This window comes from Hibiscus syriacus, unplaced genomic scaffold (genome assembly GCF_006381635.1).
Source record: "Hibiscus syriacus cultivar Baekdansim isolate YM2019G1 unplaced genomic scaffold, ASM638163v2 tig00000340_pilon, whole genome shotgun sequence".
NCBI classification, from domain to species: Eukaryota; Viridiplantae; Streptophyta; class Magnoliopsida; order Malvales; family Malvaceae; genus Hibiscus; species Hibiscus syriacus.
Window position 1 is genome coordinate 12,551,920 of NW_024061783.1, and position 288,358 is coordinate 12,840,277.

The window sequence follows — 288,358 nt, forward strand, 5'->3', positions numbered from 1 at the left end:
GTACCTGCTATAATATCAGGGTCATCACGGTCTTCACTTGTCTTTAGGTTGTATACTCGAGCAGTGGATCGAACTTCAGGTTGAGCAGAGAATTCAGACGGGTTCCTTCCTCTGCCTCTTACTCGTCCTCTTTGTGAGAAAGAACCAGCTCTTCCAGATGGTGCCGGCTCACCAATAATCAATGGACAATCACGGACAAAATGTCCGGCCTCTCACATCGAAAACAAGTCCCAGCTGCCATACGACAAGTTCCATAATGGTTTTTCCCACACTGCTGACACTGTCTCCCTTGACCCGGTAGATCTCCCAACACCAGATTCCACTGACTGCGTCTGTCTAGGTCTTGCCTGACTTGCTCCCCTAGCAACGATGCAACTGATTCTGATCTAGCTTGTGATCGAAATCCCGAGTCTCTTCCCCTTTTTGTTGGTGTTGAACCAGAATAAGTAGTCGTCCTCTTTGATGTCTGAACTCTCGAGTCCCCAAATCTTTCATTCTGAGCCCTTTCAAGAGCTTTTGCAACGATTGATCACCTCCTGAATGAGGACAAGTTTAATACTATCAACATTTCTTTAAGTCTAGGGCGCAAGCCCTCCACGAACCACTCGCAAGCATCTTTTTCAGTAGGCACAAGCTCAGCTGCAAACCTGCTCAGCTTATTAAACTCACATTCGTATCATACACAAAGCGGCTCATCTGCTTCAAACTCATAATTCCTGCTTCATTTGGCGGATAAACTGATCTCCAATATACTTGCTTTTAAATTCATCTAAAAACAAAGACCAAGTCAACTGGTCGGTTTGACATCCTCATGGTGACATTCGCCACCATATCCTCGCCTGCCCCTTAATAAAGACACAGCTCCATCTAATTTCTCCACTTCGGAACAGTGGAGACCATCTAACATGATTTTCAAATCATTCAACCAAAGATCCGCTGACACCGGACCTTCCTCAGCTTCTCCCCTTAAATTCGGGAGCTCCTAAACTTCTCAACTCTTTTGCTACATTAATTCTTGGAGTTAGTGGAGCAGGAGGTTGAAGACGCGTCAGAATAGCGTCTACGTTCTGAAGAACGTATCTTGATCTTGCACAGGCACTCCTTGAGATGCCTGTTCTTCACCGTGCCTGACCAGGGCAGGTGAATTACTGCTTTCAGCATGCCTATCTTCTCCCGCTTCACTTCGGGAGCTATTATGTCCGGACATCTATAAGAATAAACACATTGTTCTATTAGCAAACCATACTCATACTATACCAGATCAGAAGTTCTCGCTATTTGTTGGCATGTATTCCATTTACAGACTCCATAGACTCTGGTTTTATGCCTAGAATCGGCTAAACCATAGCTCTGATACCATTAAATGTAACGCCCCCAACCCATACCCGACCCGGATATGAGTCAGAGATACTACATTGACTTTAAAAACACAACTGAAATAAATAGTAAAATATTGGGACTTGTATTAAGAAAACAATATACATACTGTAATATAAGTTTACAAAATATTCAGAGCATACACAACTTAACCCTTTAATTACATGCCAACTGCTATTTACATAACAAAATGACCTACTGATTAAGTTGCTTCTGATCTGGTGGTTGCAGGAGTAATACTGTCAAGCTGCTTCACCTGTCTTGTCTAATTCCCCGGATCCTACGTGTGAAACACAGAGCATACACAACTTAACCCTTTAATTACATGCCAACTGCTATTTACATAACAAAATGACCTACTGATTAAGTTGCTTCTGATCTGGTGGTTGCAGGAGTAATACTGTCAAGCTGCTTCACCTGTCTTGTCTAATTCCCCGGATCCTACGTGTGAAACACTCACACGCTAAGTCATCGACTTAGTGAGGCAATAATAATACAAGGCAATGTATTGAAATGAAAATGTCAGGATCATATGAGATGAGATGCAAACATGTAACTAATCAATGTAGTATACTTTATCAATATCCATACCTGTAAGCGTATGACTGTAACATTCATTATTCTGTATTAATAAGTTTATTGGCCCATGATAGCATATTGAGAACCTAAGGTATTTGAGTAATGTGAGGTTGTGCACTATGCTGTCACCACAGCTCGTATAAATGCACCGAAGTGCCCGTAGAATTGCACCGAAGTGCCCGTAGAATTGCACCGAAGTGCCCGTAGAATTATGTCCATAAGGACCACGTAGAATTCCTTAAGAATCATATACATATACTATGGATCAAGTATGTGTCTTTCAAGACTTCACACAGGTTCCAAAGGATATACATATGTCCTAAAGAACCGAGTATACCCTCTACCCTTGGCATGCCAACTATACCTATAGTTCTCATCTACATAACATGGGCTTATACATTTCCCGTAGTTCATATCGCGTAGACATAGTATTTCCATACCTTTAACACATAGGCATATCATTTACATACCTTTATCACATAGTGCATATAACTTTTTCTGCATATTCATGTCATGTAATACATATAATATGAATTCATGTCATGTAATACATTTAATACAAATTCATGTCATGTATCATAATATGAAATGTAATCATATGTCAAAACATGAAATCTAGACTTATCACAAGTCTAGAACTGAATATACTACTATATTCATGCTATGCATATGCACTCACCTATACTTCTTTGCCTTTTCCTCGATCGATTCTACTTGTAGATTGTTCCCGAACTCGAGTAGGCTCGGTATCTACATAAACATAATTTTAAGATGATCATCAGATGTCTATGTCTTGCAATTAAGCTTTAATAGCTTACTAATTTAAAGAATTTATAGCTTAGTCTTGCTTTCTTTTCTTTCTTCTTCTTTTTCTCATGGGGGAATCGGTTCCCCCCCTTAGGGGTATCGATTCCCCTCAAGCAATCTGGAATTTCATATACGATGAGGGGGTATCGGTTCCCCCCCCTGGGGGTATCGATTCCCCTCTTGCATTCTGGAAATTCATTTCGTTGAAGGGGTATCGGTTCCCCTTGAATGGGTACCGATTCCCCTAACCCAGAAATCCTATTTTGAGCCCGGAAATCATCTAATTTCAGCTCAAACATACTTATTTCAATCCCTTTAACACTCTTAGCTCTCATACACTTACTTAAACTAATTATTAACCATTCAATACCTCTAAAACTAAGAAAACTCCTCATCCATATAGAATTGAAGAATCTTACTCCAATTTCAACTTGTTCTAATTTCAATTCTATTACTTCATACTTCTTAATTAGCTTATTGACAAGTCAAAAATCTGATTCAAACATCAAAAACTCATTCCTATCAAGATTTCATCTAAAAACTCATTTTCCAAATCATTCTCTAAATCACTTATCTTGTTGTTTTAATGTCATATAAGGTTTCCTTTATCTTATATAACATACCAACTTTCATTTCCAATCTTAACAATCCAAGAAACTACCAAGTTCAGTTTCTTACCTATAATTGCAAGCCCACGGTTGGAGGAGGAAGAGGAGAAAGTAAGGAAGAATGAAGAAGAAATGGGAGGTTCTGGAACCTAAAATCACACGTGGGTATCATATATACCCCATAACATTTTATTTTAATTAAATTTTCCTTACCAATGACCATTTGGTCCCTACCTTCATTTCATATTTACTAACCTTTATTTTTAAACTATATAATCATTCTACTTAAATCCCCAAATGTTGAAACTTTGCAAATCAATCACTCACCCGACATGGAGGATGTTACAGTTCATACAATTTATGTCTTTAGACTACATGCCAACTACACTCTATATACAGTACCTATATTTTCTGATCTGACATTTGTTAAGGAAAACTGACCTGTCTTGCTCCGCATTACTCTTTACTCTTCTCGAAACCTACGTGTGAAACAATCACACGCTAAGTCGAAGACTTAGTGAGGCATAACAACTTATAATGCACTTTATAACATATATCAATACATGCATGTTCTGTTCTATCATGTTATATCAATTCCATGCATGCATTCTTCGTATCATATAAAATCATATCAGATCAATTGCAGTAAATCCATACATACACATAATTCATCATTAACAGTTTATCATGTAATCACATACTTTTATGGTTAACCTTTTCAATCAAACACTATACACACACAACATCATATCATTTCTATAACATTTATCATACCACTAACATATATTTGTTCATATCTTTGGATTAGCCCATGTACATATGTGAGAACTATCGATATGTGAGTCTATAGAGGTTGTGCACTAATGATGTCACCACAGCTCGTATAATTGCACCGAAGTGCCGCATAGAATTGCACCGTAGTGCCATATAAAAATGTCCATAAGGACCACATATTATTCCTTAAGAATCATATACATATACTAGGGATCAAGTATGTGTCTTTCAAGACTTCACACATGTTCCAAAGAATATACATATATCCCGAAGGACCGCGTAAAATTGCACCGTAGTGCCATATAATGATGTCCATAAGGACCACATATTATTCCTTAAGAATCATATACATATACTAGGGATCAAGTATGTGTCTTTCAAGACTTCACACATGTTCCAAAGAATATACATATATCCCGAAGGACCGCGTAGACCCTCGACTCTTGGCATGCCAACTATACCCCTAGCTCTCATGACACATAACATGGGCGTTATTATTTATTCATTTCAAATATTCACATAAACTTGTAATTCACGTATCACATATCACGTATCACATAGCTTCTTTCATATTATCACATAGTCACGTAGTTCACTTACACGTAGATCATTTCCATATAATTCACATGTCACATATATCATGTTATCATATTTCTATCATTTCTCACTCAATCACATTTATTCATGTAAACATACTTATCATATCTTGTTCACATAAGATATACTTCATATAACATATAGAAACACATTCACGTAGCTTATAGTCATAGGTATCTCATAACATATACTTGTTTTCACATATATATTTCATATCATTTCTTTTCTTATACCCTCACATAATTCATTTAACATACATCATATCATGTAACATTATAATAGAAATACCTATAAGTCATATCACTTAGAGCACATAACTTATAGTCACATGCTTATATCTTAATCTTATGCCTTCCCTTAGACATATATATATATATATATATATATATATATATATCACATGTTCAGGTAATCCACCATTTCATCACATAATTATGTATTCATATACTCATTTCATTTCATATCTATCTATATATATATATATATAATATATATATTCTCAAGATTTATCCTAATATAAATCATATAGCACTCTTATAATCATATTCATATTCATCTATGTCAGACTTATAAACACATCTCACTTCTATTATTTCTTTATATATATATATAATCTAATCTGTTTACTTAATTCAATTCCATATAACTCTTATAATCTTCTCATATAGCTTCATAAATTTCTATCATACAACCCCTGTGTTATAGTTTTATTTAAACATATGAATCTTTCCCATCTAGCTTATCTTATATGCTCATATTATCATTTATGTTCAAATCTCCTAGTTAGTGTACTATTCTCACATTATCCTATAGATCAATATTATCTAGCTTATTTCACTTATCATTTAATAATATAATATATTTTACTATGATCACATAGTTTATATCATATAATTCATAACCTTTCTTATGTAATCACTTATACTTTATCACCTAACACATAAAAGAACAGATCAATCCATATAATCAAGCATACATACATGCATATTCAACTCATGCCTTTAATCATGAATTCATGTGTAGCACTTCAGGAAATAGACTCATCGCAAGTCTTATTCCAATCGCACATCATTTACTATTGAATATGCACTCACCTGGCCTCACTAGTCAAATTCCAATCTCTTATCTTTCCCTTGATCGATCTTACTTGTCAATGATTTCGGAACTGGTTTTCGCGCAGAATCTACATAAATGTACATTTTGAGGCAATCATTAGATACCTACACCTTGTAATTAGATACTAGCAACTTAAACGAACTTATTAAACCAATATTCCCATTTTTCCTTTAGGGGGAATCGGTTCCCTACTATGGGGGTATCGATTCCCTAATGACATTCTGGAAATGTTGTTCGTTTGAAGGGGTATCGGTTCCCCTTGAATGGGTATCGATTCCCCTTGCCCAGAAATCATATTTCAGCCCGAAAATTACTTCATTTTCTCTCAAACACTTCATATATCCCCTTTTTCATTCTTAACTCTACACATACTTAACCAATCTATATTCATTATTTCATCTTAAACCTCAAAATCCTATCTCCATATGAGATTCAAAAATCATACCAAATTTTCAATGTGTTCTAATTCCAATTCTAACACTTCATACTTCTTAATTAGATTGATGACAAGTCAAATTCATCCATAAAACTTCAACAACCATACCATATCAAAATTTCATCTTAAAACTCATATTGCAAATTCCTTCATAATTCTTTTATCTTATTGTTTAAATCCTATATAAGCTTTCATTAAGCTTATTTAATACCCAAAGAATCAAAACTAAGCTTAAAACTCAAGAATTAACCAACTGAAATTAAACTTACCTTTGCCTTGCTCTCCCACGTAGAAGAAGAAGAAAGGAGAAGAGAACTCTGGATGTTTCTCATATTTCCCCACGTTTATATTACCTTTAAAAGGAATATAAAAATCTTTCTGGTCAAATGACCATTTAACCCTTAATTTCCTTTAATAATTACTAATTAGCCTTCATCATATATATCCAATAATCATTGAACTATTTCATTCTTATACTTTAGTCACCAAATTCTGAAACTTTACAATTTGGTCAGTAACCCGGTATTGAGGATGTTACATATTAACTCTTTTCCAAACTTTCATCTAAAAACTTCTACTCTTTAATCTCTTCTAACTCCTTCATTCTTTGATTTTAAGATGACTTAAGTTTTCCTTAAACTTAAGTATTATACAAGGATCATAAAACAACCTTAAATTCAACAAATAAACAACTAACAAGGAACTCACCTTTGCTTTGGCTCTCACGTTTGAAGGAATAAGAAGAATAGAAAGATTATTATGGATATTTCCTTTTATCTCTTCCTTTCCACTACTCGTGTATATATATCCTCCATCTCTCAATTTTTAATTCATTTCCTCATTAAATGACTATTTTGCCATTCCATTCTTCCTTCTTTAATATTTAATCCTATAAAAAATTTAAAATATAAGTCCCCAGACTTTTCAATTTATCTACTTTGACCAATAAATTCTGAAATATTTCAATTTAGTCACTAACCTGATATTGAGGATGTTACATGTAAAGGACCCTTCAGAGACAAAAAACTCGGGAAAATTGACATACCAGTGTCGAGCATGTACTTACATCTGACACTTGCACCCGAGTTCGAATATCATTGAAAATAAGTGCAATTGAGAATCATTTCCTGGGAGATGAAACCAATGGTTTCACAACAAAGACTCTTAATTCATATAACATATACAAGTCAATTTCAAGAAGTAGCACAAATAATCTTTCTTCCAATAGTCTCACCCATGCCTATGAACACCAACGAAATTGGAACCTTTGGAACACAAAGCAAAACCTTACTAGTATAAGAAGAACTTTTAGTTTCTTCCCCCACTTTGGGTTATTGGCACTAGTTAGCCTTGGATCTTAAGCAACTCAAAATGTAGGATCAAGAGGATAACTACAACAATCATGCTCTTAAAAAGTTTAAATTATAATATATTTTAAGCAAGCTTTTATATTTTATATTTATAATCTATTTTTGCCCCCAAAATTTTAAAGATAAAAACATAACGGACATGCATGTAAACTAAAAGATCTTTCAAGTTGAAATTTGTATTCTATACATCAATTTAACCTTAAATGAAGAAAAAGTAGTAAAGAGTATAGAAAAATTAGGAAGAAAAGGAAGGTTAATGAAAAAAAAGGCAAAGGGTGATGTTGGAACCTCTTTATCGGGCGCACATTCTTCTTGGTTACAGTCATCGACTTCATCAGAAGCTCTAACAGTGAAGAAATTAAATTGTCTGGTCTTGTTAATTTTGGAGTATTTATTTAAAAGTGATATCTTTAGGGAAGTGAATGCATAGATATCATTGCATGCCATGTAAATGCAATAGTTGGGGGTGGGTCGGGGGGGTTCTGCAAAGAGAGTTGTTATTTTTTTTAATGCATGTCAGTGTAAATATATATGTCTATTATTATCGTGCTTAGAAATTATCTGCTTTTTGTGAGTACTATAAATGAGTGCGGATATATGTGCAAGTACACATAATCGAACAAGTAAGAACGATGGTAATGTGGTAGCAAATGGATATGTCGTGGCAAAATAGATTATGTTTAATGCAAACAAATGAAAATGTCAAGGAAAAATAAAATGTAAATATATGATTTGATTAATAGGACTTTGGCTTTCTCACACGACAAACAACTATGGAAGTGAGTGATAGGAGTCACTAAAAGGAAAATCTAAGTCTACTTCTCCTAATGGTCTTTCTTCTATACCTAGTCTGCCCGACAGAGTCTACTAAGGTGCCTTATGCTATCTCTAGTAAGGGACTCGACAGATTAAAGATGCCCTGGCAAAACCGATTGGCGTAAACCCCTGTAGTGATCCTATTGGTCCAGATAACAGGATATGTCTTGGCAATACCTTTTTGCGGCAGCATTAACATCTAACCTATCGTTCATGCACAACTCCTTTTAGTCGAATGAAATCTAGCCTTATCTCTAAGGTGGATTAGGCCTAGTTACTACCTAGAACCCCTTGTTTATGTAGTTCCTCCCTATTTTCTCTCGAACACTAATGATATATTACCTAGGTATTCTCTCGAACCCTAAGAATCTCCTAAGGAATGGCTACTCTCGTAGCTCCTAAAACCTTAAGGCGTTAAACTCCATAAACAAAACAGATTATAACATAGAAAAATCAACCATTCATTGAAATAAAACTTAAACATCCAAAATGAACTTCCACCAAATAGGATTAGTTCATGGTGGGGTTCGAAATAAGCAAGCACAAAGCAAGATTATCCGTTCCTTACAATCCTAATAATAAAATATGAAAGCAAATAACTAAGGGAAGGAGAAAAAGCCTTCGACGTGCACTGCTGGAGCTTCCCTCGGCCACCACAAACTGCCCCCAACGAACTAGCTCCTCTCGGATGCCTAGAACGCCACTCCTGCAGGCTTGTCACGAAGAAATACCACGACAAATAGGATTGACGGAGAAAGATGAGCCCTTCTCTCTCTAACTTTTTAAGCTCAAATCAGGGTGGAACCAAAGTCTTTAACAATGTGGCTTTATCCTCTATTTATAGGGGAAAACTAATCCTAGGACTTGGTGTTAACTTTCCTAGAAAACCCCAAAACCATAGTTAAGATACTTGGGAGTCGGGCATGATAAGCTATGATAAATCCTGGGTAGCTGGCTGAGTGACCGGCATAATTATGTTGCAGGCGCCCAATGACAGACAGGATCTGCAGGGTCAGGCGGCGTTATCAGTAGGACCGGCGGTTGCAGTGATGATCCCCCAGGAGGATCTTCGAGGTGGATTTCTCGGGCAGAGCTCTCGGAAAGTCAGAGACAACTGGCTTCAAAAATATCTTCTCGCACTTTAAGCGCTATCGAAATGCCATTCGAACTTGGCAATTTCATTTTGCTCAGCAATCTCCTTATGTCACGGCATTTTATTTTCTCTTTTCCTTGCTCTCAATTCCTACACATCATTAGACAAACACCTTCCCCATAAGGTAGCACTGATGACAAATTAAAATGCCGCGGCAAACCGAATTCCACCATATGCAACTAAATGCTTCTAAATACATCTGCATGGTCCTAAATGAGCTCTTAAACATTCAATAACTTAAGTGAAAAGGTCCCAAAATGTAACTTTTTTTGGAGTTACCACACCCCCAAACTTATGCTATTGCTTGTCCTCAAGCAATGGATAATATTAAGCAAAACAAAAATGCCATGACAAGTTCAGAAGCAGAATAATCTTATGGGATAAAATTTAAGCCCTCATCACATATAGCTTCACCATGCTAGACTAGTTCGAGAAATCTAGTACTGTCCCCTAGAGCAAGATTCTTTGCGTGGGTGTGTGCGTGTTTGTATCCAGTCCCTGTTTAACAAACTTAAAAATTTTCTAAGCAAGCTTTCTTAATTTGCCATGACATTTACAAATTCTTTACTCCCAACTTTCTTTCTTTTCTTTACTTCTGCTACGAGGGGAGTCATCCTATCATTCTACCATCCCACACTCTAGGTGAAAGGGAGCATACCTTCCAACCCCCGAGCTAGTCATGTAGAGTCATCCCGTGACTACTTTCATTCACTCATATGCCCTGGCATAGCGGAGTATCCCTCTACAGATATACCGAGGCATTTATTCACAACTTCATTTTTAGTGGGTTTTTCATCATTCAAAATTTTATGCCACAACATTTTAAGAATTCTCTTATAAAAAATTTCTAAGTTTCTCAAGCATGGAAAACATACAATCGTGTATTCAAGGATTTCAAATAAGAAAGTCCTAGAGTTTGATCTATCATCCTCAACCAGTCATGTACATTCTATTCTAGCCATCAAGATTCATCATCATTGGGCATCCTTAACTAATTCCAGAAAACTATTCAAACATTTACTAATGTCATGGCATAATTATTTTACTAATACTATCATGCAATGATTTGAAAACTTACCTCCCCCAAACTTGAAAGAAGTATTGTCCTCAATGTTTACTAAAACGAAGGAAAATGAAATTACATGCTATGAATGCAATGCAAATGCAATGTACCTTGTCTTTAAGCGGGTGGTGCTGTAGTGATCGCGCGGCGAGTGTGCTTTCTCAACTTGGCGGGGCTGGAATGTTCGGAGTTAGACACAGGTGAACTGGAGGTTGTGTGGACCCTAACCTTGCAAATAAAAATAAAATAATCAATTAAAAAGAAACTGAATAAAAAATAATGAAATAAATATTTATTTATGCACATGAGTAAATCTCAAATGTAACGACATCCTCAAGATGCTTAGCCAGTTTTGACATCGTGCAAGAGAAGTGTAGATTTATCGAGCTCGACCGGAGCACCAATGTAGACCAAAATGCCCCACACATATAATAGTTGTGCCTTCAAAATAGTTTGCCCTGGCATTTCATGTCCTTCACATCTGATTTGTAGGACCTTTGCAGTAGTCTTCTCTTCTTCAAAGTGTTCTTTTCCTGAAGCTGAATGGTAGTGGAATGAGATCTCTTTTTACTCCTTTTTGTTGTGGAAACTTGAAATCATTTGGGCAGCAAATTTGTTGGAGAGGTCGAGGCCATCCCTATGCCAGTAGCCATCATCGTGTATGACCTTATTCTTTCCTAGGCTAGTCAAATAAGGAAGCAAAACAACACTAACGAGAAAATTGACAATGTTAGCATGCCACAAAATTTTTGCGGAAAATAATAATTTCTCATTAGGGAATTTTTGTTAATCTCCATTTCACTCCTTAGTTCTTTAACACTTTCTAGCCTAGAAAAATGAGCAGCTAGTTGGGGTTTAGGATTAGTAAATTCAATAAGATTCAAAGGTTCAAATTGTATACCAGGTCTAGCTATGGGTGAGCTAGAATTACTCATCTCATTTGGAATATCTTCGAGCTCCTCTTCGTCTTCTTCATCAAGATTGAAGTGATTATCACTGCATAAAAATTTGTTGCGGCAAAATTATGCAACTTTCTTTTGGTCATCAACTCCTACTGTGAGAGCTTTTCTTTTGTTGTGGCAAAAATTTTCTTATATTCATTGGCTGCCATCTTCGAACCCTCATCATTGTTGTCCAGCAAATATAAATCTTCTTGTAACTTCGGATCTTTGTGCACAAACTTATGACCGGGATATCCGAGAGTCTCCCCCCCCCAAACTTAGCATCTTTGTAGATTTTCATGCCACTCCTTAAGGTAAATATACCACAATGCTCCCTATCTTGAGCCTTAGTGACTTCAGTATCACTAGGTAGACTGCCATATGGGCAAAAATGTAATGTCGTGGCAATTTGGTCAACCTGACTCTCTAAGGCCCTCAAAGATGAGCTGTAACTTTGAAGCACAGGTTCTTGGCTTTTTATAAAGGTCGCATGGTCATGCAGCATTGTCTTCGTTGTTGCGATAAAATCTTACATCATGGCCTCCAAAGAGCTTGTGTGAGATGAAGATGGTACTTCCTCATTAGAATTATGCCATGGCATATTCGTTTGAAAACCCTGGTAGTCACTGAAGTTCTGCTGCCTAGCGGGCTGACTAGAGTTGCTGGTTCCTTGATTTCCCCACAAAAGGTTTGGATATTGACACCATCCAATATTGTTAGAATAGGGGTTGTTGTTGCCTCGATTATGGTTATCTACATAGTGGATGGATTCCAGATTGGTCGGACACTCGCTCTCATTGTGATTGTCATGGCATAATAAACATACTGAATTGGATACCTTTACTTCTCTCACCTCACTTGGCCTTTTCAAATTCTTCAATATATTGGTGATAACAGCAAGTTGGGCGGACACCAAATCCTTAGAATCCAGCTCGAAAGCTCTATGTGATTTTCGCCTAAGGCCAAGCCTTGTAGATGAAAATTGGTAATCGTTGGTGGTAATCCTATCCAGAATGTCAAATGCCTCTGCTGGTGATTTGTCAAGTAATATCTCATTTGTCGAGGCATCTAGCATCATCCTCGTGGGTGCATTGACTCTATTATAGAACATCACAAATTGAGTCCAGTCGTAGAATCCATGATTAGGGCACATGCGAAGCAAACTTTTGTATCGATCCCAACACTTATACATAGACTCTTCATCGCCTTGGTGAAAAGATGCTATGGCATTTCTAAGATGGTTGTTCATATCGGGTTGATTATGCCATAGTAAAAAAAATTACACAAGTCAGCCCAAGACTTTATCGAGCCGGAAGGTAATCCATTGAGCCATGCCCTGGCGTGATCTTTCAAAGAATATGGAAATAACTTCAATTTCAGTACATCTCCATGCACACCTTGTTGTCGAAAATAGTCACAAACCTCCAAAAATACCTGAACATGTTGCCTTGCATCCTCATGAGGAGCACCACTAAACTATCCAATAAAGTCCAACATGTCGAACATAACCGGTTTGAGCTCGACGTGGCTGCCTGAATCATGGGTGCCACAATTCTAGGATGTAGATCGTCCATGATAGGGTTTAAATGATCTCAAATAGTATGAGTCCTAGATGCATTTCCAGTATTTGGCTTTTCCTCGGCATTCTGATCTTCCACTTGACCCATTTCTTGATTTCCAATTTGGTACATCTTTGCTTGAGCACGTTGAGTATGTAAAATAAAAGCCTGAAAAAGACAAGGAAAATAACAAGTAAAACTATAAAAAAAATTGAACAAGTAAAATAAAAATTCTATGACAAAACTAATTAACTTCTAGTTGCCAATCCCCAGCAACGGCGCCAAAAACTTGTCCACTTTTTGTGAGTACTATAAATGAGTGCGGATATATATGCAAGTATACATAATCGAACAAGTAATACAGTGATAAGTGAGTATCGTCTCCTTGGGGATTGGAGAAAATTAAATAAGTTTGTTAATGCACTTTACTTTATCACCTAAGTAAAGTTAGTAATGGTATATACAAATGATAATGTAGGGGCAAAATGGAATGACTGATGTGGAAGTGAAACGATGGTAATGTGGTAGCAAATGGATATGTTGTGGCAAAATAGATTGTGTTTAATGCAAACAAATGAAAATGTCAAGGCAAAATAAAATGTAAATATATGATTTGATTAATAGGACTTTGGCTTTCTCACACGACAAGCAACTATGGAAGTGAGTGATAGGAGTCACTAAGGAAAATCTAAGTCTACTTCTCTGAATGGTCTTTCTTCTATACCTAGTCTGCCCGACAGAGTTTACTAAGGTGACCTATGCTATCTCTAGTAAGGGACTCGACAGATTAAAGATGCTCTGGCAAAACTGATTGGTGTAAACCCCTGCAGTGATCCTATTGGTCCAGATAACAGGATATGTCTCGGCAACACCTTTTTGCGGCAGCATTAACATCTAACCTATCGTTCATGCACGACTCCTTTTAGTCGAATGAAATCCTAACCTTATCTCTAAGGTGGATTAGGCCTAGTTACTACCTAGAACCCCTTGTTTATGTAGTTCCTCCCTAGTTTCTCTCGAACACTAAGGATATGTTACCTAGGTATTCTCTCGAACCCTAAGAATCTCCTAAGGAATGGCTACTCTCGTAGCTCCTACATCCTTAAGGCATTAAAGTCCATAAACAAAACATATTATAGCATAGAAAAATCAACCATTCATTGAAATAAAACTTAAACATCCAAAATGAACACCCACCAAATAGGATTAGTTCATGGTGGGGTTCAAAATAAGCAAGCACAAAGCAAGATTATATGTTCCTTACAATCCAAATAACAAAATATGAAAGCAAAGAACTAAGGGAATGAGAAAAAGCCTTCGACGTGCACTACCGGAGCTTCCCTCAGCCACCACAAACTGCCCTCAGCGAACTAGCCCCTCTCGGATACCTAGAACGCCACTCCCGCAGGCTTATCACGGAGAAATGCCACGGTAAGTAGGATTGACGGAGAAAGATGTGACCTTCTCTCTCTAACTTTTTAAACTCAAATCTGGGTGGAACCAAAGTCTTCAACAATGTGGCTTTATCCTCTATTTATAAGGGAAAACTAATCCTAGGACTTGGTGTTAACTTTCCTAGAAAACCCCAAAACCATTATTAAGTTACTTGGGAGTCGGGCATGACTGGCTATGATACAGCCTGGGTAGCTGGCTGAGTGACCGGCATAATCTCGTTGCAGGCGCCCAAGGACAGACAGGATCTGTAGGATCAGGTGGCGTCAGCAGCAGGACCGGCGGTTGCAGTACTGATACCACTAGGCGGATCTTAGAGGTGGATTTCTCGGGCAGAGCTCTCAGAAAGTCAGAGACAGCTGGCTTCAAAAATATCTTCTCGCACTTTAAGCGCTATCGAAATGCCAGTCGAACTTGGCAATTTCATTTTGCTCAGCAATCTCCTTATGTCACGGTATTTTATTTTCTCTTTTCCTTGCTCTCAATTCTTGCACATCATTAGACAAACATCTTCCCCATAAAGTAGCACTAATGACAAATTAAAATGTTGCGGCAAACCGAATTCCACCACATGCAGATAAATACTTCGAAATACATCTACATGGTCCTAAATGAGCTCTTAAACATTCAATAACTTAAGTGAAAATGTCCCATAATGTAACCTTTTTACTGAGTTATCACACCCTCAAACTTAAACTATTGCTTGTCCTCAAGCAATGGATAATATTAAGCAAAACAAAAATACCATGACAAGTTCAGAAGCAGAATAATCTTATGGGATAAAATTTCAGCCCTCATCACATATTGCTTCACCATGCTAGACTAGTTCAGGAAATCTAGTATTGTCCCCTAGGGTAAGATTCTTTGCGTGGGTGTGTGCGTGTTTGTATCCAGCCCCTGTTTAATAAACTTAAAAATTTTCTAAACAAGCTTTCTTAATTTGCCATGACATTTACAAATTCTTTACTCCCAACTTTCTTTATTTTCTTTACTTCTGCTACGAGGGGAGTCAGCCTATCACTCTACCATCCCACACTCTAGGTGAAAGGGAACAACCTTCCACCCCCGAGCTAGTCATGTAGAGTCATCCCGTGACTACTTTCATTCACTCATATGCCCTGGCATAGCGGAGTATCCCTCTACAGATATGCCGAGGCATTTATTCACAACTTCATTTTTTTCATTTTTTTCAAAAAAAAATCATTTTAGTGGGTTTTCATCATTCAAAATTTTATGCCACAACATTTTAAGAATTCTCTTATAATTTTTTTTAAGTTTCTCAAGCATGGAAAACATACAATCGTGTATTCAAGGATTTCAAATAAGCAAGTCCTAGAGTTGGTTCTATCATCCTCAACCAGTCATGTACATTCTATTTTAGCCATCAAGATTCATCATCATTGGGCATCCTTAACTAATTCCAGAAAACTATTCAAACATTTACTAATGTCATGGCATAATTATTTTACTACTATTATCATGCAATGATTTGAAAACCCTACCTCCCCCAAACTTGAAAGAAGTATTGTCCTCAATGCTTACTAAAATGAAGGAAAATGAAACTACATGCTATGAATGCAATGCAAATGCAAGGTACCTTGTCTTTAAGCGGGTGGTGGTGTAGTGGTCGCACGGTGAGTGTGCTTTCTCAACTTGGCGGGGCTGGAATGTTCTGAGTCAAACGCGGGTGTGACTAGGGGTTGTGTGGACCCTAACCTTACAAATAAAAATAAAATAGTCAATTAAAAGGAAGCTGAATAAAAAAAATAACGAAATAAACATTTATTTATGCACATGAGTAAATCCCAAATGTAACGACATCCTCAAGATGCTTATCCAGTTTTGATATCGTGTAAGAGAAGTGTAGATTTGTTGAGCTCGACCGGAGCACCAGTGTAGACCAAAATGCCCACACATATAATAATTCTGCCTTCAAAATAGTTTGCCCTGGCATTTCGTGTCTTTCACATCTAATTTGTAGGACCTTTGCAATAGTCCTCTCTTCTTCAAAGTGCTCTTTTCCTGAAGCTGAATGGTAGTGGAATGAGATCTCTTTTTGCTCCTTTTTTGTTGTGGCAACTTGAAATCATTTGGGCAGCAAATTTGTTGGAGAGGTCGAGGCCATCCCTATGCCAGTAGCCACCATCGTGTATGACCTTATTCTTTCCTAGGCTAGTCAAATAAGGAAGCAAAACAACACTAACGAGAAAATTGATAATGTTAGCATGCCACAAAATTATCGCGAAAAATAATAATTTCTCATTAGGGAATTTTTTTCTTAATCTCCATGTCACTCCTTAATTCTTTCACACTTTTTAGCCTAGAAAAATGAGCAGCTAGTTGGGGTTTAGGATTAGTAAATTCAATAGGATTCAAAGGTTCAAATTTTATACTCGGTCTAGCTATGTGTGAGCTAGACTTACTCATCTCCTTTGGAATATCCTCGAGCTCCTCTTCGTCTTCTTCATCAAGATTGAAGTTATCACTGCATAAAAATTTGTTGCGGCAAAATTCTGCATCTTTCTTTTGGTCATCAACTCCTACTGATGGGAGCTTTTCTTTTGCCGTGGCAAAAATTTTCTTATCTTCATCAGCTGCCATCTTCGAACCTTCATTGTTGTTGTCCAGCAAATATAAAACTTCTTGCACCTTCGGATCTTTGTGCACAAACTTATGACCGGGCTCTCCGAGTGTCTCCCCCCAAACTTAGCATCTTTGTAGATTTTCATGTCACTCCTTAAGGTGAATGTACCACAATGCTCCCCTATCTTGAGCCTTAGTGACTTCAGTATCACTAGGTAGACTGCCATATGGTCAAAAATGTAATGTCGTGGCAATTTGGTCAACCTGACCCTCCAAGGCCCTCAAAGACGAGCTGTAACTTTGAAGCAAAGCTTCTTGGCTTTTTATAGAGGTTGCATGGTCATGCAGCATGGTCTTCGTTGTTGCGATAAAATCTTTCATCGTGGCCTCCAAAGAGCTTGTGTCAGATGAAGATGGTACTCCCTCATTAGAATTATGCCATGGCATATTCGTTTGAAAACCCTAGGAGACACTGAAGTTCTGTTGCCTAGCGGGCTGACTAGAGTTGTTGGTTCCTTGATTTCCCTATAAAAAGTTTGGATGTTGACACCATCCAGTATTGTTAGAATAGGGGTTGTTGCCTCGATTATGGTTATCTACATAGTGGATGGATTCTAGATGGGTCGGACACTCGCTCTCATTGTGATTGCCATGGCATAATAAGCATACTGAATTGGATACCTTTACTTCTCTCACCTCACTTGGCCTTTGCAAATTCTTCAACATATTGGTAATAACAGCAAGTTGGGCGGACACCGAATCCTTAGAATCCAGCTCGAAAGCTCCATGTGATTTTCACCCAAGGCCAAGCCTTATAGATGAAAATTGGTAATCGTTGGTGGCAATCCTATCCAGAATGTCAAATGCCTCTGCTGGTGATTTGTCAAGTAATATCCCATTTGCCGAGGCATCTAGCATCATCCTCGTGGGTGCATTGACTCTATTGTAGAACATCACAAATTGAGTCCAGTAGTGGAATCCATGATTAGGGCACTTGCGAAGCAAACTTTTGTATCGATCCTAACACTTATACATAGACTCTTCATCGCCTTGGTGAAAATATGCTATGGCATTTCTAAGATGGTTGTTCATATCGGGTTGATTATGCCATAGAATTTTTTTTTTGCAGAAGTCAGCCCAAGACTTTATCGAGCCGGAAGGTAATCTATTGAGCCATGCCCTGGCGTGATCTTTCAAAGAATATGGAAATAACTTCAATTTCAGTACATCTCCATGCACACCTTGTTGTCGAAAACAGTCACAAACCTCCAAAAATACCTGAACATGTTGCCTTGCATCCTCATGAGGAGCACCACTAAACTGCCCAATAAAGTCCGACGTGGGCTGCCTGAATCATGGGTGCAACAATTCCGGGATGTAGGTTGTCCATGATAGGGTTTAAATGATCTCAAATAGTATGAGGCCTAGATGCATTTCCAGTATTTGGATTTTCCTCGGCATTCTGATCTTCCACTTGACCCATTTCTTGATTTCCAATTTGGTACATCTTTGCTTGAGCACGTTGAGTATGTAAAATAAAAGCCTGAAAAAGACAAGGAAAATAACAAGTAAAACTATAAAAAAAAATTGAACAAGTAAAATAAAAATGTTATGATAAAACTAATTAACTTCCAGTTGCCAATCCCCGGCAATGGCGCCAAAAACTTATCCGCTCTTTGTGAGTACTGTAAATGAGTGCAGATATATGTGCAAGTATACATAATCGAACAAGTAATACAGTGATAAGTGAGTATCGTCTCCACAGAGATTGGAGGAAATTAAATAAGTTTGTTAATGCACTTTACTTTGTCACCTAAGTAAAGTTAGTAATGGTATATACAAATGATAATATAAGGGCAAAATAGAATGACTGATGTGGAAGTGGAACGATGGTAATGTGGTAGCAAATGGATATTTCGTGGCAAAATAGATTGTGTTTAATGAAAACAAATGAAAATGTCAAGGCAAAATATAAAATGTAAATATATGATTTGATTAATAGGACTTTGGGTTTCTCACACGACAAGCAACTATGGAAGTGAGTGATAGGAGTCACTAAGGAAAATCTAAGTCTACTTCTCCGAATGGTCTTTCTTCTATACCTAGTATGCCCGACAGAGTCTACTAAGGTGCCCTATGCTATCTCTAGTAAGGGACTCAACAGATTAAAGATGCCCTGGCAAAACCGATTGGCGTAAACCCCTACAGTGATCCTATTGTTCCATATAACAGGATATGTCTCGGCAATACCTTTTTGCGGCAGCATTAACATCTAACCTATCGTTCATGCACAACTCCTTTTAGTCGAATGAAATCCTAACCTTATCTCTAAGGTGGATTAGGCCTAGTTACTATCTAGAACCCCTTGTTTATGTAGTTCCTCCCTAGTTTCTCTCGAACACTAAGGATATGTTACCTAGGTATTCTCTCAAACCCTAAGAATCTCCTAAGGAATAGATACTCTCGTAGCTCCTACATCCTTAAGGCATTAAACTCCATAAACAAAACATATTAAAGCATAGAAAAATCAGCCATTCATTGAAATAAAACTTAAACATCCAAAATGAACTTCCACCAAATAGGATTAGTTCATGGTGGGGTTCGAAATAAGCAAGCACAAAGCAAGATTATACGTTCCTTACAACCCAAATAATAAAATATAAAAGCAAAGAACTAAGGGAATGAGAAAAAGCTTTCGACGTGCACTGCCGGAGCTTCCCTCGGCCACCACAAACTGCCCCTAGCGAACTAGCTCCTCTCGGATGCCTAGAACGCCACTCCCGTAGGCTTGTCACGAAGAAATGCCCAAGGCAAGTAGGATTGACGGAGAAAGATGATACCTTCTCTCTCTAACTTTTTAAGCTCAAATCTGGGTGGAACCAAAGTCTTCAACAATGTGGCTTTATCCTCTATTTATAGGGAAAAACTAATCCTAGGACTTGGTGTTAACTTTCCTAAGAAACCCCAAAACTATGGTTAAGTTGCTTGAGAGTCGGGCAGGACAAGCTATGATACAGCCTGGGTAGCTAGCTGAGTGACCGGCATAATCCCGTTGCAGGCACCCAAGGACAAACAGGATCTGCAGGGTCAGGCAGCATTATCAGCAGGACCGACGGTTGTAGTGATGATCCCTCCAGGAGAATCTTTGAGGTGGATTTCTCGGGCAGAGCTCTCGGAAAGTCAGAGACAGCTGGCTTCAAAAATATATTCTCGCACTTTAAGCGCTATCGAAATGCCAGTCGAACTTGGCAATTTCATTTTGCTCAGCAATCTCCTTATGTCACGGTATTTTATTTTCTCTTTTCCTTGCTCTCAATTCCTGCACATCATTAGACAAACACCTTCCCCATAAGGTAGCACTGATGACAAATTAAAATGTCGCGGCAAACCGAATTCTACCACATGCAACTAAATGCTTCTAAATACATCTACATGGTCCTAAATGAGCTCTTAAAAATTCAATTACACTAATATAAGCTTGAATATCTCTTATTATTCTAATACTTAAAAATAAACACACGTTAAACTCATTAAGTGACATCAATGGTAGAAGCGAGTGTTATTCTCTCTAAAACCTCAAGTTCGAGCAATTGTCTCTGCAGGGTGTGTTGCGTTCATTGTCAATTGACTAAACTTTTTTAACATATATTATCTTGTTATTATCACTCTATGTAACACCCCCGACCCATATACGACTCTCAGGTGTCACATTGACTTCAACTCTTTGACTCTCTGAAAATTTGACTAAATGTTTTTCCTTTTATTGGACAAATGAAAACATTTTTATAAAACATATCAGAGCATCTACATTTTAACATTTATAATACATTCCCACAACATTTCAAAGAACAAAACATATACAATTTACATATTACTAATATGATAGTCTTCACAGGTATTATGTCCTTCCATTGCTTAATCTACTTGCTCATTGAAGCTCTTTGCACCTACATGTGAAACAGTCACACACTAAGTCTATGACTTAGTGAGGCAAATACAAGTAAGATAAAACATTATAAAATAATTTCTTATTCTATTCGTAGAACACATTTCATAAAAGATTCAATTTTCATTACATAATAAGAATGTATACTTTTATAACTTGTTTGGTTTATATAACTTTGTTTTAACAATAGCCCAATGCATACTATTGAGAACTCTAGGTATTTGAGTACATTGAGGTTGTGCACTAATGATGTCACCACAGTTTGTATAAATTACACCGAAGTGCCACATATGTGTCCCAAAGGACCACATAGTTTTATCCCGAATGACCACATAGTTCCACATAACTAACATCTTTTAACACATATCATTGATTTACATAATTCATTTCGCGTAGAACATTTACTCATAGCATATACCATAGTGCTATTCAAATTATCATTTATTCATATATAAAATAGTTACTCATAGAGCATATACTTATAGTATTTCATGTAGAATTATTAAAATTATCGTATACAAATAGTTTGGATAATTCGTGCCCAAAATTATAACGAAATCATTTAATAAATCAAGTCATAAAAATATATGTTATAATATAATACAAATCATTTATTCAAAAACATTTGAGGTTGACTTATCGATAGTCATCCTACAAATGTGTATAAAATAAGTAAGTTGCACTCACCTTTACCTCACTGAAGTCCTAAACGAAGTCCTTAACGCTTTTGATCAATACCTTATAACGTCGAGTTAACCAGAAGTTGACTTTGTTCAACGTCTAGAATATAACAATCAAAAATAAATATCGTAATTCGAATCGCTTATAACCAATCAAAAGAACTTAAGCTGAAAGATACACTTAATTTATCATTTCATGCTCAATAGTATTGGTACTCCCACTACATTATTGATACTTCCCTTTTATGGTATCGATACCCCCTCGGTACCGATACCATTTTAGCATTCTGAAATTTCGGCTTGAAAATGGTATAGATACCTTACTCTTGGTATCGATACTCCCCCTTCAGTATCGGTACCTCCTTTAATTAGTACTCATACTTATCATCTAATTACAATTGGCTTAGCCTTGAAGTATCGGTATTGTTCTTCCAGTACTGATACCCTTTCCCAGAAATTACCATTTTCATCTAAAAAATTAACCAAAACTTACCTAATTCTCCTACTTTTATCCCCCTTTAGGCCTTTAAACTCAACTACAAACATTGCAACTAACTTTTCTCCATTCACCACACCTAAACATACAAATTCTCACTAGAACACTTACATCCCAAAATCATACCATAATTTCAAACATGTTCTTAATCATTTCTAATCCTCCTAACTCTTTAGGTATATCATTGACAAGTAAAATTTATCAATAAGACTCCAAAAACTACACCATATCAACAATTCATTTCAAAACCCATTTTACTAAATCCCTATTAAATCCTTGATCTCTTGGTTTCAGCTCATATTTAAACTTTATTAAGCTTCTATATCACTCATAGAGCCAAAACAAAATCAAAGATAAAATAAATAACCAACTTCAATCACTTACCTTAGCAAAAGGGAATGGTCACAGTAGAAGAAAGAAGAAAAGAAGATGACCAAGCTTCCAGATATTTCTTTTTTCCTTATCTCTCTTTGTCCCATATGTTAAATACCTTTAAAATGACTTTTAAATTCATTTCTTGTCAAAAGACCACTTTACCCTTCAATCCTTCAATCTTTGATAATAAGTCCTAGCCAACATTTTTCCAAAATTAGTCCTTGAACTTTCAATTTATCAAAATATAATCACTAACTTTTAGATCCGTACACTTTAGTCACTAACCCGATGTTTGGAGAGTTACACTCTATACTAATAAAGAAATAAATAAACACATATTTACAATAGTATAAGTATATATATATCTCACTGTATTTTTTTAAAACTTATTTTGGTCATTAATTTATTCAATTTTTACATTATATTTTTATTTAAAAAATAAGATTTTTATGACATGATTATCTTTATAAAACAATTTTACATTTAAGTAGTTGTATATTCTATATATTTATTTTTTTAATAAATATTTTAATGCTAAACAAAAATATAATAATAATAAGAATAATAATAATAATGAATAAATTTTATGTTGTTGTCTTATCAAATTCAACGGGTGAAACTTATAAATTTTTTGATTTTATATTTTTAAGATGTCATATCATTTGACATTGATCGCTCACATGCCAAGTATTCATGGTACTCGAACCCGAGACATTAAGGAATAATAACAATTCTTTTACTACCAAAGTTGTTTGGATGATGTTAAATTTGTTATTAAATATTTTATAAAATATTTTTTAAAATTGATGGGATCTTGGCGAGGGAGGATGTTAGTGGGATTGGAATAAGAATTTTAATTCTTTTATTATTAAATATTTTATAAAATATTTTTAGAAATGGTAAGATAATTTTTTAAAGGGAATTAAAACTTTTTATAAGAGTTGACTCATTTTTCCTTTATATTTTAAATACAAAATGTGTATATATATATATATATTCAAAATATTTTTGAGGTGTCAAGTGATACGCTTCATTTTATATTGATTTTTTCAGTAATTTTAACTTATCTAAAATTTTAAATTCAATTTAATTATAATAACAATAAAATATTAAAATAACCTCGTATAGATATTGATGCACTCATTATAGTCAATAAAATAGACTTATCTTGAGTTATTGATATCCGATTGAGAAGTTTTAAGATGTACCGTAAGAAGACATCTCAACCTAAAAATACTTATATATCACATCTTAAAATATATCGTAAGTCAATTGATGTATTAACCTTCAAAAATAACTTTACTTTCTTGTCAAAAAATGACTAATTTTATCCCTCCTATGCATGTATCATAATATAAGCACCGCTGAACACAATAGAAACTAGTGGGAGCCATAACCCCCAAAAGTATGAAAAGTTATTCTTTAAACTTTTAAAATTTTAAAATATTTAATTTATCCTCATAAAATTTTTAGAAATGCATATTAGTTTTGAATTTTTTTTGTTTGAATATTCTTAATTAAATCCCTCCCATAATTTTTAAAAATTCTCATTAAGCCTCTCAAAATTTCAAAAATTTTAGTTAGACTCCATTTATTTTTGAAAAAAATATAAACTGAACCCTTCAAAAATTTTAATGTAAACCTCTAATTTTTTAAAAATTTTAAGTTGACCCTCAAACTCTATCACCAAATTTTGCCATCAAATGTGATCAAAATTAACTGTTTAAAAATATTTATTTTAAAATAAGTTTAATGTATACTAGATAAGATTATAACCATAATTGTCTCACCGCTCTTAACGGATCTAATTTGTGTTTGCATCTACGCTCATTACCCGTAAAACATGTATCTATTTCCTCTCAATTAAGTACGAAATTAGAGGTTTGATATCCAAAACATGAGAATATAATATATTTGGGTAAACTATTTATTTGGTCACTCATCTATTATTTAATTTTGTTTTAGTCACTCAACTATTATTTTTTAAAATTATATATAATGTTTTGGTTCTGTTATTTGATGTCTGATTGAACCGTTTCAAGATAAGTTGGAAAGATAATTATTGTTAGATGTATCGTAAGAGGACACCTCAACCTAGGAATGCCTATATCCAGGGCGTATGTAGGCCTAGGCCTACCTAGACCATTGCCCACCTTATGCTCAAAAGGGTAAGTTACTTATTTAGTCACCTATTTATTTCTTAGTTTCTATTTTGGTCACTTAATTATTATTTATTTTAAATCACACACACATAATATTACGTTTTGGCTATGTTTAAGTAAGTCGTCTTTAAAAAATTAGCGATGTTGTTAATGTATCATCATAAGATAATGTCACATAAAGATTGAAAAAATAATTAAAAAATGTCATGTTAACATCATTGCTAATTTTTTAACGGTAGATGATCAAAATATAACCAAAACATAAGGTTGTGTATGGTTTTGAAAAAATAATAGTTGAGTGACCAAAACATAAATTAAGTAATAGGTGGGTGACCAAATAGTTAGTTTACCCTAAATTAAAAATATGTATAAATTATGTTAAGAAAATTATATTGGTCCAATTAATAATATTTTTCTATATTTAACCCCCCACATATATATAGTTATAATTATATTTTTAAATTAATAATATATATAAATTATTTTAGATAAAAAAAAAATTATTATATTTATATTGTTCAAGTCTATAAAATTTTTCTAGATTCCTCAAAAATTAACTTTATCCCTCCTATGCATGTATCAGAATGTAAGCTTAGCGTGATCAAAATTAACTTTTAAAATATTTATTTTTAAAACATGTATCTATTGCCGTCCAATTAAGTACGAAATTATAGATTTGATCACCTCATCCATTAATTATAAAATTAGAGGTTTGATCTCTAAACATGAGAATGTAATATATTTTGGGTAAACTACTTATTTGGTCACTCATCTATTATTTCATTTTTGTTTTAGTCACTCAACTATTATTTTTTTTTCAAAATTATGCCAACATTACATTTTGGTTCTGTTATGATCACACGTCGTTAAAAAATTAACAGTGATACTGATATGTTATTTTTTTATTATTTTCGAATGCTGACATGACATTATCTTGTGGTGACATGTCCATTGATTTTTTAATGGCATATGAATAAAACAAAATCAAAACGTAACATTAAGTATGATTTTGAAAAGAAATAATAGTTGAGTGACCAAAATAGAAATTAAGTGATAGGTGGATGATCAAATATGTAGTTTATTCATATATACCTTTTTAGTGGCCCTCCCGGTTTTCAAGGCTTCGCCCTAACTAATCCGGACCGACCCGGGTCGCACACTTGGTTTTCGTGGGTGAGTCTCCCAGCGGGAATTTTCTGGATACATAAGAACTCGAACTCGAGATCTGTTAAAGCGATATCAAGCTGCTTACCACTTGAACCAACCTTGTTGGTTTACTCATGTATTTTAATGTTATTTACAGTGAATAACTAAAAATCGACCAACAAATTTAACTAAACCAAACTAACATCATAAACTATGCCATATGGTATTGCAAGCTTTTTAAAATATAGCTTAAACAACCTATCCAACAGTAAAAACCATCTTTAGTTAACTAAACTAAAATCATAACCATAAGTCATTTTTAATATATTGTTTAAATAATCAAAACAATAATAATTATAAATGAAGAAATCTTGTCAAATTTCAATTCGGTGGTAAAAGCTGAACAACGTGCATGCCATACACTTTCAAATTATTTCAAGTCTTAACTCTTAGCCCTCATTGATCACAAGCTTCCTCCTCCGACCATCAATGGCAACTCGAAACAATGCGTCCACATCGAGACCGCCGGTGATTCCGCGTCCTTCATCTGTGCATGCTACATCTACAACTCCTCCCATAACTCCACCACGGTCGGAATCTCGACGGCCGATCTCTCTTCAACAATCATCGAATAAGCACGGATCTTCGAAATCGTCTAAGATTTTTAGACATTTCCGTTCCGTTTTTAGGTCATTTCCGATCATAACACCGACGTGAATAGGGTCATCCTTGCCATCCAAGAAAACTCAAGATGCCTCCCTGTCTTAGTCCTTGAGCTTGCAATAAATACGGGGAAACTCCTCCATGATATGGGATTAGGGCTCGTAAGGATCGCTCTCGAGTGCGAAAAGCGTCCGTACGAGAAGATCAAGATCCTCGAAGAGCCGATATGGACCTTATATTGCAATGGTAAAAAAACTGGATATGCTGTGAAGAGAGAACCAATGGATGAAGATCTAATGGTGATGCAAATGTTGCATCCTATTTCAATGGGTGTCGGCGTTATACCGGCAGAAGAGACGGAGAACCCCGACAGTGAGTTGATGTATATGCGAGCTCATTTTGAACGTGTCGTTAATTCTAGAGATTCAGAAACTTACTACATGATGAATCCCGATGGTAACTCCGGCCCTGAACTTAGCATATTCTTTGTTAGGATCGGATGAAATAATCAAAGATATGGCAAGTAAATTAGGGTTAATATGTAAATGGGCCCTTAAACTATATATGTTTAAGAAATTCCGTAATTAAAATGAAAAATGATTTACAATTGGGTACGTACCCAATAATGTAAGATTCTGAAATGATATAACTTTTTTTTTGGTGATTTTACAAGGTTACTTAATGGGGATAATATAAGATTATCAATGATAAATAATATTTACGAATAATATTTACAATTCGTTCGACTTTATTTATTCTTTAATTTCACCGATAACCTTTCAAATAGATCACACTATTTATTAACTGTTTTTTTAATTGTAGCACAACAAAACTGTCCCTAACAAACCCATTCACCCTTCCATCCTAATTTTCACCCAAATTCTCACTCAGCAACTAACAAGCTCCCCCATTTGAAGCCCACAGCTCAAAATTTTCATCGTAAAAATTGAAAGATTTACTTTTTAATTTTAGTGAAAAATATTTTTCTATCACAAATTTAATTAAAAAAGTGTTTGGTATTGTTTTTAGTGCAAATAAAAACTTGGGAAACCTAAGCCTTTAGTATTTAAACTATCAGTTTTGATCCATTTTAGTATCTAAACTTTCAAAATTTTCAAAACCATATCTGACGTGCAATTTTAGTTTCATTTTAGTACCCGTTAAACTTAACGTTAATTTTTGAAAAAAATTAAAAGTTTAGGTACTAAACTTAACAAAAATGATAGTTTAGGTACTGAACGCCTTAAATTTTTAACGATAGAGTACTAAAATAAAACATAAACTAAATATTAGATATGATTTTAAAAAATAAAAATTTAAATACTAAAATATATCAAAACTAATAAATTAAGTACTAAATACATAATTTACTCTAAAAACTTGGGGGCTGAGAAGCAATATGGAACGCTCCCTATATTGATAGCACAAAAAAAAAATTAGGTGACCTTTGGATAGTTTAATTAAAGCATAATTAGGTGACCTCAGTGACCAAAAATGCCTTATAATATACGATATTAATCAAATTTTTTTGGATTTGCCAAAATGACCAACTAAATCGCAATGCGATCGATAATTCGCAACGCGATCTCCGGTATCGCAAATCAGTTTCCAGATTCGCAACGCGAACTTCGACTATCGCATTGCGATTTACATATTCGCATTGCGATAGTCCAAGTTCGCGTTGCGATTTATTCCAAGTTAGTTGCGATAGTCGAAGTTCGCGTTCCGATTTATTCTAAATTCGTTGCGATTTATTCCAAATTCGTTACGATAGTCCAAGTTCGCGTTGCGATTTATTCCAAGTTCGTTGCGATAGTCGAAGTTCGCGTTGCGATTTATTCCAAACTCGTTGCGATAGTTCAAGTTCGTTGCGATTTATTCCAAATTCGTTGCGATAGTCCAAAATCGCAACGACGGTATTGCATTTGTTTCTTAAGAATTTTCTCTAAAAAGATAGTATTCACGCGGACGTGTCGAAGACACATATTACCACGACCACGACCACGACCACGACCACGACCCGACCCGACCCGACCCGAGACGAGACAGACGGCGGCGGCGACGGCGCGCGATAGTCCCCCTTATTCTCTATCACTTAATAAGGAAGTGGGAAAGCCAAGCCTTAAATACCATTTTCAATAGTGTTTCTAATACTATGTGGGATTGAGCATACCAACACTTGTTCCAATACAATTGATTATTCAGGAAACAATTAACAATCATGCACCTTAAAACAACTGAATCATCAACCAATTGCATTAATATTATGCGATAGTTCAAGTTCGCGTTGCGAATCTGAAAACTGATTTGTGATATCGGAGATTGCGTTGCGAATTATCGATCGCATTACGATTTAGTTGGTCATTTTGGTAAATCCAAAAAAATTTAATTAAAATCGTATATTATAAGACATTTGTTGTCACTGGTTATTTTCTCTTTTTATAATGACTAACATTTCTTCTTGCTCTAGTCTAGTGGCCACCATCAAAACCCCAGCCCTCGACCGCCTCCGCCACGCTCAATCCCGAGCTTAAATTCAAAAAATCTACACCATATATCTTATTCTTTCTAGGAACGAGTTTTCTTCATGATGGTAAGCGTAACCCTAATTTCTTGATTTTTTACAGGAGAAAATATTTTCACTTGATGAATCTTCTAGTTTTGCTGCTGAAATTTGTTATTAATTAACTTTCCAGGAAGCATTTAGGAAAGCCATATTGCAGGTTGGCCCGCCGGAAACATTTGCTCTTAAGACGGTTCAAGAGGTTATAAAACCTCAGGTATTTTTTTTTTTGAATTATAGCATTGTTTATAAATCCTTACTTTTTAATGAACTTTTCTTTTTAACTTATGCTTAATGCCATTTCCTTTGTATGAATCTTCCTTGCAATTCTTTGGTTTGTGCATTGCTATTATTGGGTCGTTTAAATATTTGCTATCCCATATATTGGCATGCCTTATGCTTTCGGAAATATTTAACATTCGTATGTAATAATTTATGAAAGGAGTTCTGTTGGCGATGGGGGTGGAGACGGTGAATGGTTTTGAAATTGGGTGGTAGAGTTGTCTCTTGCGAAGAGATTTTAAGCTGTCAGTTAGGGGAAATAAAGTTAGACAATTGTTCTTTTCTCTTGTGAGGAAAAACCAAGGTCACTGTTAAGCTATTCTTCTGCGTTATTTAGAGGTTTGGTGTTGAGTTCCTTTAAAATGCCATAAATGGTGCCTGAAGTGAACCTCAGGCCGAGTTCTGATGGCATGGATTCAATGACATGTTGGGACTTATGTGCAGATAAAGTACATACTGTTGATGCCATTCTTTTGCCTCTATTTTTTCCCTTTTTGGTTGGCATGCCTAAATTTCAGTAACTAGGTGATTGGGCATTTCTTGGTTATTTGCTTTGTTATTTATTTATTTATTTATTTTTCAACAGAAACAAACAAAGTTAGCTCAAGATGAAAATCAATTATTGGAGAACATGCTTCGGACCTTACTTCAAGAATTGGTGGTATGTAATCATATCTAGTACAAAATTCAATCAAATTTTTAAGTCATTATTTTTATATGTACATGTCCTTGGTCTTTACCATGTGTACATTATATAATCTCATTTTACAGGCTACACATATTTGGGTATATATTAGTTATTCTCTTTAACTTACTTCTAGGGTGAGTTCTCTTTTTGTTATATATATGTATTCCTTGTAAATATGACATGAAAGAAAAATAAGTCAATGCTTTATAGTTTATTAAACAATTAAAACACAGGGATGGGTTAGGCTTTAGTATCTTAGTTTTCTGTGATAGTTCTAGTTTATACTATCCTGGATATTGGGCAACTCTTCCATGCTCAACCTTCATTCAGTTTCTCTCTTTTCCCAATAATGTCAAGAATTGCCTTAGGAAGTAAACACTTTGCTTGAATCATCTAAAACTTAAACTTGTAACTATTGCTGGGCATTGGTGCTTTCGTTGTGTGCTAGTGCTACATGAACATGAATTGTGTTACTTTTGAATATCTTTATTAGCAGTAGATACATTGTCTTTCCAAGTGATGGAAATCTTTAGTTATACCTACAACACATTTCTTTTCTATTTGAATCCTTATGCATCAAATGATGGGTCATCATCGACCTTTTCTCCATTTTCAAAGTTCAGAACGTACATCAGACAAGTCACTAGCGGCATTTCTTATTAAATTTTCAGAAAGAATCAGTTTTTCTTATCGATTATGTCATTTTAGTTAGGAAGACAGGAAAAGATTAATTTGAAGTACTGAGAATAAACTTAGTGGGAGTGTATATGAGTTTGGAAATTATATTTACTCAATTCAAGTGGAAGGTGGGTTTGATGATAAATTCCACTTTCAGTAACTATAACAGTTCGTTTTTCAGTAAATTGACTTGAGTTTCTCTGTTCAATAGCCTGAAAGTTCTTATGTTTTCTAATGTGCAGTCATCTGCAGTACAGTCAGGGGAGGAGATAATGGTTTATGGGAAGTCAATTGATGATGAGGATGAAATGCAGGGTGTCATCCCACGACTTCTAGGTGAGTATGCTTTCCTGATAAGTTGTCATATCTGTTGTCTGTAGCCACTGTCATAAATTTCTGTATTGCAGTGCAGTTTGTGTTACAATATTATTCCTTTGCAAATCCCCATTAGTCTAGGATTTAATGTTAGAAACTTAAGTGAACATTGGGGAAGAAGTGATTTCTTCCGAAGTATTTAACTGCATAAAATTTAGATTGATTTTCTAGTTACAAACAAGTTCAAGCATAACGCTACAGGAAGGAAGATAGCTTATTCACGTGTTGATGGTGGAAGCAATTTAACTTGTGTATGGGAATTCTAATTAACCTATATATACATACAAATACATTCAAATATAAATTATGAAGGTTTAGGCTCAGCAAAATGTTTTAGGTGTAGAAAACAGACTTTATAAAGAAAACATACTGTATTGTAGAAAACAGACTGTAGGAAACAGACAAGTCTGTTATTTTATTCTTGCATACTTCCAGTTGAAACATATTACATATTTATATACAAATTATGCCTTTAAACTAGGAAACTTTAAGTTAGGAAAGATACTAATCCTAGGAGATGTAATCCCTTGAAATAAGGGATTGAAAACATAAAATAATTACAGATTCTCTTGACAACTAATTTCTATAATTCCTACACTCCCTCTCAAACTGGTGTATATATGTTGTATATACCCAGTTTGAATGACAGCTCATTAAAAGTCACTCGTGGAAGGGCTTTGGTGAAGATATCTGCAAGCTGTTTCTTCGTCGGAATGTACTACAGTTGTGCAACACCATTGTTGACCTTCTCGTAAATAAAATGTCTGTCTATCTCAATGTGTTTCGTTCTATCATGCTGTATTGGGTTTTTTGCTATACTCATAGCTGATTGACTGTCACTAAAAATCTGAAAATTCTTCTTGTCATCTAAGTCCAGTTTTGTGAGCAGCCTTTTAATCCACATTCCTTCACATATTCCGAGAGCCATTGCTCTAAACTCTGACTCAGCACTATTTCGAGAGAACGACTTGTTTCTTACTTCTCCAAGTCACCAAATTACCCCAAACATAGACACAATAGCCACTAACTGACCTTCTATCAGTTAAATCACCTCCCCAGCTTGCATCCGTATAAACCTTCACTGTTCTGTCTTGATTTTTTCTAAATATAAGTCCAGCTCCTGGGGTAAACTTCAAGAACCTTAGAATTCTGTTAACAACTTCCAAATGTTCTTCTCGAGGGATCACTCATATGTGGCTGACAATGCTCACTGAGTATGCAATCTGGCCTGGTCAGTGAAAGGTAGATCAACTTCCCAACTAACCTTTGGTAGGTTCATTGTTTACTGGATTTCCAGTCCGGTCCTTGCAAATTTCAAGCCTGGCCATTGGAGTTTCAATGGTTTGCAGTCGAGCATCCCTGTTTCTGCAAGAAGATCCAAAACATACTTACGCTGGTTTATGACCAGCCTTTCTTCGAACCTTGCAACTTCCATACATAGGAAATACCTCATACTCCCTAAATCCTTGGTTTCAAGCTCCTTTGCAAGATTCATCTTTAGCTTTTCTATTTATTCTATATCACTGCCAGTTATAATCATATAATCTACATAGACAATTAGGAGGGTTATCTTACTACTCTGTGTAATTTTTCTGAATAATGTGTGATCCGCTTGGCATTGCTTGAAACCATTCTGTGTCATAGCCTTAGCAAATCGATCAAACCAAGCCCTGGGAGACTGTTTTAAGCCATATAAGGATTTATGAGCTTGCACACAGTTTTCTTAGTGACCCTTCCTTCTAATCCGGGGGGGACCTCCATGTATACCTCTTCTTCAAGGTTCACATTCAGAAAAGCATTCTTTATGTCCAGTTGAAGCAATTTCCGGTCCGTGTTAACAGCTACTATAACAATATTATGATGGTATTCAATTTTGCAACGGTGCAAAAAGTCTTGGTAGTCGATGCCTAGGACTAAGAAAACCTTTAGCAACAGCCTTGCCTTGTATCTTTCCACACTCCCATTCGAATGATATTTGACTGTGAATATCCACCTACATCCAACAGCTCTCTTCCCTTCTGGCAAATCTGTCAAACTCCATGTCTTATTCTTTTGCAACGCTTTTATCTCCTCTTCCACAGCCTTTTTCCACTCAGGAGATTGAAATGCTTTTGTCACATTTCTTGAGATTTTCACACTGTTAATGCTGGCAGTGAAGGCCCTTAAATTAAACTGTAATTTCCCATATGCAACATACTTATTTATGGGATGAGCAGTGCATTTTCTTACCCCATTCCTAATAGCAATAGGAAAGTCATCAAGATCAACAGTAGTAGCCTCTTGGTAACCATCATTATCTCCTGTTTCAGATGTAACAGGATCCGAATCTGGTTCTTGGCTTTTAGAGGCAACATGATCAGAATCTGGTTCTTGGCGAATGTTAGGCTAACTGATTTCTTCAACAACATCTTTCCTTCTTCTTGAGTAAACACTGAGTTGTTTCGGATGGGGAGTTATGGTTTCAGGGTCATTGTTAGGTGCATTTTTGGTAGTGGTGGAAGGTGTTTTGCTCGGACTAGAGTTCTGAGATAAAGAGAAAGGTAATTCATCAGAGTTATTTAGGTTATTCCCATCACCCTCACTAGGAACTGGGACAGTGCTTAGCCGGCTTTGGAGAGACAGTAATAGGTAAAGAAATGATAGGCTGTAAAGAAATATTGGTTTGATCAGGCTGAAATTCCTTGTAACTCTCCCCCTGAATTTCTGTTCTCGAAAAATAAGGTGGGTTTTCAAAAAATAACATCAAAGGACATATGGCTTTTTGTGGAAGGTGAGTAACACTTGTAACCCTTCTGACTCGAAGAATAGCCCAAAACACACACTTTATGGACCTAGGATCTAATTTCCCTGTTGGGATATGAAAAAAGGCTGTACACTCAAACACCCGAGGAGAAAGACTTGAGTTTAAATGTTTAAAATGGGGAACAAGCTGAAACAAAACCTTTATTTTTATAAGAATTGAAGGCCTCATTAAAAATCCCCTTCTTGATTAATGGAGCTTGTTAGGAAGCTCCTTAATCAGTGGAAGGAGGAAAAGAGTGCCTTTAGATTTCATTCAACAAAATACATTACATAAGATACATCAAGACAATCACTCTCATAAAACACATACACCCAACAACACCCCTAAACAACCATATACTCCAACACTGACTAGGCGTAAGCCTCCATCTGTAGACATCAACCTTTAAACTGTTAACCTGATTACGAGTTAAGCACTAAGCCTGAACACTCAGCCAATCCTCCTTAGCTAACTTATCAGCCTCCAAGTTACAACTCCGAGGAGTCCATCTAAGAAAAGTGTCCCTAGCAAAAATTAAGTCCCCTATTTCCTCCACCAGGGAACTAAAGAATATAGGAGCAGTATGTGGCTTTGAAATCCATTCCACTGTATTTTTACAATCTCTCTCTATAATAAGTCTTCCTTTCTTGGCCCATTCGGAAGCATAAAAAATGACAATTCCTTAATTGCCTTCAATTCTGCCAAAGTAGGAGGACCAGGCCCAACAGCCGAAGAAAATGTGGCCAAGGAACAGTAGAATGAGTCTTTAAGAATACCTCCAATTCCACCTTGCAACCCATCTCCTGAAACCGCCCCATCAACATTGAATTTAAACATATCCGTAGGAGGTGGAGTCCAACAAATAACCTTCTTTGATAAAGGATAATTATGAAACTTATCAGCCAGCACAGGGTCCCCTACGAGCATATCTGTTTGAATACAAGCATTCAGATATTTAGCTAGGTACCATCTAGCCAACCTAAATCTGGCAATGAAGAAAAGAGTAGAACTATCGAACTTCCCGTTTTCAAACACTACCAAATTCCTAGCTTCCAAATGGACCAGCACACCACCCTCGGGATAAATTTCCAAATAAGAGATTGTTGCCTTAGATACGACCAAGAACAGAGTAAGGAAATGGGGTCTTGGGGCAGAACAGTAGAAATATCCCAAAGACTAAGAAATTTACACCAAACCTCCCTTACACCAGAGCAAGAGAGGAATAGGTGATCTATTGTTTCTTCATGAATATGGCATAAAGGACAAAGCACATCTTCCACAGAAATTCCTCTTTTCTTCAACTCCACTCTCACTGCCATTTTACGATGACATAACTGCCAAAGAAATGTTTCAACTCTAGGGGGTGCCAAACCAGACCAAACCCACTTACTCCACTCTAAACTTCCATCAGAGCTGCTCGAACACGTCAATCTACACGACTTTACCGAGATCAAACCATCCCCTTTCCCGACCAAGCAAAAAGTCATCAACTGAATCGGACGGGACTATATTATCGATCACTGGTATTAGAGCAATCCATTGCTCCAATTCCCAGTCACAAAGATTTCTTCTAAGCTGAATATTCCACACCCAAACCATATTTTCAAAACAACCAAACTCAGCTACTTTTCCCCCCTTTATTAGTCGAAAGAGCAAAATCCTTCGGAATTGAGATTTTAAGGTCAAATTGTTAACCCAAACATCACTCCAGAAATCTATCGACCTACCATTCCCCAATTGTATCTTTGAATTATCTCTCAAACAACATCCAACCTGGTCATTTTTCAGATAGTTGTTCAAAATACCTCTCCATATCCATGAATCTAATGGGGAAACAACCTTTGTAATTAGAATAGACAAGTTGTCAATGTTATTTTTACAGCAGATCATCATTTTCCACTGGCTGTTTTTTTCATTTGCGAATTTCCACACCCATTTCCCAAGCAGAACTCTATTCATCAATCTCAGGTCAACATTCCCAGCCACCTTCATATGGTTGACAACAGATTTCCAATTCACCCAGTGGATTCGTTCGACCTACCATTCCCCAATTGTATCTTTGAATTATCTCTCAAACAACATCCAACCTGGTCATTTTTCAGATAGTTGTTCAAAATACCTCTCCATATCCATGAATCTAATGGGGAAACAACCTTTGTAATTAGAATAGACAAGTTGTCAATGTTATTTTTACAGCAGATCATCATTTTCCACTGGCTGTTTTTTTCATTTGCGAATTTCCACACCCATTTCCCAAGCAGAACTCTATTCATCAATCTCAGGTCAACAATTCCCAGCCCACCTTCATATGGTTGACAAACAGATTTCCAATTCACCCAGTGGATTCGTTTCTTAGCTTGATCTTCACCTCAAAGGAAATTAGCCATCCGAGAATTCAGCTTCTAAGACACCTTGACAGGAATTTTGAAAATGGAAAGGTAAAAAATCGGCAAAGAGGACAACACTGTTTTAACCAAAACTAGTCTACCAGCCAACGATAAAGAATTTGCTTTCCATCTTGCTAAACGGTTGTTAAAATTCTGGATTACCGGTTCCCACATAACCTCAGAATTCCTCTTTGAACCAAGCGGTAAACCAAGGTAAGTCATTGGAAAAGTCCCCACTCCACAGCCCGCTTCCTCTGCCCAGTCTTTTAACTTGTTATCTACTACATTAACACCATACAAAGTGCTCTTAGATAGATTTAAATGTAGCCCAGACATAAGACTAAACACCCTCAAAACTCTCTTTATATTTAATATATGCATTGGTGAATCTCTGCAAATAAAATTAGATCATCTGCAAACTGTAAATGAGTCAGATTGAATGAATTATCAATCCTGCCAATACTGAACCCTTGAAATAGACCCAAATCAGCAGCCTTGATCAACATCAAATTTAAAAGTTCCCCAACTATATTACACAATAGAGGGGACAAACTGCACTCTTGTCACAACCCTTTACTAATGTGAAATTCCTTTGTTGGAGATCCGTTAACTAACACCGAGATTGAGGCTAAAGAAATACAACATTCGATCCAAGAAATCCATTTTTCACCAAAACCCATAACCTTCATTAGTCTCAATAAGATTGGCCATTCAACCGAATCATAAGCCCTGCGAAAATCAACTTTGAATACGACTCCGGTCCTCCCTTGTTTCCTCCAATATTCTATGCATTCATTAGCCAAGAGAGCACAGTCGAGCAATTGTCTACCCGGAATAAATGCAAACTGCGAAGGGCTAACTATGCCATTAATAACTGAAACAAGCCTTTTCGAAAGGATTTTGGAGATAATTTTGTATGAACTTCCCACAAGGCTTATAAGTCTAAAATCTTCAATGCCCTCTGGTGGGAAAAGGAGATTCAATTAAATTTTGGCATGATTCATGGATTTCTAACTTTTCCTTGAAGATTATGTTTCCAAGGACTTTTGCTCTGTCAGTTAATAAGGAAGGGGTTGTGGCTGATTTCGGGTGTATGTCTAATGAGGAGTGGGTGTGGGATCTACAACTTAGGAGGAACTTAATGGACAGTGAGTTTGATCAGTGGATGGAAATGATGGTATTGTTGGATAATTTTCAACCTTTGTTGAAGGGTGAAGACCGCTTGGCATGGAAAGGTAGTGGGGATGGTGTGTACTCGGTTCAATCTTGCTCTAGATTAGTTTCAAGTTTGTCAGAATCAGATAATTCATGGCTGGAGATAGTGTGGAAGGGTTTTGTCCCACCAAAAGTGGAGATTTTCATTTGGCAAATTATTCATCAGAAATTGGCTGTTAAAACTGTCTTATTGAGAAGAGGAGCCAAGAATATTGAATCCCCTTTATCTGTGTTATGTGGAGTGGAACCAGAATCGGTTAGGCATTTATTTTTTTCTTGCGTCCAGGTTTGGCAGATTTGGGTCAAATTCCTCCGTATGTGGAAAGTTAATTCAGTTCTCCCTAATAATCCGAAAGGCTTCTTGCTTTCTTGGTCGCAATTAAGACCAAACTCGTGTATTTGGAGATTTATTCCATGAGTTGTTTTGTGGTTTGTCTGGCTGTGTAGGAACCATATTGTATTTAAGGCAAGTTGGATAGTGCTAATCTGTTTTTTTTGGTGAGGTATAGGGTGGCTTCATGGTTTTTAGCTAAAAACAAGGATGTGTCTATCCAAGTGGACAACCTTGTGGGAGATCTTACTTTGGCGGATTTGCATAAGTCCCCCTCTAACTTTAGACCCTTTAGAGTAAAATGGTGCCCTCCTCCTACAGGGTATTTTAAGATGAATGTTGATGGGGCTGTTAACTTTGATTGGAGAAGAAGTGGTATTGGTGGAGTTCTTAAAGATGCTGAGAAGAACAAGTTGGTCTCTTTCTCTAGAGCTTTAGGACCTTGTTCTCCTATTCTTGCTGAGATATTTGCTATCAAAGTGGGGTTAGAAGTGTTTTTTGAGTCAGTTTGGAGGGACAAAAGATTTCTGATATTGGAAAGTGACTCGTTTCTTGCTGTGAAGTGGATCAATAGCCCGGAACTTTGCCCGGTCCACCTTGTTGATCTGATTACAGAAATTCAGAAGACAGTTGTGCAGTTTAATGTTATAATTAAGCATATCAGCAGATGTACTAACGTGGAAGTTGATTGTCTAGCTAAGTCAGGAATTGGTTAGTGAGTGAGGAGGTTGTTGTTATGAGTAGTGGTTATGGTGTATTTTCTTGGTTATGGTTCTATGTTCGGTTAATTTATGTTTTGTTTGGAATTTTATGTAATTATGGGTTATTAATAAATTTAGGCACTCTTTTCCTCCTTCCGCTATTTGTCTCTTCACAAGAGGCAACTATGAGGGAGGTTTTTAATGAGGCCTTCTATTCCTCTCAAAAAAAGAATAAGAGTAATAAAAGAGTGATTCACCCCATTTTCCCATCTCTTTCCTTTGTGAAAATCTTGAACGAAATTCATAATCTGCTCCTTCAACAAAGGCCAGAATTTTTTAAAAAATCCCATAGTATACCCATCCGGGCCGGGTGCCTTACCACTGTCCGAATGGAAAATAGCTTCCCAAACTTCATGTTCAGAAAATTCACCCTCTAGACCATCCTTTTGCTCTTCTGACAATTTAGCGAAATTCAGATTAATATCCTCCACCTCCAGAGTTGATATAGAGTTATAAAAGACCTTGAATTAATCCGAGATAGCATCTCTAATCTTATTCGGATCAGTAATGTCAACACCAACAACTTTCAGAAACGAAATGGAATTAACTCTATTTCTATTAATTGCACTTGAGTGAAAAAATCTGGTGTTTTATCCCCATCCTTAATCCACTTCATCCTTGATTTCTGGAACCAAATACTTTCCTTTTTCCTATGCAACTTTCACAAATCATTCCCCATAAGCATTAACAGATCCCAATATTGTGCCGTAAGCCCCCCAACTTGTGACTTCAATTCCACATCTTGGATCCTGGATTCCAAATCTGAAATCAGTTCAGAAATCCCCATACGATTACTGTTCGGCCACTGTTTAATCACTTTCTTAGTTCCTTTGAGTATACTCAGCAGACCCCTTCTTCCATTATCCTTCTTCAAATTAGTAACAGAATTCTGAACCACCCCAGCAAACCCATCTTCCTCTAGCAAGTAGTTGAAGAACCGAAAAGGTTTGGGTCCCCAGTTTTTGAAATCTTCCTCAAGCACACTGGATTATGATTTGATAGCGATTTAGGTAACAGTTTTTGGTTAACTTTTGGAAAACAATTAAGAAAGCTACCATTTATTAAAAACCGATCTAGTCTTATCCACGTGGAAGACTCCCTATTATTGCACCAAGTAAATCTCCCTCCAACTAATGATAGATCCATAAGGTTTAGGTTTTGGACAAAGTATGAAAATAAGTCCATTGAATGCCAAATCTGAGCCACTCCAATTTTCTCCTCTGGATCAAGATAGGCGTTGAAATCCCCCCTAGGCATACTGGCAAATCAATACTTTGTATAAAGCACATCAACTCACTAAAGAACTCCTTATTAGCCTCGACAGACGGACCATACACATTAACAACAACACAATCAAAGTTAACCACCTTAAACTTTCCTGATAAAGCAATGAATCTGTTGTGCTTATGTTCCCTACTGACTTCAAAAATGTTTTCGTTCCACAGACATATTAAACCACCTGCAGAACCAGTAGCTGACTGAACAGTACTTCCTTTCAGTAGACTACCCCCCACCTTCCTCAATATTCCCTTTTGGCAGTTCTTCAATTTAGACTCCTGAAGGAGCAAAATTACCGGTTTGACTTTGGTAACTAGTCTTGCAACTGCTCGTAATTTTTCCTTTGTTCCCAGCCCTCTAACATTCCAGGAAATCAATTTGAGTTATGATATAAGAATTGTCAACAAACCCTAACCAACCTGAAAGCGACACTCAAAAGCCCATTTGAGGCCCTTCTAGCTCCATCTTCAAGATCTCCTCTTCCAGTACATGATACCCCCTTTAAAAGAGATCCCCAACATATCACAAACTTCCCTAGTAGCAGCAGCTTCAATTCTTGCTTCCACAGAGGGAAGTAGGAACTCAGAAGAACCATTGTCCTGGTCCACAGCTTCCCTGACCAATCCTTTAACCACCCTTTCATAAACTCTATCATGAAAGCTAATAGAAACTTCACCCTCCGAGCAAGCACTGTCAGACCAAGTTGTAGCAATCCTTAAATTCCTATGCTTAATTAAACTTCTAGGGCGAGAAAGAAATTGATCCGAGTTATTAGTACATATCCCCTTCATTCCCTCTGAATTTTGAATTTCATTCGTAGGTACCAATGGATCAAACCCACCTTGATTCACAAAAGAATCACTAACACTCGAGCCCAAATACATAGTAGGGTTAAGGGCCAACTCATTCTCTACCAACTTCCCAGAATTAATCTCAGTGTTTAGGTCCACAGAACCAACCCCGCTCACTTGGTTTCCATGGAGAGTTATATTGACACCTGATCCCCGTCTTCGTTACTCAATCCCACAGACTGCAACCGAACGTGCAATTACACCCGAAAAAATTGGATCCCTCGAAACCAGACGCACAAGATTCACACTCATAGTTGTAAAAAGCGCGTCTGAGGCGCAAAAGCACAGAGGCTCACTGAACGGGGGCTTTTTCAACACTGAAGCGAGGCACATAGCCTAGGCGCAGTGAGGCTTTGAGGCGCGAGGCTCAGTTGAGGCGCAATTGAGGCGCGATGTGGGCTTAAAACCTTGTAATTATTACTGGCATCAACAGCCTCCTTGAACTCCTTGTTCCTCACGAAGTGTCTGGTTGTAATCCGTCTTGAACTCTTGAAGCAGCGCCTTGAACTCGGACTGGTTGAGGTTCTTGTTGATTTTAGTGTTAAAAAGGGTCTCCATCTCGTCGAAGTCGGTCGAGTATAACCTCGGCGTCAGAAGGGTCTAGAATTATTATGTATAAAGGTTCCTGAACGTTTTCCTGATGCACATGGAAACATAGTGGAATTCTAAAGTATCAATCTGAAATGTCTGATTAGATCGGTTAGAAATCGATTCTCTTCAATAAGATATTATTCTTGTAATTGGATCAAATTGCACAGGTTCATGTTATCCATACTGATAACTACAAAATGCCTCTGAAAAGTACTGGGATTCTCTAGTGTGTTCCATATATATTAAAAAAATATTGTTTTAACATGTGGTACACTGAAATCTATGGTTACTATTTTATGGATACACAGACTTAACGGTGATGGCTTATGGATTTGTATCACTGTATAAATTGTATATTGGAGATACATATTTGTAAAGTACAACTCTGATAAAGCTGAAAAATTTTTATGGACCTAATGCGACTCTTAGGTAGGCTCTGCGGCCCTGAGATCATTCTCGGGTAGGCCCTGTGGCCCTAAGATGTGTTCTTAGGTAAGCCCCGTGGCTCCAAACTTTCTTGGGTAGGCTCTCAGGCCCTAAGATGTTCCCTTAGGTTAACTCCTTTATACGATGATTTTAAAATATGAGTTTAAAAAAGCTCCACTACAATATGATTTATGAGATTTACTGAACTATCATTTGATTAGTGTACCTATTATGATTTTATCGTACTAATGGAACACACTAGACATCCTATTCGATCTCCTGAAAATGTGATACTATGAAAGCTTCCGATGAACTGAGATATTCATGGCTTCTATTCGTTGAACTACCAGTGGAACTCCAGATTATTCCGAAAACCGATATGCGTTTGATTAAATAAGAAATTATATGGCTTTCCATTTATCTGCATGTCATGTAGCATCATCTGGTAGTTTTGTGTTACTGAGCTTTCCGAAGCTCACCCTATTACTCACCATGGCAGGTTAAAAGAATTATACCGGTGCAGCTGTCGACATCAATAAGGGAGTTCTTCTAGCGTTGCTTTCAGAGGATGGTACATGTGATTAAGCGGCATGTAGATTGTATTTCGTTTTATATATGAGTTTGAAAAACCTGTTTTATTTCTGAATAATAATAAATCATTTTATGATTTGACATGTTTTAAGAAAAGTTTTAAAATTTCTGCTATTTTTACGGTGGGTCACTCCGGTGGCCCTAATGTGACACTCCAGATCGAATCGGGTTATCCGCATCGGTATGAGGGGGTTACAAAGTAGGTTTGGTTAATTGGCTTTTTTCGATCTCCATAATAGAAGAGGATAATATTAGGTTTTGTGGGGCCTGTCTCCATATTGTGGTTTGTGAACACTAACTCATTCGTCAACTTACATGAGTAATAGAAGATTATAGAAGTGCCGGAAAGAATGAAATAATATGATGCACTCTTTTTCCCCTTCTGCTAGTTGCCTATTTCACAAGAGCCAACTAAGAGGGAGGTTTTTAATGAGGCCTCCTCTTCCTATAAAAAAAAAGAATGAAATAATGGTTCACACATTCTAAAGTTCTTTGAGATTCTAAATGGGCTGACATCCTTTTATAAATCATCTTTTTTTTATTAGTCTGGGGTGATTATAAGGTAGTATATGTTCAAAATTTTCTTTGCCAATTAACAATGTACGCACACACACCCTGCAGACACAACTGCTCGAACCCGGGACCTCTAGGGAGAACAATACTCTCTTTTATAAATTATCTGAAATATATCAGACATTACAAATAAACACATTTAGGCATAGAAACTCTGGTCATAAGTTGGATTAGGATCTTTTGGTTGAAGTCATTAGAATTAGAAATAAGACCTAGCTCAAGTGAAAGAGAGACTATTCAAAGGACTAGTTAGCTTAATTTTTCTCAAATAGGGAAGAAATAGGTCATAAATCACAATAACATGTATGCTTCATGACAGAATGTAAGCAAAATCTCTTGCACTATAAATTCAAAAAAACCACAGAAATGTCAGGCTAAGTGCTAGTTACATGTACTCTACTATCAGCTACTTGAATTCTTGCCTTTTCTTAAACCAAAAGGTTATTTTTATTGTTGAAGTCTGTGTTTTAAAAGGTGCGAGGCGCTCCAAGGCGATTAGCTACCCGAAAGCCTCAATTTTTGAGGCGCTTTGAAGCGAGGGATTCACGTACGCGAGGCGCTTAATTTTACAAAACATTTGTAAATATTTTATAACCATACCTCAAACACAAAACAACTTAATAATTAACTTAATAAGCAAAAACACCAAGAAGCATATGTCATATTGTATCTTTTTTTTTTTTTTGATTACATAAGATTACCAAACATTACAAAAGATTGCCTAAACAAAGAAACATAACCAAAATAAAATACCAAAGCACAGCTCCTAAAAACAACCCCACACTCACTAACCAATTCCTGACTTAGCTAGACCATCAGCTTCCTCATTAATACATCTGCTGATATGCCTAATGACAACATTATAAAGCCCAACTGACTTCTGAATTTCTGTAATAAAATCAACGAGGTGAACCGGGCAGAGATCCGGGCTGTTGATCCATTTCACTGCCAGAAACGAGTCACTTTCTAAAATCAGATATCCTTTGTCCCTCCAACTGAATCAAAAACATATCTAATCCCGCTTTGATCGCATAAATCTCAGCTAGAATAGGGGAACAAGGTCCTAAAGCTGTAGAGAAGGAAACCAGCTTGTTATTTCCATCATCTTTAAGAACTCCACCAATACCACTCCTTCTCCAGTCAAAATTGACTGCCCCATCAACATTCATCTTAAAGTACCCGGAAGGAGGAGGGCACCATTTTAATCTTGACAGTCGAAAATTAGAGGGGGATTTATGCTTATCCGCCAAAGTAAGATCTCCCACAAGGCTATCCAAATGAATAGAGAAATCCTTGTTCTTTGCTACAAACCATGATGCCACCCTATACCTCACCAAAAAGAACAAATTATCTTTATCCATCTTGCCATTCTCAAAAACAATCTGGTTCCGGCACAGCCAAACAGACCACAAAACTGCTCCTAGAATAAATCTCCAAATATCCTAGTAGGGTCTAAGATGCAACCATGAAAGCAAGAAGCCTTTCGGATTATTAGGAAGAACTGAAATAACTTTCCACAAACGGAGTAGTTTTATCCAAATTTGCCAAACCTGGACACAGGAAAGAATAAGTGACTGACAGATTCCGGTTCCTCTCCACAGAACACACAAAGAGGGTTTTCGATATCTTTAACCCCTCTTCTTAATAAAACAGTTTTGACAGCCATCTTCTGATGAATAACTTGCCACAGGAAAATCTCTGCCTTTGGTGGGACTAATCCCTTCCACACAATCTCCAACCAAGAATTATCAGATTCTGCTAAACTTGAAAATAATCTTGAGCAAGAATTAACCGAGAACTCACCATCCCCACTTCCTTTCCACACAACACGGTCTCCACCCTTCAACAGCGGGCGAAAATTATCCAGCAACACCATCAGTTCCATCCAATGCTCAAACTCACTATCCATTAAATTCCTCCTAAGTTGTAAATCCCACACCCACTCCCCATTCGACAAACACCCAAAATCAGCCACAACACCTTCCTTATTAACAGACAGAGCAAAGAGCCTAGGAAACAAAGTCTTCAAGGAAACATTAGAAACCCAAGAATCAAGCCAAAATCTGATGGATCCTCCTTTTCCCACCTGAAGCACGAGATTATTTCGAAAGCATAATCCAAATGAGTCGTTAGACCAATAGTTATTTAAAACACCTTTCCAAATCCAAGACACATTAGAGGGCAAATTATCATCTAACACAATAGAGCTCGATCCCACATTATACTTAGAACAAATCAATGTCTTCCACCAAGAGTCCTTCTCCGTACCAAACTTCCAAACCCACTTGCCCAATAAAGCTCTATTCCGTAATTTTAGATCCGAAATCCCCAATCCCCCCAACTCTTTATTTTTTACAGACTGTATTCCAATTAACCCAATGAAGCCTTTTCTTCTCAGCCGAAGAACCCCACAAGAAGTTGGCCAAAATAGATTCCAGTTTCTTCCTCACAACCACTGGCATTTTAAAAAGTGACATATAGTAATTAGGCAAAGCATTCAAGACTGAATTAATCAAGACTGACCTTCCTGCTATTGATAAAGAAGACATTTTCCAGCCTGTTAATTTCTGATAAAACTTATTTACAATCGGATCCCAAAGTTGAATTGAATTCCTCTTAGCACCTAATGGTAACCCCAAGTAGTCTGTCGGAAAGGAGTCTCTTAAAACAACCAATAGAATCTGCCCATTCCCCAACAATGTTGTCTTGTAAATTGATACCAAAAATTCTGCTCTTCATCAAATTCAGCTGCAGCCCAGTACATAACTCAAAAACAACCAAAACCCTCTTCAGATTTGCCAATTGACCCTTTGAAGCTTTACAAAAAATAATCAAGTCATCCGCAAATTGTAGATGAGACAGCATCGGCGAAGAATTATCAGAACCTAATTGAAAGCCCTCAAACAGCCCCAATGCTACTGCTTTAGACAGCAGTAGATTCAGAAATTCACCCACTATATTAAACAGAAGCGGGGATAGAGAACACCCTTGTCTCAGCCCCCTAGATATGTTAAAACTTTCAGTTGGAGAGCCATTGACAAGAACTGAAATAGAAGTTGAACTTAAGCAATTATGAATCCACGACCTCCATCTTCTACTAAACCCCATACACTCCATAATTTTGATTAAAAAATTCCAATCAACAGTGTCGTAGGCCCTCTTGAAATCCACTTTGAAGACAAGACCTTCCCTTCCTTTCCTCCTCCAAAAATCGATTGCTTCATTAGCAATTAAGGAGCAGTCACAAATCTGCCTTCCCGGGATGAAAGCAAATTGAGAATGACCAATTAACCCCCCTATGCACTGCCTTAACCTTCTTGACAAAACTTTAGACAAGATTTTGTAAAGTCCTCCTACCAAACTGATTGGTCTGTAATCCTCAATGCAGACTGGAATCTGCTTCTTCGGAATTAGAGTGATGAAGGAATGATTGACACCTTTCCCAAACTTCTTCCCTTTGTAAAAATCTTCAAAAAACTTAAGAATGTCACCTTTCAAAACCGGCTAAAATTTCTTGAAAAAACCTAAGTTCAATCCGTCAGGACCTGGAGCTTTATTGCTATCCGAAGAAAGAATTGCTTCCCAAACTTCCTCTTCCGAAAAAATCATATCTAATTGAGCAACTTGATCCTCCGAAAGTCTAGAAAAAGTCAATTCCAACTTCTCAACTTCAACCGTCGGAATGGCATTGTAAGCGTTCTTGAAAAATTCAAAAATAGCAGCTTTTATCCTTATCGGATCCACAATCAAATTTCCACTCACATCCAAAGAATTAAGAGCATTCCTCCCCTCTATTTGTAGCACATTGATGAAAATACCTTGAATTTCTATCTCCATCCATAATCCACTGCGCCCTTGATTTCTGGAACCAAACTAATTCTTCTTTTTTATATAACATCCATAATTCACTTTTTTCTTTTGCAACTTCCACCATAGAAACGGAAGGATTCCTTTGTTGTAATAGAGCTTCTTGGTTCGAAATTAGTCTCTCTTTGCTGTCAATCAAACTTTGAAGTTGCAATCTGCTTTCATTAGACCAATTCTTGATTTCAACCTTTGTAGCTCTAAGTAACTCCTCAATGTTCATCCTCTTCCTACTCTTTGCTTGTGAAATTTTCTTTTCCACAGCTTCCTTAAAACCCTCCTCCTCCATGATGTAATTGAACAGTTTAAAGGGTTTCGGACCCCAATTAATCTTACTGGAATCCAATACCACAGCATTGTGATCTGAAATTGACTTAGGTAATAACAGCTGAACAACATCCGGGAATAAGTCTAAGAATTCGGCAGAAACTAAAAACCTATCCAACCTCACAAATGTAGGATCTTCCCTGTTGTTACCCCAAGTAAAACTTCCTCCCACCAAAGGCAGATCCATCAAACTTGAATGAAACAGAAACTCCCTGAACCACCCAATAGAATTTTCATACAGATTTTTCCCCCACTTTTCTTCCTGTGACAATGAGCATTAAAATCTCCAGCTACACATAAAGGGCACCCCAATGTAGCAATAAAACTGGATAACTCCTCAAAAACGCCTCTTTATCTGCTTCAACAGAGGGTCCATACACATTAATAAAACAACACACCACTTGGTTCTCCTTTACTATACCCTTCAAAGCTATAAACCTTGGTGAGATTTTCACCACATGAGGTAAAAACCAATCCTCATCCCAAAAAGTAACCAATCCTCCTGATGCACCCACAGCCGGAGAATCCACCATCCCACCTAGATATTTACCCCCCAACTTCCTCCTCAAACCTACAGAAACCACCTCCAATTTCGTTTCTTGCAGAAAAAGAAACGACGGTTTCTTATCAACAACCACCTTTCTCACTGCCCTAGCCTTTTCCATCCTCCCTAAACCTCTAATATTCCAAGTGACACAAGAGACACGTACCATAAAAATAGAATTACAAAACCTTCAACCAAATATAAGGGTTAATAACCACCCTTTTCCCCCCTAACCGAATAAGACTCGGAAAATTTCTCAGCAAAAGCTTTCTTACCCCCCTCAAAATTAACACCTAACATTTGGCTAACCTGCCAAGTTACTTCCAATTCGTCATTATCAATCGGAAAATCAATTGCGGCAAAACCCTTATTCGAATCATCTCTTTTATTCTTCTTATTAGATCTGCTGTAAACTCTGTCACAGAAAATGGTAGCTACCTTGGGGGGATGAACACGATATGTTGGAGGGGAAGAAGAACACCTCCTAGTAGGAACTTTACTGACTTGTAACCCAATTGTTCCATCCTGAACTACAGCAAAATCTAGCTCTGAAGCCTTCAAACCTGTCTGCTGAGGACCTCCACATTCACCCCTAGCATTAGCCAATTCATCAGGCTTGTAACCACCTCTATAAGAACTTGGACTACCCTGAATAGGCCCAAAGACTTCTACCCTACCCACAGTACCCATGAGCCCGTTAACTTGGTCAACAATGTCAAGCCCCAAAGATACCTCACCCCTGTTAACCACCCATTCTCTCTCATCTGTACCAGCCCCCATCTTTTTCTGCTGGCCCTGATCCTCATCAAGAACTGTCTCCTCTGCACATACATCAACTGCCACTATATTTTGAAAAACCCCTTTTCCCTCCAACTGTCCATCGAAAATTGTGCGCTCCCCTTGAGAGGATTCCAAGGCCCATGCTTGTACACTGTTATGGTTGTCTGACAACGCCTGCTCACTCAACCTCCCTTCCTGCTCATCGATATCAACACCAAGGCTCTCTTCCGGCAAGTTCAACCCATTGTTTACTGTTTCATCATCTTCAACCAAATCCTCAAGCTCCGGAAAAAAATCCTCACTTCCTTCCACCTTAATCTTGATCAAGAACGATCTCCCATACGTATTAATAGTGATATGGGGAGGAATATCAAAAGGACTTTCGACCCTTAACAACATATGGGCTACTCTACAATCCACTTTTTTAGCAGTTTGTTCTTGTATCTTAACTAGTTTGCCCCATTTCGACGCCAAGCTAGTGAAGAAAGGGACTGACCAGCAATTAAGAGGAACACCAATCATAGAAACTTGACAATAAGGTAGTGGAATTCCTTTTTCTTCCATAACTTGCTCCAACCTATCGAACCAAAAGTACAAGGCTTCCCACTTGTTTTCCATCGTTGAAACTTTCTCCTCAACAGTCTGGAAAACTACCAGACAGGCGTTTTTTGCATATCCCCATTTACGCACTTGACATTGATTCCCTCAGATCCTAACGCCCTTTGCACAAATTCAACTTCAAATATTGGCTTGCAAATACCAGTTAAAGACGTTCTAAGCCAAGTCCTATCCTCCATTGGAATAAAAATATCCCTCGACGTCTTCCCTTCTACCTTTTCTCCAATACTCCCCACTTTCTGGCCCTCAACTTCTTTTGTTCCGACAACCGAATCCTTATAGGACCTTCCATCATAAAACTTATTCAAAAACTCCACCTTCTCTGCAACTGCAGCTGGCGATGATAATTTCTTCCGCAACTCATCTGTACCAGCAACTGAAGACCTCCCCACATTCGTACGGTTAAAGCTCGACGGAGTACTTTTCTTCTGATACTTAGCTATCGACACAGATATTCTCCTCCCATCGAACGATACGTTATTCATCTTTTCAACTGCATGATGCAGATCATTTTTGCTCGCAAAATGCACAAAAGCAAACGTATTTTCCTTATAATAAGGTCTCCTGTTAACGAATGGAATAAAGACCTTAATCACCTTGCCACAATGACTAAAACGATCCCATAATGCACTTCTTTGCACACGCCTACTAAGATTATCCACGAAAGCAACCCACGAAACTCCTCCAGACAAAGAACTACCTCTGGCCGGACGAACAAAACCCTTCGAACTCTCCCTCACTCTCTCTCTACCTTTCTCGCTCATGATTTTTTTAAGAGATTTTTGTCTCTGGTCTAGTAATTGTTATGTCATATTGTATCTCAAAAAGACAAATAAAAAACATCATCAATAATCAAAATGCCTAAAACTCATCATCATCGTCATCAACATCAATCCCAAGCACCTCCTCCTCCCCATCATCTTCGGAAAGTCCAATATCTTGTTCTATCTCTTCATCGTCTTCATCAATCAAATTTAGTCCAGTAGGGCCTTCTACGAGTGGAGGTTTGGGCAACACCCTTTCCTCTATCTCTTGATGAACTTGATGTAGATGTTCTTCTAGTGGAATAAGTAGCTTGAGATGCCCCGGAAGCTTTATCAACAACATACCATGTTAAATCATCTCCATCAAAGACAAAGTCGTCCTCCTCACCATCTTCATCGTCCATATGGCCCATCAACCACTCGTTGCTTTTCATCTATTTCCTTCAAAATAATAGGATCTGTGGTGTCCTTTCTTTGATATCTCCGTCGCAAAGCACAATTAAACTTGGCATACACCATGCATTTAAACGACTTTGTGCCAATCTATTTCTCCTTTTTGAATGAAGTTGTTGAAAAACGCTCAAGTTCCTCTCGCAACCCGTAGCACTACAAGTTAGGCTAAGAACTCGGATTGCAAATTTCTGTAACTCCGGTGCTGAGGCTCCATATACAAACCACCAATCCGCTATTAACATATAAAATAAATCAAGATTTAATTTTTTGAGGTATGATATATATATAATATACTGTTGTGTAAAATAAATCAAGATTTAATTTTACACAACATCAATGATTGTTTAATCCGTAATATAAATAAATTAATCTCAATTTCCAAAATAAAAATAAGACTCATGAATATTATTTTAGTGTAAATTATATTATATAGTTTTTATACTATAAGAAATAACCTCGTAAGCCATCATTTAATTTTTTTAACAAGATAAAAACTGTTAATTTATTAAAAATAAAAAAATTAAATTATAAGAAAAAGTTTTAATCACAACCGTTTAAAATATAAAAAAAATTATAATTACAATCGCAAATTAAAACACATGACAATTAATATTTTTTTATAATTATTAACCCTTAACATCACAGATTATATAAGAAAAACATTAAAAAATTAATTAAATAGACTCGAATAAAATATACGAACAGGTTGGGTGTGAATCACCATCTTTGAAACAGAGTTACCCAGATAAATCATTACCACTTTTTTTTACTTTTGCTTTTAGTATTCTCGCTCTCTCCCATCACAATCCCGGAAGGAGGCACTAGGGGTTCGGTCTCTGGTCTCTTGAAAGTGAAACCAACAGTTCCTTGTGCGTGGGTTCCCCTTCTTTGCTTTTAAAGTATCAGCAACACTACGAATCTAAAAAATGGAGTCTCCCCAATCTCAACAACAGCAACAACCAAAGAAGAGAGGTTGAAAACCCAAGCCAAAGGACGAGAAAGAACAGCAACAGCAAAGCGCTGCTAAAATGAAAGAAGGAAAGAAATGGGTCATTGTACGTGAATCGCTAAAAGCATCGCCTCGTCGCCTCGTCGCCTCTCGCCGCCTCCGACAACTGAATTGCCTCCTCATGTACTCGCCGCCGCCTTGGTGGTTGGAGGCTTTCTTCTAAACGCCTCGCCTAGCGCCTCAGATGCGCTTTTTAAAACACAGGTTGAAGTACCATGAACTTAGCTCTTGGCTTTGCGTATGTGAAGGATAATGCATCTATAACCTAGTTAAATGTACTCTACTATCAGCTATTTGAATTCTTGCCATTGGATTCTCTAATCAATGATAAGTCAAGCACCACATCAAATTAGCTTGTTAGTTTACTGGTGGGTGAAATTGTGGCTTTATATCTAGTTAAAGTGAGTCTGTTTGATACCTTTCTTGAACCTGTGAGTTTTGCTTGGTCACTACTTACTCCCTAATTGAACATACCTGTTTGGAATCATACCCATATTCTCCATTCATGTCTGAGTCTGAGTGACTCAGGTTCTATTTCATTTTTGGTTGTCAAATTGGTTGTGCAATTCCATGTTCTAGATTTGAAGGAATCAATATGTTCCTTTTCCTCGATGATACAATGAAATCTTAGGTCAAAGTACTACTTGCATGTGATGATATGGTGTTACCCTGCTGTAATTGTGTCTCATCTGTATACAAGTGTATTGGCTACCTAACTTATTGTTACTTTAGATTCTTGATTGATTGCTACATTATTGTCCTTGCCTTTTTAGTATTATCTTTTCTTATGTTTCTGGAGGCTTCAAGATAACAAAAGAACAGCCTGTTACACTAAAATAAACAGAGGGTAACCACTTTAACCACTTATGAAATTACTCCTAGACTTGTGAGGTTGAGCCCTATCATCCTAAATATTTAATATTTTGGCCTGTCATGCTGGATACTGGCAGTTGGTATATTTGGAAAAGCATTTTTTTAGCTTCTTCCTGTTTCCATGACAACTTGGATGGATAGTTTAATACTAGGGAAATTTATCTGTTTGTAGATACTTGAAACTCCAATCCCTCTCTCCGTCACCCCATTTTTTTCTGGCTTGTTCAATAGCTTGTCATCTCAACTTACACCTGCACGAGTAGTTAGACAGATGCTTGCCTTTGAATTGATATGCTGAAAATAAACTTGTGATTGCATGATTATCACTTTACTCGGATTTTCAGTCTACCTATTTCATTTGGTTAGATGTTGTGCTCTATCTTTGTGAGAAAGAACATGTTGAAGGTGGCATGATATTCCAACTTCTGGAGGACTTGACAGAAATGTCTACAATGAGAAATTGCAAAGATATTTTTCGTTATATAGAGAGTAAGCAAGACATCCTGGGAAAGGTGCGTTCTTAAGATCAATTCAGTTTTTCTTTTGGTTGTATACACACACACAAGCAAGTAAAAAATTGGGAAGTTTCCATTTTGATTCACTACTCTCCCTAATAAGCAGTGTCCCTATTATGCTATGGTCAATATTCATTCAAGAAAATTCTTGCATTTTTTTACTGCAAGAACTTTTTGCTCGTGGAAAACTTGTCATGTTGAGAACATGCAATCAACTTCTTCGTCGACTGTCCAAGGTAGTTATGTGCTTAAGAATTTCTTTCTTCCTACATTCTCTCTTTTGACAAAGCAATCCATAGTAGTGACAAAAACTAACCATCAATGCTCTCATGCATGGATGATATGCTTCTGACTTACTAGTGGTGCACTTTCTACATTAGAAAGCAACATCCATTTTGAAATCTCATTTTGGATTTCATTTAGCTACTATTTTGATTTTGTGGTATTACATAATATTTGCTTGCTGATTCCATTGGAATATTTGTTTACTTTTCGTTACCTAATAAACTGAAAATGCCATCATGCACACTGGCGGAGCCAGAAAATTCAGATTGCAGTGTTAATTATTTAAACTGATGTCAGTATTCTTTTAAAGTTTTTTATATAAAATTTTATATAGGATTCTTTTTTCCAAAAAATTTGAGGTGTCGACTGACACCCCTGTCTAAAGGATGGCTCTTCCCATGATTGTGCATGAAATCCCTAGCCTATATAGCATATACATGCAAACCTGTATAAACATCCAGCTCAGAGAGAAGCAGTATTTGTATTGGTTCCAGTAACTCTGGTGGTCTCTCAATGGTGTTATATTGTCTGGAAAGTGATCTTTCTTTCTCTTGCCTTCTGTGTTTTTGGTCAAGCGTAAAAGCACAATATTTAAAAAAAAAACCTGTTTGATACCTTTTCTTTATCATATTCTAAGGTCATTTAATTGTGATATGATATCCAAAAAATACCGATCTCTTTGTTTTAAGATGTCTGAGAATTCTAGAAGCATGCAGAAGAAATCCATCAAACCGGTCAGGATATGGTGTTGAATTACATTTTATATAGATATATAAGTTTAATTTGAAAATTTTATTCTGATTGGTTATTACACTAGTTGTGTCAATTATATATGTTTTTTCCTCTAGAACCATGAAAATAAGTTTGCAAGGGTAATTATCTATGTAGAATGGCAGTGCTTATGCAGCATTTATTTTGATGCGGATACATCAATGCTGAAATATGAAGTTTATCTGTTTTTCTAATTCACTGGAACATGACATTATAGGCCAATGACGTGGTATTTTGTGGGCGAATCCTAATGTTTCTGGCTCATTTCTTTCCATTGTCTGAACGTTCAGGTAGTTTTTATTCAGCCTCATTTCACTCTTCAATTGTTAATTCTGGTGCTTACTTTTGGTTCATATAATGCTTGCAGCTGTTAATATAAAGGGAGTTTTTAACACATCAAATGAGACAAAATACGAGAAAGACCCACCTGAAGGTGCTTTCTAGTGAATACTGGGTTTGGGTTACTTGTGAAATGTTTGTATATTTTGGCTCTCAGTGTCTGCTCAGATGTTAATTTATGTGTTTCAGGGATTTCTGTTGATTTCAACTTTTATAAAACCTTCTGGAGTTTACAGGTTAGTTGTCACTCAGAACTTTGGAAGTGGATTTTCAGTTTTCTGACCCTCTTAGAATATTTATCGTTTGCAATAATCTTATGCTTTACTTTTTCTGATATAAGTAATCTTCAGAGCTGCTGGTGTAGGTGATGTAGTCAATACTGATTACGTAGTATAAGTAGTCTTCTATATGTGAAATTCCAGTATTTTTAAAACAGGGAGGAGATATAGTCGACTTCATAGGGTCTAGTGGGGGAAATTGTCCCCAACGAACTTTTAAATGTAGAATTTGGTAAACATACCAATCACCCCCCTCCCCCCCAAAAAAAAACACCCTTCCCAACACACACTATTAAGGGTTTGATGAAAATAATAGTAGTGCCCCAAAACATTGGAAATTTTAATGATAGTTTTGCCCCTATGAAATTGAGAATTTTATTGGAAATGATAGTTTTACTCTTACAAAATTTAAATTTTCAATTGAAATAATGGTTTTTCCGACTTAAATTTTGAGCATTTTTTTGAGTTAACCATAACATATTTTAGCCTTTCATCAGTGACTAAGAAATGTAGAAATGTGGAAATTATTATAATAAAAAGTAACTGTTCATTTAGATTTTCTTTTTTGAAACAACTGTTCGTTTAGATTACTTTGCCCCTTTGAACTGTACTCCTGCATGGTACACTTAGCTTGTGGGAAATTCAATTGGTTTACCCCAATTGCATGGGGTTAGATTCCTTGACTTTCTTTTTTAGGAAAAACATTCCAGTTCTAAAATGGTGTCCCATGAATTTTGTTTTTTTTAAACAGCTCTTTTATAAGATCCAGCCCTTTTCCTTCACAGCAAGGTTTCTACCGTTGCACTGAATAATGAACTTCTGCATCCTGGATAAAAACAAAATTATAAAGATTCCATCATTTGTAATCTTTTTCAGGAATACTTTTGCAACCCTGCTTCCCTTTCAAATGCTCCTATCAAGTGGCAGAAATTTACAGCTAGTTTAATGGTATGCCCTTTTATGAAGGATGTTTTTTTTGATATCTGTTTCACTTTGTCGCCCAGTCAATCAATTTTGTTCAGCTACCAAAATGTGGTGATTTAACTAGGCCATCATTTATTTGAACTTTTGAGGTGTGCAGGTTGTGTTGAATACATTTGAAGCACAGCCTTTGAGTGAGGAAGAGGGGACTGAGAACAATTTGGAGGAAGAGGCAACCACTTTCAACATAAAATATCTTACAAGCAGTAAATTGATGGGCTTAGAGGTGAGTGGCATTCAGGATATAAGATTATTTTTTATTACATACTTGTTTAATCTGTTGCCCTTTTGAGACCAGTTAAAAGATCCAAGTTTTCGACGTCACATTCTTTTGCAATGCCTCGTACTATTTGACTATCTGAAGGTATTTCTATATTGGTATCTTCCATGTATTCAATAAGTTGTTTTTCTTCCACCCGTTATTGTAATTGATAAATCATTTGCCTGTTCTGCTAGGCTTCTGGAAAGAATGATAAAGATTCATCTGAAAGCATGGTTAGTGATTTCTTTATGAATTAAGTAAATGTTGTGTTTTAGGCAATCTGCTAATGCCTCTCTGCTTTTCTTAAACTTACATTCCAGAAAGAAGAAATTAAGTCTTGTGAAGATCGAGTGAAAAAACTACTTGAAGTGACTCCTCCGAAGGGGAAAGATTTTCTTCATAGTATTGAGCATATATTAGATCGTGAAAAGAATTGGGTAAAGCCTGAGTTCTTTTATGTTCCTCGCTCATATCTTTGGCATTGTGAGGGTGGTTGTTAGCTCAGATATTAATTCCGAGTCTTTGTGCTCTTAGGTCTGGTGGAAACGTGATGGCTGTCAACCATTTGAAAAGCAGCCAATAGAGAAGAAAACTGTTCATGATGGTGCTAAGAAACGGTATGCAATTGCAGGTTATTATTTATGTTTATTTTAAATTTCCTCAAACTTTTATCTGTCTGTAGATTGTGTATTTAAACCAGGAGGGTGCAAAGAAATACATATTTCTTGCTTAGAACATTTCTCTGTTCGCCCCTGGTTTGGTGACATTTTGCCTGACTAATTATGTTTTATTTACATAGTTTATATGTTTGCCATGCTCATGGTCTCACATTTCTTACAAACTATATATCTTCTCCGATTAACAGTCGGCCGAGGTGGAGGTTGGGGAATAAAGAACTCTCTCAGTTGTGGAAGTGGGCAGATCAGAATCCGGTGTGTACTTGTCCACTCATTCTCTTATAATTTTTGTCCACAATAAGAGTCGGCAGACTTTTTTAACCCTATTCTTTTAATTAAACAATATTAACCATTAGACAATCTTATTTGTGTTCTTGTGTACTGAACTTAGATCCATAACTGACTTCTATGCGACAATGTTGCTAAAATCTTATTTTCCTTAAAGTACCCATACTGACATACATCTCTTGAACATGGGAATTTTTTTTGTTTTTGGTGCTTTGTTTATCCTCCTAATGTTCCAAATAGTCAAATCATAATATCTTTATGACTTGAATTCTTTTTTTTTCTTTTATTAATAGGCTTCGTACGCAAAAGCTAATGCTACTGTACATGGGAATGATGTCTTGGAGATTTATATTAGTGATACTATAATTTTAGTTTAGAAGTATTAGGCAATGTAAGACTTGTTCTGTTAATATCTAGAGTTATCTTTATGATTTATATTTTCTTTTGAAATGAGCAAAACTTGTTCCTCATGAAATAATTAACTATTGGCAAGGATCATTCTTGACTTCTTGAACAATTAAACTACCATGTCAGTTTTTCAAATCTTTCTGGCATCCAGTCAATGTAAAAAAAATTAGACCTTATATTTTGAATTTTGTTTTATTCCTGTTAGGTTTTGTTCTTGTTATTACAGAACTTTTCTTGCATATCGTTCCTGCAGTTTTGAGTTTTAAATGGCGTTGTATTGATTATTTCATTGCACTAACCCCAATTCTAAGTAATAAGACTTTGTTATTGGGAAACCAGAAAATTCTACTACATTGTCTCATCTTCAGTTTGCCGATGACTTATTCATTTTTTGCCAAGCCTCTCTTCCTCAGATCAAGAATGTTAAAAGAGTGTTGAGGATTTTTAGTTTGATGGCAGGTCTGAATCTTAATTTGGCGAAGAGCAAGCTATTGGGAATCAATATGGAAGAGGATGTTTTAACAGATTGGGCAGCACAAATGGGCTGTTCAGTAGGTTCTTTTCCAACAGAATATTTGGGACTTCCATTGGGAGCTAAGAAAAACTCGGAGGTTTTATGGGATCCAGTTTTTCGAAATTTCAGTGCTAAGCTTGCTGGGTGGAAAACTACATGTTTGTCATTGGCTGGTAGGACAGTTTTATTGAAATCGGTGTTAACTTCCTTACCAATTTTTTTCTTATCATTGTTCAAAATGCCATGCAAAATCGGTAAGAAGTTAAACTCGTTAATGGCTAATTTCTTATGGGGTGATAAAGAGGGAAAGAGGAGAATTCATTGGGTAAACTGGAGCACGGTTTGCAAGCCTCTGAATTGTGGTGGTCTTGGTGTTCTAGATTTGAATCTCACCAATCGGGCCCTTCTTGGCAAGTGGGTGTGGAAATTCGCCAATGATAAAAATTTCCTATGGAAATGTGTGTTGTGCAGCAAACTCAAGGTTAGTTGTAATACAATGTCTATTAGGGAGGTTCCTCACTCACAATCTTCTTGGATTTTACGAGGTATTGCTAACAATTACTTGAAGAATGATTCGGAAGGTATTAGCTTTAGATCAAATTCGAAACTGATAGTGGGAAATGGAAAATCCATCTCTTTTTGGAATGATGTATGGGCTGATGAGTGCTCTCTCAAATCTCTTTTCCCTAGAATCTTTGTGCTCTCTACTAATAAAGAAGGGAAGATTGCAGAGTTTGGCAGTTTTGAACCGAGCGGTTGGGTGTGGAATGTTCAAACTAGAAGGAGTTTAAGTGATTGGGAATTGGTTCAATGGATGGATCTGATGTCTAAACTAAAGGACATTCAACTTTCAGAGTAGGTGGAAGATTTTCTTTCGTGGACTGCAAGTGGAGATGGTCTGTTTCGACAAAATCATGCAGAAGTTCTCTTGGGCCTGTGTTGGGGAGTAATACTTTGTGGTCAAAAGGGGTTTGGATGGGTTTTGCTCCACCTCGGGTGGAAGCATTCCTCTGGCAGCTTGCTCATCAGAAAGTAGCAGTCAAAGCTGAGTTGGTTAAGAGAGGTTTACCACTAGGAGCCGACATTCTTTGTCCTTTATGTAAGGAAAAGGAGGAATCGGTGCAACATTTATTTATTTCTTGCGTTGTTTGGGAATTATGGAACAAATTAGCGAGTTTCTGGATTGTATCGCTGGTTTTACCCCAAGACCCTCCTATTCTTATTTCCTGGGGGGAGTTGAGGGTGAACTCTATAATTTGGAAGTTTATTCTGGGAGTCATCTTTTGGTCAATTTGGAAAGTTAGGAATGCTATGGTATTTGAAGATTCTCCTCTTGACAGATTGCCTTTGTTCTTTATTGTTAGATTCAGGCTTTCTAAATGGTTTCTAGCCAAATTCCCTAAGATTACCATTCATGAGGATGTGCTGATTGGTAATCCTTTCCTGGCTAATGGAGTTACACCTTTTAAAGACAGAGTTTGTGATGTTTCTAAGTGGATTCCCCCTCCGGTTGATTTTCTTAAATTGAATGTCGATGGAGCTGTTAGACTAGATGGTTCGGGTGGAGGAATTGGAGGTATATTAAGAGATTGGAATGGTTGCACCCTTTTGACTTTTTCAGAGAATGTTGGCGTAGGAACTCCTCCACTTGCTGAATTAAAGGCTACTAAAAGAGGCATTGAAATTTTTTTGTCATCTAGTTGGGAATTTATCGGTAGGTTGATCATTGAGAGTGATTGTTCATCTGCAGTGGAGTGGATCCAGTCCCCGGTTTTGGCTCCTGTCTTCTTCTCTCCTCTAGTTTATCAGATTTTGACTCTTATCACTGGGAAGGTACATTCAGTGAGGTGGATTCCAAGGACGTGCAATGGGGAGGCGGACAATCTAGCAAAGAAGGGGATAGGTTGATTGTAAGGTTTAAAATGTGGTTTTTTATGGTCCAGTGAGTAGTATGTTCTACCAGGAGGAGTGGTTAAGTTTTATGTGATGTATTCTAGTGTAATTGTTAAATCTTATGTAAATGTTTCTCCATTAATAAAAGTTCTAAGGCACTCTTTTCCTCCTTCCGCTGATTAAGGAGCTTAATTTCAAGCTTCATTAATCAAGAGGGGGGTTTTTAACGAGGCCTTCCATTCTTATAAAAAAAAAAGACTTTGTATCAGATATTCTCCAAATGGATTGATAGAACAAGATTTGATCTGTATGATTGTAGTCGAAAGAGCATTGATGTCTTTTCTTTTCCTGTAGTAGTTTTGAATTTCAAATTATTTTATGTTGGGGTGCATTATTCTATAAACTTCTAAATCTGTAAAATCTATTTTGGCACATCCAGAATGCTTTGATCGACCCTCAACGTGTCCGAACTCCTGCAATCACAGATTACTGGAAACCCTTGGCTGAAGATGTAAGTAAACTTATCTGGTTCTTCGAAGTTGATACTATAATTTTTGCTTGAACTGTCTTTTAGTGCTCTCATATTAGGAGATTATGAGTCTTGTAACTGTTCTCTTGGTGCTTCCCCCCCCCCCCCCCCCCAAACAAGCATGTAAGCTTCAGAAAAAATAATATCTTTTGTGAAATTACAGATGGATGAATCTGCAGGAATAGAAGCTGAATATCACCACAAAAATAACAGGGTGAGTTTTGATTTTCCGGGCATAATGTTCGTTCAGACCCATGCCCATACCCATATAGACTCGGAATATACATGCATGGTGTGCATGTTGGATTGATTATTATCAATGACAGTAAATTTCATATGATATGCTATAGAAACTTAACCTTGGAACTTTTTACGTAAACTAAACATAGTCTATCTTGGTAATTAAAACTGAATCAATGGCCATGGAATTATTCAATAGATCCATATGGTTTTACTATTGGTATCGACAAACCTACCAAGATTCTCATTTTTCTAATCTTTAAAGAAAACAATGATCTTTTTTCTTGAAACAAAAATACTAAGATTTTCAAATGGTTGTATTTAGATATCAATATGAGATCAAACTATTGTAATCAATGTAAATATAAGATACTGAATGCTTTTCTATAAATAGGGGATGCTGAAGCTTTCAAATATTTTTTTAAATGCAGGTTTATTGCTGGAAGGGCCTTCGTTTTTCTGCTAGGCAAGACTTAGAAGGGTTCTCTAAAGTATGTTATAACTACATATTGAGAGTTTTCAGATATAATGGTTAAATTGCAGATCCTATTAAAATTCACTGTGGTGATTGCAGTTCACTGAACATGGTATTGAAGGAGTTGTTCCGTTGGAACTTCTCCCCCCCGGAAGTGCGATCAAAGTTCCAAGGTAAACCTAGTGACAGGTCAAAACGTGCTAGAAAGGAGGAGACGAAGAGTGCTTCACATCAAGTTGAGGAAAGTCAGGTATTTCTGTCTTTCCATGTATTCATCATATCCATAATCAGCACTCTCGGTACTTTTAAACTACATAATCCCGATAGTCGGAATGTTAAATATGCCTTTGATCTTATTCTTTTTTTGGCTTATGTTCATTGTCATTCAGTGTGAAAATTTTATATAATTATTTTCTTGGAGATGGTATTTCGCAGAAAAAATGATTCATAGAGGTCAACTATAGGCTTAACATACATTATCCCAGAAGTGGATACAGAAAGTAGAAACACTTTTATGGCACTTTCGATCCGAAAAGATGAATATTATTTTAACAGGTCATTCAGTTTTGTTTCTACTTTTTTTATATAAAAAAATCTTTTCGTTTATTTGGCTTTCGTGTAGATTGCAACACCGGCAAGTGAGATTGAGGGAGAAGGAAGCAGAGCTGATATGGAGGCCTCTATAGCAGTGATTGATACTGATGTCTCTGCGGCAACGGGAAATAATTCCCAAGGGGGCACCCCAACTCCAGAACCAGATGAACATCAAAAGCAAAGCCCCGATATAGATGTTGGGCAAGAAGCTGGACAAGTAGAAGCAGACGCTGAAGTAGAGACCGGGATGATAGATGGTGAGACGGACCCGTAAGCCGAATACGATCATGTAGGATGAGATTCAAGGTATGAAGGAACATTTTGTGCTTTCTAGTTGTTCATCAAGTTTCTTAACACTAGATGTTGCGCAATTTTTTTAAATGGAGTATATGACTGGACTTCGATCCTAGTTTGAACTTTAAATTCTGTAATTATTGCCCTTAAAGTTCTTTTTTTTTTTGGGGGGGGGGGAATTGATGTTTAGAACTGAGTAAAAATTGTGTTAGTGAAAAATCATAATTATTTGAACTAAATTGAATTATAGTTTTTATTATATAAATAATAAATGTTTGAGTTAGTGGAAATTAATTTAAAATTTTTTCATTCTGATTTAATTCCAATTCTTTGACCAAAACCTCAATTCAATTTTTAATAATTAAAAATGTTTTTTTATGAAGTATGATTGTAAAATAAAATGTAAATGGGCTAAAGGGGTAATAATGTAAAGGCGTAAGTCGTATGGCCCAACGTGTCTAACCAGCGGAAAAGTCTGGTGAACTAAGGGTGTGTTTGTTTGTCGTAATTAGAATTACGGAATTGGTTTTCTCCGAATTTTCGTGTTTGTTTTACGTAATTTGTTTTTCGAAAAATGTTTTCTCAAGTTTGTTTAACGTAATTGGTTTTTCGGAATGTAATTTATTTTCATAGTAACAGAATTTTCTGTGTTTTTTGTAAAATGACTTACGGATTTATTTTTCGCAAGTTATTTTCCGAATTTTTCACTTCAAATGATAAATACTTAAAATAATTTTATTTTATGAATTTAATATTAATAAAATATTTTAATATTATTTTCATCAAAATATTATTTATTTATTTATTTATTAATATTTATAATAATATAATATAACATTTTTAATATTATATAAAATAAACAATTATATTATAATAATATAAGATATTATATTTTTATTTTAATAATATATAATAAAAAAATTATATATTTAATAATGAATAATATTATTTATATATTTTAATAATATTTTAATAAAGATATTTAAAATATACTAATTAATATTTTTAAAATATAATATAACACTATTACTTTAATAAATAATTAATATAATTTATAATATTTTATTTCACTAAAATATACAAAAATTATTATTTTTATTAATAAAATTATAAAAATAATATTTAATAATAAATAAATTATTTTAATATTTTAAAATAATAATATTAAGTTTTATGATAAATAATATTATTTATTACATTTAATATTTGTAATAAATAATTTTTAAAAAACTCTTCAACTAGTGGAAAAGGGTTTAAATAACATCTTCCAAATATCATAAAACGTTTCCAGATATTTTTCAGAAAAATGTAATTCATTTTACGGAATGTTTTCCAGAAATGTAATTCATTTTCCAGAATTCAAATTCCAGTAATTCAAATTCTAGTAATTCATTTTCCGGAAAACCAATTACAGCTAAACAAACAGACCCTAACTTAAAATAAGACGCGGTTGAATTTGAGCCATTGGATGGGGACGATCTGTTATGTGGCGGTTAAATTAAGGTTAATAAACGGCGACATGTTACGATTGTAAGTAAAATATTATCGATTGTGGTAAGAAATCTAGCTGCGTCCATAATTATTAGTGTTCAATAAGAAAATAAGTTGAGATTGGGTGGTAAGAAATCTGGTTGCGTCCATAATTATTAGTGTTCAATAAGAAAATAAGTTGAGATTGGAATTTTTATAAGTTGTTTTAACAAATCCAGTTTCGACCTAAAATGTTATCGAAGTTTAGCAAAAAAGTTCATCAAAAGAAGTACGATAACAAAATAAGTTGAAAGGAGAAAATGTTATCAACCGCGGTAAGAAATCTGGTTGCTCCCATGATTGTTAGCATTTGATAAGAAAATAAGTTGAGATCGGGTTTGTTATAAGTTGATTTAACAAATTCGGTTTCAACCGAAAATATTACTGGAGTTTAGTAAATGAGTTCATCAAAATAAGGAGAGTAACAAGATAAGTTGGAAGCTGAAAATGTTATCAATTGTGATAAGAAATCCGATTGCGCCCATGATTGTTAGCTTTCGATAAGAAAGTAAGTTGAGATCGGGTTCTTTATAAGTTGCTTTAACAAATTCAATTTCGACTGAAAATATTACCGGAATTTAGTAAATGAGTTCATCAAAATAAGGATAGTAACGAAATAAGTTGAAAGCTGAAAATGTTATCAATCATGGTAAAAATTTTGGTTGCGCCCATGAATATTAATGGTCGATAAGAAACTAAGTTGATATCAGATTTGTTATAAATTGCTCTAATAAATTTGGTTTTCGACTAATTAATTTAAGTTAGGTGTCTTACCGTAGATTCACCTTAAATGAGAATATTTTATTGAATGATAAAAAAAGGGCTGATGTAGTACACTTTTCATGAATATCGTAAAAGATGTCTTGAACAATATGAGTGATTAATTAATTTAAGGTGATTTTTAATCTAAAATATTATTTTATTTAACCTAAAAAATTATATAAGTTTATAATATTTTCTATTGTAACAATATGAGTGATTAATTAATGATAGTTGATTTTCCCGCGCTTAAGAGGAAAGATCCCTTGGTTCCCCAAAAGGAAAAAATTAAAAGAGAAAATTCTAGGGTTCTTTTGTTCTTAACTAAAATTAGAAAAATAAGAAGAAATTATTATTATATTCTTTCATACTAGGTTTTTTTCTCCTCGATCCGTTTAAAACGCTGTGTCTTTGGTGGTAGATTAGGAGCTAGGGTTTTTCTTGTTTGGATCTGTTAAATCTGTAGATCCAAGATTCCAAACGACTTCAAGCTTGAATTTTGTAAGTTTTCTTTACTTGTGTTTTAACTTTTTCAGTTGAGATCTTCAAAATTAATTCGCCATTTCCAGAAGTATAAATGATATTTTTCCTTGTATGATAGCTAAAAAATTTGAAAATTTGGGCATACACTTTTATTTTGCAGCGGAGGGTTAAGTTGATGTTGTGTATTTGTAAATTTCTTAAAAATAAAATTTTATAGTGACTTTATTTCTTTTGATAATTGGTGACTTTGATAGCTTGCTTAATCTTGAATATGCTGATTATAAGTTTATAGTTAGATCTGTCGAAGGGATTCAAATATACTTTTAGGAGATTGATGAATATGGAAGACATGAGGCCTTCAGTAACAACTTCTGGTAGCACGAGTGGCGATGCCATTGAAGCTAGGTTTGCTGATTTGTGCAAGGTAGTGATGTGTTCTTTTAGGTAGGTATTATTTCCAATACTTGTTTCTTTGTGTGTGTGGTTTTTTAGTGTTTTGTTTTCATGGTTTCCATAATGGGTTATCTCTGGATGAGAAAGCTTGCTCAAATGCTATAAAGCTTGCTCAAATGCTATGAAGCTATTCAAAGAAACAAAACACCTTTTACCCTCAAATGTTTCGGCAATTGGGAGTGGGACGGTGGTTTTCTTTAACTTCCTTTTTATGGAAATTTACTAAAGTGAATTGCTTTTAGATGAACTAACTTTGTTGCGTTTATTCTGGATTAGCTGGAAGAAGAAGAGCGATTTTGGTTTTCATTTGTTTTATATTCGCTCAAGCGGCTGAGCGAAAAAATTGAGGAAATATGCAACATAAGTCTGACAAAAGTGGGTTTTCGTTATACCAGTTATTGAGAGCTACAAAGCTGAAGTATGATGTTGTTAATTTTATATACACAATGATAGTTTTTTCTGATCTGTAAATGTTTCAATGACAATGATTTTTTCTTATGTTTTGCAGTATTGTGGATTTTTTTAAGAGTTGCCTCAGTTTGTGGTAAAAGATGGTTCTATTTTAAGTAACATGTGTATACACCCGTTTTTGTTTGGGTCTAAAAAATATTATTATTATTATTATATTAACTACATTATTTTGGCAAGCCAATTACAAACCAATCCAGGCCCAACAAACGAAGCCCACTGATACAAGCCTAGCACCCAGGGCATAACTGTAACATCCCAAAAACAGGGCTAGTGATTAAAATGTAAGTTTTAAAACTTTGAGGTATGATTTCAAAAAATTGAAAAGTTTAGGGGCTTAATTGGGTATATTTTGTGAAGGATGGTTTAGTAAATATTGATTGAAGTAAGGATAAATTGGTCTTTTCAAAGGAAGGATTTTTATCTTTCCTTTATAAATGATATTAACACGTGGAATGGAAGAAATGAAAAAGATAAGTTTGGAACCTGATTATCTTATTCTCTTCCCTTGAGCTTCATTTCAAAAGTGAACTCTGGGTAAGGTGGTTATTTCTTGATTTTAAGTTTGGTTTTAGTCTTTGGGTGATATATAAGCTAAAGGAAAGATTAAGGTTGTTTAAAACTCAAAGATGAATGAGTTATAAGAGATTGAATATAAGAAGTCTTTAAGAGAATTTGTGAAAAAGAGTGAGTAAGTAGAATTTGAGACTAAAATTGACTTGTCATCGGTTAAATTAAGAAGTATGAAGTGTTAGAATTGAAATTAGAGCATGTTGGAAAATTGGTAGGATTCTTGGTTTCAAGATATAGGATGGGTTTTCGAAGATAAGGGTGTGTTATATGAATATAAATTGATTTGAGTATGTGTATTTGAATTTAAGGGTATGAAAGGGAGTAAGAAATGAAGGGTTTAAGCTGATATTGGTAAATTTCGGGTTTAAAAAGTGATTTATGGGCTATGGGTATCGATATTGATTCATTCAGTACCGATACTTCAAAGGTAAATGAGTGAAATTTGGGGTGTGGGTATCAATACTGGTTGAAAAGTATCGATACCATAAACCAAAATTTGACAAGTTATTCAAGGGGTATCGATACTTAAAGGGTAGTATCGATACCAAGGGTACTGATACCATAAGGCATGTATCGATACAATTTTGAAATAAGGATTACAAAATCGAAAAAAGGTATCGATACCCAGGCTCGATATTGATACCACAGCTAGGGAAGTATCAGTACCATACATGGGGTACCGATACTACTCAAAGTGGAAAATTGTATTAAGCCTTTCTTTTAGCTTGGATTATTAAGGATCGAATTATGATACTTAGAATTCTGATTTGCATATCAATTGTATAATTGTGTAGATATCGATCAGAAACGAGTATATGATAGGTCAACGAGATAAGATCGAGCAAGAAGATATAAGTGCACGATCTGGACTAGTGAGGCTTAGGTGAGTGCATCTTATTTTGATATAGGATTATATGGAAATTGGACTTTCGATAAGTATATTTCCTATAATTATAGTGTATGAAGTCATAAATACAAGCATGTGAATAACATGATTTGTATGTATGCATGATTATATGTGTTGATATATTCTTATATGTGCTATATGATTTATGTAAATATACTATTATGTGATAATATGAGAATATAATATAAGATATGTAATTATAAGATCATAATAGATAAGTTATGTGACAAGATATATGTGATACATGAAAATGTGATATAAGTTATGTATATGTGATGAGCTATGTAAATATATGTCTATGAGAAGACATAAAAGAACAAAACATAAACTATATGTTATGAGATAAGACATATGTGGTTACATGAGACATGATATGAGATATATGAGAAAATGTATATGTATGAACATATGAGATATTATATGACTATGTGATTATGTGAAAAAGAATACAAGCATATGTGATAAACTATGTGATATGTGAATGTGAATCATATGAAAATGTTTTAAGTGTAAGTGAACCACATGTCTATATGAATATGTGAAATGACATAAGTGATAAAGCCCATGTTACGTGATAAGAGAGCTAGGGGTATAGTTGACATGCCAAGAGTCGAGGGTTATATGTTGTCCTTCAGGACATATATGTTATATGTGGTCCTTTGGGACATATATGTGGTCTTTCTGGACATCTATACGAAGTAATTTGGGACATACATGAGGTCCTTCGGGATAAAATTTTGCATGCCCCTATTGGGGCCTTATATGAGATGTGGTGACAACATATGTGCACAACCTCTATGTACTCACATATCTTTAGTTCTCAGAAGTATACATGGGAAAATAAAGAAATATAAAAACAAACACATCGTACGTGATGCATATGCTTTGTGATGTGAAAGGTATTACATGAATTATATGATGTGGTATGTTTTGGTTGTAGGAAATGTATGAGGTGTATAATTATTAAGTATAAGATTTAGGTTATAAGAGAGATTAATGAAAAATGATATATGACAATGTTAAGAAAGTAGATGATGATATATATGCATGTATATATATATTACATGAAAGAATATATGGTTTGTATGAGATAATAGAATAAAATGTCTATGCATTGTTAGTAGTTAATATTACATTAAATGTTTTATATGTCTCACTAATTCATAGACTTAGCGTGTGAATGTTTCACACGTAGGTTTCGATAAGACTAAGGAGCAAAGAGGAGTAAGACATGTTAGCCTCTCATTTCCAAAGATTAGATCATAAAAGAGTTTTGAACCATATGTATTTTGTTATATTAAATGTAGTTGGCATGTACTAAGAGATTTAAATTGAATATGCTTTGATATGTTTTGTAAAACCAATTGTTTTTAATTAATGTAAATTATTCATCTTTTATTTAAATGGAAATTTGAAATTCTCTATTTACTTTTTAAAAGAAAAACGTTTTGAAAAGTTAATGTAACACCTTAGATTCGTATTCGGGTCAGGTACGGGTTGGGGGTGTTACAATAACCCACTAGGAAAATCAACCCAACCCAAGATCCAACCCGGATGACCCGAGCCAGACCCAATTACGAATAGCAAGCCCATGACCCAACAAGTGACCCAATAGATAATCCCACCTGGTTTGGGCCTAACAGTTGACCCGACCCAACATCAGACCGGATTTGACCCAAAGCCCAATAGATTAGGGTATTCACCCTATCTCTTTCAGCCTCCTTCATCCCAGCCGTTGGATCGTACCCCAAATTAATGGTCCAGATCAATAGTTATTTAGGGTTTTTAAAACCTTAACCCTTATAGACTACCATCGCCTGATTGCTGCTGTTGCCATTTCTGACGCCGCCGTTTCATCTACATAGAAAAGAAGTCAATCAACAGTGGAAAAGAAATACAAGAATCATAGAAAAAATTATAAAAAAAAGCAAATCACATTGATATCCCGATGAGATCAGGGCTTTGTCAGAAGCAAGGGTAAGGCACTCATGCCCTATTATCTAAAAAACGGAGGCCATCTATCAAAGATCACAGATGCAATCAAATAAAAGAAGGGAAAGACAGAGAGAGAAGAACGGAATCATTCAGGGTTGAGAGAAACAAACAACGAATGGAAAAATCAGGGGAAAGAAAAAAGACAGTAAGAAAAACATAAAATAAGAAAAGAGAGAAGAGAAGATACATACATTTGTTCATGGGGTTGGAAGTTCAAAGGACTCCATTTTCTTGTTGATATTGAAAGGTACACGGTATATATAGGGTTTTAAAAGGCATTTTAGGTGAAATGAAGTTGGGTTTCGAGTTTAGGGAGTTGAGAGAAGTATTCTGGGACTTTTTTACTCCCTCCAATCACCGTGAGCCGTCGCGGCTGCCGGCTACCTCTCTCTCCCTGTCGAGGGGAGTTGAGAGAGTTTTATAACTCTCTCTCTCTCTCTCTGTGTTTTTGAGAAGGAGAGGAAATGAGGGAGATGAGAGATTTTAGCCTTGATTTGGGCTTATATACTCGGACCAGAACAATACCGTTTTGCTCCACTCCCATCATGTTTTCTGGTTAGGGTCTAATAGCCATTTATGTCATTCTCCGTTTGTAATAGTCTGTTTACGCCATTAATGAAACTTTTATGATATCTTATGTTGAGCTCTTATCTTTTAATTTTTACATTTAAGTCCATTTTACAGATTATGCATTTTTGTTAATATTTGATTTTGGTCATGACATTTGTAAATTTTTTATTTTAGTCACTGCTTGGCATTTGGTTTAATTATTGTTTGGTCTTTTATGTATCTGGTTTATTTTATTTCAGTCCTTTATATTATTCATGGTTATTTACATTTCTAGTACATGTAATGTTTAATATTTTAGTTCTTGGCTCTAGATTATTTTTATTTACTGTTTATTCATTCATGTTTCTGGTTGAGTTGATTTTGGTCCCTTACATTATTTTTGGGTTATTTTCATTTATGGTACCCATTTTATTTACTGTATCTGGTTGTGGATATGGTTTATTTGTATTTGTGATTTAGCCTCTCAAATTTCTATTTGTAACAGTTTGGTCCCTTAAATTTTCTAATATGTTTATTTGGTTATTTATATTTTGATGTGAAATGATTTGTTTTTATTTTAGTCCTTTACATATGTATATATTTTACATATATATTGTAAGTTTGGTCCTATTTATAGTAAATATTTTATTTCGCATGTTTCCAATCACATTTGTTTTTATTGTATTTCCTTAAATATTAATATTACTCGAATATATTTAAAGAACACGTATGTGTAGAATGAGCGTGGAAAGTATCACTTGGTCGAAGTGGTGCGATCCGATATGACATTTTAACGACATGGGGACTTGAAATAAATTTTGTTTATTTTACTAACTAATTTTTTTTGTTATTCAAATAGCAATTTATTTTATGCAAAATGTTGATATGCAATTTTTATTCGATATACATCTTTTGTATATTATAATATAGAATATTCTTTTACGAATCAGAAATGGTTAAGATAGCTTTCCCAACAGAGGATTGCAAGTTTTAAGATTTCTTATCGAGTAAAAGGATTTTCTTTTAAATAATTAATTCGAAGTAAGTTAATCAAAATTTAATAAATGGATTATAATTTAATTTTATATTTGATTTATAAGTTCCACACCATTATGACAACGTGTAACCGATTCAATACCAATTTTTGGGCGCTGTGGGGGTGCTTATCATTCCCCACACGTAACCGACTCCCTGACCCATTACATTGAATCTTTGTAAACACATACTAGTTTTTTGCCTAAAAAACGTTTTTTCTTAAATTTTTTTTAAAAGACGTTTTTAGGTAATCAACCTACCTAGCCCAAAGGTCGATGACGACTCCTTTCAATTTTATACAAATCAATTTAAAACAACCAAAATTTTAAAATAAAAGTCATAATTATTTAAAAAAAAATATTTAATTGTTTTTAAGAGAAAATGGTTATGATAGCTTGGCGGTGTTTTTTTAGAGTCAGTCTGCAAGTCACTTGCATATTGTTGTTGTAGTGGAAATTATCAGTTCGAGTCTATAGTTAGCTTATGATCTATTTATTGAAATTTTTCTAATTTTTGTGTGTTTATCGTACTAACGTTTTATTTCATATTTCAACTTTGATCAAAGTTTTGTCAAGTGTTTTCGTTTCCTTTTGAGTCAAAGGTTGGTACGTTCCTCCTCATACACATCACGTGCATTTGCATAATATAAGCTCTAGACCCGATCTTCGATACAAATAAGTCGGGGTGAATGCTTTACTCTCGTAAGAATTAATTCTTCGTACGTGGTTTAGCAAATAACCCATGGGATACATACCTTATACCTTCGTAAGGATTTATTACTCGTATGGGTATAAGGCAGTGAATCCCCTCGAATTGAACTTGTTCCATTTGAAAATTGTAATGGGTGAGGATCGAGGGTTTAGCAGCCCAAGGGGGCACCAACATCAAGGATAATTTGGGTACCCTTTCATCATAGAACCGAAACCATGCATGTAGTGAACCATAGAACGGTCACCCTAGGTATAATCATACCGAACCTCTGTCCGTCAGTAGGTACACAAAATAGGTGTACACAAAAGATGAGCGTTTTTGAACCTTTCCTTTTTTCTTTAAATTTTGTTGAATAACATCATGCAAACTAGATACCATGTGGTTAGGATTATTTTCTTGAAAATAAATTATTTCGGGTAGAAAGCATGTCCGGGTAGTATTACTATCTAATAAAAGCATGTTCGGGGTATATATCATGATTGGGTAGGTGTTATATTTATCTGTAAATAACATCTTTTAACTCTATTGATTATCTTGCTTTTACTAACTCATTTTCTCTCTCTTTTGTTCGTGTCAGTTTTACCTTCTTCGCATTGCATTGCATCGCCATGACATAATACGAAAGTGTTGATCTGCAAGGGGATATTCAAGAGAAAATTTTCATAAGAAGAGATAAAAGTTTTCAATCAAGCAGTAATATACACAGACATGCACTGAGAGCTAAAAGAAGTTCAGAGTATAAGAATGAGACTTGCTCGAAGATCGTGCAACATTCAAAATTGAAATGGTGATCCACTAGTTCGAGGAGTAATCCAACAGTAGGTTCTTATTTACGATCATTTCATCGCAAACTACCAAAGAGCGACACACTGACTTTAGCACTGCAGGGGCATTAACCTAGTTAGGTTATAGAGCATTTGAGGGACATCATTTTCAAGGATGAAGATTCGAGACGAAGCAGTGATCCATTTCAGACTCAACATAAGTGAAAACATGTCTGTAAAATGGAATATATTGTAATGTGAAGGCTTTTATCTCTCGTGAAAATTGTTCTATGATATTTATCATTGGGGTCAACATTTTTACATATGCATTTGCATCATTGCATTCTGCATAGGCATTCATTCAAACATTTTTACATGCATTGTTCATGAAAACATGAGGATTAATTCATAGAGAATTCGATATAAGTGATCCTGATCACGTGACCACATTGAGAATAGAAGCAAGATTTGAACAAGTAAAGAAAGAAGTTGAAATCAGTGCGGTGGGAGCCTATTCAGTTGATTGTAGGTTGAGAATTCCAGGATGATCCGAGAAAAGAATCCACATTTCCCGAGGTCTACGATGTTGATATCATATGTAGCTATCACATAGGAAGCTCGGGATATTCCGCTGAGAACTGTAAGGCACTGAAGTGCAAGATCCAGAATCTGATTGATTCAGGGGCATGGACATTCAAATAATGATGGGGCATCCTAATTCTAATCAAGAGAAGCCATTGCATCTACCAATTGCATTGAGAGTATTGTTTTGTTTGAACTCGTTTTTGTTATGTCTTCCCTATTTGCTTAATCTTTTAATGATTGAAATTATGTTACCTTCTAAGGTTGAATAATTGAACGAATTTTAATCTTTAGTTCTTTGAATATTGAATGAATTGTAGATTCTTTTGGTCCTTCAAGAATTATAGATTTTTTTACAAATGACAAAATTAGACCTTTTTTATCTCATCCAAAAAAAAACCTCCCGATTCTTTACCCAAAATAATTCATGGTCACTACCAAAAGACCAAATTTTGACATTACCCTTATTTGAGACTTTGAAACATTGCCTTTATCTTTTCGATACACAAAAAGTCATACACATACCTTTCCATGAGCCAATAAAGTCATACCATCGTCTTCTTAGATGTAAAACCGACATTTTCTTTTACTAATATAACCTGAAGGCATTGAGTACAAGATGTTCACTTGAACATAAATCTTCCTCCAAGAAGACACAACGTGGGGCATCTCGACTCAACTTCCTAAAGATGAGCTTGAACAATTGAGACATGCTAAAAGCAAGAAGCAGAAAAATGAAAAATAATTAAAAAAAATCTATCATGCATTAATTATTTTCATGTGAATAAAAATTAATCCTGAAAATCTATCCCTCTGGGGATACCTCTTATGCAAGGACTTCTGTGTATGAAATGATGAACGACTTTCTTTCATTATCCCTTCACAAAAGGATAAAATATATCCCTTGTGTCCCATTTGAGCCTAATTTATATTTTTTTTTCTGATTCAACCCTAACCAAGGATCACCCTCTACATTGGGAGGCAAGGTGAAGGAAATCTACTCGCATTAGTGAAGAGTATCAATCCAGATAAGATATCGAAAGGTGAATAAATGTAAAGTGCGAAGAACAAATCAAAACAAAGAAAAAACAAAGAAAAAGGGACAAGAAGCACATGCAAAGAGTCATTCGAGTCAAATGGCACATCAAGCTTCAAACTATGAAATTGATCAATCACAATCATTCCAAAATCAATTCACCAGAAGGTCATAGAGCATCCAAAGAAATTAAAAGAGTCATACAAGCAGATTCAAATTGAGCAAGACAAGATTAAAGGCAACAAAAGGAATTGATCCTTGGTTCAATTACCCTTAAACACTTGTTTGGGCCTATTTATCCCTTTTTTCATAACTGTGAATCATAGCCTATATTACGTTCCTTAAAAGTAGCTTTTTATCATACATGGATTTCTAAACAGAAGAGACTATCTTCATATCTCATCTCGCCCATCAAGATTAATCTTTTATTTACAAAAGGTTTTCTAAAATATTTAATGCATGATATATGAAAAAAATAACAAAGGGGGTTCAAGATATAAATTCTAAATAACATCTTGAAACCAAAGGAGGATTCGAGTTGAAAACCTGAAAAGGTGGCTCGAATATAAAGATGGTGCAACTGTTGTATAGGAGGCGATCTCACAAATCCCTTGATAAGGCATCGCACAACCTGAATGAGATCATGAAAGCTGGGAGTCGGAGAACACTTCCAATAGATGAGTATAGAAGCTACTCCATCAGATCAGTGAACATCAAAGAAATGAGAATACCAAACCTTTGACCAAAAATAACAACCTGGGACATTTTATCCTCTCCTTACTTAACCTTACCTCAAAGATAGCAATAATCTTGACACTTGTAAAATAACTATAATTTACTGAAGGATTAAAAGTGTATTTAATTCTTTGATATCCAATGAACCCTTGTTTTACGATTTGTTTCAATTGTGAATTCTAAAAAGGGGCAATATTTTTCAAAATCTTTGATTAAATATTTTCAAAATTCGTTTAAGTGATATTTTGAAAGAAAAAGAAGAAGAAAAATGTATTTCAAACAAGACAATTTCTCTAGAGTGGATCTTGGTAGTTGACATGTGGTTCATAAACATAAAGCTCATTCTTAGAATCAGTTCTGAAGAAAGAATATTGAGGCATCTTTGGAGAATCAACATCCTGAAGTGAACGATCAGATCTTCTAAAGGCTTTTCCTTCACATGCAGGAACAAGTATATTACTTGTCTCCTTTGAGATTGTTTCTGTAACACCCCCAACTCGTATACGACCTGAATCCGAGTCCGAGATGTCACATTGACTTTTTAAACGCTTTTCTTTATAAAATGGCTAAAATTTAAGTTCATAGTTCAAGAAAGTGGCTACTTTATATTAATTAAAAATCATTCAATTTTATAAAACCTATCAGAGCACATTCAACTTATTTATCTTAGTACATGCCAACTAAATATAACAAGGTACACATGATTAAAAATTCTTTTATGATCTGAACTTCGTAAAGGAGTGATTGACATGTCTCGCTCCTCTTAGCCTTTCTTCTCGCTTTCCAACCTACGTGTGAAACATTCACATGCTAAGTCAATGACTTAGTGATGCATATAAACATATAATGGAAACTCTAACTTATAATCATGCATGAACAATTAATTCTATCATATCATACACAACATATATTCTTTCATATATCAAATCCAACATTCACATATATAATTATCTTTGTTCCTATCCTTATCATATTATCATGATCATTAATTCCTTTTTATCATATGAGCATATTCATGACATTACTACACACATCATCAAGCATATATATCATTTCACAACTGGACAGACATAATATCAATTGATTTATTTATTTTCATTAAGGCCCATGTATACTTCTAAGAACTTAAGGTATGTGAGTACATAGAGGTTGTGCACATAAGCTATTACCACAGCTCGTATAATTCCCATTAGGGGCACTAAATTTGTCCCGAATGACCACTATTTCCCAAAAGACCACTATGTCCCGAAGGACCACTCCATAAGAACCATATACATAATACAATGGACCAAATAAGTGTACCGATGTACCACATATATATTCCACAGAATTACTTATATGTTCCGAAGGACCACGTAGAACCCTCGACTCTTGGCATACCAACTATACCCCTAACTCTTATAACACATAACATGGGCATTTTAATTTATCTTATTATACATTCACAAGTTCATGTCACATAATTCATTCACATAGCCCTTTATCATATTTTCATATGATCATATAGTCATCTAGTTCACTTCCATATAATTCACATAAACATATCATTTTATTCATAATCACATATTTCTTCTCTTCTGTCACGTATCATATGTATGTGTAATCATCAATCTTATATCATATAACATTCTTGTATATTCCTATATATCATTGCCACATATTGCATATCACATATACTATAATCACACAATTTCCATATCATTGGACTTATTTCACTTCCTCAAGTTAATATATAAACATGTAGTCCCAGATTTATACTATTTCATATAATTTATATAGTAATACAATATCTCATCTTATACAATAATTGAGCATAATGATTTCTTAAGGTCATACAATCTCATATTACCCTATAAGTAAATACTACTTATCTTATCTCACTTTTCTAGTTTTTCACATAACTATCTATATGGTTTATTACCCTATCCTAACTTTATACAGTTACTATAACCTATACCATAACATATAATTTACATCACTTATCTCATATTATTCATATACTAAGTTAATCTATTTATTTAATTTAGTTCCACATGACTCCTACAATCATCCCATCTAGCTTTATAGTTCTTTACGCTATAACTCCTATGTTATATTTTCCATTAAATATATAAAACTTTCTTATAATACTTATCATATAGTTTTATATCATCATTTCTATTTATGTCCCTTAATTTATATAATATTCTCATAGAGTCTCATAATCTTTCTTATGTAATTATTTACCATATAGTATAACTTGTACTTGGTTATCCTATGTGTACATATATATTTATATATATATATCAAATAACTCTTTAGTTGGTAGCTTATGTCACCTATTCATCTCATTCATTATATCAATATCATATAACTTATGTAAACATATATATCACTTATAACGGTTCCTATGTCTTATCACACTAGAATATATTCATACAAATCATGTTACACACATCTAATAACATATAACTCAGACACTCATAACAAACACATGCTCATGTTCATGCATTAATGTATAATACTATAGGAAATAGACTTATCACAAGTCTTATTTCCATTAAACGCCATATACTATCTAGTATGCACTCACCTGGCCTCACTAGTCAATATCGTTCCCTGATCTCTTCTTGATGGCTATTACTTGACACCTTGTCCAGACATTGCTCTCGATTGATAAATACACAATCACACGTATAATATACATATCAACATTCCACTTGGCATACTCTAATTTTCATTTCTTAGACTAAAGAAATATTATTTCCATTTTCCTTTATAAGTGTATGGGTACACACTATAGTGTATCGGTACATTCCTTAACATGTGTATCGATACACTACCTATATATTGATACACAAATTACATTCGAAAGTTTTCCTGTTCAAGGGGGTATCGATACACTCCTTAATGTATCAGTACACTTTGAACATCTTCCCATATTTTATTCTTGATGTATCGATACCTATTGAATGTGTATCGATATACTTTGCCCAGATTTTCCTTTTTGAGCCCGAAAATCACTTCATTTCCACTCAAATACTTTATATTTCATCTCCTTTCATATTCCTAACTCACATAAACATGCTCAAACTCATTAACACCCATTTCTCACATCTCTAATCTTAAAATCCTATTATTTACAAGAATTTCAAGAATTATAAAAATTTTCCCACTTGTTCTAAATTTACTTCTATCACTTCATATCTCTTAATTTAACCATTGACAAGTCAAATTTAACTTTCAATTCGAGTTATGAAATCTATTCCAAGATTTCATTCAAAAACTCTAAATCTTTAATCTCTCATAACTCCTTCATCTTATAGTTTTAACATATAACTCAGACACTCATAAAAAACACATGCTCATGTTCATGCATTAATGCATAATACTATAGGAAATAGACTTATCGCAAGTCTTATTTCCATTAAACACCATATACTATCTAGTATGCACTCACCTGGCCTCACTAGTTAATATCGTTCCTTGATCTCTTCTTGATGGCTATTACTTGACACCTTGTCCAGACATTGCTCTCGATTGATATCTACACAATCACACATATAATATACATATCAACATTCCACTTGGCATACTCTAATTTTCATTTCTTAGACTAAAGAAAGATTATTTCCATTTTCCTTTATAAGTGTATGGGTACACACTATAGTGTATCGGTACATTCCTTAACATGTGTATCGATACACTACCTATGTATCGATACACAAATTACATTCAAAAGTTTTCCTGTTCAAGGGGGTATCGATACACTCCTTAATGTATCAGTACACTTTGAACATCTTCCCATATTTTATTCTTGATGTATCGATACCTATTGAATGTGTATCGATATACTTTGCCCAGATTTTCCTTTTTGAGCCCGAAAATCACTTCATTTCCACTCAAATACTTTATATTTCATCTCCTTTCATATTCCTAACTCACATACACATGCTCAAACTCATTAACACCCATTTCTCACATCTCTAATCTTAAAATCCTATCATCTACATAAATTTCAAGAATTATACAAATTTTCCCACTTGTTCTAAATTTACTTCTATCACTTCATATCTCTTAATTTAACCATTGACAAGTCAAATTTAACTTCCAATTCGAGTTATGAAATCTATTCCAAGATTTCATTCAAAAACTCTAAATCTTTAATCTCTCATAACTCCTTCATCTTATAGTGTTAAGACATGTAACCCCCTCAAACCGATGCATGTAACTTGATCCAATCTGGAGTATCACATTAGGGCCACCAGAGCGACCCACTATAAAAATCTCAGAAAATTTAAAACTTTTGTCAAAACATGTAACTCATAAAATGACTTATTAGTATGCAGAAATAAAACATATTTTTAGACTCGTATATAAAACAAAATACATTTACATGCCCCCTAATCATATGTACCATAGTCTACAAGCAACGCCGGAAGAATTTCTTTACTGATGTCGATAGATGCACTGGTACGATTCTTTTAACCTGCAATGGTGAGTAATAGAGTGAGCTTCATAAAGCTCAGTAAAACAGAACTACCAGATGATGCTGAAGAACGTGAAGATACAAATAAACATATATTTCCTTATTGGTTCAGATATCTACATTTTTTTAGGCTGAGCTGAGGTCCCATTGATATCTCAGGTAGTAACAGATAATATTCAGTTTAGAGTGAAATATTTCGGATGTATAGGTTAAAGAGATTAAATTAGGTTATCTAGTGTGTTCCCATAAAACAATGAAAAGATATAGATCTTTTTAAAACATATTTTTAAAATTCAAAAACCATATTAATCCCTCCGACCGTACACACCATAATGTGTAGGTTCCCTAGAACCATACACCACCAACACATCAAGTAAGGCCCTGAGCACAAAGCAGAGGAGCCTGCAGTAACGGTAATGGTAACTTCCTCCAATAACACCCTCTCATAAAACATTTATCAAAAACCATAGTAATCCCTCCAAACGAACACACCATAATGTGTAGGTTCCCCAGAACCATACACTCACCAACACACCAAGTAAGGCCCTGAGCATAAAGCTAAGGAACCTGCATATATACTTCCTTCAATAATACCCCCAAATAAAACATTTACGGTCAATAAATGGAGATATCATAAAACAAAACATAATTCAGATCATGTATCAGAACATAATCCAGGTCAGGAAATAGAACAAATTTCAGATCAGATGTCAGAACAGAATTCAAATCAGAAATCAGATAAAATATTCATGTGGGTAGGGAACACACCAGAGTTTATAGATATTATTCAAGTATAAAATAATCTTATCAGGCAGAGAAACATGGATCTTCAGTATACCAATAGAATGTTGGGATTTAGAATCACTATTGGAGAGTTCAATAACAGATGAAATCATAAGTTATTCAGATTGAGACTTATCGGGATCATATCTTATTCATACATTTTTCAGAAGCTCTACAAAATCAAAAGGGTATTCAGAATCCTTTACATCTGAGTTACTTGTATTTTCAGATATAACCTGACTGATTTAAGCTGATAAGGGAGAACAACGATTCAGGAATTTTACAATCTTTGTCGATTGATAGGATTAACGAGTTACTCGATATGAATAGTTCCCATAAATAATGCTTATTGACTGGTCAATTCTTTGTCCCTCCAGGGTATCTATATTTTTATACATAAAATTCTTATCCATAGATATTCCAATGCTCTTTATTTCATTTTCAGGCTTCCACGATATAATGAAATGTTGACGTGCTTGATTTATAGTTCATGACCCATAAAAAAACATTTCATCATGTATGTTCATTAACGTTTCCAGACTCATCCAAATCACTTATTTAATCCTTAGTTATTGAGGTTACTTATTTCATTTAACAGTCAAGTCTATCCCGGTTACTTCAGAGTTTTTTAGAGTAAATCAGACATTTTCTGAATTTCGGATACATATTGTACTTTCGTTCGGTTCAGTTCGATCTTCGTGGTTGATTTGTCGAACAAATATCCAATTCTTAGTACTGAATGCGATCTAGAGTTGAGATGAGCTGAATACTTCCAAAATTATCATCAAGCCAAACTTGAGAAGATAAACACACATTCAAGTAATATCTATGCCGTTCAAGTACTCACATATCATTAAGGTTTATCGGCTCACTTAAGTTGTGTTCCATAACTTTTAAGGGTAGTACAACACCCATATTTACTTGGATTCCTTAATTAATTCAAAACATTTACTTAGTCTAGGACATAAGGGTATTTTGGTCATTTTGGTGCTCAGTTTTATTCTATTCATTTCATAGCTTGATGGTATCCAATTATTCATGGGCTTGGTGATATTCTTGGGTCATTTCCAATCCAAGGATATTTTGGTCATTTTACTGGTCTAGGGTATTTCAATCATTCCTTCTGTCTGATCTTATTATTTAATTTAAACTTATCATTTACTTCAGTCCTTTCAAATAATTCCGACAAAATAGCACCATTTATAAAATATTCTTCATGCACTTGCTCAACTCGGAGATTTCCAGGTTAAATGCCTTCTCAGATGTTACTAACGAATTATCAGGAATTTTCCATACAAAAATAGGATTTCAATAATTAAATCAGTAATTTATCTATTTAAGAATTAATTCTTAGGGTTCTTTCTCATTCAGAGTCAACTCAAACTATTTTTACATTTTAAGGGCATTTCTGTAATTCCTTAACCAGGTAACTTCGGTATTAAAACTCTTAACAAGGATAAATAGAATTTAGAGATCCTAGAGTTAAATATTTTTCCAAATAATCTTTGAACTTTAAATTATTCCTTAACCACTTCTAATTTCTTGTACGAACCATCATAATTACATTCAATTACTGACTTTTTACCCCATTCAGATCGAATATAAGAATTACCTAACTATACAGATAAAACAAAAGTTCTCTTATTCAACTCCTAGAGTCAATTCTTGTCTTTTTACAATATAAGGGTATTTCCATAAATTTTACTTAATTGAAGTTTTCTCATAGTTTATCGCTTAAACCGTATTCGGTTCGAGTCCATCCATAATCAAACAGGCATAAAAGTCCAACCATATACATCCATGCATTTTTCCAATTTTCAACATGTTCTATAAAGCATAAAGAGGTAGTAATGTATTACCTCAATTTACGTGCATACAAATAGACCATTTAAACTTTATTCGAACGCCCTTGATCTTGAAATCATCTTCCAATAATTCCTCAGTTACATATCAACAAAAATTACATAAAAATGAAGCTTAATTCTGAAAAACGGATCGAATCAGGTGATAAATCTGAGAAAAATAGCTTACCGGGTTCGAATTTGGCGAAACAGACTTCAAAATCGGGCTCAAGATGTCGACAAAACCCAAACAATAACTCTTGAATTTAAGCTCACCAACTCAAATTCTAGTTTCCAATCTTTTTCTCAAGAACCCGGACCTTTAAATATACGAACTCAAATCCAAAATAAATTTCCAAACTTGGATGACTCATGTTGTGATTTACCCTTAATCCTTTATTAAATTTTTCCTACAACCCACGTGCTCTCTCTAACCTTCATACTTTTCTTATTTCCTACCTTCTTTCACGCTTAACAAACCTTTCTAGCGTGCTCTGTAGAAAGAATCTTCACCAACCGAAATCAAATCTTGGTGATCATAGCTTGGACACTTTGACCGGTTCTGGATTGAAGAAGATTCTAGGGGCTGCGGACTTAGCTACGACAGATCAATGTTGGCTAAAGACCGTCCATAGCTTCCCTTTCTTTTTCTAAAATATACTAATGATCCCAAGATAAAAATACAACAACACTTCCATAAAATATATCACCTTGGCCACCACAACGCCGTGGAGATCCGTAAATGCTTATGGATTGGATTATTTCACCATCCCTAATGAGATCAGACTTTTCTTTCCTTTAGATAGTTACACCACCGATCTGTTTGGAAAGAGATAGTAGTTCCCCATGAGTTTTTGATCGTTTACATTGCCACCTAGAACTTTCTGAACTAGGCGCTTGTATTCATACACATTTGGAGTCAAGACAGCAAAGCTATAGCCACTAACAAGCTCGATATTGTTTGTCACAAGGAAGAGTCTTTCCGTGTCAACAACCATTTGAACATTTATTCCCTTTTATCCTTAGATAATTAACACAACAAAGTTACACGTATATGATACCAAGTCTTCAACTTTATTTGGTTGTTTTCTTTGTCAGACTCCAATGACTTTTGTCTTCAGAGAGAACACGAAATTCAAAGAGAATGAGAGGATTGTTTATCACAAATTTTCACTATGAGTTTGTAGGCTCAAAGAGTACTTTTATTTATAATATATTATTACACACTCTTCATCTCCTTCATAATTGAGAAGTGGTTGGCTCGGTGCCTAGATACAATAATGACATTAATAGGTGGCCATAATAATTTCTTTTGAATTGTAGGCCAAACAATGGTGGAATAAAATTCAAAATGATAAATAGTAAACAAATACAATAATAAAGTTCACATCAGACAAAAGATGGAGAATTCACGTGAATTCTAGAATATCTTAAACCCCATATTCAACTAAAAAACTAACCCCACAAATTGGGGTGTGACAAGACAATCTAAACTTTTCTTAAGCTTATTTATCACCCAAGGATCATAGCCTAACTATAAATTCAACAAATAAATAACTAACAAAGAAACTCACCTTTACTTTGGCTCCCACGGTGAAGAGGAAGAAGAAGAAGGGAGAGTTCTCTGGAAACTTTTCCCTCATTTCCAACATTTATATAACCTACAAAAGAAAGAAAAAAAGTTTTCTTGTCAAATGACCATTTTACCCTTCTTTCTTTCAATCTTTACTATAAAATCCAACATAAAAATTCACCAATTAAATCCCTAAACTTTTCAATCTTTCAAAATTATACCTCAAAGTTTCAAAACTTCAAAACTTCCATTTTAATCACTAGCCCTGATTTAGGATGTTACAAATCTCCCCTCCTTTTAAGAAAGTTCATCCTCGAATGTTCACTGAACAGATCGACAAAAACATTACCCACATATGTCTTCAAATTTCTTATACTACCTTTACTACTTTAATCTTTCACGGTTTGCACTTAATGACTTATCTTTGACTTTCAAAGAACCCCAATTCATTCTACTGTACACTTACTTTGGACCTTTGTAAATCCTTATCGTATAATTTACCATGTAAACAATATCATTCATTCTTACTCAAGGTCATAATTCAGTTTATTTTCTTCATCATATAATTAAAACATACACTTTTGCAAAATCAAACAATCTCGTTATTCAACCTTACCTACTTTTCTTATTTCTGTATCAACTTATAATTCGTACCTCAATATAACTTTTATCATCTCTGTTCCTTTAAACTCCATCCTTTTCATTTCCTTATAATATAAATCAAAATCTCCTTATAGCATAGGTTATATCTTTTCTTTAATGTCCACATACTCTTGTCCTATCACTTATACTCATCTCTGAGTACCAATCTTCATTGCATCTTCGTAACTTTGATAATCCACTTTACTTATAAAGAACTTAATTATTTACCATCTTTTGTACTTGTATTTCATTCTTTAAACCCCTTTTTTAAAACATACAAATACTTATTTCTTTGCCTACATTATATCTATATGATCAGAATACACAACCACATCCAGATCCACATCATACTTGATTAACTTAACTTTATCTTTCTTCAAATCTTATAACTCTATTATCCATACTATTATAGTTAATCAATAACAACTTTTTAGTCTAGGGCATAAACCCTAATCAAACCAATCATATACATCATTTCAGTTGAAATCAAACCAGTGTAATTCACTTATTAAACCCATACTCTCATTCATATACAATACTATTCCATTGTCTCCTTTACCATCTTACATTTTCAATGATTAAAATACATAACCATATCTCAATCCACACCATACTTAGTTAGCTTACCCTGACATCATCTTCTAATCCTTTAACTTTAATACACTACTATCTCATAACTCTATTAATCAACAACGGTTCGTCCAACCTAAAGTGTAAATCTTCATAGAACCATTCATATACATTCTTTCAGTCGGAATTAACCTATCAATAATTTACTTAACTTATCAAATCCACCTTCTTCCTCATACACTATGCAATTTCCTTTGCTCAACTCAGCATTCCAACTTCCTCTGTCTTATAAGCTAATCACCAATATCCCATTCTTAAACTCTTTCGAACCATATCTATCTCATTTTCCTTCAAATTAGCTGACTATTATTCTTTTAACTTATCAAACTGCTCTCTTATACATACACATTACGATTCTCTTGTTTCAAATTCATAAACTATGTCTTCATATTTCTGATGAACTTATCACCGAGATACTTATTATCGAACTTTTCCAAACTAATAACCACATCACTGAATCTTCTATCATTTTCATGATAAAATTTTTTCACTATACTTCAACTCATACGTATAGTAGTTAAACTACTTCATCTAACTTCTCCACTTCAAAACAATGAAGACTCTATAACATTATTCTAACATGTTTTCAACTTTATGAAAACAACCTTTGTTGTTAAAAAACATTTGCTGAGGTGCCCGCTCTTCATCCTCCCTGGCCAGGGCAGGTGAATTGCTACCACCATCAAGTCTATTATCTTTTTCTTGCTTCGAAACTTTCATTACTATACTTTTAACAAAATCTTCTAATTCTACTCTATTAACAAGACAACTCACTCCTTATTCATTTAGATCAGATATTTTTCACTTCATGTTGGCATGTACACAATTTTAAAACTATTTTACCTTAGGTTTAAGCCTAGAATCGGCTAAACCTTATCTCTGATACCATTAAATGTAACACCCCCAACTCGTATTCGTCCCGAATCCGAGTCCGAGGTGTCACATTGACTTTTCAAATGTTTTTCTTTACAAATTGGCTAAAATTTAAGTTTACAATTCAAGAAAGTGAATACTTTATATTTATTAAAAATCATTTGATTTTACAAAACATATCAGAGCATATTCAACTTAATTTTCTTAGTACATGCTAACTAAATATAACATGGTACACATGATTAAAAATTCTTTTATGATCTAAACTTCATAAAGGAGTGACTGACCTGTCTCGCTCCTCTTAGATTTTCTTCTCGCTTTCCAACCTACGTGTGAAACATTCACATGCTAAGTCGATGACTTAGTGATGCGTATAAACATATATTGGAAACTCTAACTTATAATCATGCATGAACAATTAATGCTACCATATCATACACAACATATATTCTTTCATATATCAAATCCAACATTCACATATATAATTATCTTTGTTCATATCCTTATCATATTATCATGATCATTAATTCCTTTTTATCATATGAGTATATTCCTGACATTACTATACACATCATCAAGCATATATATCATTTCATAACTGGACACACATAATATCAATTGATTTATTTATTTTCGTTAAGGCCCATGTATACTTCTAAGAACTTAAGGTATGTGAGTACATAGAGGTTGTGCACATATGTTGTCACCAAAGCTCGTATAATTCCCATTAGGGGCATTGAATTTGTCTCGAAGGACCACTATGTCCTGAAGGACCACTATGTCCCGAAGGACCACTCCTTAAGAACCATATACATAATACAATGGACCAAATAAGTGTACCAAAGTACCACATATATGTTCCACAGAATTACATATATGTCCCGAAGGGCCACGTAGAACCCTCGACTCTTGGCATGCCAACTATACCCCTAGCTCTCATAACATATAACATGGTCATTTTAATTTATCTTATTATACATTCACACGTTCATGTCACATAATTTATTCACATAGCCCTTTATCATATTTTCATATGATCACATAGTCACATAGTTCACTTCCATATAATTCACATAAACAAATCATTTCATTCATAATCACATATTTCTTCCCTTCTGTCACATATCATATGTATGTCTAATCATCGATCTCATATCATATAACATATACTATAATCACACAATTTCCATATCATTGGACTTATTTTACTTCCTCAAGTTAATATATAAACATGTAGTCCCAGATTTATACTCTTTCATATAATTTATATAGTAATACACTATTCTCATCTTATACAATAATTGAGCATAATGATTTCTTAAGGTCATATAATCTCATATTACCCTATAAGTAAATACTACTTAGCTTATCTCACTTTTCCACTTGCTCACATAACTATTTATATGGTTTATTAACTTATCCTGACTTTATATAGTTCCTGTAACCTATACCATAACATATAATTTACATCACTTATCTCATATTATTCATATACTAAGTTAATCTATTTATTTAATTTAGTTCCACATGACTCCTACAATCTTCCCATATAGCTTTGTAGTTCTTTACGTTATAACTCCTATGTTATATTTTCCACTATATATATAAAACTTTCTTATAATACTTATCATATAGTTTTATATCATCATTTATATTTATGTCCCTTAATTTATATAACATTCTCATAGAGTCTCATAATCTTTCTCATATAATCATTTACCATATAGTATAAATTGTACTTGGTTATCCTATGTTTACATATATATTTATATATATATCAAATAGTTCTTTAGTTGGTAGCTTATGTCACCTATTCATCTCATTCATTATATCAATATCATATAACTTATGTAAACATATATATCACTTATAATGGTTCCTATGTCTTATTACACTAGCATATATTCATACAAATCATGTCACACAGAAATAATAACATATAACTCAGACACTCATAACAAACACATGCTCATGTTCATGCATTAATGCATAATACTATAGGAAATAGACTTATCGCAAGTCTTATTTCCATTAAACACCATATACTATCTAGTATGCACTCACCTGGCCTCACTAGTCAATAACATTCCCTTATCTCTTCTTGATGGCTATTACTTGACACCTTGTCTGGACATTGCTCTCGATTGATATATACACAATCACACGTTTAATATACATATCAACGTTCCACTTGGCATACTCTAATTTTCATTTCTTAGACAAAAGAAAGATTATTTCCATTTTCCTTTATAAGTGTATCGGTACACACTATAGTGTATCGATATATTCCTTAACATGTGTATCAATACACTACCTATGTATCGATACATAAATTACATTCAAAATTTTTCCTGTTCAAAGGGTATTGATACACTCTTTAATGTATCAGTACACTTTGAACATCTTCCCATATTTTACTCTTGATGTATCGATACCAATTGAATGTGTACCGATACACTTTGCCCAGATTTTCCTTTTTGAGCCCCAAAGTCACTTCATTTCCACTTAAATACTTTATATTTCATCTCATTTCATATTCCTAATTCACATATACATGCTCAAACTCATTAATACTCATTTCTCACATCTCTAATCTCAAAATCCTATTATCTACACGAATTTCAAGAATCATACAAATTTTCCCACTTGTTCTAAATTTACTTCTATCACTTCATATCTCTTAATTTAACCATTGACAAGTCAAATTTAACTTTCAATTCGAGTTATGAAATCTATTCCAAGATTACATTCAAAAACTCTAAATCTTTAATCTCTCATAACTCCTTCATCTTATAGTTTTAAGACAACTTATATATTTCTTAAGCTTATTTATCACCCAAGGATCACAACCAAACTTTAAATTCAAAAAATAAATAACTAACAAGGAAACTCACCTTTGCTTTGGCCCCCACGGTGAAGAGAAAGAAGAAGAAGAAGGGAGAGTTCTCTGGAAACTTTTCCCTCATTTCCCACATTTATATATCCTACAAAAGAAAGATACAAATATTTATTTTCAGATGACCATTTTACCATTCGTTCTTTTAATCTTTACTTTAAAACCCAACATAAAAATTCTCCAATAAAACCCTTAAACTTTTCAATCTTTCAAAATTATACCTCAAAGTTTCAAAACATCCTTTTTAATCACTAGCCTTGATTTAGGATGTTACAGTTTCTCTCGGAACAAAAAGTCATCTGATAACTCCGTAAAAGGTCACATATTGGGACATTTTCACTTAAGTTATTGAATGTCTAAGAACTCATTTAGGACCATGTAGATGCATTTAGAAGCATTTAGTTGCATGTGGTGGAATTCGATTTGCCGCGATATTTTATTTTTAAAGCGGTGCTATCTTTTGGGAAATGTGCTTGTCTAATGATGTGCAGGAATTGAGAGTAAAGAAAAGAATAAAGAAAATGTCGTGATATAAAGAGACTGTTGAGAAGAATGAAAATGCCGAGTTGGACTGGCATTTCGAGTGCAAACAAAGTGGAAGAAGAAAATTTTGAAGCCAACTATCCCCTAATTTCCGAGATCTCTGCCCGAGAAATCTGCCTCGAAGATCCGCCTAGAGGGATCGGTGCTGCTACAGCCGATCCTGCTGACCACGCCACCCACTCTGCAGATCATGTTTGTTCTTGGGCTTCTGCAGTGAGATCATGCCAGGTACTCAGCCAGCAACCCTGGCTGGATCATAGCCAGCTCTGCCCAATCCCCAAGTAAATTAACCATGGTTTGAGGATATCCTAGGAAAGTCAACACCAAGTCCTAGGGTTAAGTTTCCCCTATAAATAGAGGATGAAGCCACAATGAAGAAGATTTTGGTTCCACGTTGATTTGAGCTTAAAAGTTAGAGAGAGAAGGTCTTACTGTTTTCCATCAATCCTACTTGTCGTGGCATTTCTCCGTGACAAGCTTGAGGGAGTGGCGTTCTAGACATCCGAGAGGAGCTAGTTTGTTGGGGGCAGTTCTTGGTGGCCGAGGGAAGCTCCAGCTGTGCACGTTGAAGGCTTTTTCTCATTCCCTTAGTTCTTTGCTTTCATATTTTGTTATTTGGGTTGTAAGGAACGGATAAAACTTGATTTGTGCTTGTTTATTTCGAACCCCACCATGAACTAATCCTATTTGGTGGGAGTTCATTTTGGATGTTTATGTTTTATTTCAATGAATGGTTGATTTTCTAGGCTATAATCTATTTTATTTATGAAACTTAGTTCCTTAAGGTTGTAGGAGCTACGAGAGTAGCCATTCCTTTAGAGTTTCTTAGGGTTCGAGAGAATACCTAGGTAATACATCCTTAGTGTTTGAGAGAAACTAGGGAGAAACCACATAAGCAAAGGGTTCTAAATAGTAACTAGGCCTAATCCACCTTAGAGATAAGGCTAGGATTTCATTCGACTAAAAAGAGTTGTGCGTAAACGATAGGTCAGATGCTAACGCTGTCGTAGAAAGGTGTTGCCGAGATATATCCTGTTATTTGGACCAATAGGATCACTGTAGGGGTTTACGCCAATCGATTTTGCCAGGGCATCTTTAATCTGTCAAGTCCCTTATTATAGATAGCATAGGGTACCTTAGTAGACTCTGTCACGTAGAATAGGCATAGAAAGAAGACCATTTTGAGAAGTAGGCTTAGATTTTCCTTAGTGACTCCCTATCACTCATTCCCGTAGCAGCTTGTCGTGTGAGAAAGACAAAGTCCTATTATTCAAATCGTATCATTACATTTCATTTTGCCTTTCCATTTCCATTTGTTTGCAGTCAACACAATTCAATTTGACACGACATATCCATTTGCACCACCATTCCATTTCCACAATATTCATCTCAGTTTGCCACAACATTCTCATTTGTACATATCATCACTAACTTTACTTAGGTGACAAAGTAAGGCGCTTTGATAAAACTTATTTGATTCCCTCAAATCCCTGTGGAGACGATACTCACTTATCACTGTATTACTTGTTCGATTGTGTATACTTGCACATATATCCGTACCCATATTTAGTACTCACAACAGAGTGGACAAGTTTTTGCCGTCGTTGCCGGGGATTGGCAACTGGAAGTTAATTAGTTCTGTCAGAGCTTTTTTATTTTACTTGTTCAATTTTTTTTGTATAGTTTTACTTGCTATTTTCCTTGTCTTTTTCAGGCTTTTATTTTACATACTATATGTGCTCAAGCAAAGATGTATCAAATTAAAAATCAATGAATTGATCAAGAGGAAGATCAGAATTTCGAGGCAATTCTAAATGATGAGATTACAACTAGGCCTCACAATATTCGAGATCATTTAAACCCTATCATGGATGACCTAAATCCTAGAATTATGGCACCCATGATTCAAGCAGCCCACTTTGAGCTCAAATCGGTTATGTTCGACATGTTAGACTTTATTGGATAGTTTGGTGGTACTCCTCAGAAGGATGCAAGGCAACATGTTCAGGCATTTTTGGAGGTCTGTGACTTCTTTTTGACAAGAAGGTGTGCATGAAGATGTGCTGAAATTGAAGTTATTTGCATATTCTTTGAAAGATCACGCCAGGGCATGACTCAATAAGGTCTTGGGCTGACTTGTGCAAAAAACTTTTGCTACGACATAATCAACCCAATATGAACAACCATCCTAGAAATGCCATAGCATCTTTTCACCAAGGTGATGAAGAGTATATGCATGAGTGTTGGGATCGATACAAAAGTTTGCTTCGCAAGTGCCCTAATCATGGATTCCATGACTGAACTCAAGTTGTGATGTTCTATAATGGAGTCAATATACCCACGAGGATGATGCTAGATGCCTCGACAAATGGGAAATTACTTGACAAATCACCAGCAGAGGCATTTGATATTCTGGATAGGATTTCTAACAACGATTCTCAATTTCCATCTACAAGGCTTAGACTTGGGCAAAAATCATATGGAGTTTTCGAGCTAGACTCTAAGGATACAGTGTCCGCCCAACTTGTTGCTATCACCAATATGTTGAAGAATTTGCAAAGACCAAGTGAGGTGAAAGAAGTGAAAGCAACTAACTCAGCATGTCTATTATGCCATGGCAATGACAATGAGAGCGAGTGTCCGACCAATCTGGAATCCATTAACTATGTAGAGAACTACAATCGAGGCAACATCAACCCCTATTCTAACAATCTTGGATGGTGTCAGCATCCAAACTTCTCTTGGGGAAATCAAGAAACCAGCAATGCTAGTCAGCCCGCTAGGCAGCAGAACTTCAGTGACTCCTGGGGTTTTCAAACGAATATGCCATGGCATAATTCTAACGAGGGAGTACCATCTTCATCTAACACAAGTTCCTTGGAGGCCACAATGCTAGATTTTATAGCAACCATGAAAACCATGCTGCATGACCATACGACCTTTATAAAAAACCAAAAAGCTTTGCTTCAAAGCCATAACTCATATTTGAGGGCCTTGGAGGGTCAGGTTGGTCAAATTGTCATGGCATTACATTTTTGCCCACATGGTAATCTACCAAATGATACTAAAGTCACCCAGGCTCAAGACATGGAGAATTATGGTACATTTACCTTAAGGAGTGGCACCAAAATGTACAAAGATGCTATGTTTGGGGGGTAACACTCAGAGAGCCCGATCATGAGATTGTGCACGAAGATCTAAAGGTGCATGAAGATTCACAGTCGCTGCAAAATAATGATGAGGGTTTGATGAGTATAGCCAATGAAGACAAGAAAAATTTTGCCACGGCAATAGAAAATCCCCCATCAGTAGGAGTTGATGACTAAAGGAAAGCTTCAGAATTCTGCCGCAACAAATTTTTATGCACTAGTAATCACTTGAAGCTTGATGAAGAAGATAAAGAGGAGCTCAAGGGTATTTCAAAGGAGATGAGTCAGTCTAATTTACCCATAGCTAGACCAGGTATGAAATTTAAACCTTTGGATTCTACTAAACTCACTCATCCTAAACCCCAAGTGATTGATCATCTGTCTAGGCTAGAAATTATAAAAGAATTAAGGAATGAAATGGAGATTAAGGAAAAACTCCTTAATGAGAAATTATTATTTGCCGCGGCAATTTTTTGGCATGCTAACATTGTCAATTTTCTCGTTAGTATTGTTTTGTTTCCTTACTTAACTAGCCTAGGAAAGAAGAAGGTCATACACGATGATAGCTACTGGTATAGGGATGACCTCGACCTCTCCAACGAATTTGTTACCCAAATGATTTCAAGTTACCACAGTAAAAAAGAGCGAAAAGAGATCTTATTCTACTACCATTAAGCTTCAGGAAAAGAGCACCTTGAAGAAGAGAAGACTACTGCAAAGGTCCTACAATTCAGATGTGAAAGACACGAAATGCCAGGGTAAACTATTTTGAAGGCAGAACTATTATATGTATGGGGCATTTTGGTCTACACTGGTGCTCCAATCGAATGAGACAAAAATGCCATAACAATTTGAGATGTTGAGGAAAGCACAAAATCCTAAACATGTGGACAAGGGTAAAGGCCCTACAGTAGCTACACCCACTTAGAAAGAAGACTTAATTGGTGTTGGCACAAACGATGGCATTGCTGATGATGTCCGCCCATATGCACAAGTGCCACGACAAATTGCAATACTTCTGGCCAAGCAGACCCAAGATCAAGTGGCGAATCCGACCAGCAACCTGATGACCTTCTTTGCCTATATCAAGCGACGGGATGAGGATGTGGCAATAGCCTTCAAGGAGCTCATTCCGCAACCCACGGAGCCACATGATGTAGCACAATCGAAAATGCCGTAACAATTTCCTATGCGAAGGAGTAGACACCGCATGAAGAAGGCATCTAAGCGCAATGAGCCCCAGCTCTCAACCGTCTCAGAAGGTCCCAGTACTCCTCCGAATGCACCATCTTCTGATTTCAATCACTCCAGCCTCGCAAAACTGAGAAAGTGCACCCGTCGTGCGACTGCTGTACCACCACCCGCATGAAGTCAAGGTACCTTGCATTGCATTGCATTCATATCATGTAGTTTTATTTTCCTTAGTTTTAGTAAGCATTGAAGACAATATTTCTCTCAAGTTTGGGGGAAGTAGGGTTCTCGTATCATTTCATGATAGTATTAGTAAGATGAATATGCCATGACATTAGTAAAAGTTTGAATAGTTTTCTGGAATCAGTTAAGGATGCCCGATGATGATGAATTCTTGGTGGCTATGATAGAATGTACATGACTGGTTGAGGATGATAGAACCAACTCTAGGACTTGCTTCTTTGAAATCCTTGAATACACGATTGTATGCTTTCCATGCTTGAGAAACATAGAAATTTTTTATAAGAGAATTCTTAAATGTCATGGCATAAAACTTTGAATGATGAAAACCCCACATAAAAAATGGAATGAATGAATAAAGAGAAGTCATGAATAAATGCCTAGGCATATCTGTAGAGGGACACTCTGCTATACCATGGCATATGAGTGAATGAAAGTAGTCACGGGATGACTCTACCTGACTAGATCGGGGGTGGAAGGTATGCTCCCTTTCACCTAGAGTGTGGGATGGTAGAGTGATGGGCTGACTCCCCTCGTAGCAGAATTAATGAAAGAAAAGAAAGTAAGATGGGAGTAAAAATTTGTAAATGTCATGGCAAATTAAGAAAGCTTGCTTAGAAAATTTTTAAGTTTGTTAAGCATGGACTGGATACAAACACGCACACGCCCACATAAAGAATCTTGTTCTAGGGGACAGTACTTGATTTCTCAAAACTAGTCTTGCATGTTGAAGCCAAATGCTAAGGGCTGAAATTTTATTCCACAAAACTATTATTCTTCTGAACTTGTCATGGTATTTTTATTTTGCTTATTACTATCCATTGCTTGAGGACAAGCAATAGCTTAAGTTTGAGGGTGTGATAACTCCGTAAAAGGTCACATATTAGGACCTTTTCACTTAATTTATTGAATGTCTAAGAGATCATTTAGGACCATGTAGATGTATTTAGAAGTATTTAGTTACATGTGGTGGAAATCGGTTTGCCGCGGTATTTAATTTTTAAAGCGGTGCTGCCTTATGGGAAAGGTGCTTGTCTGATGATGTGCAGGAATTGAGAGCAAGGAAAAGAGGAAAGGAAATACCGTGACATAAGGAGATTGTTGAGAAGAATAAAACTGCCAAGTTGGACTGACATTTCAACAGCGAACAAAATGGAAGAAGATATTTTTGAAGCCAGATGTCCCCTACTTTCCGAGATCTCTGCCCAAGAAATCTTCCTCGAAGATTCGCCTGGAGAGATCGGTGCTGCTACAGCCGATCCTGATGACCACGCCGCCTACTCTGTAGATACTGTCTGTCCTTGGACTTCTGCAGCAGGATCATGACGGGTACTCAGCCAGAAACCCAGGTTGGATCATAGCCAGCTCTGCCAGATCCCCAAGTAAATTAACCATGGTTTGGGGATATCCTAGGAAAGTTAACACCAAGTCCTAGGGTTAATTTTCCCCTATAAATAGAGGATGAAGCCATAATGAAGAAGACTTTGGTTCCACGTTGATTTGAGCTTAAAAGTTAGAGATAGAAGGACATACTCTTCTATGCCAATCCTACTTGACGTGGTATTTCTCCGTGACAAGCGTGAGGGAGTCGCATTTTTGTAACATCCGCAATATCGGGTTAGTGACCAAATTGTAAAGTTTCAGAATTTGGTGACTAAAGTAGAAGAATGAAATAGTTCAATGATTATTGGATATATATGAAGAAGGTTATTTAGTAATTATTAAAGGAAATAAAGGGCAAAAGGGTCAATTGACCAAGAAATGAATTAAAAATGGGATTTGTAAGGATAAATGCACATGGAAAGGGAGAGAATTCTCCAGAGTTCTCTTCTCCTTTCTTCTTCTTCTTCATGTAGAAGCCAAGAGCCAAAGGTAAGTTTCTTTGTTTATAATTGAATTGTTGATTTTAAGGTTGGGTTTTGATTATTTGATGATAACTAAGCTTAAGGAAAGCTTAAATCATCATAAAAGCAAAGGATGGTGGAGTTAGGAGAGATTAAAGATTTAGAGTTTACAAATGAAATCTTGGAATAAAGTTCATTTCTTAAATTAGAAGTTAAATTTGACTTGTCAATGGTTAAATTAAGAGATTTGGAGTGATAGAATTGGATTTAGAACATATAGAAAATTTGGTATGATTCTTGAATCTCATAAGGAAGATAGGATTTTGAGGTTAAAGATGATTTACATGGATATAAGTTGGTTCAAGTAATGGTAGTTGAGTTTAATGTCATAAGAGGGACTTAAAATAGAAGAATTAAGGGAAGAGTTGATGATTCTCGTGCTAAAATGTCAGTTCTGGGCAATGTGCATCGATGATAAATCCCAGAAATTGTTTAAGGTGCATCGATGCACATGCAGTGCATCGATGTATTAATTTAAAAAGAAAACATCGAATAGGATTTATGCATCGATGCATAAGGAGTGCATCGATGCATCCCCATTAAATACAAACATCGAATAGGATTTATGCATCGATGCATGGTGTAGTGCATCGATGCATACCTTCATTAAAAGATAAAAATGACTCTTCTTTTAGCCCAAGAAATGATAGTTTAGAATATATTAATTAGTATATTGATTAGTATCAATGAATTATTATGTAGATACAGAGCCTAAACAAGTTCCAGAACTTATCAAGTGAGATCGATCAAGGAAAGATAACAGATCGATATTGACTAGTGAGGCCAGGTGAGTGCGTACTATTAGAATATACGTATTGTATATGGAAATTTGACTTACGACAAGTCTGTTTCCAATATGTTGAATATATGATTGTATGATTATGTTTGATATTACATGAATATGCTTAGTTGTATTACATGTTAGGTGGTATGAATTTATATGATATGTGTTATATGGCAATGATTTATGTATTATAGGAATTAGATGAGTTATATGAACCTGAGATATCAATTATAGGAGCATGAACTATGTAAAATAGCAATGATTTATATGATAACAAGAGAAAGGATATAAATTACATGAGTTAGATATATATATATATATATATATATATAGGAATTTGTATAACCAACTTATGAGATTAGATGAAAAGTGAGATAAGTTAAATAACATTGATTTATAGGACAATATAAGAATAATATATAAATGAGGAGACATTGACAGAAGTGATTATATGAACATGTAAAATAAGTTATATGGAGAGGATATATGAGCTGAAATGAACATATAATACATGAGTCATATGGTAAAGATTTATGAATCTATAGGAAAATGTTATGGGAACTATGTGATGATAAGTTATGAGAAAATATTTATATAGGTAACAAGCTATGTGAAATTGAATTAAGTAATATATGAAACTAGAATATAATTAATGTGAAATAAGTGATTAGGTAAAACTGTGAGAAGTTATAGGGCATTGTTATTCGAAGTATATGAAAGTATGTATATGGAGACCTGTATAAGTTTATATGTTATACTATGTGCTATGTGATATACTTGATGTATGAGAATCATATGAGAATAAGAGATGACAATGAGTTACATGCCATATGAACACAAGAAAAATGTTATAAGCTACGTGACAGATGATTTTGAAATCATATGAAAAGTGAAATGTACATGTGAATATGTGAAGTGATATGAATATAATGCCCATGCTATATGATACAAGAGCTATAGGTATAGTTGGCATGCCAAGAGTCGAGGGTTTACCTATGTCTTTCGAGACATATGGACAGTATACCTATGTTATAAGGAACATATGGACAGTTTACCTAGGTTCTTTGGGACCTATGGAAAGTTGATGTGGTTCTTTATGACCTCTGGATAGTTACCGGGGTCTTTGTGACCTCTGGATAGGTCCTTTGGGACATTTATATGAGGTGTGGTGACAGCATAGTGGTGTACAACCTCAATAGACTCACATATCTACAGTTCTCATAGGTGCACATGGGCTAATAAGAGATAACATTGAATGTAATGTATGTGTGTTAGTGATTATTATATATGCTATAAGATATATGATATGAGCTTAATTGATCATATAAACAAGAGAATAGAAATATGAAAGGTGATAATATGATAACGATAGGAAAGAAAATAATTATATATATATGTGGGTGTGATGCTTGTTTGTGATATGTTAGTAGAAATTGTTCAAGCAGGATTACGAGTTAGAGTTTTATTATATGTTTTATGCTTCACTAAGTCAACGACTTAGCGTGTGATTGTTTCACACGTAGGTTACAGAAGTGAGAAGAGTAAAGAGCAACATGGAGCAAGACATGTCAGTTCTTCTTACCAAAAGTCAGATCAGAAGAAAGATAAATAATATGTATTTGAATACATAAAGTTCTAGTTGGCATGTATTCAAGATAATATATTGTATAAGCTCTGAATAGTTCGATAAAGGTTTTGAATAAGTTATATATAATAATAAATTTTAAATTACTCACTATTTTATACAAGTAAAGGTTTTTGAAAAGTCCATGTGGCACTTCGGACTCGGATCCGGGTCGGATACGGGTTGGGGGTGTTATATTTAATGGTATCAGAGCTACGATTTAGCCGATTCTCGGCATAAACTAAAGTCCAAAGTGTCATAAAATGTGTACATGCCAACACAGAGTGAAAATTTCTGATCTGATAGGGTAAGGAGTATGTTGTCTTGCCAATAGAACAAGATTTGTATAATATAGTAGAAATTGATTATAGAAATTGTCGAAGTGAATCGATAGCTGACAAATCTGATGGTGATAGCAATTCACTTACCCTGGCCAGGCAGGATGAAGACCAGAAACCTCAGAAAGTGTCTTATAAGATTAAAGGTTAATTTCATAAAGTTGAAATCATATTAGAATAGTGAAAGAAGATCTTTATTATTTTGAATCGGAAAAGCGATATTGTAACCCCCTAGACCCGACCTATGCGTTTCGACTAAGTCTAGTGGATCACATTATGATTATTAAAGACATTTTCCGAAATCGTTATTCCATCAATATAAAATCACATTATAAATAACATGAAATTATAAACAAATTATACTATCAAAATCCAACTCGTAAATATAGTACCAATAAATAATAATTTAATTTAAAACATGTCTTCAAATTCAAAATCACAATAAACCGAGCAGTAATAGCAAAAGAGTCATCATTATAAAATCCGATATTTAAAATAAGGTCCATGTCACCAAAATAAAGTCAACTTGCAAGATAAAAACATTACAATCTGATTTACTTCAAGAGATATGTTGATCCTCCAAGTGCTCGAACCGAGGTATCTAACCAACAGTATCTGAAAGGGGGAAAACATTTTCAAAAGGTGAGCTAGGCTCAGTGTGTCCCAACATTTCCATAAAATGTCAATAGGTACAAATCATAGTCCAGTAATCTCACAAATTCGTAAAAGAGTTTAACTTTTGAAAATCATAGTTTAAACCCTTTTCTGGTACACCATCAGTAGTTCCCAAAAGTATTTTCCATATAGCTTACTTTATGCACATAGAAAAAAAGAAAGCCGACTTAAGGATAGGCTCTGAAGCTTGTATCCTTAAGCCCAAGTCAATAAGTCCATATAGCTTACCCTAAGCACACAGCAAAGAAAAGCCGACCTAATGAAACATCTTGAGGCCCTCAAGAGTCACATTAGGCCCATTTAGCTTGATCAAAGCTATTCCATCGTAATTCAATTCCAAAATTCAATTGCACCGTGACATAAATTCCATAAATCCAAAAACATGGTAATCATATACCATTTCAAAACAAAAATTAGATAGCAGTCATATTCCATAAATTGTCACATTAAATTGGTGCATCCATAAAACGATAACCAATGAATTCGGTGTACCACATATTAAAACCAATAAAATAGTTCAGTAATAAGTAGGGAACACACCTCGACAATAGGTTCAAATAGCAAATCTACTGATTGCTGGTTTCACCACGCTCTGCTACAGTTTTCGAATGCGTGAATAATGGCACACGTGGTTTAACTGATCTAGAAAAGCTGGGTCGAGTTGTCGAACGATCCGAAGAGTCTCTTGTACCTTCAAACAATAATAATCTATCAGTCCCAAATCCTATTTAATTGTTCAAAACTAGACTTCTTAAGTATATAAGCATTTTTCGGGTTTGACTATCAATTTGGGGTATTTCGAGTCTGAATTTGGCCAAACGGATTGCGGAATCGGAATCAGGACGTCGAAAAACATAAAGTATGACTTTTCGAAAATTCAGATTCTTGGTCAAAGTCAAAGTCAACTACTTTGACCGTCGATTTAGAGGCCTTCGGGTTCGAATTTGACAAAACGGACTGTGGAAACGGATTTTGCACGTCGAAAACTATCAGGATAGGTATACTCGGTAAAGATTAACGGTCGTTTAATGCTCGGTCAAAGCCATTTTAAGTTTTGGTCAAAGAAAGTCAACGGTCAACGGTCAACGGTCGGGTCGGGTCAACGGTCGGGTTGGGTCGGGTCAACGGTCGGGTCGGTCAAACTGGTTCAGACTGGTCAAACCAGTTCGAACCGGTCGATACCGGTCAAACCGGTCAGAACCGGTTGAAAACTGGTTAAACCGGTTTCCAGCAGCCACTCGCCCTGCGGCGGCGCGTGTGGCACGTGAGGCATCCTCCGCGGCCCTATAAATCCCGGAAAAATTTCTAAAAATTATTTTGAGCGATTTCGAGATACTTACAACGATCGGTTCAAATTTTTGAACGGCGGAGAGCTCGATTTCAAATCGGCCGAATCTTTGACTGCACCACCTCCTCACGCGCCGCCGTGTACGGTGGCCAAGGTTGACACCGGTGAACTCGAAACGACACAAGGAACACGATGGTGGAGGAGGTGTCGTAAACTGAGCAACTATCGGCGGTGAATTTGAGATTTTCTCGGCGATAGAGCTAAAAAAACGTTGATGCTTTGACTTGAAATTCCCGACGTTTAGCAGCGTTTTGCTTCAATTAATTTAAGGGGATTGTTCCTGACTCGATAACGAACACGATGGTGGTTTCAATTTGACGATCGGATGTCGAACGGCGTCGGAATCGGACTTGAAAGTCGAGGTGCGGGAGGAGTGAAAGTTTAAGAAAAGCTTTTGTGTTTTCTGATTGAAATCAGAAAACACGTTAGTTATAACCAAACCTGCCGACACTTTTAGAGGAAATTCAGGGCTTGGTCCCTGAATTTCCTTTACTTTGAAAATGGCATACAAGTTTTCATAAATTATACTTTAGTCACTTAATTTCACCCATTTTCACAATTTACCTCCAATTTCAATTAATATTATTTTGTAAATAGTCGGGTTGTTACAATTCTCCCCCTCTACAAGAAATTTCGTCCTCGAAATTTACCTTATGAGAATAGTTGAGGAAACTGAGCCTCCATTGACTCCAATGTCTCCCAAGTAGCTTCTGAGGGGCCTCGATTACTCCACTGAACTTTGACCATTGGAATTTGCCTATTCCGAAGAACTCGTTCATCTCTCTCTAAGATCTGAATGGGCTCCTCTTCATATGACAAATCAGGTCTCAGCTCTACTTCTTCAACCTGAATAATGTGACCTGGATCTGGACGGTATCTCCTCAACATTGATACATGAAAGACATCATGAATACGACTTAGCTCAGAAGGCAACTCAAGCTGATATGCAACAGGTCCTACCCTCTTCAAGATACGAAATGGTCCAATAAATCTTGGACTCAATTTACCCTTACGCCTGAATCTCAATACTTTCTTCCAGGGTGAAACTTTCAAAAAGACCTGATCTCCCACTTCAAACTGTATATCATTCCTTCTTTGATCTGCATAAGATTTCTGCCTATCAAATGCCTCTTTCAGACGGTCACGGATTAATCTGACTGTGTCCTCCGTCTCTCGCACTAACTCAGGTCCCAACGTTTTCCTATCACGCACCTCAGTCCAACAGATCAGAGTGCGATATTTACGCCCATAGAGTGCTTCATAGGGTGCCATACGAATGCTGGTCTGATAACTGTTATTGTAAGCAAATTCAGCCAACGGTAAAAAGTTCTCCCAACTACCATGAAAATCGATTATGCAACCCCGCAACATATCCTCCAGAATCTGAATTACTCTCTTAGATTGACCATCAGTTTGTGGATGAAAGGATGTACTATAATCCAATCTTGTTCCCAAAGTCGTATGTAACGCCTTCCAAAATCTCGAAGTAAATCTCGGATCTCGATCAGAAATAATGGACAATGGAACACCATGCAATCTGACAATCTCTAAAATATACAATCTTGCCAGCTTATCCAAAGTATAATTTACTCGCACAGGAATGAAGTGAGCTGACTTTGTAAGTCTGTCAACAATCACCCAAACTGAATCTTTTTTCGAAGGAGTCATAGGCAAGCCAGTAACAAAATCCATAGTAATACGCTTCCATTTCCATTCAGGAATCTTGATAGGCTGTAACAAACCTGATGGATGTTGATGTTCTGCCTTAACTTGCTGACAAGTCAAACACCTAGCCACAAAGTCAGATATGTCTTTCTTCATACCAATCCAATAATACCTCTCTCTCAAATTCTGGTACATCTTATCTCCTCCGGGGTGCATAGCATATGGACTACTATGAGCCTCAGTAAGGATAGTCTGCCTCAACTCAGCATCATCAGGCACACAATATCTACCTTTAAATCATAAAACTTCATCATGATCAATTACGTAATCTGAGTTTGTCCCCTGCTCTACTTGCTCAAAGATGGAAAGCAAGGAGCTATCAAGGGGCTGCATAGCTTTGATCTCATCAACCAAGGTCGGCTTAACTTGCAATTCTGCTAACAAAGTGCCATCGTCATATAAATTCATCTTGGCCATTAAAGACCTCAACTCCGATACCGTCTTTCGACTCAAAGCATCTGCTACAATGTTAGCTTTACCAGGGTGGTAATCAATCACGCAATCATAATCCTTTAGAAGCTCTAACCAGCGACGCTGTCTCAAATTAAGTTCCTTCTGGGTCAGAAGATACTTTAAGCTCTTATGATCCGTGAAAATGTAACACTTCTCTCCATAAAGATAGTGTCTCCAAATCTTCAAGGCAAAAATTACTGCTGCCAACTCTAAATCGTGAGTAGGATAGTTGCTCTCATGCGGCCGCAGCTGACGGGATGCATAAGCCACCACCTTACTTTCCTGCATTAAAACACAACCAAGTCCTGAATGTGAAGCATCACTATACACTGTAAAATCCTTCCCGGACTCTGGTTGAATCAACACCGGTGCTTGAGTCAAAACCGCCTTTAGTTTCTCAAAGCTCTCCGGTTGTGCCTCGCCCCAGTCAAACGGCACATTCTTCCATAACAACTTTGTCAAAGGAGAAGCAATGATCGAGAAGCCCTCAACAAAACGTCGATAATAACCAGCCAAGCCCAAGAAACTACGGATTTCAGATACGTTCTTAGGTCGTTTCCAATTCATAATAGCCTCTATCTTGCTGGGATCAACCTGAACACCTCCCGCAGAAATAATATGCCCCAGAAATGACACTTCTTGAAGCCAAAACTCACACTTGCTTAGTTTGGCATATAGACGATGCTCTCTCAAAGTCCGTAGAACGATCTTCAAATGCTCGTCATGCTCTGCCTCAGTACGAGAATAGATCAGAATATCATCAATGAAGACCACCACAAATTGATCCAAATATGGTCGGAACACCCGATTCATCAAATCCATGAAAGCTGCAGGAGCGTTCGTCAAACCAAAAGGCATCACTAAAAATTCATAATGACCATATCTAGTGCGAATGGTCGTTTTTGCAACATCAGATCCTTTAACTTTCAATTGATAATACCCCAAACGAAGATCAATCTTAGAGAATACAGTAGATCCTCGCAATTGATCAAATAAGTCATCAATCTCGAACTCTACCTCTCTATCAGGAGGTAACCCAGGCAACTCCTCCGGAAAAACATCAGGAAACTCGCTAACTGTACGAATCTCCTCGATCGTGGACAATGCACCTTTGGTGTTCAAAATACAAGCAATGAAGGTCTCATATCCCTTCCGGATCATACGATCAATTTCCATCGCTGAAACTATATTGGAGAGATAACCACGCCGTTCACCAATTAACACAACAGTCCGACCATCTGAAGTCTTCAAAGTAGCCCGCTTGTATTCGCAATCCAGCTTTACCTTGTGTTTATTCAACCAATCCATTCCAAGAATTAGATCGAACTCCCCTAAAGGAAGTTCCATAAGATCAGCGAGAAAAATTTCTCCCTGAACCTCGAGAGGACAACTCTGAAATACTTTATTCACTAATACCGCTTGTCCTACTGGACTTGTAACTGTAACAGTATTTTCAGTGTTCTCCATCGGAATCTGAAGGTTTCGAGATACTGAGCTCGATACATAGGAGTGAGTGGAGCCATTGTCCAATAATGCAAAGTATGGGGTAGAATAAATAGTAAATGTACCTGCAATAACCTCAGGCTCATATCTGTCATCACGACGTCTAGTTGCATAAACCAAAGCTGGCTGTCTAGCCTCAGAAGCTGTTGGCCCTCTATTTTGCTGAGGTCGAGCTCTACTGTCTGTCCTGGACGCTGATCCTCGAGTCTTTCCTTGACTACGATCTCTAATTGGGGTCTGTACTGTAGTCTGCGAATGCACAGGAGTTTGGGTAGTGGTCTGCTCAAACGAAACTAGCTGAGGACAATCCCTCTGATAATGACCACTAGATCCACACTGATAGCAAAGACCCATCTTCTTACGACACTCTCCTGAGTGCTGTTTACCACAATACTCACAAAGGGGCCCATTATAATACGACGAGTAACCGCCTCGACTGCCAACTAACGGTGAGGATGCTGTAGGCCTGAAACGTGTATTGCTTCTCTGAGGGGCTGAAGTACGAGTCCTCTTCCCGGACTGTGCTGATGACAACATCGGGCCTGAAAATTTTTTAGATCGTTCCTGATCAACACGCTCTCTACCAGAAGCTAAAACCTCCACCTCTTCAGCATCTTTGGCTCTGCCCACCAGCACATCAAATATTTCATCCTGATGGGTTACAACTTGCCTACGCAGCTCGTATCTGAGTCCAAGGGCAAATTTACGACATTGATCTCTCTCAGTAGGTACCATACTGAATCCATACTTCAGCAACTTCAAGAACTCGATCTCATACTCAGAAACAGTCATGTCTCCCTGAACCAAATCTTGAAACTATTGTCGTCTCTGAGCTAAGTAGCGCTCTCCCAGAAAACGACTCCGAAATCGATCCTTAAAGAAATTCCAGGTCAAACGATCGGTAGGAACACTACTGATCACTGACTCCCACCAAGTGTAGGCATTACCATCTAACATTGCTACAGCACCCAGATATCTCTTAGTTGAGTCCAAACCCAACTGATCCATGCGTCTCTCTTTATCCTGGAGCCAATCCTCATCTTCAGTAGGAGCTCCACCAATCTGTCCCCCAAAAGTTCTAACTCCATTGGCAATCAACGTCTGTGAAATAGGAACCTCATATACAACACCAGTAGCTCTAACTGCTCCCTGTATTAACTGCAGAAACTGTCTACTAAAATTCTCATCCAATGCAACTCCAGTAGACTCTGACTCAATATCGGTCGCTCCTATGATCAGTGTAGTCATGCCAATACCATCGGTATGTGGCATATTCGTTGGGGTCGTAGGAGCAGGATCACCTATCGGAGGTGGGGGATCTACTCGTATCTCATCAATCGGATCTGCAAATCTAGCCACTCGACCTCGTCCACGACTAGTTCGACGACCACGTCTAGCACTCATTTTGGTATATATTGAGATTACTACATAAGATAAACTTAAGGTTAGATAAGCACTTGGAGTCTCGAACATAGTTAAAATCTTAATAACTTTGTGACATGGCCTTAGTAACTCGTTTTGTAAAATATTTCAAAACTGTATTTTCAATGTGAACTCATACACAGTCCGAGGGTTAAAAACCAAAAGCTCTGATACCAATAAATGTAACCCCCTAGACCCGACCTATGCATTTCGACCAAGTCTAGTGGATCACATTATGATTATTAAAGACATTTTCCGAAATCGTTATTCCATCAATATAAAATCACATTATAAATAACATGAAATTATAAACAAATTATACTATCAAAATCCAACTCGTAAATATAGTACTAATAAATAATAATTTAATTTAAAACATGTCTTCAAATTCAAAATCACAATAAACCGAGCAGTAATAGTAAAAGAGTCATCATTATAAAATCCGATATTTAAAATAAGGTCTATGTCACCAAAATAAAGTCAACTTGCAAGATAAAAACATTACAATCTGATTTACTTCAAGAGATATGTTGATCCTCCAAGTGCTCGAACCGAGGTATCTAACCAACAGTATCTGAAAGGGGGAAAACATTTTCAAAAGGTGAGCTAGGCTCAGTGTGTCCCAACATTTCCATAAAATGTCAATAGGTACAAATCATAGTCCAGTAATCTCACAAATTCGTAAAAGAGTTTAACTTTTGAAAATCATAGTTTAAACCCTTTTTTGGTACACCATCAGTAGTTCCCAAAATTATTTTCCATATAGCTTACTTTATGCACATAGCAAAAAAGAAAGCCGACTTAAGGATAGGCTCTGAAGCTTGTATCCTTAAGCCCAAGTCAATAAGTCCATATAGCTTACCCTGAGCACACACCAAAGGAAAGCCGACCTAATGAAACATCTTGGGGCCCTCAAGAGTCACATTAGGCCCATTTAGCTTGATCAGAGCTATTCCATCGTAATTCAATTCCAAAATTCAATTGCACCGTGACATAAATTCCATAAATCCAAAAACATGGTAATCATATACCATTTCAAAACAAAAATTAGATAGCAGCCATATTCCATAAATTGTCACATTAAATTGGTGCATCCATAAAACGATAACCAATGAATTCGGTGTACCACATATTAAAACCAATAAAACAGTTCAGTAATAAGTAGGGAACACACCTCGACAATAGGTTCAAATAGCAAATCTACTGATTGCTGGTTTCACCACGCTCTGCTACAATTTTCGAATGCGTGAATAATGGCACACGTGGTTTAACTGATCTAGAAGAGCTAGGTCGAGTTGTCGAACGATCCGAAGAGTCTCTTGTACCTTCAAACAATAATAATCTATCAGTCCCAAATCCTATTTAATTGTTCAAAACTAGATTTCTTAAGTATATAAGCATTTTTCAGGTTTGACTATTAATTTGGGGTATTTTGAGTCTGAATTTGGCCAAACGGATTGTGGAATCGGAATCAGGACGTCGCAAAACATAAAGTATGACTTTTCGAAAATTCAGATTCTTGGTCAAAGTCAAAGTCAACTACTTTGACCATCGATTTGGAGGCCTTCGGGTTTGAATTTGACGAAACGGACAGCGGAAACGGATTTGGAACGTCGAAAACTATCAGGATAGGTATACTCGGAAAAGATTAACGGTCGTTTAATGCTCGGTCAAAGCCATTTTAAGTTTTGGTCAAAGAAAGTCAACGGTCAACGGTCAACGGTCGGGTCGGGTCAACGGTCGGGTCGGGTCGGTCAAACCGGTCAAACCGGTTTGAACCGGTCGATACCGGTCAAACCGGTCAGAACCGGTCGAAAATCGGTTAAACCAGTTTCCAACAGCCACTCGCCCTGCGGCGGCGCGTGTGGCGCGTGAGGCGTCCTCCGGGGCCCTTAAAATCCCGGAAAAATTTCTAAAAATTATTTTGAGCGATTTCGAGATACTTACAACGGCAGAGAGCTCGATTTCAAATCAGCCAAATCTTTGACTGTACCACCTCCTCACGCGCCGTCGTCTATGGCGGACAAGGTTGACACTGGTGAACTCGAAACGACACAAGGAACACGATGGTGCAGGAGGTGTCGTAAACTGAGCAACTATCGGCGGTGAATTTGAGATTTTCTCGGCGATAGAGCTAAAAAAAGCGTCGATGCTTTGACTTGAAATTCCCGACGTTTAGCAACGTTTTGCTTCAATTAATTTAAGGGGATTGTTCCTGACTCGATAACGAACACGATGGTGGTTTCAATTTGACGATCAGATGTCGAACGACGTCAGAATCGGACTTGAAAGTCGAGGTGCGGGAGGAGTGAAAGTTTAAGAAAAGCTTTTGTGTTTTCTGATTGAAATCCGAAAACACGTTAGTTATAACCAAACCTGCCGAGACTTTTAGGGGAAATTCAGGGCTTGGTCCCTGAATTTCCTTTACTTTGAAAATGGCATACAAGTTTTCATAAATTATACTTTAGTCACTTAATTTCACTCATTTTCACAATTTACCTCCAATTTCAATTAATATTATTTTGTAAATAGTCGGGTTGTTACAGATATGGATTAGTTTTGTTAGTATGTGGATAAGATAGAATATGGTGAACAAGTGTCACTATAAGAATGTAAAAAAGATCGAATGACGTGGTGAGTACTTATAGAAGAACTCAAGGATAAGTGCAATAGTGACAAGTGTATAAGATGTATAAAGTCAGAGCTTATGAGTTTGAAACGAAGTGATAGTATTGAGCATAAATAAGAGTATGTTTATGATAAGGGTTGCAGTTAAGATGGAAAGAGTTAGCGTTGGCTAACCAGAGTATGTGATAAAAATGTACTAGAATTATAAGATTATACGATATTGTCAGGATATGATAACCAAATTTAAAATGGATCTGGATACAGTTGCATATTTGGATCATAGTAATGTGGTATAGTGAAGGAAAAGGAAGTAAGAATTTGTATATTTGAGTAAAGCTGAGGATTGATAAGAAGAGTTTGAGAATGTGTATATCGATGATCAGATTATAGGACACAAGGAGTCAGAATGTTGAGTTTGAGCAAAAGAAATTTCAGGATGTATGAGAATAGAGGTGAAATTGATAAGTTGAGTAAGCGAATTTTTAGATAATTTAGATTGGAAAGGATGTATATGATTGGTATAATAGGGATTATGCCCTAGATTGAACAGAAGTTATTATCTAGCTGTCAGAGTAAAGGTGCTAGAGTTATAAGATTGGAGGAAAGATAAAGTGGAGTTAATCAAATATGATATGAATCTGGATGTGGTTATGTATTTTGATCATACAGATATGATGTAGGCAAAGAGATAAGCATTGGTATGTTTTAAAAAGTGTCTTTAAAGAAGAAAATACAAATACAAGAGATGATAAAGAATAAAGTTCGGTATAAGAAATAGGGATATCAAAGTTATGAGGATGCAATGAAGATTGTTACATAGAGATGAATATAGGTGATAAGACAAGAGTATGTGAACATGAAAGGAAAGATATGATTTGTGTATAAGGAATAAATAAAGGAAGAATGGAATAAAGAAATAAAAATGGATTGAAGTTACTGGTTGCTGTTTAAATGATAAGTGACATGATATGAATATATATATAAAGGAAAAAGGTAATTGAAAAGCTAAAGGATTGAAAAGTAAGTTTCTGATGATGACAAGAAAGATTAATTAAATGAATCAACATGAGAACTTTAGAAGATATGTTTCTATCAAGATGTCCAGTGAAAATTCGAGGACAAATTTTCTTAAAAAGGAGGGGAGATTTGTAACATCCGCAATACCGGGTTAGTGACCAAATTGTAAAGTTTCATAATTTGGTGACTAAAGTAGAAGAATGAAATAGTTTAATGATTATTGGATATATATGATGAAGGTTATTTAGTAATTATTAAAGGAAATAAAGGGCAAAAGGGTCAATTGACCAAGAAATGAATTAAAAATGGGATTGGTAAGGATAAATGCACGTGGAAAGGGAGAGAATTCTCCAGAGTTCTCTTCTCCTTTCTTCTTCTTCTTCATGTGGAAGCCAAGAGCCAAAGGTAAGTTTCTTTGTTTATAATTGAATTGTTGATTTTAAGGTTGGGTTTTGATTATTAGATGATAACTAAGCTTAAGGAAAGCTTAAATCATCTTAAAAGCAAAGGATGGTGGAGTTAGGAGAGATTAAAGATTTAGAGTTTACAAATGAAATATTGGAATAAAGTTCATTTCTTAAATTGGAAGTTAAATTTGACTTGTCAATGGTTAAATTAAGAGATTTGGAGTGATAGAATTGGATTTAGAACATATAGAAAATTTGGTATGATTCTTGAATCTCATAAGGAAGATAGGATTTTGAGGTTAAAGATGATTTACATGGATATAAGTTGGTTCAAGTAATGGTAGTTGAGTTTAATGTCATAAGAGGGGCTTAAAATAGAAGAATTAAGGGAAGAGTTGATGATTCTCGTGCTAAAATGTCAGTTCTGGGCAATGTGCATCGATGCACATTCATTGTGCACCGATGCATCGATGATAAATCCCAGAAATTGTTTAAGGTGCATCGATGCACATGCAGTGCATCGATGCATTAATTTAAAAAGAAAACATCGAATAGGATTTATGCATCGATGCATAAGGAGTGCATCGATGCATCCCCATTAAATACAAACATCGAATAGGATTTATGCATCGATGTATGGTGTAGTGCATCGATGCATACCTTCATTAAAAGATAAAAATAACTCTTCTTTTAGCCCAAGAAATGATAGTTTAGAATATATTAATTAGTATACTGATTAGTATCAATGAATTATTATGTAGATACAGAGCCTAAACAAGTTCTGGAACTTATCAAGTGAGATCGATCAAGGAAAGATAACAGATCGATATTGACTAGTGAGGCCAGGTGAGTGCGTACTATTAGAATATACGTATTGTATATGGAAATTTGACTTACGACAAGTCTGTTTCCAATATGTTGAATATATGATTGTATGATTATGTTTGATATTACATGAATATGCTTAGTTGTATTACATGTTAGGTGGTATGAATTTATATGATATGTGTTATATGGCAATGATTTATGTATTATAGGAATTAGATGAGTTATATGAACCTGAGATATCAATTATAGGAGCATGAACTATGTAAAATAGCAATGATTTATATGATAACAAGAGAAAGGATATAAATTACATGAGTTAGATATATATATATATACATATATATAGGAATTTGTATAACCAACTTATGAGATTAGATAAAAAGTGAGATAAGTTAAATAACATTGATTTATAGGAAAATATAAGAATAATATATAAATGAGGAGACATTGACAGAAGTGATTACATGAACATGTAAAATAAATTATATGGAGAGGATATATGAGCTGAAATGAACATATAATACATGAGTCATATGGTAAAGATTTATGAATCTATAGGAAAATGTTATGGGAACTATGTGATGATAAGTTATGAGAAAATATTTATATAGGTAACAAGCTATGTGAAATTGAATTAAGTAATATATGAAACTAGAATATAATTAATGTGAAATAAGTGATTAGGTAAAACTGTGAGAAGTTATAGGGCATTGTTATTCGAAGTATATGAAAGTATGTATATGGAGACCTGTATAAGTTTATATGTTATACTATGTGCTATGTGATATACTTGATGTATGAGAATCATATGAGAATAAGAGATGAATGAGTTACATGCCATATGAACACAAGAAAAGTGTTATAAGCTACGTGATAGATGATTTTGAAATCATATGAAAAGTGAAATGTACATGTGAATATGTGAAGTGATATGAATATAATACCCATGTTATATAATACGAGAGCTATAGGTATAGTTGGAATACCAAGAGTCGAGGGTTTACCTATGTCTTTCGAGACATATGGACAGTATACCTATGTTATAAGGAACATATGGACAGTTTACCTAGGTTCTTTGGGACCTATGGACAGTTGCCGAGGTTCTTTATGACCTCTGGATAGTTACCGGGGTCTTTGTGACCTTTGGATAGGTCCTTCGGGACATTTATATGAGCTGTGGTGACAACATAGTGGTGCACAACCTCAATAGACTCACATATCTATAGTTCTCACAGGTGCACATGGACTAATAAGAGATAACATTGAATGTAATGTATGTATGTTAGTGATTATTGTATATGCTATAAGATATATGATATGAGCTTAATTGATCATATAAACAAGAGAATAGAAATATGAAAGGTGATAATATGATAACGATAGGAAAGAAAATAATTATATGTATATGTGGGTGTGATGCTTGTTTGTGATATGTTAGTAGAAATTGTTCAAGCAGGATTACGAGTTAGAGTTTTATTATATGTTTTATGCCTCTCTAAGTCAATGACTTAGCGTGTGATTGTTTCACACGTAGATTACAGAAGTGAGAAGAGTAAAGAGCAACATGGAGCAAGACAGGTCAGTTATTCTTAACAAAAGTCAGTTCAGAAGAAAGATAAATAATATGTATTTGAATACATAAAGTTCTAGTTGGCATGTATTCAAGATAATATATTGTATAAGCTCTGAATAGTTCAATAAAGGTTTTGAATAAGTTATATATAATAATAAATTTTAAATTACTCACTATTTTATACAAGTAAAGGTTTTTGAAAAGTCCATGTGGCACTTCGGACTCGGATCCGGGTCGGATACGGGTTGGGGGTGTTACAGTTTTAGACATCCGAGAGGAGCTAGTTCACTGGGGGCAGTTCGTGGTGGCCTAGGGAAGCTCCAGCAGTGCACGTTGAAGGCTTTTTCTCCTTCCCTTAGTTCTTTATTTTCATATTTTATTATTTGGAATGGATAAAAATTACTTTGTGTTTGTTTATTTCAAACCCCACCATGAACTAATCCTATTTGGTGGGAGTTCATATTGTATGTTTTTGTTTTATTTCAATGAATGATTGATTTTCTATGATATAATCTATTTTGTTTATGATGCTTAGTGCCTTAAGGTTGTAGGAGCTACGAGAGTAGCCATTCCTTAGGAGATTCTTAGGGTTCGAGAGAATACCTAGGTAATACATCCTTAGTGTTCGAGAGAAACTAGGGAGAAACCACATAAGCAAGGGGTTCTAGATAGTAACTAGGCCTAATCCACCTTAGAGATAAGGCTAGGATTTCATTCGACTAAAAGGAGTTGTGTGTAAATGATAGGTCAAATGCTAACGCTATCGTAAAAAGGTGTTGCCGAGACATATCCTGTTATCTGGACCAATAGGATCATTGCAGGGGTTTACGCCTATTGGTTTTGCCAGGGCATCTTCAATCTGTCGAGCCCCTTACTAGAGATATCATAGGGTACCTTAGTAGACTCTGTTGGGCAGAATAGGCATAGAAGGAAGACCATTCTGAGAAGTAGGCTTAGATTTTCCTTAGTGACTCCCTATCACTCATTCCCATAGCAGATTGTCCTATGAGAAAGACAAAGTCCTATTAATCAAATTGTATTTTTACATTTCATTTTACCTTGACATTTCCATTTGTTTGCACTCAACACAATTCAATTTTCCATGACATATCCATTTGCACCACCATTCCATTTCCACAACATTCATCTCAATTTGCCACAACATTCTCATTTGTACATATCATCACTAACTTTACTTAGGTGACAAAGTAAGGTGCTTTGATAGAACTTATTTGATTCCCTCCAATCCCTGTGGAGACGATACTCACTTATCACTGTATTACTTGTTTGATTGTGTATACTTTCACATATATCCGCACCTATATTTAGTACTAACAGCAGAGCGGACATCGTCTCGCTAGAGACAGTTTTCTTAAAAACAAATTTTGTCTCGCTAGAGACAGTTTTCTCTAAAAACAAATTTTGTCTCGCTTGAGACAATTTCTCTCAAAACAAATTTCGTCTTGCTTGAGACATATTTCATTTGAGATACAAATTTTGAGTTTGTTTCACTTGAAACAAAATTGATCTCACTTGAGATTGTTTTTCTCAAAACAAAATTTGTCTCACTTGAGACAATCTTCCTTAAGACAAACTTTGAAATTGTTTCTTTTGAAACAAGTTTTGTTTCCCTTGAGACAGTTTTCCTTGAAACACAAATATTTGAGTTTGTTTCCCTTGAAGCAAATTTCGTCTCTCTTGAGACACCCAACAAACGAAGCCCAAGGATACAAACCTAGCACCTAGAGCATAACCCACCAGGAAAATCAACCCAACCCAGGATCCGACCCAAGATCTAACCCGGATGACCTGAACCAAACCCAATTAAAGCCAAGAATCAATCAACAGTGGAAAGAAAGACAAGAATCAAAGAAAAAAATATAAAAAATTAAAGCAAATCACATTGATATCCCAATGAGATCAGGGATTTGTCAGAAGCAAGGGTAGGACACTCATGCCCTATTATCTCAAAAATAGAGGCCATCCATCAAAGATCACAGATGCAATCAAATAAAGAAGGGAAAGATAGAGATAGAATAAGGGAACCATTTGGGGTTGAGAGAAACAAACAACGAAGGAAAAAACAAGGGGGAAAGAAAAAGAAAAAAGACAGAAAACATAGAAAGAAAAACACAATGAGAAAAGAGAGAAGAGATGAGAAGATATATGCCTTTGTTCGTGGGATCAGAAGTTCAAAGGACGTCGTTTCCTTGTTGATATCAAAAGGTACATGGTAGATCTAGGGTTTTATAAGGCCTTTTAGGTGAAACGGGATTGGGTTTCGAGCTTAGGGAGTTGAAAGGAGTATTATGGGAGATTTTTACTCCCTCCCGCCACCATGAATCGTCGTGGGCTCCGCTGTGGCTGCCGGCAGTGGCGACTACCTATCTCTCCCCGACTAGGGGAGTAGAGAGAGTTCTATAACTTTCTCTCTCTATTTTCTGAGAAGGAGAGGAAATGAGGGAGATGAGAGATTCAAGCCTTGGTTTGGGCTTGTATACTCGGACCAAAACCTGGTGGCCTGTTTTGTTCCACTCCCACCGTGTTTTCTGGTTAGGGTCTAATAGTCATTTAGGCCATTCTCCATTTGTAATAGTTTGTTTACGCCATTAATGAAACTTTTATGATATCTTATGTTGAGCTCTTATCTTTCAATTTTTAAATTTAAGTCCAATTTACATATTATGTATTTTTGTTAATATTTGATTTTGGTCATGACATTTGTAAATTTTTTTATTTTAGTCACTGCTTGGCATTTGGTTTAATTATTGTTTGGTTTTTTATATTTTTGGTTTATTTTATTTCAGTCCTTTATATTACTCATGGGTTATTTCCATTTCTAGTACATGTACTGTTTAATATTTTCATTCTTGGCTCTAGATTATTTTTATTTATTGTTCAGTCCTTCATGTTTCTGGTTGAGTTGATTTTGGTCCCTAAAATTATTTTTGGGTTATTTTCATTTTTGGTACCCATTTTATTTACTGTATTTGGTTGTGGATCTGGTTTATTTGTATTTGTGATTTAGCCTCTTAAATTTCTATTTGTAACAGTTTGGTCCCTTAAATTTTCTAATATGTTTATTTGTTTATTTATATATTGAAGTGAAATAATTTGTTTTTATTTTAGTCCTTTACATATGTATATATTTTACATATTTTGTAATTATATGTAAATTAATATGTTTGGTCCTATTTATAGTAAATATTTTATTTCGCATGTTTCCAATCACATTTGTTTTTATTGTATTTTCTTAAATATTAATATTACTCTAATATATTTCAAGAACACATATGTGTAGAATGAGCGTGGAAAGCATCACTTGGTCGAAGTGGTGCGATCCGATACGACATTTTAACGATATGGGGACTTGAAATAAATTTCGTTTATTTTACTAACTAATTTTTTTTATTCAAATGACGCAAGGCATGTCTCTTCAAATAGCAATTTATTTTATTTTATGCAAAATGTCGATATGCAATTTTTATTCGATATGCATCTTTCATAAATTGTTTTTAAAAGACGTTTTTAAGTAATCGACCTACCTAACTCAAAGGTCGATGGGTACTCCTTTCAATTTTATACAAATCAATTCAAAACCACCAAATTTTTAAAATAAAAGTTATAATTGTTTTAAAAATAATAATATTTAATTGTTTTTATGAAAAAATGGTTATCACAGCATTTATGGTGAAGATTGGGAGAGTAGACTCGAGGTATTGAAAGAATATGGATTTTTATGTATTAGCTTGTTTTCTATATCTATATATATATTAAAATTGTCTGGCCATATTGCTTCTACTTGACACTTTGCTTATGGTACTTTTATCTATTAGGCTAAGGAGATGCAGGCCAATTTGAGCCTTATAAGAAAGTAGGTGCCCTTCTTTATAACCTATTCTAGGTTATAAGATGATATGTCTAAATATCTTTGTAATGGAATTAGCATTTCTCTTTTTATCTTAATAGAAATATGCTTTGATAAATTTTATGGGTTACTTTTAAATGCATGAAATCACAATAATGAAAAAATATATATATATATGTTTTACAAGGTTTCAGATTCGCAGTGCTTATGTTTTCTTGAACCTTGCTTGAAATATGCAAGAGCCCCCCCCCCCCCCCGACAGACACACACACTGAGGGAGAGGGAGAGGGAGAGGGAGAGGGAGAGGGAGAGAGAGAGAGAGAGAGAGTAAAAACTTTTAGTATTTGTAGAAACCCGGAAATAAAGAAAGGAATTTCTGGAACAGAGAATTTTATTCTCTTATTTTTCTTGCTCTCAAATACACAGGGTAAGTCCAATTAAAATAGGCAGATTACAACAGAAATACTAACCTACTCTATGATACTAACTTAGAGTCCTATTACATACTATCTAATCTTCTACTTAGATAAGATATAGAGTACAAGTTAAATAATATATAAAAGCTTAATTACAGACTCATTAGGACACCAATTCCAGACTCATTAGGACGTTGTACGGCTATAATTTACAGTATTTTCCTTCAAGCAACTGTATCCTGAAAACCTTATTTTTCTGGTTAGTTTTATAATTTTCCACTTTGTAAAGTAAATAACATCTGCTTGTTTCTATTAAATGGTATAAAAGGTCATACAAGCGTGCATTCTGGGAACTCTTCTTGAAAAGTGATGCAAATATTAACAAGAAGTAAAATGCTACCAATTTGCCGGATTATTTATCAGAGTGCCATCTTTTTGGGTGGTTACTTTTTTTGGCACTCCGTGTGCATGCATTCAGCCGTTTTAAAGACCTAGTGACGTGCACAAATGGTTTTGTTTCTATACTGGTCAGTTATGCTTCTCTGTTGCTTTCTTACTAGTTGATTGTAGCAAAGCAGACTTGGATTCACTAAGGAATAATATTTCATCCCTTTTTTTTTCTAGGGAAACATGTTCCTTTTATAGTAGTACAGATAATGGGTTAATTTAATAATTATCAAACGAAATGCAAACCTTGAAAGTTACATTTAAATGTGATTCGAGAGATTCAGCTCAATTATGCTCATCTTTGATTTACTCTATCCTTGTACATTGCTAGAGCATCAAGCAGTAATGCAGAGGTTAATATTTTCTTACAGTTTATGTGATTTTTAACAGGCTATTTTGATTATACATGTTCCAATTCGCTTCAGGAACTTCAAGATTAGTGACTCTCCACATTTTGGTAATTTTCTGCTCTTTTATGGCAGACAAATTTTTAGAAGTGTCTTTAATAAAGAGAATGCATTGTGATTCTTCGCTGGTCTTTTCATTTTGTCCAATATTCTTCGCTAGTGTTTAGTCCTTACCCTTTCTTACTGTTTGACTTCTTCATGTAATCATTCAGTTAAGAAAGGAGACAAAGGTGTCGACTTGCTAGCATCACTTTTGCAACATGTATGATGCTTCAGAAGACGATTTGAGGAAAACAATGGAGATGGCCAATAAGTTAATAGAAGATATATTGAAAAAAAAAAGTCATGTCCAGCAGCTGAGTGCAAAATGGACACACTGGAAAATATTGATACTGGTTCGTCATTGAAGTCATGAATGCAATTTTGGCAGCATGCTTCTTCAGTTTTTCTTTTAGTTTATCTGATCTTTTTTGATGCAGATGGCTTGATCTATTTTGAAGGTTTAATGGAGGAACAATCTCTTTCATCCAGTTTTAATATTTTATAAAAAGATTATGATGATGCAATTTGTAATAAAGGTGATCTGGATGAGAGGCTTTTTGTAAATGAAGAAGATAGTTTACTTGGTTTAGGGAGCTTATCTGGAGGGGCTATGAATGCTACTGGTATCAAGGTATGTTTCAAATTTAAGGAAGTGTATTCTCCCCTTTGTTTTTTGTGCTTTACATAGTAGTCCCTTTATCTAAGAAAGTTGTTTATTCTGTTTTGAGTAGAGGAAACTTGATTCAATGGCCTCACCATCAAAGTCTTCTCAAGCCCAATGTCTCCTCAACGGCCTCCTGCATCTCATGCGAATGGTGTCCTTGGGCCACCGAATGCGAAAATGGCAGCTATTCCGGTCAGCACTGCAATGACAACTTCAAAATGGCTTTGTTCTGTTATTTGTCCTCTTCCTTCAAAACCTTCAGCTGAGTTGCAGCGTTTTTTATCATCTTGTGATAAAGATGTTACCAATGATGTAATATGTAGGGCACATATGATATCGGAGGTGATATTTCCTAGAAATCATGAACGTAAAGCCTTCAAAGTGTAAACCCGATGGATAATATATGGATGGAACAACGAATATAGGAGGCGCTAAAGTTATACTATAGGGTTTTGGAAGCTACGTGTACTGCAGAGGCACAAATATTACATGCAGCTAACCTGCTGAACTAGTGCTGGTTACACATAAGACTGCCACAATGTTGTTCCCTACGGTACTGGACAGGACTGGTATTACAACCTTTGATCTGAGCAAGGTGATAGAGAGTTTCATTAGGCATGAGGAGTCTCTGCCGAGAGAATCGAGGCGGCATCTAAATTCTCTGGAAGAGAGACTTTTGGAGAGCATGGTGTGGAAAAAAGGCTCCTCTATGTACAATTCTTTGATAGTTGCAAGACCTGTCCTATCTGCTGAAATAAATCGTCTTGGCCTATTGGCAGAGCGAATGCCATCTTTGGATGCAATTGCATTGCATGTAAACTCTTTTGGAGGTACTCCTCCGGTGGCCACTTTGCAGAAGCACGAAACATCAACAGGTAATGTTTTTTTTTTGATAGAAAATATAAGGAGGCCTCATTAAAAATCTCCTTCATAACCTTCATTTAACAGCAGTAACATGAAGGACATTGAAAGGAGGAAAATAGTGCCTCAAAAAATTTATTAATAGAACAATATTACAATGTCTGATCCAAACACCCTCAGCTCACAACAAACAACTTAAAACAAAAAATACCCTGAACTAAAACATACAACTCACAGCAACACAAAACGACCAGACACAGAACACTGGAATCAACCTATTCCATCTTTTGCCAACTTATCCGCCTCCCAATTGGCAGCTCTAAAAATATGCCTAACTATAATATCCTTAGCTACCACTAGAGAAGCAACATCTTTCACAAAAGGGTCGAACATCGAGGTACAGCGACCCGGGTTCTTGATCCACTCTAAAACAGTAAGACAATCCGATTCAAGAATAAGCCTTCGATTTGCAACATGGCCTATTTCCTCAATAAGAAGAAATCCTCTTTTAATTGCCAATAACTCAGCAAGGATAGGAGGACCAAAACCAACCCTCTTCGAAAACGAGCCAAGTGGCAAACTATAACACCCGTAACCCGTACCCGACCCGGATCCGAGTTTGAGGTGTCACATTGACTTTTCAAAACATTTTTTCCCAAAAAAATGATATTTCTAACTTTTATTAAATCAAAATGCATAAGTTATACAATTTAAATCAAGGAGTTTACAAAACTTATCAGAGCGAATACAATTCCAATCTTTTAACTACAACCAACTAGATTCTATATAACAAAATACATATTATTCATTTATCTTCTGATCTGATCTTCGGTAAGGAGAAACTAACCTGTCTTGCTCCTCATAGCTTATCTTCTTTCTTTCCGAAACCTACGTGTGAAACATTCACACGCTAAGTCTATAACTTAGCGAGGGATATACAACTTATAAGATAACCATGACTTCTAACAATGAATGCATGTTTTCTACTATCATATTAAGCAACCTCATATACACTTCCACATAATGAACATATACATACATACAAATCATCATATCATATATATATTGTCGAAACGATTTTTTCCTCAAAAGGTGAAAAAAGGTGAGATTTTGAAAACCACATTAATTCTTAATTGTCTCTTTTTATTTTAAAAACATATGCGATTTAAAAGACCTCTCGTTTCGAAAAATTTTGAATTTCCTTTACGATCGAAAAATATGGTTCGAAGAGTCGCCACCAATCTTTGATTAGGGTGTGATTGGGCACCCAAAAATGCTTTGTCATTTTAAATAAAAATTAATTTTAATTAAAACAACAAATTGAGGTCTGCGTTACCAAAATCCGAGTTCGGGAGTCGGTTACGTATGGGGAACGATTAGCACCCCCACAACGCCCTAAATCGGTACCTAATCGATTAATTAACGTCTTTGCATTGAATTTTACAAATTCGAACTTTATTTGATTTTTGATCCCATAAAACAATGACGTAAATTTAAAAACATTCAAAAACACTCAAACAAATTAAATTAAAATTACCAAGTCGTTTTAGAAAGATAAAGAATGTTCGATTATTTACAAATATCGAGACCAGATCTTAAAGATATAACAACCTTTTCTCGATATATTTAAATAAACGAACATTTCTTTTTCTCTCATTCCCAAATTTTAGATGACGAATCAATTTTTGGTTTCACTTTCGGGATACACTTTTATTTTAAAATCATTAAAAGCAGACCTCAAATCAGTTATGACTGCCCACTTAAAACAATTTTAAATTAAAAGTGTATTACCCTTAATTCAATTATGTATTATGTCGAGTTATGCAAATGCGGTTACCATGCGAATCGTGCAAGAAGGATGTCATGCCAAAATTAATTAAAAAACATTAAAAATATCATACAACGTAACATACAAAAAATTATATACGTATATTTTAATTACAAATTATAAACTATGCCTATTAACATACAATGTACCAATATGACTTAAATATAAAAACAAAAACATAACATGCTAAACTAAAAATTTAAAAAGTATATATACATAAATGTAGTGACTAAATTTAAATGTACACTTCAGTATACTACACAAATTCAGACCATTTTAACATGAAGAACAAATAATTCAGACCCTAAATTGCTAATAAACCATAAGCATGCATAGGACTGAAATAAAAGAACATAAAACAACAGATCAAATACATAAACTATACAAAGTACAAACAAATAAACTAAATGAACTAAAAGGAAATGAAGCATAAATTAAAAATATATATGTATATATCACTAATTAAAACAAAGGTTAAAACGAAAATGCTTAAGTTATGAGGGCCTAAGCCTAATCCATCCCTAAGGTCACGGTGGCTAACAATAATTAATCCTAAAGTTTTAATATATAACTTAACTAAAATTAAACCTAATCTAATGTAAACTAAACCTACAGCAGACTCCTTTCTCCCCTCATGCTCAATGTCTCTTCTCTCGTCTTCTCAAACAGAGAGTTATACAACTCTCTATGCCGACCACCGTGAAACAAGAACCCTCTCTCTCGCTTCGAGACCCATCGACCAAAGCTTGGCCATCAATCTCCGATGGCCTTCGTTGCATCACTCGGCTACCATACTTTGGTGGCCACCTCTCTTCCGACCATAGCTCTCAATCACACTCTCGTCCTGAAATTCTACACTGCGGCCCCTATCGCTCGTCTAACAAGTTTCCACTCCCGATGAAGGGATTCCTCTCCGGTGAAATTGAAGCGAAACAAGGTATAAAACTAACTATTAATTTCTGTTTTTACTTTACAATTTGCATTTAGTTTAAAAAAATTAAAATGGATGAAGAGAAATACTAATGTAATCATAGAGAAGAAAAAGAAAACCTTGTAGGAACTGAATTCCACTTTGTATTGCTTTGATTCGCTGAAACGAGTGAACTCTTCCGTTCCTTTGATTTTCAAATTGAAGTAAAATACAGTATAATGTTTTTCGTTTTGCTATCTCTTTCTGTAAAGAGAAACCATGGAGATTTTTTTTTGTTTTTGATCTCGGTTAATTGCTCTTTGTCCTCCTTTTTCTCTGTCTGTGTATATCTTTTTTCTGTTTCCCCTCTCTTTTGTTCTCTTTCCCCCTTTTCTATGTGATTTTTCTCCTTTATTCCTATAGCAGTTAATTCCGATCAAAACTGACCCCCACGTTTTTTCTGGTTTTTAACTCCCCAGAACTGTTTTCATTTGCAAATGATATAGGCCCCAGACAAATTAAGCATCTACATATATTTGTATACTTTTTCATGTCCATATAATCCTGTATATTTACCCCACTCAGTTTATATCACATTTTTCCAATTATCTTTTAAATCCTTTCTTTTATAAAATTCTTAATCATATAATTTCTATCCCAAATTTACATAATTTATCTCTTATTTCCATGTGCTCTTATTTATCATATAACCCATAAATTATTGTTATATGTTCTATTAGTTCATTTCTCATCTACTTTGTCACATAAACACATATATTTTATTCACTTTTCATAATTTAATTCCTATGATATTTTCATGACTTCCTTTACTAGATCTTTGTACTATATTTCATATTAACTATGAATTTAATAGGTTTTAAATCATAATTTCATTGAAACATATAGCCCTTCCTATACAAATTATCTCATATATTCTTATTCTTATTCTTATTCCTATACATGTTTCCTATTTAATATAATATTTATTTTCTCTCAATTTTAATATAATTCCATTATAAGATTTCACTCCCAAAGTATATTCTCGTAGTATAATCATAATTATTCGATTCATATAATCCTATAGTTCACCATTTCCTTACATATACCTATACTTATGGAGTTCACAACATTTTTCATGTAATTACTTGTAACGTATCATATAAGTTCATTTTATTCTTTTATATTCAAATATATCACAAAAACATATTTCCGCATAGATAATATAACATATGCAACACATGCAACCAACATACTCATATTCAAGCGCTCAATCAAATATAATAGTCATATCAAGTTTACTTATTTATATCTTTATTAGCCTATGTACACATGTGAGAACTATAGATATGCGAGTACATTGAGGTAGTGCACCATGTTGTCACCACATCTCGTATAAGTCCCACTGAGTGGCATGTGAAATTTGTCCCGAAGGACCTATGTATGTCCCGAAGGACCTCTGTATGTCTTGAACGACCTATGAGCCCTCAACTCTTGGCATGCCAACTATACCTCTAGCTCTCATTACACATAACATGGGCATTACTTTTATACCTATCACTTCCCATATTCACATATACATATCACTTATTCATATAAGCTCACTGACACTTTTTCATATGATCACATAGTTCATACCTCATAAAGTTCATAACCTTTCTCATGTAATCACTTATACAGTATCACATAGCTTACACTTGGTTATTTTATGTTCACATATATCATATAATTTCTTTAACTCGTAGCTTAGATCACATATTCATATCATTCCTTACGTCCCTATCATATAACTTATTTCATATTCTCATTTAATCATATAGATCGTTCTTATTAGTTCACATGGCTTATGACACTACATGTATTCACACAAATCATGTAATACATACAATAGTATATATATATATGTATATATATCACAGATACTCAGACCAAACACATGCATATAATCATGAATTCATGCATTCTAATATAGAAATAGACTTGTCAAAATTCTTATTTTCATTAAACATCATAAACTAACTTGTAAGTACTCACCTTGCCTCACTAGTCAATACCAAATCCTTATCTCTTCTTGATGGTTATTACTTGACACCTTATATGGACATTGCTCTTGATTGATATCTACATGATCACACGTATAATATACATATCAGCATTCCACTTGGCATACTCTAATCTTTCATTTCTTAAACTAAAAGAAATAGTAAATCCCAACTTTCTCTTGCAAGGGTATCGGTACCTCTATAAGGGTATCGGTACATCCCTTACTGAGGTATCGATACACTGCCTATATATCGGTACATAAATTACATTCAAAATTTTCCTTTTCAAGGGGGTATCGATACACTCCTTAAGGTATCGGTACCCTTTGAACGTCTTCCTAGATTTTACTCCTTAAGGTATCGGTACCCTTTGAACGTCTTCCTAGATTTTACTCTTGAGGTATCGTGACCTGTTGAATGGGTACCGATACACCCTTTCCAGAAATCAATTTTAAGCACGAAAATTCATTGTTTTCAACTTTAACACTTCATGTTCTATCCTCTTTCATATACTAAACTCAAATACACATACTTAAGCCCATTTGTAATCATTTATCACATCTTTAATCTCAAAATCCTATCCTCTACATGGAATTCAATAATCATACTAAATTTCTAACATGTTCTAAATCCAATTCTAACACTTCATATCTCTTAATCCAAACATTGACAAGTCAAATTTAGTTTCAAATTCCACTTATCAACTCTATTCCAATTTTCCATTAAAAAATTCTTAATCTTTAATCTCTCCTAACTCCTTCATCTTATTATTCTAAGACAACCTAAGCTTTTCTTAAACTTATGTATCACCCAAGGATCATAACCCAACTTAAAATTCAACAAATAATCAATTAAAATCAAACTTACCTTTGTTTTATACCAAACGAGAGGAAGAAAGAAGAAGGAAGAAATATTTTGGATATTTCCCTCTTCTCATATATATATATATGTCTTATAAAAAGGAATAAAATATCTTTTAAACTGAAATTATCATAATGTCACTCATCACGTAGGCAATAACATCCATGTTCATCACTCAACATCATAAATCCATCTCTAATTACCTTATAACAATAACCAAACTCTTATTCTATCATCATTTGACCAAGAACACAACCTTAAATCTTATTCAAATGTGATTAAACATATACTTTAAGGAATCAAACAATCTTTTCACATCACCTTGCTCATTTTTCTTACTTCTATATCAAACTTATCATCTACACTTCCATATAACCTTTATCATATCTAATCCTTCAAACTCAATCCTTTTCATTTCTTTATCCATTCTTAATTCCTTTATTACTTTACATTTCCTTACTCAGAATAGCCATCATACCCAAATCCACACATACTTGGTTAACTTACTATCCACTATTTGTGAGTATTATAAATGAGTGCGGATATATGTGCAAGTACACACAATCGAACAAGTAATACAGTGATAAGTGAGTATCGTCTCCATAGGGAATTGAGGAAATCAAATAGGATTGTCAAGGCACTTTACTTTGTCACCTAAGTAAAGTTAGTGATGGTATGTACAAATGAGAATGCTGTGGCAAAATGGAATGACAGATGTGGTAATAGAATGGGGGTAGTGTGGTAGCAATTGGATATGTCATGGTAACGTAAATTGTGATGTGTGCAAACAAATGGAGATGTCAAGGCAAAATAAAATGTAAATACTGAATTTAATATGTAGGACTTTAGTTTTCTCAAACGACAAGCTGCTATGGGAATAAGTGATAGGATTCACTAGGAAAATCTAAGTCTATTTCTCTAAATGGTATTTCTTCTATGCCTAGTCTTCCCGACAGAGTCTACTAAGGTGCCCTATGTTATCTCTAGTAAGGGACTCGACAGATTAAAGATGCCCTGGCAAAACCGTTTGGCGTAAACCCCTGCAGTGATCCTATTGGTCCAGTTAACAAGATATATCTCTGCAATACCTTTTTGCGGTAGTATTAACATCTAACCTATGTTCTTGCACAACTCCTTTTAGTCGAATGAAATCCTAACCTTATCTCTAAGGTGGATTAGGCTTAGTTACTACCTAAAACCCCTTGTTTATGTAGTTCCTCCCTAGTTTCTCTCGAACACTAAGGATACGTTATCTCGGTATTCTCTCGAACCCAAAGATTCTCCTAAGGAAAGGCTACTCTCGTAGTTCCTATAACCTTAAGGCATTAATTTTCACAAACAAAACAGATTAAAGCATAGAGAAACAACCATTCATAGAAATAAAACTTAAACATCCAAGCGAACTCCCACCAAATAGGTTTAGTTCATGGTGGGATTCAAAATAAACAAGCACAAAGAAAGTCTCATTCATTCCTTACAACCCAATAACAAAATATGAAATCAAAGAACTAAGGGAATGAGAGAAAGCCTTCGACGTGCACTGCCAGAGCTTCCCTCAGCCACCACGAACTGCCCTCAACAAACTAGCTCCTCTCGGATGCCTATAACGTCACTCCCTCAGGTTTGTCAAGGATAAATACCACGGCAAGTAGGATTGACAGAGAAAAGTGACACCTTCTCTCTTTAACTTTTTAAGCTCAAATCAGGATGGAACCAAAGTCTCTAACATTGTGGCTTCATCCTCTATTTATAGGGGAAAATTAATCCTAGGACTTGGTGTTGACTTTCCTGAAAAACCCCAAAACCATAGTTAAGTTACTTGAGAGTCGGGAAGAGCTGACTATGATACAGCCTGGGTTGCTGGCTGAGTGACCGGCATGATCCCGTTGTAGAAGCCCAAGGACAGACAAGATCTGTAGGGGCAGACAGAGTCATCAGCAGGACCGGCTGTAGCAGCGTCGATCCCTCCAAGCGGTTCTCCGAGGTAGATTTATCGGGCAGAGATCATAGAGAGTAAGAGATAGTTGGCTTCAAAAATATCTTATCGCACTTTGTACGCTTTCGAAATGCCAGTCCAACTTGGCATTTTTATTCTTCTTAGTAGTCTCTTGATGGCATGGCATTTTCTTTGCTCTTTTTCTTGCTCTCAATTCCTGTACATCATTAGACAAGCACCTTTCCTATAAGGCAGCATTACTTTAAAAATAAAATGCCTCGGCAAACCAAATTCACCACATGCAACTAAATGATTCTAAATGAATCTACATGGTCCTCAATGAGCTCTTAGACATTCAATAACTTAAGTGAAAAGACCCAATAACATATGGATTTCTGCCTTGGTAATTCCAGCGATGCCCAGTAAAATCTCGTCAAACTGTTCTTTAGGAACCTTCTTTTTACAGCATAAAGCAGTGATGAGATTCGAAAATACCAGGGCACTTGCAGGTCGCTTCAGGCATAAATGACCTTACTCTACAATAATTTTCCCTACCTCAATGGAGCCCCCGAATATGATTGAGTGCAGCAAAAACATCCGATGGTAGGACACGGTGGTGTTGTGAGAAGCAGGTAGAAGCTTGTGCTTCATAAAATGGTTCCACAACTTCACTTGTGAGAGTAGCCTCTCCCGGTCCACGGTCCTGCGACTAAGTTGCTGGCCGTTCCATTGGGTGTCAGGAAGACATAGGTCTTCCATAATGCCTTGGTATGTTTCATTATCGACTTCTTGCGCGAAGGTGGTGTGGCGGTCTTCAACATCCTACAATTTAAAGTAACGATTAATAGCAGTGGAAGTAAATCGAATAGAAATACCACGAACCACAACGACATACTGGTTTGGCTCGGTGACGTTTGAGTAAAACTCCTTCACTAACGATGCATTGACAGTGGCAGTATGTTTGGCAAATTTCTGTCACTTGTGTTTGTTAAAGAAGTCGAGCACATCACTTCCTAAGGCGGCATCCTCCTCCTCAGAGAAGATAAACCTCAACTTGAAAAAGACCCGCCAATTTTTTATTGTTTGGAACCGGTCTCGGGTGGTATCATCCACGAAGCGTGGTGGAGAGGCAGTAACAGAGATGGAGGGATGGGATCGGACCATGGTGGAAATAGAAAACAAGGGATGAGTAAGGAAGCTTGAAGATTGGGTCGGCTATGGAGGTTGTTGGTGCAAGAGAGAAGAAAAAGTTAAAAGTAAAGTGAAAATGAAATAAAGATAAAAACAAAAGAAAGATTTTGCGGGGGAAAGTAATAAGTAAATGGTGGGGTATGGCGGGAAAGTGAAAAAAAATAACCCCAAAGTAAAAGTAAATAAAATGAAACTAAATTAAACTAAATTCCCTCATTTTATGGTTTTCATTTTCCGCCCAAATTTCCTTAGCTTTCACCATACACCTCACGTGCTTGCTGCATGGATAACTCTTGCAAGAAAAATAAAATAAAAATAATTAATTAAAAAGAAGATATACTAAAATAATAGCAAAATAAAATTATTTATGCACATGAGTAAATTTAAAATGTCTCGGTATCCTTAAGATACTAGCTCAGGATCTACGTCCTGCAAGAGAAGCGCAGACTTGTCACGCAATGGTGGGACTCCTTGGTAAACCTTCAGGCGTTGGCCATTGACTTTAAAGATGGACCCATCGTCTATGTTCTTGATATCAACTGCATCATACGGGTAAACATGGTAGACTTCGAAGGGTCCTGACCATCATGACTTTAATTTGCCAAGGAAGAGTTTGAGCCTAGAGTTAAACAGCAGCACTTTCTGGCCCACATGAAAATACCATGGCAAAAGCATTTTGTCATGCCATTTTTTGGTTTTTTCTTTGTAGAGTTTGGCATTTTCATATCCTTGCGCTCGAAACTCTTCCATTTCGTTCAGATTGAGCAATCATTTCTCCCCACCTAGTTGCGCATTGAAGTTTAGCTTTTTGATCGTCCAGTATGCCTTATATTCTAGCTCTACTGGCAGGTGACAGGATTTTCCATATACCATCTTGAAGGGCGGTGTTTTGAATACCGTCCGGTAAGCCCAGAGTGCTTCGTCCAATTTTGGGGACCAGTCTTTCCTTCGAGGGTTCACCACTTTCTCGAGGATTTGCTTGATTTCTCGGTTGGACACTTCAACTTGCCTATTTGTTTATGGGTGATATGTCGTGGAAATTTTATGTCGTACTCCATACTTTTGTAATGCCTTGGCAATTAGCTTGTTATCAAAGTGGGTGCCTTCGTCACTGATAATAGCCCTTGGTACTCCAAATCGAGTGAAGATGTTCTTCTGAAGGAACTTGAACACCATCTTCAAATCATTCCTCGGCGTAGCAATCGCTTCAACACACTTAGATACATAGTCCACCGCAAGCAAGATGTATAAGTCTCCAAAAGAATATGGGAATGGTCCCATTAAATCAATTCCCCAAACATCAAAGAGCTCTATCTCCAAAATATTTTGCAGCGGCATTTCGTGTCGTCTGGAAATATTCCCGTGCGCTGGCATCTATTGCATGCTTTGCAAAATTCGTGGGCATCATTAAATAGTGATGGCCAGTAGAAGCCTGACTAGAGGACTTTTGCAGCAGTCCTCACACCTCCAAAATGCCCTCCACAGTGTGCTGTGTGGCAATGGTGTAAGATATCTCGTTGCTCCTCTTCGGGGACACACCATCGAATCATTTGATTGGTACATTGCTTGAACAAGTAAAGCTAGTCCCAAAAATAGAACTTGGCATCATACAGAAACCTCTTCTTGCCCTTGCAGTTCAATTCATAAGAAAAAACACCACTAACAAGAAAATTAACAAGGTCAGTGTACCATAGAATTGTCGTGGCATATAAAATTTTCTCGTAAGGGAATTCTTCTTTAATATCACAAATGTCATGGCATTCGGACATGTTTTCTAGCCTAGATAAATGATCTGCAACCTGGTTTTCAGTACATTTCCTATCAATTATCTCTAAGTCGAACTCTTGCAGTAGTAATATCCACCTAATAAGTCTAGGCTTGGCATCTTTTTTGTTCACTAAGTATTTTATAACTGAGTGATCGGTGTGAACTATGACTTTAGTGCCTATCAAGTATGGCCTAAACTGGTAAAATGCAAATACCACGGCAAGTAATTTTTTCTCAGTGGTGGTATAGTTCAATTGTGCCTCATTTATGGTATGGCTAGCATAATATATAAAATGAAAAATTTTACCTCTACGCTGTCTAAGCACAGCTCCCACGGCAAAATCACTTACATCACATATTAGTTCGAATGGTGTCATCATATCTGGGGGAACCACGATTAGTGCAGAGATAAGTCTTTGCTTCAGTTCTTTGAATGTGCCATGGCATTTCTGATCAAACATGAACGACAAGGTGCATAAGAGCTTGGATATTGTGGAGAAGTCCTTGATGAATCCTCTATAAAATCCAGCATGTCCAAGGAAACTCCGAATGCCCTTGACAGAAGTTGGTAGGGGTAGCTTCTCGATCACCTTGATCTTGGCTTTGTCTATATCAATGCCCTTTGTAGAAATCTTATGGCCTAGAACAATGCCTTTGGTCACCATGAAGTGGCATTTTTCCCAGTTCAGCACGAGATCGGCTTCCTCGCATCACTTCAGTACCTTCGCCAAATTACCGAGGCATTTTTGAAAGTCATCTCCATAAACAAAAAAATCATCCATGAAAATTTCCAGAAAATCCTCAACTATGTAAGAAAATATGGCTTGCATGCAGTGCTGAAAAGTTGCCCAGGCATTCAGAGTCCAAAAGGCATTCTTCGAAAGGCATAAATGCCATAGGGACACATGAATGTTGTCTTCTCTTGGTCCTCTGGTGCGATGGAAATTTGATTATAGCCCGAGTATCCATCCAAGAAACAATAAAATGCCTTTCTAGCAAGTCGATCTAGCATTTGATCAATGAACGGCAAAGGGAAATTATCCTTCTTAGTGGCCTTGTTGAGCTTATGGTAGTCCATGTAAATTCGCCAACCAGTGACAGTGCGTGTAGGTAACAACTCATTGTCTTTACTTGTCACCACGGTCGTGCCTCCCTTATTTGGCCCATATTGGACGAGACTCACCCAATAACTATCCAAAATGGGGTAAATTACTCAAGCGTTAAGCCATTTGAGAATCTCTTTCATCACAACTTGCTTAATGATTGGGTTTAATCTTCGTTGTGGCTCTATGGATTTGCCATGGCATTCTTCCAGTAGGATTTTATGCATGTAGATTGTTGGACTTATTCCCTTCAGATCTGCTATCGTCCATCCTAACGCTCTCTTATGATGTGACAAAACACTTACTAAACTAGATTCTTGGTTAGGAGTAAGGGTAGAGGAAATAATCACAGGCAAAGTTTTGTTACTACCCAGATAAGCATATTTAAGATGTTGTGGAAAATTCTTAAGTTCTAGTGTAGGAGCATGCTGTAATGAGGGCTTAGGAGGAACAAACTCTTCAAAATTCAAAGGTTCAAAACGCGTACCTGGGCTAGCTTTGAGAAAGCTAGCCTACTTTTCCTCGGATGCAAAATCATTAGGCTCTCTAGCCTTTAAGTCTTCGAATAGCCCCTCATCAGGATCCAGCTGAATGAAATTGTCCTGGCAAAATTTATATGTTTCTTTCATGATTACTGTGTCCACTTCTAAAATGCTTTGGCATTCTTCAGAAATATCCATGTACTTGAGAGATCGAAAGACATTCACAGTGACATGTTGATCGACCACTCTCATGGTTAGCTTGCCCCTATCGCAATCAATGAGAATATGACCGGTGGCTAGGAAGGGTCTCCCCAAAATTATTGGTGTTGTGGCATCGACATCACAGTCCAGAATCAAAAAATCGATAGGAAAAATGAACTTGTCAACTCGCATGATGACATCTTCAACTCGCCCATCAGGATGCACATGTGAACGATCAGTTAATTGCAAGATAACAGAGGTGAGTCTCATATTTCCTATCCCAAGCTTTACGAAAATTAACTTATGCATCAAGTTTACACTTGAGCCAGGGTCACATAATGTCTTACCAATAAATTTATCGCCTATAGAACATAGGATGATAAAACTGTCCAGATCATGTCTCTTTGGTGGTAGTTTGCTTAAAGAAGAGCAAAATTCTTTTTCCATAGCAATTGTCTCGTATTGCTCAACCTTTCTCTTCTTGGTAACAATTTCCTTGAGAAACTTAGCATATGTCGGCATTTGTTCCATGGCTTCCAGAAAAGGAACATTGATTTGAAGGTGACTCAGAATGTCAACGAACTTCTTGAACTGAATATCTTCATTGTGCTTCTTCAGTCTCTGCGGAAAAGGAGTTGGGGGTCTGACTTCCTGTACTGACGGGGTATTAACTGAAGTTGCCTTGGCATTTTTATTTGCCCCCTCAGCTTCTTTACTTGATGAACCATTATCCTTATCCTCTTCTATTGGTGCTTCTTCCAGCACTTCTTGCTCAACTTGCACGGTCTCAGGGGGTGAATTATCCTTCGATCTTCCCCCAAACTTGTCTTCAACATTAATTTGTGTACCACTTCAGAGAGTTAGCACACTGTATTGCTTCTTTCCATGAGATTTGGTGACTTCAGTGTCACTCGGAAAATGTCTTGGTTTGCGTTCTTGTAATGCTACGACAATTTGACCAACCTGACTCTCCAATGCCCTCAGGGACAAACTATGGCTCTAAAGAAAGGCCCCTTGACTTTTGATGGAGGTCGTATGGTCTTGCAACATTGTCTTCGTTGTTGCTATGAACTCTTGCATTGTGGCTTCCAAAGAACTGGTGGTAGATGAAGATGCTCCTCCCTTATTGGAATTATGCCATGGCATATTCGATTGAAAACCCTGGGAGTTATTGAAATTCTGCTACCGAGCTGGTTGATGTGCATTGCTGGTTCCTTGATTTCCCCATGAAAAGTTTGGATGTTGACACCATCCAGGATTATATGTGTTGGAATAAGGGTTGTTGTTACCTCGATTAAAGTTGCCTACATAATTGATGGATTCTTGATTGGTCGGGCGTCACTCTCATTGTGATTGTTGTGGCATAATAAACATGCTGAATTGGCTGCCTTCACTTCTCTAACCTCACTTGGCCTTTCCAAATTCTTCAACATATTAGTGATAGCAGCAAGTTGGGCAGACACTGTATCTTTATAATCCAGCTCGAAAGCTCCATGTGATTTTCGCCCAAGTTCAAGCGTTATAGATGGAAACTGATAATCGTTGGTGGAAATCCTATCCAGAATGTCAAATGCCTCTGCTGGTGATTTTTCAAGTAGTGTCCCATTTGCCAAGGCATCTAGCAACATCCTAGTGGGCACATTTACTCCATTATAGAATATCACCACTTGTGTCCAATCTTGAAAACCATGATTCGAACATTTGCGAAGCAATCCTTTGTATCGATCCCATCACTCATACATCGACTCGTCATCAGCTTGACGAAAGGAAGCAATGTCGTTCCTTAGTTGGGTGTTTATGTTCAGAGAATTATACATCAGCAAATTGTTTTTGCACAGATCCGTCCATGACTCTATTGAACCCGCTGGAACGCCACTCAACCAAGCCCTTGCTCGGTCACGCAGAGAATATGGAAATAATTTTAACTTCAAAACATCTCTGTGCACTCCTTGTTGGCCAAAGGAATCACACACCTCCAAAAAGTTACGAATATGTTGTGTAGCATCTTCATTTGGCATGCCCCCAAATTGCCCTATGGAATTCAACATATTGAACATGAAAGGTTTGAGCTCGAAGTGGGCTGCCTGAATTTTTGGTACCACTATTCCAGGATTTAAGTCATCTAATATCGGGTTTAAGTGATCACAAATTGCCCGAGGTATGGCTGCATTCCCAACATTTGGATTTACCTCGGCATTCTGATCTTCCTCATGACCAATGCCTTGATTTCCTATTTGATACATATTTGCACATTGAACACTCCTTCTTCTCCTAAAGAGCCTCTTGATCTCAGGTTTAATCTGTTCTAATGGCTCGTTCGGTTGTCCTCTGGTTATACACCAAGAAAAACCTAAAAAAGATAAGAAAAATAAAAGGTAAAACTATATAGAAGAAATATAAACAAGTAAAATAAAAATGCTATGACAAAAAAATTTAACTTCCAGTTGCCAATTCCCCGACAACGACGCCAAAAACTTGTCCGCTATTTGTGAGTACTATAAATGAGTGCGGATATGTGTGCAAGTATACACAATCGAACAAGTAAAATAGTGATAAGTGAGTATCGTCTCCACAGGGAATTGAGGAAATCAAATAGGTTCGTCAAGGCACTTTACTTTGTCACCTAAGTAAAGTTAGTGATGGTATGTACAAATGAGAATGTTGTGGCAAAATAGAATGACAGATGTAGTAATAGAATGTTGGTAGTGTGGTAGCAATTGGATATGTCGTGTCAATGTAAATAATGACGCGTGCAAACAAATGGAGATGTCAAAGCAAAATAAAATATAAATATTGGATTCAATATTTAGGACTTTAGTTTTCTCATACAACAAGCTGCTATGGGGATGAGTGATAGGAGTCACTAGGAAAATCTAAGTCTATTTCTCTGAATGGTATTTCTTCTATGCCTAGTCTGCCCGATAAAGTCTACTAAGGTGCCCTATGCTATCTCTATTAAGGGACTCGACAGATTAAAGATGCTCTGGCAAAACCGATTGGCATAAACCCCTGCAGTGATCCTATTGGTCCATATAACATGATATGTCTCGGCATTACCTTTTTGCGGAAGCATTAACATCTAACCTATCGTTCTTGCATATCTCCTTTTAGTCGAATGAAATCCTAACCTTATCTCTAAGGTGGATTAGGCTTAGTTACTACCTAAAACCCCTTGTTTACGTAGCTCCTCCCTAGTTTCTCTCAAACACTACGGATACATTATCTCGGTATTCTCTCGAACTCAAAGATTCTCCTAAGGAAAGGCTACTCTCGTAGCTTCTATAACCTTAAGGCATTAATATTTATAAACAAAATAGATTAAAGCATAGAGAAACAACCATTCATTGAAATAAAACTTAAACATCCTAGCGAATTCCCACCAAATAGGTTTAGTTCATGGTGGGATTCGAAATAAACAAGCACAAAGCAAGTCTCATTCGTTCCTTACAACCCAATAACAAAATATGAAAGCAAAGAACTAACTGGAGGAGAGAAATCCTTTGACCAGCTCTGCCAGAGCTTCCCTCGGCCACCACAAACTGCCCCCAGTGAACTAGCTCATCTCTGATACCTAGAACGCCACTCCCTTAGGCTTGTCAAGGAGAAATGCCACAGAAAGTAAGATTGACAGAGAAAAGTGAGACATTCTCTCTCTAACTTTTTAAGCTCAAATCAGGATGAAACCAAAGTCTCTAACATTGTGGCTTCATCCTCTATTTATAGGGGAAAATTAATCATAGGACTTGGTGTTGACTTTCCTAGAAAACCCCAAAACCATGGTTAAGTTGCTTGGGAGTCGGGCAGAGCTGGCTATGATACAGCCTGGGTTACTGGCTGAGTGACCGACATGATCCCGTTACAGACACCCAAGGACAGACAAGATCTGCAGGGGCAGGCGGCGTCATCAGCATGACCGGTTATAGTAGCGCCGATCCCTCCAAGCGGATCTTTGAGGCAGATTTCTCGGGCAGAGATCATTGAGAGTAAGAGACAACTGGCTTCAAAAATATCTTCTTGCACTTTGTACGCTTTCAAAATGCCAGTCCAACTTGGCATTTTCATTCTTCTTAGCAGTCTCCTGATGTCATGGCATTTTCTTTCCTCTTTTCCTTGCTCTCAATTCCTGTACATCTTTAGACAAATACCTTTCCCATAAGGCAACACTACTTTAAAAATAAAATGCCTCGGCAAACCAAATTCACCACATGCAACTAAATACTTCTAAATGCATCTACATGGTCCTAAGTGAGCTCTTAGACATTCAATAAGTTAAGTGAAAAGGTCCCAAAATGTGACCTTTTACGGAGTTATCACTTACCCTGACATCATCTTCAAATTCTTTAACTCTAGTATACTTACTATCAGATAATTTAGTAGCCAGCACCAGTACTTCCAATCTAGAGCACAAACTTTCCTCGAACCATTTATATACATTCTTTCCAGTCATAATTAATCCACCAATAATTTACTTAACTTATCAAATCCACATTCTTACTCATACACTATGCAATTTTCTTTACTCAAACTCAACTTTCCAACTTCCTTTGTCTTGTAAACTAATCACCGATGTACACATTCTTAAACTCTTCCGAAATAATATTCATATTTCTTGATCCATTTTAAATATTTTTTCTTTTTCAATTTACATCATTTCTAATAGAACTCTTAATCCATTCCCCCACTTTCATATCTTAACTTCATATCTATCTTTAACTCTTTATTTACTTTTCCAGTACCAGACTCTACTACTTAAGTGAGTCTGACTTTCATCAAATTTGATCTTTCAACATGGAATACAATTGATTCAAACCTAGACTGTAGTTGAAAAATCCTAATATATGTATCTCTTCGATAGTATTGATTATATGAAATACTAATTCTCTTAATCCTTCTTAGCTCTCTCTCTCTAGAACTTTAGCACAACTCTTCCACAAACCACTTGTGTACATCCTTTTCCTTTAGATTAACTTAACAACTATTCACTCAACTTATCAAACTTACTATTATCCATACACATTATGATTCCCCTATTTCAAACTCATAAGCTCTGGCTTTATATATCTTATACACTTGTCAATAATTCACTTATTCTTGAATTCTCCTACAATTCTCACTACATTATTTGATCTTTTTAACGTTCTTATGGTGACACTTGTTCACCATATTCTATCTTATCCACGCAATAACAAAACTACTCCATATCACTTTTCCTATTCAAAATAGTAAAAACCCTCTAATGCTATTCTAACACGAATTTAACTTTCTGAAATCCACCTTTGATCTTACGAGGTACTTCCTAAGGTGTCCTCTCTTCATCCTTCTTGGCCAGGGCATATGAATTACTACCACCATCACGTTTATCACCTCTTGATTCACTTTGACCATTCTCATAACTATCTTATACTAATCTTATTCTATTAGCAAGACAACATACTCCTTACACTATCAGATCAGAAATTTTCACTTTGAGTTGGCATGTACACATTTTAAAACACTTTGACTTCGATTTAGGCCTAGAATTGGCTAAACCTTAGCTCTGATACCATTAAATATAACACTCCCAATCCGTACCCGACCCAGATCCGAGTCCGAGGTGTTACATTGACTTTTCAAAACATTTTTCCAAAAGAATAATATTTCTAACTTTTATTAAATCAAATGCATAAGTTATACAATTTAAATCAAGAAATTTACAAAACTTATCAGAGCAAATACAATTCCAATCTTTTAACTACATGCCAACTAGATTCTATATAATAACATACATATTATTCATTTATCTTATGATTTAATCTTCGTTAAGGAGAAACTGACATGTCTTGCTCCTCATTTCTTCTCTTTTTGCTTTATGAAACCTACGTGTGAAACATTCACACGCTAAGTCTATGACTTAGTGAGACATATAAAACTTCTAAGATAACTATGACTTCTAACAATGAATGCATGTTTTCTACTATCATATTAAGCAACCTCATATACACTTCCACATAATGAACCTATACATACATATAGATCATCATATCATACATATATTTGTATACTTTTTCATGTCCATATAATCCGGTATATTTACCCCCACTCAGTTTATATCACATTTTTCCTATTATCATTTAAATCCTTCTTTTATAAAATTCTTAATCGTATAATTTATATCCCAAATTTACATAATTTATCTCTTATTTCCATGTGCTCTTATTTATCATATAACCCATAAATTATTGTTATATGTTCTATTAGTTCATTTCTCATCTAATTTGTCACATAAACACATATATTTTATTCACTTTTCATAATTCAATTCCTATGATATTTTCATATGGCTTCCTTTCCTAGATCCTTGTACTATATTTCATATCAACTAAGAATTTAATAGGTTTTAGATCATAATTTCATTGAAACATATAACCCTTCCTCATATATTCTTATTCTTATTCCTACATGTTTCCTATTTGATATACTATTTATTTTATTTCAAATCTAATATAATTCCATTATACGATTTCACTCCCAAAGTATATTCTCCTAGTATAATCATAATTATTCTATTCATATAATCCTATAGTTCACCATTTCCTTACATATACCTATATTTATGGAGTTCACAACATTTTTCATATAATTACATGTAACATATCATATAAGTTCATTTTATTCTCTTATATTCAAATATATCACACAAACATATTTTCGCATAGATAATATAACATATGAAACACATGCAACCAACATACTCATATTCAAGCGCTCAATCAAATATAACAATCATATCAAGTTTACTTATTTATATATTTATTAGCCCATGTACACATATGAAAACTATATATATGCGAGTACATTGAGGTTGTGCACTATGCTATCACCACAGCTCGTATAAGTCCCACTGAGTGGCATGTGAAATTTGTCCCGAATGACCTATGTATGTCCCGAAGGACATCTGTATGTCCCGAAAGACCTATGAACCCTTGACTCTTGGCATGCCAACTATACGTCTAGCTCTCATTACACATAACATGGGCATTACTTTTATACTTATCACTTCCCATATTCACATATACATATCACTTATTCATATAAGCTCACTGACACTTTTTCATATGATCACATAGTTCATACCTCATAAAGTTCATAACCTTTCTTATGTAATCACTTATACGGTATCACATAGCTTACACTTGGTTATTTTATGTTCACATATATCATATAATTTCTTTAACTCGTAACTTAGATCACATATTCATATCATTCCTTACGTCCCTATCATATAACTTATTTCATATTCTCATTTAATCATATAGATCATTCATATTAGCTCATATGGCTTATCACACTACATGTATTCACACAAATCATGTAACACATACAATAGTATATATATATCACAGATACTCAGATCAAACACTTACATATAATCATGAATTCATGCATTCTAATATAGAAATAGACTTGTCGCAAGTCTTATTTCCATTAAACATCATAAACTAACTTGTAAGCACTCACCTTGCCTCACTAGTCAATACCAAATCCTTATCTCTTCTCGATGGTTATTACTTGACACTTTATCTGGACATTGCTCTCGATTGATATCTACACGATCACACGTATAATATACATATCAGTAATCCACTTGGCATACTCTAATATTTCATTTCTTAAACTAAAAGAAATAGTAAATCTCAACTTTCTCTTGCAAGGGTATCGGTACCTCTATAAAGGTATCGGTACATCCCTTATTGAGGTATCGATACACTGCCTATGTATCAGTACACAAATTACATTCGAAATTTTCCTTTTCAAGGGGGTATCGATAAACTCCTTAAGGAATCGGTACCCTTTGAATGTCTTCCCAGATTTTACTCTTAAGGTATCAGTACCTGTTGAATGGGTATCGATACACCCTTGCCTAGAAATCAATTTTAAGCAAAAAAAATTCATTCTTTTCAACTTTAACACTTCATGTTCTATCCCCTTTCATATACTAAACTCAAATACACATACTTAAGCCTATTTGTAATCATTTATCACATCTTTAATCTCAAAATCTATCATCTACATGGAATTCAATAATCATATTAAATTTCCAACATGTTCTAAATCTAATTCTAACACTTCATATCTCTTAATCCAACCATTGACAAGTCAAATTTAGTTTCAAATTCCACTTATCAACTCTATTCCAAGTTTCCATTCAAAAATTCTTAATCATTAGTCTCGCCTAACTCCTTCATCTTATTATTTTAAGACAACCTAAGCTTTTCTTAAACTTATGTATCACCCAATGATCATAACCCTACTTAAAATTCAACAAATAATCAATTAAAATCAAACTTACCTTGTTAACGAATGAAGAAGAATGAAGAAAGATTCTGATACTTCTCCCCTTCTCACATATATATCCTCTGTTTTGAAAACCGGACCGACCGGTTCAACCGGGAACCGTTGCCTAGTCCGGTTCAATCTAAACCGGTTGAACTGCTACTAGTGAACCGGCCAGAACCGTTCGAACCGGACCAGCTGAAAACCGGAAAAAACCAAAAATTTTGTTTTTTTTTTTAAAAAAAATGAAACCAAACGTCATTTGTTAAACGAGCCAAGTCGAACTCGAGTATTGCTGAGCTCGACTCGAACTTGAAAACTTTAAAAGTAAGCTCAACTCCACTCAAACTCACAAGTTAAAAATTACCAAGTTTAACTCGAACTCGAAATATAATATTGAAACTTGAACTAAAAAAGGCTTGAACTAAAAAAATTAGAAGCTCAATTGAAGCCTAAAATTCGAGCTTGATTGAAGTGAAAGAATAGTTCACTCAATGCTCACCAAAAGGCTCCATGATTTTGAATGCCAAATTACCTCTATTATTTATAGAAGTTAGATGTGAAGCTCTTCTATGTTTCTTAGCAATGTGGGATTGTTTTGTTCTCATATTTTTACTCTTTAGACTTTTGGGATGCTCTTCTATGTTTCTTAGCCATGTGGGATTGTTTTTTAAAAAAAATTAAACCAAACAATATCATTTTGTTATGATTTTTTTAGCCCCAAATTTATTTTTTAATTATAGTTATATAATTATATTTATTATTTAATATATTTTACCTTAAATATTATGTTGTAGTTAATTTGAATCATTTTGTTTCACTTGATTTTATGATTTTTAATTTATATATGTTATGACTTGCTTTAAATATGACTTGTGATATAAAAAATTATTTTTTATTAAATATTTTTTGTATTTTTATTTAATTTTTTAAATAATTATGACGTCGTCCGGTTCTTCCGACCGGTCGGACCGGTTCGACCGGTTGAACCAGTGAACTGGTAGCATGGCCGGTTCGCTAACCGGTCAGGTTCTGAAAACCATGTATATATCTCTTATAAAAAGGGAATAAAATATCTTTTAAACTAAAATTACCATAATGCCATTCACTCTTTCCACAATTATAATTTAATCCAATACTAATATATTCATACTTAAGTCCCTGAACTTTTAACTTATTTTAAAATTGAGCTAAAAGTTTCCAAAATTTCATTTTAGTCACTAGCTCTGATTTTGGGATGTTACACAAACCATCACTATCCCTGAGCAAACCTCTTATGCCTCTTTTAGCCCAACCCTTTACCATCGTACTAACTACATTAAGTTTTATAAACCCTAAAGGAAGAGGAGCCCACCAAGACATAGAAGAACAACCCTTCTTCGATCTTCCCACGAAATTTGTTAATTTTGGGTCACCCACAAGTGAATCAAAAGGAATTTTCACATCTTTAAATCTATCAACAAACCAAGCTGTAATTCTATATTGAACAAGGAAGAACAACAATGTACCTTCCAACTTCCCATCCTATAAAATTATCTCATTTCTAAACTTCCAACTAGACAACAAAACTGCCCCTGGAATGAAAGTCCAAATAGTGGAGCTCAGAACAAGATCAGCCCAAACATAGATCAAAGCAATCAATTTCTCTGACACAATAAAGGAAATATTCCAAGAATGCAAGAATGTAGACCAAATACCCCAGACCACCTCATAATGCAAAAAAATATGGAAACATACTCCAAAAACTTGCCACATAGCGAACAAAGGGAATCCACAATCCCTTCCACGCCACGCTTCAACAATTCCTCTTTAACCGCCATTCTCTGATGGGCAACCTGCCAAACGAAAGTTTCCATACAAGGTAGGGCTACCCTTAACCAAACATGTTTTCCCAAGTACCATTAGTAACATCAGAGCCCACCCGATCGAAGTATTTCCTAATGCATGAATTAGCTGAAAAATAACCCTCCCCATTTCCTGTCCACACCCATCAGTCTTCCACCGAAGCCGCCAAAGAAGTATTATTCAACAAAGAATTAAGCAAAATCCATTGTTCTACCTCCCAATCAACCAGATTCCTTCTCATTTTTTTTATAAAAAAGATTCCTTCTCATTTAAAGATCCCACAACCAACCTGAAGAAGAATTAACCCTGAACTCTGTAACTTTGCCCCCTTTATTGACCGAGAGAGTGAATAGCTTCGAGAAATGATCTTTTAAAGGAATCGAATCCAACCATATATCATGCCAAAACACCATTGACTCACCATTACCAAATTGTAAACACATATTATTCATAAGGCAATCTCCAAAATCGTCACTAGAAAAGAAGTTCTTAACAACTCCTCTCTAAACCCACGAAGCACGGGGAGACCAAGAATTTTCTATCATACATGAGTTCGGATCCATATTGTAAATACAACACACTATCCTTTTCAACCAAGAGACTTTTTCAGAAGCGAAATTTCACACCCATTTCCCCAGTAGAGCCCTATTCAAAAGGACCAAGTTTGGGATACCTAAACCCCAAATTCTTAGGCCCACACATCAAAGTCCAATTCACCCAATGAATATTCCTTTTTTTTGTTGAACCACCAAAGAAAGGCTGCCATAATGGAATTTAATTTCTTCAAAATAATGACTGGCATCCTAAAGATAGAAAGGAAGTAGATGGGGAGAGCACACAACATTGGCTTCACCAAAACCACCCTTCTGGCTAAAGATAGAGGCGAAGCCTTCCATCTAGAACACTTATTATAAAATCTTTGAACAACTGGCTCCAACAAGGCCACTAAATTTCTCTTGGTCCCAAAAGGTAAACCTATATACTCATATGGAAATAATCCCACCGAACAACTAATATCCTTAGCCCAACCTACTAACAACTCTGCATTAATATTAATGTCCAATATTCAGCTCTTAGCTAAATTTAATTGTAGCCCCGCCAACATTTCAAAAATTAATAACACCTTTCTAACATTTAGCAATTCCTGAATAGAGGCATTACAGAAAATAATGAGATCATCCGCAAATTCAGATGAGACAACATGAAGGAACTATCTTGGTTACCTAACTCAAAACCCAAAAACAACCCCTTGTCCAGTGCTTTGGCCAGCAGCAAATGTAACAGCTCGCCAACCAAATTAAAAAGCAAAGGGGATAACAAACAACCCTGGCGTAATCCTTTTGCAATTTGAATTTCCTCCGAAGGTAACCCATTCACTAACACCGAAATAAAAGTTGTTGACACGCATTTAAAAATCCAAGAACACCATTTTTCACCAAACCCCATGCTCCCCATTATTTTCAACAAAATCGACTAGTCCACTGAGTCATAGGATCTTTTAAAGTCCACCTTAAAAACCACCCCATTCAACCCTTTTTTCCTCTAAAAATCAATACCTTAATTTGCAATAAATGAACAATCCATAATTTGTCTCCCCGGAATAAACACGAATTGTGATGGACTTATAATCTCATTAATGCACAAACTCAATCTTCTAGCTAAGACATTCGAAAGAATTTTGTACAGATAGGCTGATAGTCTTCTAAACCCTCCAAATTGATCCTCTTAGGGATAAGGGTAATAAAAGCATGATTCACCTCCTTGCCCCAATCATTCCCTTTATAAAACTCCTTGAAGAAGTCCACAATATCTTCTTTCAAAATTGACCAATATTTCTTGAAGAACCCTAAATTCAAATCATCAGGACCAGGGGCTTTGTTACTGTCCGAGTGAGCAATTGCTTCCCAAATCTCATCTTTCGAGAAGGGCTTCTCAAGAAACAACCTTTGCACCTTCGAAAGCTTAAGAAACTCCAAGTCCAAGTCATCAACAACCAATGTATCTTTCTGATTGAACACTCCTTTAAAGATATCCACCACCGAAGCTTTAATTAAACTGGGATCGAAAATCACTACATTAATCACTTTAAGGGACTTAATACAGTTTCGTCTCCCTCTAATTCCTGCACATTGGTGAAATAATTTTTTGTTCTTGTCTCCTTCTAGACCCCACTTCTGTCTTGACTTTTGCAACCAAATCAATTCTTCTTTCTTGTACAAGTCCCATAATTCTTTCTTCGCTTCCACTAATGACTTCAAAGACACCGAGGGAAGACCTTGTTGCATATCCAATTCCATCTCCTGGATTGATTTCTAAAGACTAGATATTATTCTAGGTAACTCTAAATGTCTCTTCCAATACCATCTCTTCACTCCTTTGAGAAAATTAGAGATAGGGTCTTCCTCTTTTCTGTACGTAACTTAATCAATTCCTCATCCAACATCTCACTAAACGAACCCTCCTCCATGTCATAATTAAACAACCTAAATGGTTTAGGTCCCCAATCCAATTCGTTGTTTTCCAGTAAAATCACATTATGATCAGAGACAGACCTCAAGAGTAGGCTTTGGCTAATTTTAGGAAAAGTGATAGAAACCTCTGATCCACCAGAAAACGATCAAGTCTAACATAGGTTGGAGCTTCCCTGTTGTTGCACCACGTAAGACGGTCCTCCAGACAAAGGAAGATCCACCAGATTTGCTTTACACACAAAATCGCTGAAAACACCTAAGGAAAAAGATTTTACAGATCCCCCTAATTTTTCTTCCTGCGACAAAACCGCATTAAAGTCTTAGCCTAAACACACAGGGCAATCAACGTTCTCCAAAAATGATAGAAGATCCGTGAAAAACTCCTCCTTTTCTGAATCCACACTCAGACCGTACACATTTATGAAACAACAAACCCTAGATAAACCTTCCAGCCTACCCGTGATTGCCACAAATCTCCTCTGGATGAATTCTGCCTGAATAACAAACTCGTTCTCATTCCATATGGAAATTAACCCTCCAGCAGAACCTATTGCAGGAGACACTGCCGAACCACACAAAAGATTCCATCCAATTTTCCTTAATAACGAAGGGCTAACAACTTCAAGTTTTGATTCTTGTAACAATAAAACGATATGTCTCTTCTCGTCAACAAACCTCCTTACTGCTCTAGCTTTGACCCTCCTACCTAAACCCCTAATATTCCAAGACATTAACGATCGCTTAACCATCATCAACATTCCATCAACAGGTAATGTTGGTAGCTTGTTGAGTTAATCGATCGACGGAATCGGCCAAGAGGGGGGTGAATTGGCAATTAAAATTTCGTGGAAGCTTTTGCAGAAAAATTGAAAGTAATTGCACATCGATTTACAGTGGTTCGACTTTCTCAAACAAAGTCTACGTCCACTACCTTAGCTATCCACACTAAGGATTTTACAACAAATTCACTAATTTTTTCTTTCTTTTGAGGCCAAAGAGATAACCTTACAAATCCCTCAAGAGTATACCCCAACTCTTGAGAACACTCTTTTTCCCAAAGAGAAGATTACAAATTTGCAAACTTACAAGAAAACCTCACAAGGTAAGATGTTTGCACAATTCTAGAACAAGAAAAGAACACTCAAAGATAATTACAAATGAGCACAAATGGTGTTCTTGAAAGAAAAATGAATATTGAAAGGAAAATTGGCTTGATTTGCACAAACTTGGTGTTTGATGCTTTCTCTCTTGTTTCTCTATGATTTCTTGTAGATCAAGGGCTTCAGAACTTGTTTAAATACACCTTGAATCTCTTCTGAACGTTGGGGATGATTAGTGAAGATCATATAGTCATTTTAGTGTGAAAACAATTAATAAAAGAGTTTGGAGCGTGGGGGGAATCGGTACCCCCTATGGGGAATCGGTTCCCAAAGTGTAAAATTCAAATATTTCGACCGTTGAACAGGGGGGAATCGGTACCCCCTATGGGGGAATCGGTTCCCTCCGAGCATTCTGGAAATCTCGGAGCCAAACCATTCAGGGGGAATCGGTACCCCTTGGGGGGGGAATCGGTTCCCTCTGAGCAATCTGGAATTTTTGGCTTTGAAATGGTTCGAAATACTTTGAAAGATTATTTTGAAATTGTTTTAAGATTAAAACTTAATTTTACACTTAAGTAAGGATTAAAAATGATTTTTGAAATATTTTGAGTAATGTTTTGATATTCGAATAATTATATCGAATATACTTAGAAAATCATTTTGGAAAAATCTTAAAATTCATTTAACTTAATTTGTTATATCGAAATATCAAAATGTTTTCAACAATCTCCCCCTTTTTGATATAACAAAACATTTTAGTAATTTTAAGATTTTGAAATCAAGTTTTGAAATTACTCCCCCTTACTTTAACACTTCTCCCATTTATCATTTTAAAAACACACTTAAAACACACTTCTCCCCCTTTTTGTTAAATCAAAAAGATTCAACTAAACGTGAAAAATATTAAGTCAATTGATTAGGTATATGTATGCATAAGCTGCTAAGATCACAATTAAGAGAAACGTTAGCCATTAGTTCCGTAATCAATATTCATAAATAATGTGATATGGCAAAATTGGTCATATTGCTAATAATGATGTAAATGATGCAATAATAAATAAATCACACCAAACATATAAGTTCAAACAATCCATAAATCCAAACAAATTCACAATCCTCAAATTCAAACATCCCAAAATATTCAAAATGTTAAAACAATAAGTTTGGAAAACAAAGTAAAACATTTAATCATATATCCGGATTAGGAGGAGGAAAACGAGCTCGCATAGTGGCCATTTCGTTAGTGAGGTCATTAATATGTGCGTTGGTTGCTTCATTATTTGCACGCATTTCCCGAAGAATTTCTAATTGTTGAGCTCCCATTGTGGATAAATGGGACTCTATAGAAATAAAGCGCGAATCCATGGTCGCATATCGGTAATCAAATGTCTCCATAAAAGATTAAAAATATGGAGGCATTTGAGTCGATTGTTGTGCTTGCTCTTCGGGCTGCTCCTCGGCCTGCTCAGGTTCAGCTTCAGCTTCATCGATGTCTCGCATTAGTTGTTCAAGCTCGAGATCTTCGTCAGCTTCGGGTGGAGCTTGTGAAGAACTAGCTCCCGGAGTAGTTGCAGAAGATCGAACACATTCCCCGGTTTCCTTATCCTTAATCCATCTCGCTCTCGTTAAGGAAAGAAGGTTAATTTGTTTCTTAAGAGGAAAAACGACATCTAGACCGACTCTAAGCCCAGCTTTGGAAAACAGATTACTCAAAATACAACCGTAAACAAGAGATGAACAAAGTTTTTTATTAGGAACAAGATTTACGGTTTCAACAATTTCAGCAAAAATAATCTGAGGTAGGTTGATTTTAATATTGTTTTCGAAACAATGTAACCACCAAAGATCTAAGGCTCTAAGAGTATAATAACGACCTCTAGATGGTCAAAACCACCAAGAAATCATTAGATGAAGAAAACGTTCATGAAGGTCTAGGACACTTGCACTATCCCTTCTTTTATAACGAGATCCTAAAACCTGTTTTTCATTTGAAATCCCTTCATTATCTAATCCGAATGTATTGGCTATGTAAGCCGAGTCAATATATAAGAATTGTCCTAGAAGGTAGGAACGAATTCCTATGGTTTCGGTTTCTGTTTGGTCTTTAACACAAATGGCATTAGAATAGAAAATACGAACAAGTTGATGGTAAACGATGGGTTCAAGGTCAAAGAGTTTATCAAATTTCCACTCTTGTAAAAGAGGAAGATATTTAAAATTGATCGCTAACATAGCTTGACGAGAAGGAATACGTTCTTCCCGGATTTTGTAAGAGTCGAAATATTGATAATACCAAAAACGATGATTTCTAGGACCAGGATGATAGAAACACGAATTTTGGATAGTCAAATTAGGATCAATAGGATTAGGATTAGAAATTGGAATAGGTGGAGGATTTGGAGGTGGATTTGGTTGTCGGTGTGAACGACTAGATGAAGACCTAGCACGTTTAGGATTAGACATGGTGAAGGAAATCGGAATAGATTGGATAACCTGCAATTTTAAAAACAAATGTATGCAATTCAATTAATCCCAAAACTCAATTGAGTCCTCAATATTTCAAGGTTCTCTACATCAATCCTAATGGGCAAAGTTTTTGAAAAAAAATATGGTTTTAAGAAACAATATATGTATAGTTTTCATAACAATAACATAATTTAATCAAAACACAATGATTTGAAAAACAACAATATTTTTTTTTAATTTCGAAAATTTAAAATTTTTGAAAATTTTTTGTGTTTTTGATGAAATTGGTTGTAACATCTAGTTTCTAATCACTAAATAATCAATTCCCGATCACTATTTCAACCTAGAACTAATTAAAACTAATCTTATGTTCAAAAACAATGAAATAGAGAGTTTAGAAAAATTTACCTTGAAAGATGAAGATTGAGGGGATTTAGATGTTGTTTGCACGATTTTAATGATGATTGCAAGTATAGGAGATGATATTTGAAGTGATTTCCGATTAATATCGTTGATTTGAGGCAAGAATGGAGATAGGGAAAAGAGTTGAGAGGGAACGGCGGCAAGAAGAGAGGATTTTGGGGTTTTGGGGTGTTCTGCCTGATTTTAACAGAACCCCAGGGGGTATCGATTCCCCTGTGGGGGGAATCGGTTCCCCTTCAAAGGGGGAATCAATTCCCTCATGGGGGATCGATTCCCTCTGCACCAAAATGCTAAAATCTGACTTTTAAGCACATAAAATGCTAAATTAATCTTCTCTAGTGGTATAGGCAACTCATATATTGAAAAATAATTATGTTCAAACAATTACATTAATCTTTAAACATTATTTGAACATAAAATTAATTTTTACTAAGAATCATAAACTCCCCCTAACTAATAGCAAGAATGCAATCAAAAATTATTATTATAAGCATTTTTCAGTATTTATTAAAAGTGCTAAATTATTTTAAACACTAAGTGATGATAGGTTAGTTAAACCTAATTCTCTTCTAAGTGTCCAAAACCTTTCCTTGTCTAAGGGTTTTGTAAAGATATCCGCTAATTGATGCAAAGTATCAACATATTCTAGAACTACATCTTCCTTAGTGACATGGTCTCTAATGAAGTGATGTCTTATTTCAATGTGCTTAGTTCTAGAGTGTTGGATGGGATTTTTAGTGAGACAAATAGCACTAGTATTGTCACACTTGATAGGAATGGTACCTACTTCAATTCCATAATCAAAAAGTTGTTGTTTCATCCATAAAACCTGTGCACAACAACTACCGGCTGAAATGTATTCTGCTTCAGTGGTAGATAATGCAACACAATTTTGTTTCTTTGAAAACCAAGAAATCAACATATTTCCAAGGAATTGGCAAGTACCGGAGGTGCTTTTCCTATCTAATTTGCATCCTCCATAATCCGCATCAGAAAAGGCATGCAAGCTAAAGCTAGAGTCTCTAGGATTCCAAAGTCCTAAACTAGGAGTGTCCTTAAGGTATCTAAAGATTCTCTTAACAGCTAGTAAATGTGATTCTTTAGGACATGATTGAAACCTAGCACACAAGCAAACACTAAACATAATATCCGGTCTACTTGCGGTTAGATAAAGCAAAGAGTCAATCATTGACCTATATAATTTAACATCTACACATTTACCTCCTTCATCTAAGTCAAGCTTTGTTGAAGAGCTCATTGGAGTGTCATGAGGTTTCCCATTTTCCAGTCCAAACTTCTTGAGCATATCTTTGACGTACTTAGCTTGATTAATGAAGATGCCATCTTTTCTTTGCTTGATTTGGAGTCCCAAGAAAAATGAGAGCTCCCCCATCATGCTCATCTCGAACTCACTTTGCATTAGCTTAGAAAATTCTTGGCAAAGAACATCATTAGTAGAACCAAATATTATATCATCAACATAAATTTGAACTACTAATAAATCTTTACCTTTTCTCTTTAAAAACAATGTAGTGTCAACCTTTCCTTTTGAAAAACCTTTTTCAATTAAAAAATTTGACAATCTTTCATACCAAGCTCTAGGAGCTTGTTTTAAACCATAAAGAGCTTTTATCAATTTTAAAACATGATCTGGAAAATTTGAATCTTCAAAACCTGGAGGTTGTTCCACGTACACTTCTTCCTTTATAAAACCATTTAAAAATGCACTTTTAACATCCATTTGATATAATTTAAATTCATTGAAACATGCAAATGCTAATAACATTCTAATTGATTCTATCCTAGCTACGGGAGCGTATGTTTCATCATAGTCTATGCCTTCTTCTTGAGTGTAGCCTTGAGCAACAAGTCTAGCCTTGTTCCTCACTATATTACCACTTTCATCAAGTTTATTTCTAAAAACCCATCTAGTACCTACAGTAGATTTATTACTAGGCCTTTTAACTAATGTCCATACTTTACTTCTCTCAAATTAATTTAATTCTTCTTGCATAGCCATAATCCAATGTTCATCTTTTAATGCTTCTTTGATGTTCTTAGGCTCTATGCATGAAATAAATGCAACATAATTACAGATATTTCTAAGAGAAGATCGAGTAGTTACCCCTTTTGATGGATCACCTATAATTTCACCATCCTTGACATAGTTGTACTCTCTTGGAAAAGATACTTCCCTTTCTTCAATGGTTGGATTCTCGAGGGGATCATGAGTTTCCTCATCTTTTGTTTCTTCCTTTGATGATGATTCTACAACGTCATGTCTAACGTCATTTGCTTGTACAATACCTACATCATCATTAACAGAAGAATCCTTCCTCGGAAGGGGATTATCATCGAAAACAACATGTATAGACTCTTCTACAACTAAAGTTCTTTTATTAAATACACGATAAGCTTTAGAATTTAAGGAATAACCCAGAAAAATTCCTTCATCACTTTTAGCATCAAATTTTCCAAGGTTTTCTTTACCGTTGTTTAAAACAAAACATTTACATCCAAAAGGATGAAAATAGCTAATGCTAGGCTTTTTATTTTTGAGAATTTCATATAGAGTTTTCTTTAAAATTGGCCTAATCATTACTCGATTTACAACATAACAAGCGGTATTTGTGGCTTCCGCCCAAAAATATTTTGGCAAATTATTTTCACAAAGCATGGTTCTAGCCATTTCTTCTAAAGTTCGATTTTTCCTCTCAACAACTCCATTTTGTTGAGGGGTTTTAGGTGCTGAAAAATTATGGCTAATACCATTAGAATTACAAAACTCAATAAATCCAAGATTTTCAAATTCAGTTCCATGATCACTCCTAACACTAGTTATAGAGTAACCTTTTTCATTTTGGATTATTTTTGAAAATGTGATGAAATGTTCTAATGCTTCATCTTTAGTACTTAAGAATAGAACCCAAGTGTATCTAGAATAGTCATCTACCAAGACAAATGCATATTGTTTTCCTCCCAAGCTAGTAGTTCTAGTTGGCCCAAAAAGATCTAAATGGATCAGTTGTAATACTCTACTAGTTGATACATCATTACTAGATTTAAAAGAGACTCGTTTTTGTTTTCCTTTAGCACAAGCATCACAGATTTTATCATTATCAAATTTAAGCTTAGGCAACCCTCTTACTAAGTCTCCTTGAATTAACCGTTGCAAAACACTCATACTAGCATGACCTAGTCTCCTATGCCATAACCAACTATCATGCTCATCCTTAGCAACTAGGCATAAATTAGTCATATCAATAGAATCTAAATGCACCATGTAAATGTTTCCTATTCTATGACCAACAAGCATAATCCGATTAGATGCAATGTCAATGACTTTACAACCATTAATTTCAAATAAGACATTGAATCCTTTATCGCATAATTGACTAATACTCAATAGATTATGCTTTAATCCATTCACATATAAAACATTCTTAATTTGTATGGAAGAGGTATTACCTATTGTACCAATACCTTCAATGTGACCTTTTGAATTGTCTCCAAAAGTCACTTCTCCTCCATTTTTGGCTTTAAGCTCAATGAACCGGCTTTTGTCTCCGGTCATATGTCTTGAGCATCCACTATCAAGGTACCATGAATTTGAATTTGTTTCCCGTGCCTTGTAGCAATGCTCCTTTCCCTACAAACATATATTAATTTTTGATTTTTGGTACCCAAATTCTTTTGGGTCCATATTCATTAGTTTCCAAAATCCTAGTCCCCTTAGGTATCCATTTGTGTAGGATATTTTTATCTTTAGTAGTAATGAGTTCTTTAGGAACCCACATACTTCTAATGATTTTTCCATTAGAGGTTCTTTGGGGACCTCTATGATTGTAGTTTCTAAAACTTTTTCTAACAAAGTTGGATTTTGAATTTCCACATTTTTCAAAATGTTTTGTTCCAACTTTATCAAAAGAAGTTTTAAGATCATCAATTTTCTTTTTATGATCATCATTGATCTTTGAAAGTAAATTTTGCAAATCTAAATTTTTCTTTTCAAACTCTTCTAGTTTGATTTGCAAATCTTTGATTTTACTTTCAAGATCGTTGTTGGTTTTGGATATGAGTTTGTTTTCATTTTTCAATTTTGAAACATCATTTTTATATTTTAAAAACAATTTCTCATAATCCGAAGCCAACCCATTGTACTCCTCAAATAACTCATCATAAGATAAATCATCAAAATCGAATGAGTTAGAAGTTACCTTAGAATCTTCCCCAAATGCCATCAAGCACAAGTTTGCTACTTCTTGTTCCTCTTCATCGGAACTTTCTTCATCGCTCCATGTAGCCACATGAGCCTTGTGCTTATTCTTTGATTGACCCTTTTTCTTCAATTGTGGGCAATCATATTTGACATGCCCCGGCTTTTTGCATTCATAGCAAATGATTGGGTCCTTCTCTTTTGGTTCATTTTTGAGGCCTTCGTTTCGTTTGAATTTTCTTCCTTGGTAAGGTCTCATCATTTTTCTGAACCGTTTGGCAAACAATGCCATTTCCTCGTCATCATCATCATTATTAGAATCACTCTCATCTTTTGTGGATTTGAGAGCAACTCCAATATTTTTCTTCTTCTCTTTTTCCTTTGGTGTCTCTTCAACTTTATCAAGGTCCACCTCATCTTCAAGCATCATCTCATGAGTGAGGAGTGAACCGATAAGTTCTTAAAGAGTTAAGGACGATAGGTCCTTAGACTCGATGATTGTCGTCTTCTTTGATTACCATGATTTTGGGAGGGAGTAGACTAACTTCCTCACAAGCTTTTCATTTGAGATGATCTCTCCATATGATTTGAGACCATTGACAATCGTTGAAAAGCTATCCGTCATAGCTTTGATGTCTTCATTTGGTTTCATCCTGAAATTTTCATAGCTATGCGTTAGAATACTAATTTTTGATTTCTTTACCTCACCTGTACCTTCATGTGTGACTTGAAGCTTGTCCCATATTTCTTTGGCGGTTGTACACGATGAAACTCTTCCGTATTCATCTGGTCCAAGAGCACAAAAAATAATATGGATGGCTTTGGAGTTGAGCTGGAACATTCTTGTCTCTCCTTCACTCCACAACCTTGGATGAGTGAGAGGTTTGATGTATCCTTCTTCTACAGCATTCCATGCTCCCATGTCACTTGCTTGAATGAAGTACATCATTTTATTCTTCCAATAGGCATAATTAGCTCCATTGAAGAAAGGAGGCTTGTTGACGGGCATCGAATCGAGACCGGAGTCGAAGTTTGAAGCGGAGGCCATTGATGACTTTAATAATCGATATAACTCTTCCCGAATCGACTCAAGAGGCGATTAAACCTTCAAATGAGTTAGGCTCTGATACCAATTGTTGAGTTAATCGATCGACGGAATCGGCCAAGAGGGGGGTGAATTGGCAATTAAAATTTCGTGGAAGCTTTTGCAGAAAAATTGAAAGTAATTGCACAGCGATTTACAGTGGTTCGACTTTCTCAAACAAAGTCTACGTCCACTACCTTAGCTATCCACACTAAGGATTTTCCAACAAATTCACTAATTTGTTCTTTCTTTTGAGGCCAAAGAGATAACCTTACAAATCCCTCAAGAGTATACCCCAACTCTTGAGAACACTCTTTTTCCCAAAGAGAAGATTACAAATTTGCAAACTTACAAGAAAACCTCACAAGGTAAGATGTTTGCACAATTCTAGAACAAGAAAAGAACACTCAAAGATAATTACAAATGAGCACAAATGGTGTTCTTGAAAGCAAAATGAATATTGAAAGGAAAATTGGCTTGATTTGCACAAACTTGGTGTTTGATGCTTTCTCTCTTGTTTCTCTATGATTTCTTGTAGATCAAGGGCTTCAGAACTTGTTTAAATACACCTTGAATCTCTTCTGAACGTTGGGGATGATTAGTGAAGATCATATAGCCGTTTTAGTGTGAAAACAATTAATAAAACAGTTTGGAGCGTGGGGGGAATCGGTACCCCCTATGGGGAATCGGTTCCCTAAGTGTAAAATTCAAATATTTCGACCGTTGAACAGGGGGGAATCGGTACCCCTATGGGGGAATCGGTTCCCTCCGAGCATTCTGGAAATCTCGGAGCCAAACCATTCAGGGGGAATCGGTACCCCTTGGGGGGGAATCGGTTCCCTCTGAGCAATCTGGAATTTTTGGCTTTGAAATGGTTCGAAATACTTTGAAAGATTATTTTGAAATTGTTTTAAGATTAAAACTTAATTTTACACTTAAGTAAGGATTAAAAATGATTTTTGAAATATTTTGAGTAATGTTTTGATATTCGAATAATTATATCGAATATACTTAGAAAATCATTTTGGAAAAAATCTTAAAATTCATTTAACTTAATTTGTTATATTGAAATATCAAAATGTTTTCAACATAGCTCAATCTTAGGTGTGCAACATTTTGAGCTTTATTTTAGTACTTTTGGACTCATATGCCATTTTTCTTGTTTAATATAGTAACTTATGTTATGGAATTTGATTATATTTGTTTTTTCCTCGGTATTAAATTTAATTGTATCCTGCACTTAATTTACATAGTCATGACATTTATTTGTTTATTTATTTTCAGGTCAAAATGGGGATGTCATGTCTCCCATGAGACCATGTGCAGAGTTTAGAAGTGTTTTGGTTGAACAGAACACTTTTACATCACCGGTGAAGGATAGTCTATTAGCATTAAGCAATCTTAAGAAGGCTCCTTTACAATCTGCATTTGCTAGGTATGGTGTGTTGTGAGTTCTAGGCAAGTGGAAACCTGAACTAATTGCATTGGCTTAACTGAATTTTCTTCGGGGTCTTTGATTTGTAGTCCAACACGTCCTAACCCCGGTGGTGGAGGAGAAACATGTGCAGAAACAAGAATAAATATATTTTTTAGCAAGGTATCAAAATACAAGATAAAGTAGACTTTCTTACTAGCTACGGTGTGTCTTATATATGCTTATACTGCTTCAAACCTACTATGTAAAATGTAAATATCCCATGATATACTTTTGTCGTGGCAAATTGCCCTCAAGTACTGCCTATTGAATTTGATTTAGGTTCTGCAATTATGATCTTACACTGTGTCTAACATGTTTCTTGCTCTGCACTGCCTATATTAATAAGTTGGCTGTTGTAAGGATTAATGGTATGGTTGAGAGGCTACAATTGTCTCAGCAGATTAGGGAGAGTGTATATTCTCTTTTTCAGAAAATACTTAACCAGCTGACTTCTCTGTTCTTTAACCGTCACATTGATCAGATCATCCTTTGTTGTGTCTACGTAGTTGCAAAGGTCTGCTCCTCTTATGAGATCTTATCTGCATTGCTTCCTCTTACTTTCTGAATGAATGGCCTGCAGATTTCTCAGTTGCGTCTGACTTTCAAAGAAATTATTTGCAACTATAGGAAGCAACCACAATGTAAACTGCAAGTTTTCCAAAGTGTATTTGTTGACAGGTCATCTGCATGACCAAAAGGGGTACAATATCTCATCTCTAGTTTCTTTCCCTGCTCTTCCAGGAGATTTAACCATTTTAGTGGTTTGTAAACAGAGAACCGGGCAGGATAACATTGATATCATTGCAATCTACAATGAAATATTCATTCCTTCCATAAAGCCTTTGCTGGGAGAAGTTGGTCCTGCTGGAACAACTACAGGAACAAACCGAATTGCTGAAAACAACAGTAGTAATGATGGTAAATGTTTCATTTTTTCCTTTATTATACTCCTGGGTTTTGGTGTTATATTGTCCTTGCTGCTTGTGCAGGCCATTCTAATTTTGCTTGTTCTATCTTCATTGCCCAATTAGGTCCATGCCCTGGATCTCCTAAAGTTTGTCCTTTTCCAAGTCTCCCTGATATGTCCCCAAAGTAAGTATCTGCAGCCCACAACGTATATGTGTCTCCATTGCGGACATCCAAGGCACTAAAATCCTTTTTTCTCCTCTCCACTGAGTTACTAATTTTTCATTTCTAGAAAACCAGATTTGTACATTTAAGATTTTACCAGCCTCCTGGAGCAAGCAGGAAAAAAATATTTTATTGCTTAGAATGATTAACACACAAGAAATTATTTACTGTCTAAAGATACAGTACTCTTAAAAAGGCCAATAAAAAAGAACCTTTAATTTCCGATATTAAGTTCCATGAATCTGGTAGAAAAAGTTGAATCTCGGGTTCTGTTTTTTGATTGACTTAGGTATTGTAGGAAATTCTTTGTTCTATTTTTAAACTTTGGTATTATCTCAATCCTATGTTATTTGGAATTAGGTTTGAGTGCCTGATATGAGAGCTTTTTAAATGGGTATGTTCAAAAATTTAAAGTTTTCCATGTGTTTGGAATTCCTTTGAAGGGTATACCCTCATAAACATGTTTAGATATACGTGTATGACTATTTACATGAGCCTGGTGCCGAACATGAGTATTTGAAGAAAAATGAATAGTAGTAGTAACATAGTTTGAATCCATGGTTACGTAGAAAAGAAGTTTGTGCACTTTTTTTATTAATTAGATCTTGTTTTCATTTACAGATGGATGCTCTAATCTCGCATAGCTCTAGAAGCTACTATGCTTGTGTCGGAGAGAGTACTCATGCTTTTCAGAGCCCTTCGAAGGACCTAACTGCTATCAACAATCACTTGAACGGGTATTCTTCTCTTCTGTCCCTGGATAGTAGTAATTTTTTATTTTTGTTTTTAATAATAAAAGTTATTGCCGAACTAGTGATGCCGACGATTGCTTTGTTGCTTTTAGTAGCCGGAAGATCAGAGGGGCACTCAACTTTGATGACGTTGATGTCGGCTTGGTTAGTGATTCTATGGTTGCAAATAGCCTGTACTTGCCGAACGGGAGCTGCACATCTTCATCTGGTGCACCATTAAAATCTGAGCAACCAGAATCTTAGCGCAGCACATGTATTCCTTGTAAATTCTGCCCCCCTTCCATATTCTTGTTAGATTCTACTAATGTAAGTTCATCACACAGGGTTCGAATGAGCGGTGAGTTAGCCGCCAACTCCCCTGTGTTTACAAATGTTAGCTAACAGTACTTTGAAGCTTGGTCTGTAGCCAAATAATACACTGTTTGATCACCATTTATTGGAATTACAGTGGCCTTCAGTTTGAAGGGGTAAATATCTTGGGGTATATTTAAGGAGATGTTTTAGAATTCAACTTCTAATAACAAAAACAGAAGTCCACAATGAAGTTAGGGAATGGAATAATAAACACGTAGATGAAGCTGTGCTAACATAACCATTCATTCAATGCTGAATTAGACTCTTTCCCAACAGCTAAAGCATTAAAAGTTGGTATAGAAAAGCAAACAGCTGCCCCTCTTAAGAAGATGGAATATCTCAGTAAAGAATTTTTTTTTTTAATAGTCGTAGTATTTATTCATGATCTCTATTAATCATTAATAAGATAAATATCATGTAGATGTAATTGTTTGAACCCAAATCTCAAGAGAGAATAACACACCTTCTAACTTGTCCCTGTAAAAATTGAAGTATCTCATCTTTTTAAAGTTTTAATGGGCCTATAATCGTAGATATGGGTTTTGAGACAACAATGGGACCAAAGGGACATGAGATACTTATCAACACACTAATGTACAATATACATTTGTTAAGAGATATAAGCCCACCGAAGTGTACAATTCAGAAGAGGAATGTAAGATGGAAAACATGGGAGGTAATAAGGTTGAGTAAAAGTTGATTCGGTATGAAAAAAAAATTATTTGATTCAATGTTAAAAAAATTTTAATTCATAATTTCATAAATTTGGATTGATTCAAAAAGGATTTGAATAAAATTTGAATTATAAAATAAGATCAGAATAACTCAAATAATTTGAAACATTTAGTAATTAAATCGTAATTTCATAAATTTGGATTGATTTTCAAATTTGAGTTGATATATATATATATATATATATATATCACATATGAAAAATATATGAAATGACTATCTAGCTCAGATGGTAGAGCACAAGATTCTTAACCTTGAAGTTGTGGGATCGAGTCCCACGGAGGGCATTTTTATTATATGGTGGTCTCCCACGGAAGTTGCTCTCAACCTGGCGTTGGGGTCAACCTACTATCTTACCTCCCCCTACCCAATTACATATGAGAATACAACTAATATGAAAAATATATATATGAATATTGTATAGAGTTATAGAAAGCCATTTAAATTTGAATAAATTAGTATCATAATATTATAGATATTTATAATTAAATTTAAACAGAAACTTGAATAACTCGTTGATTTGAATTTTCATAAAATGAACTCTACTCGAAAATTTTCAAATAAAGTTCAAGTTATAAAATAAGATTCATTCATTTAACTAACTCGACGATCAAATGCTCACCCCTGCAGCCAAACACTACTTGGAAAAAAAAGAAAAACAAGATGAGACAACAATCAAAGAACTACTCAGCCCCACCATTGTATTAACCCTGATGTTATTAGATCAGGTTTAGTTTTGAGGAAGCACGACTAAAGACGATGATGCATGAGAAAGCAAAATGAAGGAAGACTACTATATATTTGTATGATGATCACAATATATGTTTGACAAATTTAATAGGATAATGGTTTAGAGAAAAAAATAGCTCGTATAGGATGTTGGAAAAATTATTTTTTCAATTAGGATGGAATGAATAGAGCATGAGAGAAGACGAACGTATTAATTAACGTTTTTGGAAGAAACTCGGAAGACAAGACGTTTCTTCCAGGCTGCATGAAATCTAAACACTAATATTACAAAGTATCAACCTAGAAGACTTCGTGTCTTTCAGGCATCTTCTCAAAAACGTTAGATAATCCAATCATTTTCTCCATATACTTTTAATTCCAATGGAGTTTAGGAATATAAAATACCACAGTTGATTAATTCCACCTTGATAGAGAAAATATTATTATGGGCACTCTATAGAAAACTTTGTTTTTTCCAATCATATCATCTAAGAAATTTTGCCACCCTGCTTTAACCGGGATCTCAATGTCTCCATTTCTAGTTTTCTTGGCTAACATGCTTCAAAGAGTTGGCTTGTAACTTCAAAACTTTGATGATTCTTTATGGAAATTACCATAAAAATTTGAGAAAGAGAGAATTATTTACAGGAACAACTATAAAATACCACTTTTCATTTCTTTTAATCAACATTTTTGGATCTGTGTAGTAAATTTTATTCAATAAATAATTAATTTTTCTCTAATTATACAAATCAAAATTATTACAAGAAAAGTAAAGAAACAAATTGCAGGAAATGGGTTGGTGAGATAACATCTGAAAATTAAAAGTCACCAAAGTGATAACAGCTTCGACACTCTCTCCCAGCGGCCAAACTCAAACCCAATCTTTATTTTTTTTTAAACAAAAATCCTTTCTTTATAAAACCCTTATTTCTTCTCTCTTCAAATCCTCTCTTCCTCCGTCTCTTACTAAAAATCTTACCCTTTTTTCTTTTAATTTTACTAAAATATCGAATTTTTTTTATCTCTTTTGTAAACCCTCATTACCCTTTTATTGGATCTGTCATTCCCTATTCTCTATTGATTATTCCTGTACAAAGGGATCTTTTTTTTCATTGATATTGTTGCATCCCCGTTTGGTTTCTGAGAAGTTTTTTTTCTTCCTGTTTTTACTTTCTGGGAAAGTAAAGAAGGGAAAAAAATGAAGGTACCTTGTTGTTCAGTTTGCCAGACGCGGTATAACGAGGAAGAAAGAGTTCCTTTATTGCTTCAATGCGGCCATGGGTTTTGCAAAGAGTGTCTTTCCAGAATGTTTTCTGCTTCGTCAGATACTTCCTTGCCCTGTCCTCGGTGCCGCCACGTGTCCCTCGTGGGTAACTCTGTTTCGGCTTTGAAGAAGAACTATGGGATTTTATCTCTTCTTAACTCTAACCCAAACTCAGCTGGGTCCAACTCTAGGAACGATTTCGATTGCGATTACTCGGATGATGAAGAGAGGGAGGATGATGATGAGAATGGAGATTTCTTCCATGATATGGCCCGTGGTCGGATTAATCACGGGCCCCACTCTTCTAGTTCTGGTGGTGCTGCTGCCGCTGGATGCGGGCCGGTGATTGAACTGACAGCTCATCCGGAGGTGAAGTTGATTAGGAAGATAGAAGGGAAAGGGGAAGGGAAAGGAGGGAGATCAGGAGTGGAAACATGGGCGGCGGTGATTAGTGGAGTCTACGGTGGTGGTGGAGGAGGAGGACGGCGGTGTAAGCATAAAGTGGTGGTGAAGAAAGTAGGCGCAATGGAAGGTATGGATGGGGAATGGGTTCAAGGTCAACTTGAGAGTTTGAGGCGTGCATCAATGTGGTGTAGGAATGTTTGTACTTTCCATGGAGTTATTAAGTTGGAAGAGAGTAGTTTTGGGATTGTTATGGATAGGTGTCACGGATCGATTCAATCTGCAATGTTCAACAATGAAGGGAGACTTACGTTGGAGCAAGTTCTAAGGTTTTGTTTATATTTTAAAATTCGGCTTTTTTGTTATTTCTTTCTTTTAATGATATTCTGCTTGGTGTTCATTGTGTGAAATATTCTTGATTTTGGCAGATGGTGTTTTAAATCTTATTCTTTTTGTTAACAGAACATAAGATTGATAGGTTGTTTGTAAGCAAGAGGAAAATGTGTTATGTGCGGAGATTACTGATTGTTGAGTCTGAATGAACATAAGATTGATAGGTTGTTTGCTATCAGAATGTTGCTTTTTATTGATTTGGGAAGATACAGAGCAGATCTTTATGTTTTTTGTGTTTTTCTTTTTGATAGATTGATATGTTGGATTGTGTTATTCGATAGAAAAGGCTAACTTGCTAGATATAGTGATTTTTTGTTGCTTTTAGTAAAGATTGAAGTATATTAAGATATGTGATTCCAAGGTAGGTGATGAAGTTTTTGTTCTTGCTTTGGAGCTTTCATTTATGTACATTGAATGGAACTTTACACTTTATGGGAATGATTCTAGGATGATTAATCTGTTACCATGGAGCCTAAGGTTGATTTCTCAAATATTTAATTTTTCTCTTTACCTTTACTTCTAATGTGTATATGCAGATTCTGTGCAGACATTGAAGGGATAGAACATTTTAACTTTAACCTCACTTAATTGAGAATTCTTTGTCAAAGTGCTTGTTGATTTTATATAATTTGTGTACGAATGTTCTACTCCTTATCTGCACATGATAACTTACTATTGCCTATGAGCTCTTTATTGTAGAGATTCCTTCGAGTTTTAATGTCTTGCCAGATGGTATTTACCATTTTTTACTGAATAGCAACTTTTATCAGAATATGGGCTGGTGGTTTCTTTCGTTGCTTAAAATATTTTTGCAAATTTCATGAAATAGGCCACTTGACTTTTATAATCTTGCTCTCTCTTTCCTCCTCCGTTCTCTTCTTGATCAACAGAAGTTATTAAATTTCTGGATGACATCGCCAATAGATTATGGGCTGAACCAAACTTGTGTTTTTCTAATTACTTTGAAAATTGTAGCTTCTTGTGCCTTGATTTCTGGTTAGATTGGCAATGCTATGACTGATAGTTAATACAAATAAATCAATAAATTTTCATCATGATTGAAATTTCCAAAGAAACCCATGACAGGTTTTAGGAGGGAATGGTTTTTCTTCGGGAAAAACGGTGGAATTAATATTGTTTCTTGGAGAGAAAGATATTGGTAAAATTAATTTGAATTTTACTAAGAAGTGCAATTGCAAAAAGCTCAAGATAGAAAGATAATATGAAATATCAAAGTTGGTGGATTGATTTGAGGAATGAAGTATGCATTTTCATAGACCATACAAAATTGAATGCAATAGTATCATGGATGGGAAAGAGATGTGTTTCCTTATCTTTTTTCCTTTCACGCCCTTTTTAATGTTTTTATGCATGAAGTTCTTAAATTTTGGTATCAAAGTTGGTGTATTTATGTGAAAAATATGATTTTCCATGTTTTTGATTTAAAATTTCTTTTCCAATGTTGAGGCTCTTTGCTTTTAATCCTATTTGTTGACTAATTAAAATCACATATGGCTTTAATATGTGACTAAACGTCACATATGGTGTTAATATGTTACTAACTTTTTTCTCCCTATTGTTCGCAATACTTGCCTTTAGCTTATCTGATATCTAGATGGCTTTTATCATGTGGCTTTATCCTTTTCCAAGATTTGATGAGTATTTGCTAATTGTAGATACGGAGCAGATATTGCTCGAGGGGTGGCAGAACTTCATGCAGCGGGTGTCGTTTGTATGAATATTAAACCATCTAATCTTCTTCTGGATGTAAATGGTCATGCCGTTGTTTCTGATTATGGACTTGCTGCAATTCTGAAGAAACCTGCTTGCCGTAAAGCACGAACAGAATGTGATTCCTCCAAGATACATTCATGCATGGATTGCACTATGCTCAGCCCACATTACACTGCCCCAGAGGCTTGGGAGCCAGTAAAGAAGTCTCTGAATCTATTCTGGGATGATGCGATAGGCATATCAGCAGAATCGGATGCCTGGAGTTTTGGTTGTACATTGGTGGAAATGTGCACTGGTTCCATCCCGTATGTGGAGCTACACATTTTTTTTATTTTATTTTACTTTTCTTTTTTTGTTGTGTATGTATTTCAATGTTTTGGTACAGGATATGGTTTCTTTGTGACGCAAGTTGAAATTCTTTATGCAGTTGGGCTGGTTTAAGTGCAGATGAAATCTATCGAGCTGTTATTAAGGCTCGCAAATTGCCTCCACAGTATGCAAGTGTAGTGGGTGTTGGGTTACCTAGGGAATTGTGGAAGATGATTGGTGATTGCCTGCAGTTCAAGCCATCGAAAAGACCGACATTTAATGCAATGTTAGCAATATTTCTCCGTCATTTGCAAGAGATACCACGCAGCCCTCCTGCAAGCCCCGATAAGTGAGAAAATTATTGTTTTCTTCCTTCATCATTGTTTGTACCTCCTTGATAAAATCTAATGGTAGCCTTAAAAAGCAGCAGATTCTTTTATCGTTGGTTATTCATTTGTGTGTTTGTTCATGTTTGGACTGATTTCAGTAAAATTAATTCATAGCCTTTAATAAATTTTATTGGTGTATGTGCAGTGGCTTTGCCAGATTTCCTGGGTCAAATGCTGTGGAGCCACCAGCTGTGGCTGAATTGGAAGTTTTACCTGATAATCCTAACCTTCTGCATCGGCTTATTTCTGAGGGAGATGTGAGCGGTGTGAGGTTAGTGCATTTCATTTAAGATATATTCTTATCTCTCATTTTTAAGAATGTCAGGTTTCTCATGTATTTCATATGCCTTTTCTTTGTTTCTGCAGAGATTTTCTTGCAAATGCTTCATCTGGAAGTAGTGGTTGCTCAGTTTCTTCACTTTTAGAAGCAGAGAATGCTGATGGGCAAACTGCTCTCCACTTGTCCTGTAGGCGAGGTAGTGCTGAACTTGTTGAGGCAATATTGGAGTATCCAGAGGCAAATGTGGATATTTTGGATAAGGATGGGGATCCTCCTCTTGTTTTTGCTTTAGCCGCTGGATCCCCGGAATGTGTCCTGGCTCTCATTAGGAGAGGTGCTGATGTTCAATTCAGGTTGAAGGAAGGCTATGGTCCATCTATTGCCCATGTTTGTGCATACCATGGTCAACCTGACTGCATGCGTGTAGGTCTTATGTTAATCTCATATATATGGCAAATCCTTTTTCAGGTGTTTATCTGGTTTGTGTCTCTAAATGTTTAACAGGAGTTGCTATTGGCCGGAGCTGACCCTAATGCTGTAGATGATGAAGGTGAATCTGTGCTTCATAGAGCTGTGGCCAAGAAATATACAGAATGTGCCCTTGTCATATTGGAAAATGGAGGCTGTACATCAATGGCCGTCTCGAATAACAAAAATCTGACGTATGTACTATGCTGCACTCCACCAGTGTGCTTGGTTTTTGTTTTTCTATTTTTCTTTCTATCCGTATGAGCACTAAACTACTAATCCTCCCCCAACCCCAAACACTTCTAGGTTCTATAGCTTTTCTGTTTAAATAGTCTGGAAAATCGAATCAGTGATTTAACTTTGTGAAAAAACCTGCTTGATTAACTTGAGGTTAAAATTAACCCCCATAAATCAAACTTAAGGTTGTAGCTCTTGTTATCATTTTATAAACACAGTACACTTATTATGTGTTATACGTTATCTGTTATTGGATGTTGAACTTCTGAACCCCTCAAGATAAGATAAACTTGAAATTATCAATAATAACTGATACCCCCTTATGGTCTAATGCAAGGAAACATGACTGGTGAACAATTTCACTTCTCTATTATGTTGGAGACGGATGCATGCATTGCACAAATAGGGTTGTGTTATATTATTGTGCCTGTATATGAATCCAGCCATCTATTGGTAGATGCGTTTATCTCTAAACTTGTTCATGATTAACATTAGTTTATTTATATACTTAGCTAGTGGCTTCGGGTCTGGTTTAGGAGAAAGGGCTTGAGAAGACTGGCATGACCCAAATGTAAATATTCATTCAAAGTAATTCCTTGAGAAAGAAAAAAAGTCTTAGGAATTGTTTCATCCTTCCATCTCCTGGATTTGTGGTTAATTCTCAAATTATCACTGCTTGTCTCTCTCTCTCTCTCATCCTTTTCGATTCTTGTTTTTCTGGGTTGCAAACATAAATTTGTCTCAAGTTAAAAAATGAAAAATATTATGAAATAGACCATCTGATTTCAACCTTCCTAACCTCTTTGCTATCTGTGCTAATACCACATTTTGTTAGAATATACAAGTGCCCTAAGTTCTTGGCATTTGATTTTTCATACCATTTCCTGCTGCTTAATGCTTTGTTTCTCCACATTGTCATTAGACCATTGCATTTGTGTGTGACGACATGGAATGTGGCTGTTGTCAAAAGGTGGGTGGAAGTTGCATCACCAGAAGAAATTGCTGACGCAATTGATATTCCTAGTCCTGTTGGTACTGCTTTGTGCATGGCCGCTGCTCTTAAGAAAGATCATGAAATAGGTAGTTCAGAACTCATCGTCTTCTTTTTGTTAATGGTCCAAATTTTCCCTCTTGAAAGTTGTCTAGTCAATTTTTCATTTTAAAGCTGTTCTTCTTAATCTTTGTAATTCAAGATGTGCTGTTAACATCTTTTATGAATTGCTAAACAGGTTTAGGTATATTGTTACTTAAGAGGCTATAATGTTGCATTTCATAAAAGTCACTAAAGACTCAAATTTAGGTTTTTATTATTTTTTATGAATTATTTGATTTTGTTCGGGAATAGGAATTTCTACATTAACTTTCTGTTGGCTGTGCAGTGAAAGAGTTATTCTTTACCAAAATTTTCTTGGAGTTAATGTATATGTGCTTTGGCTTCTTTCTACATTACCTTTTTACTTGTTTACTAGCTGGTTTCCTGTCTGGTCCTATCTGTAGTTTGTTACTGAATAGTATTTGAATCTTTATAGATATCAGTTTCTCTGGGACTTTAGTTGATAAATATTTTTGTTCGATTTAGGCTATACAAAGTAATATGTTATGGGGTATCTTTCCTCTTCTTTCTTGTGACCACAACATTTGGGGATAACTGTTATAACATTGTTATCATATCATTAGTCATTTTTGTGGTCGTAGATGGTTTTTGTATTTCTTTTGGCCCTTAAATTTTGATCTTTGTTTCAGGCAAACTGCAACTACTAAACCTGTCAATTATTTTGTTGCCACCCTTGTTCCTTGAAGGCCTATTACAATACCTTGGTTTACTTTCTCTTTTTTTTTTGCTTGGTGATGTTGTGTCCGTCCTCTCTTAACCACATGAATTTCTATTATTCAGCGGTGATTAATTTTATTGAATCACAAAACTTCTTGTAGAGGGTAGGGAACTGGTGCGCTTATTGCTTGCAGCTGGTGCAGATCCCACGGCCCAAGATGCTCAACATGGGAGAACAGCATTGCATGCTGCTGCTATGGCAAATGATATTGAATTGGTAAAAGTAAGCTACATAACTTCTTTTTTGTGAGCTGCACTTATTTGTTATTCTATTTTTCAGTAGTTTGATTCCTATTAATGCATCAATGCAATGAAAAAACATATATTCTGCCAGATTTCCACTCTATACAACTTCTCTAATTCCAAACTTATAAACAGATAATTCTTGATGCTGGAGTGGATGTAAACATCAGAAATGTTCACAATACAACACCCCTGCATGTAGCTTTGGCCAGAGGGGCAACATCATGTGTTGGATTGCTTTTATCAGCTGGGGCGGATTGTAATCTACAGGTGTCTGCTTTAATTACCTCAAGGTTTTTCCCATGGCATGCTTGTGCTTGTCTTTTCCCAAATAAAGTAAATGGATTATGGACCTTCTGCCAGGAAGCAGATTAGTATTTGGTGATATATATAACCCCTCATATGTGCATGATTTAGGCATCAACTGTATCAGGAGTTTATTTTTTTTTATAGAAGTTGGAGGTCTCATTAAAAACTCCCTTCGTATTCGTTCACATACTAAAAGTATGTTAACGAACATTGGAAGGAAGAAAAGAGTACCTCAAATTTTATTGATAATATTACCTGATACAAAAGACACCACGGAGTAACCTCACATGGTGATGTACACCTTTACAACAAATACCTTAACTTCAAATGACCTCATCCAAAGCCACAGTCTAATCACCTTACTCCTAATTACACCACCCGCAGTAGGAATAAAACATCGCAACAGAACATGATACAAATTAAAAGCAACACCTACAACTGTAAAGACTAAAACAAAACCACAATTGAAGAGACAAGATCAATGAGACTCGTCTTCTTCAGGAGCCCAAGAGTTTGATTTGAATGAAGGCTCTATCTCATGCACCATGACCTTGAAGAAGTTGTCACCAACCTTCAATTCCACCAACGCATCAATTCTCGAATCAGCCTTTGTGAGGACTTGAATTTTTGCCCGATCAAAGATTGATGGAGAATGACAACTTTCGTCGATAACTAGTAATAAACCCCACTTCTCAGCAATGTTCTTGAAAGTATCCCAATTCCATGCGTGAAAAGGAACACCCTCGCAAACTAACCATACTCGACGACACTCCATTACCAAACTTTCTGACCAAGTTTCGACTATGGAGAACCACTCTGCGAGAATCTTTGATTTATCGTTCTCCACACTTCTCAATGAAGCATTGTCTTTGAAAATCATTAAAATCGCATTACCAGCAGCTCTCATTAAGGTGAAGTCAGTGAGGCCCTTCGCTTGCATTTGTCTAGCGAGATGACCAATTTTGACAAAGTCCTTGCACCACCCCACTAGACAATTGCTCAACACCTGAAGTTTTTCTTTATCTATAACACCTTCAACTTTATAAAGATTCTTCCTCGAATCATCTTCCAACCCAGACTTGCGAAGAACACTTGTCGAGGACTTCTTCCAATAGGAATGTCGAGGTTTGAATTTAACGAAAGAAACACCAATTTTGCTACCGTCGATACTAGAGCCATTCATATTTGAGATCGCTCTCCTTGCTTCTTCAATTGTAGCATAGCGAACAAAACCAAAGCGAACCCCATTCAAATTCCTTTTTTTAGGAATGAAGGCATCCATAACTCGACCGTGTGTACCAAATATATATCCAAGTCTCTTCCAATGGATCTTCTCCGGAAGGTTCTCAATGAATAACGAGACGCATCCATTACTATACCCATTCCTACCTTTTATATGACCATTCTGCCTGTTTTGAAATCCGTTTCTTCTCCGTCTCGCTACTTCAGAAAAATTTTCGTTGGAATACCCCTTCTTGATTCCATGGTGATCCGCTTCAGCAGAAGAAGGAATGGGTGTTGCCTCCACTAAAGAAAGCTTCTCAATCCTATAATTCCCACCTTGTGAAGGAGATATACCACTGTCATCAATCCTAACCACAGGAGGTTGACAGTCTAATGTTCCTTTAACAGCGCATTTTTCCAAGGAATTGGTTGATAGAGGACGTTCACCCGACCTCGCAGAAATTTCTCTTAAGTTTTGCTGATTATGGTGGGAAGGACAGTGCCTGTAGGTAGTGCCGTCGGACTCAACTGTCCAACCAGCCTCCCGGGCCAAGGCTGCCAGAACAGCGTTCATATCAGAACGCACGGGAAGAGAGAAATCACCATATTGCCTCAAATCGGCCAGCAAACGTTTGGTGAAAGCACGCCTGTTCCGTTTCCGAAGCTTAGTCCTCTCCTTTTCAATTTCCCTCCCACGTTTTTCCTTACCGTAGTAGGAGAAACCATATCTGCTGTTGCTCCCAGAAGTTTCACCTGCCACTCATGATGCATCTCTAGTTCGCCTGGGCTGAGACGGGGGTTGGGGCTCCATGGAGAAATCTGGAAATGAACAGAAAGTTGGAGGAAAGGGTTTTTCCTAGCCGAACCAGATTTCTGGAAAATAAAGGATAATAAAAAATGATTTTCGACACAGGGTAGGAGGGTTCTGGACGCAAGACGATGATGATTCTGATGTATCAGGAGTTTATGCTTTATTTTTACATTGTTTGGGATTTGCATATAAATAATTTTTCTGATTATCTTGGTATGATCTAAATTATAATGAATGACTCTTCTAGTTGAAGAGCAGGAAAAAAAGCCTCTATGAAACCTCAGCATCGGGTGCTTAGCAGTTAAAGCAAACATTGTTCTTCGATTTATAACCAATACTCTACTTATAGGCACAGAAAACCATATAAAAATAAATTTAAGCATTAGATATGGAACGTCCAAATTAATTGTCTAATCTCTGAGTTAGACTTGCTAGTTGAAGTTTATGCGGGGGAAAGTTGTAGCATAGAACATAGTGGTTCATTTTCAAGTGTTTGATTTGTCTGCAACATAGTTTGATTAAGAGAATCAAGGTTCTGTTTGTTTGGAGCTTTGGCTATTTGGCATTTGCATTTTTCTATAGGATTTCAAAAGAAAAATATAAAAAATAAAAAATAAAAACACTGAAAGCAAGCTACAGATGGCAAAAAGTAAAAGGCAAAAGCACCCACCAATCCTAGCCTAATTGTTGAAGCAATGAATATGAAAATAAGGAGCAACCATGCATCTAATATTTATGTATTTATGCAGTAATTTGGAGAGAAAAAATGATGCTTGAGATTGTCTTGATAGATCTATGTAGAATTCAGAGTAATTCTCTGTAATTTCTTATTCTTTTCAATATGACAGATTACATATTTATATACAAAATATCTCTCTAAAGTAGGAAACTCTAAGAAAGGAAAAATAATAATCCTAGGATATGATCCCTTAAAATAAGGGATTGTAGAAATCTATTTACAAAATCATATCTCTATATGAATGGTAACAAATCATATCTCTATAGGAATGGTAACAAATCATCTCTATAATTCCTACACTCCCCCTCAAGCTGGAGAATATACATTGTATAATCCCAGCTTGAATATGAATTTATTGAAAACAAGCTTTGGCAAAGCCTTAGTAAGAATGTCTGCAACTTGTTCTTCTGAAGGAATGTATGAAAGTGTGGCTGTCTTTTTGTTAACTTGATCAGCAATAAAGTGCCTATCAATCTCAACATGCTTTGTCCGATCATGTTGAACTGGGTTCTTGGCAATTTGAATAGCAGATTGATTATCACACAAAACTTCAAAGTGATCCTCTTGATTAGTGACAAGTTTTTTTAGTAGTTTAAGTAGCCAAATTCCTTCGTATATTCCCAATGCTAGTGCTCTAAATTCAGCTTCAGCACTATTTCTTGAAACGACAGATTGTTTCTTACTTCTCCAAGTTGTAAGGTTTCCCCAAACAAAGGTGCAGTAGCCACTAGTGGATCTCCTTTCAGTAAGGTCTCCGACCCAACTAGAATCTGTAAAGATCTTAACAGTTCTGTCTTCTGTCTTCTTAAACATTAAACCGTGTCTTGGAGTTTTCTTCAAGTACTTGAGAATTCTATTTGCTGTTGCCATATGCTCTTCAGTAGGATTAGTCATGTGTTGACTTCTCACATTTACAGGACATGCTATATCTGGCCTTGTCAAGGATAAATAAATTAGTTTTCCAACTAATCTTTGAAATTTCTCTTTGTCTACCAAGGACCCATCTTCTTTGTTAAATTTCAAGCTTGCCTCCATTGGTGTATCAATCGGCTTACAACCAAGAAAACCAGTTTCTTTGAGTAAATCAAGTACATATTTTCTTTGGTTGATCACAAGTCCTTTTGACCTTGCCACCTCCATTCCTAGGAAATACCTTAGCTTTCCCAAGTCCTTTGTTTCGAATTCCTTATTTAACAACTTCTTCAAATTGCAAATCTCTTCTTCATCATCTCCGGTAAGAATTATGTCGTCCACGTACACAATAAGGATAGCTTTCTTATTTGTAGAAGTTACCTTGATGAAAAGAGTGTGATCGGCGAGGGATTGCTTGTAGCCGTTTTTTAGGATGACTTTAGTGAACCTCTCGAACCAAGCTCTGGGTGATTGTTTTAACCCGTATAGAGACTTGTTGAGCTTGCACACCTTGTTACTTCCTTCAACAGACTTTAAGCCAGGTGGCAACTTCATATAGACTTCTTCTTCTAGCTTGCCATTAAGAAAAGCGTTTTTTACATCAAGTTGGTGTAATTTCCAATCGCAATTTACAGCCAAACTTAGGAGTACTCGAACAGTATTCAGCTTCGCCATAGGTGCAAAAGTTTCTGTGAAATCTATCCCATATGTTTGTGTAAAGCCTCTAGCCACTAGTCTCGCTTTGTATCGTTGGATGCTACCATTTGAGTTATACTTTACAGTAAAGATCCATTTACAGCCAACAACCTTTTTTCCTTGAGGAAGGTCCGTAACAGTCGAAGTAGCATTTTTCTCCAGTGCACAAATTTCCTCTTCAACAGCCCTTCTCCATTTTAAATCCTTTAGAGCTTCAGCTATGCTTGTGGGAACCTGTTCTTTATCCAAGTTTGCTGTAAATGCTTGAAAAGACGACATCAATGAATTATAACCAGCAAATTTTTCAACAGGATGCTTGGTGCACTATCTAATCCCTTTTCTAATAGCAATAGGGAAGTCATCTAGAGTAGGGGAAGTGGACTTACTGATTTTTTCTTCTATTTCGGTAGTTGGACCCAAATCCAATTCTCGGCAAGCATCAGATTGCAAAACCGCCTAAGGAATATGTTTTCTTTTCCTTGTATAGAAACGGAGCTGTTTGATTGGTGTTGTTTGTGGAATATTTTGAATGGGAGTAGGTGTATTTTCAGGAAGGGTATTTAAAGTGGGTATGGGTGAAGTAGTGATAGGTACTACCGGTGGATCAATGGGAGTAGTTACAGGTGACAAATCTGTAGGTAAGGACAAAATTGGTGGCAATTCTGAAGGTTGTGAATGAAGAGTAGGAGAGATACCTGATGTGGCTGAAAATCCTTCCATGTCTCCCCCTGAATTTCAGCCTGAGTGAAATAGGGATCCTGCTCATAAAATGTTATATCCATAGTGGTAAAAAATCGTTTTGAAGGAGGATGATAGCATTTATAACCCTTCTTAAGTGAAGAATACCCAACCAGTACACACTTTAATGATTTAGGATCTAACTTGGACTTATTAGGAGCAATGTTTTGGATAAAAACAGTATAACCAAATATTTTAAGTGGAAGAATGGAGGAGATAGGTTTAAAATGGAGAAAGTATTGCAGAAATATAGATTGAGGTGTAGGCATTCGATTGATTAAATATGTGGCAGTTAATAAGGCTTCCCCCCACAAATATTTTGGAACATTGGTGGTAAATAGAAGAGAACGAGTAACTTTAAGGAGGTGTCTATTTTTTCTTTCGGCAATACCGTTTTGTTGTGGGATGTCAACACAAGAACTAATCTGAACTATGTCCTTTTCCCTGAAAAACGCACCCAAAGACTTAGCAAAAAATTCACTGCCATTATCAGATTTAAAGAGCTGAATTTTAGACCCAAATTGAGTGAGAACCATGTTATAAAATTGGGTAAAAACACCTGCAGTTTCAGATTTATCTTTTAGCAAATAAGCCCAAGTTATCCTACTGTGATCATCAATGAAAGTGATAAACCACTTACAATTATCAGCATTCTTCACCCGAGAAAGACCCCAAATATCACTGTGGATCAAAGTAAAAGGGTGAGAAGGCTTATATGTAGAAGGAGAATAAGTTGATTTAGTATGTTTGGCAAGAGAGCAAACTTTGCAAGAAAAAGAATTTGGCCTTTTATGAATGAATAGAGCAGGAAAAACTTTTGCAAGATGGTGAAAACTAGGATGACCTAAACGATAGTGCCATAACATAACATTATCAACTTTTTCTAAAGCGGTGAAAGATTTCGAGATTTCGGTTTTAGTAGAGGCATGAAGAATGTAGAGACCATTCTGCAAGCTGGCCTTACCAATCATCTTCTTCGAGTTCAGTGCCTGCAAAGTACAATCAATATCATTAAAAATTGCAGAGCAGTGCAAGTCGGTGGAAAGTTTACTAACGGAAACGAGATTGCAAGCTAGATTTGGTACGAAGAGGACATTTTTAAGTACAATCTGGTCATTGAGAATAACAGTGCCATGTCCTATTTTGCACAAAGAACCATCAGCCGTTTTGACAGCTTTACCAAAGTTTGGAAAAAAAATTGCAAAACAAATTTTTATTACCAGTCATATGATCCGTAGCACCAGAATCGAGGATCCAATTAGGGGACGACTGGGAGGAGAAAAAAACTGTAGCATGAGGTTTACCTTCTGGTTCTTTCATGATCAGATTACCTTCTGATTGAGCAGCAGAACCAGAAAAATTTTCTGGATTTAAAGTGATCTCCGGAGTAGGAGAAGAAGTTGTGGACATCATCTAGATTAGAAAGAAACCGTAACCTAAGCTGATACCATGTAGAATTCAGAGTAATTCTCTGTAATTTCTTATTCTTTTCAATATGACATTACATATTTATATACAAAATATCTCTCTAAAGTAGGAAACTCTAAGAAAGGAAAAATAATAATCCTAGGATATGATCCCTTAAAATAAGGGATTGTAGAAATCTATTTACAAAATCATATCTCTATAGGAATGGTAACAAATCATTTTCTATAGGAATGGTAACAAATCATCTCTATAATTCCTACAATCTATAAAGTGGTTATTCAATCCTAATTGCTGTCACTTATTCAGTGTTTTTACTCATCACCAGGGTGATGAAGGAGATAATGCTTTCCATATAGCAGCAGATACTGCAAAAATGATACGTGAAAATCTTGAGTGGCTCATTGTAATGCTGAGAAATCCTGATGCTGCTGTTGAAGTTAGAAATCACAGGTCAGTTCTGATTAATTGCTATCGGTTCTCTTCTTTTTTCATCAACTAATGCGTGTCTTTTCTTTGGTTTGATTTGTTTTGGTTTTTTGTCATCACACTTTAAGCTGTAGAATCTATATGTTGGTCCGTATTGTTACTGACACGGTGTTAATGCATGTGATGACAGTGGCAAGACATTACGTGACTTTTTGGAGACACTTCCCCGTGAATGGATTTCTGAAGATCTAATGGAGGCATTAACGAATAGGGGAGTTCATTTATCTCCTACAATGTAAGAAGGCTTACGGTTACATCATTTTGCATTCACTCACATCATTTTGCTTTTCATTTAATGGTGATTCTTTAATTCTTAATCTTATTCAGATTTGAAGTGGGTGATTGGGTGAAGTTTCGAAGAAGAATCACTGCACCTACATATGGTTGGCAAGGTGCAAGACATAAAAGTGTTGGGTTTGTGCAAAATGTGGTGGACGGAGACAATCTTATTGTGTCATTTTGTACTGGAGAGGCTCATGTATTGGTAAATGAAGTTGTAAAAGTTATTCCTCTGGATAGAGGGCAGCACGTTAAGCTCAGAGCAGATGTCAAAGAGCCGAGGTTAGGACCTGTTTAATTTCTAATTTTTAGTTCGCTGGATTTTTGGTCTGGACAGAGGGCAGCACGTTAAGCCCTATGCTTTTCCTTTTTATGACCTGGAATGGGAACTTTGCAGAGCTCTTGACAATTAGGTGTTTTCTTGGAAGGTGTTTGAAAACTCAAGTCAAAATTAGAAATTGTATGTTTAATCCTAGGACAATTTGAGTAGTAGGATGATATTTCTGTGATCATTTTAATCTTCATAATTATATATCTAAAAATTAGTTTAAGTACATGAAGATGTTCTCTGAAGATATTCTTGAGTGAAAGGTAATAATGTCAGCATAATGTCTCGAGGTAAATGCTTTACCTTACTCCTAATAAAAACCTTTTGGAAGCTTGGTTTCATATATTGTATTTTTGGTTCCATTGGCTGAACTTCAATTGCTGTAGCCTTGTACTGTTGGGGGGAAGAATAGTAGACATGTCTTGAGGTAAATGCATTACCTTACTCCTAGCAAAATCTTTTTGGAAGCTTGGTTTCATATATTGCCTTTTTGGTTCCATTGGCTGAACTTCTTTACTATTGCCTTGTACTTATCGTGGGTACAGAGCACTTCTTTGCCTTGAATTTACTCTTTGATACCAGTCAAATGGAAAATGAAAGTGTTCATGCTTCCTCAGTCATTTCAATGTTTATGCAAGAGACCGGAAGCCTTTATGGCTTTTCTGGAAATTCATGCTCTTGATCATACAATTCATCCGATTCCATACATTAGATGCCATAAAATAGTCTGCCAATTTACTGTTGAAGTTGTACTTCTGCCTTTTGCATGCCTGCAATCCTTTCACTGAATTGACTGGCTTGACCATTTACAGCTAGTCTGCTTATTTTCATGTTAGTTTGGATTAAAAATATATTTTTTATACTCAGGTTTGGCTGGCGTGGTCAATCTCGTGATAGTATTGGTACTGTCTTATGTGTTGATGATGATGGAATTTTACGTGTTGGCTTCCCTGGAGCTTCTAGAGGATGGAAAGCTGATCCTGCAGAAATGGAAAGAGTTGAAGAATTCAAGGTTGGGGATTGGGTTCGCATCCGTCCTACTCTTACAACAGCAAAGCATGGATTAGGATCTGTGACACCGGGGAGCATTGGTATAGTATACTGTATTAGACCAGACAGTAGCTTATTGTTGGACTTGAGCTATCTTCCAAATCCTTGGCATTGTGAACCAGAGGAAGTTGAGCATGTTACTCCATTCAGGGTATATATAAGAGACTTCAGACTTTCTTTGTCAATTGTATTGATAAAGCTTTCTATTTACTTTACTTTATTCTCTTTAACCGAAACATTTTTTGGGTTCGAAGAAAAAGTAATATATTGTTTGATTTTTATTAGATTGGTGACCATGTGTGTGTGAAGCGGTCTGTTGCAGAACCACGATATGCTTGGGGTGGTGAAACCCATCATAGTGTAGGAAGAATTAGCGAGATAGAGACTGATGGGCTTCTTATGATTGAAATTCCTAATAGACCTATCCCATGGCAGGCTGATCCCTCTGACATGGAAAAAGTCGAGGATTTCAAGGTAATTACCTGCCATTTTTCTTAATGTAGTCATTGGACTATCCATTAAGGGTTTTCCATTGGTCAGACACTTGAGTATTTGATGATCTTTATTCTGTATGTTTTCTGTTATGAGCAGGTTGGGGATTGGGTTAGGGTAAAAGCCTCAGTATCCTCCCCAAAATATGGATGGGAGGACATTACACGTAACAGCATTGGTATAATTCATAGCTTAGAGGATGATGGTGATATCGGTATTGCATTCTGCTTCAGAAGTAAGCCTTTTTGTTGCTCAGTCACTGATGTGGAGAAAGTGCCTCCTTTTGAAGTGGGACAAGAGGTTCATATGATGCCTTCTGTCAGCCAGCCACGACTAGGATGGTCAAATGAAACTCCAGCAACTGTTGGAAAAATTGATAGAATTGACATGGATGGAGCATTGAATGTAAGCGTGCTGCTCATGTTTGCCCACTTTGTTCTTTCCATTTATTTTTCTCTCTATTTGGAAGCAAGTCACATGGTCTAATCTTTTTGATTGTCCATTCTTTGCAATTTCAGTTTTGTTTTCATCGTTCTTTTTACCCTATTGATTTCTTCAGATGCCTTTTCTGGGAAAACGTTGGAGGCTTGGAGCATTATATCTTTCGTTACAACGCTGTACATTGTATCAGCGTTTGGGGGAATGCATATGTAATGGAGTGGTTTTTCTTCTTTTTGCAGGTGAAGGTTGCTGGCAGGCATAGTTTGTGGAAACTTTCCCCTGGAGATGCAGAAAAGCTTTCGGGGTTTGAGGTTGGTGATTGGGTCCGTTCAAAGCCAAGCCTTGGCACTAGACCAAGTTATGACTGGAATACTATTGGGAAAGAGAATTTAGCAGTAGTGCATAGTATTCAAGATACTGGATATTTGGAATTGGCATGCTGCTTCCGGAAAGGGAAGTGGAGTACCCATTTCTCAGATGTAGAAAAGGTTCCAAGCTATAAAGTTGGGCAACATGTTCGGTTTCGAGCTGGGTTAGTTGAGCCAAGGTGGGGCTGGAGAGGGACTCAACGTGATTCACAGGGAATTATTACTAGAGTTCATGCTGATGGGGAAGTGAGAGTTGCTTTCTTTGGTTTGCCAGGCATGTGGAGAGGAGATCCTGCAGATCTAGAAATAGAGCCGATGTTTGAAGTGGGAGAATGGGTGCAATTGAGAGTAAATGCTAGCAGTTGGAAATCTATTGGTCCTGGTAATGTTGGTGTCGTACAAGGAATAGGATTTGAAGGAGATGAATGGGATGGAAGCACCCTTGTCGCATTTTGTGGCGAGCAGGAAAGATGGGTGGGACCGACTTCTCATCTTGAAAAAGTGCACAGACTCGTTGTAGGGCAGAAGGTGAGAGTAAAGCTCTCTGTGAAGCAGCCAAGATTTGGCTGGTCAGGTCATAGCCATACAAGTGTTGGAACAATTGCAGCAATCGATGCTGATGGAAAGTTAAGAATATACACTCCTGTTGGCTCTAAAACTTGGATGCTAGATCCATCAGAAGTGGAGCTGGTCAAGGAACAGGAACTTTGCATTGGGGACTGGGTTATGGTTAGGCCATCAGTTTCAATCCCGACACACCACTGGGGAGAGGTAACTCACTCCAGCATTGGGGTAGTGCATCGAATGGAAAATGGGGACTTATGGGTGGCATTCTGCTTTATGGAAAGGCTATGGCTTTGTAAGGCTTGTGAGATGGAAAGGGTCAGGCCATTTAAAGTTGGCGACACGGTGCGGATTCGAGAGGGACTTGTAACACCGAGGTGGGGTTGGGGAATGGAGACTCGTGCCAGCAAAGGCCAGGTGGTTGGGGTTGATGCAAATGGAAAATTAAGGATCAAGTTTCAATGGAGGGAAGGGAGGCCATGGATTGGAGATCCTGCAGATATTGTTCTTGATGACAGTTTTGCATGAACAGCACCTCATATAGGTTTTTAAGTTCATTCCTGAAGCTTGGAGACTCTGGGTTTTCGCCACTTATCTCAATTAGAGAAGCCAGGGAGGTATGTACGTTTCCACATGCGTAAAAATTATTGCTCGAAACTCTATCCAGACTGCAGTGGGAGATTTAATTACAGGATTATTTATTGTTAATAACTAGAGGGACGGATACAGAGCATGAGAAGAAATGGTTTGCCTTAATTAAATATGGACAAAAACACAAAAGCCAGCCAATGAAAACAACAGTAGCTTTAGGGTCATGTATCTCATTGATGAATGATGTTGGTAGTTTACATAAGCTGCTGAAGTATACATATACAGATGAATATGATAATTTATTACATGTTATTTTGTACAAATTGAACATTATAATGTTTCAGATTTGGTCTAGTTTTTATGTTCCTTGCTCTCGGGTATGAATGTCATATACTATGTTTAATACAAGAATGTCTTCCCCCCCCCCCCCACATATATATGTAGGGCTAATACCCATATGTTAATTATGAATATTGGACGCAAATACAGAGCGATGCATACAAGTACTGGTTTTTTAGCTTTGGGAAGAAAATCTCTCTGAGATTCTCAGCACTTTTAATTACGGAAACTCAAAGGGGGGACGTGTTTCAGGAACTCTAAAGCTTAGCTCTCCTTGCTAAGCAAGCTTAATGTTAATTTACCATCAAATGAATTTATTTCCATTCATCTTCACCTTTGAATGCTCCAAAAGTTCAACCGCCTTCACGGTTGTTGGAGGACGAATGGGAAGTTTCAGTTCCTGGTTTCTAGGTATCATCAGCTAAATCAAACAGGACTGATGTATTGGAAGTGGCAGCAGACGAGAAACCGAAACTTGCTTCACTCATTGTTTTTAGGTAGTTCAATGCGCTCACATCTTTTTATTATGTCTTCTGGTGATCTATAAATACAATACCAATTGCCAATTTCATACAATTGAATCCAACACAATTTTCACAATTTTTTTATTCAAGAATAAGAGGTTAAAGAATTCTTTAACATTGTTAATTGCAGAGGAAGTTCAATGCAGTCGCATCGTTTGGGATTCAAATTAAGTTTTCACGTATCATTCAATAAAACTAACTTTTGAGATTCAAAAATCGTCCTAAATGTTCTAGAAATAAGGTTCTTGCATATGTCGGACACAAATAACGCATTTTAAAGCTTCAATTCTTTGAGACAAGCCATCTTCAAAATCACAGTACACTTCTCATTGATCTTGGATGTTGCAAGTTTCTTTCCTTTCTCACTAGAAATCATCTCTGCAAATAAATCTTTATCATAACAGATATGACACGTGACATCAAATCAAAGTATCATTTTCTCGAATTTGAAGCAACTAAATTAATTTAAAAAGTCACATCACAAAGGTCAAGGCAAGACGCTTTCTTAAAAATATCTTACACGTCATTGGCCTTGTTTGTTCTGACTCCCTTTGGAAACCTACAATCAAACAAATTGTATCATATCTTATTACAATTGAAGCATATTCTTTTAAATTTTTACTTCTTTAAAATTTTAGACTTTTGGTCTCAGTTTTGATCAAGCCTGTAGTCACCACATAAATTTTTGTTAGTAAATTTTAGACTTCTTTTGATATTAAAAGGCAGTTTTGACATAGCAAAACTTAATTGCCTTTATGTGACATATTGGCAATTATGACACATAAATTAGCAGTTAGTAAATTAGTAAATTTTTGTTAGTAAATTTTAGACTTCTTTTAAGTTTTGATCCACATTAAATGTAAATTTTTGTTAGTAATTTATGTGACATAATGGCCCTAGGACATATATTTTTACTTCTTTAAAATTGTAACATAATTGCTAACCTTTTAATTTTATTCGATTGCTTAATTTTTGTTATTTATAATTTTGCCCTTTAAATTTTTGTTATTTTAATTTATGCTTTAAATTATTGTTGTTTACGTTTTAGTCATTTAATTTCCAGCTTTTAATTTTCTGCATTATTTCAATTGAATATTTATATTCAGATTTCTTTCATTTTAGTCCTTACTTAATGTTTTAATTTTAGTTATGTATTTTTAAAATGTTTCAATTTAGTACTTTTATATATTTTAATTGCCTTTAGTGTAACACCCCCAACTCGTACCCGACCCAGATACGAGTCTGAGGTGTCATATTGACTTCTCAAAACATTTACTTTTACAAAATACCCAAGATTAAGTTTGATATTTCTAATAAAACCATTTAATTTCTATGATATAAAACATATGATTTTACAAAATTGATCAGAGCGTATCTAATACAAATCTTTTAACTACATGCCAACTAGATTCTATATAACAAAATACATGTTATTCATTTATGTTCTGATCTGACCTTCAGTAAGGAGAAACTAACCTGTCTTGCTCCTCATAGCTCCTCTTCCTGCTTTCCTGAACCTACGTGTGAAACACTCACACGCTAAGTCATAGACTTAGTGAGACATATAAATCCATATGTAAATTATTAAATGCATGTACATATCATGTCATACAACGTCATACTTGTATACATACTTTTTCATATAACAATTACATACACACATGCGTGTCATCATTTATATTTCCTCATACTCTTATATGATTATCCTTTCTATCTCTTATCTCTTGTTCATATGATCTCTTATTTTCATATTCTATATCTTATAACATGTTCTTACATCATGATATGAGTCATTGATATTCATTCATATATATATTAACATATATTCATGTACATCACATAACAAATGCCATAACCCATAACATACATTCTTTCTTGTAACACATACTCACATTCACATATATCCTCGTATAAAACATGTAACACATTTCTCATTACAACTCACATTTTATTGTTATCTTTTTTGGTTAGCCCATGCACACTACTGAGAACTCAAGGTATGTGAGTACATAGAGGTTGTGCACAATGCTGTCACCACAGCTCGTATAAATCCCACTAGGGGCGAGTAGAATTTGTCCCGTAGGACCACTGTGTCCCGAAGGACCACGTAGACCCTCGACTCTTGGCATGCCAACTATACCTATAGCTATCTTATTATATAACATGGGCATTATTATTCATCTTTTTACATATTCACGTAGGCACATAGTTCACTTTCACATAACATATTTCCATGTAATTCACATTCACTTATCATATAACTTTTCACTTTTACTTGTATTCTTTTTCACACAGCTCATAGTTATGATTCTTATCTCATAACACATGTTCACATATACATATTCTTGCTTTCACATGATCATGTATCTCATGTTAATTAATCAGTTATATTCATATACCACCTTCATATCACATGATCTTATTTCGTATAAACTTATATTCATATCTATTATCATTACAGAATCCTACATCTTATTATCACATAAATCATGGCTATCAAATTTATCACACAATGTACATTCATATAAATCATATATATACAGATGCAGTTAACTTCTAAATGTATATATGTATATCCATCTACTCATAAACATCCTATGCAACATGCTTGTATCTTTGTACTCATGTAATCTAATATCGAAATTAGACTCATCACAAATCTAAATTCCCTAACATAATATATACTTACTATCATGTACTCACCTGATCACCAATAACACTACCAAGCTCTTTCTCTTTCTTGCGCATCTTACTCTGACGACCTATCCGAACTTTGCTTTCGATCGAATCTTAACTTGATAATCATTCTGGAACTTGTTCGTGCTCGATATCTATATAATCGTACATTGATACATATCAGTATCCAATTGATATATTCTAATCTATCATTTCTTAAACCAAAAGAAATGTCTATTTCAATTTCCCCTTGAAGTGCATCGATGCATTCTACAGTGCATCAATGCATTCTTTAACATGTGCATCGATGCACTACCCATGCATCGATACACAAATTACCTTCGTTGTTTTCATTTTAAGGGGATGCATCGATGCACCAATTGCATTCGATGTTTCTTCTTTAAAGAGTGCATCGATGCACATTGAATGTGCATCGATACACCTTGCCCAGAATTTACATTTTAAGCCTGAAAATCATTAATTCTTCATTCAATTCTTCTATTTTAAGCCCCTATTATGTCATTGAATTCAATTACCATTACTTAAACCAACTTATATCCATGTAAACCATCTTTATCTTCCATATCTCATCATGATTCTTAAGATTTAAGAATCTTACTAAACTTTCAACTTTGTTATTAATCCTTTCTAACTTCATATATCTCTTATTCTTAGTGATGACAAGTCAAATTCCTTCTCAAATTTCACTTATTAACTCATTTCCAGAAATTCATCAAAAAACTCATTTTCTTAATCTCTTCTATATCTTTCATCTTGTTGTTTTAGAACGAATTAAGCTTTCCTTAAGCTTAATTATCATCTAATGATCATAACCCAACCTTAAAATCAATAATTAATCAACAAACAAAGAAACTCACCTTTGAGTCAAGCCTTCACGTATGAAGAAGGAAGAAGAGAAGAGAAGAGAACTCTGGAACCTTTTCTCTCTTCCCACGTGATTTCCTTATCTTATAAGGAAAATAAAAATCTTCCTTGTCAAATGACCCTTTTGCCCTTCAATTAATCTTATAATTACTAACAACTTTTATGATTTATTTCCAAGTAAATCATTGAACTAATCCATGTTTCTACTCTAGTCACCAAATTCTGAAACTTTACAATTTGATCACTAACCCGATATTGAAGATGTTACAAATCTCACATCCTTTAAAGAAAATTTATCCTCAAATTTTCTCTGAACATATCAATAAGAACATATCTTCTAATGTTCTCATGCTACTTCCTTTACTTAATCTTTCATTCCTTTATTTCTTCAATTGTCGATTTCCTTTATACATTTATCTACTGTCACTTATCATATACACAGTAACCCATAACCTCAATCCATTTATGTCTTTTATCTCCTTTGATTCTGCATTTTCCTTTGACATTTCTAAAATCCATATAATGACACTCATTATATAGACAATAACATTCATTTTCATCACTCAACATCATAAATTCATCGCTAATTACCTTATAATAACCAAATTCGTTTTCCATCATCATTTAACCAAGAACACAACCTTAAATCTTATTTAAATACGATTCAACATACACTTTAAAGAATCTTTTAACATCACCTTGCACACTTTTCTTACTTCTATATCATAGCTATCTGATCAGAATACACAACTATATTCAGATTCACATCATAATTGATTGACTCAACTTTATCTTTTCCTCCAATCTTATAACTCTATCACTTTTACTTTGATATCTAGTCAATAACATCTATTCAATCTAGAGTACAAGCCCTAGTCAACCAACCATATACATCCTTTCCAATCGAAATTATCTCAAAATTCGTTTACTTAACTTGTCAATTTCACCTCTATTCTCATACATCCTGAAATTTTTGTTGTTCAACTCAACATTATGACTTCCTTTGTCTTATAAACTAATTATCGATATACACATTTTCAAACTCTTCTTATCAATCCTCAGCTTTACTCAAATATACAACTGTATCCAGATCCATTTCATATTTGGTTATCATATCCTGACAATATCTTACAATCTTATACTTCCAGTACATTCCCATCACATATTCTTGTTAGCCAACGCTAACTTTTTCCTTCTAAAATGCAATCTCTTATCATATCCACACTTTTTCTTATGTACAACACTATTCTTTATTTCAACTCATAAACTATGGCTTTCTATATCTTATACTCTTGTCACTGATGCACTTATTCTTGAGCTCTTCTACCAATTCTCACTACATCATTTGATCTTTTAACGCTCTTATGGTGACACTTGTTCACCATATTCTATCTTATCCACATACTAACAAAACTAATCCATATAGCTTTTCCGATTCAAAACAATAAAGATCTTCTATCACTATACTAATATGATTTCAACTTTTTGAAATCAACCTTTAATCATATAAGACACCTTATGAGGTTTCTGCTCTTCATCCAGCCTGGCCAGGGCAGGTGAATTGCTATCACCATCAGATTTTTCAGCTATCAATTTACTTTACTTTGACAATTTATATAATCAATTCCTACTATATCATACAAATCTTATTCTATTAGCAAGACAACATACTCCTTACACTATCATATCAGAAATTTTCATTTTTAGTTGGCATGTACACATTTTTAAACTTCATTTGACTTCGATTTAAGCCTAGAATCGGCTAAACTTTAGCTCTGATACCATTAAATGTAACACCCCCAACCCATACCCGACCCGGATACGAGTCTGAGGTGTCACATTGACTTCTCAAAACATTTACTTTTACAAAATACCCAAGATTAAGTTTGATATTTCTAATAAAACCATTTATTTTCTATGATATAAAACATATGGTTTTACAAAACTGATCAGAGCGTATCTAATACAAATCTTTTAACTACATGCCAACTAGATTCTATTTAACAAAATACATGTTATTCATTTATGTTCTGATATGAACTTCAGTAAGGAGAAACTAACCTGTCTTGCTCCTCATAGCTCCTCTTCCTGCTTTCCTGAACCTACGTGTGAAACACTCACACGCTAAGTCATAGACTTAGTGAGACATATAAATCCATATGTAAATTATTAAATGCATGTATATATCATGTCATACAACGTCATACTTGTATACATACTTTTTCATGTAACAATTACATACACACATGCATGTCATCATTAGGGGTGTGCAAATCCGGGTACCCGGATTTTCGGGTACCCGATTTCCGGGTCGACGATTTCTCGGCCCGTGTCCCGACCCGGATGTTACGGGTACCCGGTAATCGGGTACTTGGATTTTGCGGGTACCCGGTAATCGGGTACCCGATACCCGGTAATCGGGTACCCGATACCCGGTAATCGGGTACCCGATACCCGGTTTTAATTTTTTATTTTCAAATTATTAATTTAAAAAAATATATACACAAATTTAAATGTTCGAAACTTCGAATTACATACTCTAATATCCGAACATAAAATTTAAAAGTTCAAAATACAAAATATAATAATCCATAATATAAATAATTCATTATATTTTATATAATTATATATATATAATAAAAAAAATAAAAACTAACCGGGTACTCGGGTAACCGGGTACCCGGAAAAACTAGATTTTGTGACCCGGGCCCGACCCGGGAAATGTTGGGCCTGGTACCCGACCCGGCCGGGTAATTTTTTTTTAGAGAATTACCCGGTTTTTTTAGATCCGGGTCGGCAGGTCGGGTCAACCGGGTCGGGTAATTTTGCACACCCCTAGTCATCATTTATATTTCCTCATACTCTTATATGATTATCTTTTCTATCTCTTATCTCTTGTTCATATGATCTCTTATTTTCATATTCTATATCTTATAACATGTTCTTACATCATCATATGAGTCATTGATATTCATTCATATATATATTAACATATATTCATGCACATCACATAACAAATGACATAACCCATAACATACATTATTTCTTTTAACACATACTCACATTCACATATATCCTCATATAAAACATGTAACACATTTATCATTACAACTCACATTTTATTGTTATCCTTTTTGGTTAGCCACTTCACACTATTGAGAACTTAAGGTATGTGAGTACATAGAGGTTGTGCACAATGCTATCACTACAGCTCGTATAAATCCCACTAGGGGCACGTAGAATTTGTTCCGTAGGACCACTATGTCCAGAAGGACCACTGTGTCCCGAAGGACCACTGTGTCCCGAAGGACCACTATGTCCCGAAGGACCATTATGTCCCAAAGGACCACTGTTTCACGAAGGACCATTATGTCCCGAAAGACCACTATGTCCCGAAGGACCATGCAGACCCTCGACTCTTGGGATGCCAACTATACCTAAAGCTCTGTTATTATATAACATGAGCATTATTATTCATCTTTTTACATATTCACGTAGGCACATAGTTCACTTTCACATAACCTATTTCCATGTAATTCACATTCACTTATCACATAACTTTTCACTTTTACTTGTATTCTTTTTCACATATCTCATAGTTATGATTCTTATCTCATAACACATGTTCACATGTACATATTCTTGCTTTCACATGGTCATGTATCTCATGTTAATTAATCATTTATATTCATATACCACCTTCATATCACATGATCTTATTTCATATAAACTTATATTCATATCTATTATCATCACAGAATCCTACATCTTATTATCACATAAATCATGGCTATCAAATTTATCACACATTATACATTCATATAAATCATATATATACAGATGCAGTTAACTTCTAAATGCATATATGTATATCCATCTACTCATAAACATCCTATGCAACATGCTTGTATCTTTGTACTCATGTAATCTAATATCAGAATTAGACTCATCACAAGTCTAAATTCCCTAACATAACATATACTTACTATCATGTACTCACCTGATCACCAATAACACTACCAAGCTCTTTCTCTTTCTTCCACATCTTACTCTGACGATCTATCCGAACTTTGCTTTTGATCGAATCTTAACTTGATAATCGTTCTAGAACTTGTTCGTGCTCGATATCTATATAATCGTACATGGATACATATCAGTATCCAATTGATATATTCTAATCTATCATTTCTTAAACCAAAAGAAATATTTATTTCAATTTCCCTTTGAAGTGCATCGATGCATTCTTTAATATGTGCATCGATTCACTACCCATGCATCCATACACAAATTACCTTCGATGTTTTCGTTTTAAGGGGATGCATCGATGCACTCCTTATGCATCGATGCACCAATTGCATTCGATGTTTCTTCTTTATAGAGTGCATCGATGCACATTGAATGTGCATCAATACACCTTGCCCAGAATTTACATTTTAAGCCTGAAAATCATCAATTCTTCATTCAATTATTCTATTTTAAGCCCCTATTATATCATTCTACCATTACTTAAACCAACTTATATCCATGTAAACCATCTTTATCTTCCATATCTCATCATGATTCTTATGATTTAAGAATCTTACTAAACTTTCAACTTTGTTATTAATCCTTTCTAACTTCATATATATTTTATTCTTAGTGATGACAAGTCAAATTCCTTCTTAAATTTCACTTATTAACTCCTTTCCAGAAATTCATCTAAAAACTCATTTTCATTAATCTCTTCTATATCTTTCATCTTGTTGTTTTAGAACGAATTAAGCTTTCCTTAAGCTTAATTATCATCTAATAATCATAACCCAACCTTAAAATCAATAATTAATCAACAAACAAAGAAACTCACCTTTGAGTCAAGCCTTCACGTATGAAGAAGGAAGAAGAGAAGAGAAGAGAACTCTGGAACCTTTTCTCTCTTCCCACGAGATTTCCTTATCTTATAAGGAAAATAAAAATCTTCCTTGTCAACCCTTTTGCCCTTCAATTCATCTTATAATTACTAACAACTTTTATGATTTATTTCCAAATAAATCATTTAACTAATCCATGTTTCTACTCTAGTCACCAAATTCTGAAACTTTAAAATTTGATCACTAACCCGGTATTGAAGATGTTACATTTAGTATTTGTATCCTTTTAATTTAGTCCTTGATAGATCACTTTTTTTAGAGTTAGTCCATAACCTTTTAATTATTCGATTCATATTTAGTCCATAAATTTAGGTGAATTCTTAATTTGATCCTCGCTTTTGCTCGAGGTTTTCAATTAATTATTTGATATGTCATAATTGATTAAAATTAATTAGGATTAATATTAGAGCATTTATTTTAGGCCTAATTTCACATCTAGTCCTTAAATTAGGTGAATTCTTAATTTGGTCCTCGCTTTTGCTCAAGGTTCCACTTTAATTATTTAAATTGTATAATTGATTAAAATTATTTTAAGTTAACATTAGAGCCTACATTTTAGGTTTAATCTTTAAGTTCTTTAAATTTCATGATTTGACAATTTAACCTAGTATAATTAGGTTGGTATAATTGATTATTTGATTGCATCTCGATTTCCCAACTAAGGCAATGTTGATTTACCAATGAATCAATGGTATATCACCCACAAGTATGCTCAGGGGCTGACTACTTGTGATTCCTGAAGTAGGTCGACATCCTTTTCAAGGTCGCATCATGATTTCTTAAAATCAAGGCAATGTCCGGTTATTAGGCATAATAGTTGATCTCTCGCATTCAGGCTAGGGGGAGAACATTATTGGTTTAAATAAACGAACATCCTTTTCAACTGTGCATTTGTAGTAAATTTTTCATTAAATAAAGTTCAAACTCAAGATTTCCAATTTCTTAAATATAGGGTAATCAACTAGGTACCAATTGTTTTGGAGCTATGGGGGTGTTAATCCTTCCCCATGCATAACTGACTCCTGAACCTATTTTCTGGTTTTCGTAGACCCTAAGCTTGGTATTTTGATAAAATAAAAATGTTTTATTAAAATTACCTATTTTTACGGTGTCCCGATCGTACCTTAAAATGATTGGTGGCGACTCCTCACATTTCAAAATATTTTCAAAAAAAGAGAAAACCCCTAATTCATACTGGTTTTTTCACACTCGGGTGAAAAATGGTGTCGACAACTTGGCGGCTCCACTGAGGATGTTTTGTTTTCCAAAACAACTTAAGAGTTGAGCCACAAGTTGGTTACCCTATATTTAGAATTCTAGAAATTATGAGTTTGATCTTATTTAATTTATAGTTCATTATGTTTAAAAAAACGAAGAAAAAGATTTTCTCTCTGATTAATGCTTACACATCTGTGAATATTTAGGACTGTTGCATATCATAGCTCTAAACCTGAGCTCAATCCTGATTTACCTAAGTAGGGGGACACGTCACACCTCATAGGGATCATTGGGCTTCCTCGTGTGGGTTTGACAAACTACCTTTGAAAAGCATCCTAATTGTCTGTCCGCATATCAGTTTCGAGATACACTTTAGGTGGTGTGATCCCCTAAGTTGAATATGATTTGTAAGTCTACAATGGGCAAAAATCAGAGTCCTTGTTAACCTTAGCACTTTGTAAGTACAGCTTGGGAACCCTTTGCTAGAATCGGACTTCATGTAGAGAATTTAGTAAACCTACCCTGCTAGAGTCATGTGGATAACCTAGGAGAACTATAACGCATCGGTTAGGACTTATAATTTCCTTTGTATGCTTTATTTTTCAGTCTCAACTTTGAGTCGTATTTAAATATTTTTTCTAAGCTTACATTTCTTTGAATAATCATTTTAAGTAACTTGATTCTTTTTGTCTTGTTTATACTAACTTGATTTCCTTTTGTCTTGTCTTGTGCTTTGTTGTATTTTTGCATGAACATGACATATCCTTCAAAGGTATTGATCCCTAGAATAATTGATATTTTAAAAGGTTCTTGAAAAACAATGCCTACAACAATGCCTTTCATTGGGTTAGATAGAATTTCGAAGATTCTCTATGTAGATCGAGTAGCGTCAAGATATAGTCTACCTATTAAGGAGGTAAGCCTGGCTTCTACATGTTGAGGTAGCAAGTTGGACTCTAGAAGATTTGACATTGAAGCCAGTAGTTGAAGATCACTATGTAGCTTGATGGATTTATGAAAGTAGGAGACGAAGTAGAAGCTTTGAAGGGTTTCAATATGCATAAATCTAATGAAAGATGATGGAACACCGAAACGCTCGTAGGAGCTAGAAGAATTGAAGATGAACCAAATTTTTACTTCCCCAATGTACTTTTAGGAGCAATTCCTTTATTACATTTTCATCTTACATTTTGTATTTCCATTTATGTAATTTTGCATTCATATGTGCATTTTTTCATCTTTGCATTCACATCTATACATCATAGGTTTCATAATTTACATTGAATCTCAATGTGCATTAATCACAGATCATGGGAGTAACTCATAGAGAATCTTGTGATAGAAGTTTTTGAGGTAAATTGAAGTCACCCCATTCGTACATAGAAAATAATTGAGAGCTATGGACACGATGTTAGCACCGTCTGAAGTGCGAGACATGTCATTGGGATTTGTGGGGCACCGAAGAGTAAGGTCTAGAATTTATTTAACCCATGGGTATTGACCTTTCACGTGTAATGATACATTCTGGTGTCAATAAGGAAAAAGTTCTTCCATCCACTATGAGTTCTTATTGCATTGGCTTTGTCATGTTTGAACGTATTTTTGTTCTTTTTTTATTTTCTTAAAATAGTTTGATGATTGAACTTATGTCATTTTCAGGTTATGAGCAATAAATCAAGTTTTAATCTTGCAATTATTTGAATATCGAATGAATTAAAGGTTAATTCACTACTTCATTAATTATATACTTTTTGACAAGTGGTAAGATTAAACCTTCCATACCCCATCCAAAGATGAAGGAATCATTACTTGGCTCCTTACCCAAAATAACATATGCTTACTACCAAAAGACCAAACCTTGACATCACCTTCTTTTGAAACAGTAAAGCCATGCCCTTATCCTCCCCGAGGTACTAAAATTCGTACTTTTACCTTTCCAGATAGAGTTAACATTTTCATAACATTACATTTTTCAAAACTATGACTTTAGAGGCACATATTTCCCTTCCTAGACATAACCAAAATTTATTTCTAACCTCAATAAAGCTTGGAGGCATAAAGTACAAGATGGTTGTTTGTACGAGAAACATTCCTACAAGAAAGACAAAATGAAGTGTTACATATCAAGTTTTTGTAAGAGAATTCAAATAATTGGGGCATACTAGAAGGAAAGTGAAGTAGAAATAAAGGGAATCATTGAAATAATTATATCATGCATTAATTACATTGTTTTCATGTGAAATAACATTAATCCTGAATACTCATCCCTCAGGGGATTCCTCTTTTACAAGGACTTCCATGTATGAGATGATGAACGACTTTGTTTTATTTATCCTTTCAAAAAAAATATCCTTTATTGTCCCTATTTGAGCCTGGATTATTTTCCTTCTGATTCAACCCTAACCAAGGATCACCTCCACACTAGGGGCAAAAATGAAGGACATATGCTCGCATAAGTGAAGATAATTAATCCAGGTTTTGTTACAAGAATAAGCTCATGAGAAATAAAATGAAATAACAAGATACCGTAAGGTAGACCAAATGCAAGGTGCTCGAAGATCAAATCAAGGCGAGAAAAAAAATAAGAAAAAGGAAAAGAAAGAAATATGATCAAGTATTTCAAGACGAGTGACTCATAGAGTTTCAAGTCATAAGGTTGATCAATTACAGCTGATTTAAAGATCCATAATCAATTCACCAGAAGATCATGGAACACCAAAGGAAAATAAAAGAAAATAAAAGACACAAACATATTCAAATCGAGCAAGACAAGATAGAAGATAACAAAATGAATTGATCCTTGGTTCGATAACCCTTAAACACTTGTTGGGCTTATTTATCTCTTTCTTCCATAACCATGAGCCTTAGCCTACGTTACGTGCCCTAAAAGTCCCTTATAATTATACACATATTTCTAAGTAGAGAGACTATCTTCAGGTTCCATTTCGTCCCTCAGTGTTAATTTTTTTTGAATATATATAGTTTTATAAAATATATAATGCATGATAGGGAAAAATAACAAAAGGATGGTTCAAGACGTAAAATTTTAGACGACGTCTTGAAACCAAAGGAGAATTCGAGTTGAAAACCTGAAAAGGCAGCTCGAATACAAATATTGTCGACTACTGCAAAGAAGATGATTTTATACATCTCTTGATAAAGCACTGCACAACCCAAATGCGCTCACGAGGGCTGGGAACCAATGAACATTTCCAGGAGATAAGCATAACAACTACTTTATCAGATCAATAAACACCAAAATTAAGAAAGCTAGACCTTAACCAAAGAAGCCAACCTAAAACATATTACCTCTCCAAATCAACCTGGAACACTCTACCTTCCCAAGTTAACCTAAGCCTTATATCAGTATTCATCCTTACATTTGTCAAATGTATATAATTTTTGAAGGATTAAAAGAGAAGTTGACTTATTTAATATTCAATTAACTCTTGTTTTATAATTTGTTTTGATTGTGAACCTGAAGAAAATGACAACATTTTTAAAACTTATTCATCAAATCTTTTCCACATTTCTAAAATTGAAAAATGAAGAAAAATATTTTCAAACAGGACAATCTCAAGTGAAAAAGGTTCTTGTAGCTGGTAAGGCTCATTTTGACTCAATTAGAGAAGAAGAACAAACAATGCCAAAGTAATAAAGACATTTCATAATATTGAAAACAAATAGTCTGAGAGATCAGAAAGATTGGATGATAAAACTTCTAACACTTCCTTGTGACGATATCGATAACTCATCAAGAAGCAGATGATCGTCATAGTAGAAAGAGGCACATATCTCAACTCATAGCAAAGATTAAAGACATTTCTGTTAGAAAAATTGATCACAACTTAAGTGTCCATCTGATTGTGTCATCATAGAGAGAAGCCCTTAAACTATTCAATAACATTTATGTTGATGGCATATGATTGCTGATTAGCGAAACAAGAGTGAGACCATTCGAAATTAATATTTTGGCACGATGAGAACCTTGAGCACCCATATTAGGGTATTACCAAAACTAGACCTCGTGGAGATCACAAGATTCAAATCAAACAGATATGGTGAATGAGCCTCACCGTTTAGAGTGTCAGGGTCAAAAGATGAAAACAAAAAAGAGCTTACCTTGAGAAACATACCATTCATGCTTTAGTTGGAAGACCAATCCTGAGAAACAAATTTGATTGAGAGGTTGAGTCAGGGATAGAAACGAAGTTAAGGCCATATACCTGGTCATAACAAGAATTCGAGAGAGAAAACATTTCCTTTAAAATGAAGATAGAAAATAAAGATCGCAAGATGATTAGGCTGATCCCCAAAAGATTGCAGACATGAGCTAGCAAGTTGCTACATCGATATTGAGGCAGTATCCATTCAAGAATTTTCAAACAAATGAAGTTTGAGTTCTCCACTTTAAATCCAGAAGAAGATTTGATGATCAACATTTCTGCATACAAGAAATTCATGCATTTCGACACATTTAAGTGCATTCATATTGTCATACATATACATAATTCTTACATATTTTCCTAGGAAATAAGTGACAGAAAAGAAAAATAAGAATTTAAGCCTCAAATTGAGGGAATTACATTAAGAGTGGCATAACCTCAAGGATTGAGGAACCCAATACACATAACATTCATCATTTTTGAAGAGGCATGGTACCTAATATGATATTTTCAAATTAATATTTTTGAAAGAATCTAAGCCTGATATTCAAGGGTTTCTAGATGTTTTCAAATGAATTTTAAAAGAAGCTAAGCCTGATTTTCAGGGGTTTCTTGACGTTTTCAAATGAATTTTAAAAGAAGCTAAGCCTGATTTTCAGGGGTTTCTTGATGTCTTCCAATGAATTTTTAAATAAGCTAAGCCTAATATTTTTAAGGGTTTCTTGATGATAACTATAAATGAATTTTTAAAGAAGCCAAGTTTGATTTTCAAAGGTTTCTCGATGATAAGTCCTTTGGGCATCGTAACATACAGTTGCATTATTATGGTGATTTACCGTGCATAAATGTCGAAGCCATAAGAAATTATGAATGCTTCTTGTACCAATAGTTATGATGTTGAGCCAAGGTTGAGTTCATAAGGGGTTTTTATAAATTCTAATTTCACCCACTTGGAAGGTCATGTTCTGTCTACGCCAAGATTAAAAGTAGATAACCGGGAAGTTCTCTTTCCGCTAAATGGGTGATAGAACTTTGAAAAATCAATGCAAAGCTTGGAGGGATGAATTCGATGTTACCAATTGAGAAAACGTCTTCAATTCCGCTTGTTCTTAAGGCTCCATCTACCATCTTTGGCATGGATGCACTGTAGGACTTGTCAGGGAACGCGAATGTTCTATCAGTTTCTACGGTGGTTAGTTCTAGACAATGGTTGTTGATTTTTTGTCAAAAGGTAAGAGCGAGTACACGATCTTGAAAACGTGAAATGATTGATTATCTTTTCAAAACTTTTTGGCAAAGATGAAAGTTCTATTGGATTTATACACAAGTTAAGGCATGAGAAGCCAAATTTATCAAGGGCCAAATTTACTGGGGTAAGATGCGCCCACTCACAAGTTAAGATTCACAAGAATGCGCTCAGGTGTGACGGATAAAGAAGATAGCCGAACTAGGAAAAAAATGAGGACTGCTCTTGTAATTAAGACTGATCAATGAAGACTACTCATGCAATCATTCCAAACAGAACAATAAAACACGCATTCATACATATTACATGAATTTACATCTTTGCATCATACATTTTATCATTTTATAAACATGATAAATTTTGATTTACCTCTCATAAGGATGCTTGTAAAATCTATTTTGAGAAACTATTTTGTCTTTCTTAGGATCATTTCTCTAGAAATTCATTTGAGGCATTCTTAAAACTGCTTGTATAGAATGTCGTTTGAGTCCTTAGGATTGTCTCCCTAGAAACCTTTCAGTAATATCTTTCTTCAACTTGAATTTTTCGTGTAGAGAAGTTAACCATTTACCAGGAAGTGGCCAGATCGCTTCAATGGAAGTGAGTAGTGTCATTTCTAGGATTGACCCAACAAAGACAAAAACTCAGCAAAGATAAAGGAGTAAAGATTCACTAAATAATAGAATTTGCAACACTAAAATGATATCATGCATATTTAGGCATTTGTAAAAGTATGAACATACACATTCATTTTTCATCAAATTTTGAATAGCTGACAGGAATTCAAAGAGTTAACAAAGATTTCATTTCACGACTTCATGAGGAAAAGATGATTTCAGCAAAGAATCAGTCCATATTTTTCACCATTGAAAAGAATGGATCTCAATAAAAATTGAGGACCATCGGGTCATTACCTTCGGGTACTTTAAATATAAATCACTGACATATGATAATCTTTTGCAGGTTTAAAACTTTTCAAAGAGAGAATAAACAAATCAACATTTCCAATAGAAGGGTTTGTAATGAGAAGAACTCATCCGATGAGGGAGAAAAAGTTCATAATGAGAAGAACTTGTTCAACCTTAATTCGATTTCATCACAGAAGGAGGTGGATCAACATTTTCAATGGATGGGTTCGTAATGAGAAGAAATCATCCAATGAGGGAGAAGAAGTTCATAATGAGGACAACTTGTTCAACCTCATATCGATTCATCATGTAAGGAGTTGGATCAGTAACACCTCATTCGAGATTGATCAACATTTTCAATGAAAAAGTTCATAATGAGAAGAAAAATTTTCAATCGGATCTTATCCATCTCAGAAGAAGGTGGCACAACATTTCCAAATGGAAGGGTTCATAATGAAAAGAACTCATCCGACGAGAAAGAAGAAGTTCATAATGAGAAGAAGTTCATAATGAGAAGAACTTGTTTAAACTTGGTTCTATTCCATCAAATAAATAGATGGATCAACATTTCTAGTGGAGAGTTCATAATGAGAATAACTCATCCGATGAGGGATAAGAAGTTCATAATGAGAAGAATTTGTTAAACATTTGTTCAAATCCATCATATAAGGAAGTGGATCAACATTTCCAATGGAATGGTTCGTAATGAGAAGAACTCATCTGACGAGGGAGAAGAATTTCATAATGAGAAGAACTTGTTCAACCTTGGTTTGATTCCATCACAGAAAGAGGTGGATCAACATTTCCAGTAGAGAGTTTATAATGAGAAGAACTCATCTGATGAGGGAGAAGAAATTCATAATGAGAAGAACTTGTTCAACCTTAGCTCGATTCCATCACATAATGAGTTGAAACAACACCAACCTTGGCTCATCAATAGTATAAGGAGTTAGATTAGCACCAATACTACGATAAATTCCATCACATAAGGAGTTGGGTCAATGTTTCTGAGAGAAAAAAATCATAATGAGAAGAACTTGTTCAAACACTTTACTCGTCCATCACATAAGGAGTTGAATCAACATCATCATTTCACTTGTATATCACATAAGGAGTTGGTTCAATATTACCTTTTTCGATCGATTCATCACATAAGGAGTTGGATCAACACCAACACTTTGCTCGATTCCATCATATAAGAAGTTGGATCAGTATCACCTTTTCACTTGATTTCATCACAAAATGAGGTGGATCAATATTTCCAGTGGAGAGTTCATAATGAGGAGAACTCATTCGAGGAGAGTGACTAGTTCATAATGAGAAAAACTTGTAGCTCAAGAATTTCAGCAGTACAAGTCAGATAAAAAATAGTGTTTTATATCTTTTTTCCATTCTCGTTTCATAATATTGAGCAAAGGGGGTAGCTCTAATCACCATTTTTTATCCCCAAAATATATATTATTATATTATTATTATCGAAAATCATAAAAAAATCAAAAAATCAAAAAACAAGAGTAAGTAATCTTTGAAGACCCGGGGTATTCAATGCCTCGGTTACTATTGCTTCCATCACCATCTACATGTCATCTCCACTCCCTATAAACTACTCCAACAGTGCCCAAATCAGAGATGGGATGTATTTTTTAATTTGTAATTGCTATAAAACCCTAAGTAATCTAATATAAAAAGGGGGTTTACTTTTTTTTTAATTGAAAGCAATGCAATGTAAAATGGGATCCAAATTTTTTGAAGAATCAATTACAAACAACATTTTTCCCATTTTTTTCATTCGAAACTAGTAAGGAAACCAAAATGAAATCAAACGAAAAAGAAAAGAAGAGATTTCACCTCTCGACCGATATTGTTCATTGGTGTTCGAGACCTCCTTTGGCCAATCCTGTAACATCCTCAATATCGGGTTAGTGACCAATTTGTAAGATTTCAGAATTTGGTGATTTAAAGTTGAATAGTTGAATAGTTAAATGATTTATTTGGGGATATTTCCTGAAGGTCGTTAGTAATTATCCAAAGAATTAAAGGGCAAAATGGTCATTTGACCAATAAATGAATTAAAAATGATATATTAGGGCTTATATATGGGGAAATGGATAAGAAGAGGAAAATATCCAGAGAATTCTCCATTCTTCTTCTTCCTCAACGTGTGTCCAAGAGCAAAGGTGAGTTTTCTATCTAGTTAATTAATTGTTGATTTTAAGGTTGGGTTATGATCATTACATGATAACTAAGCTTAAGGAAAGCTTAAGTTATCTTAAAATCAAAAGATAAAGGAGTTAGGAGAGATTAAAGATTTTGAGTTCTTGAGTGAAATCTTGAAATCGAGTTGATAAGTTGAATTTGAAGTTAAATTTGACTTGTCATCAGCTTAATTAAGAAGTATTAAGTGTTAGAATTGGATTTGAAATATGTTGAAAATTGGGTATGATTTTTGAAGTTCATAAAGAGGAGAAGATTTTAAGGTTTAAGATGTGATAAATGGATATAAATTAGTTTAAGTATGTATATTTGAGTTAAAAATATAAAAGGGGATGAAATATGAAGAATTGAAGTGGAAATAGAGAATTTTCGTGCAATGAACAGTGATTTCTAGGCTTGAACGAAAATTCCAGCTTGTGTAGGGGGAACAGATTCCCCCTAAAGAAAAAAAATGGAATTTTAGAATTTTGGTTCATTAAATTAGCTTAAGTTATTAAAATCAAGTTTGAGGTTTAGGCTTCTGATAATTGTTTTGATATGTTATAATTATGTAGATATTGAGCCTAAACAAGTTTCGGAATAATCAAAGGATTAGGATCGAATCAAAGCAAGGCTAAGGTGAGTGCAATTTATTTTGTACTTAGGTTCTTGAACAAACATTGGCTTGCGATGAGCTAATGATGGAGTTACTATGGTAAGAAGTAACTTTTAAAATATTATGTGACTATTAAGTGTGTATTAGTATATAGAAATGAATATATATATATATATATATTCTTATATGTTACATGATTTACATCTTTACGTGAAAATGCACTAGAGATATATGTGATGCATTGGAAACATATGAGAACAAGAGATGACATGATTTGTATGATGTATGAATTCATAAGTAAAGACATATGTGAATATAATTGTATGCATTATATGCCATGTGAACATAAGAGGATAGAGCATGAATTATATGATATGAGATATATAAGAAAAGGTACATGTGATATGAGAATTGACATAAACTACGTGAAAAGAAACTACATGATTACATGCATATGTGATACAAGCTATGTGACACATGAATATGAATTCATATGAAAAGTGACATGAATTACATGAAAGTAAACTATGTGATTATATGCACATGTGATATGTGATCATAAGAGCAATGATATGAATACATGAATATACCAAGCAAAAGAAAAATGCCCATGTTATATGATACGAGAGCTATAGGTATAGTTGGCATGCCAAGAGTCGAGGGTCTACGCGGTCATTCGGGACATATACAGTGGTCATTCGAGACAAATACATAGGTCATTCAGGACAAATTTCATATGTCACTCATTGGGACTTATACAAGCTGTGGTGACAGCATTAGTGCACAACCTCAATGTACTCACATACCTTCAGTTCTCAACAGTGTACATGGGCTAATAAAGAGATTAAATATAATATATATGATGTATATGTTTTTGATGATATGAAATGTTACAAGAATTATATGATGATATATGTTTCTATATGATATGATTTGTATGAAATGATATATGTGTGTTATGAGTCATTGTATATGTTACAAGAATGAGACATAATATATATGATAAGAGCATAAGATATTATATGAACAAGAGATAAGAAATATGAATGATAATAGTGTATGAATATGATAGAGATCATGATAATGTTGGCATATGTACATGTATGTATTCTGTTATGTGAGATGTTTTATGATTTTTATTATATGTTTATATGTCTCACTAAGTCATCGACTTAGCATGTGATTGTTTCACACGTAGGTTTGGAAAGTGAAAAGAGAAGTAAAGAGAAACAAGACAGGTCAGTTCTCCTTACCGAAGATCAGATCAGAAATGTAGATAGAATTACATGTATTTTGTTAGAAAGAATTTAGTTGGCATGTAATAATATAAAAGATTTGTATTTGATACGCTCTGATCGAGTTTTGGAATGTTTTAAAGATGTATTTGTAAGTGGTAATTTTATACGGATGAAACCTTAGATTTTTATGAATTTATACGTATTTTATTGTAGTACTGTAGCAGGGTATCGGTTCTCTGTAGTAGGGGAGTCGGTCCCCCTCCAATATTCTGTAAAATTTTAACATTCGGGGGTACTATAGCAGGTATTGTTCATGACACTGTTCATTACTGTTTACAGTACTGTTCATTACTGTTTGCGGTACTGTTCATATCATATTTTACTGTTCATAAATACGTTTTTACCTCAAAATTTTTATACCAAACACAATTGAACAATATATGATCGTATTTTCTTAATATAAGTTCAAATGTTTTGATATTTTGTAAGATTATCGTTTTTAAAAGTTAATGTGATATCTCAGACTCGTATCCGGGTCGGGTACATGTTAGGGTGTTACAAATCCGAACTATGGGGAGGAGCTTATTGATGAGGTGAGCAATATACTGAAAAACCAGATCGATTCGATGGTAGACAGAGGAGTCGGGACTTCGAAGGCTGAAAGGTCATCGACCATTTTCATGGAGTTGGGAGCCGTTTCTCATGAAACCGTAGTTAGTTTTGGGCTCCTGACGTTGAGGATAAACTCCTGGAAATTTTGGGTTTCGATGACCATCGGATAAAACGGTCGGTACGGCGATCGATGGTGACAGAGACGACGACATTTCTATAGTCGTATACAGAGAGAGAGAATTTGGGGATGAGAGAGAGTGGAGAAGAACAAATGAAGAGAAAAAACAAAAAAGGGAATTTATGGATGAATTCAAACGACATCGTATAGGCCAATGCACACGTTTTGAGGCCTGACGGGCTAACCCTCTCCGCAGCCATCTCACAATTCCTTTCTGGCAATTTAGTCACCATTTTCAGCTTATTTCATGATTTTCTTAAATTAAATTGTCTTATTTTTATTTTTTTTCCATTTTATGTTCTAATGTTAACTTTTGGTTTATTTCTTTTCAGGTCCCTCTACTTTACCCATGTTTTTGTACTTTAGTCACTTGGGAGGACCAAAAACATTATTTTCCCTTTTTAATTACACCAATTTCGTTATTTCCTTTTTTACTCATGTTATATATATATTTGGTACATTTGTGTTCGTGTCCCTCTAGTTTAGTCGTGAATTTACAGTTTGTTCACTAATTTTCTTTTTATCTTTATTTTGGATTTGGCATATTAATTTCATTTCTTTAATTTTGGTAACTTATCTACATTCTGTTTATTTTAATTTTGATATGTTGCTTATGTTTATTTATGTTTTAGTAACTTATTTACATTTTATTTATTTTAATCTTGACATTTTTTGTTTGTTTTCAATTTAGTCACCATTATGCTTTTCCGTTTGTTTTAAAAATTTCAAATTCTTTTACAACCTTGTGATGACCCGCCCTAGGGTATGATTCGTGTTATTCATGGTCCAGGTAAAAAAAAATAATTGCTAACCTTTTCATTTTATTCGATTGCTTAATTTTTGTTATTTACAATTTTGCCCTTTAAATTTTTGTTATTTTAATTTATGATTTAAATTATTGATGTTTACATTTTAGTCATTTAAATTCTTGCCTTTAATTTTCTGCATTATTTCAATTAAATATTTATAATCTAATTTCTTTCATTTTAGTCCTTACTTAATGTTTTAATTCTAGTTCTATATTTTTAAAATGTTTCAATTTAGTCCATTTATATATTTTAATTGCCTTTAATATTTGTATTCTTTTAATTTAGTCCTAATTTATCACTTTTTTAGAGTTAGTCCATAACCTTTTAATTATTCAATTCATATTTAGTCCTTAAATTTAGGTGAATTCTTAATTTGGTCCTCGCTTTTGCTTGAGGTTTTTGAATTAATTATTCGCTATGTCATAATTGATTAAAATTAATTAGGATTAATAATAGAGCCACCATCTAAGGCCTGATTTCACATCTAGTCCAGGAATTAGGTGAATTCTTAATTTGATCCTCGTTTTTGCTCAAGGTTCCACTTTAATTATTCGAAATGCACAATTGATTATGACGAAACGATTTCTTAAAAAACAAATTTAGCTTTTAAGTGATTTAAAAAAATCTCATCTCGATTAATTTGGGATTTCCTCTTAAAAATCAAAATAAAACATGGTTTGAAGAGTCGCCATCAATCTTTGATTAAGGTGTGATTGGGAACCCAAAAACATGCCTTTCATTTTAATAAAAATATTAATTTTAATTAAAACAAGAATTTTACGGTATGCATTACAAAAAAAATTGAGTTCAGGAGTCGGTTACGCGTGGGGAATGATTAACACTACCACAATGCCTTAAATCATTAGTTATCTTTGCAATGAAATTTATGAATTCAAGTTTAATTTAATTCAAGATCATCCATACAAATAATATACTTTGAATTTTATGAAGAAACAAATAATATTTAATTATTTCCTATCAAGAAGAATCGACCTCTCATGTCTTAAAGCAATCAATTCCTTCTCCAATCGAAATAAAGAAATATTACTATTTCTTTCTAAAGTTCATTATTAATTCGAATGCAAAGGCATATAAAACAAATTAAATTTAAAATTATTGATCCTTTTAGAGAGAATAAGGATATTCAATTATTTAAAGACGTCGAGATCGGACCTTTTATAAGTTTTAACGATCTTTTCTAGTCGAATTTAAATAGACAAACAATTTTTTGTTTTTATCTTGTTCCTAAATTTTAGGTTTTCACTTGACATGATACAATTTCATTTTAAAATCATTAGAAACAATCTTCTTATACATTAAGACAATCACTTCACAATAATTGTAAAATTAAATGGTATTACCCTTAATCCTATTATTTGAATGAATCTAGTGATGTTTATGAGGATACCATGCAAATTAATTCAAATTAAATCCAAAACCTGTATGCCAAAAATTACAAAAATATTTATATTTAATGGTGCCAATATATATTTTATACATGGATAATATTCAAAGCACATACTATTCGTATTATGAGAATATAGGGCGAAATAATAAAAATGATAATTTTAGTGTCACAACAAGTCAAACAAATATAATAACATATAATACAAGAATCATACATTACAAACACTAAAAGTGAAATAAACCCTTATATATTTAGGACCAAACTGAAAGTACTTAAAATTACATGATAAAATTAAAATAAACTAGAGTAAATAAGCTAAGGTGGCCAAAATAAAGAGAAGAAAAACAACGTGGGATCATGCAACCAAAGTTTAAAAGTAAATAAATAAGAAAAAAAAATCCAAAGCCAAATATAAGATTCAAAACATGATAAAAAGATTTTAACGGGCAAGTTCAAAATCAAATCAGTCATATATATATAAAGAAACAATAAAATACCATTAAAGAATGAAATATAAACATTAATAAATAAATGCAACAAACAAAATGGCTTAAATATGGAATATAGGAAATAAATACCATAATGTAAACTACTAAAATTAAACATACAAAAATAAAAGGAAACAATGGGTTAAATAACAAGAAAACTAATTAACAATTTACATATAAATCAATCCAATTTAAAGGCTAAAATAAATGAGACATAATCCATGACTTATTATATTAGAAATTAATTGATAGTCAAAACAAAATATTTACGAACTATGAGTTCAGGCCCGATCCAATACATGTGGCAGATGTGCCTTAGCCCATGGCAGCATGTTTGAAGGGACATCAGTTTTTTAGTGCTTATAGTGTGTATATATATATATTGATATGATTGCAGTGGATATGATACTAAAGATTGACGAAGAAGATTTTGGTGGTCATGCAGCCCTTCTTCAAGAAGGGCTATTTGTTTAAATAACTCTCTTTTTAGTACTCAAAACAATTTTTAATTATTTCTTTCATGTTCAAATGCCAACATTACAGAATATTCGAAAAGAGAGCTTTTATCGTGTTAATTGCTCTAACAAAAACCTCTTTTTTTCTGTTAAGTTGGTGTGGGTTCTGGTATATGGCTTGGCCCACTTCTGATATGCTTTGTATCATCAACTGGCTGCCTGGGTGTCTCTACAACACATTTCAAGGATTTGATTCTGCTAGATGAGGAACCATTCATTATTCCTAGAAAAAAAACTCAGAAACTTACTTGAGAAATGCCAGTAGGTAGTTTTTTTTTTACGTTTCGTGGTGCCAACATATCGATATTGCAAATCATGAAGATAGTTTTTTTTTCTTAGTTTGTTCATACATCTTTGATTTCAGTTCAGTGTTACATCAGGAGTGTCCAACAGTATGTCTTTGCTTAAAATAATCCATTCACAGCAAACTTTCTGGTCGATATCATAACAATGCTAAATTTGTGTGGTTTGAAGTATTCAGCTTGAAATATGGTATTCCGGAAGTCTACCCCCAGACTGTGGGATCTTTTAAGGCTAAGGGGCTGCTCTGCTCAACTCAACTCAAGCTTTGCTGTTTGGCTGCTCAACATATATGTTGGGGTTAGTTATTTTCTTCAAGATTATCGACTATTTTTAAAATATAATTAATTTTAAATTTAGTATCTTTATATAAAAGTTAGAGTTAATTATATCATATGTCACTAAACTATGACTCTTATTCTAAATTAATCCTCAAATCTTTGAATATGCTAATTTTATCATAAAATTATGATATTCATTTTAATTAGTCCTTAAATTTTATAACATTTCAATTTCATCCTCAAACTATGACCCATTCTAAATGGGTCCCCAAACTTTTAAGTATTCCAATTTCATTAACCAAATATGATATTTGTTTTCTGCAGTTTTCTAGCCATATCAGTTTTGTCTATTATACGGTACAAGTATAGGGACATAAAATTATTATCTCGCCCAGGACATTAAAACTCATTGGACCGGCCCTGTATGGGCTCAAATACAAATATGCACAAACTACTTTTTAGGACCAAAATGTATCCATTTTAATACTAAGAAGCAAAACTATAAAAGAAATATAATTACAGGGGCCTGCTGTAATTTGGCTTGCATTCGGGCCTACAAAAAGAAAATGATAATAATAATAATAATAATAATAAAAATAAAATAGTTTTGACTCGGACAAAAACAGTTGTCTACATATTAAAATTAATTTAAGTTAACATTAGAGCCTACATTTTATGTTTAATCCTTAAGTTCTTTAAATTTCATGATTTGACACTTTAAGCTAGAAAGAAGCTTTAATTACCTAGTATAATTAGGTTGACATAATTGATTATTTGATTGCATCTCAATTTTCCAACTAAGGCAATGTTGATTTACCAAGAAATTAATGGTATGTCTCTTGCAAGTATGCTCAGGGGTGACTACTAGTGATTCCTGAAGTACGTCTACATCCTTTACAAGACCGCATCATGATTTCTTAAAATCAAGGCAATGTCTGATTATTAGGCATAATAGTTGATCTCCCGGATTTATGCTAGGGGCGAACTATATTTGCTTAAATAAACGAACATCCTTTTCAACTGTGCATTTGTAATAAATTTTCGATTAAATAAAGTTCAATTCAAGATTTTCAATTTCTTAAATTTAGGGTAATCAACTAGGTACCAATTTTTTAGCGTTGTGGGTGCTAATCATTTTCCACGCGTAATTGACTCCTAAACTCATTTTCTGATTTTTGTAAACCCTAAACTTGGTATTTTGATAAAATAAAAAAATATTTTATTAAAATTACCCCATTTTTTATGGTGTCCCGATCGCACCTTAAAATGATTTTTGACGACTCCTCACATTTCAAAATCTTTTCAATAAAGAGAAAACCCCTAAGTCATACTAATTTTTTCTCACCCGAATGAAAAATGATGTCGACAAAGCCTAAGGTTATTTCTCTTTTTTGAAGTTCTTAACTTCTGGCTACATTTGTATTAGAAACATTAGGATTAGTTGTTTTCTGAGCTTTTTAGCTGACTTCTATTGTCTTTGATCTAAAGTTTGACAATCAAACCTTCCATTGTCGTTTTATTTCTCTTACACTTGAAGTAGTTCTTGAAATCATTCCAAGCAGTGGTAACTTTTCGGACTCACTTATAATCATTCATTTAGTATGAATATCATGGATGATCGATTCAAATTCCTGTTTTTTATACACAATAATTTTAGAATCAAATATTACAATATTGTCCTACCTAATAAACCATACAAGTCCCCTAGGAGATTCGGGTTAAATCCTTGGGTTGACTATACAAGTTAAATTTTTGAAATATAATTCAATTTTTTTCTCTTTTAAGATTCACTGTCGGTTTCCACTAAGAAACTTTGGGGAAGCTAGACTAGGAAGATCTATTCGAAAATATTTTCCTTATTCATTGGTTTCTCTCATCCGACAGAATTTTTAAACAAAAACAAGGTTGAGATTGACTAAAACAAGAAGCACAAAAAATAGAAAAATAAATAAATAAATAAAAAAGATTGAAGCACTTTAAACAAAAATTCTCTTTTATTGCTCTTGTTTTAGGACTACAGTGCTTTGGGTTGCTCTTTTTCCTCCCCTATTTACATAAGAAAATTATTTACTTATAGGCTTCAAAAACCTTAAAATCTAGTATTTTTTCCCATTAATGTTAGATATATTTACTAAGAATATTTTTAAAAAATAACAAATAAGATCCTAAATGACCTAAACTAAACAATAGAAAGTCTAAGGTTGATTTATTACAAATAATCAATAAAATAATTGAAATTTGTAATAAATCAAAATTCTCATTTTGAACTCATGTTCAGTTTTCTTCGCGCGTTGTCTTCATTTAAACATATATTGAGTTTTCGATGTCCGATTGAGGTATTTCAAGATGAGTTAGAAATGTAACTAACAACCAATCATGTTTCAAGAAGACACTCTACCTTAAAAATGTCTGTATCCCGTCTGAAAATTCGTTGTAAGTCAATTGATGTCTTAAGTTGTAAAATCAATTTCAATAAAAATGTTTGAATATTAAAAAAAGAATAAACCATCCAGAATTTAGATAATACAATAAAAAAATAAAACTTACACTTGTAGTTAAAAGAATCATGTCTTCGTATGTTCTACTGTATATTATTATTACTTATCATCTCTCCAAATTTATCACTTGATAAATTCTAGGTTTAAGGTGCAAAACCTCTAAAGTTTTAAGACAAAAAATTTAATTTAGTTTTTGAATTTTTTTTTTACTTCCAATTAAGCTTTTGTACTGAAATATTAAATAAATTAAGTATTATAACTAAAAAATTATATCAATCCAGTCAATTGATCAATTTTGACCATTGAATCTTACGGTTAAGAATTATTACTCTCACATGATATACTGTAGTGCTATCACACAGTCTTTTTTAAAAAATTTAAAATTATTAAAATTATAAAACATTAATTTTTTAAAAAATACAAAATCATTTAAAAATTATAAAAAATATTACAGAATTGTTCTATAATTTGAAAGAGTTGTTAAGCTTTTTTTAAAATACTAAAAATATAATAAATTATTTAAATTTATAAAAAATATAAATTATGATATAATAATATAGTTGGAGACTTGGAGTATTGTTCGTGACTAGATCAATTACAAATATTTTATCAATGGATTCATATAATTATAGTGTCAATTTAAGTGTTTAACGTTACAAAAGTTATATTTTAACTGTATACATTGTAACAAACGTTAAAAAATATATTATTTAATGTGTCACGTTTATAAAACTTTATTTAAAAAAACTTAAAAATATTTTATTTAAAAAACTTCAACTTTTTATAAAATACCAAAACAACTTAAAATCTTCAAATCTCTAATTTCACTCTCCATATTAATATTTAGTTGATCGGAATCATCCTCAACGAGTACGACAGTGATAGGAAAACAATGTCGTCGTCGATAGTGATGGAGACAAGTCCTAGCCTTGCTTCGATCACTGCTGCATATTATCATTATTATCGATTCATGGAGAAAAGATGCTAATATACATATTCGTTAGATACTAAATAACCATTAAACTAAATTAATGTGCTTAAATAAATCATTGATCAAGTGTATGAAACAAATCATAATATTAATATTTAAAAAGTTAACGTTGGTTTCCAATCGTCTGTATTTTTTATTGTTATTTTATTTTTTTATATTATATCTTTATTTTCTTTTATTTTTTTAATTTCAATATTATATGACACGTTTTCATTTACCTTTATGACACATTTTCTTTTGCCTTTTAATACGTTTTTCGATTATTTGGTCGTTGTTTTCACTAATATTTTTTTAAGGATTGATTTAATATCGCAACGACTGATCAAGATGACGTTTATCTGTTATATTGTTGATCTTATATGCTTTGGACCATCGAATTTGATTTGGATACATGTTATGCATTTGTAGATAGATTTTCACGTTGCTCGAGTCTGATTTGCGGCTTGTCGGTGGTCTTTTAGTAGCATGATCTCTTTTTGTGATTCGTTTGTCAATGCGATCAGATCTATTTGTATCTATATTTGTTCGAGTTTTCTTGGTTAGATTTTAATCTTTCCTTGTATGGTCCTTATGTGATCTTAAGTTACTAATTTTGTTTTAATGATTATAGGAAATTTTCCTAATTATGTTCTTAATTTATTATTATAAATTTTTTTTATTGTAATTTATGATATTTTCTATTTTAAATAAAATTAGTGATTTCTATCGAAAAAAATTAATGTTATGCATTTTTTATCCCATGTTCAATATTCTATGCTATGATTTATTTATATTTTTAAAGGGAAAATTGTATGATTAATGAATAAGCTCATACAATCTATGGGGATAGGCCTCGTTAAAAAACCTCCATAAATCTAAATGGAAGAAAGAGAATGTCCAAATCCGATGACAAACCGAAGAATTACAAACACAAACACACTATCATTAACAAGACTTACCAAACACCAAACAGCCAAAAACTACTCTAATTCACAGCATAGGACAGCAGCCTGGATGTGGAAACCAGGCATCGACTAGGCTAGGCACAAAGCTCACTGACGAAATTATAAAGGACTAAATCAACAACAAAAAATGTAAATGAATTTCTAGTAAAATTTGACCTAATAAATAACTAAAATCTTATACTATGTTTAAAATAAAGGGTTAATTACCACATTCATACATGAAGTATACACAATTCCCATTTTTATACATAATGTTTAAAAATTCTCAATTTCATACATGATGTTTTTATTGTTAACGGGTTCACCCATTTCCGTCACGGAAGGTGACGTGGAACCCTGACAAAATGTCATGTGACACTTAAAAAATATTTTTTTAATTAATTTTTTAAAGTGCCACGTCACATTCCGTGACGGAAATGGGTGATCCCGTTAACGGTAGAAAACATCATGTATGAAATCAAAAAAATTTAAACATTATACAAGAAACTGAGAATTGAGTATAGTTGAATGAGGTAATTATCCCTAAAATTAAATAAATAACTTTAACAATATTGTTGTTGTGAATTGTGATTGGTTAATTCTGCCTTGATCCATTTGACCGACTGGGTAATATCATCATGTATGGCTGCCTTGTTTAGCATTTAGTGAGAATGGACTCTTTGAACTAAAAGTTTTTTTATCACCTTTATTATTACTATCTGAGATATAATTATTTAAATTTTTTGTTAAATATATTAAATATTTTATTTATTAAATATATAAAATAAAATTTAAATGATCAAGGCTGACTTGCCTTTCTAAGTGACATGTGTTCAAATAACATTATTTGTACGATTTTATCCGAAAGATCAAAGGAATACTTTTGAAAAAATTATCAATTTTAAAAATATAAATTTGAATAATATTTAAAATCGGATAATAATTATATTTTTTGTTAAATTGGATAATAATAATTATATATATATATATATATATTAAAGGTAGTCAATTATAAAAGAGAATATTGCTCTTCTTAGATAATTCAAATTTGATCAACTACATTTGCATATATATGTATTTGTATAAAAAAGGTAAATTATACGTTTAATATTTAAACTATCAGTTTTTGTCTATTTTAATACTTAAATTTTTAAATTTTTTCAAAATCAAATCTAATGCTTACTTTTTGTTTTATTTTAATATTGTGTTATTAAAAATTTAACGTGTTTAGTACTTAAATTATTAATTTTAGTCCGAAATGATTAGCTAACTTGAAGGATATAAATGGGAATAATTATATTTCTATTACTATTTTCATCACGGTGTCTCAGCAACAAAACCTAAGCCATTGAACAATTATGGAAGAAATTAAACACAAAAACACTCGAAACCTATATCATAATCTTAACCGACACAAACAAAATTCCCAGTTCTATTATTTTCTTTTAGTTCCCATGGGCAAAACCACATCAAGAACCCCATGTAATTAGTTCACCGTTCTGCAGTTCTTCCTGATCTCTCCGCTTGATCCCGTGAGGGGACTAATGTCTCCCATCTTGATCATCGCCGAAACGAAATCCGAGTTGGAAGGGGCTTGGGTTGTTAGCGTAACCGCGTACGACCGAATCCATGGATCCGCCGTTGAACAACTTTTGATCGGAGTGGAGAAGTCCTCTGTTATTAACTAGATTCTGGAAGTAATCATTGTCAAAAGATGTTGGAGTTTGGATATCAAGTGGTGCAAAATTGTGGTCCCCTGAGCCGGTTGCTGTCGGGCAGTTTCTTTGCCTTGTTTGATCAAAGGAAGCGTCAATGTTGTTCTCGTTGTATATACCAGGCCTGAATGATGTGCACCTTGCTTGTCCAATTGTGTGTGACCTGAATGATGTGCACCTTGCTTGTCCAATTGTACGTGACCCTGCACACTTGACACCATTAGGATATTGATTATGCCATAAGGAAATCAGTGGAAGTTATTATGACCGATCCTTTCCACTGTGTTTATGCTCCATTTATGCTAACAGTTCAAACATAAAGTGTAGCTGTAGAAGAGAGGACAAGCCGGATAAAACAACGAAGTCGCCTGTTGAAAGTCCGAGAGCATTGAACCTTGAAATGAGCTGGTTCAAGTTCGACGTCGGCGGAGGAATGCCGTTATTAGCCGCGGACTGGCTAGCTGTTCGAGCATCTCTTCTTCCAAGTTTCACATTCCAGGTTGGTCCTCCCAACAACAAATCACAAACAGAGTATTCTCCCCAATTACTTGCTTATTTGAAACTTTAACTAAGATGCTTAAATGTGCGTATGTTGAGGACTTACAATTTCAACAGTCTCTAGCAGCTATAGCCAAGATATCCTCACAAGAAACTACACCAGGGCAAACATTCTCAACTGCTGACTTGATGTTGTCGACGACGTCAAATCCACGAGCCGAGTTACAATTCGCGTTAGCGTTTTTCTCCTCGGTGAAAAGGACCATAATACAAAGCTCAGTAAGAAGAAGAAAAAGAAGAAGCTCAATAAGAAGAAGAATCATAATATAAAGCTCAGTGAGAAGGAGAAGAAGAAGAAGCTCAATAAGAAGAAGAATCATAATATAAAACTCAATGAGAAGAAGTAGAAGAAGAAGAAGAAGCTCAATAAGAAGAAGAAACATAATATAAAGCTCAATGAGAAGAAGAAGAAGTTCAATAAGAAGAATCATAATATAAAGTTCAATGAGAAGAAGAAGAACAAGAAGAAGAAGCTCAATAAGAAGAAGAATTATAATATAAAGCTCAATGAGAAGAAGTAGAAGTAGAAGAAGAACAAGAACAAGAAGAAGATGCTCAATAAGAAGAAGAAGAAGAAGTTCAATAAGAAGAAGAATCATAATATAAAGTTCAATGAGAAAAAGAAGAAGCTCAATAAGAAGAAGAATCATAATATAAAACTCAATGAGAAGAAGTAGAAGTAGTAGAAGAAGAAGAAGAAGAAGCTCAATAAGAAGAAGAAACATAATATAAAGCTCAATGAGAAGAAGAAAAGAAGAAGAAGAAGTTCAATAAGAAGAACCATAATATAAAGTTCAATAAGAAGAAGAACAAGAAGAAGAAGCTCAATAAGAAGAAGAGTCATAATATAAAGCTCAATAAGAAGAAGAAGAAAAAGAAGAAGATGCTCAATAAGAAGAAGAATCATAATATAAAGCTCAATGAGAAGGAGGAGGAGGAGGAGGTTGACAAAGCAATCATGGAAGAATAATAGAAGAAGAGAAGCACCCATACGAGCCTCTTTGTTAACAGCAGAGCTGACAGTGGGTTTGACAGTGGAAAGCAAGTTTGGGCATGATTTTAAGTAAAAATTGGTTGAAAGTTGAGCATTGCTGCTTCCCAATACAACCACAAGGAGAAGCAACTCCAAACACAGCTTGGAAAAACAAGCACAAGCCATAATGAAATTTTGTTATGGGTTTTGGCTTGGGAAAACTTTGCCAAACCCCATTGCTTTATATACACGGAATTTTGGCAGGTTACCTAACTCGTAGACTCTTCAGCTCTGCATGCAAAATTTACTCAAAAGATATAAATTAAAATGATTATAATTTAGAAAAAGAGAATAGCGCGTATTTGTTCAAACTACTTTAAACACAATTATGATAGGTGGTGAACATTTTAGAATTGTTCATAAGTTGAGTTACACCTGACTTTATGCACAAGGAAAAATCACCCGAGCTGATAATAAATTATACTTAAATTTAAATAAACTTAATATTATAAATAATGTAATATGCATTAATATTATAAATTAATATTATTCTTATAGGTTCCGGATTTTAGCACCAGTGATTGCATGATATTTGAGCGTTCATTGTCAAATAATTGAGATTTCTTAGAATAGATATTATCACTTGTAATCACCCCAGATTAAAATAAAATAGACCCTAGATTAATAATAAAATAGAATATAATGGTACGTTAACAATCAACTTTATTACAATTTAAGCATGATATATTGTTGATGATTGCATATATCTATTTATACGAGAAAATCAGTTCGATGATTCAAATAGGAGTAGATCAACAAAATAATCAAATAAACAACAATTAGAGAGGTGAAAACAAATTCAATCTTGAAAAAGGAAATATACTAAAAAATAGACAAATTTGCATTTTTATGAAAAGAAAAGAAAACTTATTAAATAAAATAACTTAAAATATCATATATATATATATATATATATATATATATATATTATACATATATATGTATGTATGTATGTATGTATATTAAAAAAGAAAAAAAATAAAAAACAAAAAACTTTATAAGAAAACATGAAAAAACAATGCATAAGAAAATAGTGGATGATAATAGTTTAGATCAATGGTTGACGTCGTCCCCCTCATAAATAAACAAAAAGAATTATTACTGTTATAGATTTCTAAACCACAACATCTTTTTTTTAATTTCTCTTTATGTATTCAATTTCTTATTACAAACATATATAGTTAATTGAGACAAAATAAAAGAAATGAATATCAAATAAAATATTAAAATTAAATTCAAAAACTCAATTATTTTTATTTAAATAGACGATCAATAAATCAAACATATATAATTTTAACCACATCTACCTTTTACTATAAAAATTAGTTTAGAAAAATATTAATATGAATTATCTTATCAAAATATACTTGATAATTTTGGTTGCTCAGCCTCTCTATTATTTTGGATCTTTTTTTTTCTTTCTTTTTTAGGTGTGTGTTGAGGTTTATGCTTTACCTTACTCCTAACATGCCTATTTTTGAGATTTTGGAGACTGAGGGTAAATTTAAAAATGGGGTCTTTAAATATAAATATTAAAAAAAGTTAAGAGTATACTCAACAAACTATATGATAAATACATCAAATTTCTTATAAAAACATCAAGAAAACTTATTGAACACCCAAATATTACATAAAACAATTTATGCGAGCATTTATAGATGCAAAATCACTAACAATATGTATATATCAATATGATCTAACATATTTTTCTCAATAAATGGTTAGACCATTCAATATTTCTTGTGACATTGACAACCTCAAATAGGTTTTCAACAATTTTAACTTTGAAAAACTTCTTTCAGCTGATGAAGCTGTCACTGACATAGTTAAAGAGAATTTGGTAAGTAATTGAAACATTTGGATAGCAATCTACAACTTTGACAATCTTAAAAATTTCAAATGCTCACATTAACTCATTTGGCAAAGTCATTTGTAACACTTTCATTCTGAAAAAAGATCTTCTGCATCAATATCAGACAAATCATTATGAGAAAAAATAGTCTTAAAGTCCATGCAAGGTTTCCGTAATTCATCATTGCCCAAGCATATTAATCTTTTGGAATCAAATAAAAATCTAAAAATATTGTCAAATAATTTCAATTGTTCAAATCTATTTTTTAAAGAAGTTTTAACTAAATTTACAATCACAAGAAAATAATTAACTCTAAAAGATTATTCGGGTGATTGTACTTTTTCTTCATTATCATCTCATCAAATTTTCTTTTTCTAAACACATGACGTTTTGTTGAAAGTGTTGGTTCTATATTCATATCAAATGTCATGCTTTTGACAATATCCATGAAAGACTCAAATATTTCATTTATATATTTATCAAAGAATAACATTACTCTTTATACTTCACTAATTGTATTTCCAATGCACATAGATTTAGATTGCAATTTCTACTTACCTTATTAATGGTAAATAAAATCTCATAGCAAATCACCAAGCTAAGTAAGAACTCAAACTCGCAAGAGAATTAGCTAAACTTTCTATTTCACTTTTTGTATTGGCATATTCACCACTAAAATTATACAATGCCAACAAAACTAATTTTATTTGAGGTGCTTGAAATCTAATAGCTTTAGCACTTTTTATTCGACTCTCCCATCGAGCATTACATAAAGATTTTATTGTAATTTTTTTAACATTATCAATTAAAATCTTTCATTTTTTTAATAGAGCTTGAAAATAATGTGTATATGTGTTGCACAATTTGTAACACCCCCAACCCGTACCCGACCCGGATACGAGTCTGAGGTGTCACATTGACCAGTCAAAGCATATACTTTTATAAAAACCATAGAAAATTTAAAACTTCTATTCTATAAAGTAATTCTTTTACATAAACCTGTTTAAAGCCTTAACAGACTCTATCAGAGCGTTCATATACATAATGACTTAGTTACATGCCAAGATACTAAATTATATGACAATACATTCTTTACAAATTATTTCTGATCTGAACTTTGCGCGGAGATATGCTGCTTTACGGATCCGAAGCTTGATTGTAACATCCTCATTATCGGGTTAGTGACTAGATTGAAAATTTTCAGAAATTGGTGATTAAAGTAGGATAATTGAATAGTTCAATGATTTATTGGAAATATATAATGAAGGTTATTTAGTAATTATGGAATGAATTAAAGGGTAAAATGGTCAATTGACAAGTAAGATTTTTATTCTTCCTTTATAAGAAAAGGGAACCATGTGGAAAAGGGAGAGATTTCTCCATGAGTTCTCTTTTTCTCCTTTCTTCTTCTTCACGTGGAAGCCAAGAGCAAAGGTAAGTTTGATTTAGCTATTGATTTCTTGAATTTTTAAGTTGGATTTGAGTCTTTGGGGGTTATATAAGCTTAAGGAAAGCTTATATAAGTTTAAACACCAAGAAGAGAGAATTAGAAAGGAATTTCTATTAAGAGTTTATAAATGAACTTTTATTATAAAAAGGTTTCTGAAGTTCTAAGGATGAATTTGACTTGTCAAGTGTCTAATTAAGAAGTTAGAAGCAATAGAATTGAATTTGGAACATGTTGAAAATTTAGTGTAATTCTTGAATTACATATGGAGAATAGGATTTTGATGTTAAAGAGGTGATTAATGAATAGATATTAGTTTGAATATGAGTATGTAAGTTAAGAATAAGAAATGGGGATGATATATGAAGTAATTAAGCTGAAAAGAGTGGATTTTCGGGAATAATTTGGAATTATGGGCTAGTGTACATCGGTACACATTCATCATGTACCGATGCATCAAGGGAAAATTTCCAGAAATTGTTCACCCCTTAAAAATGGAAACATTGAATGCAATTAGTGCATCGATGCATAAGGAGTGTAACGATGCACATGTTAAGGGATGCATCGATACACTGTAGAATGCATCGATACACTGTAGAATGCATCGATGCACTTCAAGGGGAAATAGAAATAAACCTTTATTTTGGTCTAAGAAATGATAGATTAGAGTATATTAATTGGATACTAAGATGTATCAATGTATGATTATGTAGATATCAAACACAAACAAGTTCCGGTATGATCATCAAGTTAAGATTCGATCGAAAGAAAGGAAATCATAAAAGAGGATCGAAACTTAGTGAGGCCAAGGTGAGTGCATACTCATAGAATATATGTATTTCTACATGGAAACTAGACTTTTGATAAGTCTATTTGCACTATTAGATTGCATGAGTTCATGAATAAAATTGTCACAATGATACGATTTCTTTGTGGACATAGATACATGCATATGGTTATATGTTAAGTATATGAATATTAATCATGAGAGTACATGTTTATATGATACAAGTTAAGTGTCCATGATATGTGTGTTGTGTGATACTAAACTATGAAGCTATACGAAAAGGTTGTATGAACATGTAAAATAAGTTATAAAATTATGAATCATATAAATTAGTAAATGAATTATATGATAACAAGATATAAATTACATGAGTTAAGTTTAGAGGAAACTAGTATAATAGACGTATGGTATTAAAGGAAAAGTCAGAGAAGATTTTAGATAATAAAAATAGAAATCATAAAATAATGAATTAGGAGACTATATGAATATTATATAAATTAGGGGACATGAATGTAGATGATGATACGAAGTTATAGGATAAGCCTTAGAAGAAGGATATATATATATATTTAAAGGAGTTTATGATATAGGAGTTATAAAATGAAGTACTATAAAATCCTATAAGAAGGATATAGGTGTTATATGATTTGAGTAGGGAAATGGACATAAGATATATACAAGTGGAATTATTATGTGATATAAGTATATGACTACATGTGTGAGTTTATATGGTAGTGATAAGACATATAAGATTATATGCAGGTATGATGATATGAGAAAGTGAACCAAGTTCATTGATATTGAATTATGTGAATATAAGAGATTAAAACATAAACTATATGAAAAGATATAAATAATAGGATATGACATGTTTATAGGAACACATGAGAAGTATGATAAGCCATGTGATATAGGAATATGAAATTACATGAGAATTGACATGAACTACATGATTACATGTATATGTGAATGAAGCTATGAGTTTATATGAATATGTGATATGTTTACATGAATATGTAAAAGGATATAAAAGATAATGCCCATGTTATGTGTCATGAGAGCTAGGGATATAGTTGGCATGCCAAGAGTCGAGGGTCTACGCGGTCCTTCAGGACATATATGTATCCTTTGGAACATTTATGAGGTCCTTTGAGACACATACTTGGTCCTTGGAATATGTATATGATTCTTAAGGAATTTTCTACGTGGTCCTTAGGGACATTTTATATGGCACTTCGGTGCAATTCTACTCGCCACTACGGTGCAACTCTACGTGGCACTTCGGTGCATTTATCGGAGCTGTGGTGACAGCATTAGTGCACAACCTCTATAGACTCACATATCTATAGTTCTCACAGATTACATGGGCTAACAAAGAGATATTAATAAATATATGATATTTGATGTATATGTTTTTGGTGAAATGAATTGTATTATACGATTTAAATGACGATTGGTGTATTATGTAGTTAAATGAGTCATGTTGGTTAAAAATGTTAGGCATAAAAAGGATATGATTACAAGATATGATTGATAATTATATTGATAGTAAAATAAAGTTAATGATGGAAATAATGAATGATGTGTATATGGGCATAGTTTATTATATGTGATGTTATATTGTTGTGTGCGATAACATATATGATATGTACATGCATGGTTAAGTAGTTAGAGTTACCTTTATACGTTTAATGCCTCTCTAAGTTAATGACTTAGCATGTGATTGTTTCACACGTAGGTTAAAGAAGCGAGAAGAGAAGCGAAGAAGAGCAAGACAGGTCAGCATATCCCTTACAAAATTTTAGATCAGAAAATAGATGATTTAAAAGTGTTTGGTTAATTTGAATATAGTTAGAATGTACTAATTGATTGAGTTGAATATGCTCTGATCGATTTTGATTATTTTGGTCAATATATGTAAATAAACCGCTTTTATTTTAATGAAAGTTTTAAATTTTATTTGAATTTTGTTAAGAGTCAAAGTTTGAAAAGTCAATGTGACACCTCAGACTCGTATTCGAGTCAGGTACAGGTCTGAGGGTGTTATATTTAATGGTATCAGAGCTAATATTTAGCCGATTCTCGGCATAAACCGAAGTCCAAAGTGTCATAAAATGTGTACATGCCAACACAGAGTGAAAAAAATTTCTGATCTGATAGTGTAAAGAGTATGTTGTCTTGCTAATAGAATAAGATTAGTTTAATATAGTAGAAATTTGATTATTAGAATTTCAAAGAAAGCGAGGGGTAAACCTGATGGTAGTAGCAATTCATCTACCCTGGCCAGGCATAAGAAAGAGCGAACACCTCAAGAAATGCCTCATAAGATCAAAGACTGATTTTAGAAAGTTGAAATCATATTAGAATAGTGATAGAAAGTTTTCACATGTTTGAATCAGAAAAGTGATATGAAGTATTTTTATTATTTCATGGATACGATAGAATATGGTGAACAAGTGTCACCATAAGAGCGTTAAAAGATTAAATGCTGTAGTGAGAATTGGTAGAAGAGTTCAAGAATAAGGGTATCAATGACAAGTGTATAAAAAGTATAAAGTCGGAGCTTATGAGTTCGAAACGAAGGGATAACATTGTGTATAAGCAAGAGTGTTTATATGATAAGGGTTTGCGGTTAAGACGGAAAGAGTTAGCATTGGCTAACCAGAATACGTGATAAAAATGTACTGAAATTATAAGATTATAAGATATTGTCAGGATATGATAACCAAATATGAAATAGATCTGGATACAGTTGTATATTTGGATCATAGTAATGTGGTATAGTAAAGGAAAATGAAGTAAGGATTTGTATATTTGAGTAAAGCTGAGGATTGATAAGAAGAGTTTAAGAATGAGTATATCGATGATCAGATTATAAGACAAAGAAAGTCAGAATGTTGAGTTTGAGCAACGGAAATTACAGGATGTATGAGGATAGAGGTGAAATTGATAAGTTAAGTAAACTATTTTTTTAAATAATTTCGATTGGAAAGGATGTATATGATGGGTTGACTAGGGCTTGTGCCTAGATTGGATAGATGTTATTAACTAGCTGTCAGAATAAAGGTGATAGAGTTATAAGATTGGAAGAAAGGATAAAGTTTGAAAGTTTGAAAAGTTTGTTAAAGTTGTGTATTCTGATCGGATAACTATGATGTAGACAAGGAGAAAAGTAATTGTATGGAGCTGTAAAGAAGGAAAATACAAGTATAAGAGATGGTAAAGAATGAAGTTCTATATAAGTAAATTGGGTTATCAAGGTTACGAGGATGCAATGAAGATTGGTACACAGAGATGAGTATAGGTGATAGGATAATAGTATATGAATATGAAAGGAAATATATGATTTATGTATAAGGAGATTTCAATTTGGAATGAATAAATGAATAATGGAACAAAGAAATGAAAAGGATTGAGTTTAAGGGATTAGATATGATGAAGGTTAAATGGAAGTGTAGATGATAAGTTCGATATAGAAGTACGAAAAGTGTGCAAGGTGAGGTGAAAAGATTCTTTAAAGTGTATGTTTAATCATATTTGAAGAAGATTTAAGGTTGTGTTCTTGGTCAAATGATGATGGAAAATAAGTTTGGTTATTGTTATAAGGTAATTAGAGATGGATTTATGAGGTTAAGTGATGAAAACGAATGTTATTGTCTACGTGATTAGTGACGTTATATGAAATTTCAGAAATGGTCAAAGGAAAAGGCAAAATGGAATGAGAAAAAAGACAGAAATTGATTAAAGTTACTAGTTACTGTTTATATGATAAGTGATAGTAGATGAATATATAAGGGAAAAAGGTAGTTGAAGAACTAAAGGAATAAAAGATTAAGTAAATGAGGTAACATAAGAACATTAGAAGATATGTTCTTATTAATATGTTCAGTGAAAATTCGAGGACGAATTTTCTTAAAAGGAAGGGAGGTTTGTAAGATCCTCAATATCAGGTTAGTGACTAGATTAAAAATTTTCAAAATTGGTGATTAAAGTAGGATAATTGAATAGTTCAATGAGTTATTGGAAATATATGATGAAGGTTATTTAGTAATTATGGAATGAATTAAAGGGTAAAATGGTCAATTGACAAGTAAGATTTTTATTCTTCCTTTATAAGAAAAGGGAACCACGTGGAAAAGGGAGAGATTTCTCCAGAGTTCTCTTCTTCTCCTTTCTTCTTCTTCACGTGGAAGCCAAGAGAAAATGTAAGTTTGATTTAGCTTTTGATTTCTTGAATTTTTAAGTTGTATTTGAGTCTTTGGGGGTTATATAAGCTTAAGGAAAGCTTATATAAGTTTAAACACCAAGAAGAGAGAATTAGAAAGGAATTTCTATTAAGAGTTTATAAATGAACTTTTATTATAAAAAGGTTTTTGAAGTTATAAGGATGAATTTGAGTTGTTAAGGGTCTAATTAAGAAGTTAGAAGCAATAGAATTGAATTTGGAACATGTTGAAAAATTAGTGTAATTCTTGAATTATATATGGAGAATAGGATTTTGTTGTTAAAGAGGTGATTAATGAATATAAATTAGTTTGAATATGAGTATGTAAGTTAAGAATAAGAAAGGGTATGATATATGAAGTAATTAAGCTGAAAAGAGTTGATTTTCGGGCATAAATTGGAATTATGGGCTAATGTGCATCGATACACATTCATCATGTACCGATGCATCAAGGGAAAATTTCCAGAAATTATTTTTTGTGTATCGATGCACAGGAAGTGCATCGATGCACCCCTTAAAAATGGAAACATCGAATGCAATTAGTGCATCGATACATAAGGAGCACATCAATGCACATGTTAAGGGATGCATCGATACACTGTAGAATGCATCGATGCACTTCAAGGGGAAATAGAAATAAACCTTTATTTTGGTCTAAGAAATGATAGATTAGAGTATATTAATTGGATACTAAGATGTATCAATGTATGATTATGTAGATATCAAACACGAACAAGTTACGGTATGATCATCAAGTTAAGATTCGATCGAAAGAAAAGAAATCATAAAAGAGGATCGAAACTTAGTGAGACCAAGGTGAGTGCATACGCATAGAATATATGTATTTCTACATGGAAACTAGACTTGTGATAAGTCTATTTCCACTACTAGATTGCATGAGTTTATGAATAAAATTGTCACAATGATACGATTTCTTTGTGGACATAGATACATGCATATGGTTATATGTTAAGTATATGAATATTAATCATGAGAGTACATGTTTATATGATACAAGTTAAGTGTCCATGATATGTGTGTTGTGTGATACTAAACTATGAAGCTATACGAAAAGGTTGTATAAACATGTAAAATAAGTTATAAAATTACGAATCATATAAACTAGTAAATGAATTATATGATAACAAGATATAAATTACATGAGTTAAGTTTAGAGGAAACTAGTATAATATACTTATGGTATTAAAGAAAAAGTGAGAGAAGACTTTAGAGAATAAAAATAGAAATCATAAAATAATGAATTAGGAGAGTATATGAGAATAGTATATAAATTAGGGGAGATGAATGTAGATGATGATACGAAGTTATAGGATAAGCCTTAGAAGAATGATATATATATATATTTAAAGGAGTTTATGATATAGGATTTATAAAATTAAGTACTATAAAATCCTATAAGAAGGTTATAGGTGTTATATGATTTGAGCAGGGAAATGGACATAAGATATAGACAAGTGGAATTATTATGTGATATAAGTATATGACTACATGTGTGAGTTTATATGGTAGTGATAAGACATATAAGATTATATGCAGGTATGATGATATGAGAAAGTGAACCAAGTTCATTGATATTGAATTATGTGAATATAAGAGATTAAAACATAAACTATATGAAATGATATAAGTCATAGGATATGACATGTTTATAGGAACACATGAGAAGTATGATAAGCCATGTGATATAGGAATATGAAATTACATGAGAATTGACATGAACTACGTGATTACATGTATATGTGAATGAAGCTATGAGTTTATATGAATATTTGATATGTTTACATGAATATGTAAAAAGATATAAAAGATAATGCCCATGTTATGTGTCATGAGAGCTAGGGGTATAGTTAGGATGCCAAGAGTCGAGGGTCTACGCGGTCCTTCGGGACATATATGTATCCTTTGGAACATCTATGAGGTCCTTTGAGACACATACTTGGTCCTTGGAATATGTATATGATTCTTAAGGAATTTTCTACGTGGTCCTTAGGGATATTTTATATGGCACTTCGGTGCAATTCTACGTGGCACTACGGTGCAACTCTACGTGGCACTTCGGTGCATTTATCGGAGCTGTGGTGACAGCTTTAGTGCACAACCTCTATAGACTCACATATCTATAGTTCTCACAGATTACATGGGCTAACAAAGAGATATTAATAAATATATGATATTTGATGTATATGCTTTTGGTGAAATGAATTGTATTATATGATTTAAATGACGATTGGTGTATTATGTAGTTAAATGAGTCATGTTGGTTAAAAATGTTAGGCATAAAAAAGGATATGATTACAAGATATGATTGATAATTATATTGATAGTAAAATAAAGTTAATGATGGAAATAATGAATGATGTGTATATGGGTATAGTTTATTATATATGATGTTATATTGTTGTGTGCGATAACATGATATGATAGGTACATGCATGGTTAAGTAGTTAGAGTTACCTTTATATGTTTAATGCCTCTCTAAGTCAACGACTTAGCGTGTGATTGTTTCACACGTTGGTTAAAGAAGCGAGAAGAGAAGCGAAGAAGAGCAAGACAGGTCAGCATCTCCCTTACAAAATTTCAGATCAGAAAATAGATGATTTAAATGTGTTTGGTTAATTTGAATATAGTTGGCATGTACTAATTGATTGAGTTGAATATGCTATGATCGATTTTGATTATTTTGGTCAATATATGTAAATAAACCGTTTTTATTTTAATGAAAGTTTTAAATTGTCTTTGAATTTTTTTTAAGAGTCAAAGTTTGAAAAGTCAATGTGACACCTCAGACTCGTATTCGGGTCGGGTACGGGTCTGAGGGTGTTACATTGATCTTCTGACTTATCCACACCTACGTGTAAGACACTTACATGCTAAGTCATAGACTTAGTAGACATGTAAATATATAAAGTAAACTAACAAATGCATGAACATCTTATGTAATACACATTATACTTATACACCTATTGAACTCATCACTAACATGTTTATCCTTACTTATTTCGTTGTCATTAATTCCATTCCATTATATGAGCATATATTGAACATAAACATATAATATAACTTCAACACACAACAATACATGAATAATTTCTATGATCATATCATACATAACCATATAACATCTCATATCACCATTACACACATGCACTTGTTACAATTTTTATCATATGATCCTAACTTATTACTTACACATTTCACATATCACATATACCATTTCACGAGAAACACACATACCATTATATCAAATTATGTTTCTTTTCAAAGCCCATGCACACTATTGAGAACTTAAGGTATGTGAGTACATAGAGGTTCTGCACAATGCTGTCACCACAGCTCGTATAAATCCCACTAGGGGCGCGTAGAATTTGTCCCGTAGGACCACTATATCCCGAAGGACCACGTAGACCCTCGACTCTTGGCATGCCAACTATACCTATAGCTCTCGTATTATATAACATGGGCATTATTATTCATCTTTTTACATATTCACGTAGGCACATAGTTCACTTTCACATAACATATTTCCATGTAATTCACATTCACTTATCACATAACTTTTCACTTTTTCCTGTATTTCTTTCCACATAGTTCATAGCCATGATTCTTATCTCACAACATATGTTCGCATATATATGTTGTCATACAACCCCTTCATTCAATTATAACATCTAATCTATCTTATTATACTAACATGTATTTATATCATTCATTTCACATACATAACATATCATATAACCTTCTAATAGAGACACATATGAGTCATATTATTTTCACATATATTTTATAATATATCTCATGATCACATGACCTATTATCATACATACATGCATTTATATAGTTCACACATAAAGATGCATTCAATAATTAGACATATGCATTTACTCATATACCATACATCTAACACCATATCACTACATGTTTATGCTTTAGTAATTATATCATATAATATCGGAATTAGACTCATCGCAAGTCTCAATTCCTTAACATAACGTACACTTACTATCATGTACTCACCTGGTCTCAATGAACACTCTTAAGCTCTTGTTTTCTTTGCGTATCTTACTCTGCAGACCTATCCGAACTTTGCTTTCGATCGATGTCTACATAATCATATATTTATACTATCCGTATTCCATTGATATACTATAATCTATAATTTCTTAGACTGAAAGAAAGATTTATTTCATTTCCTATTGAAGTGCATCGGTACATTATACCATGTATCGATGCATCCCTTAACATGTGCATCGATGCACTACCCGTGCATCGGTACACCAATCACCTTCGATGTTTTCATTTTAAGGGGGTGGATCGATGCACTCCTTATGCATCCATGCACTAATGGCATTCGATGTTTATTTATTTGAGAGTGCATCGGTACACATTGAATGTGCATCGATGCACACAGCCCAGAAATTACATCTTGAGCACGAAAATGTCTTGTTTTGACCCCAAATTCTACTTATTAATCCCTCCTTGTACCTTAAAACTTATCTATACATATATAAACCTTCTTATAACACTTTACTATCTTCCATAATCCACCATAATTCTTGAATCAAAGAATTTCATTAAATTTTCCACGTGTTCTAAATTCAATTCTATCACCTCTAACTTCTTAATTAACCCTTTGACAAGCGAAGTTCATTCTGAGAACTTCAAAAACCTTTTTATAACAAAAGTTCATTTCTTAACTCTTAATATAAATTCCTTTCTAATTCTCTCTTCTTGGTGTTTTAAACTTATATAAGCTTTCCCTAAGCTTTTATAACCCCCAAACACTCAAATCCAACTTAAGAATTCAAGAAATCAACCACTACATCAAACTTACCTTTAAAAATAGAAGCCAACGTGAAGAAAGAAGAAGAAGAGATAAGCTTTCCAGATAACTCTCCCCATCCCCACGTGTTATCTTCCTAAATAAGGGAGATAAAAAATATCATTCACTTCAAATTACCATAATACTCTTATAATCCTTTCATATTTACCCTTATAATCCTTTCATATTTACCCTTTTTATCCAATAATGAAATATTTCTATTAAAGTTCTTGAACTTTTAATTTTTCCTAAATTGGTCCCCAAATTTCAAAAATTCTCATTTTAGTCACTGACCCAGATTTCGGGATGTTACAAATCTCCCCCTATTTTAAAGAAAATTCATCCTCGAATTTTCATTTTACCTCAAATGATGCAATCCTTTATAATACTCAATAATTCTTATATTACCCTTACAATTAACCGTATACTCATATACAATTCGCATTCGATACTCAATATATATATATATATCTTTCTTACTTATTCCATAAACAACCTTCATACAACTTATTTACTTGGAAACCATATATTATTAATTTTTAACAATTCATTATTTCTTATTTCTACTCAAATATATTAAAACCAAACTATTTTACCACGATATCGAAATTTACCTGCCAATATCTTTGGGTCATCAAAATCTTCATCAGTCCTTAAATTATAAACTTGGGCAGGTGGTTGCATATCATGTTGAATGAATGTCTCAGATCCATTCCTTCTACGACCTCTACCTCTATTTCGTTAAGGTACTGTAGTAGATCTTTCTCTTTGCATCGTCTCCTCAGTCATAAGTGGACAATCTCGAATAAAATGTCCAACATCCCCACATCTAAAACAAGCTCCAGAGATTACTCTACATACCCCTGTATGATTCTTTCCACAATATGAACATTTCCTGACTTGACTGAGATTTGATATTCTATCAATAAAAACATTTGATTCCAACATATCATGAGTTAGAGAATTCCATTCCCTATTTTTCTTGGATGGAGAGGAGCTCGACGAAGCACCCATTCTTTTGGACTTCTTAACTTTCTGTTCTTTAAATCTTTCATTATTAGCTCTCTCTAGAGCTTAAACTCGATTAACCACTTCTTGAAACGATGACAAATTTAAGGCTATTAGCAACTCTCTTAGCCTATGGTGCAAACCCTCCACAAACCAGTCACATACATCCTTCTCAGTCGGAATAAGCTCAGCAGCAAAATGACTTAACTTATTAAACTCACATTTGTATTCATACACTGTATAATTCCCTTGCTTCAAATTCAGAAATTCTTGCTTCATCTGTCTAATATATTGGTCACCAATATACTTACGATTGAATTCTTCCAAAAAGAATAACTAAGTCACTTGATCACTTCTTAATCTCATGGTGACATTAGTCCACCATATTCTAGCTTGTCCCCTTAACAAAGAAACTATTCCATATAATTTTTCCACATCAGAACAGTGGAGCCCATCCAACATAATCTTAACATTGTTCAACCAAAGATCCATAGTAATTGGATCTTCCTCAGCTTCACCCTTAAACTTAGATGCTCCTAAACCTTTCAATTCTTTAGCTATATTCATTCGAGGAACTGAGGGCGCAGAGGGTTGAAAATGCGACAAATCAACATTTAACGTCCCGAAAAATAACCCTCGATCTCTCACTGGTAGTTCTGGAGGTGTTCGCTCTTCACAATGCCTGGCCAGGACAGGTGAATTGCTACTACCCTCAGGTATATTACTTCTCCTTTCACTGCGAGGACTCTCACGATCAGACATCTAATACATAACAATATAACTTTATTAGAAGACAACATACTCATGACTCTATCAAATCAGAAACTTTCACTTTTTATTGTCATGTACACCTTTTTAAAATACTTTTGACTTCGGTTTAAGCCTAGAATCGGCTAAATCTTAGCTCTGATACCATTAAATGTAACACCCCCAATCCATACCCGACCCAGATACGAGTCCGAGGTGTCACATTGACCAGTCAAAGCATATACTTTTATAAAAACCATAGAAAATTTAAAACTTCTATTCTATAAAGTAATTCTTTTACATAAACTTGTTTAAAACCTTAACATACTCTATCAGAGCGTTCATATACATAATGACTTAGTTACATGCCAACATACTAAATTATATGACAAGACATACTTTACAAAATATTTCTGATCTGAACTTTGCACGGAGATATGTTGCTTTACGGATCCGAAGCTTGATCTTCTGACTTATCCACACCTACGTGTAAGACACTTACACGCTAAGTCATAGACTTAGTGAGACATGTAAATATATAAAGTAAACTAACAAATGCATGAACATCTTATGTAATACACATTATACTTATACACATATTGAACTCATCACTAACATGTTTATCCTTACTTATTTCGTTGTCATTAATTCCATTCCATTATATGAGCATATATTGAACATAAACATATAATATAACTTCAAGACACAACAATACATGAATAATTACTATGATCATATCATACATAACCATATAACATCTCATATCACCATTGCACATATGCACTTGTTACAATTACTATCATATGATCCTAACTTATTACTTATACATATCACATATCACATATACCATTTCACGAGAAACACACATATCATTATATCAAATTCTGTTTCTTTTCAAAGCCCATGCACATTATTGAGAACTTAAGGTATGTGAGTACATAGAGGTAGTGCACAATGCTGTCACCACAGCTCGTATAAATCCCACTAGGGGCGCGTAGAATTTGTCTCGTAGGATCACAATGTCCCGAAGGACCACGTAGACCCTCGACTCTTGGTATTCCAACTATACCTATAGCTCTCGTATTATATAACATGGGCATTATTATTCATCTTTTTACATATTCACGTAGGCACATAGTTCACTTTCACATAACATATTTCCATGTAATTCACATTCACTTATCACATAGCTTTTCACATAGTTCATTGCCATGATTCTTATATCACAACATATGTTCGCATATACATGTTATCATATAACCCCTTCATTCAATTATAACATCTAATCTATCTTATTATACTAACATGTATTCATATCATTCATTTCACATACATAACATATCATATAACCTTCTAATAGAGACACATATTAGTCATATTATTTTCACATATATTTTATCATATATCTCATGATCACATGACCTATTATCATACATACATGCATTTACATAGTTCACACATAAAGATGCATTCAACAATTAGATATATGCATTTACTCATATACCATACATATAACACCATATCACTACATGTTTATGCTTTAGTACTTATATCATATAATATCGGAATTAGACTCATCGCAAGTCTTAATTCCTTAACATAACATACACTTACTATCATGTACTCACCTGGTCTCAATGAACACTCTTAAGCTCTTGTTTTCTTTGCGTATCTTACTCTGCATACCTATCCAAACTTTTCTTTCGATCGATGTCTACACAATCATATATTTATACTATCAGTATTCCATTGATATACTATAATCTATAATTTCTTAGACTGAAATAAAGATTTATTTCATTTCGTATTGAAGTACATCGGTACATTATACCATGTATCGATGCATCCCTTAACATGTGCATCGATGCACTACCCATGCATCGGTACACCAATCACCTTCGATGTTTTCATTTTAAGGGGGTGCATAGATGCACTCCTTATGCATCGATGCACTAATGGCATTCGATGTTTATTTATTTGAGAGTGCATCGGTACACATTGAATGTGCATCGATGCACACAACCCAGAAATTACATCTTGAGCACGAAAATGTCTTGTTTTGACCCCAAATTCTACTTATTAATCCCTCCTTATACTTTAAAACATATCTATACATATATAAACCTTCTTATAACACTATAACACTTTACCATCTCCCATAATCCACCATAATTCTTGAATTAAAGAATTTCATTAAATTTTCCATGTGTTCTAAATTCAATTCTATCACCTCTAACTTCTTAATTAACTCTTTGACAAGTGAAATTCATTCTGAGAACTTCAAAAACCTTTTTATAACAAAAGTTCATTTCTTAACTCTTAATATAAATTCCTTTCTAATTCTCTCTTCTTGGTGTTTTAAACTTATATAAGCTTTCCCTAAGCTTATATAACCCCCAAAGACTCAAATCCAACTTAAGAATTTAAGAAATCAACCACTAAATCAAACTTACCTTTAAAAATAGAAGCCAATGTGAAGAAGGAAGAAGAATAGATAAGCTTTCCAAATAACTCTCCCCATCTCCACGTGTTATCTTCCTAAATAAGGGAGATAAAAAATATCATCCACTCCAAATTACCATAATACCCTTATAATCCTTTCATATTTACCCTTATAATCCTTTCATATTTACCCTTTTTATCCAATAATGAAATATTCCTATTAAAGTTCTTGAACTTTCAATTTTTCCTAAATTGATCTCCAAATTTCAAAAATTCTTATTTTAGTCACTGACCCGGATTTCGGGATGTTACATATTTCCAAAAAAAATATTCTAGTTTTAGTGTCAAGAATACCCAAATTTCTAGCATCATATATCAAAAAGGAGGGATTATATTCTCATCAATGTCAATATCAATAGTTTACCTATCAAATACGTTATTTAAATTAGTAGTATTTTCATGGAGAGGATTGTCATCATTTGAATTTTTATTATTCAAATTTTTATTAAAATGTTCAATAATATTTTCATCTACGTCTGATCCATCATCATCCAAAGAATCTTCTACTCGTTTTGAAAAAAAATTTATTTAAAACTCCCTTTTGTGATTCTACTAATTCTTGAGTTCATTTTTTTCCTTTTTTTCATTACCAGAAGCATATTTTTGCGACAACATTATACTATAAAAATATGAAACAAAAATATAGAATGATAGCACATGAGTCTTGGTCATTGAAGTATTGTCTCATTTTTAACTAAATTAATCGACGGTGTAACACACTCTCACCTATATTATCATAATTAAGAAAAGAAAATAATCAAAAAAATATATAATTGACAACTACAAATTACAAATATACAAAAATTCAAAATTTACATAAATAAAATCAAAACACAATTATAAATTCATAAAATATATTTACCTTAGTTGGTAGAGCACAAGGTTCGTAACCTTGAGGTCGTGGGATCGAGTCCCACGGAGGGCATTTCATAATTCGGAGGTCTCTTACGGAAGCTGCTCTCAACCTGGTGTTGGGGGTAGCCTACTATCTTACCTCCCCCTTACCTTATATATATGGGAAAAAGGGACAGCCATTTTTTTTTAACTTCTGTATCTTGATAGATGAATAACTTTTATATCTTGAGAAATACCAAAAGAGAAATATAAGCTTTAAAATATATAACTCAAATAGAAGAATGATTTTATAGCTCATATAATGTATCAATAATAAAGCTAATCGAACTAAACTCAATTAACACTAACTAATAACTCATTTTCAAGAATATGTATATATATATATATATATATATATATACATACGATACACAATAAGTATAACATTTTATATATAGGTCCTTGATGTTAGTATCGGGCCTAGAGTGATAACTATTATTTGTAGGTATATCTGTAAATAAGTTGAGTCGAGTTTGAGTATAGTTGATTTCGACTCGAATAGAAAAGTTTAAAAGTGTGAGTTTAAAATTTTTAAGCTCGACATGAGCTCAAAAAACTTTAACTCAAGACATTTTCAGACTTAGCTCTATTGAAGTTCAAACTTGAGCTTGGACCTGAACATTAAGTACAAGAAAACCTTATATTGTTATTTTTTTAAAAATATAAATGTTAATATTATTAAAATTTTAATTTTAAAAAATCTAAAATTTAATATATTATTTTTTGAGTTTCTCGCTAGCTTTTCGAGTCAGGTATCAAATAGTTCGCTTCAACTCGTCAAGAATTCAATTCGAGTTCAAGTCGAGTCCATTCGATCTGAGTGTTGATCGAGATCTCAAGTAGCTCGTTATCTATCTCAAAAACCCTTTTTTCTAATAATCTAAGGTGATTATAAGGTAGTATCTATTCAAGATTTTTTCTTAGCCATGGACAATGCACATACATCCTAAATACACAACTGCTCAAACTCAGAACTTCAAGAAAAAATATCATTCTCTTTAATTAAGGATTTCACTCAATGAGATCTAAAAAAAATCACTTTTTAAATGCAATGTTAAACATACCCTAAATCATTTAATTGTCTACACTAAAGCGAAATTTGGAATTCAACCAAAGATAGAATTAGTATAGTTTGAGTATTATCTGCCTAATGGAGAGTGAAAATGCCATAAAAAATAGGAATTCTGGGCAACTTGTGTAATCCAGCGTTTTAGTGGTACGGATTCAATGGTAAATTAACAAATCTGCTGGTTTTATCTTCAAGGTGAAGCATTAAATCTCAAAGGTTTTATTTATCCAAGAAACTAATTTAGATGGTAAGTTATTGTTAGGACCGTCGGCGCACCCCATGGCGTAGCGGAAACAAAAACTCGACGGTCTCACCAGCGATCCAAGTACGAAAAATCGAAATCGGGAGGAAAGGATGCGAATACTTACAACGGGTCCCTTGAAAACAGCAAGAACAACAGTGAATATTAGTGGTGTAGATCGATTCGAATCGAAAGCCTCCACGAAATCACGTCTCGACCTCTACTCAGTTCACCCGATTGAGAGCAATATTTATTTTCCCCAAAACTGTTTTGAGAGAAAACGGCTGAAGCGTTTGTGTGTGTTGCAAAACGGCTGCTAGACCTAACACACCCTTTTATATCCATTATCCTAACATCTTAGGGATTTTAAAGTTGTTTTGAATTAATAAATAAAATATTATTTAATTAATTCAACTTAAATATACATTAAAGACTTATAATCAGAATTACAATCTTTAATATTTACTTAAAACATTTATTTAATTATTTCGAATTATATATATATATATATATATCAATTAAAAGAGTTGTCATATAAATTACATTCTTTTAATGCTTACTTAATATATTCGGGATAATCAAATTCATATGTATATCAAATATACATATCTTAACTTTAGATATATTTTAGTAACGTACAACAAATTGTACATCTTTGCTCATTTCAATCCTAGGGTGTGACCCTGTAGGTTTTTGTAACGTTAGTAGTAATTATTAGAACAATTCTAAAATTACATACAATGAGTGACATCTAGCAATATATCATTGTCACCTAAGTTACAAGAAATATGATTCGACATATCATCTTGGTGATTAACTCTTTTATGTATTACATCTTTATGTCATTTACATCTAGAATAGGCACAAGTCTTGGAATAGTCACACTTGTATAGCTCATCTATTGTTTCTTGATATCTAGAGTAGACTTTAATTAACGAATAATTTGTGATATCTCATATCAACTTATTTGAGCATGACCATGCCTTTCTAGTCTCACTCAATCAAGTGGCCTGTGATATATTTCCTATTATGTAGGAAGGACAAATCCTATCTTAATCATACACACCCACTACATATATTGAGATTTATTCAATAACAGTCTTTATAGAGCAACCAGTTACGGAGCTTGTTTAACTGAATCAAAACATACAATAATATATGTTGGGATAGTATTGATCTCAAGTATGAGGATCATACATATAGTTATCACCATGAGCAATGTTATGACTGTCACATAATAATCCAAGACATATGCTCATGGTGGGTCAATCCAATACATTGTTCTCTGACAATATAATCATGTATCAATTCTGACATCTCTATGTCAATGACAACTCCTTGTCATCAATCAATAATATGTTAGTCTTAAGCGTATTATTATTGTCCATGCCCATAATAATACTTGACTAGGGATCTTTTAATAATAACAATTATGTCATTACATGGACTTTATTATCTTCCAGTTTATGTTAAACACATATATAACTGAAAATAATAGCGACAATGCCTTTATTCAATAAAATCGATAAATAAAAGTATTATTACAATCATCATATGATTGATCTTTAGGCATACTCTAACATTTATATTCAGTGACGGATTCATAAATATTTTTGAAGGTGGATATATATATTAACAACACAAAAATTTTGAATAAAATAGTCATAAATAAAATTTCAAGGTATATACTATTAATAAAATAAGTAACTAACCGAAAAAACTTGAATTTCATGATTGCAAAAATCTAACATCACTCAGAGAATAAGAAAAAGGTGCATTGTAAAAAGATAACTCTATTAAAACGGAAATTATTGCACAACTTAAGATTGATCATAGTTTTCTAATGTCCCATAACATAGTTTGGCAAAGCTAGTAAACTAAACATCAAACCCTTTATGAAATACACTACCATTTCTATCTATCACAATGAACTTGCTGGAGTAGGTTTCAGGTGCAGCGCTCACGGGCCACGCCCAACCTCGAATTCGGCACGTCGAAAAGCACCCGAAGGTTCTGTTGCTGCATGTTGGCTATCACATTCAGCACTGAGTTCACGTTATCCGGCGCTGATGCCATTGCCAAGCATGTGATGCTGCCTGCTGTGCTGTGGATTAGTAGGTTTTCTTGTGGCAGCGTTACGTTCATGCCGGCAAACATGAATGTTATCGTTGGTGCCACGATCGGGACGGTGTAACATGTGTCGAATCCTCCCAGGGATGTCACATTGGCAACCTTAACTCTCCTCCGGAACTCATTCCGGACCGCTACATAGGCTGGTTTCACTAGCCGGGTGAAGACGGTGCCTAAAATTCAATTACCATAGTTTAGTCATACTTCAATAAAGTTGAAGCAATTTTTTCATAGCAAACGATCAAATGATTTCAGTAATAAATGAGTCTTATTCACTTTAGAAGGTCCGGATTTGAGCATCTACATCTACATCTATAGCAATGACGGAACATAGTGGGGACATGTGGAGGCCATGGCCCCTAAAAAATTGAAAATTTCAATTTTAGACCTTTAAAATTTTAAAAAAATTAATTTGGTCCCCACAAAATTTTTAAAATTCATATTAAGCTTTAAATTTTTTTAAAATGTTCTTAATTAAACCCTTCCCATAATTAAAAAAAATTATCATTAAACCTCTCAAATTTTAAATTTTTTTAATTAGAACTAAATTTTTTGAAAAAAAAATATATAAACTGAACTCTTCAAAAAAATTTGAACATTTTAATTTAAACCTCTAAATTTTTTAAAGTTTTAAGTTTCCTCAAATTATATCACCAAGTTCTACCACTGATCTACAATGTGTACATTATCAATAGATTAAGAAAAAAATCTAAACAGATATGTTACCAGAATCAAAGATGGTGCCGGCACCGGTGGAAGGGTTGAAAGCCAAAGCCTTGGGTGGGATGTCAACAATCCTCCTCCCAACTCTAATCCCAATCAACTTCACAAAGTAAAGAGAGGGTCTTCTAGGGTTCTTCAGCAATGGTGTGTATTTGATCCTCAATGGCTGACCGGTTGGTCCAAGTCTCAATGACCCTGAAAATTTTGGTGACCTAAAGCTAGGCAGGCAGTATGAGAAGGTGGATTTGTACAAACTCTGGGTTTGTGAAAGAAGTGATAATCGGCCTCGGCCCAAGCCCATTAAGCCCTGTTGTGGCACTGACCTGCCGGTTATCTTTTGGAGGCAACCGAATACGTAGCTCGGGATAGGGTCGGCGGCGAGGGTGATTGTGTCTCGTGAGAGGTTTGCTGCTATTGATGAGCTGCCGTAGGTCATGTTGAACACGCACGCGCTTCCACCGCAACTGGGATTTTGCACCTGAAATCATCACGTGATATGCAACTGGGAATTTTATTTTTATGTTTATTTAGAAAATTAACAGTAATTTTAATGTGGCAGTAAGGTAATATCACGTTTATATTTAAAAAAATAATTAAAAAATTATATCAGTATCATTGTTAATTTTACTTCAAGCTTTATCATATTGATTAAAATTAAAAATATTTTTAATGAAAATATTGAAAACATCATTTCTTTTATGTTTTTATATTTTCACTTATTTTTGTTTTCATTTTCTAAAAATCATTTTTCAAATTTACAACTAAACGTGTTTTCTTATATGTTTTCTATTATCTAAAATAATGAAAATAAAATTAGACTATATTTTTTTAAAATCAAAGGGACCCCAATATTCTTTAAGGTAAACTATGAGAATAGTCAAATTTATTTTTGATATGACCGACTTTGATCACAAATTTAAAATTTAAGAGTCTAACGTTATCGATCCGTTAAAATTTTAGTCTCTAAGGTTTATGATCCGTTCGATTTTATTCTCTTAGTCATTAACTTCTGTTCGATTCTAGTCCCTCAACTATCGCATATTTATTAAAAGTTAACGACTGAGGGACTTAAACAAAACAGAAGGATAATATTTGAGATCATTTACCCTTAATTTTTAAATTGATGACTAAAATTAGATAGACTCTAAATAAAAAAGTACTATTTGCATAGTTTAGCCTATTCTTTATTATTCTTCAATAAATGTCTGTACATCAAGTACAATAATGCTACAAAGAATTAAAGCGTTGGGGGAAATGTGTTTAAAATACTAAAACTTTTAATATACAAGGAAAATAAAGCAATTTTACCAAGCAATCGGAGGTTTTAATTTAGGAGTAAAAGTTTGGTTGCCGTTTTGCTAACGTAATCGGAAAAGCCAACCGTTGCTTTTGGGTTAGAAAAGCAGCTTTTGACTTGTAGTTGCAAAACGCGCTGGCGCGTAGGTAAGCGTTAAGTGAGTGAGAACTGTTAAAAAAAAAAGTAGGGTCTGGAATTTAAATAGCGTTTGTGATTGCGTCTATCACGGTTACGGATATAACAGATTACGAATATCATGATCGTAAATTTTTTTTGAATGAGCTGATTATTTTAATAAAAAAACATTTTTTAAAAAAAATTAAAATAACGAAATAATAGAAGAATAGTTATCCGCTATTGTCACGATTGGCCGTGATCATTTAAATTACGCCCATGATCCGCTGTTGTTGGTGTGATCCCGCTTCACATCGTTATTTTTCGCGATAGTGATTTCGGACACTACCGCAACCGTGATATAACGGATGTAATACCGTTATTCGACCGCTATTTAAATTCCTGAGAAGAGTTTACCTGCTTGCATTGAGGTGCATGGCAGCCAAGGGTCTTGAAAGTGGAGGATTTAGCGGTGTTAAACACCTTGGAAGAGCAGCCATGGCAGCCATTACAAGGGATCCAAGCAGCATCATTGCTAGTATCCATGGCCATAAGCATGGTTTGCGGCGGTGTTCCAATTCTGGCCATCACAATGTAAGTCGGACTCTGCAAGATCTGCCTGCCTGAAGCTACAGGCACCACGGATTTCTTAGCCACCACCAGGCTCGACAAATATTGCAGCCTAACCTGGTCCTTGGCCAGAGTCAACAACATATCGTCCTCCCACGAGAGCGGCTTCGAGGGTTTGAAGGGAGAGCATGGACTGTAAATGTGGAACACTTGGAGGGTTGAACCATGGTCTTGGGTGTTGCATTTGGGGTTCAGGCCTTGGGTTTGGGAAATGAAGAGGAAAACTAGGCACACAATTAACGTTTTCATTGTTGTGTGGGAAAATTGAAGATAAGCTTTGCTTCAAGGTTTTCTTGCGGAGATAGTATGGAGAGTGACTGTCTATTTATATGTATTTTTTAATAGGCATGATGCCAAAAAAAATTTAAATAAATAAATTATACATGATATTATTGAACTTAGGTGTTATATTATTTATATTACCAAACACTAATTTCTTCAATTATAACAATCAACTTTGATTTTAACTTCAATTATATCACTTGATTGTTAAAATCCAAACAATATGATGATGTAGACAAAAAAAGTTGTTTTAGATACGACTATTGATGCCAAAACGACGTCATTTTAGGCATTAAATTTTAGGGGTTCATCAATTTTGTCATTAAACTTTCAAACAATTTTATTTTTTGCATTATTCATTTTCGGTCGCCTCCGATTGCCCTTCACCATCGTCTTTTTCATTTCTACGAAACTCCTTAAAAAAAATTATTTCGAGAAGATAAACAATATACCATAAAACTAGCATCATCAGACGATCATTGAAAAATATCAGAGTATTAGCACATTAAACTTTTAAATGGATTTTTGTCGAATTTGTGTGAGTTTCGTTAAAACCCAATCCCATGAGAAGGAAGCGGAGTGAAATGTGAACATTTTAGTACCGTTCTTACCATGAAAGACGAATGGTGACGAGAAGTGATTGGCTTGCCGGTTGCAATTGGAAAAGTGCAATACAAAAATGAAATTGTTTAAAAGTTTAGTAACAAAATTGATACACCCTTAAAATTTAATGACTAAAACTATAATATTTTGGGGTTCCATAGTCGTCGGTAAAATAACATTGTTTTGTCCATATCACATGTCGTTAAAATTTAACGAACTAGTTACAAAATTGAAGTTAAAACCAAAAATTCAATGCTATAATTAAATAAATTAAAAATTTAACGTATAAACGATACACCACCTAAATTTCAATAATATCTTATAAGATTTTACTGTTAAAACTATTTTAAGTCTTTAATACCATAATTTTGATTAAAATGATTCTTATTTAGATAAAATTATTTTTATTTAAATGAAAATAATTAAAAGTATTTATTGTTGACGTAATACATTCACATTCACAGATGTCTAAATGATGATGTAATATGGTGTTTAATAATAATATTTATTGTTGGTGTAGTATACACATGAATATATCGTGTTGGTAATAAATATTAATCGTTAGTAAATTAATGCTTTTAATTTGAATAAAGATCGATAAAAATTAAAATGTTGAAGGTTAAAATATATTAAAATAAAAAAAATAAAAAATGATTATTCAATCAAAATTGTCAACAACTGAAACTAAATTTAGTAAAGTTACCAATAACTATCGATAATTTTGCTTCAACTTTATATATCTCTCACGGCTAAAATTCAGGTTGTTTGAATCTAAGATTTTAAAGAATAACAACAATATCCGATTTAGATGATTTTTTTTAAATCTATAACTTTTTTTAAATTTACACACTGACAAGGAACGAAAGATGTCTTGTAGTTATTTTTTCTTGAAAAATATAGTTTTAACCTTTAATTATGAATTTTTAAATTTTTTATCAATAATTTTAAATCTTTAACTTTATTTTTTTTTATCGTGTCATACTTAAAAAATGATTTTTCTCTACAGAAATGCGTCATTATTTATAATGATTTGATACTAAACACAGTTTTATAGTTTCAAACATCAACATAACTTCAATACCTCCTTAAACACACCGTTTCATTTTATTATATAGTCAATTTTTAAAAAATAAAATAACCGATAATTACTAATAATTTTATCAAAATCAATTTCAATTATAGACTATTTTAATATTTAATATAACATTCACCATATTTCCTTAAATATTTTCTTAAATTTCTGTTCAAGTATAATATTTTATTAATTTAACCAATACTTAACGTTATTCCTTTTTAGTACAGTGGAGATTTAGACTCAGATAAAAAGGATGACACATATTCATAGACTAGGATAAAAAAATAATTAAATATAAAGAATAAGCTATTTAGTATTTAAATTATTAATTTTATTTTGTTATGATATTTCGTTATTAAAAATTTAATGGTAATATTGATGTGTTATCATAAGATAATATTACATTATTATTAGAAAAAAGTAAAAAAATGATATATCAACAGTTCTATTAATTTTTTAAAGACGAATATCAAATTAAAACACAAATTAGCCTTTAAATATAGTTTTAAAAAAAATTTAAGGAATCAAACAAAATAAATGTAATAATTTACCCTAAGAATTTTTTATAACATTTTAACATTTCACTATTTAAATGCCAACTTTACACAAATATTGAAATATAAAAGTCGAGTGGAAATTGAGTGTTAGATTAGTGCGTTAATTTTGCGAACAGCTGTATTCCATTTACTTTTTTTAGGCAGCCCTTCCCATCATTCTTGTCAAATCCTACCTTGAAATAGTATCTATTGTTTCCCTTTTTACATTTTCAGTAATATATATATATTTTTTGTAATTTCAATTTTTAAGTATTCGTTTTGATTAATTTAAACCAATTCATATTGTATATCTAATTGTAGTTAGTAAATCTTCTAATAACATTTTTTACATACACGAAAAATCAAACTTTAAACTTAATTGATATAAAAAATATTTATCACTTGAACCAATCTTAATAATATTTTCAGTAATATTTTTATGACACACTACTGGAAAGAAAAGAGAGATTCTGTAGCATGATTTAGGACAAGTTTTATTGAAAAAATCTTTTTAAAAAATGTAGTGCATTATGGGAGGAAATATAGTTCATGGTGGGGGATTGGGCAAATCTCAAAATATTCTCATTGAATACTGCAAAACAAAACTCTAGATTTTACCTGATATCTAAAATTGAGGGCGTATAATTTATTGATAAATCAAATTATAAGTATCCGGGTCAAAATTGTTAAAATTATTATTATTAATTATTATTATTTAATTATTACTATATTATTATTATTATTATTATTATGGTTATTTTTATTTTATTTCTTTTATAGGCCTATTACGATATATTCAAATTGGGCCCAATTACATCTCAAGGGCTAATCGGCCCAAAATCTAGCCCAACCACTAGGGTTTCCAGCCGCTGTCGTCAGCAGGAGAAAGCGCTCGCCGCCATCACTTTTCCGGTCACCCACTCCCGTCATCAGGCCGCTGCCATTTCAACTGCTCAACATTATCATCTCGCATTAATAGTTGTTGACATCGTTTTTCGCCCGTGCGGGGTAAGATCGATACCGACTCGGGGGTTTTCTCTTTGAAAATCGGTTCGGAATGTGAGGAGTCACCACCAATCAGTTAAAATGTGATTGGAACACCATAAAAACCAATGATTTTAATATAACATTTTCTTTTTATCAAAATATTGAGTTTTGGGGTTTATGAAAATTCATAAATCAGGTTCGGGAGTTAGTTACGCGTGGGGAAGGATTAACACTCCCACAAGCGCCCAAAAATTGGTATATAGTTGATTACCCTATATTTAAAATCGGAAATTTTGAGTTCGATCTTTATTTAATTTAAAAATCATTAGGAATGTAGAGTTTGAAAAGGGAAGTCTTTTCTTCTCGATAGAAAATAATTAAATATTATCACTTTTCGTACTAAAATTCAAGGAATGTGTTTAAAAAGGAGCCTTAAATTTATTTTATTTTATTTTATTTTTATTTATTCATTTAAATTTGGAATTAATAATGAACTTTAGGATATAATAGTAATATTTCTTTATTTCTATTAGAGAAGGAATTGACTGATTTAAGGCATGAGAGATCGTTTCTTCTTGATAGGAAATAATTAAATATTATTATGTTTAGTCCTAAAATTCAAAGGATATTATTTATAGGGATCTTTAATTAAATTAAACTCGAATTCTTAAATTTCATTGCAAAGACAACTAATTAATTGACTAGGTACTGATTAGGGCATTGTGGGGGTGCTAATCCTTTCCCACGCATAAGCGACTCCCAAACTCAAATTTTTGATAACGTAGATCGTAAAATTGTTGTTTCAATTAAAATTATTATTTTTATTAAAATGACAAATATGTTTTTGGGAGCCCAATCACACCCTAATCAAATATTGGTGACGACTCATCAAACAGTTTTTTATGTTTTATTTTGATTTTTTTAAAAGGAGACCCCAAATTAATCGATACGAGATTTTCTTAAATTACTTTAAAAATTAAATTTTTTTAGAAAAAACGTTTCGACAAGTACTTGTACGAATAAAGTGATCTTAATTGTTAAGGGATTATTGTTATCTCTTGAAGTTTCGGGGTCGAGCATCGAGTATGTAGAGATATGAACGTTCATTATTAAATGATTGAGAGTCTTTAAACATATACTACCTTGTATTCACTCTAGATTTATCAAAAAAATATTATGTGCACTTTTTATTTTTATAAAATAATTTGGTTTATTAATTCTAAAAAAAATGTGAATCAAATATATAATATTTTGGATTTGTTTATTAATTTATTGAAAATATTATTCAACTTAAATTTAATAGTTTTAATTACTTAAATATTTTTTTGAACGATTTCTATCTAAGGAGAGCGGGAATGAGATTTTTTGCTTTAATGGGTATTAACCCACAATTTAGAGAAAATGGGAGATATGAACCGAAAAAAGAAGAAGAAAACATTTGAGTCCCTACTCTCACGACAATGATTTCATTGCATCATCTTTAGAGAGGAAACTCAGGCGCAATTGAGGGGTATCACAACCCCATGTTAAAACAGAAATAGCAATTATATTCCACTTTTATTTTTTTAATAGCTTGAGATGATTATAAAGATATTATCTATTTAAAATATTTCTTAATTATTGACAACGTACGTATATTATACAAGCGCAGATGATCAAACCAAAATTTTTAAAGAAGAATAACATTCTTTTTATTTACTGAGGTCATTTGACGGCCTAGACTTGTAATTGAACTGAACGTTCAGCGAACCGTTCATGAACCGTGCGGCGGGAAGTTCATTTATGTTCGTTTATTTATTAAATGAACGAACATGAACAAGATTTTGCGTTCGTTTAATTAAATGAACGAACATGAACAAAGGGCTCGTTCGTTCATTTACGTTCGTGAACGTTCGATTATATGTTTGTTTATGTTCGTTTATTTATGTTCGAACAGAGGGCAAGTTGAATATGTTACGAATATTATCGAAGTTGTTTGGATTTTAAGAAGATTGTTTTGTTGAATAAATTAAATTTAAGACTTTATTATGTTCATATAGCTTATTTATGATTTATGTATGTTTTTGCCGTATTCGAACAAATTAACTCTAAAGTTGCAGGTTATATTAATGAATTTTAAGTTGTTATTCTTGTTGTTTACTTTTTTTTTACATTCGTTTGTTGTGTTCGAATAAGTTATTTTTTGTGTGTTGTTCGTTTATGTTCGTTTATTGTGTTCGTTTATGTTCGTTCGTTCGTGTTCGTGTATTTATTAAATGAACGAACATGAACAAGCTATATTCCTTAATGAACGAACATGAGCAAAAAAAAATTGTTCCTTTATGTTCGTGTTCGTTTATGTTCGTTTATTTATTAAATGAACGAACATGTACATACCTCCGTTCGTGTGCGTTCGGTTCGTTTACAGGTCTATTTGACGCGTTCGGTTCGTTTATAGGTCTATTTGACGCGTTCAATTGTATTATACTTTTAGAAGAAGCCATTCAAGTTAAAAAATTTAAAGTCATTACTTATGGATGGACTTAAAATAAACAAATCTTAAGTTTATAGTAAAAAATTGAATTGGTAGTATATTTAAAAAGAAAATTGAACTGATAAGGGTTAAAATGTATGCAGGTAAAAAGGTGAAAATGTTTAAAAATATATATTTAAAAAATATTGGTGATGATTTAAAAAGTGTGTGATGTATTTTATAAGGATTAATATTTGATGTATTGATAGTGTATAATTTTATATGTTATCATTGAATTAAATGTGACACGTCATTATAAAATTTAAAAATGATATTATTAATCCCTCTAATTTATTGATATTGCATAAAATTATATATTATTAATGCATCAAATATTCACTCGTTTTTAAGTGTTACAACAAATGCAATTATACTCATAATAAATAACTATAATAAAAAAATTAGTCATAATGTATAATTAGATTAATAATCAAAATATATACAATAGAAATTTGGATTCATTCATGGATAGAGTAAAAAATCTGGCTTAAGGGGGCAAATTATAATTAGAACTACAAAATGGGGACAAACTTCAAATGAAATGAAATTGAAAGTTCAAATAAGTAAATATCCTAATTAATATTAATAATATATATAATACAAATTGGGTGGCAACATCTTCCCACCACCTTCATACCTTCATCTAGGGGCGTGCAAAAATACCAGACTCGATTGATTCGACTCGCTGACCGGAACTTAAAAAAGGTAATTTTCTAAAACAAATTACCCAATCGGGTTGGGTACCCGGTCCGACATTTTCTGGGTCGGTCCCGAATCACAAAATTGAGTTTTTTCGGGTACCCGGTTACCTGAGTACATGGTTAATTTTTTATTATATATATATTATATAATATAATGAATTATTTATATTATGAATTATTAGATTTTGTATTTCGAACTTTTAAATTTTATGTTCAGATGTTGGAGTATGTAATTTGAAGTTTCGAATATTTAAATTTGTGTATATATTTTTTTAAAATTAATAATTTGAAAATGAAAAAAATCGGGTACCCGATTACCGGATACCCGCAACATTCGGTGGAGACACGGGCCGAGAAATCACCGACCCGGATGTTGTGGGTACCCGGTAATCGGGTATCTGGATTTGCACACCCTTACCTTCATCCTTGATATTTACTAAAATAAAAATTAAGGGTAAATTACATCATTTATCAGTCAGTTATCTTTTCATTCATATTTTGATCACTAAAATTAATTTTTTTTTAATTTACTCATTCAATTTTTGAATTGTTCTTATTTTGGTCATACTCCTGTTAAATAATTAACGTGTTATGACATGACAACCAACACCAAAACGACAAATTTGAATCAAAACGATGTCGTTTTAGTTCCTTATAAAAAGTTACTTTCCCCTTATTTTCCTTCTTTCTTCTCCTTGTTCTTCCTCTCATTCTCTTTCTCTCCTCAACAGATCGGGAGGAGAAAGAAATAACATGCTGGGGATAGGCTCCACCTTTCGACAAACGGAACAGTTTTCATATGTGGTTGGTGTGGAGCCATTGTAAATCATAATCCAAATAAACATAAAACCCAATATCTTCAACGTTGGCTGGGAAAGGTGAGCTTGAAGACTATACCTTCTGTTACTACTGTACAAGTGCACTGCAATGAGAAAAACACACACATGGAGAGAGAGAGAGAGAGAGCAAACCTCACAAGCTGCTTGTTGTTCTCTATAACTTGTCATGGAAAATTATTCCCTCTGGTTGATGTACTTCATATTGTTGGTGCATATTCTCCTTGTCGTATAACTTCGTGGGCTTGTCGGTATCCGATGGTTACGTTGCTACTCGCTTAGAAACTAATGCGTAATGAGGTATAATAGCTCAAGACTTCAAAAAGCTTATTTTGAATCTTACATGGAGTCTGGTTTATGAATATTAACATTTAATAAACCACAACCAATTTCAAATACATTTGTAGAATATTTTGCTTTTTTTTTTCTAAGTTGAACAAAATATCCTCAATATTGATACCCCAATCTAAGTATCTATACTACTAAATCAAAAAAGTATCTATACTACTCAATGGGTATCCATACAAAATAAGTCCCTTGGAAATTAACCCTAATATCGATATTAATACCAATGGTATCGGTACCCTATAAATATGGTATTGATACTATCTCACTAAAACCCATATTTTTAGTTTTTATTTGAACAATATTGATAATAATTTATTTAGTACCAATACTCTAACTGATAGGGAAACGGTGGCGGGTTAATGAATGTTGCTCTTGTTGAAGAATCAAACTTAGAAAGCTCTAGACTCGATTAAGAACAAAGGGGATGAATAGGGGAAGGTGGCAATAGTAACTAGGATTCTTTAGGGTTTCTTCAAGGCAATAAGATTAGAACAAAATAAACAAAAGATAAAGAAATTGAAAATAAAATAAGATAAGATAATAAAGAAATCAAAAGATCTCCCTTACGAAGGTGGACGGTAAAGATGATTGATGGTGCAGATGGATTTGTGGAAAAATAGATGGATAAGTGTCCTATCGAACCCTCCTAGTCGTAATGAAAAGGCAAACTCGATAAATGGCTCTAACCAACCCTCCTAGTCGCGATGAAAAGGCAAATTGGAGTGTGAAGATTAATCTCCCTCACAAGAACTTGAAATAACTCCAGGAGAAGAAGCTTCGAAGGCACAAGGCAATCAACACTTGCAAAAACGAACTCTCGTTGTATTATTAATCAAAGAAATCTTGCATTACAAAGTTTAATGAAGCCTCCTTTATATAGGGACTGAGTTCTAAAGGTCCTAAATAACTAATGAATAAAATAATAATAAACTAAACATATCTTAACTCTAATTCCTAATAAAATAATAATAACTAAAGATAATACTTTTAACCCAACCTTAATTCCTAATAAAATAATAAATCTAATCCTAAAAGATAATGCATCATCCTATATTAAGTTATATTACAAATAATCAATAAAAATATTAAAAATTCGTAATATTTACAAAATCCTGTATAGGATTTTCTGCATGCACCGTCTTTAGTAAAATAGCCATATCTTGAGTTCCCGATATCGGATTGATGCGATTCAAGAACCGTTGGAAAGATAAGAGACAGACGGTCATATATACAGAAGACATCTTGACTAAATAATATCATAATACCATTCAAAAAGTCGTAGTAAATCTACTTCTGTTCTGATCTTCTTTTCCAATGCTTGGTCGAGTGGATCATTTGGAAGAGTTAGTATTTCTTCCTTTGATGTGAGCCTTGTGATGCATGTATCATCCTCCCTTTCTTCAAAAAGATTCGACCATGAATCTGAAACATTAAAGGGAGCAACATTAGAATCGTTTAATGATTCATTCACATTATACTTACCGAATAGATATGCTTTGAATCTTCGAGACTTTGTTCTTCTAATAGGTTCGAGTAGAAACATTTTTCCAAAGAAGCATGTATTATGGACTCTGGTGCATGTATCATTCCCCCACTCCTCAAAAGGATTCATCCTCGAATCTGAAAATCCAAGAGAAAGAGATTTAGATGTGTTAAAAGAAAAACTTGTGAAACATTTACCAGGATCAATGTGATGTGTCTTTATGCGTTTTAGTCGAGGTTTCTTCTTTGTAGGAACTGATTTCTTGTAGTCTTGAAATCCTCTTTTGCATACAAGTCTTGTAATCTGATGTTTAGGTTGAAATTCAACATGGTGTCGACCACTGTTTGCTTTCTGTATGATTGCTTCAGATAATTTCTCCATGGTTTTATTCGTGTGTGGTGAGAATGAGTGTTTAAAAACCATGTCAATTGGTTTTTTAAAGTAATCCCTTAAGACTCCTAAGTGTGATTCATGAATTAAGAATTCTCGACAGGAGATTTGTGGATTGTAGAACCTGTTTAGCTGGCAAGGAAACTCATATACAAGATAAAACTCATTAAAAGCACTTTTAAAAGTATGGGTAGAAATATCAGAAATATCCGAGTTATCGTGATATACATCTTTTATATGTTCAATTCTTGGAATAGTAGCATGCTTAAGAGTATACCTTCGTGGTAGTGCATCGTCTAATGTGTTTTGCTTACCTCGGTTTGTTACGCACTTAAAGGAGTTGTGTTTAGTATGGATGACAACTTCACGAGCCTTTCCTTGTAAGAGGGAGAAGAAGTATGTTACAATGTCATTAAAATGAGTAATAAAATACTTACCTTTGGACTCCCGTAAATCGTGACTCTTCATTGATATGGCATAGTGATTAGGGCTTTTAGGTGGTAACCCGTCAGGAGGGTCACCTAATATTATTCGACAACTCTTGGCTATGGAAGATGGTGTGGGCCAGTCTCGTGTTGCTTTTACTATTTCATCATTTACATGGATTTCCTGTGCACGAACTATAAAGCCTGTAGAGTTGTTCAAATCATGTTTCTTCATTAAGATGGCATCACGACTAAGGCTTTCCTGGATATAGCCTTTTTGTAACAAATCCAACTCTTTGGTTTCTTTGAGATTGTATGTTTGACGAGGTATGATAGAACCTTGAATTAGATTGGTTTGGTATTATTTTCCTCTTTGTAGTGGTAGTTCGTTAGGTAGATCACCTAACACTTCTCGAAAATCCTGTAAAAGAGATAAAAACCCACTAGGCAAATCCTTGTTAATGTTAGAAATCGAAACAATTGATTCCCTAAAGTGAACAAGGATACAAGGTTGTTTGTAAAGAAGGTTCTCTCTCAATTCTTTTGTGATCACACATAGATTTTGAGTCACTCTTTTCTTCTCACATTTAGGTTCACTCACCTCCCATGGGTCATTATTCTTTTGGCTTTTGTAACTAGTGACCTCTTTTTCTTTTGCCTCTTTCTCAGCTTTTTCTTTTTTTGCTTTCCCTACCTCCTCACAAATTATCATTTGATCTTTAGGGACTGGAAGTGTGTCATTCTTTGCTGGTCGTTCTTTCTCCTTGTCAGGTTTGTCATCTCTTAGCTTTTTTAGAGAAGATGGAGCAGAAGACGAGGAAGGATTTAAAGGATTACCTTGGTAAGAGGATGAAGTACCTTGGTAATGTTCTCAGAATCTCCTTTGGATTTGTACTTCGATTGTCATTGCTTTCTTTAGTGTATCTTCAAGGTTTTCGTACCCATGGAGGTCAAGAAGATCAGTGATGTTTGAGTTCAAGCCGACGACGAATCTTGACACGGTGACTTCTTCTTTTTCGGTTATGTTAGCCCTATTGAGTAAGGACTGCATCTCCTTGTAGTAGTCTTCAACTGAACTTATACCTCGTCGAAGTCGGTGTAGTCGTAGTTTAACTTCTCGTATATAATGTGTCGGTAGGAATCGCTTTCTCATGGTTTGTTTGAGGTCGGTCCAAGAAGTGATTGTTGAAATTTGGAAATTTTGGATCTTTTTCCTTGTTTGCATCCACCAAGTTCGAGCATATCTTTCGAATTGCATGGTGATGAGGGGAACTTGTTTAGCTTGGGGGTAGTCATGGTATGCGAATATGAGATCAAATTTTCCTTCCCAATCGACGTACCTGTCCGGATCGTTGTCTCCTTTGAAAGACGGGATCGTGAACTTTGGTTTTGTAAAGAGTTTGGGTGCTTGGAAACGTGGTTGTTCTCGCCCGGGTGCCAAAAGTTCAGCATTGTTTGGTCTTGGATTCTGGTTTGGTAGATCCAGTTATGGTTCTTGTCGTTCTCTCACGATTTCATCAAATCTTTCAACTTGAGTCGTGAGTCGGGCAAGTGTGGCTAAGATAGCCGTAAGTGTCTTGTTGTTATTGTTGCCCATTCTGAAATCATAACACTCAAAAGAAAATTTTAAAGTAAAATAAAAATAAAAGAAAGAAAATTCAACAAAGCAAGAAACCTCACAAGTCACTCCAAGAAAGTAACACAACGAGAGGCAAGTAAGCCGATCTTGTACTCTTTAAAACTCACTTTACCAAATAGTCTTTCACAGTTTGTATCGGAGTTTGATTACTAGCAAAGGCGATAATAAAAACCTAAAAGCTCTAAGAGGCCAAACAAAGGTTAGACTCCAAGAGAACGAGAATGCAAAGAAGGAAGAAGTATGCAAACTCTTTAGTCCTACTAACACAAGGAAGATAATGTATTAGATAATTCAAAAGAACAATAACAGGGAAAAAACAAAAGAACCTAAAGTACTAAGAGTCAAAGAAAAAAAGGACCAAACCAGAAAACCTAGAAAACGCTGGATCAACTTGAGCAACGTTTTTGATGGTGTTACCAGTATCCAAATATTCTGGAAAAATTCTTGAATGTCTTTCGATGTGTCAAGAAACCACCTGTAAAATTTCAGAACCAAATACCTTCAGTAGTATCCAGTAGACTCTGTTGAACGGTGAGTCCTCAAACAATCTATTTTTCTTGATCGCTTTTGTTCGAAGTTGTTCTTGATCTCCAAAAATTCTGATTTTTTGTGTGAATGATCTCCAATATATGAAGTTTTAATCTGAAAATTTTCACTACAAAATTGCTCCTGTATAATTTTCAAGAAATTTGACAATATTCTAGACCGAATCTGCCGATAAAACTTGAATGATGTATTTGAAGGATCTAATGAACTCTGATCGAAGTGAATTTTGGAATGGAGATTAAACTTAAGACGAATATGATATCTGGAGAAAATCAGTCCTAAATACATTCGTTTGCAATTTAGTTTTGAAATTTTGGATTTTTTGTTTTTTTTGCCTTTTTTTGTTTTTTTTTGTTTTTTTTAAAAAATAGCAAACTAACAAGAAGGATTTGAATCTAAATTAAAATTAAATAAAAAAGAACCTGAAACGATGAATCTTTTCTGGACTAGCTCCGTTGGGGTACCTTGACGGTTTTGTGTGCAAGAACAAGCAAGTTTGCTTGTTTCTTTCCAAGAATCGACCCAAATTTGATACCAATTGATAGGGAAGCGGTGGCGGGTTAATGAATGTTGCTCTTGTTTAAGAATCAAACCTAGAAAGCTCTAGACTCGATTAAGAACAAAGGGGATGAATAGGGGAAGGTGGCAGCAGTAATTAGGATTCTTTAGGGTTTCTTCAAGGAAATAAGATTAGAACAAAATAAACAAAAGATAAAGAAATTGAAAATAAAATAAGATAAGATAATAAAGAAATCAAAAGATCTCCCTTATGAAGGTGGACGGTAAAGATGATTGATGGTGCATATGGATTTATGGAAAAATATATGGATAAGTGTCCTATAGAACCCTCCTAGTCGCAATGAAAAGGCAAACTCGATAAATGGCTCTAACCAACCCTCCTAGTCGCGATGAAAAGGCAAATTGGGGTGTGAAGATTAATCTCCCTCACAAAAACTTGAAAGAACTCCAGGAGAAGAAGCTTCGAAGGCACAAGGCAATCAGCACTTGCAAAAACGAACTCTCGTTGTATTATTAATCAAAGAAATCTTGCATTACAAAGTTTAATGAAGCCTCCTTTATATAGGGACCGAGTTCTAAAGGTCCTAAATAACTAATGAATAAAATAATAATAAACTAAACATATCTTAACTCTAATTCCTAATAAAATAATAATAACTAAAGATAATACTTTTAACCCAACCTTAATTCCTAATAAAATAATAAATCTAATCCTAAAAGATAATGCATCATCCTATATTAAGTTATATTACAAATAATCAATAAAAATATTGAAAATTCGTAATATTTACAAAATCCCGTATAGGATTTTCTGCATGCACCGTCTTCAGTAAAATAATCATATCTTGAGTTCCCAATATCGGATTGATGCGATTCAAGAACCGTTGGAAAGATAAGAGACAGAAGGTCATATATCCAGAAGACATCTTGACTAAATAATATCATGATACCATTCAAAAAGTCGTAGTAAGTCTGCTTCTGTTCTGATCTTCTTTTCCAATGCTTGGACGAGTGGATCATTTGGAAGAGTTATTATTTCTTCCTTTGATGTGAGCCTTGTGATGCATGTATCACTAACCCATAAATCTCTTGCTTCTCATAAGAAACTCATATAAAATCGTCGCCGACACTTATTTAAGGTACTAGAATGATAGTAAAAGCTTATGAGAGTTCAATAAGATCATACTACTAACATGTACCAACTAATCCACTAGAAAATAAAAACCCCAACATACTTCTAGCACTAATACAAGCAAGCATAGATACAAACAAGAATCTACAAGTATTATAGATGAGTTAGAAGTGTGTTACCTCACTCTCAAGCTGTTAGAAATTTTTTCTAGCTCAACTAAACACTAACTTCTCTTTAGCATTGCCCTTAGAGGTTTTCCCCATTTCTTTAGCTAATAACAAACAAGAAATGAGTTACCGACTCAAGGAAGTAAGAAAACAAATTTACAATAACAAAAACAGACTAAAAAAACTTGTTGAACTCAAAAGCTCAAAACCCCTCTTATACCCTTCATAAGGCTATTTTTGTCAACTATGAAGAAATAAGCTTGAACCCAATCTCTAAAGGTGATGATTGAAGCTCTTATATCTAAAACTTTATTCAAAGATTGTATTTTAAGAAAATTTCTACTTTTGGTTTCTATATTTGCTAAAGAGAAAAGAGATAAGGATATGAGAAGAAGACAAATGAACATATAAGTTTAGAGGGAGAGGCAAATTAGCTTTCTACCTTAAAGCATGCATAGTAACCTCACCAAAATTGAATGAAAATCACATTTCTATACATTCAAGGGTCTAATTGCAACTTTGGTCCTCCATCACTTGCACTCAATTTTAAACAAACTCTTTTTATGGCTTTTTTGGTCTAATTCTCCACCAATTAGGCTAAAATGATCAAACCACTCAAATTATATCGGTTCATAGACCTCTCAGTTTAAATCATCCTTTTTAACCCAAAATTCAAGGCGTTACACTCTACCATAAAAATTCTCTAACTTCATAGTCTTATTGGTCACCGCTACTCGTCGTCAATCATGGCCGTCGACTAACCACAGTATATCGTTGTTGATTATGGTTGATAGAGCTCAAATTTTTCCAGTTGTTTCGTTTAGACGTGTTGGGAATGATTCTGGTGTTGGTTTAAAAAAACTCCTTGTACGACCTAAATCTAAGCCCAAACTTTTCAGTTGTTCGACTATAATTATAATCACCATTTTTATCATTTTATTATTTTATTATTATTTAAAAAATAATATGAAAATAGTAATAGTTGGGTTATAAAAACCCCAACCTTCTTTGTAACAGGACTCCCAAAAAATATTGAAAAAAATCAGATGTAATATTTTCGTTTTTTAAATACTTGGTTTTTCTTTCTGTTTTTAAAAGGGGCTTGGTTTTCTTTTGAGAGGAGAGCAGGAATGGTGAGTGTTCGACCACTGCTGGTGATGGCCGAAGCGTCAAGCATCGCCGTTGGTTGAGGCGTTATGGTTGGCTCATGATTGTCTTGGTTCTAGGGGAGTTTTCATTCAAAACAATGAAGAGGAATATATCGGTTTAGGTTCTATTTGGGTAGTCGGTGCTGGCATTGGGGTTGTTTTTATTCTTCTGGAAGTGTGGGGGGAAGAAAGAAAAAAGAGAGTGAGAAAAGAGGGAAGAGTTTTCGGTCGTTCAATCCTTTGGTCAGTCCTCCTTTGATTGTGGTCCCTGGACTTTTAGCGTGTTTTTATGTTTTAGTCCTAAAGTCGCAGGTTAATCATCCTCAGGTACTTCCATGTTTAGAGTCTATTAATGTTTTGGTCACCTGAAGTCTTATCTTATTTTAGTTTTGGCATGCCTCTTCATTTGTTTTTAATTTGGTCACTATTTTTGCTATTTTATTTGTTATAATTTAGCTATTGTTTTATTATTTGTTACACTTTAGTTACTGCTCCTATTATTATTTATTTATTTCGAATATGATGTATTAATTCCATTATTTTTGTTTATTTATTGTTATTAGTTTTTAAATCATTATACGATATTGTGGTAACCCGATTTGGGGTACGATCTACATTATTATGGTCCAGACTCTATTAATTGCTAAATGTTAATTTTTTATTAATTTGTTTGAATTATTATACGACCTTGTGGTAATCCGATTCGGGGTATGATCCACATTATTACGGTTCGGACTCTACTAACCGCTAACCACTTATGTATTTATTTATTTTATGTTCGAACCATAGTACAACCTTGTGACGACCCGCCCCGTGGTACGACTCGCATTATTTATGGTATGGGTTAAATATTAAAAAATTAACACTAACATTTTATTTTTATTGCTCTTTTAATTTTGTTATTTAATTTTATGCACATTTTAATTTCTACCCTTTACGTTTTATTTATTTAATTTGAGTCCATTAATTTCATTGCTTTAATTTTATATTTTAATTTTATTTTTTACCCTTAATTTTTCAGTACTTTAATTTTAGTCTATTAATTATTGCGCTTTATTTTCTGTTTATTCTATTTTAGCCCCAAAAATATATATATGCATGTTTCATATTTTTTATCAAATGCCTTCTTTTGCTACATTGCATTTTAGATTGACATATCTTTAATTTATTCTTTAAATTTAATTTCCTTTCGGTTTGATACCTAAAAAAACCTTTTAATTTATTTAGATCGCATAATTAATTAAAATTAATTAAGATTAATATTAGAGACTCCATCGTAGGCCTAATTTCACATTTAGTCCTTAAATTAAGGTAATTCTTAACTTGGTCATCGCTTTTTCTCGAGGTTCCAATTTAATTCCTCGAATTGCATAACTGATTTAAATCAATTAGGATTAATATTAGAGCCTACTTTTTTAGGTTTATGGCTCTAGATTATTTAATTTTCATAATTTGACACTTTAAGCTAGAAAAACTCGTAATCTACTCTTAGTTTAATTAGGGTTAATGATAAACTGTTTGATTGCATCTTATTTTAAAACCTAAGGCAATGTTCACTTATTATGGAGTCAATAGTATATCTCCCGCAAGTATGCTAGGGGGTGACTACTGGTGATTCCCGAAATAGGTTGACATCCTTTTCAAGATTGCATCATGATTTCTAAAATGTCGAGGTAATGTCCGATTATTGGGCACAATAGCTGATCTCCCGCATTCATGCTAGGGGGCGAATGTTATTGACTTTAATAAACGAATACCCTTTTAAAATTTGCATCCGTAATGATTTTTTAAATTAGATAAAGTTCAAACTCATAATTTTTTATTCTAAATATGGGGTAATAAACTATTTAACAATTTTTTGGGCGTTGTGGGGTACTAATCCTTCCCCACGCGTAACTGACTCCTGAACCACTTTCTGGTTTTTAAAGACCCTAAAACTTGGTATTTTGATAACAATAAAAAATTTAAAGATAACTCTTAATCATTTGACATTAAATGCTCATACCTCTAACATTCCTAGTGTTTGAATCCATGACTTCAAGGAATAACAACTATTCGTTTACCACCAAAATCACTTGCTTCATCGTTATATAAATTGAATATAGTTGAATAGCATATATCTTCATAAATTGTTTTGGATGTCTATAAAGTGGGAATTTAGTTGTCAAAGCATATTGGCTTGTTGTAACATTGCAGAGTTTTTTCTTCTTCTTCAATCAAGTTTGGAGCCACCACTATAACAAAAATGTTCTTTAGTGGCGTTTTTAGAGTAAACGCCACTAATTTAAACATATAGCGGCGTTTACATTCCAAACACCATAAAATGGTAACTTTACCGGCGTTTCTTTACAAACGTCGCAATAAAGTTCATCTATAGTGGCGTTTTTTGACAAACGCCGCAATAGATCTATCTATAGTGGCGTTTTTTCAATAAACGCCACAACATATTAGTACTTTAGTGGTGTTTTATATAAACACCTCAATAGAGTTCACCTATAGTGGCGTTTTTCAATAAACACTGTAACAAATGAGAACTTTAGCGGCATTTTTATATAAATGCCACAATAGGTTTAACCTATAGTGACATTTTTTCAATAAACACCATAATAAATTAGAACTTTAACGGTATTTTTATACAAACACCGCAATAATATTTACCTGTAGTAGCGCTTTTTAAATAAATGCCGCAATAATATTTACCTTTTAAATTCCCCTTTTCTCCCCTTTTATCGTATATAGGGTTTTAGATTCCCCTTTTCTTGCTAAAATCAAGCTTGTTTCTTTCTCCTTTATGCAATTCCTTCACAATGAGCAACAACGAAGTGATCCCTTGCCGTTCTTAATCTTTCAGCTCCACCGCTTCACTGTTATCGCTTCCCTCACTGTTTTGAAAGGACATGGATTTAGTTATTTGTTTTGGTTGATGTCTGCATCTGCATCTCACCTTAAACCAGGCACTCTTATTCTAGAAGACTTTCTCCTCTAAGAAAAAACGCTCTCGTTCTAGTCTATAATCAACGTCTGCTAGGAGACTGTCAAACAATCAGACTGTTGTTACCGAAAAATGGAGAACTCAGACGTTTTCCTAGGATTGCAAGATTTTTTAGAGCGTATGCGCCAGCCTAACGCCGCTGATTTCGTCTAATCTATCCAAAGGTCTCTCAATCTGTTTTGCTATTTTCCTTTCTGTTTTTTTAATTTGCTCATCTTTAATTGTATATAGAGACTCGAGATTTTACGTGATTTGCTACGAACCGGAAGTGATTAATGATTATATATTCGGTCGATGATTTATTTTTATTAGTTGATTTCGTCAAATTTAAGTATATTTCCCGATGTGAATGCTGTTTTTCTTAATTAATTGCCAAATCAACATAATTTCAGAAGGATTGAGTTGCGTTGTTTCGTTTTAGGATATCATTTCTAGGTTTAAACTTTTGAGTTGCCTTTGTGTCGTCATATTACAGTTTCATAGTTTCGTTCTCGAACAATGCTCCTGATCCCGAAAGGGATAGTGCGTCCGTACAGGCTTTATTTTCAAACAAGGAAGCTGCTTTTCGAGCTCATCCGCTTTGGGCAGGATGCTCTGAGGAAGAACTGGACAGTGCTGGTGAAGTCTCCCTATACCCATTTTACTTGCATATGTTAAATGCATTAAATTACTTACCTTTCTTATATTTGGGTAATTTGTTTTTTATTAGTAAAAAAGGGATAGTGCTACCGTTGGGTCCGGGTTGTCCCGGAATGGGATCGGGTTGGCCCGTGGAGGGATGGTGAACTTGGCGTTGATGGATAAGGTGTTAGAGGTGGATAAGGTAATAAGAGGGTGAGGGTTCAAGCGGGGATAAGAGTGCAGCAATTGGTCGATGAGATTAAGGATTATGGTCTAACTCTTCAGAACTTTGCTTCCATTAGAGAGCAGCAGATTGGTGGCATTCTTCAGGTTTTCCCCCCATGCTTTATAGTTCATTTACCTGTGTTATGGATAATAGTATATAAGCACAAAGAAAGAAAATGTTTTCATAGATTTAGTTCCTTGGATCACATTAATGGTGTTTGGTCAGCGTCCAAGTCTTCAATTTGTCATAATTTTTGTTATATTTTATATTGTATAGGGCTGTTCAGTGACAACTTACAATATACCTGTGAATTTTGGATGAAATGGAAAGTTAGGGAGTCGAGCTTGTTTCATTATTGATGAAGTGAATTGTATGAAGATGTGTCCTTTTTAACTCCTTCATGGTAGTGGAGCAAAATTGCCTCCCATTGACGAACAGATCGTTAGCATGAAACTTGTTACTCCTGCCAAGGGAACAATAGAGCTTTCGAAAGAGAAAGACCTGGAGTTATTTTATTTAGCTCGCTGTGGTCTTGGAGGCCTTGGGGGTGGTTGCTGAAGCGACCATTCAATATGTTGAAAGACGAGCTTGTGGAGCACACAACTGTCTCAAACTTGAAAGACCTCAAGAAAAACCACAAGTAATTTATTTTATTTCTGATAATTATCTTATGGCAATGCTGTTTGACTATCAAATTTCGTTGGGAGTTTTAGTCGGAAAAGTACTTGTATATTCCTGTTCATAAACCAAAGAATGAAGAATTTGATTCTCAAACATTGTGAGCTTTATGCCTCTTTGCTTGTAGGAAGATGTTGTCTGAATGTAAGCACGTGAAGTACTTGTACATTCCATATACTGGATTCTCAAACATTAAAAGCATCTTACCACTTTGCTTGTAGGAAGATGTTGTCTTAGAATAAGCATATCAAGTACTTGTACATTCCATATACCGACACCGTTGTTGTTGTGACATGCAATCCTGTTTCAAGACTGCGAGGTCCACCCTAATTCAAACCCAAATATTCTAAGGATGAGGCTATGCAAGATATCCATGAGCTTTACAAAGAATCTATAAAGAAATACAGGTACTGCTATTCTCTTTAGGTATTTGTCCAATTTGTTGAAAACGCAACGAAGCCAATGGAAATGATGGTCCTCTTGTTCTCTGTAATAGCGTAGCTTGGAATAACTCTTCCTTTTTCCTTTCTATAATATTCTTTTTTAATTCATTATATTTATAGTTCTATGTTGATTTTAGTAACCTTGTTCGAGTAACTGAGAAAAGGCGAGGAAACAATAAACTGATAAATTATTTGTGTTAACTGTCAGTATGAGTAATGGGTCTTAATCAGGGACTTATTTGAATTGGTTGGACTAGCTGAAAAGTGGAATTTCTACTATTTCTTACTTTTTTTTATGGTTTAGGGTATAATTTTAGCTGGTCCTTATCCATGTCAAAATTTGCATAACAATGTATTTTTTTTTTAAATTTTTGGCAATTTGTTCGTGAATAGCTGCAGAGAATGGGCATTTACATTTTCCTATGGAAGAAGAAACAAGCAATTGTTGAAAAGTTATTGATCAATTTGAATGGAAACAAACGTATAGGATCAACGAAATCCTTCTTTTTCTTTCGTATATAATTAACTTCAGGGTGAGGAATTTCAACAGGGATATACTTTTGGAGAGATAATAGATGCCTGTTTGGTTGTGCCTTGGCCATATTTCATGTGGTTCTGATTTTGATTCTAAATGCTGATTTTTTTTTCTGGTTTGGTATTCAAACAGCTGAGAACCATATTTCTGTTTTTTGATTTTCACAAGGTGAATAGGTAACCTTTTTGGTTAAACACTTTTTGTTGTTCATTCCATGTTTGTTGTAATGGATTGATATCAACCTTTGTGCAGATTTTTTTATGGCTATGCGTAAATTTAAAATTTTTAGTCAGTTACCTGCATTACATAGTTTTCTGCAGGGCCAGAGAAATTACCCCACCTGACAGCAATGAACCAGACATAAATGAGTTCTCATTCACGGAGTTAAGAGATAAACTGCTTAGTCTTGATCCCCTCAACGAAGACCATGTCGTGAAGGTTAATCACGCAGAGGCTGAATTCTGGAGGAAGCCCGAGGGATATCGAGTTGGATGGAGTGATGAAATCTTGGGTTTTGATTGTGGGGGACAACGGTGGGTGTCGGAAACCTGTTTTCCTGCTGGAACTACATTCTAGAGAAATAACCTAGACTAAATTCTAGAGAACAATGTCAAACTACGTTACATTTAATTTTAATGTTTATAAATTTTAATTTATTTTGTTGTTAAAATTTATAGTTATTATTTATATAAAGTTACATGATATTAAATTTAGGTGATGTAGAGCATAAAGAAATATGTAAAATATAAATTAATCTTAGCTAAAGATTGGTAATTAGCGGCGTTTGTTTCAAACACGCCACTACAAATATGACTTTTTACGACGTTTATATTAACAAACGCCGTTATAGATTTGACTTTTTACGGTGTTTTTCCAAAAAATGCCACTATAGATCTGACCTTTTGAGGCGTTTGTATCCAAAAACGCCGCTACAGATATGACCTTTTGCGGCATTTGTATACAAAAGTGCCGCTATAGATCTGACCTTTTGCGGCGTTTGTAAACAAAAACGCCGCTATAGATATGACCTTTTGCGGCATTTGTTCCAAAAACGCCGCTATAGATCTAGACCTTTTGCGGCGTTTGTTTAAAAAAATGCCGCTATAGATCTTGACTTTTTTGCGACATTTTTATTTCACAAGCGCCGCTACTGGTATTACCGGCGCTTCTTGCGACATTTTTACTATCGCCGCGAGTGCTTTTAGCAGCACTTACAAACGTCGATATAGGACTACAAAAACGTCGTTAAAAGTCTATTTTGCTGTAGTGCACACTTGACATCATGATGGACAAACATTCATTTTCATTACTATGTCTTGCGACATTTTTACTATCGCCGCGAGTGCTTTTAGCAGCACTTACAAACGTCGATATAGGACTACAAAAACGTCGTTAAAAGTCTATTTTGCTGTAGTGCACACTTGACATCATGATGGACAAACATTCATTTTCATTACTATGCTATTTATAACTTTCAAACTTATTAAGTTATCTCGATGCTAAAAAAGAATGTTATTTCTCTTAGAAGATTTGAAGTTCAAGTAACTACGTCTACATGATGTATATAGGTTGTTAATAAACTAAAAATTATGAATATATTCTATCTTTTAATCATCTCATACTATTAAAAAGTAACTTTCAACTTAATTATCTAGGTTAAGTTTGATCAAAACATCTCAATTTTATTAACAATTATCCAACAGGATTAAGAATCTTTAAATTTTATTTATTAATTAAAAGTGTTGAAAAATATTTTGATGTTTAGATATAAAAAATAAAGTATAAATAAATTTTTAGATTTTATAAATAATATTCGATTAAATTATTCGAATATCAAAAATATTACTCCAAGTTTTCAAATGTCAATTTTGATCCTTACTTAAGTGTAAAATTGTATTTTAATCTTAAAATATTTTTGAAACAATTTTTACAAAGTATTTTGAACTATAATCGAGCTAAAAATGATTTTTAAGTAGGGGTGTATCGATACACTCTTAGGATGTACCGATACCCCTGAATTTCAAATGTAATTACTGTATCGATACATAGCTGAATGTACCGCTCTAACAGAATTTTTAAATGGAAAAAATACCACAACGGCTCTATTGACTTCACCAATGATCCCCAACATTCAGAATTGATCTAAGGTGTATTTAAACAAGTTCTGAAGCCATTGATCAACATGAATTAAGATAAAATAAAAGAGAAAGCCTTAAACATCAAGTTTGTGCATTTCAAGCCTATTTTCCATTCAATATTCATTTTGCTTTCAAGAACACCATTTGTACTCAATTTTATTCATCTTTGAGTGTTCTTTTCTTGTTCTAGAATTGTGCAAACAATCAATATTCATTTTGCTTTCAAGAACACCATTTGTACTCAATTTTATTCATCTTTGAGTGTTCTTTTCTTGTTCTAGAATTGTGCAAACAATCTACCTTGTGAGGTTTTTCTATAAAGTTTGCAAATTTATAATTTTCTCTTTGGGAGAGAGTGTTCTCAATAATTTGGGGTATAATTCTTGAGGAAGTTGTAAGGTTACTCTTTGTCCTCAAAAGAAAGATAAATCAATGAATTTGTGGAAAGTCGAACCACTCTAAAATCGTTGTGCAAATATTTTCAATTTTCTGCAAAAGCTTTCATCAAAATTTTTATTGCCAATTCACCCCCTCTTGGCTATTTCGTCGATCGATTAACTTAACAATTGGTATCAGAGCTACACTCATTTGAAGGTTTTACCATCTCTTGAGTCAATTCGGGAAGAGTTATATCGATATTCAAGTCATCAATGACCTCTACATCAAACTTCGACTTCGTTCTTGAGTCCTTGCCCGTCAACAAGCCTCCTTTCTTCAATGGAGATAACTATGCTTATTGGAAGAATAGGATGAGGTACTTCATTTCAGCTAGTGACATGGGAGCATGGAAGATCATGATGAACAGATACTCTGAACCATCCACAGATCTAAATACGTGGAGTGAAGAAGAGACGAGAATTTTCCAACTCAACTCAAAGGCTATCCATATTCTTTTATGTTCACTTGGACCAGATGAATACATGAGAGTTGCATCTTGTACAACTGCCAAGGAGATATGGGATAAACTACAAGTTACTCATGAAGGCACCAACGAGGTAAAAGAATCTAAAATCAGTATTCTTACTCATAGCTATGAAAATTTCAGGATGAAACTGGGTGAAGACATCAAAGCTATGACAAATAGATTTTTCGTGATTGTCAATGGCCTTAAAGAGTTTGGAGAAGTAATCCCCAACGAGAAGCTTGCGAGGAAGATAATTTATTCTCTTCCAAAAGCTTTGCAATAAAAAAGACGGTGATCATCAAAGCTAAAGATTTAAAGTCTTTAACTCTCGATGAACTCATTGGTTCTCTCATCACTCATGAAATGATGATTCAAGATGAGGTAGACCTCGAGAAGAAGGACGAGATAAAGAAAAAGAAAAACGTTGGAGTTGCTCTCAAATCCACAAAAGATGAGAGTGATTCTGATGATGATGATGATGACGATGATGAAGAGATGACATTATTTGCCAAACGGTTCAGAAAATTAATGAAGCCCAACAGAGAAAGAAAATTCAAAAGAAATGAAGGCTTCAAAAATGAACCAAAGGAGAATGACCTGATCATTTGCTATTAATACAAAAGCCCGGGCATGTCAAATACGATTACCCGTAATTAAAGAAGAAGGGTCAATCAAAGAAGAAGCACAAGACATACATGTCTACTTGGAGCGATGATGATGAATCATCAAATTAAGAGGAACAAGAAGTAGTGAACCTGTGTTTGATGGCCACCGGGGAAGATTCTCAGGTATCCTCTAACTCATTTGATTTCGAAGATTATTCTTTTGATGAGTTATTAGAGGGATACAATGAGTTGACTTTGGATTATAAGAAATTATTTACAAAATACAAGAAAGATATTTCAAAATTAAAAAACGAAAATAATCTCATATCCAAGACCAATAATGATCTTGAAAGTAAAATTAAAGAATTGCAAATCAAAATCGAAGATTTTGAAAAGAAAATTTCTGATTTGCATAATTTATTTTCAAGAGTCTATGATGATCATCAAAAGAAAATTGATGATCTTAAAGCTTCTTTCAATAGAGTTGGACCAAAACATTTTGAAAAAGGAGAAAATTCAAAATCCAACTATATTAGAAAGATTTTTAAACCTTACAATCATAGAGGTCCCTAAAGAACCTCTAATGGTAAAATTGTTAGGAGTATTAGGGTTCCTAAATGAATCAATACTACTAAAGATAAGGATTTCCTAAACAAATGGATACCTAAGGGGACAAGGATTTTAGGAACTAATGAATATGGACCCAAAGGAATTTGGGTACCAAAAATTAGAAATTAATCTATGTTTGTAGGAAAAGGAGCATTGCTACAAGGCACGAAATACAAGCTCAAACTCATGGTTCCTTGATAGTGGATGCTCAAGACATATGACCGGAGACAAGAGACGGTTTATAGAGCTTCACGACAAAAATGGAAGAGTGGTAACCTTTGGTGACAACTCAAAAGATTACATTGAAGGTATAAGTACTATATGTAATACCTCTTCCATACAAATAGAAAAAGTATTATATGTGAATGGGTTAAAGCATAATCTATTGAGTATTAGTCAATTATGCGATAAAGGATACAATGTCTTATTTGAATCAAATGGTTGTAAAGTCATTGACATTGCATCTAATCTGATTATGCTTATTGGTCATAGAATAGGAAACATATACATGGTGCATTTAGATTCCATTAATATGACTAATTTGTGCCTAGTTGCTAAGGATGAACATGATAGTTGGTTATGGCATAGGAGACTAGGACACACTAGCATGAGTGTTTTACAAAGATTAATTCAAGGGAATTTAGTAAGAGAATTGCCAAAGCTAAAATTTGATAAAGATAAAATATGTGATGCTTGTGCTAAAGGAAAACATAAAAGAGCCTCCTTTAAATCCATTAATGATGTATCAGCTAGCAGAGTATTACAATTGATCCATATAGATCTTTTTGGGCCAATTAGGACTACTAGCTTGGGTAGAAAACAATATTGCTTTGTATTGGTAGATGACTATTCTGGATATACTTGGGTTATATTTTTAAGTACTAAAGATGAAGCATTAGAAAAATTCATCACATTTTCAAAAGTAATCCAAAATAAAAAAGTTACTCCATTTCATGTGTTAGGAGTGATCATGGTACTAAATTTGAAAATATTGGATTATTGATTTTTGTAATTCAAATAGGATTAGCAATAATTTTTCAGCAACTAGAACCCCTAAACAAAATGAAGTTATTGAGAGGAAAAATCAAACTTTAGAAGAAATGGCTAGAACCATGCTTTGTGAAAACAATTTGCCAAAATATTTTTGGACGAAAGCCACAAATACCGTTTGTTATGTAATTAATTGAGTAATGATTAGGCCTATTTTGAAGAAAACTCCATATGAAATTTTCAAAAATAAAAAGTCTAACATTAGCTATTTTCATCCTTTTGGATGTACATGTTTTGTTTTAAACAACAGTAAAGATAATCTTGGCAAATTTGACACTAAAAGTGATGAAGGAATTTTTATGGGTTATTCCTTAAATTCTAAAGCTTATCGGGTATTTAATAAAATAACTTTAGTAGTAGAAGAGTCTATACATGTTATTTTCGATGATAATTCCCTTCCGAGGAAGGATTCTTGTGTTGATGATGACGTAGGTATTGTAAATACACATGACGTTGGACATGACATTGGAGAACCATCATCAAAGGAAGAAGTGAAGGATGAGGAAACTCAAGATGCCTTCAAGAATCTAATAATTGAAGAAAGAAAAATTTCATACCCAAGAGAATACAACTATGTCAATGATGATGAGATTTTAGGTGATCCATCCAAAGGGGTAACTACTTGATCTTCTCTTAGAAATATATATAATTATGTTGCATTTATCTCATGCATAGAGCGTAAGAATATCCAAGAAGCATTAGATGATGAAAACTGGATTATGGCTATGCAAGAAGAGTTCAATCAGTTTGAGAGAAGTAAAGTATGGACATTAGTTGAAAGGCCTAATAATAAATCTACTGTAGGTACTAAATGGGTATTTAGGAATAAGCTTGATGAAAGTGGTAATATAGTGAAGAACAAGGCTAGACTTGTTGCTCAAGGCTATACTGAAGAAGATGTCATAGACTATGATGAAACATATGCTCCCTTAGCTAGGATGGAAGCATTTAGAATGATATTAGCATTTGTATTTTTCAATGAATTTAAATTATATCAAATGGATGTTAAAAGTGCATTTTAAATGATTTTATAAAAGAAGAAGTGTATGTGGAACAACCTCCTAGTTTTAAAGATTCAAAATTTCCAAATCATATTTTTAAGTTAAAAAAAGCTTTATATGGTTTAAAACAAGCTCCTAGAGCTTGGTATGAAATATTATCTAACTTTTTAATTGAAAAAGGTTTTTCAAAAGGGAAGGCTGACACTACATTGTTTTTAAAGAGAAAAGGTATAGATTTATTAGTAGTTCAAATTTATGTTGATGATATAATATTTGGTTCTACTAATGATGCTCTTTGCCAAGAATTTTCAAAGCTAATGCAGAGTGAATTCGAGATGAGCATGATGGGGGAGCTTTCATTTTTCTTGGGGCTCCAAATCAAGCAAAGAAAAGATGGCATCTTCATCAATCAAGCAAAATACGTCAGGGATATGCTCAAAAAGTTTGGATTAGAGAATGTAAAACCCCAAACTACTCCAATGAGCTCATCAACAAAGCTTGACAAAGATGAAGGAGGTAAATGTATAGATGTTAAACTTTATAGGTCTATGATTGGTTCTTTGCTTTATCTAACCGCAAGTAGACCGGACATTATGTTTAGTGTTTGCTTATGTGCTAGATTTCAATCATGCCCTAAGGAATCTCATTTACAAGCCATTAAGAGAATATTTAGATATCTTAAGGACACTCCTAGTTTAGGACTTTGGTATCCTAGAGACTCTAGCTTTATCTTGCATGCCTTATCTGATGCAGATTATGGAGGATGCAAAATAGATAGGAAAAGCACCTCCAGTACTTGTCAATTCCTAGGAAATATGTTGATTCATGGTTTTTAAAGAAACAAAATAGCTTTACATTATCTACCACTGAAGCTGAATACATTTCAGCTGGTAGTGTTGCGCACAAGTTTTATGGATGAAACAATAACTTTTCGATTATGGAATTGAAGTAGGTACCATTGCTATCAAGTGTGACAATACTAGTGATTTTTGTCTCACTAAAAATCCCATCCAACACTCTAGAACTAAGCACATTCAAATTAGACATCATTTCATTAGAGATCATGTCACTAAGGGAGATGTAGTTCTAGAATTTGTTGATACTTTGCATCAAATAGTTGGCATTTTTACAAAACATTTAGACAAAGAAAGATTTTGGACACTTAGAAGAGAATTAGGTTTACCTAACCTACCTTGAATTAGTGTTTAAAATGATTTTAGCACTTTAATTAGAAACAAAAAATGCTTATAAAAATAACATTTTTGAATGAATTCTATGCTAATAGTTAGGAGGAGTTTATGATCTTGAGTGAAAATTAATAAAATATTCAAATAAAATTTTAAAGATAGATTTTATTGATTTAACATAGTTAATTTTTGAAAAATGAGTTGCCAATACCACTAGAACTGATTAATTTAGCATTCTAAATGTTTAAAACAGATTTTGACATTTTTGTGCATAGTGTATCGATACCCATATATTGATACCCCCTTGCTATGTATCGATACATCTTGAATGTGTATCGATACACTCCTCGAGTGTACCGATACATGCGTCAGGTTTTTGGCTTTAAATCCCTAAATTATCATTTTGCCAAACCCCCAACACTCATGCCAATTTACTCTCTCAAAACCCCAAACTCTCCAACAATTTTAAGTCAGATTTCACTCAATTTTCAACTCCTAATCCTGCTAGCATCATCAAAACCGTGAAAACAACATCACACTCCACTCAAATCCGAAATTTTCAAGGTAACTTTTCAAAAATACGATTTTATTGATTTTTGAACATAGAACTAGTTTTAGTCAGCTTTAGATCGAAATAGAGATCGAGCATTGCTTATATCTTGATTCTAAACTAGATTCTACAACTACTTTCATAAAAAACACAAGATTTTTCCAAATTTTTAAAAGTTTCGAAATAAAAAAAAATTGTTTTATTTTAAACTTGTTATTTTCTTTATTTAATTATGTTGTTTTAATAAAAACTATACATATAATGATTTTTCGAACTTCGATTTTCAAATAGTTTTCAAAATTGCCCATTAGGATTAGTTTTAGAGAACCTTGAATATTGAGGACTCATATTGAGTTTTGGGATTGATATTATTGCATACATGTGTTTTCAAATTACAGGTATCCTTATCCATTCCGATTTAAAACCATGTCTCATTCCAATAGACCTAGGACTTCATCTATTTGGTCAAACCGACCTCCTATTCCACCTCTTAATCCAAATCCTAACCCAAATGAGCCTGAAATGACTATCCAAAATTCTTGTTTTAACGAACCTGGTCGTCCAGAAAATCTCTACACTAGGTTTGTTTACCTATTCGAGTTATATAACATCCGGGAAGAACGAATCCCTTCTATTCAAGCAATGATCGATATGAAATATAAATGTCTTTCAACTCTAAAAAATTGGAAATTTAATAAACCTTTTCAGCTTCAACCTGTCGTTTATCACCAACTCGTCCGCATTTTCTATTCCAATGCAGTTTGTGTCCAAAACGAGTCTCAAACTGCCACTGTATGTATTCAGTCATATATACTAGGCCAATACATTTATATTGACTCCAACTCAATCGCTAGGACACTTGGTCTAGATAACGACGGTTTAGATAATGAAAGAGAAATTGTGGCTACTCCTTATAGAGCCAAGGCTAGTGCGAGTACTTTGGTAGATCACCATGATCTTTTTCTTCATTTGATTATCTCTTGGTGGTTTAGATCATTTGGAGGTAGATATTCTACTCTTAGAGTACTTGACCTTTGGTGGATACATTGTATCCAGAATAAAAAGAAAATAAATCTGCCACAAATCATTTTTGCTAAACTAGTTGAAACCGTCAACAACATTCCCTCTAAACACGTAAAAACCTTAGTTTACGGTTGTCTTCTTAGTAATTTCTTTATCAAATCCAAGTTTAGGGTCCAGCTTGATGTAGACATCCCTCTTAAAAGCCAAATAAATCTTAAAACCTTCCGTAAATCAGGATGGTCTGTGGATAAAGATCAATGGGTTCGATCAACCCAGAAAACACCGGGTTCTAGTTCTTCATGAGCTGCACCAGCATCGGCTGCTGATGATCCAGAACTTGAAGATCTTCTTCGGGATGTAAAAAAAAACCCGTTAACCTAGCTGAGGACGAGCCAGTCCAGCAAGAGAGCCAGATGCCTTCATACTTTCGCTCGTTTATGAAACATTTGACATGAGGTTTGCATCCATAGAGTCCCACTTAACCTTACCTTTCTTAGTTTTCTTAGGTTGAATTTGAACTTATTGTTAAAACATTTTGAATGTTTTGGATTTGTGTGTTTTAGATTTTGAATATGTTTGTTTGAATGGTTTGAATGTTTAATTTGAACTTCATGTTTATATTGATTTCATTAATTTTTGCATCATTTACATCTTAGTTAAATTATGACCAATTACCATTATACTTTGTTTATGAATATTGTTTATGGACTAATGGCTAACAATTCTCTTGATTGCGTTCTTAGCAGCTATAATTATATATATATCAATTGGTTGTTTTTCTTAAAAACTTGTTTAAAACGTTTTTCATAGTCTTTTTGATTTAACAAAAAGGGGGAGAATAAAGTAAGGGGGAGTAATTTTTGAAAATTGATTTCAAAAATTATTTTCAAAAAGAAAATCTTAAAATTACTAAAATGTTTTGTTATATCAAAAAGGAGGAGATTGTTGAAATATTTTTGATGTTTCGATATAACAAATAAAGTATAAATGAATTTTATGATTTTATAAATAATATTTGATTGAATTATTCGAATATCAAAAATATTACTTCAAGTTTTCAAATATCAATTTTAATCCTTACTTAAGTGTAAAATTGTATTTTAATCTTAAAATATTTTTGAAACAATTTTTACAAAGTATTTCGAACCATAATCGAGCCAAAAATGATTTTTAAGTAGGGGTGTACCGATACACTCTTTGAATGTACCAATACCCTTGAATTTCAAATGTAATTAGTGTACTGATATATAGCTAAATGTACCGATACACTCACGTTAATTTTGGCTCCGAGAAACATCGAATGTAATTAGTGTACTGATACACCTGGGATGTACCGATACACTTGGTCAAATAACGGTTAAAATATTTGAATTTTACACTGAGTGTATCGATACCCTTTGATAGTGTACCGATACACCTACGCTCCTAACATAATTGTTAAATGGAAAACATACCATAACGGCTCTATTGACTTCACCAATGATCCCCAACATTCAAAATTGATCTAAGGTGTATTTAAACAAGTTCTGAAGCCATTGATCAACAAGAATTAAGATAGAATCAAAGAGAAAGACTTAAACATCAAGTTTGAGCATTTCAAGCATATTTTCCATTCAATATTCATTTTGCTTTCAAGAACACCATTTATGCTCAATTGTATTCATCTTTGAGTGTTTTTTTCTTGTTCTAGAATTGTGCAAACAATCTAGTGAGGTTTTTCTGTAAAGTTTGCGAATTTGTAATTTTCTCTTTGGGAGAGAGTGTTCTCAAGAATTTGGGGTATAATTCTTAAGGAAGTTGTAAGGTTACTCTTTGTCCTCAAAAGAAAGACAAATTAGTGAATCTGTGGAAAATCCTTAGTGTGGATAGCTAAGGTAGTGGATGTAGACTTTGTTTAAGAAAGTCGAACCACTCTAAAATCACTGTGCAAATATTTTCAATTTTCTGCAAAAGCTTCCACCGAAATTTTTATTGCTAATTCACCCCTCTTGGCTATTTCGTTGATTGATTAACTCAACAAAAAAGTTATATGTCCAAACTATAACTCTCATTCTAAATTGGTTCTTAAACTTTTGTATATTTTAATATCATCTATAAATTATAACTCTAATTCTAAATTAATCCTTAAACTTTTGAACATTCTATTCATCCCTAAACTATGACCCTCTTTCTAAATTGGTCCCTAAACTTTTGAATATTCCAATTTCATTTCCACATACATCCAAATGTGTAATTAGTTTTGGCCATAATTTAACCTAAATTTTGTTTTTCAAACATTTAAAAATATAATTTGGCCTAACGATTTCATTAACAAGAGATGTGATAAATATATACGTATAGCCTGGGATGAAATTGGAAACTTTTGAATATTTTAATATCATCTATAAATTATAACTCTAATTCTAAATTAATCCTTAAACTTTTGAACATTCTATTCATCCCTAAACTATGACCCTCTTTCTAAATTGGTCCCTAAACTTTTGAATATTCCAATTTCATTTCCACATACATCCAAATGTGTAATTAGTTTTGGCCATAATTTAACCTAAGTTTTGTTTTTCAAACATTTAAAAATATAATTTGGCCTACCGATTTCATTAACAAGAGATGTGATAAATATATACGTATAACCTGGGATGAAATTGGAATATTTAAAAAGTTTGGGGACCAATTTAGAATGAAAGTTATAGTTTAGGGATAAAATTGAAATATTCAAAAGTTTAAGGACTAATTTAGAATGATAGTTATAGGTTAGGGATAAAATTAAAGCATTTAAAATTTTATGGATAACTTAAAATAAAAATCATATTTTGAATACATTTGATGCAATTAACTCTAAAAAATTAGATCCATTAGGCTATATTGATAAGATAGCCCACAAGAATTTAAGGGGGGACATTTAAGTGTCTATTCTTTGCTTTAGTGTGATAACTTGTTCTTTTAACTTAAAATAAGATATAATTTTAACTTTATTATTTTTTTAAAAAATAAAGGTATAAATAGAAGAAATTATAATGGAAACATAGATAATGGAGAACTTATTTGCTTTAATGATATTTTCGTAATAGTCCCTCGGATGGGCCTGGAATCGGGCTTCGACCTAAATAAAACATGTTAGAGCCGCCATCGATCATTTATTTTTTTAGAAAAAAATTAGGTTGACCGGACAGCTTAATTTACTATCTTACATGATTTGCGTTTTACAAGAAATATGTCAGATTCGGGAGTAGATTACAGTCAAGGAAGGATTAGCACCATTGTACTGCCCTTTCTGTACCAATTTAATTTTTTGGTTGTCTTAATTATGAAATTTAAAAGTTAAATTAAAATTTAAAAATTTGACCCGAACTACTTACCATTGAAGGATTTGAAATTGACCTAAAAAAATAAATCGAATCAAGTATAAATATTAAAGTAAAAGAAAAATTAAATTAAGAAATATAAAGTAATAGAAAACTTTAAATTAAAAGGATTTATATGCAACAAATTTAAAATTAAGGACCAAATTGACATTATTTGAATGATGCAAGAAAAAATAAAAAGTCAGGAGGTGTCAATTTGCGAAATATAAGAAAGTTGAACAATGATTAAATAAAATAAATTCAAAATTCAAGAGCAAATTTACAACAGGTGACCAAAATAAATTACAGATCAAAAGTTTAGGGACTACGAAAATAATTCAAAATTTTCATAATTGTAATATAGTCCCCATATAAATACCCCTAAAATCTCAAAAATACCATTCAATCTCATTTTCCACAAAAACAATCTCCCTTTCTCTCGTAATTTCCTTTCAACCCAAACCTCAACAGCCAATGGCCAACCATCCTTTGACAAAACCCCCCAAAATACCCTAAGTGGCGTAGATCTAAATGTAAAGTTTGAGATTTTACTTTTTCCGACGATGGTTCTTCACTTTCTCAGCGATTCCTCTTCTCTCGAGCCAAAACCGACGCAAGCATTGATATTTTTTTACTTTCTTTGTTGTTTTCGAATGTTGCTCTTGGTTGATTTTTGTTTGCTTTGTAGTTTCATTCGCCCCCCCCCCGTGTTTTTGCTTATTCGACTTACAGGGGCTTATATAGACATTCCCCGATGGTTATTTGATCAAAAAAATATGGGATTGTTCCCTTTATTTTTAGTTTGCTCGGGTTTTGGGGATATATTTCCCTCTTTGTCGAAGGTTGTGGAGACGTGGTTCTCGTTTTCTCTAATTCTGCTGTGATTTGAGATACCGGAAATTTCGATCAGTTTGTCACTGGAAACTGACCCGAAATTCTCGGTGCTACTGGCGCATGACTTCCCTCGCTAGCGCATGGACCTCACGCGCTACATCATGTGGTGCCTTCTCTAAGTATAAAACCCTAGTTTTGATCTTGGGTCAGGCCCCCTAACTAGGTTTGCTAGGTCAAGTTACTTGGTTGAGCTCCTTGCTGAACCTCTGTTGGACTGGGACCAAACAAAAATAAAAATAATAAAATATAATAAAAATATATAATAAAAATAAAAAATATAATATAATATAATATAATATAAAATATAAAAATAAAAAAATAATATTAATGTAATGTAATATATAATAAAAACTATATAATATTATATTTTCAAAAATAATATGTTTTCAGAAATTATATATTATATATGTTTCCAAAAATATTTTAAAAACTATATACGTTTTAAAAATATGTTTTCAAAACTATATTATATATGTTTTCAAAAACCATTCTAAAAAAACTATATATTATATGTTTTAAAAATTATTTTTAAAAGAAACTATATATATTATACATTTTTAAAATTATTTAAAAATATATACTATACGTTTTCAAAACCGTTTAAAAAACTATTTATTATACGTTTTCAAAACCGTTTTAAAAATTATACATTATGTGTTTTCAAAACCATTTTAAAAACTATATATTATACATTTGTTTAAAAATAAATTTCCAAAAACTATACATTATATATTTTCAAAAACCATATTTAAGACCCCAGACGAAAATAAGTGCCTACAACTGCCCCTCTTTGCCTATTTAACATGAAACAAGAATACTTGAAAGCAAGCTTGATGTCGATCTCTGAGTTTGAAATATGACTCAATGTTACAATCAACTCTTTTATCGAATATCCTCCGTTGTGGAGTTGAAATTCAACTTAAAGATAGGAGATGACTCCCTGTTACAGGTGACTCATTCGTTGTAAAGTTGAGTTGATCTTGAGATGTCTTTGAACATGATATCCTTCGTTATGAAGTTGAAATCGTGGTTGACCCCTTCGTCCTGAAGTTGAGTCAGTCGAGCATGATATCCTTCGCTGTGAAGTTGAAATCTAGCTCGATGTATGAAATAGGTGGAAAATCCTCCATGTCTTCTTCAAGCCCAATATCATTCGTCGTGAAGTTAGAATTTGACTAAATGACCTTAGTTGAGAGATAGTTCTTCATTGTTGCAGATGACTCATTCGTTGTGAAGTTAAGTTGATCTATTAGGAACGATATCCTTCGTCGTGAAGTTGAAATCATGGGTGACTCATTCGTCGTGAAGTTGAGTCCATATTGAATAAATTTGCCTTGAGAGAGATATCCTTCATTGTGAAGTTGAAATCCAACTTGGATAGGTTGCATTGTTTTTAATCCTAAGCTTCCTTTGAGTTTAGTATTCTTGAAATTGACTCCGACAAAAATTTGCAAAATTATGCATATATGTGATTCTATGGATGCAATGTTCTTATGTATGCCTAAAATGCATATGAAATATATGTTATTTTAAGGTTTAGAGAGAAATCTCAATCTCTTGTTGTCATTTCGGATGATTATTGATTCTTGAATCTTGAATCTTGAATTTCTGATGCTTGATCTTGGGCTCTTCAACGGGCTTTAATCTGATATACACTCTTGGAACTTGCAAAAAGAAGATTTACTTCTAGTCTTGATTTAAACAATGCCTTTTTATTTCTCAATGAACTAGCATTGAAGTCACTTTTTCGAGTAGGGTGCAAGAACCTTTGTTAGCTTCCGAACTCCTGCATTTTCAAGAAAGTTTTGTGCAGTAATACGCAATGATCTTTTCCAAAAGTGAATAAATTATTCTTATTTAAAATCAATGGAAGATGCTTAAAAAGAATTAATTTTCATTTCGAGAAGCGACCATATTTATTAATGAGGATGGAAATGAATACATGACAAACATTCTGAAAAGTCAAGATATACAGGAGTATAAGTAAATGCCCTAGATCTTGATAATACATACCCTTTTGAACTGATGCACCCTTAATTGACTTTTGAGTGCAGTTTTTGTTAATGTGACTTCGAAGATGCGACAATGTTTAGAAGAGCGCATAGTTCCTCCAAAATTATTAAATTTCCTGTAGACTTGGATGTAGTGATGTTTTATTGCCTTGATCTGGGACCTTCCCTTGCGTGAACCTCGGATCATTATCCAAATCACCCTTTCGGGTTTTCAACTTGGATCCTCCCTTGGTTTCAAGATGCCCTTTTACGGGTTTTCATCTTTAACCCACCTTATTTTTTTTAATTTAGAGCGCCCTTTTGGGTTTTCACTCTAAACGTTTTTTTAACTTCAACTTAGGGCGCCCTTCCGGGTTTTCACCTTAAGAGAAATATTTCTTGATTGTATCAAAGTTTACAGGATTAGGTAGTTTTGGTCCGTCCATTTCAGTCAAGATCAGTGCTCCTCCGGAGAATGACTTTTTCACGACATAAGGCCCTTTCTAATTTGGCATCCACTTTCCTCTGAAGTCATTTTGGATTGGCCAGACCTTTTTCAGTACAAGATCTCCTTCATGGAATACTCTTGGGCAAACATTCTTGTTGTGTGCTCGGATCATTCGTTTTTGGTAGAGTTGACCATGGTGAATGGCTTTCAACCTCTTTTGTTCTATTAGGTTCAGTTGATCATATCGAGTTTACACCCATTCTACATCATCCATTTTAACTTCTGACAAAACTCGGAGTGATAGGATCTCCACCTCAATGGGTAATACTACCTTTATCCCATATGCTAATTAAAATGGGGTTATCCCAGTCGAAGTTCGTACCGAAGTCTGGTGAGCAAACAAGGCAAAAGGTAATTTATCGTGCCAATCCTTGTATGTCTCAGTCGTTTTCTCTATTATTTTCTTGATATTTTTGTTTGCTGCTTTTACCGATCCATTCATCTTTGGTCGATAAGCAGTAGAGTTGTGATGTTTTACGTTAAATTTTTCACAAGCAGAATCCATTATCTTATTGTTCAAGTTTGTTGCATTATTAGTAATGATTCTTTCTAGTAAACCATACTGACATATGGTCTCCTTTTTCAATAACTTGCAAATAGTGGACTGAGTGACACTGATATATGATGCAGCTTCCACCTATTTGGTAAAATAATCAATTGCCACAAGAATGAATCGATGATCGTATGAAGCTTTTGGATGGATTTGTCCAATGATATCAATGCCCCATATAGAAAAGAACCACAGTGACGTCATCACGTGAAGAGGGTAAGGCAGAACATTTATTTTATCCCCATAGGTTTGACACTTATGACATCTTCTAGCATAGTTGATGTGGTCACTCTCTAATATATACCAGAAGTATCTGTATCTCATAACTTGTCTTGCCATCATATGCCCGTTTGTATGAGTTCCAAAAACTCCGTCATGTACTTCCTCCAATATCATATTTTCTTCTTCTGCATCTACACATCTTAACAAGACTTGATCATGCCTTTTCTTTTATAATACTACCTCGTCAAGAACATATCCGACCGTCATCCTTATGATTGTTCTTTTCTCAATTTTGGTGGCTTCTTCTAGATAGATTTGATTCTTAATGTATTGCAGAATGTCATGGTACCAAGGTTTGGTGTCTTTTATCTCCTCAATTTGGTAACAATGACCCGGGTACTCATATGACTGCATGTTAATTGGCATCATGTCAGATTCCTTGCTAGCTCTGAATGCTGCTGCCAAAGTAGCCAAGGCATCGGCCATTTGGTTTTCTTCTCTAGGCATATAGTGAAAAGTGACTTCGCCAAACTTTTCGAGTAGATCCAATATGAGCTTTCTATATTCCACCAGCTTGGCATCTTTCGTCTCACACTCTCCTCGAAGTTGATAGATCATTAAGGTATAATCTTTATATACCCGTAAAGTCTTTATATTTTGTCTAATAGTAGCTCGAATCCCTAAAACACAAGCTTCATACTATGTCATGTTGTTAGTGCAATCAAAGTTCAATATACTAGTGAACGACTAATGATTTCCTTCAGGTGAAACCAATATAGCCCTAATGTCGTGTCTTAATGCATTTGATGCACCATCGAAATGCGTTTTCCAAGAATCACATATGGAAGTACTTGTTTCTTCTAGAGATATGTCCATAAAGTCTTCATCTGGGAAATCAAAGTCCAGTGGCTCGTAACTTTCAGAAGTTCTGCTTGCTAAGAAGTCTGATATGGTGCTTCTCTTTATAGCCTTTGCACGTATTTAATGTCAAATTCTGATAATAGCATCTGGCATCGGGCTAACCTTCCAGAGAGAGCAGGCACACCATCATGTATTTTAGCAGATCTAACTTGGAAATCAACAAAGTGGTGTGGTACAACATGTATTGTCTGAGCCTTCGTGTAGCCCAGACTCATCATGTTGACCCAAGACACATCCCATTGAATTCTGAAAGATGGATAAATAAAGAAATAGAGGTTTACCTGAGATGGGAGACATTAAGACAAGAGTGTGAGAAAAATATTCTTTTATTTTCTCAAATTCAATCTGACAGTCCTTATCCCATGTTCCAGAATTGTTCTTTCGAAGAAGACGGGCGATGTAGGTTAGTCTACCCAGAAAACCTAACTTTTTCTGTGTTCGTGGAGAAGGTAAGTTCTGAATGGCCTTGACTTTGTTTGGATCAATCTCAATATCTTTCCTGCTAACAATGAAGCCTAACAACTTTCCAGATGTCACAATTTATTAACCCTTACAAAAGATCACTTATTACCCCGAGTATAGGCAAATAGGGAAAGTTTGAGTATTACTCTGAAAGAGATTTGAAAACCATAGGTAGTTCTTTAGCAGTCCAGTTGTTAAGCATAAACCCCTACGATAGTGGATGGATCCCAATCCTATCAATGTCTTCATTGTCATCCGTTGTTATAGCATTGATACTCAAGTCTTTCAGAGCTTCTTCTATATCAGGTAAGGCCATCATTTATTCTTCCTCAAAAGAATAACTACCAAACATGAATGTGCTGTGAAGAGGAGGAAAAGACATCGACTCTCCTTTAATTTATTCTCTAGTCAATCTTGCCCTTCTTCTGTCTTGGCACTTCTGAATCTCTTTTTTCCTCTGTTGATGACTGGGTTGAAATCCAAGTTCGAACTGATCTAGCTTGACAATAGGAAAGATGGGTCTGGGTTTAGAAATCTTTTCCCCTTCAACCATAAATATGGCGTTAACAAATTCTAAAGAGTGGAACAAACACTTTAAGGTTTCCTCGTTTATATCTATGTAACGGCGTCAGTGGTCACACTCGCCACTATATCCTCTTCAGCATTAATGATTATCAGAGTTCCGTTGATGATAAAATTGACTTTCTGGTGCAGTATTAATGGTACTTCCCCAACTTGATAGATCCACGGCCTTCCCAGAAGGCAGTTGTAAAAAGGCATAATGTCCATCATCAGGAACTCTATATTATAAGTGGCAGGTTCGATGGTCAATGATACCTTAATTTTTTCGAGCACTTCTCTCTTTGTCTCATTGAAAGCTCGAACCACACTCTAACATGTTATTATATGGGAAGTATCTATTGGTAGCCTTTTAGATTAACCAAAAGAATCACATTAAGGGCAGATCCATTGTCAATTAACATACTTGGCAAGGTATGCCCCTTGCAATGAGTGGTGATGTGTAATGCTTTAGCTCAACCTCTTCCTTCAGATGAAATCTCATCATCAGAAAATGAGATAAGATTATCGGCTTGGATGTTGTTAACTAATTGATCCATCTTGTTGACTAGTACATCTTTTGGCACAAATGTCTCATTTAAGACTTTCAGAAGTGCCTCTATGTGTACCTCCAAACTTAACAGCAGTGTTAACATTGAAATACGTGTCGACATGCTATGTAATTGTTCCACGATGATGTATTCACTGTGTTTTAGAAATTTCAGGAACTCTACGGCCTTTTATGAGCTTATTTACTACTAGCATGTCCCCTTTGAATGGTTCAAGTGGTCTCTGGGTAAGTTAGGATTTGGAGAGTAATACTTCCTAACAGTATGTCCCACCTCGTTGACATCTTCCTTCGAAGTGCTTACTTAACATTCATACTTCCAAGGCACTTGTTTCTTGTCCTTCTAGGGAAAAGGTATTGGTGTCACTATCACCTTTGCTGGTGTTTTATCTACTGTCTTTACTTTAGGGATGATTACCAAAGGACGACCCATTCCATATCCTCTCTCGGATGAATCTTCATTCATATAAATATCAGCTTCTAAAGTGTCCTAGACTTCTTCGTAGAATTCCATCTCATTCCTATCCATCATGAGTTGGATCAAAGCTTTAAACTCCGAACAATCTTGCACATCATGTCCTTCTTCATTATGGTAACATCAATTGTTACCATCTTCACATTTCGGTATGTCAAAATGTGGTGCAAGAAATCCTTCTTTTACCATCTGCCTCCATACCCAGGCTAGTGGAGATGTTATTTCAGAAGCACTTATTTTGTTTGTAATAACACAATTATTAAATGAGGGACTTTATTGAAAAGATTTAATAATCGAGTATGGGGTATTAGATTTAATTAAAATAAAGAATGATTAAAAGGGCATTTTGGTCATTTAGATTTATATTTAATTAAATTTAATAATCAATTATGGGGTATTAGATAAAAAGATAAGAGAATGAGTGGGGGGAAATGAAGTCAACTTTTCTCTTCTTCTTTTCTTCTCTTCTTGGCCGTTAGAAACTCTCCTCCATAGCTTAAAGGCGAGTTTTCAATTTGTTGATTAATCATTTCATTTTTGGTTAGTTTTTGAAGCCTTGAGTATAATAAAAGCTTAATAAAGGATTTAATGGGAGTAAAACTATGAAATAAAGAAAATAATGGATATTTAAGAAAATATGTTTTTGAATGATATGTTAATATATGAGTGTTTATTGATGATTATTAGTAGATTTGACTAGTCAAATCAGTAAATAAGAGATTAGAAACAATGAATGAGTTTAAAAACAAGTTAGAAATTTTGGTGTGATTCATAGAATCAATTGATTTTGAGGGATACTAAATGTTTTAAGTGTTTAAATAAAAGAAAGTTATTATTCATAAGTAGAGAAAAGTTACATAGCATTGTTGGGGGAAACATCGATTCTAATTTAGGTATCGATACCGGAAAGGGGGTATCAATACCCTAGTAGGCCTAGTAGGGGTATCGATACTACCAAGTCAAAGATGCTTAGATAGATTGAGATTTTTATAGAAATTTAATAATAAGTATCTTTGAGTATTTCTTAGGTATAATTTAAAAGGAATATACTAATAATGTATATTGTACATGTTTTGAATGGATGCTTAAGTAGATCGAAATCAAACTCCCGAGTCGAGTAAAGAAAAAGGCAAAGGTCAAGTCCCAGAATAATTATCTTTACATTTTGTCATCAAAGCCAGGCAAGCTAGGTGAGTGCCTTTATTGTATTTAATCTAAATAAAGATGATTGAGATTCGTCAAGTTAGAATATTTGAATGTTAATGTATGTTTTATTGAAATTGTTATGTTTCTATTGATTATATGGAATTGATATTGTGAATGAGTTTTAGAGTATGAATTGCTCTAAAATGAATGAAAAATTAAAATGCATACAAGTGCATTATCAGCATGAAAGGATGCTATAGTTGAAATGTATATGGGTACATTATCAACAGAAAAGTAAGCACTAGTTGAAATGTATATGGGTACATTATCAACAGTAAAGTATACTATAGTTGGAATGTATATGGGTACATCATCAACAGAAAAGTATGTTATTGTTGAGATGCATATGGGTGCATTATTAACATAAAAATATATTACGACTGAATTGCATATGGGTGCATTAGTAACATAAAGGCATGATATAAGTAAGAATGGTTCAAAAGAGTCTTCTAGCCGTCATTAAACTATTTCTCCTTTGTAAATTCGTAACCCTAATTTAGGGTTATACGAACTAGTAAGGAGTGCCCACGCCTTAACTAAAGACTTCTTCTGCGATAGCTCAGGATGAATAAGCCATGCCATGCCTTATGTGAAAACCTTATGGTCTTGGCAACTTATTGAATTTTGATTTTTCGTCCTTATTTGGGGATCTCGTGAAGATCATGCTATTCGTTGGGTTTTGAACTTGTTTAATCCAAATGTTCAACCTAATCCATAAAATACGAAATATAATCAAAATCCATGATTTAAGAATTATTAGTTATTCAAATATGAGGAAATATCATAGAATATATGACTATTATGCATCTTATCACTCACTAAGTAAATACTTAACGTGTGTGTTTTCACGCGTAGGTAACAACGGAGATCAATCAAGTAAGGAGTGCAACAGTAACATCATAAATCATCCACTAAGGTTGACTCATCAGTAACATTAGGACAATAATGATCATTGTGAAAACTTATATGGCATGTAATTAAATGTAATTAAATGTAATAAAATATTTTGTAATGTGTTTTGAACAAGTACTTATTTACTATTTTAAAATTAAGTAGAAATCAACTTAAAAACAAAAAGTATTAAAGAGTTTTCAAATGATAAATAAATATTAAATGATAGGACATCTGTACTGGTTATACGTAAACATATACGAGTTATGGGTGTTACATTTATTGGCATCAGAGTTATAGGTTTAGCTGATTCTCGGCCAAAATTGGTTCAATTTTCAAAAGAAAAATGATTACATGCCATAAAGATTGTCAATGTTACTGATATGATGTCATTATAGGGTGATTGATGACACTCTTACTAATTGTATTGTTATTACTATGTCTGTATTAATAGATGTCAGAATCCTCAAACTCAAGAAGAGTGGGGGAACAAGAAATACAAGAAGGAACAGGTGGTGAGAGTTATGAGGATAATAGTGCACAACCTCTTCCATCTAAAAATGCCAGTGCACCTGTACCTCAGGGGATTCTAGTGCCTGAGTTTGGCACTTTCATGCAAGCTCTAAACACTATATTGAATCAGTTTCAATCTTCCCCTGCTCCTTCAGTCTCTAAAATATTGATTCCAAAGGAGCTGAAGAGTTTGGAAGCTATAGAGTTCCAAGGAGATGAGGGTGAGGGTCCTATGGAGACCGATCTGTGCTTAAACAATGTAATGTTAATGCTTGAAAGTTTGAAATGCTCGGATCCAGAAAAGTTGGGTGGAGTTGTATCGTTACTTAGAGGATCAACTTGTGTATGGTGGACAAACACTACGATGTATGCACCATCGGAACAAGTGACCTGGCAATTTTTCATAGAAGAATTCAAGAACAAGTATGTGGGTGAACAGTTCAAACAGGAAATGTTGATGAAGTTCCTTAATATAAAGCATGGTGATCAATTCGTACATGAATTTGAGGCCGAGTACAACAAGTTGGGCCGTTTTGCCACTAAAGTTATTCTAAATGACAAGACAAGACGTGATTGGTTCTTAGAGGGTTTAAAATCTATTCTTTAACCTTCTCCCCAACCATCCGGTGGATGAACGGGAGAATCGGTGAGAAAATGTCATGGTATCTCGACCATGCCTTGATATCGAGCGTCACCTTCTACCCCAAATGATTGCATGTCGTTGGCCTCACATCACTATGACCCTCACCAATTCCCCAACATTGCTTCAAACAACAACGAATAATACATCAGATCAAACTAACGTCATAATAATACATTAGATTTGGTCATATCTATGAAATATAAACCGAAAAAATTTTGGTCAGATTCACGAGCTGCAAAGCACCTTCCAACGAAATGAACATTAGATTTGGGATATGTACAGTGATAAGATTATGTTTAACTTAAAAATGTAATGATAGTACAATATACTCAAAAGGATAAAATTTTAATTCTTCTATAAATAAATAATTCTAACAATTTAACTTAATTTAATTCTTATATAAAACAATACATATAGATTTAAATCAATCAGTTTAACAATTGAAATCCATGGTTTAATTAGAAATTCAAATCAAACTACCGTCATAGTGATTTATCAACGACGAATTTTAATTGAAAATTCAATCAGATCAGTTTTCGAATTTTGAATCATTGCACCAGCCGCCTTTCATGGGCTTTGTGTCTCGTGGATGCTTTTGAATAGATATATTAAAGAGAAAATAACTTTACTGGCCAAAAATGCCTTATAATATACGATTTTAACCAACTTTTTTTGGATTTGCCAAAATGACCAACTAAATCGTAATGCGATCGATAATTCGCAACGCGATCTCCGGTATCGCAAATCAGTTTCCAGATTCGCAACGCGATTCTGACTATCGCGTTGCGATTTTCCAAATTCGCGTTGCGATTTTTCTAATTCGCAATGCGATTTTCCTAATTCGCAATGCGAATACGTAAATCGCAATGCGAATACGTAAATCGCAATGCGAATACCTAAATCGCAATGCGAATATGTAAATCGCAACGCGAATCTGACTATCGCAACGAGATTCTGACTATCGCAACGAGATTCTGACTATCGCAACGCGATTCTGACTATCACAATACTGAATTTCAAATTCGCAACTCGATTTCTGAATTCGCAACAGGTTTTAGTTTCGCAACACAAATGTTTTGGGTATATAACTACGCAGCGGCAACAAATTATAACCTAAATCCCTAAATCGCAACTCATTCCATCTCCATCTATCACTCTTTCCGGCGACATCCGTTCTTATATCCAACGACATCCTTCCACATCCGGAAACAGGTTTTAGTTTCGCAGCTCGTTTATTTAGTAAATTAATTTACAATAATGAAATCATCTAATGTTGATCATGTTTGGATAGATTTGTGTTTTGGAGGGTCATTGGAGAATGTTCATGGTGTTTTACAATATATGCCTTTACCCATGATTCTTCAACTAAAACTGTCATTAAAAAAGTTAACTTATGAAACTCTAATGTTACGTGTTGCAAATAAATTGAATTTAGAGCCCCTAAGTGGATTTAGGCTATCTTATCAGAGAAATGGTAAAGTTTATTTGTTAACCGACAATGAAGATGTTGAACGATTCATTGCTTACATCAGTGTTTCAAGTGATGATGTTACATTGTATGTTGTTGAACCTAGAAGTAGTGAAGTTGGGTCAGTAGCGGGTAGTAATCAACTAAGTTTTTCAACCCCAGTTTATGGTGCTCAAAATTTAATGGTTCCACCACAATTTCATCACCAAGCAAATATTGTTTCACCACATTTCCAATACCAAACACAATCTCAAAACCCAATCAACTTTTAGCACCAAATTCCGGTTTTCGTATTGACCAGTTAGACGATGATGAGCCAACAGAAAAAATTGTGAGTACTAGTTAGTATTCGAAACTTGATCTTGGTCAATACCCGGACTTTGATATTGGTCAATACTCGGATTTTGATGATTTTTCAGAAAAAAAAAAACAGACCATGCGTGTAATGATTTTGATATTGGTCAATACCTGAATTTTGATGATGAAAGAGCCGTTGCCGAGGAAGATGTTGTTGATGATAATGAGGAGGAAGTTACGACTGTAAATGAACATGTTGAACATCCATTCTGTAATTCATATAACCCTGAAGAAGAAGAAAAAAGAATAAGAAATCCCCAAAGAAAAGTCCCCGAAGAAAATGCCACGGGAGTATAACTGAATATGCCAGAATTACTTCAGATACCGGAAGAAGAGTTGGTAAAGATAGTAGTTGATTGTTATACAAAAATTATTCGTATCAAGAAAGATGATTGTTTTGATACAAAGGAAGACTTGAAGATAGATTTGTATACGAAATGTGTGGAAGATGGCTATCAACTAAAAGTTAACAAATCAAGCAAAGATCATTTCGAAACAAGGTGTATGATTGACAAAAACTGTACGTGGCGTATGATTGCAAAGAGGATAAAAGATTGCGAAATGTTTCAAGTTAGGACTTTTATTGATAAACATACATGTTCAAGAACCCAAATTTTTCCTCACCATAGACAGGCAAACAAAAAGGTGTTGGGTGGTTTTCTGGCTGAGTTAATGTTTTTGAATGGCAGGGTATATCGGGGACATGAAATTATGACTGACATGAATGCTCGGTTCAAGATTAGTATCTCATATTCTCAAGCTTGGAGAGCCAAATGTTATGCCTTGGAATTGTTGAGGGGGTCGCCAGAAGCATCGTTTGCCCAACTGTCGGCTTATTGTCACAATTTAAAGCTGAAAAATCCTGGGTCGGTAACTCATATCAAAACAGATAGAGATGGACGCTTTGAGTTACTGTTTATCGCCATTGGTGCTGCGGTTAGTAAATCAATATAATTTTGTTGACTCATTTTTGTTAGTTACATGCATTTCACATTTAAATGATTATATTTCTTGTGTATATGATTTTGTAGATTTGTTCGTTTATTACTTGCATGCGCCCAGTTATTATAGTTGACGGAGCACATTTAAAAGGTCGATACCTTGGAGTAAACATATTAGCAGTAGCCATGGATGCTAACAATGGGATACTGCCAATAGCTTACGGGGTTGGCAAATCTGAAATCTCTTATTCATGGACATGGTTTATGGGGCATCTTAGGGATTGCATAGGTCCTATTAGCAATCTGATAATCATATCCGATAGGGCAAACTCAATTGACAACGCTGTTAGAAGGTGTTTCCCTGATGCTTTTCATGGACTTTGTGGTGTTCATTTGTATAGAAATCTAAAATCAAGGTCTGCTGGTATAAAAAATCACAAATGGACATACTGGAATGCTGTAAAAGCTTATCGGGAAGTGGATTTTAATAAGCATATAAATTGTTTAAGACGTGTTTTGCCTCAGTGTGCTCAAACACTAGAAGATGTCGGGTTTGAAAGATGGTCAAGAGTACATCAACTTGGAGCAAGTTATGGTTTCATGACGTCTAATAGTGCATAATCAATCAACGCTCTAAGTCGCCATTCCCGGAAATTACCCATTACTATGTTAATGGAGTTTTTTCGAGCCTCTATTCAACAGTGGTACTACAAGAAAAGAAACCATACAGGTATTATTTCTTTAAATTCGTAACTTATCATATATTTTACTAAGTATTATTTATTTAAATTTACAGGAACATTGGAACATCGTGTTACACCATGGACTGAAAAAAGATAACGAAACGTGTTGTGAAGTCAACGTCATGGAGAGTTGAACCATGTTCAAACACTTTGTTTGAAGTACTGGATAATAACTTAAATGAGCTTGTCGATCTAAATGCAAAGACGTGTAGTTGTATGAAATGGAAAACATCTGGTTATCCGTGTGGCCATGTTATAAAAGTTTCTCTTCATCTAAACCAAGATGATTCAAGTGCATACGCTATGGATTGCTACACTACAGAAGTATATCGACAGACTTATGTCGAGATTGTCTACCCTATTCCACATCCTTCTGAGTGGGACATACCAGATGACTTACAAACAGTTTTGCCACCAGCCATAGACAGAAGGCTACCTGGCTAACCAAAAAGTCACGATCGTATACCGTCTAAGGGTGAAGAGAAGAAGAGATCGACATGTAGTCGGTGCAAGGAAAGTGGTCATACAAGGTTGACATGTGGATCACCAGTGCCATCACAATCATCTTTTCCTCTACCAAAATATGGATCCTCATCAAAATCCCAATCACAACCGGCTACACCTTTTGGGACTATTAACTTAGGTGATTTTTAAATGCAAACGTTGTATTATGTGTATATTATGTGTGAACTTTTAACATTTTCAGTTAGGCATGTATTAGTAACTTGAGTTTGAGCATTGCTATGATATGTTCAGTTGTTATCACTTATTAGACATTCATTTGACTATCGCAACGCGAATATGACTATCGCAACACAGAAATGACTATCGCAACGCGGAAATGACTATCGCATTGCGATTCTCTCGTTGCGATTTTCATTTCGCATTGCGATTCTCTCGTTGCGATAGTCATTTTCGCGTTGCGATAGTCTGGTTTGCATTCAACATAATGCAGATTGAAATCAACAAATCAACTATTACATTTCAATCAATTAAACAAGCACAAATAATAATTATGTACACATCAATTAAACAAATCAACATTTACAAATCATCTTTTACAAATCAATTAAACAATCAAAAAATAATAATAAGAATTATTTCCTCATCAATTATTGAATCAACTTTTGCACCCATACATCCATTTCACGCAGCTCACTTCAGGATTAACCTGCAGAAACCAAACATTGAATCAACAACACTTTCTACACATCTAAAACCTACAAACAGCAAATTATTGAATTCTAGCTACTTAACCAAACATTTTCAAACCAAAAAGAGTATATATGTTTAACAACACTTGCATTTGACTTACAAATTGTTTATGGACACTTTCATAATGCGGATGCAAGTAGGCATCATCTCGCATATATCGCTCTAGCCATAAAATGCCGAAACCACAAGCCTACTGCACCTCTATCTCTATCGGTGGGAGGTAGAAACTGTGTACTTCCTGTCGTCAAACGCTCCAAGCACATGCATACGAGAGGACCAAAATCCCCTCTGGCTTCCTTCGTTTGTTGTGGCGTTGTCTCGTCTCTGATAATTGTAACATTGAACTTCTTTGGCTTCTTGTTTCCAGAATTAGTCCAATAATTAATTACATCCAAGAATTTAGCCAAATGAGAGCTCTATCCCTTAATAATATCTCTCAAATCAGACAATGATATGTAATTTATCATGTTGTCATATACTATTGTCTTTAGGGATGGGAGCTGAAGCTCGACGAGAAGCCAATGAGTACGTTCCAAAACAGGGATAAATACCTGCATCGAAATGTAATAATTCAAATTGCACACTTATTTATGAACACCTTTAAAATATTTAAACAAATAAATACTAACCTTATCGACATTCCACCATACAGGATAAAGTTTAGCTTGTCCATTAGCCAACACATATGATTCATGTCGTTGATTCTTCAAGTGAACTACGTGAAAAGACGTCGGCATAATTGTATATCGCGTTTTTTTTTATATTTTTCTTCAATTTCCTTACAATTAGAAGACATGTCACCCATGCATCAATATGTTGTTTTACAAAAAAAGACATATATTAGTGAATTACATAAATTTCAAAAAAAATTACTCAAACCGAAATATAAAAAGAAATATAAGACTTACCCCCCCCATCGAAATAGTCGTTGTCTTCAACCCCTAATAATACACCCCCACCAAGAGCGTTCAATCAACAAATGCATATCATCGTTGAGTTTGTATATGTCAGCGTAACACCCTTGGCTCCGCTCATGTAGATAAAAATCAACTGCGGTCTTAGCCCAAAGGGTATTATCCAGAATTGTTTCCGGTAGTTGTTTCCTCTCCACTTCACCTGCCGGAATGGTACTGGCCGGTAACTTATACGAAAGCCAACAGTCATCCATCATGTCCGGCACGTGAGGGGGCTTCTCAATAATTCGATATATTACGCCGTGTGAATCGGGCTCTAGAATGTTGGGAGGGACCTCTTCAACGATGACAGTGGCCTCTTGAACGGTGGGAGGGGACTCTTGAGGGATGATAGGGGCCTCTTGAACGATAGGGGAGGCCTCTTGAACGATAGGGGAGGCCTCTTGAACGATGACAGATGAGTTAGGCTTTTTCTTACGGATTCTTCGCACTATTAGGGTGAACGGAGACGTAATGACACGTGCACGCCGTCTGATGCGTGAACTTCGTCGTGTAAGAAAAACCCGACGTAGAGCATCCACCTTAGCGGGCTACTAAAAATAAATTAATACATAAATCAGTAAATAAACAGACATGATATTAAACAGTGAAAACAAAGACAAATATATTTCAAACTTGCATGGTATTCTCCCAAGTCATTATTATATCATTGTTCACAAAATTCAGATAACATTCCAGAAGTAAGCACTTATATAAACATTTAAAAGGATAACATATAGGTTTAGTGCAGGTTGAATGACAACATAAAGAGTAGTAGTTTATTCTTGAAACTTAAATTTTCAACATTGTGAAGTTAGTATTTGTCTTTTGGTTGAAGTAATGCAATTCATTCAAGTTTCAATTTGCAGAAGAAGAATAGAATCTGAAACTTAAAATCGCAACGGGAAAATGACTATCGCAATGCGAAAATGACTATCGCAATGCGAATTTGACTATCGCAACGAGAGAATCGCAATGCGCGAAAATGACTATCGCAACGCGAAAATGACTATTGCAATGCAAATTTGACTATCGCAACGAGAGAATCGCAATGCGATTTTCATTTCACATTGCGATTCTTTCGTTGCGATAGTCATTTTCGCATTGCGATAGTCATTTTCGCGTTGCGATTTTGTTGTTGCGATTTTCTCGTTGAGATAGTCATTTTCGCGTTGCGATAGTCATTTTCGCATTGCGATAGTAAACTATTCTTCTTCTGCAAATTGAAACTTGAATGGATTGCATTACTTCAACCAAAAGACAACCAAAAACAAATACTAACTTCACAGGGTTAAAAAATAAACAGTTAAACAGTATTGGCAACAACCGAATGAATTTACTAAGCAATCTAAGTGAAATTACGAGTAAATTTATCATCAAGTTAAATATGAAAAATATTAAACTTACCTCGTTGCGTAGAGTATGAGCCTCGTTCTTCAACGATGCTACAATCTCACGTAGAGCTGCTACCTCACCACGTAAAGTATACACCTCAACACGCCATGCACCATTGTCATCGCGTAAAGTACCAACCTCCTCAAGAAAGGCATTGACCTCATTACGTAACTCCCCTAACTCATCCCGTGGAGGTGGAGGTGGAGGTGGAGAACAGGGATATAAACGTCGTGGCATCTTTGCCGGTCGCCTATCATGAGGTGATGGTGGAGAAGAGGCTCGATAATGTGACAGAATAGGTGATGACTCTCGTTGTGGAGGTGTATATTCGGGTTGATCAGGTGATGGCTCTGGGTCAGGTGATGACTCTCGAAGTGGTGGCTTCTCATCATCCGTGCCATCAAAAAAACGCTTACTAGTTTGCCACCAATCAGTGGCAAGCTCAGCTTCCGTGGGTGTCAGCCTCTGTAATGGAGTGTTGGCCTCCTAACAATATAAAAGCTCAAACAAAGTTAAGCGTGTACTAGTAATAACTTGTTTATAAACATATGGTAGTATTTGTGTTAACTCACATTATTTATTGTAGTATACGGTAGTAAATCTTCCCATTGCTGCAAGGATCGTTTTCTCTTCCAGGAAATAGCCCTAGGAATATCATTAGAAGTTTTTAATGCATATGTTTGCATGGCGGGAAAGGCCTCAAATATCCAAATCTACAAACAATATAATAACAAACATTAGTAATTGTTAAAGAATTAATTATAATTTTGGAAACATTATATAAAAATTATTACCTTAAAGGCCCAAATAAAGCCTGACAAAGTGCATTTGGAACCATCGCCACACAAACTTTTCCGATCATCAAAGGCAGACGACAACTTATTCCATGTAGCTTTCCATAGATACGAACCCCACGGAAACAGGTTCCATGCATTTAGGTCCTCTACCAATTTAATTAGATCATTAGGAATAGGTTGTCGGGCCTCTCTGCCTAAAAAGTCGGCTTGCAAAAGTATTAGAAGGCATACTCAGACAACATCGACGTCATCCATCCGAGTAAAACCATCTTTCTTATTCAATAATATTGTCAAGTCTTCCACGTAAATTCGACAGCTCAGGAAAAACCAGGGAAAACCATGATAGGCGGGTAATATGTCTAGTGTACCGATCTACATCATCATGCCCGAAGCATAGACCAGTGATTAAGCAAAACTCCTCCCGCCCAAAACACGTATACGCCGGTGGAAAATCAAACCATATCTCTTCATCACGACGTTGTATAGTCTCTGGTAGATCGCTAGTCATGGTTTGAAGAAACATGGGTCAACATAGCATCTCCACTCGGATGTTGTACTTTCAGCCATGGCCCGAAGCAAGTATCCTCAAATATTTTTCTTTGTGCAGGTGAAAGCTTCGACGCAACTGTTTTGGCCAGGCTTACTTTATTTCTTAAGGTCAATTGAGCCGAATAAAAGTTCTGCAAAAACAATAAACATACCAAGTTAGATATACCAAAAACTACACTGTGAAGATATAACAAGAACAATAAACATAAAGAGTAGTAGTTTATTCTTCAAACTTAAATTTGCAACACTGAATTTAGTATTTGTCTTTGTTTTTTGGTTGAAGTAATGCAATTCATTTAAGTTTCAATTTGCAGAAGAAGAATAGTTTCTGAAACTTAAAAGCGCAACACGAAAATGAAAATCGTAACACGAAAATGACTATCGCAACACGAAAATGACTATCGGAACGCGAATTTGACTATCGCAACGCAAGAATCGCAACGCGAAATGAAAATCACAACACGAAAATGACTATCGCAACGCGAATTTGACTATCGCAACGCAAGAATCGCAACACGAAATGAAAATCGCAACGACAGAATCACATTGCGATAGTCATTCTCGGTTTCAAATACTAAAATTAAAAGAAACTTGAATGGATTGCATTACTTCAACCAAAAGACAAAACAAAGACAAATACTAACTTCACAGGGTTAAAGACTAAACAGTTTAGCAGTATTGGCAGTAATCGAATGGATTTAATAAGCAATCTAAGTGAAATGGTTAATCTATTATTGAAAACACCAGTAAACTTATCATCAATTTCAATATGAAAAACCTAATAATAATGAAAATATTTCAAAATAAAAATAATTAAAAAAACTAACCCTTGGTGGTTAATTTGGTTGATTTTCCATTTCTGACCGTGAATGATTTAGCCGAAGATGGATACTGATATCGTTGGAGATGGGGACTGATTTCGTCGGAGATGGGGACGAATGTCGCCTTAGAGAGTGAGAGATGGAGATGAGACTGAGTTGTGATTTAGGGTTTTAGGTTATGAGTTGCGATTACGGGATATACTGTGGACGGTTTAGTGTTCCGATATATTAATATATTCGTGTTTGGAATTTGAAAAAAAAATACGCGTTGGATACGAATGGCGCTATGTAAATCGCATTGCGATAGTTAGATTCACATTGCGATTTACGTATTCGCATTGCGAATTAGGAAAATCGCAACGCGAATTTGGAAAATCGCAATGCGATAGTCAGAATCGCGTTGCGAATCTGGAAACTGATTTGCGATACCGGAGATCGCGTTGCGAATTATCGATCACATTGCGATTTAGTTGGTCATTTTGGCAAATCCAAAAAAAGTTGGTTAAAATCGTATATTATAAGGTATTTTTGGTCACTGAGGTTATTTTCTCTATATTAAATTGTAGGGAAAACTATGCATACAATATCTAAATTATTAGTTTGATATGTTTTAATACCTAATTTTTTTTTCAAAATCAAGTTTAGTTTTTGTTTCATTTTTAGTACCAAAACTTAAGTGTTGAAAAAATTGAAAGTTTAGTTCCTAAACCACGTTTAAGTTTTGAAAAAAAAAAAGTTTAGGTACTGAAACGGATCAAAACTGATAGTTTATGTACTAAAAACGTTAAGTTTTTAATGATGAGGTACTAAAATAAAACAAAAACTAAACGTTAGGTATGCTTTTGAAAAAATTGAAAATTCAGATACTAAAACGAACCAAAATTGATAGTTTAGATACTAAAATGTGTAATTTATCCTAAATTGTATGTTAGAGGATCCATTGAGCGGCCTTAGTATTAGAAGAGAATGTTGTTATCTCTAGAGATTTTGCACAGTTACGTTTGCATGGTGTGTGTTTTTAATAGTTAAGAAAGATTCTAAACAAATATTACATATTATTATTTTATGATTAATAAATATACATGAAAATAAAAAAATACATACCATTATTTTATTATTAATAAGGATTTTTAATTATAAAATTATTATCGTTTGAATATTAATTTGATTAATATATTGTAGATTGTGATGTTAAAAATAATTAAGTACAATTATCTCCTATTTAAGAATTTTGGAATTACAAGTAATTTCGGTAATGTATAAAAAATAAAACAAATAAATTTAACTTTTGATGATTTTTTTTAATTTTCTGATAACTCATTGACAAAGTTTCAATTCACTTGAA

At 34.4% G+C, this 288,358-nt stretch overlaps 3 protein-coding genes, 1 long non-coding RNA gene and 3 pseudogenes across 4 annotated transcripts; 5 read left to right on the top strand and 2 right to left on the bottom strand.

The window, feature by feature from the left end:
• The first annotated feature begins 26,525 nt into the window (after window positions 1-26,525).
• LOC120200054 lies at window positions 26,526-27,202 on the top strand (annotated as a pseudogene).
• Window positions 27,203-29,190: 1,988 nt separating this feature from the next.
• On the top strand, window positions 29,191-61,843 carry LOC120204482 (THO complex subunit 1-like). Its single transcript, XM_039204563.1, is given in 22 exon segments — window positions 29,191-29,292; window positions 29,396-29,479; window positions 30,131-30,205; window positions 31,153-31,246; window positions 52,670-52,815; window positions 52,983-53,054; window positions 54,092-54,164; window positions 54,242-54,307; window positions 54,403-54,449; window positions 55,368-55,439; window positions 55,573-55,698; window positions 55,771-55,836; window positions 55,929-55,967; window positions 56,055-56,171; window positions 56,269-56,351; window positions 56,600-56,666; window positions 59,954-60,025; window positions 60,207-60,257; window positions 60,715-60,774; window positions 60,858-60,902; window positions 60,904-61,008; window positions 61,381-61,843. Coding segments are annotated over 22 exon segments (1,812 nt in total). The 5' UTR covers window positions 29,191-29,286; the 3' UTR covers window positions 61,627-61,843.
• A 3,110-nt stretch (window positions 61,844-64,953) lies between these two features.
• LOC120204493 lies at window positions 64,954-155,952 on the top strand (annotated as a pseudogene).
• Window positions 155,953-158,306: 2,354 nt separating this feature from the next.
• Window positions 158,307-176,783, top strand: LOC120204501 (E3 ubiquitin-protein ligase KEG-like). The gene is made up of 16 exons (XM_039204568.1): window positions 158,307-159,398; window positions 161,139-161,501; window positions 161,624-161,854; window positions 162,040-162,165; window positions 162,261-162,597; window positions 162,679-162,836; window positions 163,802-163,959; window positions 164,812-164,933; window positions 165,089-165,223; window positions 172,136-172,260; window positions 172,427-172,531; window positions 172,624-172,857; window positions 173,771-174,104; window positions 174,239-174,427; window positions 174,545-174,850; window positions 175,126-176,783. Exons 1-16 carry the CDS (start codon window positions 158,602-158,604, stop codon window positions 176,344-176,346), a joined length of 4,941 nt encoding a protein of 1,646 aa, XP_039060499.1. The 5' UTR covers window positions 158,307-158,601; the 3' UTR covers window positions 176,347-176,783.
• Window positions 176,784-208,410: 31,627 nt separating this feature from the next.
• LOC120204519 lies at window positions 208,411-224,214 on the bottom strand. Its single transcript, XR_005523949.1, has 4 exons — window positions 224,200-224,214; window positions 212,180-212,183; window positions 210,622-210,627; window positions 208,411-208,594 (listed from the first exon to the last, which is right to left on the bottom strand). It is a non-coding gene; the product is annotated as an uncharacterized LOC120204519 (long non-coding RNA).
• Window positions 224,215-231,108: 6,894 nt separating this feature from the next.
• Window positions 231,109-234,422, bottom strand: LOC120204511 (aspartyl protease AED3-like). The gene is made up of 3 exons (XM_039204577.1): window positions 233,928-234,422; window positions 232,103-232,577; window positions 231,109-231,549 (listed from the first exon to the last, which is right to left on the bottom strand). Exons 1-3 carry the CDS (start codon window positions 234,387-234,389, stop codon window positions 231,194-231,196), a joined length of 1,293 nt encoding a protein of 430 aa, XP_039060508.1. The 5' UTR covers window positions 234,390-234,422; the 3' UTR covers window positions 231,109-231,193.
• Window positions 234,423-251,134: 16,712 nt separating this feature from the next.
• Window positions 251,135-255,543, top strand: LOC120200065 (annotated as a pseudogene).
• Window positions 255,544-288,358: the final 32,815 nt, after the last annotated feature.

What these genes read in the sequence shown, in the direction of transcription:
- LOC120204511 (XM_039204577.1), bottom strand. Translation starts at nt 234,389, where the DNA reads ATGAAAACGTTAATTGTGTGCCTAGTTTTCCTCTTCATTTCCCAAACC. An exon ending in ATGCACCTCAATGCAAGCAG is followed by an intron (nt 232,578 to 233,927) that starts GTAAACTCTTCT and finishes TGATGATTTCAG; the next exon opens with GTGCAAAATCCCAGTTGCGG. An exon ending in CGGCACCATCTTTGATTCTG is followed by an intron (nt 231,550 to 232,102) that starts GTAACATATCTG and finishes ATTGAATTTTAG; the next exon opens with GCACCGTCTTCACCCGGCTA.
- LOC120204501 (XM_039204568.1), top strand. Translation starts at nt 158,602, where the DNA reads ATGAAGGTACCTTGTTGTTCAGTTTGCCAGACGCGGTATAACGAGGAA. An exon ending in GTCAACCTGACTGCATGCGT is followed by an intron (nt 162,598 to 162,678) that starts GTAGGTCTTATG and finishes AATGTTTAACAG; the next exon opens with GAGTTGCTATTGGCCGGAGC. An exon ending in AAAAAGTCGAGGATTTCAAG is followed by an intron (nt 174,428 to 174,544) that starts GTAATTACCTGC and finishes TGTTATGAGCAG; the next exon opens with GTTGGGGATTGGGTTAGGGT.